The sequence below is a fragment of the Mustelus asterias genome, chromosome 20 (genome assembly GCF_964213995.1).
Source record: "Mustelus asterias chromosome 20, sMusAst1.hap1.1, whole genome shotgun sequence".
Lineage (NCBI taxonomy): Eukaryota > Metazoa > Chordata > Chondrichthyes > Carcharhiniformes > Triakidae > Mustelus > Mustelus asterias.
In genome coordinates this window covers 19,787,663-20,076,020 of record NC_135820.1, presented here as the reverse complement: position 1 = coordinate 20,076,020, position 288,358 = coordinate 19,787,663, and the positions used below count along the sequence as shown (strand labels likewise).

General features: G+C 45.2%; 1 protein-coding gene across 1 annotated transcript; it reads right to left on the bottom strand.

Annotated features, from left to right (window-relative positions):
- Positions 1–57,246: 57,246 nt before the first annotated feature.
- On the bottom strand, positions 57,247–234,641 carry bmp7b (bone morphogenetic protein 7b). The gene is made up of 7 exons (XM_078236309.1): positions 233,937–234,641; positions 129,392–129,584; positions 96,448–96,596; positions 73,610–73,807; positions 63,904–63,980; positions 61,772–61,882; positions 57,247–59,642 (listed from the first exon to the last, which is right to left on the bottom strand). The coding sequence occupies exons 1-7, from the start codon at positions 234,328–234,330 to the stop codon at positions 59,493–59,495; spliced, it is 1,272 nt and encodes a 423-aa protein (XP_078092435.1). The 5' UTR covers positions 234,331–234,641; the 3' UTR covers positions 57,247–59,492.
- Positions 234,642–288,358: the final 53,717 nt, after the last annotated feature.

The window sequence follows — 288,358 nt, the reverse complement described above, 5'->3', positions numbered from 1 at the left end:
ACAGGAGAGACATGACAGGTTGGGACCCGTAACTTATGCCTCCCAGTTGAATAGGGTTTCTCCCTCTGAGTGACATTTACTAGCAGTTTTCTGGGCAGTACAGCATTTCTCCCACATAGTCGGCCTCAACTCTCTCACCATCCTAACTGAGCATACCCCAATTCAATTGGTATTACATTAAAGATGGCAAAACCAGATAGCCTGCTGGACCCTCTTACTTCAAGGCCAAGACATAACTCATTAAAATCCCCACCCTACTGGCCAATAACCTAACTTACTGTGGTGAGGCAGTAGCAGTAGGTAACCGAAAGAGCCTGTTCCTACCAAACTTAACACCCGGACTGTCTGATAAAAATGTTAAACACCCACTAAAAGTTTATCTTGATGGATCTTCCTAATTCCATTTTTCACCATGGAAAACTGGCTATGGCATATATGCTATAAGCCAGAGAGGCACTGTAATACTGGAGTTTGACATAAAACTGCCCTGCCACAAGTGTCCAAGCTGCCAAGTTGGCTGCAGTAGCATATATTGTCACCCATCACGATCAGCTCCCACCGCCACTTAATATCCATTCAGACCACATGCATGTCTGCGACAGCCTCAATGACTTACTACCACTCTGAAAAACAAGGGTTCGTCATCGCAGACGGCAAACACCTCCCGTAAGCGCCACTACTGAAATTCGTCTTTCAACAAGCTCAAAACCAAACATATGGTGTCGTTAAGGTAAAAGCCCATCACAAAACCTCCCCAGCTGGTAACATTAAAGCTGATGAGCTAGCCAAATTAGGGGCTCAACAAGGGCATCCCTGATCTTCCCAAGGAATATGAAAAGGAACATGAAAAAAATAGGGTTGTTGTAGTGGGAGACTTTAATTTCCCTCACATAGACTGGAAATCGCTTAGGGCTGGGGGCCTGGATGGGGAAGAATTTATAAAATGCGTACAGGAAGGTTCTTTCGAACAATATGTTGACAGTCCAACTAGAGAGGGGGCTATACTGGACCTAGTACTGGGGAATGAGCCCAGTCAGGTCATCAAAGTTTCAGTGGGGGAACATGTGGCAAATAGTGACCACAATTCTGTAAACTTTGGGATAGTAATGGTAAAAGATGAGTGTTGTCCTATGGGTAAGGTGCTGAATTGGGGGAAGGCTAACTACAGCCGGATTACGCAGGATTTGGTGGCTGTTGATTGGGAGAGGCTGTTCGAGGGTAAATCCACATCTGGCATGTGGGAGTCTTTTAAGGAGCAGTTGATAGGACTGCAGGACAGGCATGTGCCTGTAAAGACGAAGGATAGGAAAGGTAGGATTCGAGAGCCGTGGATAACCAGTGAAATTATGGGTCTAATCAAAAAGAAAAAAGAGGCATACATGAGGTCCAGGCAGCTAAAAACAGATGGAGCACTGGAGGAATAGAGAAAGTAGAAAAGAACTCAACCAGGGAGTTAGAAGGGCAAAAAGGGGTCACGAAATGTCCTTGGAAGACAGGATTAAGGAGAATCCCAAGACATTTTATACATACGTTAGGAACAAGAGGGTTGTTGGGAAAGAATCAGACCTCTCAGGACAAAGGAGAGAAATTATGCTTAGAACCAAAGGAAGTAAGTGAGATCCTAAACGAATACTTTGCATCAGTATTCACAAAGGAGAGGGACATGTTGACTGTAGTGTAGTGTCTCAGAGAGATGTGTTGACCCGTTAGAAAAAATCTCAATTACAAGGGAGGAAGTGTTAGGTTTTTTAGGAAACATTAAGACAGACAAATCCCCAGGGCCAGATGGCATCTATCCTAAACTCCTCAGGGAGGCGAGAGATGCAATTGCTGGGCCTCTAACAGAAATCTTTGTCTCTTTGCTGGACACAGGTGAGGTCCCAGAGGATTGGAGGATAGCAAATATGGTCCCGTTATTTAAGAAGGGTGGCAAGGATAACTCGGGTAATTATAGGTCGGTGAGCTTGACGTCTGTGGTAGGGAAATTGTTGGAGAAGATTCTTAGAGATAGGATATATGCGCATTTAGAACTGAATAATCTCATTAGCGATAGACAGCATGGTTTTGTACGAGGGAGGTCATGCCTCACAAATTTGGATGAGTTTTTTGAGGAGGTGACAAAAACGATTGATGAGGGAAGGGCCGTGGATGTCGTCTATATGGATTTTAGTAAAGCGTTTGACAAGGTCCCTCATGGCAGGCTGGTGCAAAAGGTTAAATCTTACGGGATAAAAGGTGAGCTAGCTAGATGGGTGGAGAACTGGCTTAGCCATAGAAGACAGAGGGTATAACAGTGGAGGGGTCTTTTTCCAGTTGGAGGTCTGTGACTAGTGGTGTTCACATTAAGAAGTTTAACAACACCAGGTTAAAGTCCAACAGGTTTATTTGGTAGCAAAAGCCCACACAAGCTTTCGGAGCCCCAAGCCCCTTCTCCAGGTGACTTCTTCACTCGGGCTTGGGGCTCCGAAAGCTTGTGTGGGCTTTTGCTACCAAATAAACCTGTTGGACTTTAACCTGGTGTTGTTAAACTTCTTAATGTGTTTACCCCAGTCCAACGCCGGCATCTTCACATTATGACTACTAGTGGTGTTCCGCAGGGCTCTGTATTGGGACCTCTGCTGTTTGTGATATATATAAATGATTTGGAGGAAGATGTAGCTGGTGCGATCAGTTAGTTTGCGGACGACACAAAGGTTGCTGGAGTTGCGGATAGTGATGAACATTGTCAGAGAATACAGCAGGATATAGATAGGCTGGAACATTGGGCGGAGAAATGGCAGATGGAACTCAATCCAGATAAATGCGAAGTGATGCATTTCGGTAGATCTAATGTAAGCGGGAGCTATACAATAAATGGCAGAACCATCAGGAGTATAGACACACAGAGGGACCTGGGTGTACAAGTCCACAGATCCTTAAAGGTGGCAGCACAGGTGGAGAGGGTGGTGAAGAAGGCATATGGCATGCTTGCCTTTATTGGACGGGGCATAGAATATAAAAGTTGGCATATGATGTTGCAGCTGTATAGAACGTTGGTTAGGCCACATTTGGAATACTGTGTCCAGTTCTGGTCGCCACACTACCAGAAGGACGTGGAGGCTTTGGAGAGAGTACAGAAAAGATTTACCAGGATGTTGTCTGGTATGGAGGGTCTCAGCTATGAGGAGAGATTGGGTAAACTGGGGATGTTCTCCCTGGAAAGATGGAGGATGAGGGGGCGGCCTAATAGAGGTGTATAAAATTATGAAGGGCATAGATAGGGTGAACAGTGGGAAGCTTTTTCCCAGGTTGGAGGTGACAAGCACAAGGGGTCACAGGTTCAAGGTGGGGGGGGGGGCAAGGTTCAACACAGATGTCAGGGGGACGTATTTTACACAGAGGGTGGTGGGGGCCTGGAATGCACTCCCAAGCAAGGTGATTAAGGCGGACACGCTGGGATCGTTTAAGACTTATCTAGATAGCCACATGAACAGACTGGGAATAGAGGGATACAAACGAATGGTCTAGTTGGGCACATAAGCAGCGCAGGCTTGGAGGGTCGAAGGGCCTGTTCCGGTGCTGTATTGTTCTTTGTACCCTGACGAATATAAGCTTCCCAAGGATCTCCCAAGGAACGTACTCCGATGAATATAAGCATTGCCAGGCCAAACTTTCAATTAACGATGGCCTCATCCTAAAATGAGGACTCTATCTAGTACCGCAACCAAATTAATCAATGCCATGGCCACCAAGGCATAGAGGCCATTGTAGGTAAAACCAAATGCTTGTGTTGGTGGTCTAACTTAGAAAAAGATGTTAAACATTATATTGACAACCGCCTTATTTGCACACAGAACAACCTTCACCACTACAGTCATAAAGCACAGTTATGATACACATGTCCAGTAGGGGGTCCCTGGACAAACCAGATCGACAAATTGGCCCTCTACCCACCTGTCGAGGTGGATTTAAGTATGTCCTGGTTACTATTGCATTTTCCATGTATACAAACACTGCAAAAGACACAGCCAAAATTTTGACCCAACAAGTATTCACAGGATGGGGCTTTCCTCGCAGCATCGAGTCAGATCAGGGCAACTATTTCACAGTTCAAGTCATGCAGGAAGTCATTTTTATTTGCCATTACTCAAAAATGTCATATTGCCCACCACCCACAGTTCAGCGCTATTGTAGAACAAATGAACCGCACTCTCAAGGAGTTGATCTGGAAAACTGTGTAGTAGAATAGTACCATCTGACTCAGAAGAGGTTGCAGTCGAATCTGTTTCCCAAAACATATTTTCTTGAAGAGAAGAACAGGGAGTGGTCTTATCTTGCTGCTGAACTGCTTTCAAAACATCCACACCCACTTTGTGCTGCCCTTTGTGCTTATACAAGTCAGAAATTCAGTGCCCAACTCCACCAGCTTCACCCCACACTTCCTAATGAAAGGGCATCAGATGAAAGGCATTGAACCCCTATTGGGACTGGATCTTTTAGAGCCCTGTATTGATGGCCTTTTGCATGAAGCCGCTGCCCACACTCTTCCGGAAAACATCAAGTCTGCATAAATGGCTGCAGCTGTTAAGATTAGAAACAAACAAAAACAGAGTCGAGCTTATTTCAAAAGTAAAGTTCACTCTTCAGAGTACAGAGTCAGACAACAAGTCATGCTCAAACTGTACTGTTACAAGTCAGATTGGATTCTTCAAGATGTTCTGTGAAGCTCGCCTGACCTGTAATGTTTTACATTGAATTTGGCTAGAATGAGCATGAGAGGTTTCACTCTAGATGTGAAAAAATTGACCCACAAAGAGCTTTTATCAAAAACAAAGTTTAATTAAGAATATTATTGACATGTAGCAAGAATTTTTAACAATTACAAATGAGAGACATCAACCACAATATGTATAACTCTGAAGGGAATATATCTAATGTGTTTCAACCAAAGCCAACATCCAATACACAAAACCCTCCAAATAAGCACAATACAGCAGAGGTTAATGCCCACTTGTTAGAGGAATCCCACCTCCTGGGTTGAATGCTGAAAATCTCTTGTGAAGAAACTCAAGAGGTTGTAATTGAATCTATTACCCAAAACACATTTTCTTGGAAAGAAATGGTCTGCATCTTAGCTTGCTGCTAAACTGCTTCCAAAACACCCACTCCCCAAAACAAAACTGAAAGCCCAAAGGAAAAAACCCCAATCACCTGACTGCCACAAACAAAACTGAAAATCCTATCACCTGACTGCCAGAGCTTAGCTCCACCCCCCACGACATCACTAAAGGCCTAAGTTGCATGATTTAAAAAAAAAATTCCTTAAAGATACACTCACATGACACCTCCCCCCTTAAGAAGAAAATGAACCATCAACAGTCACAGAAGGTTTCATTTTTCAAATCCTTTCATTTTGACATTACTAGTACTCAACAATATACATACATTTTACAAAAAATCAAAATATGCAACATTACAGTAACATAGTCCATTTTAGTCCTCGTCTTCCATCATTGAACCTTCCTTCACTTTATCACATTCATGACAAAGCATCGGCAACCACATTTTCTCTTCCTGCCACATGTATAATTTTCAAATTAAATGGCTGCAATAATAGACTCCATCGAAACAGTCTGGCATGTTTAGTCTTAAATTTCTCCAAAAACATCAATGGATTATGATCAGCATACACCAGCATCTCCGACGAATTACTGGCAACATGAATGTTAAAATGTTGCAAAGCCAGCACTAAACTCAAGGGGTTTAGGAGAGCGATAGTTGTGGGGGACGCAATGGTTAGAGGCACGGACAGGCGCTTCTGTGGGACTGAACGAGAATCCAGGATGGTAGTCTGCCTCCCTGGTGCCGGGGTACTGGATGTCTCCGAGAGGGTAGGAAGCATATTTAAAAAGGAAGGTAGTCAAACGGATGTGATTGTACACATTGGTGAAAATGATGTAGGTAGGAAGAGCAGGGGGGTCATACGAGAGAAATTCAGGGAGTTGGGTGCTAGGCCTCCAGGGTAGCAATCTCTGGACTGCTCCCGGTGTCTAGTGCAAGTGAGGCTCGGAACAGGGAGATTCTACAGTTGAACGCGTGGCTAAAGGACTGGTGCAAGAGGGAGGGTTTTAAATTCATAGATAACTGGGAAATCTTCAAGTCAGGATGGCAACTGTACAGAAAGGATGGGTTACACCTCAACTGGAAGGGAGCAAATATCCTGGCTGGGAGTTTTGCTAGAGTGTTTCGGCAGGATTTAAACTAGTGTGGCAGGGGGGTGGGGAACAAAACAGGAGGTCAGTAAATACTGAGGCTGGGGTTGAGCTGGGGGCCAGGGCAAGGCTAGCTAAGAAGAGGAGCACTCTGGAGGAGGAGGACCTGACTGGGCCTGGAGGTCTGGAGTGCATCTGCTTCAATGCGAGGAGTGTAACGGGTAAAACAGACGAACTTAGGGCCTTAATGCTTATGCGGAATTTGGATGTGGTTGCGGTGACGGAAACTTGGTTAAAAGGACAGGACTGGCAGCTGAATATTCCGGGGTATAAGTGTTTTAGGCGAGACAGAGGAGGGGCTAAAAAAGGTGGGGGAGTAGCGATATTAGTTAAGGAGCATATTACCGCGGTGCAGAGGGTAGACAACATAGAGGGGTCATGTACTGAGTCGCTGTGGGTGGAACTCAGAAACAGGAAGGGTGCAGTCACTATGCTGGGGGTGTACTACAGACCACCCAAGAGCCCACGGGAAGTGGAGGAAAGGATATGTCAGGAGATTCTGGATAGGTGCAGAAAACATAGGGTTGTTGTAGTGGGGGACTTTAATTTCCCTGGCACAGACTGGAAAGTGCTTAGAGCTGGGGGTCCGGACGGGGAGGAATTTGTAAAATGCGTACTGGAAGGTTCTTTGGAACAGTATGTAGATAGCCCGACTAGAGAGGGGGCTATACTGGACCTAGTTCTGGGAAATGAGTCCGGTCAGGTCGTCAAAGTTTCGGTAGGGGAACATGTGGCAAATAGTGACCACAACTCTGTTAACTTTAGGATAGTAATGGACAAGGATGAGTGCTGTCCTACGGGCAGGGTGCTAAATTGGGGGAAGGCTGACTATAGCCGGATTAGGCAGGAATTGGTGGATGTTGATTGGGAGAGGATGTTCGAGGGTAAGTCCGCGTCTGGCATGTGGGAGTCTTTTAAGGAACTATTGATAAGGCTGCAGGATAGGCATGTGCCTGTAAAAAGGAAAGATAGGAAAGGTAGGATTCGAGAGCCGTGGATAACCAGGGAAATTGAGGATCTGATTAAAATGAAAAGGGAGGCATACGTTAAGTCCAGGCAACTGAAAACAGATGGAGCTCTGGAGGAATACAGAGAGAGTAGGAAAGAACTCAAACGGGGAGTTTGAAGGGCAAAAAGAGGTCACGAGATGTTCTTGGCAGGCAGGATTAAGGAGAATCCGAAGGCATTCTATTCATACGTTAGGAACAAAAGAGTTGTCAGGGAGAAAATTGGACCTCTCAGGGACAAAGGAGGGGAATTATGCTTAGAACCCAAGGGAATAGGGGAGATCCTAAATGAATACATTGCATCGGTATTCACGAAGGAGAGGGGCGTGTTAACCGGGAGTGTCTCGGAGGGAGGTGTTGACCCGTTAGAGAAAATCTCCATTACAAGAGAGGAGGTGTTAGGTTTTTTAGGGAACATTAAAACTGACAAAGCCCCAGGGCCTGATGGCATCTATCCTCGACTGCTCAGGGAGACGAGAGGTGAAATTGCTGGGCCTCTGACGGAAATCTTTGTAGCTTCTTTGGACACGGGTGAGGTCCCTGAGGATTGGAGGATAGCGAATGTGGTCCTGTTGTTTAAGAAGGGTAGCAGGGATAACCCAGGAAATTATAGGCCGGTGAGCTTGACGTCCGTGGTAGGGAAGTTGTTGGAGAGGATTCTTAGAGACAGGATGTATGTGCATTTAGAACGGAACAATCTCATTAGTGACAGACAGCATGGTTTTGTAAGAGGGAGGTCGTGCCTTACAAATTTGGTGGAGTTTTTTGAGGAAGTGACAAAAACGGTTGATGAAGGAAGGGCCGTGGATGTCATCTATATGGATTTCAGTAAGGCATTTGACAAAGTCCCACATGGCAGGTTGGTTAAGAAGGTTAAGGCTCATGGGATACAAGGAGAAGTGGCTAGATGGGTGGAGAACTGGCTTGGCCATAGGAGACAGAGGGTAGTGGTCGAAGGGTCTTTTTCCGGCTGGAGGTCTGTGACCAGTGGTGTTCCGCAGGGCTCTGTACTGGGACCTCTGCTATTTGTGATATATATAAATGATTTGGAAGAAGGTGTAACTGGTGTAATCAGCAAGTTTGCGGATGACACGAAGATGGCTGGAATTGCGGATAGCGAAGAGCATTGTCGGGCAATACAGCAGGATATAGATAGGCTGGAAAATTGGGCGGAGAGGTGGCAGATGGAGTTTAATCCGGATAAATGCGAAGTGATGCATTTTGGAAGAAATAATGTGGGGAGGAGTTATACAATAAATGGCAGAGTCATCAGGAGTATAGAAACACAGAGGGACCGAGGTGTGCAAGTCCACAAATCCTTGAAGGTGGCAACACAGGTGGAGAAGGTGGTGAAGAAGGCATATGGTATGCTTGCCTTTATAGGATGGGGTATAGAGTATAAAAGCTGGAGTCTGATGATGCAGCTGTATAGAACGCTGGTTAGGCCACATTTGGAGTACTGCGTCCAGTTCTGGTCACCGCACTACCAGAAGGACGTGGAGGCATTGGAGAGAGTGCAGAGAAGGTTTACCAGGATGTTGCCTGGAATGGAGGGTCTTAGCTATGAGGAGAGATTGGGTAGACTGGGGTTGTTCTCCTTGGAAAGACGGAGAATGGGGCGAGATCTAATAGAGGTGTACAAGATTATGAAGGGTATAGATAGGGTGAACAGTGGGAAGCTTTTTCCCAGGTCGGAGGTGACGATCACGAGAGGTCACGGGCTCAAGGTGAGAGGGGCGAAGTATAACTCAGACATCAGAGGGACGTTTTTTACACAGAGGGTGGTGGGGGCCTGGAATGCGCTGCCAAGTAGGGTGGTGGAGGCAGGCACGCTGACATCGTTTAAGACTTACCTGGATAGTCACATGAGCAGCCTGGGAATGGAGGGATACAAACGATTGGTCTAGTTGGACCAAGGAGCGGCACAGGCTTGGAGGGCCGAAGAGCCTGTTTCCTGTGCTGTACTGTTCTTTGTCTCTTTTTCAAATCATTGAATAGTTCTTCTGGAGATCATTCAATTTTTTGGAACAATAGGCCACTCTATTCCTTTGTTGTCTTCTTGCAAGAGCACGGCACCTATGTCCACATCACTCACATCAATAGCCATCTTGAATGGTTTTGTGTAATCTGGTGTAGCCAACACAGAAGCAGTCGTTAACACGGCCTTCAAATGCCTGTTTAATTCCACCGTCCACTAAAATTTGGTACGCTTCTTCAGCAAGTCAGTCAGTGGAGCAACCACGCGACTAAAATTTGGCACAAATCTACGCTAAAAACCACTCAGGCCCAAAAATCTCATTATTTCCCTTAGTGTCAAGTATATTGGGAACTCCCCAATAACTTTCGTTTTTACATCCCGTGGGGCCGTCTGTCCATGTCCAATCGTACAGCCGAGGAACATCTCTTGGGCTTTTCCAAACTCACTCTTAGCCAGATTTACCACCAAACCCGCCTCCTGAAGTCAATTGAGTAGTTCTGCCAGATGCTTGAAATGATCTTTCCATGTCTGACTAAAAATCTCTTAAGATAAACATGGGACATGGCGGACAGAGTACCCTTCATCGTCCAGTACTTCCCCGGAGCGGAGAAGCTACGACATCTTCTCCGGAGCCTTCAACATGTCATTGATGAAGACGAACATCTCGCCAAGGCCATCCGCGCACCCCCACTTCTTGCCTTCAAACAACCGCACAACCTCAAACAGACCATTGTCCGCAGCAAACTACCCAGCCTTCAGGAGAACAGTGACCATGACACCACACAACCCTGCCACACCAACCTCTGCAAGACGTGCCGGATCATCGACACGGATGCCATCATCTCACGTGAGAACACCATCCACCAGGTACACGGTACATACTCTTGCAACTCGGCCAACGTTGTCTACCTGATACGCTGCAGGAAAGGATGTCCTGAGGCATGGTACATTGGGGAGACCATGCAGATGCTACGACAACAGATGAATGTACACCGCTCGACAATCACTAGGCAGGAGTATTCTCTTCCTGTTGGGAAACACTCCAGCAGTCACGGGCATTCAGCCTCTGATCTTCGGGTAAGCGTTCTCCAAGGCGGCCTTCACGACACATGACAACGCAGAATCGCTGAGCAGAAACTGATAGCCAAGTTCCACACACATGAGGACGGCCTCAACCAGGATCTTGGGTTCATGTCACACTATCTGTAACCCCCACAAACTGCCTGGGCTTGCAAAATCTCACTAACTGTCCTGGCTGGAGACAATACACATCTCTTTAACCTGTGCTTAACCCTCTCTCCACTCACATTGTCTGTACCTTCAAGACTTGATTACCTTGATAATGGTTGGAATGTAAGACTCACATTTCAACCATTATCTTGTAAACTGAGTCTGTGTCTATGTGTTCCCTGTTTGTGAACACAACTCCCACTCATCTGATGAAGGGGCAGTGCTCCGAAAGCTTGTGCTGCCAAATAAACCTGTTGGACTTTAACCTGGTGTTTGAGACTTCTTACTGTGACTAAAAACCACCAGATCGTCTGTATACACCGCGCAATTGGGTAATCCTGAAATGACTTTGTTAGTTAACCGTTAAAATATGGCTGGGCATTTTTCATGCCAAATGACATAACTTTGAATTGGTATAAACCATTTGGTGTCATGAAAGCTGAAATCTCCTTCGCCCTTTTGGATAAAGGTACCTGCCAGTAACCTTTAAGTAAATCCAGTTTGGAGATAAAGGTTGATTATCCAACCATCTCAATGCAGTCCTCCAGCCGTGGAATGGGATAAGAGTCTGTTTTTGTAACTGCATTAACTTTCCTATGGTCCACACACAATCATTGGGTACCATCCGGTTTCGATACCATCACTATGCGCGAGCTTCACTCGCTGCAACTTACTTCAATCATGTCATTCTAAAGCATATCTTCGATCTCCCTTTGAACTTGTGCCAATTTTAGAGCGTTAAATCTATAAGGATGTTGTTTAATTGGAACAGCATTTCCCACATCGACATCATGCATAGCCATTCTACTACTTCCCAACTTATTGCCACATACTTGTCCATGTGATATTAATAACTCTTTCAGGTCAGTTCAATGTTTCTCTGGAAGGCAACTCAATATTTTATCCCAATTTTTAATAACATCCTCATTATCCAATTTAATTTGAGAAATATCAAATTCAGAGTCAAAGAACAAAGAAAATTACAACACAGGAACAGGCCCTTTGGCCCTCCAAGCCTGCACCGACCATGCTGCTTGACTTAACTAAAACCCCCTACGCTTCCGGAGACCATATCCCTCTATTCCCATCTCATTCATGTACTTATCAAGACGCCCCTTAAAAGTCACTACCGTATCCGCTTCCACTACCTCCCCCGGCAACGAGTTCCAGGCACCCACCACTCTGTGTAAAAGATCTGCCTCGTACATCTCTTTTAAAACTGGCCCCACACACTTTAAACCTGTGCCCCCTAGTAATTGACTTTCCACCCTGGGAAAAAGCTTCTGACTATCCACTCTGTCCATGCCTCTCATAATCTGGTAGACTTCTATCAGATCGTCCCTCAACCTCCGTCGCTCCAGTGAGAACGAACCAAGTTTCTCCAACCTCTCCTCATAGCTAATGTCCTCCATACCAGGCAACATCCTGGTAAATCTTTTCTGTACCCTCTCCAAAGCCTCCACATCCTTCTGGCAGTGTGGCGACCAGAATTGAACACTATATTCCAAGTGTGGCCTCACTAAGGTGCCCAGTCATCTGGATTCAGTTCTTCCCTCTGAGTTGTAACCAACAAAGCTTCCTTCTTCTGCTCTCCTTCTCTATTAAAATACCTTTTAAGCATATTCACATGACACACTCTGAGTTTTCCTTATCTGGCGTTCTTATCAAATAATTCACCTCACTCAATTTCCTTTCAACTTGATAAGGCCCACTAAACCTGGCCTTGATAAGGCTCACTAAAGGTTCACCTGCCACTGGTAACATACTAAACATTTATCTCCACTAGCAAAACTACGAATTTTTGATTTCTTATCCGCTTCCTGTTTCGTCACACGCTGTGCAACTTTTAAATGTTGTCTAGTCAATTCACCTGCTCGATTTAACCTTTCCCTAAAATTTGACACATAGTCCAATAATGTGGCCTCAGAACGCTCACTCACCAATTTCTCTTTCATCAATTTAAGTGGTCCCTTTACCTCATGACCAAAAGTCCATTCAAATGGACTGAATTTAGTTGACTCATTAGGTGCATCCCTAATTGCAAAGAGTACAAATGGAATTCCTTTATCCCAATCCTCTGGATAATCTTGACAGTAAGCCCTCAACACTGTCTTCAAAAGTTTGATGCCACCGTTCTAATGCTCGCTGCGATTCTGGATGGTGCGCAGTTGATTGAAATCGTTTTACTCCCAAGCTATCTATAACCTCCTTGAATAACTTCAATGTAAAATTTGATCCTTGATCTGATTGTATTTCTGTGGGTAGTCCATATCTAGTAAACAATTTAAGTAACTCCTCTACAATCCTTCTTATTGTAATATTACATAATGGAATGGTCTTTGGAAACCTAGTAGACACATCCATTATGGTCAATAAATATTGATTCTCACTTTTTGTTCCGGGAGGGGTCCTACACAATCAATTAAGACCCTTGTAAATGGTTCCTCAAATGCTGGAATGGGTATTAAGGGTGCTGGTTTTATCACCATTTGAGGTTTCCCTATCACTTGACATGTGTGACATGACGAACAAAATTTAACTACATCTTTATGCAGTCCAAGCCAATAAAAATGTTTTTGTATTTTAGCTTGAGTTTTCCTTACTCCCAAGTGACCTCGTACTGGTACCTCATGTGCTACTCGCAACACCTCCTTTCTCTACCCTACCACTTGATGAACTTCTGCCCACTTTTCATCCACTTGAACATGTAAAGGTCTCCATTTCCTCATTAAGAACTCATTTTTAAGGTAATAACATTCTGGTATACACTCAGATTCCTCTTCCGTGTACATTTTCTGATACAACTGTTTTATTTCTATATCCTTCTGTTGCAACTCTGTAAACTTTCCTGAATTAAAAATATCCACCTCATCCTCCACCTGTTCTTGTTCTTTTCCAACCTTCTGATCAAAAATCATTTCTGACAATTGAACTTCAACCTTTTTATCTTCACTCTTTGATTTCTTCACCTGTCTTAACCTGTGACTTTGCGACTGTGTTACTACACAATCAGGAAAAACCCTAGACTATGCGTCCTTCAACAACTCAGTTGTTTGATTTTCCACTGGCTTGTCAACCACAGCAGGCATCACTCCCACTGTGATTCAGCTATATCGTTACCCAAAATAAACTGTATTCCTGGACAAGATAATTTCTCTATCACTCCTACGACCACTTCACCACTCGTCATTGGACTCTCCAACCTCACCTTGTATAATTGAACACTACTCTTTTCACCCTGAATTCCACATATTACCACCTTTTCTGGCAATACTGCTCCCAAACTACACAACTCCTCATCTCTTACCATCAAATATTGACTTGCTCCCGTATCTCTAAAAATTTTAACATCTTTACCTATTCCTCCTGGTACACATAAGTAAACTTTACCCACGCAAGTAAATTCTTTAAAGAGATCTGGCACCATCTTACCAATCAACTCCTGATCAGGCTGTACCTTCTTTTGCACCTCCTTCGCTTCGATTCAACTTTCCTTTACCACTTTAACAAACCCTACTGGCTTATCCTGTTTTACCACATCAGTCTTCCCAGTGCTTTTCTTAAACCCCCAACACTGTGACTTTACATGGCCTAATTTATTACAGTAAAAACATCTGAAGCTTTTCATTTCTTTTCCACCCTCCTGGATTTCTTTTTTAACTTGAGGTACACTCTCTTTATTATCTCCTACAAAATCTCCTTTACGTTTACCACCTGAGTATTTCTCTTTTGCCCAGTTTCTATCCCTCACCGGCTGAAACTGTTGTCAGAAACCAAACTTCGATTTATGAACTAATTCATAATCATCTTCCATTTCTGCTGCTAATCTCGCAATTTTAACCCTCTGCTCTTCCACATGAATTCTCACATCAGGAAGTGAATTTTTAAGCTCTTTCAAAATAATCATTTCTCTAAGAGCTTCATAAGTCTGCTCTATTTTCAAAGCTTATGTCCACCTATCAAAATTACACTTTTCAAGGCCAGTTTCCGAAGTTCAAAGTCTCTCTCTTTTCTCTTTCCCTTGCCTCCCTTTCTTTTTCTTTTGCCTGCAATTCAAATAGTTTTAATTATTTTGCTTGCTGTTCCTCCCTTTTTTCCCTTTTGCCTGCAATTCAAATAGCTTTAATTCTTTTTCATATTCAAACTGTTTCATTTGAATTCTTGCCATTTCCAATGATTCTGACTGTGCTTTTGGCAATTTCAAATGCTGTACTATCGCCACAATTATCTCTCCTTTCCGTACTCTGTCAGGTAATGTCAACTGCAATGTGTTTGCCAATTCCAAAAGCTTTGCTTTAGTCACCTTTTGTAAGATATCTTGCATAACTTTCTCCACCCCCAGAAACTTCTGAGCCTCTGAAAGAGCCATTAGTCCACTCCACACCCTATTTAAACTTGAATACAACACCTGAAAAGAAAACACAAATTTGCTCACCACTCACTGTCTTTGAGTTTACTAATCCCAAATCTGGGATTTCAATCCCAGACAAGCCCCCAATTGTTACAAGTCAGGTTGGATACTTCAAGATGTTCTGTGAAGTTCGCCTGACCTGTAACATTTTACATTGAATTTGGCTAGAATGAGCATGAGAGGTTTCACTCCAGGTGTGATTCAACTGACCCACAAAGAGTTTCAATCAAAAACAAAGTTTAATTAAGAATATTGTTGACATGTAGAGTAATACAATTAGCAAGAACTTTTAACAATTACAAATGAGACAACAATCACAATAATGTGTAACTCTTAAGGAAATATATCTAATGTGTTCCAACCAAAGCCAACACACAAAACCTTCCAAATCAGCGCAATACAGCATAGGTTAATGCCCACTTGTTAGAGGAATCCCACCTCCTGGGTTGAACGCTGAAAATCCCTTGTGAAGAAACTCAGAAGAGTTTGTAATTGAATCTGTTTCCCAAATCACATTTGAGAGAAGGGAGAGAAAGAGACTGTTTCTTAGCTTGCTGCTAAACTGCTTCCAAAACATCCACTCCCCAAAATGAAATTGAAAGCCCAAACGAAAACCCCTATTATCTGACTGCCACAAACGAAACTGAAAACTCATGGTAGGCTAGTGAAAAAGGTTGGATCTCATGGGATAATGGGGGAGGTGGCTAGATGGGTGGAGAACTGGCTTGGTCATAGAAGACAGAGGGTGGTAGTGGAAGGGTCTTTTTCCGGCTGGAGGCCTGTGACTAGTGGTGTACCGCAGGGCTCTGTATTGGGACCTCTGCTGTTTGTGATTTATATAAATGATCTGGAAGAAGGAGTAACTGGGGTGATCAGTAAGTTTGCGGACGACACAAAACTGGCAGGACTTGCAGATAGTGAGGAACATTGTCAGAGGCTACAGAAGGATATAGATAGGCTGGAAATTTGGGCAAGGAAATGGCAGATGGAGTTCAATCCTGATAAATGCGAAGTGATGCATTTTGGTGGGAATAATGTAGGGAGGAGCTACACGATAAATGGAAGAACCATAAAGGGTGTAGAGACGCAGAGGGACCTGGGTGTGCAAGTCCACAGATCTTTGAAGGTGACGTCACAGGTGGAGAAGGTGGTGAAGAAGGCATATGGCATGCTTGCCTTTATAGGACGGGGCATAGAGTATAAAAGTTGGGGTCTGATGTTGCAGATGTATAGAACGTTGGTTCGGCCGCATTTGGAATACTGCGTCCAGTTCTGGTCGCCACACTACCAGAAGGACGTGGAGGCTTTGGAGAGAGTACAGAGGAGGTTTACCAGGATGTTGCCTGGTATGGAGGGGCTTGGTTATGAGGAGAGATTGGGGAAACTGGGGTTGTTCTCCTTGGAAAGACGGAGGATGAGGGGAGACTTAATAGAGGTGTATAAAATTATGAAAGGCATAGATAGGGTGAACGGTGGGAAGCTTTTCCCCGGGTCGGTGGTGACGTTCACGAGGGGTCATAGGTTCAAGGTGAAGGGGGGGAGGTTTAACACAGATATCAGAAGGACATATTTTACACAGAGGGTCGTGGGGGCCTGGAATGGGTTGCCGGGCAAGGTGGTGGAGGCGGACACACTGGGAACGTTTAAGACTTATCTAGACAGCTATATGAACGGAGTGGGAATGGAGGGATACAAAAGAGTGGTCTAGTTTGGACCAGGGAGCGGCGCGGGCTAATTGTTCTTTGTTTCTCGTTTCAAGGCTTCATTCTATGATCATCTTGCTGGTGCCAGTACAGAGCGAGACTGCGGATAGTTGGGAACCTGTCTCGGGGGCAGGGAATTCATATGGTGTTCGTGGAAGTGGAAATGAATAGGGTTGGGAAGCATTTTCCGATCAGGGCCAGTGTGATCTCCTGGACTCGTTTCGATCGCCTCAGGGGGTCGGAGAGGAATTTCCCAGATTTTTTTTCCCCATATTGGCCCTGGGGTTTTCACTCTGGGTTTTCGCCTCTCCCTGGAGATCACATGGTCTGGAATGGGGGGGTGGGGGTGAGTTACTAGGTTGTGATGAACAAAGCATCGTAGCTGTGAGGGACAGCTCGGTGGATAGGATATTAGGATGTAGATAGGCTGGAAAATTGGGCGGGGATCCTGGATTCAGGATTCAATCCTGGACCGGGGAGCGGCGCGGGCTTGGAGGGCCGAAGGGCCTGTTCCTGTGCTGTATTGTTCTTTGTTCTTTGTTGTTCTTTGAAAACCCTATCACCTGACTGCTACAGCTTAGCTCCACCCACTATGACATCATTAAAGGTGTAAACTGCATGATTTAAAAAAAAAAATCTTTCTTAAAGGTACACTCACATGACAGTACCAACTCAAATCTTTCCTCGCTCCCATATTTTCAGGCTCCCACTCCATTCTAGATAAAGTCAGCCCCTCTGTATATAAACCCCTGCTGGATACAAACAGAATGGGCTGGTACCACATCAATCAGATGAAACCCGATGCCCCACAGAACAGCTTCCATCACCTCCATGTTCTTTTGGATGTGCAAAGGACTCCACTCTGAGCCCCACTGGAAATCCCTTTGGGAACGCCTCAATCTCAGCTGAGGACACCAACTCCCTCCCCGAGGCTCCAGAACTGAGTGGGGCTACATGCCCCCTTCCTGACGACATCCCGGCCTCTGAATCAAACATGGATACGTCCTTCACCAGGACATGCCGCAGCGCCAGAGGCGCAGGGTACTAGATCTACTTCCAGCCTACCAATGGTAGGACAGATTACTGTTCAGGCGACCCAAATGCATCCAAAAAAAGGGGGGGGGACAGGAATGGGTGACAATTCTATCTAACAATTTAATATCATGCACAATATGGTGTCAGATATTTGATTAGGATACTTACAGAAATTACTCTTGTACTCTTTTTAGGAAGCAAGATATTTTTAGGCTATAAGATATTGATGCGACCCTTCCACAGCATTTATCATGAAATTATGTATAAGTATTATAATGATTGTATGTAGAAATATAGTGTGGGCACAAGGGAAACCGATGTATCCAGGGTACCTGTGGTATGACACACCAGACGTCACAACGTGTGTAGATGGGACCCCCTGGTCCACCCTGCGAAATCAATTATGTTCGGGAGTAACAATCAGCTAATGGTGTACAAGAAACCCATTGGGAGTTCCACATTGTGTTATATGAGCCTGGGGATTACAGAACATTGGTGAGGTTTCTCTGTGAATGGGTGCATAGTAGTGGGATGCCTGGTACATAGCCCGGACAACTTTGGGCATCGATGCCCCGGGAGGCCCCACCAGGGAGAATTACTAGACTATGAAATTAAAAACGGGCTAAGACCGATAGTGAAGGCTCCTCCCCCAGACATCCCAGACCCTCGCAATGGACTAGTAATTAAATCCATACACTAACATTCACCACGAACTAATGCCAATCATAATAGATATATCAGTTATGTTAGCAGTGCCCTTCCCCATTAAAACAATTATATTCCTGCCTGACCCGTAGAATAATGGGACGAGGGACATGGAAATATGAAATAAACCCAGACCAGCTGTTAATAGATGACAAGGAAGAGAACTCCTTAATGATCCAGCCACAGCATTCGGGGCAGGAGTGTTATCGGTTAATATTCTTGATTTGGCTAATTTGGACAATACACTCAGGATCTTGACCCAACAAGTCAAACAAGCTCTAGAATGACTAAATGAAGACAATCAATAAGAGACTATGGGACAACTAGTGGAAAATTGGGCTTGCCACCACTTAGTGACCAAAGTAGTGGGTCACGCCAAGATCATCCAGGGCAAAATCAGGGATGATGGTGAGCAAAACTGCAGCCTGTGCAGCATCTACGGTAACTAGATGATTGAATAGCTGAAAGAGGAACTTTGACAAGCTAGCCAAGGGAAACTGCCATCCTGGATCAGCGACAAACAGCTTGAACATTTTGTTATGAGTCAGAGCAGAAGCTCCAAAGTATTTTATGGAGCCGCCCCAACCATGAGTTTTTTACATTGAATTTTGCTAGGGTGAGCTTGATATGTTTCACTTCAGGTATGATTCAATAACCCTCTAGGAAGCTTTTATCAAACAAAGTTTATTTAAGAATATAGTTTAGATGTATGATAAGAAAATTAGCTTGAACTTTTTACAATTGTAAACAAAAGACAAAAAGAAAACAACCACAGTAATGTATTGACCCTTAATTGAATATTAAAGCTGTTCCAACAAACCAAAACCTTTCCGACAAAACCCTTTTCACAGGCTTAACACGGCATAGATTAAATTTCACTTGACCGGAATTGAGTTTTTTCGGAGGCTGCACTTTCCTTCCGGAAGGCAAAATGCTGCCTTGAGATAACCAGCAGAATTTCCAAATAGAACAGGGCGACAGAGAGAGAGAGAGAGAGAGACTTCAGCCTCTTTCTTTCTTGATGCCCCTGTTAAAACTAAAAACTAAACTGCAGCCTCAGAACTCTCAAAACTGAAACCTTAAACTCACTGGAAAGAAAACAAAATTGTCCTGTGGAGAGACAGGGGACACTGATAGGCACCACCCCAAACAAATGTGAACAGACTGACCATACTATTGTTTGTCCCTTTCCTGTATGTCCTAATGATCATGCTCTCCGTGGTTTTAAAATGAATAGTGATTTAAACTGTACTCTTGAGGCTAGGAGCCTGAGGACTGACATCACACAGGTCTCATACAAAGAAGGATAGTTATCAATATGGGGATTCCACTTGCAACATCACGAGCACAACCTTTTGTTTCAACCCGCATATTCCTGCACGCATAGGCTTAATAGAGTTAATTGATTTACATCAGAGACCAGTGACATTCATCAATTCCAATGATAAATTGAGGGATTCTCTCTGGAAGTTCTTGAGAAATATGGAATGGGGATAAAACTCCTACCAGAGAAGCTAGATGAGGTCTGAACAGCTAACAAGTGCCCACCAAACTTTCACTCGCTTGGTACAGCACATCAAAGAACTAGAGGATGAAATAGATGGGATTAAACTTACTACTTGGTGGGATGACTTCTGGAACTGGGCACAAATATTCAGATCTATCCATGGATCCATCTCCTCTCCCATCTGGCGGTTGTTATAATTGCATTTACTCTAGTGTATATCATAGTGGGGGCCTGTATATCACAGTGGGGGCCTGGAATGCACTGCCAAGTAGGATGGTGGAGGCAGACACGCTGGCATCGTTTAAGACTTACCTGGATAGTCACATGAGCAGTCTGGGAATGGAGGGATACAAACGAATGGTCTAGTTGGACCAATGAGCGGCACAGGCTTGGAGGGCCGAAGGGCCTGTTTCCTGTGCTGTACTGTTCTTTGTTCCTCGTTCTTTATTAAGATTGGTGGTTGGAAAAAACAGATAACCCGACAGCTTGACACAATCACCATGGGCAATGTATATGCCCAAGTTAGAGGACCATAGGATACAAGGAACTCCCGGGTTATCATCCTACTTTTATGTAAATATTTCTCATTTACGTATTCCTTCCTGCATTGCTAACTTACTTTTGTTGTTATTTTACTGGATTAAATACACCATAGAGTGACTTTCCTTATGAATACGGCATTACGATAATGTGCATTTTTATTATCACAACGATTTACTGTTGTATCTAACCATGTAAACATGGTCTGTATATTTGCGACGCGCTGTATTTTACTATGTTAACATGCACACTTATTTAAGTGCCTGCTCTATATCATGATAGCTTGTGACATAACTCACCTTTACAAGTCTACTTCGTAAACACATAGAATCATAGAATCCTACATGGCAGAAGGAGGCAATTCAGCCCATCGAGTCTGAACCGAGCACAATCCCACCCAGGCCCTATCCCCATAACCCCAAACATTTACGCTAGCTAGTTTACCTGACACTAAGGAGCAATTTAGCATGGCCAATCCACCTAACCCGCACATCTTTGGACTGTGGGAGGAAATTAGAGCATCCGGAGGAATCCCATGCAAACACGGGGAGAATGTGCAAACTCCACACAGACAGTGACCCAAGCTGGGAATTGAGCCCGGGTCCCTGGCACTATGAGGGAGCAGTGCTAACTGCTATGCAACCCTACACCTACCTCATGAAGACCCACCTCAGCTTTGTACCTTTAGATAGCGAATGATATTCGCTAATGCTCTTTTCAAGAGGAGAGATGTGGCAGCCTGTGAATGTTCGAGTAAAATAGAATAATTGGAAGGAAACCAACTGCAGACAGCCATGAGGCCAGATATGCAAGGACAGCAAGGTAACATAAAAACTGTATTAAGGGCACAGAAATTGGCCTAAAAGCAAGGTCTGCTGGGATTATCTTAGTCCAAACACACAGAGATGAGTTTGCCTGGAAACAGGCTTTTTGCAAGATTCAAGCTCAGACAATTGAAAACCAGAGATGTACCAGAACACGTTAGCATATGTAAAAGGGCAATTGTAGATTTCCTGACAAACAACTCATCACTAGATACATGAGACAAAGATGTGTCAGTGAAACAAAAGACTTGACACATATTAGAATCTGAAACTAGACATTTAGGTATGCAGGACATGCAGGTCTGTTCTGGGACCCTTGCTATTTGTCATTTTCATAAATGACCTGGATGAGGAAGTGGAGGGATGGGTTGGTAAGTTTGCCGACGACGCGAAGGTTGGTGGTGTTGTGGATAGGTTGGAGGGATGTCAGAAGCTGCAGTGTGACATAGATAGGATGCAAGACTGGGCGGAGAACTGGCAGATGGACTTCAACCTGGATAAATGTGTAGTGGTCCATTTTGGCAGGTCAAATGGGATGAAGGAGTATAATATCAAGGGTAAGACTCTTAACAGTGCAGAGGATCAGAAGGACCTTGGGGTCCGGGTCCATAGGACTCTTAAATCGGCCTCGCAGGTAGAGGAGGTGGTTAAGAAGGCATATGGTGTGCTGGCCTTCATCAATCGAGGGATTGAGTTTAGAAGTCGGGAGATAATGATGCAGCTTTATAAGACTCTCGTCAGACCCCACTTGGAGTACTGTGCTCAGTTCTGGTCGCCTCATTACAGGAGGGATGTGGAAATGATTGAAACGGTGCAGAGGAGATTTACAAGGATGTTGCCTGGATTGATTGGCATGCCTTATGAGGATAGGCTGAGGGAGCTCGGTCTTTTCTCCTTGGCGAGACGAAGGATGAGAGGTGACCTGATAGAGGTGTACAAGCTGTTGAGAGGATGTCGCTGGGCGAGTCCCAGAAATCCTGAGGGGGGAGGGAGAGGAGCCGGAGGTAGCGGTACATATTGGTACCGCTGATGTGGGTAGGAAGGGGGAAGGGGTCATGAAAAGAGAGTATAGGGAATTAGGGAGACAGCTGAGAAGGAGGAAAGCAAAGGTAGTAATCTCAGGATTGCTGCCTGTGCCACGGGAAGGTGAGGACAGGAATGGAGTGAGGTGGAGGATGAATGTGTGGCTGAGGGACTGGTGCAGGGGGCAGGGATTCAGGTTCCTGGACCATTGGGACCTCTTTAGGGGCAGGTGTGACCTGTACACAAAAAACGGGTGGCACTTGAATCCCAGGGGGACCAATATCCTGGCAGGAAGGTTGGCTAAGGCTACTGGGGAGAGTTTAAACTAGATAGGTTGGGGGGAGGGGATCAAAATGAGGTGACTGAGAGTGAGGAAGGTAGCTCGCAAACAGAGAAGGGTTATAGGCAGTGCAAGAGGGCAGATGGACAGGGAATAGAGAAGGGGAGAGCTCAGACCAAAGGATTGAGATGTGTTTACTTTAATGCCAGGAGTATAGTGAATAAAGGGGATGAGCTCAGAGCATGGATCGATGCCTGGAAGTATGATGTGGGGGCCATTATGGAGACTTGGATGTCTCATGGACAGGACTGGATACTCCAGGTGCCGGGATTCAGATGTTTCAGGAAGGAGAGGAAGGGAGGCAAGAGAGTGGGTGGAGTGGCACTGCTGATCAGGGATAGTGTCACAGCTGTAGAGAAGGTGTATGCTGTGGAGGGATTGTCCACCGAGTCTCTGTGGGTGGAAGTTCAGAGTGGGAAGGGGCCGGTCACTTTGCTGGGAGTTTTCTATAGGCCGCCCAATAGTAACAGGGAGGTGGAGGAGCAGATAGGGAAACAGATCCTGGAGAGATGCAGTAATAGCAGAGTTGTGACGGGAGACTTTAATTTCCCAAACATAGATTGGAATATACCTAGGGCAAGGGGATTGGATGGGGAAGAGTTCGTTAGGTGTGTTCAGGAGGGTTTCCTGACACAGCATGTGGACAAGCCTACAAGAGGAGAGGCTGTACTTGATCTGATACTGACCAATGAACCTGGACAGTTGTCAGATCTCTCAGTGGGATAGCATCTTGGGGATAGCGATCATAAGTCTATCTCCTTTAGGCTTGCATTGGAAAAAGAGAGGATCAGGCAAGCTAGGAAAGTGTTTATATGGAGTAAGGGGAAGTATGAAGACATTAGACAGCAAATTAGAGGAGTAAATTGGAAGGAGGTATTCTCGGGGAAATGTACTGAAGAGAGGTGGCAGTTTTTCAAGGAATGTCTGTCTAGAGTTCTACAGGACAAAGTTCCGAGCAGACAGGGAGGTGTTGGTCGGTTAAAGGAACTGTGGTGCACGAAAGCTGTGCGGGACCTAGTCGAGAAGAAAAGGAAAGCGTACAAAAGGCACAGAGAGCTTGGCGAAGATAGGGATTTAGAAGAGTATACGGCTTGTAAGAAGGGACTAAAGAAGGAAATTAGGAGAGCCAGAAGGAGTCACGAGAAGGCCCTGGCAGGTAGGATTAAGGAGAACCCTAAGGCGTTCTATAAATATGTGAAGAGTAAAAGGATGAGACGTGACGGAATAGGGCCTATAAAAGGTGAAGGCGGGAAAGTCTGTACGGAACCAGTAGAAATGGCAGAGGTGCTCAATGAGTATTTTGCCTCGGTTTTCATAGAGGAGAAGGACCTGGGTGGATGTACTGCAGGCATGCGGTGGACTGAAAGGATTGAGTATGTGGACTTTAAGAAAGAGGTTGTGCTGGAATCTTTGAATGGCATCAAGATAGATAAGTCGCCAGGTCCGGATGGGATGTACCCCAGGTTACTGTGGGAGGCGAGGGAAGAGATTGCAGAGCCTCTGGCGATTATCTTTGCGTCGCCGATGGAGACGGGAGAGGTGCCGGAGGATTGGAGGATTGCGGATGTGGTTCCTATTGTCAAGAAGGGGAATAGGGATAGCCCAGGTAACTACCGACCGGTGAGTCTAACCTCAGTGGTTGGTAAACTGATGGAGAAGATCCTGAGGGACAGGATATATGAGCATTTAGAGGGGTTTAGTATGCTCAAGAATACTCAGCATGGCTTTGCCAAGGGCAGATCGTGCCTTCCAAGCCTGGTGGAGTTCTTCGAAAATGTGACTAAACACATTGACGAAGGGAAGGCGGTAGATGTGGTTTATATGGATTTTAGCAAGGTGTTCGATAAGGTTTCACGGCTTCTAGAAAAAGTGAGAGGGCATGGGATACAAGGGGCTGCTGCCCGGTGGATCCAGAACTGGCTTGCCCAAAGGAGGCAGAGAGTGGGTATAGATGGGTCTTTTTCTAAATGGAGGTCGGTCACCAGTGGTGTGCCCCAGGGATCTGTTCTGGGACCCTTGCTGTTTGTCATTTTCATAAATGACAACCTGGATGAGGAAGCGGAGGGATGGGTTGGTAAGTTTGCCGACGACACGAAGGTTGGTGGGGTTGTGGATAGTCTGGAGGGATGTCAGAAGTTACAGAGGGACATAGATAGGATGCAAGACTGGGCGGACAAGTGGCAGATGGACTTCAACCCAGACAAATGCGTTGTGGTCCATTTTGGTAGGTCAAATGGGATGAAGGAGTACAATATAAAGGGAAAGACTCTTAGTACTGTAGAGGATCAGAAGGACCTTGGGGTCCGGGTCCATAGGACTCTGAAATCGGCCCCGCAGGTGGAGGAGGTGGTTAAGAAGGCGTATGGTGTGCTGGCCTTCATCAATCGAGGGATTGAGTTAAGGAGTCTGGGGATAATGATGCAGCTATATAAGACCCTCGTCAGACCCCACTTGGAGTACTGTGCTCAGTTCTGGTCGCCTCACTATAGGAAGGATGTGGAAAAGATTGAAAGGGTGCAGAGGAGATTTACAAGGATGTTGCCTGGATTGAGTGGCATGCCTTATGAGGATAGGCTGAGGGAGCTCGGTCTTTTCTCCTTGGAGAGACGAAGGATGAGAAGAGACCTAATAGAGGTGTATAAGATGTTGAGAGGCACAGATCGGGTGGACTCTCAGAGGCTTTTTCCCAGGGTGGAAATGGCTGCTATGAGAGGACACAGGTTTAGGGTGCTGGGGGGTAGGTACAGGGGAGATGTTAGGGGTAAGTTTTTCACACGGAGGCTGGTGGGCGAGTGGAATCGACTGCCGTCAGTGGTGGTGGAGGCGAACTCAATCGGGTCTTTTAAGAGACTCCTGGATGAGTACATGGAGCGTAATAGGATGTAGGGTTATAGGTAGGTCTAGAAGGTAGGGATGTGTTCGGCACAACTTGTGGGCCGAAGGGCCTGTTTGTGCTGTAGTTTTTCTATGTTTCTATGTATAGATCGGGTGGATTCTCGGAGGCTTTTTCCCAGGGCTGAAATGGCTGCTCCGAGAGGACACAGGTTTAAGGTGCTGGGGAGTAGGTACAGAGGAGATGTCAGGGGTAAGTTTTTCACTCAGAGGGTGGTGGGTGAGTGGAATCGGCTGCCGTCAATGGTGGTGGAGGCAAACTCGATAGGGTCTTTTAAGAGACTTCTGGATGAGTACATGGGACTTAATAGGATTGAGAGTTATAGGTAAGCCTAGGTAGGTAGGGACATGACTGGCGCAACTTGTGGGCCGAAGGGCCTGTTTGCGCTGTATTTTTTTTCTATGTTCTAAAATACATAAAACTCATTAACACCGATAGAAACCCATCAACAATGAAGTAAAACAAATCAGACCAAAGCACTTAATAAGCTGAATTCTTGGAAGAATCTAGAATGTAGCCAGAAAGGTACATGAAGCCTATGCTAGTAGGAATTGGCCTGACCATCTCTCCAGCCTTCCCTGAAGCATGTCAGGACACAGCAGCGATTATAGCAGCTTGCTTCCAGACCAGACAGAGAGATGCAAAGATGGCCTCGGGCGTTCAACACACTGACGGGTATACGAATTTCTAAATGATTGATTAGCTGGAGAGAGAATTGTTAAAGTTGTAAAATTGAAGTGTTTTACTGTTTGGAATAAAGTTGTGAATTGGCTACCTACTATTGGTTCACGTGTGTAGTCCTTTTGCCTTATATATGCAAAGATGTTTGGGGTAAAACCCGTTATACACAGTGCTGGTTGAGTGAGTCTGAAGGGTACTAGCAATACCCTGTACAACAGTTCCCTGCTTTCTGCCTTTCTCCCTTTTTGAACAAGGGAGTCACATTGGCTGTTTTTAAAATCTACTGGTACCCTCCTAGAATCTAGCATGTTATGAAATATTTCAACCAATGGATCGACTATCTCTGCAACCACTTCCATTAAAACCTGAGTTCATTGGGTCCTGGCGACTTGTCTGCCTTTAGCCCCTTGAGTTTCTCTAATACTCTATACCTTGTGATTGGGATTTTTTGTAAGTTCTACCATGTTATTTGAAATCAACCCATCTGATATCTTCGGGATATTTGCAATGTCTTCCACGGTGAAGTCTGGTGCAAAAAACTTATTTAGCATATCTGCCATTTTTTTGCTGTTACCAATTCACCAGCCTCGTTCAGTAGAGCTCCCACATTTACTTTAGCTGCCTGCTTCCTATTTATATATCCTGAGAAACTCTTATTGTTTGTTTTTATGTTGCGTGCAGGTTTTCTCTCAAAATTCAATTTCTCCCTTATGAGCTTTTCAGTCTTTTGCTGCTGGATCCTAAAAACTTCCCAGTCCTCTTGTCTATCACTATTGTTGTGAGGTTGAGTTTGTGAAGTGGAATTTGATGTTGGTAAAGATGCTAAAAATTATAAAAGTGTTAGAGGGAAAATAAACATTGCAGTGTCCCTTTAAAAGCTGGTGTTTTGTTTCAGTATTTGGAGGTTTAAAATGCGAAGTACGTACAGAGTCCAAGGTGAAACATTTGCATCAAAAAGTCATGCAGTGGTCTTGACAAGGCAACTTGTTTTTTTTTAAATTTAGCCCAATCAATTTAAAACAGGCACTCAGCTACCAGGAACCTATGAAATTTGAATTTGATGGTGTTGACAATAGAACATTGGGTGGCAGGGAAGGCAGAGGATCTCCTCGTGAACCTGCTCCTGGGCCTGGCTAAACTTGCCATAAACAAGTCCAAGCAGAGGGTGACCAAGGGGGTTATCCGATCCACAACCGGGTGAACCTGGAGAGGGAGCATGCAGTGTCCGAGGGCACTGTTGATGCCTTCCGTGCCGCTGGGCACCGGAGGGGCTGGGGTGCATTATCAATCCTTTTAATCACATTTTAGTTTTATGTTTTAAGTTTCCTTTCTGCTTCATCTTTTCTTTCGGGCAGTTCCACTTCTTTTGGTAGCTTTCTCTTTTTGATTTATCCCTCAGTTAATTTGAATTAGTTTAATTGGTTGTAGCCAGAAAGATTGACAACATCAGACCAATCCTATTGTCAGAAAATTGATAGGTCATCACAGGTATTAAAAGAGAGTGCAGGGAGTGAAAACAGGAGGAGCAACAGAAGAACTGCCACCTCTCAAGCCTTGAAAGGGAGAGAGCAGCTCTTAACTCTGCCAGCTTCAGATACCTCTTAAAAGAATGCACCATCTAACTCGCGAAGGGTACCAAATCAGGAAGAACTTACAGACAGAGGAATCAACAGAGGAACTCCAAAAGATTCTGAAAGCCACAAAGCTAAAAGTAAAATTTATTTATTAGTCACAAGTAATGTTTACATCAACACTGCAATGAAGTTATTGCGAAATTCCCCTTGTCACCACCCTCTGGCACCAGTTCGGGTCAATGCTGGTTGTACTTTTGAGAGTGACAATTCTATTTTCTTTTGGTTAATGAATGAGTATTGTATTTATTTGAACAGCATTGCATTAGAATCTTATTTTATTCGGTATGTGTTTGTTTAGTTAAATAAATAAATTGTTAATTGTTCATTTAAAGGTGTGTCAGGTTAGTTAACCACTAAATGTTACTGAAGGACAATTCACACCTTCCCACACACTTTCTACAGAGTACAAGGCGAGGTATTCCTTTTTGTGGGATTCAGTGCTACTTCTCAAAAGGGGGTCAACCTCCGCATCGTAACACTATCCCTTGCCACTTTGTATCTCCCACTTTTCAATTCAACATTATGCTTGACCTCATTTTGTAAACTATGGATTTTGCCTCTTTCACGTGGAATTCCTCTTTTTGATTGGGATAAACTCCTGCTGAACATGGTGAACCAGCTTTGGATCATCTGACCTTCAAAGGTCCCACTTTTCCCAGAACCAGTCCCAATATCCCATGATTGTACGCAGCATGACCACCCCTTTCTGGCTTGCTGAGGGCAAAGTCTGAGGCAAATGGTGTTGGACGGTAACAGAAAACTGCAGAAGACTCTGCTGGAATTAAATAATTAAGAGTGAACCAGGTAGAGACATTGATGTTACAGATGGACAAGTTTGATTTGGTGGACTGGTTGCAGGAAATGGGCAAGGAGGAATAATGCAATATGATAAAAGCAAAATAATGAGGATGCCGGAAACCTGAAATAAAAACAAATAAATACTCAGCAAGGCTGTTAGCATCTGTTAAGGTTTGGAGTCCACCATGACTCTTGTTTGGGAGAGATAATGCATCAAAGTCGCATTAGGTGCTTAATAAAAAAAAATTCCCGTTATGATTCGTACTTCCTCAAGTTTGTGGATGGCACAATTCCTGTTACAGGATAAATTTACTTGAACCCACACTCTTTCAACCAAACATCCACCAAAACAACTTTGCAACTTGTAAAAGAATACTTGCCGTGTGCAAAAACCGGCGACTACATTGGTCAAGGTAGTTGAAGCTTTGAATGTCAAATATTAGTTCTCAGAGTTGCCCTTATTAAAGTCCTCCCCCTCCTTTCCCCAATCTTACCTGGTGTCCACTCCCTCCCTCCACTGGTCGCTCTTTATTCCTTCACGCCATTTCTTTTCAAATCCTAACGGTTTTCCTGCGCTCGCGGCTCTCCCTCCTCCCCTCTCGAGCCGCTGCTCTCGAGCAGTCTCCACTCAGAGATATCTGCCCTCCAATTGACATATCTTGGACCCGAAGGAAGACTTTAGGTTGGCATGTTTATTGATCTTTCTTAAAGGAGCTAAACATTAATCATTGAGATCTGATCTCCAAGACATGCGCTATTTATTTACCTGAGGAGGAAGGATCTTTGCCGTCTCCTATTGTATTTTATTGGTTATAGCCAACTCTCAGTCTGATTCCACATCAGAAAAACTATAAACTTGAATTGAACCCGGGTTCCTGGCGCTGAGGCAGCAGTGATAACCATTGTGCCATCCTCCTGCCATCTTATATTGTATTTTATTGACCGTACCCAACTCTCACTCTGACCCCAGCGTTAAAGGTTATGGCACCATTAATGCAAGTCAACCATGCCGCCTCTTGGTTAGAATCTTTATTTTTGTTTACAGTTTTTCAAAAAGTTTTATTTATTAGTGTCACAAATAGGCTTACATTAACACTGCAATGAAGTTACTGTTAAAATCCCCTAATCTCCACACTCCAGCGCCTGTTCGGGTAGACTGAGGGAGAATTTAGCATGGCCAATGCACCTAACCAGCATGCCTTTCGGACTGTGGGAGGAAACCCACGCAGACACAGGGAGAACGTGCAGCCTCCGCACAGACAGTGACCCAAGCCAGGAATCGAACCCTGGAGCTGTGAGGAAGCAGTGCTAACAAATGTGCCACCATGCTGCCCACCCGCCGCCTTATATTGTACTTTGTTGGTCATAGCCAACTCTCAGTCTGACCCCAGCTTTAAAGATTAGGGCACCATTAATGCAAGTCGACCATGTCATCCCTTGGTTAGAACCTTCGGTTTTGTTTACAGACCTAGTGCTGAGGGGCCTCCCCATGACGTGGTTGCCTTTAAATACTCATTAAGAGCACTGCTGGGGCACTCATTATAAAAAGGCCAGCTGGGATGCTCCAATTGGTTTCTACTTACCCAAAGGGGCGAGCGGGAGGTCAGTTGCCTGGAGATGGGCACTCAGTGGCAGGCTGAGGTGCCATTGTTCAGGTAGGCCTACAAGGTCCTCCCTCCAGGCCCGGGTGCAGCCAACAGTCACTGTGTACCCACTCCCATCTCCCTAAATATACATTGTAGTGGCCTGGCTGCTTTTTTAATTTTATTTTTTTTAAAAACTGGTGTGTAAGTGCCTCCATGTTTAAACACACTCTCAGTTACTCCCCTCAAGCGAGAAAGCCTTAAATTGACTCTCCAGCTTCAAGAACTTACCTGCCATTCTTAATTGGACAGAAAATCTGTCTCCATTCAATTAAGAGGAGTCTCTGTGAAAATCTCAAGTCAATGACAGTTGCCTTACCCGTTTCAGCTTTTTGTGTGGTCTGGACAGCATCCTTTTGGTCCTGACAGGTTGATTTAAAATTTTATTTGGGATTTAATAAACACAGAATCTTTCTGTGAATGTGCTTTTAGATATATTCTAGACCTTCACAGGAGCTTCCTATTGCTCATATCCTAACTTACACTCAGCTATCAATCCTGTGCTTGTTGACCTACATTTGCTCCCAATCTGCCAATGCCTCAATTTTAAAGTTTGCATCCTTGCCTCAAATATCTCCATTAACCTTGTCCATTTCAATATCTGTAATTTCTTCCAAACTTAAAACTGGTTGAGGTCTCTTTGCTCCTCTCGTTCTAGCCTCTTGAGCAACCTAAATTTTAGTTGCTCCACTATTGGCGGTCATACCTTCAGTTTCTTCAGCACTAAGGATAGTACTTTGAGGATAGTTCACTATTTTCCCAGCAAAGACATGAATAACTGACAATAGATAATATTTAGAGCAGCATACATTATGGCTGGGAAGGGAAGAAGTTGGAACTGGCCTTGGGTAGGTTGCAAGTTCATAGTTTTTCTGATGTGGAGGAGCCAAATGGTTCATCAGCTAAAAAACAAATTATGGGATGTGGACATTACTGCCTAGGCCAGCATTTATTTCCTGTTTCTTGTTGCCCTTCAGAAGTGGTGGTGAGCTGCCCTCTTGAACCGCTGCAATCCCTAAGGTGTAGGTGCACCCACACCACTGTTCGGGAGGGAATTCCAGGATTTTGACCAGCATCAGTAGAGGAACGGTGATATATTTTCAAGTCAAGATGGTGAGTGACTTGGAGGGGAACCTCAAGGTGGTGGCGTTCCCACATATCTGCTGCTCTTGTCCTTCTAGATGATAGTACTTGTGGGTTTGGGAGGTGCTGTCAAAGGAATCTTGATGAGTATCTGTGCATCTTGTAGATGCTACACGCGCTGCCCTGTTCGTCAGTGGTGGATGGAATGGATGTTTGTGGAAAGGGTAGCAATCAAGTGACCTGCTTTGCCCTGGATGGTGTCAAGCTTCTTGAGTGTTGTTGGAGCTGCACTCATCCAGGCAAGTGGAGAATGCTTCATTACACTTCTGACTTGTGCCTTCTAGATGGTGGACAGGTTTTGGGAAGTCAGGAGGTGAGTTACTTGCTGTAGGATTCCAAACCTTTAACGTATTTAGGGTGGAAGCTGGAGAAGTGGAGCATTGTGAGGTTATCCGTGGGCTTGCGGTAAAGTGAAGTGCTGAGGTGACCGTCCTTGATGGAGATGCGTGTGTCCAAGAATGCAACCGAGTCCGGAGAGCAGTCCATGGTGAGTTTGATGGTGGGATGGAACTTGTTGATGTCACCATATAGTTGTTTCAATGATTGTTCGCCATGAGTCCAAAGGAAGAAAATGTCATCGATGTATCTAGTGTAGAGCATCGGTTGAAAGTCCTGTGCGGTGAAGAGGTCTTGTTCAAACCTGTGCATAAAGATGTTCATGATGTGGAGATGCCGGCGTTGGACTGGGGTAAACACAGTAAGAAATTTAACAACACCAGGTTAAAGTCCAACAGGTTTATTTGGTAGCAAAAGCCACACAAGCTTTCGGAGCTGCAAGCCCCTTCTTCAGGTGAGTGCACTCACCTGAAGAAGGGGCTTGCAGCTCCGAAAGCTTGTGTGGCTTTTGCTACCAAATAAACCTGTTGGACTTTAACCTGGTGTTGTTAAACTTCATAAAGATGTTGGCATATTGAGGTGCGAATTTGGTCCCCATGGCTGTTCCGTGTGTCTGGATGAAGAACTGGTTGTTGAAGGTGAAGACATTGTGGTCCAGGATGAAGCGGATGAGTTGTAGAATTGCATCTGGAGATTGGCAGTTGTTGGCGTTGAGTGTTCCGCAGGGCTCTGTACTGGGACCTCTGCTGTTTGTGATATATATAAATGATTTGGAAGAAGATGTAGCTGGTCTGATTAGTAAGTTTGCGGACGACACAAAGATTGCTGGAGTTGTGGATAGTGATGAACATTGTCAGAGAATACAGCAGGATATAGATAGGCTGGAAAACTGGGCGGAGAAATGGCAGATGGAATTTAATCCAGACAAATGCGAATTGGTGCATTTTGGTAGATCTATGCAGGGGAGAGCTATACAATAAATGGCAGAACCATCAGGAGTATAGACACACAGAGGGATCTGGGTGTACAAGTCCACAGATCCTTAAAGGTGGCAGCACAGGTGGAAAAGGTGGTGAAGAAGGCATATGGCATGCTTACCTTTATTGGACGGGGCATAGAGTATAAAAGTTGGCATATGATGTTGCAGTTATATAGAACGTTGGTTAGGCTACATTTGGAATACTGCGTCCAGTTCTGGTTGCCACACTACCAGAAGGACGTGGAGGCTTTGGAGAGAGTGCAGAAAAGGTTTACCAGGATGTTGCCTCGTATTAGCTATGAGGAGAGATTGAGTAAACTAGGGTTGTTCTCCCTGGAAAGACGGAGGTTGAGGGGCGACCTAATAGAAGTTTATAAAATTATAAAGGGCATAGATAGGGTGAACAGTTGGAAGCTTTTTCCCAGGTCAGAAATGACAAACACAAGGGATCACAAGTTCAAGGTAAGGGGGGCAAGGTTCAATACAGATATGCGGAGGACGTATTTTACACAGAGGGTGGTGGGGGCCTGGAATGCACTACCAAGCAAGGTGGTTGAGGCAGACACGCTAGGATCATTTAAGACTTATCTAGATAGCCACATGAGCAGACTGGGAATAGAGGGATACAAACGGATGGTCTAGTCAGGGACACACGATCAGTGCAGGCTTGGAGGGCTGAAGGACCTGTTCCTGTGCTGTATTGTTCTTTGTTCTTATGTTGGAAAGGAGGACTTTGCAGGGTTGACAGCCCTGGCTTTGCCATTGTCATTTCCAGTGCTTGGATCGATGCCCGGTGGTCCGTCTGATTTCATCCCATTTTGTTCCAATTGTAGCGGTTGAATACAATTGAGTGGCTCGCTCGTCCATTTCAGAGGGCATTTAGGAATCAACCACATTGCTGTGGGTCTGGAGACACATTTACACCAGGCCAGGTAAGGATGGCAGGTTTCCTTCCCTAAAGGTCATTAGTGAACCAGATGGGTTTTTATGACAATCGACAAAGGTTTCATAGTTCGGTAGACTTTTTAATTCTAGATATTTTATTGAGTTTTTAAATTCCACTATCTGCCGTGGTGGAATTCAAAAGCAGGACCCCAGAACAATACCCTGAATCTCTGGATTACTAGTCAAGTGACAAGTGCCTCCCCATAAATCAATAAAAATATATTTACCTTGTGTTGTGGGAAAAATCCACTAGTAGTCAGACTTCGAGATTCAGAAAATACGATTTATTAAACGGAGCTCCGTGGAGACAAGGCACATGTCTGTAGCAAACCTTCTCTCACTAGTATGTCGGGAGCGGTTCATTTTTATACCCTTTACACAATGGGTAAGCCGGTGATTCGAACATTATCACATCGTTTAAGTGAGTACAAGCAGGTATAGACATTTAACATTTTATGAATGGGTACATTTCCTCATGTCTGTATCTATCAATGGTTAGTTTCGGCTCATTCAGGTGTTAATTGGTTTCCTCGCATTCATATTTTCCCGCTTCCTAAGGTTAAGCTAAGCTCTTTGTTTCGGGTTTTCCTTACCTTAAAAGATGTCTTGACCCTTGGCTTGGCTTCCAGAGGTGTTTGTTTGCTATGAGTCACTGTCTGTGATTTGGAAATGGTTTGTCTGTTAGGTTTTGATTTAAAGTGATTTCTGAACAGCAGGAGCCTGTGTCTGCTTTTTTGGCTTCTTTCCCAGTTAACCCTTTATGTGCCAGGCAGCCATTTTAAAGTGTGGTCCCTTGTATTTTTCCCCTTACACCTTGTACATTGAGATATCTTTTAAAATTTAATTTAAAAGGGATGGAAGAAAAGTACACTTCAGCAATGGTTGAAGGTCTGAAACAGTAGAGGGAAGATTCAAAGCATTTTCAGCTTTTTGTGTCTCCTTTTAGACAATACTTCATCCTCCAAGTTAGTTATCAAATAAGTTCATAACCATGGAATTAATTTTGAAATATAGGCACTGTTGCGCAAAGCAACCAATTACAAAAGGCAAGTATCCACAGATAACAAATTAAAATTCAATCTGTTTTGGTAGTTTTGGTTGTGAAGATGCATTGCTTCTCTTTAGTAATGCTATGGGATATTTTACCTAAACAGGCTGAGAACACTTGCATTAATGTCTAATCCAATAATTCACCACTACTGCTGATGCAAGAACTAGATTATATGCTTGAAACCTGGAGTAGGGATCTTATGGAGGTGAGTAAGCTCTCTTTTTGAATTAAAGAAGATTTGAAAGTTTTGATAAATAGTGTGTTCCTCATCAAATTTTCCAAATTTTGTAGCAATGTCTTTTTCTGTGTTTTCTCTACTTTCTTGAGGGGTATGGTTCTATCAGATCCTCTGGTATCTCCCAAAAGTGTCAAGTTTACCAGCAGATACAAGTCCTGATTGCAATTACTAGTAAGTTATTTCATTGCGGATAGATTTATAGTCAAACCCAATCCTATCCATGTACATTGTTGACACTAATGCATGCAAGGGCACATACATATACAGAATCATAGAATAGAATCATAGACTCCCTACAGTGCAGAAAGAGGCCATTCGGCCAATCGAGCTTGCACCAACAATAATCCCACCCAGGCCCTATCCCCGTAAACCCACATATTTACCCTGAGCATGGCCAGTCAACCAAACCTGCACATCTTTGGACTATCGGATGAAACCGGATCACCTGGAGGAAATCCACGCCAACATGCAGAGAACGTGCAAACTGCACACAGTTACCCAAGGTCGGAATTGAACCTGGGTCCTTGGCACAGTGCCAACCACTGTGGCACCGTTCCGTCATGTTACCTGCTAACTCTTTTCAGATTGAGCAGATGGGTAGCCATGAAGAATGGGATCTTGATTGATTTGTCCTGTTCATGGCCTCTGAAGTCAAGTCGCCTAATTGCTGTTCTGGCTGTTGTCCGAGTCTTTTGGGACCGGTCAGACACTTCGACCAAATGAATTCACCCAAGTATCTCATTTTGGTTGAAAATATGCATCCCTCGTTTGTTTGGTTGATACATTGTTGGGGATATGTCTGTCCAGGATAGCAGTTGACGTAATATGTCTTTTTACACCATGCTAATGTCATTAGCACTTAGCTGCTGCATTTGCATTGTGTCTAGTTTCTGGAGTTTGCAAGTTGCAGAGCTTTACTTGGCCAATATGTCCCATACATGGCATCCCTTACTGTTTGGCCAAGTTGGCAATCTACTTGTGTTGTAGCAGCCATGAGGCTGCTACATGGCTGAGATCAGCTAATGTGCTACAATGATTAAACCTGAGAACATCTGGTTTATGGAACTCAGGGCCGCACTCATCAGGAAACTACATTTTAATATATCCAAACATTAAAGTATTAAAGTAAATATATACCTAGTTGTGTGCAATCGTTGGGAGTTTTCAAAGTCAAAGACAGGTTTGTCCAACCTTTTTGTGTGGGGGAGCCATATTTCAATTTCTTTCTCTCTCTAGGGGCCGATAAGCAAATTTCATAAAGATAAAGTTTGGCACAACATTAAACATGAATTAAAAATAAACTCCCGTCATACTGGGAGTGAACCAGGCTTATGGACACATTCTGCCTCCATACATTCACCCCCCCCCCCCCCCCACCACTTGGCACCCTCTCAACCTCAACCCATACTCTCTCACCCTCACTAGCAATGCCCCACACTCTTTACCCTTGGAAATAAATCACCATTTCGCCAATGTCGCTGGACTAAAATCCTGAACTCTCTCCCTAATAGCACTGAAAATATACCTATGCCAAATGATGGCAGCTATCCAAGAAGGCTTTTCACCGTCACCTTCTCATGGGCAATTAGAAAAGGTCAATAAATGCTGGCCTAGACAGTGATGCCCACATCCCGTAAATTAATTTTTTACAAATCACAACTGCAGTGGCAGCACTGCAGAGTTCAGATCTAATCTAATCTTGGATTGCTTAGATCTGTCTATCATATGATGCTTCTGTTTTCTGGCAAGGAAATAGCTTCACCAGGTTGACGCCTCATTTTTAAGAATGCCTAGAATCTTTACTGAATCAGCATTGATTCCCCAGCTTGATGCTAATGGTAGAGTGGGGGATATGCGGGGCCGTGAGGTTACAGATGGTGGCGGTATACAATTCTGCTGCTGCTAATAACCCACAGTGCTAGATCTTTTCCAAATGTACCCCATTTAGCATAGCGATAGTATCCTCAATGTGAAGGTGAGACTTTGTCTCCACAAGCACTGTGGGGTGGTCACTCCTACCAAGGACAGATGCATTTGTGACAGATAGTTTGGTAAGGATGAGGTCAAGTAGGTTTTGTCTCTTGTTGGTTCCTTATAAGGCAGCATGGTGGCACAGTGGTTGGCACTGCTGTCTCACAGCTCCAGGGACCCACATTCGATTCCTGGCTTGGGACACTGCCTGTGTCCCCGTGTCTGCGTGGGTTTCCTCTGGGTGCTCCGGTTTCCTCCCACAGTCCAAAAGATGTGCTGGTTGGCCATGATAAATTCTCCCTCAGTGTACCCGAACAGGCATCGGAGTGTAGCATCTCGGGGTTTTCACATTAACTTCATTGCAGTGTTAATGTAAGCCTACTTGTGACATTAATAAATAAACTTTAAAACTTCACCACCTGCTGAAGAGTGTTGTTAAAGCTGCATTTATCCAGGTAAGTGAACATTATTCCATCACAATCCTGTTTTGTGCCTTTTATGAGATGGACAGGCTTTGAGGAGTTAGGAGGTGAGTTATTTGCCACAGAATCCCTAGCCTTTGAATTATCTTGTAACCACAGTATTTATATAGCATTTTGTCGTTAGCTTTCAGGTCAATGGTGACCACCGGGATATTGGTGGCAGGTCATTCAGATTTGGTTGTGCTGTTGAACAACAAGAGCAGATGGTTAGATTATCTTTTGTTGGAGATGATAACTGCCTGCACTTGTGTGGAGTGCATTGCTTGCCACTTCTTAGCCCAAGTCTGAATGTTGTCCAGGTTTGCTGCATGAAGACAGAGGCTGCTAAAGTATCAAAGGAGTTGTAAGTGGTACTGAACACTGTGTAATCATCAGCGATCATCCTCACACCAGATCATATGATGGAGGGAGGGTCATTGATGAAGCAGCTGAAGATGATTGGGACCATGACACTATCCTGAGGATACCCTGCAGCAGTATCCTGAGGCTGAGATGATTGGCCCCAAACAAGCACACCCATCCTCCTTTGTTTTGAGTATGATTCCAACCTTTGCTCAGGTTCCTTGATTTCACACTAGGTCAATTTTTGCCTTACTGTCAAAGACAGACATTCTCACCTCCTCTCTGCAGTTCAGTTCTTCTGCCCATATGTACACCAAAGCTCCACTTGGGTCTGGAGCTGAGTTCAGTTGAAACTCAAATTGAGCATCGCAGAGCAGTTTATTGCTAAGCACTTGATAGAACTGTCAACAACACCTTGCATTATATTTCTGATGGTTGGGAATTCACTGATGGGTTGGTAATTGATTGGATTTGATTTGTCCTGCTTTCTGTGAACAGGACATAGCTGGGAAATCTTCCACATTGTGAGGTGGATGCCTATCTTGTTGTTACAGTTAGTTCTACAGCACAAATCTTCAGTGTTAGAGCTGGGATGTTGCCAGAGACAATTGATCATAATCCATTTAAGTTTTGGAGAAGTTGAAGGATATAAATGCAAGACTGTTTAGATGGAGCTTATTGTTATAGCCATTTAATTTGAAAATTATGCATATGGCAGGAAGAGAGAATATGATTGCAGTTGCTTTATCACCACTATGATATATAAAATGATGGAATGTTCAATGTTGGAAAATAAATACTGAACTGGACTAGACTTTTGTTAAATTTGCATGCATAGATGCAATAAGATAGAGTACTAATAGTGTGAAAAAATAGAGGCTGTAGGAAAATGAAACCATCTTTTCATATTGTTCTTTTTTAAGGGGAGGTGTGAAGTGACACATGGAATTATATATATATATATATATATATTTGTTTAAGGGAATATTTAAAATTCAGTGCTTTTCTGCAGACAGCCGGTGTGTCTGGAAAACATTTAGCTCAAATGCTGGGAGAGGAGGAAAATTATTCATTTTAGCCATGTTGTGTTCACTTAGGGTAGAGCTAATGAATTTTTGTTCATAGGTCGAGATTTCTCCTGGGGTTTTGATTAAAGGAATGGAAACCGGGTTTAGATATGCAGGGTAATGTGATGATGTGGTTAATGGGAGGAGCTAGGTCTGTAGCCGTTTAGGCAAGTGAGCCCGGCCGATTGCTTCCTGGGCTCACTAATAATATTAAAATAAGGTACTGAATATTTAAATCAGCCTTGCACCCTTCCCAGGCATGAGGTTGATTATGCTAGCAGAACGAGGCTGGTAATATCACAAGAGGCGAGAAACTGAGCGCAAACCTGGTTTTTCACTTCTTGCGCGATCTTATCAGCTTGCCACACCGGTAGATCGCCCTCTAAGTGTCTCATTGTAATGGAGTCTTGGGTTAATATCTGCCTGTAATGGCCTGTGTGAGTCGCTGCCTATGATCGATTTCATTTTCTTATAATGAGTCAGGAGTACAAAGTTTGTCAGGGTTAACTAAAGTCCCAAGAAGCCTAAAGACAGTAGCCTCAGATTCAGTCTGTGAAACTTAGGGGGCGATTCTCCCAAAAGTCCTGAATTGGCGAGAAAACTGATGTAAATCACAACTGTTATTTCAGTGCAACTTCAGACCCGAATCACCCCACTCTGTGCATTGTAGAGGTCACAATCATGAATATCATTAAGCGCTCGGGGCGGGGTCTATTCACGCCAAAGAGCCTGAAATCGGCAGGATAAGTAAGAACCTGTGCGTGCGCACTTCTCTGGGAGATCGCTGAAAAGACCTCCCAGCATCAAGATCACTGCCCTTCAACCCTCACAGACATTGCTGGCCTCATCGCTGGCCCCCACAATGCCCACAGACATCGCTGGCCCCCACAAACAGCCCCCCCTCCCCACAGACATTGCTGGCCCCCAAAACCCTCCCACAGACATTGCTGGCCTCATCGCTGGCCCCTGCAAACCACCCCCCCCCCCCCCCCCCACAGACATCGCTGGCCTCATTGCTTGTCCCCACAAACCCCCCCCCCCACAGACATTGCTGGCCTCATTGCTGCCCACTGCCCCCCCCCCCATCCTGCAGACATCGCTGGCCTCATCGATACCCCCTCCTCCCCCCCCCCACACACACACACACACACACACACATAGACATGGCTGCCCGCTCACCCCATAATCCGGATAATGCGGGTATCTCATCCCTCCATCCCTTCAACATACTGACCTCACTGCTCTCCTGCAGAGAATTTGCATTGTGCTGCCATGCACAACCCCAGTTTGCAAGCATTCCCTCTCTTGACTGGGAGCCCTGAGTATTGCACAAATCCCACCCTGCACCCCCTCTCTCCGGACACAGCAGCTTATTGAATGGCAGCCAATCAGCAACAGGGATGCATGACACTCAATTGAAATCAGACTTCAAAATTTCTCACAAGGATTTGTTGCCAACTGGTCCTTGACCGGCCAAAGTCACCACACCTGCACTCCCCTGATAACCCAGAGCTGTATATAAGCTGCAGGAATGGACACACAGCCAGTCATGCCGTGAAGATGCATTCAAGGAAAGCAGCCCCAAGAATCGCTGAGGCCAACCAGGAGCGCCTGCTTGATGCCATGAGGAGAGGCGTCAGCGGCTCTTCTCCGACCAGGGCCCTCGCCCCACAGGTGCAGCCGCCACGGCATTGTGGGAGGTGGTGGCAGAAGAGGTGAATGCCAGGAGCCTGACACCACATTCTGGCCAGCATGTTGGAAAAAACTGTACAACCTTCTTCGAGCAGCAAGGTGAGTGAGCATCCCACTTGGAACCCCGCACATGCTTGGCACAGATCTCAAACTATGCTTAGACACCTGAAGGGCATGCAACAAGGCACCCTTCCCTCAGGAACATAATCTAACCCCTTTCCCTCACCCCTCAACGAGCACACTTCAGTGGTGAGCCTTTTCCCCGAAACTGCAAGCTCAACTCCCGAGATACAGGCACGCATTGCACAACATGCACTTCAATATATTAATGCTTGCTATCCCATAGGAGAAAGGCATACATAACCAGCAGGTGACTACACAGACTGGTGGTGGTGTGCCTGACTTGCGGCAGCTGACCAGCCTTGAAGAGCATGCCATATAGCTGGCAGGGGGTGATGAGTCATCCAGAATGGTGACGGACAGCCAGGTCAGCGTCCAGCATGGCAAGTGAGCATAAACATAGCCCTTAACCTAGGTCCTCCTCGAAATAAGTACGATGCTGCGTAGAATGTTTTACCTTCTTTCCCCTAATGTGTGTTCTTTATTGCAGCTCTGGAGGAACCCGGCCCTTCAGCTGTTGCACCCCCTCCCCGCCCCCCACTGCTCTCGAGCAAACTGCCCATGACCCCCTGGACGACACCTCAGAGGGAGGCTTTGAAGAATCCTCCGAGGACAGCACCACTGGAGCGGCACTAGCGTCTACCAAACAACCCGCCAACACAGAGACTATCAACACCTTTAGTGGGTACCTTTAGTGTTGAGGCTTCTAGGTTACTAACTGGTGAGCACATCACAGACACTGATGCACATCGGGTGGAGGTGGGCACATCCAAGGGCTCAGGCACAGGGAGGTCTGCCAGAGGCGTGGATTCAGCTGTCCCCAAGCTAGATGCCGGGCCTTGGGTTCGTTCATCCCAAGGCTGGTGGAGATGCATCAGGAAACCCTGGGAGTTGCGGAAGGACTGTCAGCAACCATGCTGCGACTGCAAGACTGTTTAGGGGAGTCCAACAGAGTGCTGTTGCAGGAGGTGGTGCCGACACAGCGTATAAATCAGGCCAGCACTACAAGGGTGGTGACCGCAGTGGAAAGTCTGGCTGAGGGATCTGTCCTCATGGGTGACAGGGTCCAGGCCATCCTGGAGACACGGGCGAGGGTGTTGCCGGCATCTAGGAGGCACATCGTTCCATGGCCATGGGTGCCTGGGGCATGTGGGAGACACTGCTGGCCATGACTGGGACTCTCGTGGCATTCTGGAAACACAGCAGGCCATGGCTGTGAGCCTTGCCAAGTTAGCCCAGTCTCAGAGAGCTACTGCTGAGGGGCTCCAGAGCCTGGCTCGCTCACAGAATGCAGTAGCGGAGGGGCTCCAGAGCTTGCCCCAGTCTCAGGGGGCCAGGGCTGAGGGATCACAGACCATGGGGCAGACGCATCTGAGCCTCCAGGACTGGCAGAGCCAGGTGACGCCAGAGCTTCTGGAGCTCAGTCCAGCTACCCTGGTGATCCAATGGCGTGTTCCCGGGACCTCTAGGCACTCCAAGAGAGGAGGAAGGGCTCAAGCTCATGCCGAGGCCTTCCACCAGGAAATCCTGGATGTCCCAAGACCTTCTGATTTCCCCCCTTCCTCACACCATGGCATCTCAGAGCCAGCTAGATGAACAGAGTGCACCGAAACAGTGCCATCCGCAAGTTAGCCGGGACCCTCCAGTTGTTCACGAAGAGGGCACGGATGAAGATCACCAGTAATCAGGATTTATTCATCACTAACGTTAAGAGCACAATAAACTTTTATTTGCACCTCATAGCTCTGAATCTTCTCCCCCCACTCCCCCCATCACCCCCCCCCCCTCCCCTCCCGCCACGCCACAGAGCTGAGTGGTCCCCATTCCCATGCATAGAGGTGCTGTCTGTTCTGCCTTGGAAACCCAGCTACATGTTACAGGGTGCCTGCCCTATCTTCCCCAACATCCATCAGACCCTTGGTGCAAGTGCACCCCCCTCCTCCCCCCAATTGGCCAACAAACACGTGTCCCCCAACGTGGGCCAGAGTGGCAGCGTGCATTCGGAGTACAGGTAGGAGTCTTGAGTGGCACCAGGGGCAGGATTCCAGTGTGCATAATCGAGAGTCATCATCATCCTCCAGCCTTCAACCAAGACTCACAACCACTGCCAGCCCAGGCCTATTAACAGGTTTGGATGTTTCTGGTGGTGGGATGAGAGAGGCTGGGGAAGGTTGATGTGATGGTTTGAGGACCCAGGTCGATTTGGAGGGGAATACTGGCTGCACTTGCTCCTGGGGTGTGGTGAATGTGTGGTGGTTGCAACCACTGCACAGCTAGGTGAAGTGGGCTGCAATCAAGGTGTCCCTTACGGCCATTCCCTGCCATCACTACCTGCCCTCTTTCCTCTGGCTCCTCTTATGGTGGGATGTCCACCTCGCCCCCTCGCCACTCCTCCTCCTCCTACTCCTCCAGCTGGTCTCCCTGGGCTGGGTGATGTTGTGCAGCATGCAGCAGACAATTATAATGCATGCACAGGGTCATACTGGAGGGCCCCCCAGAGTGGTCCAAGCAGCGGAACCGCATTTTTAGCAAGCCGATGCACCGTTCTACAGTGGACCAAGTGGCTGCATGGGCCTCGTTGTAGCGCTTCTCCGCCTTGGTCTTGGGCTTCCGTACAGGTGTCATCAGCCATGACCTTAGCAGGTAACCTTTGCCGCCCAGTAGCCATCCCGGGAGCCTGGGCTGGTCTTTAAAGAGGCCAGGGATGTCTGACTGCCTGAGGACAAAACTGTCATGGACACTCCCTGGGTGGCGTGCATCGACCTACTGATCCTCATTCGATGGTCACAGACAATTTGAATGTTCAAGGAGTGACAAATTGCTGTGGTCCTGCATGTGGGGTCCACAAGGCGATATGTGTCCTGTGATTGCTCCCTGGACATTGGGAATCCCAGCAATACAGCCCGGGCCTCCTGCTATGCATGGCCCACATCGAAGTTTATGTACTGCCCTGCCTGGGCATATAGGACATCTGTGACCTGCCGCACACATCTGTGCACAGAGGCCTGGGAGATACCAACGAGGTTGCCAATGGGTGCCTGAAATGAGCCAGAAGTGTAAAAGTTCAGGGCAGCCGTCACCTTCATGGGTGGCCACCCTTCGCCTGAGGTGCTAGGTGTGCAAGCACCTCAGAATGGTGCTGAACTGTGCTCTTAGAGTGTGCAACTGTGCAGTTGCAGCCGGCAACAGCACATCTCCTCTGAAAGGGCCTCGAATGAATTGCGAAGGCAGTACCTCCTTGCCCTCGGCACCCTCCACCTTCTGTGCACCCTTTCGGGAGACTGCTCACCCATCTCCTGACCCTCAGCGGCAGCCCCCTGCCCTCCTTCCTGAGGGACTAGTAGTGGCTGCTCCTGCAGTGGTCTCTCCACGCCCGCCACCTCCTGAGCCACCTCCTCTTCCTCCGCCATCACCATAATGACCAGCTCCAAATCTATCAGTCGAAGATCCATCTGCACAGTGGGGTTTGAAAAGAGCATAGAATGACGGATTAATGTCATTGGCTGCATAGACCCAGCACCACCCCAATCCCTCACTTGGGCCAGAATCCCTATTTGTGGGTGCTGGCAACACCACAGAATCCATGGTACCATGCATGACACGATTAGGTTGTGTGACATTCCTATCATGACAAATGCTGGCAAAGATTATGCAGCCTTGGACACTGCGCACCCTTGAGCCATTGCTATGTGTTCAACTGCAGCATCCGTTATAGGCATGTGTTGATGGTCCGTGTCACAGGGTAGGGACAGACTACAAATCATCACCAGATGGGTGCCCAGTGACAGCAAATTCCATGCAGTCTATGTCTAAACCTCAGCACCCAGCCTGGAGCAGCAGCTGCTTCATCTGGTTAGCCTCAGTCAGCACATGGTGAGCTCCTTCCCCACCTCAGATCACCAGCACTCAGTGCAGTCCCTGACCACACTCCAAGGCAAGACAATGCCACTGCACTGTGCCCTGGAGGGGAAGGCTGAGCAGTACTCCTTCAGGGAGCCTCCCACACTGAGCTACAGCACTGCTCTCAAGGGATAGGCTGAGCAGGGACTCCTTCAGAGACCCTCACCCACTTAGCTACAGCGCTGCCCTCGAGGGGAAGGCTGAGCAGGACTCCTTCAGGGACCCTCACCCAGAAAGTTCTGAGAAAATAGAAGCTCTCCCCACCCCAAATATCACTGGTTCATGGGCCAGCACCTGAAGACAGCAGGAGGAAGCCCACCAAGCATCTCCAGGGTCTGCCTGCAACATCCCCCACACTCCGCTAGCAGCACTTACCTCCTCATGCCTGTTCAAGGCTATCACGCCACGTTGAGACTTTTATATTCCTACTCTGATTCGCGCCAAAGTGACATCATGCCAAAGAGGTGGGAGACGCTAACGTGGGCGATGATTGCTGTATCGATCCCGATAATGGCATGCTAAAGTATGGTAAGTAATACAAATCAGCGGCCCGCTGATTTTCAGTGCGATCCTGTCGGTGCCATATTTTTCCGGTGGGAGATGCATGCGAGTTGTAAACGCTTGCAGAGAACCCGTGAAATGGCCAACACGTATCTCCCGACCCGCCAAAAAAATGTGCGCGCGCGATGGGAGAATCGGCCCCTTAATTTCTTCATGATCTACATATACACAACATATTAAGGGGGAGGGGGAACAGTCACAAGTCGTGGTACACATCGGTACCAATGGCATAGGTAAGAGAAGGGATGGGGATTTAAAACAGGAATTTAGGGAGCTAGGGTGGAAGCTGAGAGCCAAGACAAACCATGTTGTCATCTCTGGTTTGTTGCCGGTGCCACGTGCTAGCGAGTTAAGGAACAGGGAGAGAGTGCAGATAAACACGTGGCTGCAGGGATGGTGTAGGAGGGAGGGTTTCAGTTATGTGGATAATTGGAGCACATTCTGGGGAAGGTGGGACCTGTACAAACAGGACGGGTTGCTCCTGAACCAGAGGGGCACCAACATCCTGGGAGGGAAATTTGCTACGGCTCTTCGGGGGGGTTTAAACTAATTTGTCTGGGGGATGGGAAAACGAACTGTAGTCCAGAAGCCAGTGTTGAGTGTAGTGAGGTACTGAGGAGGGAATCAAGGTCACAGGAGTGTACCGGCAGACAGGAAGGTGGGTTGAAGTGTGTCTACTTCAATGCAAGGAGCATCCGGAATAAGGTAGGTGAACTTGGAGCGTAGATTACGATGTTGTGGCCATTACGGAGACATGGTTAGAACAGGGACAGGAATGGTTGTTGGAAGTTCCAGGGTATAGATGTTTCAGTAAGAGTAGGGAAGGTGGTAAAAGAGGTGGAGGAGTAGCATTATTAATCAAGGATAGTTTAACGGCTGCAGAAAGGCAGTTCGAAGGGGATCTGCCTACTGAGGTAATATGGGCTGAAGTTAGAAATAGGAAAGGAGCGGTCATGTTGTTAGGAGTTTTCTATAGGCCCCCAAATAGTAATAGAGATGTGGAGGAAGAAATTGCAAAGCAGATTATGGATAGGTGTGGAGGTCACAGGGTAGTTGTCATGGGTGATTGGAACCTTTATAGGTCGAATAGTTCGGATGGGGCAGTTTTTGTACAGTGTGTGCTGGAGGGTTTCCTGACTCAATATGTGGATAGACCGACAAGAGGTTGGGCTACTTTGGATTTGGCACTGGGTAATGAACCGGGCCAAGTGTTAGATTTGTTTGTGGGAGAGCACTTTGGAGATAGTGACCACAATTTGGTGTCTTTTGTTATTGCAATGGAGAGGGATAGGGCCGTACGGCAGGGCAAGGTTTATAATTGGGGGAGGGGTAATTATGATGCGATTAGGCAAGAATTAGGGAGCATAAGATGGGAACAGAAACTGTCAGGGAGAGGCACAAATGAAAAGTGAAGCTTGTTCAAGGAACAAATACTGCGTGTCCTTGATAGGTATGTCCCTGTCAGGCAGGGAGGGAATGGACGAGTGAGGGAACCATGGTTCACAAAAGAGGTTGAATGTCTTGTCAAGAGGAAAAAGGAAGTGTATGTAAGGATGAGAAAACAAGGTTCAATTGGGTCGCTTGAGGGTTACAAGGTAGCAAGGAATTAGCTAAAAAAAGGGCTTAGGAGGGGGCATGAGAAGTCCTTGGGGGGTCGGATCAAAGAAAACCCCAAGGCTTTTTACTCTTATGTGGGAAGTAAAAGAATGATCAGGGTGAGGTTAGGGCCCGTCAAGGACAGCAGTGGGAACTTGTGCATGGAGTCAGAGGAGATAGGAGAGGTGATGAATGAATACTTTTCTTCAGTGTTCACCAAGGAGAGGGGCCATGTTTTTGAGGATGAGAATGTGATACAAGCTGATAGGCTGGAGGAGGTAGATGTTCTAAGGGAAGATGTATTAGCAATTTTGAAAAATCTGAGGGTCGATAAGTCCCCTGTGCCAGATGGGATATATCCTAGGATTCTTTGGGAGGCAAGGGATGAGATTGCAGAGCCTTTGGCTTTGATCTTTGGGTCCTCACTGTCCACGGGGATAGTCATGATGTGGAGATGCCGGCGTTGGACTGGGGTAAACACAGTAAGAAGTTTAACAACACCAGGTTAAAGTCCAACAGGTTTATTTGGTAGCAAAAGCCACACAAGCTTCCGGAGCTCCAAGCCCCTTCTTCAGGTGAGTGGGAATTCTATTCACAAACAGGGCATATAAAGACACAGACTCAATTTACATGAATAATGGTTGGAATGCGAATACTTACAGCTAATCAAGTCTTTAAGATATAAACAATGTGAGTGGCGAGAGCATCAAGACAGGCTAAAAAGATGTGTATTGTCTCCAGACAAGACAGCCAGTGAAATTCTGCAGGTCCAGGCAAGCTGTGGGGGTTACAAATAGTGTGACATGAACCCAATATCCCGGTTGAGGCCGTCCTCATGTGTGCGGAACTTGGCTATCAGTTTCTGCTCAGCGACTCTGCGCCGTCGTGTGTCGTGAAGGCCGCCTTGGAGAATGCTTACCCGAATATATTGTCTGGAGACAATACACATCTTTTTAGCCTGTCTTGATGCTCTCTCCACTCACATTGTTTATATCTTAAAGACTTAATTAGCTGTAAGTATTCGCATTCCAACCATTATTCATGTAAATTGAGTCTGTGTCTTTATATGCCTTGTTTGTGAACAGAATTCCCACTCACCTGAAGAAGGGGCTTGGAGCTCCGAAAGCTTGTGTGGCTTTTGCTACCAAATAAACCTGTTGGACTTTAACCTGGTGTTAAACTTCTCACGGGGATAGTGCCAGAGGACTGGAGAGTGGTGAATGTTGTTCCTCGGTACAAGAAAGGAAATAGGAATGACCCTGGTAATTATAGGCCAGTTAGTCTTACTTCGGTGGTTGGTAAGTTAATGGAAAAGGTCCTGAGGGATAGGATTTATGACCATTTGGAAAGAAGCAGCTTAATCCAGGATAGTCAACATGGATTCGTGAAGGGAAGTCTTTCCTCACAAATTTGATTGAATTCTTTGAGGAGGTAACTAGGTGTGTAGATGAAGATAGAGCAGTTGATGTCGTATACATGGATTTTAGTAAGGCGTTTGATAAGGTTCCCCATGGTCAGCTCATGAATAAAGTAAGGAGGTGTGGGATAGAGGGAGATTTGGCTGATTGGATAAGTAACTGGCTATCTCATAGAAAGAAGTCTAACAACACCAGGTTAAAGTCCAACAGGTTTATTTGGTAGCAAAAGCCATGATGTGGCTTTTGCTATCAAATAAACCTGTTGGACTTTAATCTGGTGTTGTGAGACTTCTGACTGTGTTTACCCCAGTCCAACGCTGGCATCTCCACATCATATCTCATAGAGGACAGAGCGTGGTGGTGGATGGAAAATTTTCAGACTGGAGACCAGTTACCAGCGGTGTACCACAGGGATCAGTGTTGGGTCCTCTGCTATTTGTGATCTTTATCAATGACTTGGAGGAGGGGGCTGAAGGGTGGGTCAGTAAATTTGCTAATGACACCAAGATTGGTGGAGTAGTGGATGAGGTGGAGAGCTGTTGTAGGCTGCAAAGAGACATTGATAGGATGCAGAACTGGGCCGAAAAATGGCAGATGGAGTTTAACCCTGATAAGTGCGAGGTGATTCATTTTGGTAGGACAAATTTGAATGCGGATTACAGGGTCAACGGCAGGGTTCTGAGGAATGTGGAGGAACAGAGAGATCTTAGGGTTCATATCCACAGATCTCTGAAGATTGCCACTCAAGTGGATAGAGCCGTGAAGAAGGCCTATAATGTGTTAGCGTTTATTAACAGGGGGTTTGAGTTTAAGAGCCGTGGGGTTATGCTGCAACTGTACAGGACCTTGGTGAAACCACATTTGAAATATTGTGTGCAGTTCTGGTCACCTCACTATAAGAAGGATGTGGATGCATTGGAAAGAGTGCAAAGGAGATTTATCAGGATGCTGCCTGGTTTGGAGGGTAGGTCTTATGAGGAAAGGTTGAGGGAGCTAGGGCTTTTCTCTTTAGAGTTGAGGAGGATGAGACGCGACATAATAGAGGTTTATAAGATGATGTGGGGGATAGATAGAGTGGACGTTCAAAAACTATTTCCTCGGGTGGATGTAGCTATTACTAGGGGGCATAACTATAAGGTGGGAGATACAGGAAGGATGTCCGAGGAAGGTTCTTTACTCACAGAGAGTGGTTGGGGTGTGGAATAGACTGCCTGCTTTGATCGTGGAGTCGGACACTTGAGGAACTTTCAAGCGGTTATTGGATAGGCACATGGAGCACACTAGAATGATAGGGAGTTGATCTTGGTTTCGGACAAAGCTCGGCACAACATCGAGGGCCAAAGGGCCTGTACTGTTCTATGTTCTATATTGTATATAAAACAAAGGCAGACATACATACTTTTGGAGTAGGACTTATTTAATTTTTTACAAAACACTGCATTGAGAAACAAGAAAACCTTGTCAAATTTGATTTATTGAGGGATGGAACAGTGTTGTGTATATACATTCTGCCAGTCCATTTTATAATAAATATGGTTTTAAATAAGAAAGGATTTTTTTTTGTCCAGAATGCAAAGGTCCCCATCTTAGTACGGATCACAGGGAAGAATCTGAAATCACTAAAGAAATAAATAATTTCTTTTGTTCTGTGAAAAACTATTTACATAAAATATTACACACATACATGCAAATGCACACACACACACACACACACACACACACGTAAACACATGCATATACTAGCCATTACTCAGCAACCAAAACTATTTGGTCTCAAGATAAACCAGCTGCTTTCTTAGATTCACTGTGAACAGAGGTACTACAAGTCAGAAAATTCAGGCACATTTAATGACTTGGTGGCTTTAGTCAAGAAAGAATTTTAAAATGAACTCATATTGGACATAACCAAAATATAGGCTACATTATCCCTTTTAATTTGAGCTCACAAGCTACATTTTAACTAAAAACAGATGAAGATGGTGGGCTAGATTGTACAACACACTGAATTAAATTGAAATCAGCTTCATGTGTACATACTTAAATAAAGAATCAAGAGGAACACCATGCACTCGCTCCTCACTATCTCTTAGCTGACAGTAGAGGCTTTTATATTTCATAGTGTTAAATCTGCCACAGGACACTGCTGTCTGGTATTCCTGCCACTAATGCCACACATTAAAATAAAGAAGGTGAACTCTGCCTCTCCAACTGGGACCAGATGATGCATTAAGGCATTGTTGGAGGCAGCACAAAAGATCAGGCAGCATGCGTGTACAGGCCAAAGGAGATGACAGGACTCAAAAGCAAGGGAGCTCAACTGATAGCCCAGCCTGACCTTTGTACTTGCTTGACATCTGGAATAACATGAGTAATTAGTCTGGATTGACGCTAGGATATCTTAATAATTGATATACGCATTTCTAATATAATTATTGACTGTTAAATGATCAACTGTTTTCTTATTTGGAATTGTAATTTGTTTTATAATAGCTGGGCTTCGACATCTTAACGTCTGTAAAATAATGATATGTGGCTTTTTTAGGTGGCTTATTTAGGCTACAGTGCAAGGTCATCCTGCATGAGCTATAATAGCAAAATGTGTTTATGATGTATGTAGCATATCTGTCACCCCAGAAATCCACTCCAGTCAATAGACTGATGGGTGTGTGTGGGAAAAATGAGTTAAGTACACAATTATGACATCCTGTACTGAGTTGCATCCAGTGTTATTATCTTTTCACTGTCATAAGCCTAGCAATTTTCTCCTTTCTTATTCTAGTGCTATTCAGTTGTGATGGGAGGACTATTCTCACCTTTGTCTTCTTCTTGGAAATCAGGACTATTTTTGGGTTGTAAATCCTATTGCTGGATTCGCGTGGTGGTAGCATGAACATCCATTGACAGGCACTTTGTCAACTACTGGCAATACAAGCTCACCTTGAAGGTGATCTGGGTGAGGATGCAGATGTCAGCAGTGACCTGCCACGATTGCCTGAGGCACTGGTGCACAAATATATAAGGATGGTTGATATTCTGTCTTTAGATTGTGTATTAGGAGTATCATCTACTTTCAGCTGGATCTTGGTATCCATTCCATACACCCTATAGAGAGGCATGTGGCTATGGAGAAGGCAGTTGGCATTGCTGTTGATATTGCTTCCACTGCTGGACTATATAGCTCTCCAAAATCCCCTGCCCTTGACTTTCACCAGACGGAGTGGTGTAGCTAAATGAGCTACTTCCATGCTGCTCTGATGGCTGGTTGTAGGGAAACGCAGCAATGGGTAGGTGAGGTGCTGGACCAATGCTGTCTTCTAAGCAGTTGGCATTCACTGTCTGGTAGTGATAGCACTCTATCACAGAAGAGCTTTGCAAGGCAGCCTCACAATCTGGCCATGTCTGTAGCTCTTCAGTGTAAGTATCAGTTTGTTAGTATCACTGAGGCAGTCCCTCCTGCTGTGCTCTTGCTTCCTCCAAACTTTCATTTTGGGAACACAGCATGAAACTGTCACTCCTCCAAATCTTAATCAAAAAATTGCCCATGATTCAGAGCTTGGCAAATTTGTTATTCCCCCTCAGGAGAGGTTCCAAACAGAATGTACTTTTACAAGTCCCAGGCTGTTTCTACCCATAAGGCCTTTTATATGGAGGGACATGATATTTCATTATATCTGAGTTCTAAAATTGCTTGCTTGCTCACATAGAAATGCCTAAATACACAATTAACATCGATCTGCTAGCATACGTTCAGACACACACCTGCATTTAAGCCTGTGTAGGCACCCTGACCAGCATTCTATGGGATGTTGGGAGCATGCTTTGAGGCAGGGAGGGCACAAAACATCAGGTTGGATGGTGGGGGTTATGGGTCATCACCTTCCTTTCATCACCTGCTTTTTACCCCGTGCAGAGGGGGTGGTGCTGGGTTCTCCTGCCCTGAGGCCAAGTCAGGTGATTAAATTGCCAATTAAGGATCATTTAAGGACTGTTCCCTAGTGCCACCAGCATTTTACCAATGGTGAGTTGGGCTTCGTATGGTGGCCCATATGTAGCAAGGACCACTCCTCAGTATCAACCACCCTGCCCTCAAGAATGACTCACTCTACCCCTTAATTAAAGCAAATTACTGTGGATGCTGGAATCTGAGACCAAAAGAGAAAATGGTAGAAAATCTCAGCACGTCTGGCAGCATCTTAAGGAGAGAGCTGACGTTTCGAGTCCAGGTAACACTTTGTCAAAGTTAAAAGGCATAGAAAATGGGAGATATTTATACTGTCGGGTAAGGGAATGAAAGATGAGTCATGGCCACAAAATCAAGGGGAAAGGCTGCTAATGGCAGTCCAGATATAATAGAAGCTGTGAATGACCAAACAGCAGAGAAGCTGAAATCAGAAGGTAAACTGTGACAGATGAAGATGTGGGGAGAGGGGGAAGAGATGGGTGGTTGAGAAAAAGGTAAAATTGAGAAAAAGGGGGAGAAAAGATAAGGAAAGGGGGAGGAAGAAAAACAAAGACATTAAAGAAATAAACGGTAGAGAACAGTTAAAAATTAAATAAAAGGAAAACAAAGGGGTTGAGGTGGGGTAGAGCTAATCACCTGAAGTTGTTGAATTCGATGTTGAGACCGGAAGGCTGTATTTAACATGCCTATCCAGAAGATGAGATGCTGTTCCTCAGCGCTTGCTGAGCACATTTGGTCTGTGTGCAATTAGGACCCTGACCTTCCTGTGCTTGCTATTTTAACACACAGTCCTGCTCCGATGCCCACATTTATAGAGCAATACAGCACGGAAACAGGCCCTTCGGCCCAACTGGTCCATGCCAACTATGGTGCCCTCCTAGCTAATCCCAATTGCCCATGCTTGGCCCATATCTCTCTAATCCTTTCCCATCCATTTACTTTTCTTTTGTCCTTGGCCTGCTGCAATGTTCCAGTGAAGCTAAACGCAAACCACAGGAACAGTATGTCATCTTCCGGCTAGGCTCGTTACAACCTTCCGGTCTCAACATCGAATTCAACAACTTCAGATGATTATCTCTACCCCATCTCGACCCCTTTGTTTTTCTTTTATTTAATTTTTTTAACTGTTCTCTACCTTTTAGTTCTTTATTGTCTTTATTTTTCTTTTCTCCCCACTCTTTTCCCCTATTTTATCCCCCTTTTCCTTACCTTTTCTCCCCCTTTGCTTCCCCTTTCTACCTTTTTCTCAATTTTACCTCTCTCCCATCCATCTCCGCCCTCTTCCCACATCTTCAGCTGTCACAGCTTACCCTCTGATTTCAGCTTCTCTGCTATTTGGCCATTCACACCTTCTATTCTCTCTATGGACTGCCATTAGTAGCCTTTCCCCTGTTTTTGTGGTTATGACTCATCTTTCATTCCCTCATCCTACTATATAAATATCTCCCACTTTCTATGCCTTTTAGCTTTGACAAGGGGCTATCTGGACTCAAAACGTCAGTTATTTTCTCTCCTTACAGATGTTGGCAGACCTGCTGAGATTTTTCAGCATTTTCTGTTCTGGTTTCACTCTTTCCCTTATTGGGGCCTGCCTGAATGGCTCCTTTGAGCCCTACAACACTTACCTGGATTCCAAGGCCATTCCCATTGATGCTACTGCTGCCTGGTTGCAGTCCCAGCAGTCACCACTACTCCAATTCAGTTAGCCAGACGCTCTTGGGTGGTGGGAGTGGGGGGGGGGTGGGGGTTGCAGTCCACATCTTATAAAGGGAGGAGCTCCCCAACTGAAGGCAGTTATTTTCCTGTTGCATGTTAAACTGGGTCAGGCTTCCATAACCAGCCTTGGAGGGTTGCACCTGACTTTCTAACCAGGAGACAGGGCCACACCCGTAAAATCCTGGTCTATGTGTATGTTGTATGTGTTAAGGCAGATGCATCCTTAAAACATGATCCTTCTGTGGAAGAAAAGCATCGGTTGACTATGCTAAGTAAGTTTACTAAATTCCCACTGGGAACTGCAGCCTGTGTACATCAAACAAGCTACAGCATACACATGGACACACTTTGCACTATTATTTGAGAATCGCTCATGGGTTTCTGTAAAATTCTCTATTACATTTGAGATATAATCTACTAATGTGATTTTAAATCAAGCAGTCCTCAGTCAACAAGTGCATGTCCAAAGGTGTATTTGTGGTGTGTGGCCATAGATAGCATTGCCAGGTGATAGCAGGGTTCCCTGATCTGTGAGAGATTACTGAACAAGATGAGCCCGAAGTGGAAAACAGTGCCAGAAAAATGTTTTATCAAGATGTTGATCTTGAATTAAAGTTTTAAAAAATCATGACGATTGGATGATTGCTTTATTTAGAACAGGCTTATGTCACAGGAACTTAGTGGAGATCTTTCCTGATTCACTTCAAAAATGAAAATCTGGAAGTTATCAAACTTTAGAAGGTAAATTATTTCCGAAGAACAGTGTGAACTGGAGTTTGCACACAATATGAAAACTTAATCCAAGGCTCAATCTCATTTTAATCTCATTTTAGGGGTATCTTTGGTCTGTGCTTTTCCTACTGGTACCTTTAGTGTAAATCCCTCATCAATAATAGAAGTATTTTAGATTGTTCCTGGATAATCAGGAAAAAGAGTAGGTTCAGGTTACCTCAGTAAGCAGTGGTTTCTGCAAGCTAATCAGGGTCAATAAAAAAGTTAGGGTAAAATCAAAATACTTTGATCTAGCAACACTACTAGCAGCACTAAAATTCTTATCTTAGTTTCCAAATCCCTCCATGACTTTGCCCCTCCCAACATCTATAATCTCCTCCATCTTGAGATCTTGTGCTCCTTCGACTCTGGCCTCTTGCTCATCCCTATTTTAATTAATAGCCATTGATGACTATTTAGATTCTTAGCTGTGGAATCCCCCTGCTGTACATTTACAGATCTCTACCCTTTTCTCCTCCTTCAAGGCCCTAATATATCCTTGGTGTTATTTGATTTGATTTTACTCCTGTGAAGTACCTTGGAAGTAAAGATGCTATATAAGTGCAAGATGTTTTGTTGCTGATAATCAGGGAGAATGAACAGCCTCAGATATTGTAGGCAATCAGAAATACAGATTTCTTTTTGAATATTGATTGAACAGGTAAGCTTACTTTGGATCGGTGGATTGTTGTGTGTGAACTTTCTGGAAGGGGAAAATATAAATATAATGCTAAGCTGCTGGGCTGCAACTCATTGGCCGGAATTTTCCAGTTCTCTTTGGTAGAGTTTTCCGGTCCCACCGACAGTCAACCCTTGCCGCAGGTTTCCCAGCTGTGGGGAGGGGAGGGGTTGCATAGAACAGGAAATCTGTTGACTGTGGTGGGATCAGAAATCCCGACACAGGCCAATGGTGAACTGTCTCTGCCACGACGAAACACACTAGTACAGAAAATTCTGCCCAATGGAAGGGATGGGGGAAGGAAGATCCTTGTGTAATAGACTAGAACTAGGGGACATAGTTTAAGAATAAGTGGCCTCCCTTTTAAGATAGAAATGAGAATTTTTTTCTCTGAGGCTTGTTTGTATTTGGAATTTTCTTACTCAGAAAGCAGTGAAGTTGAGTCATTGAATTTATTCAGGGCAGAGTTAGATAGATTTTTGATAGACAATGGAGTCAAGTGTGATATGGCAGATGCGAAAGTGAAGTTGAAACCACAAGCAGATCAGCTATAATCTTATTGAATGGTGGAGCAGGCTTCAAAGGCTGACTGGCCTACTCCTAAGTTCCTATGTTTCTGATGACATAGAATTACATAAGAGTATCCAGCACAGTAATAGGTGATTCAGCCCAAAAAGTGGGCAAATGCATGGCAGATAGAGTATAAAATGGATAAATGTGCAATTATCCACCTCTGATGGAGAAACAGAATGGCAGAGTACTATCTAAATGGTGATAGATTGGGAAATGTTGATGTACAAAGCGACCTGGGTGCCCTTGTACACCAGTCACTGAAAGCAAGCATGCGGGTACAGCAAGCAGCTAGGAAGGCAAATGATATGTTGACCTTCATTGCAAGAGGAGAGTACAGGAGCAAGATGTCATACAGCAGCTGCACAGGGCCTTGGTGAGGCCACACCTGCAGCTTTGGTCTTATTGTCTAAGAAAGGACATATTTGCCATAGAGGAAGTGCAGCGAAGGTTCACCAGACTCCCACAACTCCTTTATCGGTACATTGATGACTATGTCGGTGCCACTTCATGCTCTCGCCTGGACCTGGAAAGATTTATCAATTTTGCTTCCATTTTCCATCCCTCTATCACCTTCACATGGTTCTTCTCTGACACTTCACTTCCCTTCCTTGACCTCTCTGTCTCCATTTCTGGTAACCTATCCACTCTTATCCATTACAAGCCCACAGACTCCCACAATGACCTTGACTACAGCTCTTCACACCCTATAGCCTGTAAGGACTAGACCTGTGTTCACTGGAATTTAGAAGAATAAGAAGAGATCACATTGAAATGTATAAACTTCTGACAGGGATGGACAGCCTGGATGCTGGGATGTTGTTTCCTCTGAATGGGGGGGGTCTAGAACAAGGGGTCACAGTTTCAGGATATGGGGTAGGCCACTTAGGACTCAGATGAGGAGAAACTACTTCACTGAAAGGATGGTGAACCCTTGGAATTCTCTACCACAGAGGCAAAGTCACGGTGGCACAGTGGTTAGCACTGCTGTCTCACAGCGGCAGGGTCCTGGGTTCGATTACCATCTTGGATCACTGTCCGTGTGGAGTTTGCACGTTCTCCCCATGTCTGCATGGGTTTCCGCTGGGTGCTCTGGTTTCCTCCCACAGTTGGAAAGATGTGCTAGTTGGGTGCATTGACCTGAACAGGTGCTGGATTGTGGCGACTAGGGGAATTTCACAGTAACTTCATTGCAGTGTTAAGCCTTACTTGTGACTAATAAGTACACTTTAACTTTATATGTTTAAGAAAGAAATAGATAGATTTCTAGGCTCTAAAGGCGTTGGGGAGTATGGGGAGAGATTGGGAGTGTGGCATTGAAATAGAAGATCAGTCATGATCATATTGAATGGTGGAGCAGGCTTGAAGGACCATATGTTCTAATCCTGCTCCTATTTTCTATGCTTCTACAGTCTGTGCCAGTATTTATATTCTACATGAGCATCCTGCTGCCTTACTTCATCTACCCCTATCAACATAACTGTTTCTTTCTTCTTCATTTGTTTATCTAGCTTTCCTCTGAAATGTATTTATTTAATTTACCTCAGCGAGTTCCATACAAAGATGTATATGCTGTTTTTGATTTATTGGTGATTACCTTATATTTATGGCCTCTGGTTTTGGTCTCCCCCACATTTTGAAACATTTCCTCTACATCTACCCTATCAAACTGCTTTATAATTTTTAAAAGACCTCTTTTCAGTCACCCCTAAGCCTTCTCTTTCCTAGAAGACAAGAACCCAACTCTGTTCAGACCTTCTTAACAAGTATATTCCCTCAGTTCTAGTATCATCTTGTGTATCATTTTCACAACTCTTGAGTGCCTCCAAATTCTTTTTATAATATGAAGACCAGAACTGCACCATGCTGCAAGGTTACACTAGAAGGAACAGAAGAATCCTTCTTAGGTGACTTCATATGAATGTCTCAGGCTTCACACTTCAGTCAAAGCTTCTCAGTTGCAGGGATGCTATTTAATTTTCACTAAGCAGCCAAAATCAACTTTCATTTGTATTTTCCAGTTTTCACTAACAAACTTCTGAAGCTGCTGGGTGTCATTTTTAACCTTGCCTCCTGAGTGTTAAGTTAGCTAAGGCATCACATTACAGAGGCAGAGACCATCGGCTGTGCAAGCTTACCACCCAAACTGTTGAAGTTGAAAATTACCTCTACCTGCTTGCTGACCCCTGCTGCACATCTTGATCTAATAGTTCAGACCATTCCTATCAAGTGAATCAAAATACTAAATGTCGGCCATTCGGTCATGGTGATATCATAACTGAGCTCCTCTCTTACATACTTTCCAGTAGGTTTCATTGGACAGAAATCATTAATGAGAGTCCTGGTTGTATTATGCCTGCTTAAGCCCCTCCTTCCACCTCCAGGAAGTGCTAATGCCAAATATAATGTCCCACACTTCTCTGTTAACATCAGTTAACTCAGCATAGCCTAGGTTTCAAACTAGCCCTAAATTCCACCTCTAAATTCAATACACCACTGAGTTTTGTTTTAAATCTACAAATCTATTATTCATGGCAATTGTGTTTTTTCGTATCCCAGCATGAAAAAAAAACATTCCTGCACAGCCACTGTGCACATGGTGATATTTCACTGTATTTCTATAATTTTTCATGGAATAAATCATGGAACTGCTGAGTTTCCAGTGAGATTATCACCTGAATTTTACATTTGGGGCTTATCCAAAGTCGGCATGGGCGGGAGTGGTTGTGAAACCCGCTGCCGCCTGAGATTGCATTATTAACACAATGTTTTGCTGGCTGACCAATTAACTGCTATCCAGCATGTAGCATGCTCTGGGAAAGGCTGAGCGTTGCCAGGGAGGGCGGGAAGAAGGTGGGTGCCGAGAAAAGGACCGTGCAGGCTGGCACTCCCAGTGTGTTCCCTCACGGGGACAACCACTGTGGAGCTGTCTGAGGGAACTTCTGATCTGTTAAAAAAAACTATGCCATGAGTGCCCAGGCAGCATGATCACAGACCTTAGTTCCAAGACACATTAATGTTATTTGAACCCTGTCTTTCATCCCACCCTAGCTGGAGGTTAAAATTTAGGTGTAGAGGCTGCCTTGCCAATTGGCACACCCACCAACCATAAAGGCAGACGGGCAATGTAAAGTTTCAGTCAATTGCGGTTTAATTAAATTAAATTGGCTTCTTGATTGTCAGTGTGTGCACCTCTTACTCTTGCGTGTGTCTGCTGACCAAAATATCACCTGAGGGCGTGATGATGTCAGGACACGTAACCACCATTTTTTCACATGATTTTATGCACTTCAGGCCGGGCTCATTCCCAAAATTTATACGTAAAAATCCAGCCTGGGGTAACAGTTGAGCATTAACCCAGAAGTATCGAGTTATATTGCACCTCAGACCTTGGATATGGATTTTCTTTCCTGCTGACATTGAGTAGTTAATGTGAAAGTAATAAGTCAATTGTCAGAAAATGTCCTCTCCTCACTAAAAATTGCAAATCTACCACCAAACAAGTTTTAAAATTTGAGTTGACCAAGGAGGCCTTTCTTCTCAGAAACTTTGCTGATATTGCTCTAAGTATAGAAAGACTTAATGTACAGTCAACATTAAAAAATAAAGATCATAAAAAAATTCTCAATATACAGTTAGATTTTCCTTTAAACAATGTCAGACCATTCGGCAAGTTGACTTATCACGAAAGATCCGTGAATCGCAGTCTTTCCAACACCCATCAGATAAGGTTCCTCTTCTCTCTCTGATGCTAATGACACCCGCATGCTCTGACCACCATATTCCTGTATTTTTTTAAGATGACATTTGAGCTGTCATCAAAGTATAGCACGGATATGGCATTGAGCTGTGTGGGAGCGCAGCATGGCTTCGGAACATTCTCTGGGTTTATTAAATGAACCTAAATGCAAAATTAAGAGAGAAAACAGTATTTCAAAGAAAATTATAAAACAGTTAACCACGCGCACTGTCCATACAACACAATCCATGCACATTTCACTTTAATCAAGAAGTGGTCTCAACTGAGAATTCTCCTTCACCTTGATTGACAATACCTTGATACCAATAGTCATGAACTATAATAGAGTTTCCCTTGTTCTCACTTTCAACTCCACTAGCCTCTGTATTCAATGGACCATCCTGTGCCATTTCTGCACCCTCCAGTGTGACACCACCATCAATCACATTTTCTCCTCGACTTTCAGCATTCCAAAGAGATCATTCCCTTAATAGTACCTTGCACCACTCCTCTAATACCCCAACACTCCTTACTCTACTCACATCAAACTTCACACCTGTCCTTCCATTGAAACAACAGTTTGATTCCTTGATGGGTGGGACAGGAAAATTCTGCCCTCTGTCTCTGCCTCATAACCTGCTCCAGTGAATCTCAACATAAGTTTGAGGAATAACTCTTCACCTTTCAAAAGGCACTTTCCCAAAAGAAAAAAACAGTTCGGACCAGTACTTTTATTCCCCTGTTTCACTGTTTTTCTCCTGGGAGCCTTTCAGACTCAATGTCAAGTTCAAAAATTTAAGATCATATCCTCTGCTCCCATTTTTCCGCATGTTAGCTGTAGGTGACAATTGTACTTCCTCCATTTACACTTCTTCTAGATTCTGTTTCTTTACTTTTCCCATTACCATTCCATTTAGCTTCTCACCATCAAATCTTTTGTCATCTTCTCTCATTTTTCACTCTAACACAGACCTTTGCTTTTGTTTTACCATTTTCCTATTCCCTGTAAAACCTGTTATATCTCTAACTTTTTTCTAGTTCTGGTGAAAGAGTATCGATCTGAAACCATGGCCCAGATTTTCTGGTCAGCTGCGATTCAGGGGTGATCACCACTGACCACTAACGTCTCTGCAGTCTTATCACTGTGTGTTCTTCCAGCTGGAATTTCTGATCCTGACTGCAGCAGCAATGCTTCAGTTAGGTGAATCGACAACGCTGGAGTGAAATTAGTATTTAATCATGGTATAAAATGGACAGCATTGAGATGAAGGCCTCCTTCCTAGTCAGTAGAAACTAAATTTGGGCTGACTGTCAAACCAACTGCTGATTTCCTACCGTCTGGTTTGCACCATTGCCGAAGACTTATTTCATCACCTGTGTCTATTTCCATATCAAAGAAACAGGTAAGAACTCACATGAGGTTAAACTGCATTTACAACATGGAAACTATCTTTAGGCGCAACCAATCCATGTTGGTGTTTATTCTCCACACAAACAGTACCCTCATCAGTTTTCCTTGTAAATCTGTACAAGGATGGGCGGCACGGTAGCACAGTGGTTAGCACTGCTGCTTCACAGCTCCAGGGACCTGGGTTCGATTCCCGGCTTGGGTCACTGTCTGTGTGGAGTTTGCACATTCTCCTCGTGTCTGCGTGGGTTTCCTCCGGGTGCTCTGGTTTCCTCCCACAGTCCAAAGATGTGCGGGTTAGGTTGATTGGCTATGCTAAAAATTGCCCTTAGTGTCCTGAGATGTGTAGGTTAGAGGAATTAGTGGGAAATATGTAGGGATATGGGGGTAGGGCCTGGGTGGGATTGTGGTCGGTGCAGACTCAATGGGCCGAATGGTCTCTTTCTGTACTGTAGGGTTTCTATGATTTCTATGATCTGTGGCTGCACAACGCTTCAGCAATGCAGAAGTTCCTGGCCAGGACATGCAGAAGTCGGCAGTTTTAAGTTACCATGCATGTGGGGTCATGGAGAAAAATTAAAGATAATGTGCAAAGAAGAGGGTCGATCATAATCCCATTTTGTCATCTATTCTCACTTTATGCTCCTTTTCCTCACATGTCCATTTAACCTATTTTTAAATGTTCACATGGTCTCTCCTTTGACGACTGTCTTTGGTAACGTATTTCCATAGCCTTGCACTTTAGGGCCTGAAGTTAAACAGACCATACTTAATGTCAGCATCTTTTTGAAAATATGAAAATATGATTGGGAATCACTGTTTCAAATTTTGCATACATTGTAAGAACTGTTTCTGTGTCATATACTTGTTATACAGTACTTACCAGAGTTTGAACAATTGCATGATTTGTTGCATTCATGTAAGAATTCAGTGGGAATGAGCATTCTCCCTCACAATAATATGCAGCATATCCCTCGGGAGCTATGATCCAGTCCTTCAAGGAGAGGAACAGGTACATGTTCAGAACAGACTATCTGAATATTGCTGTCCTTGAATAACTGGTTCTATATCTTTCTAAAAACTACATGCAACCATATTTACAAAGAAAATACACTTCACTTTAAATAGCAGTTTAATAGTGAACATCAAAAGAAAAAGAATAAACTACTTATAGCATTCATTCAAAAGAAAGTAAATAATACCATTCCAGAATCCAGTTTTAACATTTGTACTGTAATTATGACAAACTCCACAGCAATTATTGGTGGCGTAGATCTCCTTCAGCTGCCATGAATAGTCGATTTTACTGTGAGACTTCATGCTTATTGAAGTGAAGGAGATTATTATTGGGGAATGGAACACTTCATTTCAATCAGCCTCAAAGACTCTCGGTCAGATGCAAAGTAAAACTCCCTCTATAGGGGGCACAAGTTCAAGGTGAGAGGGAGAAAGTTTGAGGGAAAAAGTTTAAGGGAGATGTGCAGGGGAAGTTTTACACGCAGAAATTGGTGGGTGCCTGGAACGCGCTGCTAGAGGAAGTGGTGGAAGCAGGCACATTAGCAACATTTAAGAGGCATCTAGATGAGTGTATGAATAGGGAGGGAATAGAGGGACACAGTCCGAGTAAGGGCAGAGGTTTTTTTAGTTTAATTAAGGCATCATGATCAGGCACAGGCTTAGAGGGCCAGAGGGCCTGTTCCTGTGCTGTACTTTTCTTTGTTCTTTGGTTGTTCTATATAGCCCTAAAATCATACCATAACCTAATTTTTAATGATCATCTTTATTGCATCAATGTGACAATTGTCATTATTCGCTGCAGGCAGTCATGCTAATCAGGGTTCATTTTGGGTCATGAATCTATGCTGGCTAGGAACTGGACACAGACACAATTCAAATTGAGTCACATGAAATGCTCACCTGCGGCAGGTTGAAGAGCCTTTTGTCCTATCAGTCTGAACTAGATTTTCAATCAGATCTCAGAGGTGCAAAGCTAAACTTTGGTTTTCCTACCTATGCCAACAGTAACTCATTTATTCAAATAGATCAGTTAGCCACAAAATTACATGCCAATCAGAAAATCTAGGCTCTGTTTCTAATCTGATCCCACAAAAGTTTACTCGGCAGTTTAATGAGATAGTTATAAAATATTTCTATATTAAAGTTGTGACAATCCCACTAATTTCTCTCACTGGTCTAATGTAATGGTAAAGGACATTGCATTTATGTTGTTGGAACCTAAGATGTGTTAAAGGGCGTTCCACTAACCCAGGTTGAATTGCAGTTTACTATTGATTTACTGGGATCACTTGTAATTATCTAAAATACTTAGACATTGATTCTACAGGACATTTACTTTGCACATTTTAAATAGGTTTTACATTTTTTCTTTCAAACTTATTACTTGGAGACAATGGCTAGAAAAATACAAAATACATTCCCCCCAACTTCAGAGTATAAAGTGTCATCAAATCTGTTACTCAATGTTTTTGAGATCTTTCTCAGAACTGCACTGGAGTGCCATTATGCACTGAAGTGGCACTTGAACATTGAATCAATTAACGCAGTGTTAAAAGTGTTACCAATGGAACTAAGCTTATACTGAGGTTGGATATTACAGTGAAGGTACAAAAGTCTGAGTGGGATCCCAGAGATTCAAAACCATAACTCAGATAATGACGCATGCTAAAATTAATCTGCATGATTACACAATACAACCCCTCACAACCAGGAATGAGAGGGGCTAATCTCAATGAGAATCCAGAGTTGTTATGGGTATCCGAAAGTGGAACAACTTTAAATTTGTGTTCTATAAGAAGGAAATTAACTAGATCTAATAGAGGTTGCATTTGTTCTCTGAAATACAGGTTGTGGAAGTATTATTTGCAAGAGCTGTTTTGGCTAAAAGGCAACTGTGAAATAATATTTTTTTTAAAATCCTACACCAGTTGAAATCTTCTGAATGATTTTGGGTAATGAACAAAAATGCTTTTAGAGTTCTTAATGTTCTGAAGTTACCTGCCATCCCAAGTCACGAAAACTGACATACAGCTCATGCTTCATGCAGGCCTGGCGTTGGTCACTGCTACTGTTTTCTAGTAATTATAAAAGATAGAGACTGTTAACAACTGGATATCAGCATGAGGTTTGCTTCAGTTATCTCCTCTAAGTTGATTTGTTAACTAATTGGCAAGGAAAGCAGGATATTTATAGGCATGTCTCAAATAGAAAGAGCTATTCAATTCTTGCTGTGGGAGCTATGCAGAGAGAAAAGAACAAGACTTGCATTTAACATTCCACAATCTCATGACATTCCAAAGTGCTTTACTGCAATTAAGTATTTTTTAAAGTATGGTTATAATTGTAATATGAGAAATGCAGCAGCCAAATTGCACACAGCAAAACTCCCACAAACAGTAATGTCATAATGAACAGATAATCTGTTTTTGTGATATCAATTGAGGGATAGACATTGGCCAGGATACTGAGGAGAATCCTTCTGTTCTTCTTTGAAATAGTGCCATGGGATTTTTGCCCTTCCCCTTACAGAGCAGACAGGGCTTCAGTTTATATATCACCTGAAAGGTAGTAGCTTTGACAGGCAGTATTCTCTCAGTACTGCGCTGGAGTACTAGATTTTAGTACTCAATTTGAACCCACAATCTTCTGACTCAGAAGTGAGAGTGCTACCCACTAAGCTATGGCTGACAAGATGCCTGGAATAATTAAAATTGAATTGTAGCCATCTGAAGTTCCACATAATACTTAACCTCACAAATACCTGTAAATTGATTCTTCCATTTGGAAAATATTTGCCCATTGGTGTTTTTCATGATTTCCATCAGTGAGAGATCTGAGATCTCATCTTCACATTTACTGTGGTCTCTCTCACTTTCCATAGAATCATAGAATCCCACAGTGCAGAAAGAGGCCATTCGGCCCATCGAGTCTGCACCAACCACAATCCCACCCAGCCCTATCCACATATCCCTACATATTTACCCATTAACCCCTCTAACCTATGCACCCCGGGACACTAAGGGGTAATTTAGAATGGCCAATCAACCTAGCCCGCACATCTTTGGACTGTGGGAGGAAACCGGAGCACCCGGAGGAAACCCACGCAGACACAGGGAGAATGTGCAAACTCCGAGCGACCCGAGCCGGGATTCGAACCCAGGTCCCTGGAGCTGTGAAGCAGCAGTGCTAACCACTGTGCTACAGTGCCACCCCATCTGTACACTCCATCAGATCAGTCCATTTAAATGACACAGAGTATAACAGACGACCAGTTAACTTAAAGTTTATTTATTAGTCACAAGTAAAGCTTACATTAATACTGCAATGAAGTTACTGTGAAATTCCCTTAGTCACTACACTCCGGCACCTGTTCGGGTCAATGCAGCTAACCGGCACGTCTTTCCAACTGTGGGAGGAAACCCTCGCAGCCACCAGGAGAACGTGCAAACTCCACACAGACAGTGACTCAAGTTGGGAATTGAACCGTGGTCTCTGGCATTGTGAGGTAGCAGTGCTAACTACTGTGCCACTGTGCGCCCCTTTGGGCAAAGCCTCAAATAGCAAACCAGTTCCCTATTGGAACTAAATGTGGAGGAAACAGTAACAAGAAATCAGATCATTGTACCTTACAATTGGTTTTTAAATGATTGAAAACCATCCAATCTTAGTTATTGTACTGAGCTATACAATATACGCAGTGGCAGAGGATTACAGGTCAACAAAAGTTCACTCACGTTAATCCTGGGATAAAGAGGTTGTCCTATGATGAGAGGCTGAGGAAATTGGACCTATATTCTCTGGAGTTCAAAAAAATAAGAGGGGCACATTGAAAGATTTAAAAAAAACACTGAAGGGGCATGACAGGGTAGATGGTGAGAATGTTTACCCCCATTGGAAAGCCCAGCACAAGGGGGTAAACTAGTCTCAGGACAAAGGCAACGCAATGGTTAGCACTGCTGCCTCACAGCTCCATGGACCCAGGTTCAATTCTGGCTTTCGATGACTGTCTGTGTGGAGTTTGCACAGTCTCCCCATGTCTGCGTGGGTTTCCTCCAGGTACTTCTATTTCCTCCCAAAGTGCAAAGATGTGCAGATTAGGTTGATTGGCCATGCTAAATTGCATTGCCCCTGAGTGTCCAAAGATGTGTAGGTTAGGTAGATTAGCCATTGGAAATGTGTGGGATTTGGGGGAATAGGGCAGAGGGGAGAATATTTTCCAAATGGAACAGTTAAGAAACATCAGTCACTTTACAGGTATATGTGAGATATGTATTATGTGGAACTTCAGATAGGCATCTTGTCGTCCCTGGGTGGAATGCTCTGGGTTGGTGCAGACTTGAAGGGCCAAATGGCCTCTTTCCGCACTGTAAGGATTCTTATGGTACTAAGGGCTTGATCAATTAAGACAAGGGTGAGGAGGAATTTGTTCACTGAGAGGATTGTAAATCTTTGGAATTCTCCACCTCAGAGAGCTGTATTTGCTCATTTGTTGAGTAAATTCAAGCTGAGATAGATGTTTGGACTCTAGGGGAATCAGGAGATGGGGGGAGAAAGTGGAAGTAAGCTCAAAGGCCAACCATGATCTTACTGCATTCAGTAGGGGCCATACGGCCTATTCCTGCTTCTATTTCTGTTGTTCTTATGATCATGATGTGGAGATGCCGGTGTTGGACTGGTGTAAACTCAGTCAGAAGTCTCATAACACCAGCTTAAAGTCCAACAGTGTGCGGAACTTGGCTATCAGTCTCTGCTCAGCGACTCTGCGACTCGTGGGAACACCATCCATCAGGCACACTTTACATACACTTGCAACTCGGCCAACGTTGTCTACCTGATACGCTGCAGGAAAGGATGTCCTGAGGCATGGTACATTGGGGAAACCATGCAGACGCTACGACAACGGATGAATGAACACCGCTCGACAATCACCAGGCAAGAATGTTCTCTTCCTTTGGGGAACACTTCAGCGGTCACGGGCATTCGGCCTCTGATCTTCGGGTAAGCGTTCTCCAAGACGGCCTTCACGACACATGACAGCACAGAGACGCTGAGCAGAGACTGATAGCCAAGTTCCACACACATGAGAACGGCCTCAACTGGGATCTTGGGTTCATGTCACATTATCTGTAACCTCCACGACTTGCCTGGGCTTGCAAAATCTCACTAACTGTCCTGGCTGGAGACAATACACATCTCTTTAACCTGTGCTTAACCCTCTCTCCACTCACATTGTCTGTACCTTTAAGACTTGATTACCTGTAAAGACTCGCATTCCAACCATTATTCTGTAAATTGAGTTTGTGTCTTTATATGCCCTGTTTGTGAACTGAAATCCCACTCACCTGATGAAGGAGCAGTGCTTCGAAAGCTAGTGGCTTTTGCTACCAAATAAACCTGTTGGACTTTAACCTGGTGTTGTGAGACTTCTTACTGTTCTTATGATCAACAGATAAGTATGTTTATTTAATATTAAAGGTGTTAATCTATTTTTAATTTTTAGTCTGAGTGTGATACTTCAAATAGCTGTTTGTTTTAGACAAAATGTTCTTGCAGCAACAAGTTTTATCTAAAACAGGGATTCCCACTGCACAGTGGTTAGCACTGCTGCCTCACAGCGCCAAGGACCCAGGTTCGATTCCCAGCTTGGGTCACTGTCTGCGTGCTCCGGTTTCCTCCCACAGTCTGAAAGTGAGGTGCATTGACCATGCTAAATTCTCCCTCGTGCATCCGATCAGGCACTGGAGTGTGGCAGATTTTCACAGTAACTTGTGACACCAATAAACAAACTGGGGTCTGCAGAACCCCAGGAGTGCGTGAAGGGTCTCCAGGTGGTCGGCATAACTGGCTGCTGCATGTGACCAGCAAACACCAATTCAAAAGCACCAACTAACCCATTTAAAATGAATTACTGCAGTAAAATAGGCAAATCAGAGCAAGGAGCACTGAATGCTGATATGATGACCAGTCAGTTCCATATCATATTAACATCCTTTGATCCAAGAGGCTTTTCTCTGATTGGCCCATTTGATTTATATCATCTTGCTGTTGCTGGGCAGAAAAGCTCATAGCCAACAGTGAGGATTAATGCTGAGAATGGAGCCGGTGGCAAAAAGAGGTGACAAGAAGAGGTGAGAGGCCTTGAACATGAGTGTGCAAGAGAAAATCTTAGAAACCCTACAGCACAGAGAGAGGCCATTCGGCCCATCGAGTCTGCACCGACCACAATCCCACCCAGGCCCTATCCCCATATCCCTACATATTTCCCCATTAATCCCTCTAACCTACGCATCCCAGGACACTAAGGGCAATTTTAGCATAGCCAATCAACATAACCCGCACATCTTTGGACTGTGGGAGGAAACCGGAGCACCCGGAGGAAATCCCAGGTGCAATGGGCTAGCCTTGTCCCCCTGATCATGGTTTCACCTCTGCCAGTCTGTAAAAATCAGGTTCTTGTCTAAAGCTGGTGAAAAGCTGTTTGAATCTGATTAACATGTATTTAAATATAATTAGCGGGCTGGAAGCCCAATTCTATGGCTTCCTGGTGTCGCCCACCACTCCCCCCGATGGAAGTTCCATGGATCACCAAACAGCACACCTCCTGAGAAGCAGGGAGGGACCAGGCATTGTGGACTCTAAGGGGGTGGGGGGGGGGACAAGGAGGTAAGTCCAGCCTCCGATATTGCCCACAGACCCTCTGCTGCTTCCAAGCTGCAGAGGAATGGTTTCTCGAAGGGCCTTAGGTTGGAGGGTTTGGTGGAGGGTGGGGCCTTAGGTTGGGAGGAAAGGGCTTGACTCCAGGGGATTCCCCCAGGTTGGGGTTCTTGTGGCTGGACTTCTCCTTTGTTGCCCTGGAAATCACTCTGAGGATGGTGATTTCAGACACCATTCTGGTAAAGATCTTCATTATTGTCTCTGTTCTTCAAAACCTTTGAAGTGGCCTGATCTCGTTAAAATCTATGCCTTCACCCCATGCTAAATTGCCCCTTAGTCAGAGTAAATACATGGGGTTATGGGCATAGGGCTTGGGTGGGATTGTTTTTGGTGCAGGCTCGATGGGCCGAATGGTCTCCTTCTGCACTGTAAGAATTCTATGATTCTAGACACCTGGAATCCATCCAAATTACAGCAGAACTTCATTGGACAGTAGGGATTGCCCTTGATAAATTTCATAAGCCCTGTTTGGCATCTGACCTCTTTAAAGTGCTCTGATTGAAATGACCTGACAGTTGCAATAGGGAGATCCCCCTGTTTTCTCTCAGAAGTCCCAGCTGCTCTGAAACATCTTTGAACTGCTTTGATTGACAGAAGGTTGTCAGTTTCACTTGGGATATTCCCTTTTGACTTTGAAAGAGTTTTCAAACCTCTTTGAACTACAGTGGTTGACAAGAGGCTGTCTGTTTCACTTGCTCCATTGAGTTTTCATTGACATCCCAAATCACATCAAAGTAGGGATTGGTAGGCCCAGGGGAGATCAAAGCCTGCATTATTGAAACAATCATTTCAGGTCTTAGTAACCCTGAAATACTTCCTCTCTCCACCACAGCTGTTGTGTCTGGCCCCATTTTTTTAACACCACTTTTTTTCTCAAGCCTCTGAGCCTTCCTAGAAAGCAGAAAGGATTTCCAGTACAGCTTTTTTTTATCATTGGCTCTTTTGTCTTTCCTGCAAAGCTTCTCACTGAACTTTTTTTTCAGCTTCATTTTTCCACTTTTGTCACATTGTAATTTTTTTACTCTCCCAGCTTCAAGATTGGATAGGCTGGGGTTTTTATCTTTGAGATGGAGGAAGCTGAGGGAAGGTTCAGTTCAACTGCATAAAATAATGAGGGGGCCTTGACAGTTTGGAGATGTAAGAACATCTTACATAAGCGGGGAGGGGTGCAGGTGCGGTGATTGGTAGTCAGAGCCTGAGGGCTAGATCGGCACAGGGGTTGGGAGGAGAGGCAGTCGGAGGATGTTATCAGGGGCTGAATGAAGCAGTTTCTGGGCATATTAGTAAGTCAATTAAACATCTAGGGCGGAATTGTCCCGTCCCGCTGCCACGGGAATCATAGCAGGTGGGACAGAAAATTCGGCAGATCATGCAAACATCCATTAATTTCGGGTGGGAATTGACGAGCGTGGCTGGAAAATCCCAACAATAATCTGCATCTTCTCAAGCAACTAGGCAGGAAAGAAAACGATTTTGAAGTGAACTCCTGTCACTGGCAAAATTTAATGCTTGATCTGCTGTTAGCAGTTAAAAATCCAGTTTGGAAGTGTATGCTCTTCAAAACATCGTTAGATTTTGTGAAGAATTGATTTATTTCTAATGCTTCAGCCAGGTTATTCAGATTTTCCGATTTTAGACCTTTTAGATCAAGTTTTGCTAGAGTGTTTCGGCAGGGTTCAAATTAGTGTGGTAGGGGGGTGGGGATCAAAACAGTAGGTCAGTAAGTACTGAGGCTGGGGTCGAGCTGGGGGCCAGGGCAAGGCTAGCTAAGAAGAAGAGCATTCTGGAGCAGGATGACCTGAGTGGGCCTGGAGGTCTGGAGTGCGTCTGCTTTAATGCGAGGAGCGTAATGGGTAAGACAGACGAACTTAGGGCCTTAATGCTTACGCGGAATTTGGATGTGGTTGCGGTGACAGAGACATGGTTAAAAGAAGGACAGGACTGGCAGCTGAATATTCCGGGGTATAAGTGTTTTAGGCGAGACAGAGGAGGGGCTAAAAAAGGTGGGGGAGTAGCGGTATTAGTTAGGGAGCATATTACAGCGGTGCAGAGGGTGGACAATTTAGAGGGGTCATGTAATGAGTCGCTGTGGGTGGAGCTCAGAAACAGGAAAGATGCAATCACTATGCTGGGGGTATACTACAGGCCACCCAACAGCCCACGGGAAGTGGAGGAACGGATATGTCAGGAGATTCTGGATATGTGCAGAAAAAATAGGGTTGTTGTAGTGGGAAACTTCAATTTCCCTGGTATAGACTGGAAAGTGCTTAGGGCTGGGGGTCTGGATGGGGAGGAATTTGTAAAATGCGTACTGGAAGGTTCTTTGGAACAGTATGTAGATAGCTCTACTAGAGAGGGGGCTATACTGGATCTAGTTCTGGGAAATGAGCCTGGTCAGGTCGTCAAAGTTTCGGTAGGGGAACATGTGGCAAATAGTGACCACAACTCTGTTAACTTTAGGATAGAAATGGACAAGGACGAGTGTTGTCCTAAGGATAGGGTGCTAAATTGGGGAAGGCTAACTATAGCCGGATTAGGCAGGAATTGGTGGCCGTTGATTGGGAGAGGCTGTTCGGGGGTAAGCCCACGTCTGGCATGTGGGAGTCTTTTAAGGAACAGTTGATAAGGCTGCAGGACAGGCATGTGCCTGTAAAAAGGAAGGATAGGAAAGGAAGGATTCGAGAGCTGCGGATAACCAGGGAATTTGAGGATCTGATCAAAAAGAAAAGAGAGGCGTACGTTAGGTCCAGGCAACTGAAAACAGCTGGAGCTCTGGAGGAATACAGAGAGAGTAGGAAAGAACTCAAACGGGAGTTAGAAGGGCAAAAAGAGGTCACGAAATGTTCTTGGCAGATAGGATTAAGGAGAATCCTAAGGCATTTTATTCATATGTTAGGAACAAAAGAGTTGTCAGGGAAAAAGTCGGACCTCTCAGGGACAAAGGAGGGGAATTATGCTTAGAACCCAAGGGAATAGGGGAGATCCTAAATGAATACTTTGCATCGGCATTCACAAAGGAGAGGGACTTGTTGACTGGGAGCGTCTCAGAGGGAAGTGTTGACCCGTTAGACAGAATCTCCATTACAAGGGAGGAAGTGTTAGGTTTTTTAGGTAACATTAAAACTGACAAATCCCCAGGGCCTAATGGCATCTATCCCAGACTGCTCAGGGAGACAAGAGATGTAATTGCTGGGCCTCTGACGGAAATCTTTGTCTCTTCATTGGACACAGGTGAGGTCCCTGAGGATTGGAGGATAGCGAATGTGGTACCGTTATTTAAGAAGGGTAGCAGGGATAACCCAGGTAATTATAGGCCAGTGAGCTTGACGTCCGTGGTAGGGACGTTGTTGGAGAGGATTCTTAGAGACAGGATGTATGCGCATTTAGAACGGAACAATCTCATTAATGACAGACAGCATGGTTTTGTAAGAGGGAGGTCGTGCCTTACAAATTTGGTGGAGTTTTTTGAGGAAGTGACAAAATCGGTTGATGAAGGAAGGGCCGTGGATGTCGTCTATATGGATTTCTGTAAGGCATTTGACAAAGTCCCTCATGGCAGGTTGGTTAAGAAGGTTAAGGCTCATGGGATACAAGGAGAGGTGGCTAGATGGGTGGAGAACTGGCTTGGCCACAGGAGACAGAGGGTAGCAGTCGAAGGGTCTTTTTCCGGCTGGAGGTCTGTGACCAGTGGTGTTCCTCAGGGCTCTGTACTGGGACCTCTGCTATTTGTGATATATATAAATGATTTGGAAGAAGGTGTAACTGGTGTTATCAGTATGTTTGCGGATGACACAAAGATGGCTGGACTTTCGGATAGCGATGAACATTGTCGGACAATACAGCAGGATATAGATAGGCTGGAAAATTGGGCGGAGAAATGGCAGATGGAATTTAATCCAGATACATGCGAAGTGATGCATTTTGGAAGAACTAATGTAAGGGGGAGTTATACAATAAATGTCAGAGCTATCAAGAGTATAGAAACACAGAGGGACCTAGGTGTGCAAGTCCACAAATCCTTGAAGGTGGCAGCACAGGTGGAGAAGGTGGTGAAGAAGGCATATGGTATGTTTGCCTTTATAGGATGGGGTATAGAGTATAAAAGCTGGAGTCTGATGTTGCAGCTGTATAGAATGCTGGTTAGGCCACATTTGGAGTACTGCGTCCAGTTCTGGTTGCCGCACTACCAGAAGGACGTGGAGGCTTTAGAGAGAGTGCAGAGAAGGTTTATCAGGATGTTGCCTGGTATGGAGGGTCTTAGCTATGAGGAGAGATTGGGTAAACTGGGCTTGTTCTCTCTGGAAAGACGGAGAATGAGGGGAGACCTAATAGAGGTGTACAAAATTATGAGGGGATAGATAGGATGAACAGTGGGAAGCTTTTTCCCAGGTCGGAGGTGACGATCACGAGGGGTCACGTGCTCAAGGTGAGAGGGGCGAGGTATAACTCAGATATCAGAGGGACATTTTTTACACAGAGAGTGGTGGGGGCCTGGAATGCGCTTCCAAGTAGGGTGGTGGAGGCAGACACGCTGGCATCGTTTAAGACTTACCTGGATAGTCACATGAGCAGTCTGGGAATGGAGGGATACAAACGAATGGTCTAGTTGGACCAATGAGCAACACAGGCTTGGAGGGCCGAAGGGCCTGTTTCCTGTGCTGTACTGTTCTTTGTTAAAACCCTAATTGTTATATATCCAGACTCACTTGACTGGATTCTCACATCTTTTGCCTATTAACTGAAGATTTTGAATTTGGCTCACCCCGCCTCATGAAATGTTGCACATAAACCTCTTAGAAACAGAAATTATGCTAGCTAATATCAAGGTCTTTACTACACTAAGATGTCTGGTTTTCAGAGACCGTAGTTCACAGATTGTTTTTGAATTCAGATGTTTAACAGGCAAAAAAGCTCCACCATGATTTGTTTTAGGCCAGGCAAGTAAAAACTGATTTGTAATATTACAGCAATGCTTCAGGTGCATGTCTACCTGCTAAACTTGTTGTTCTTAAAGATTCCTGACTCTTGGAAGACCTAGATCGACCCTGGTTTTTCTGTTTACCACCTGCTGATCGTGCACTCCGGATGTGGACCTCAGTGGCTTTGAAGAAAGCCACCATGAATGGTTGTTTATTCTGAGGCCCGAGTCTTCCTATCAGACCTGCCGTCTTGGGATTGACACTTTGTCCTTTAAAAACAAATGTATTAAAAATTAGTTGATTCACCATTATATATGTCTTTATCTATGCATATTTCCACTGCTTCTGCACTGTTCTTCCATCTATAAAATTGAAGCATTCAGTTTCCTAAGGCCACCAAAAATGCATAATAACTTGTAGAAGATCTGATGACTAATTTCCCTCACCTCAATAGCCAACTGAGAACCAGTGAAAATTGTCAAGAAAGACCTATGTCTTGGACGGAATGCAAATGAGATTTACTGGGGATTAAAGACTTCAGTTACAGAGAGAGACCAACAAAAATAGCTTGTTCTCTTTAGAATAGAGAAGGTTAAGGGGAAATTAGATAGAGGTGTTCATAATCATGGATGTTTAGATATAATTAAAAGAAGTGTTTTCAGTGGCTGAATGGTTGATAACCAGAGGCACAGATTAAGGTGATTTGGCAAAAAAAAGTTGACTTAATAAAAAACCTTGTGGCTAATCCATCTAATCTACACTAAGGGGCAATTTAACTGATCTGCACATCGTTGGACTGTGGGAGGAAACCCACGCAGACACGGGGAGAAAATACGAGTTCCACACAGACAGTCACCCAAAGCTGGAATTGTCCCTGGCACTGTGAAGCAGCAGTGCTAACCACTGTGCAGCCCCCTTTTAAAGTATATCATAGAATTCCTACAGTGCATGAGTGATTGGGGTTTGGAATGCACTTCCTGATAGGATAGTGGAAACAGATCCAATAACAGCCTTTGCAATTTTTTCTCGTTCAAATGTTTTTAGAGGTAAATCAAAAGATCAGGGACAGGACTATCACTACAGCACTATGAGAATTAGGGGACAAGATTGTCGTTGCAACACCATGAGAGTCAGAGACAGAACTGCCATTACAGCATCATGAGAATCAGGAACAGGACTGTTACTATAGCATTGTGAGGATCAGGGACAGGACTGTCATTACAGCACCACGAGAATCAGGAACAGGACTGCTATTACAGCACCGTCAATCAAAGCAGTTCAAAGACCTTGTTGATCCTTAAGAGACCCTACTCTCTCTGTAGTTACGCTTTTGCCCTTTATGTATTTATAGAAGCTCTTTGGATTCTCCTTTGTATTAGTCAAACTAATGGGGCTAAAGGCAGATAAGTTCCCTAGCCCTGATGGCTTGCATCCTCAAAGAAGTAGCTACAGAGATAGTAGATGCATTGATTGTAATTCTCCAAATTCTGGAAAATTGGAAAACTGCCATTGTGACATCCCTATACAAGAAGGGAAGGAGGCTATAAGTCGGGTAACTATAGATTGTTTTGCCTAACATCTATTGTTAGAATCAGTTATTAAAGAAATAATAGCAGCACATTTGGGAATCATAATCTAATCAAGTAGAGTCAGCATGACTTCATGAAAGGAAAATCATTTTGTAAATAATTTATTAGAATGTTTCAAGGAAGTCTTGACCAGATGGATAGAAGGGAACCAGTAGATATGTTCGAATAGAATCCCTACAGTGCAGAAAGAGGCTATTTGGCCCATTAAGTGTGCACCGACTCTCCGAAAGAACATCCCACCCAGGCCCCTCCCCTTCGCCCGAACCCTGCAACCTCATGCATTTACTATGGCTAATCCACTGAACGTTTGATACTAAGGGGCAATTTAGCAATGCCAATCCACCTCACCTGCACATCTTTGGATTGTATTTGGACTTCCAGAAGCTGTTTGAGAGTCCATGGTGTTGGAGGTAGTATATTGGCATGGATAGAGAATTGATTAATGGGCAGGAAACAGTGAGTGGGGATAAGGGACTATTTCTCAGGTTGGCAACCTGTAACCAGTGGGGTTCCACACGGATCTGTGGCCAAATGGGCCATCTAAAATGGTGATTTACAGAGCATGCTGAGATAATTGGACAAGCACTGAAACAGCAGACTGCAGCTTAAATGACAGAGATAAACAGGCTGCGCTCAAGACGACATGGTAGCGCAGTGGTTAGTACTGCTGCTTCACAGCTCCAGGGACCTGGGTTCAATTCCTGGCTCGGGTCACCATCTGTGCGGAGTTTGCACATTCTCCCCGTGTCTGCGTGGGTTTCCTCCGGGTGCTCCGGTTTCTTCCCACAGTCCAAAGATGTGCGGGTTAGGTTGATTGGCCAAACTCAATTGTCCCTTAGTGTCCCGGGATGCGTAGATTAGAGGGATTAGCGAGTAAATATGAGGGTTAGAGGGATTAGCGGGTAAATATGTAGAGATACGGGGATCGGGCCTGGGTGGGATTGTTGTCGGTGCAGACCCGATGGGCCGAATGGCCTCTTTCTGCACTGTAGGGTTTCTATGGTTTCTATGGACTGAATACACAAGAAATAGGCCATCCCAAAGACAATGGACACTCACTGGTCAAATAGACATGTTTACCAGACAAAGGGGAGCCTTAACCCCTTATTTGGGAGAGAGGTATTTGACCTATGCGCCTTCAGCGCCTACAGGCATGGACGTTGGGCACACATGATGTGGAGATGCCGGCGTTGGACTGGGGTAAACACAGTAAGAAGTCTAACAACACCAGGACTTTAACCTGGTGTTGTTGGGCACACACCCAGAGATCGGTGTGGCAGCACCTGATTGGACTCTTATCGATCAGAGTGATCATGCCCTGACAAGAATCAGGAGACCGTCCAAAAAGGACACGAAACCAAGGAGGGATAAAAGCTGCTGCACAACAGAAGCTCTCTCTCTCTGACCCCACAAACGAGCGACAACAACGGTGACCATCGCCAGCAACGATCAGCACGAGGAGAGCCACCACACCGAGAAGGAAGGAAGACCAGAGCCAGAGTGCCAGACCAGACCAAAGGACCAGACTATGCAGAGGACTACAGAGACCAGTGCACAGATAAACGCCAAAATCTGCTTTGGTACTAGCCAGTCACGCAAAGTTAAATCAAGGTCTAGTATTGGACTTGAACTTGTGGAGTTAGAAGGGCAAAAAGAGGTCACGAAATGTTCTTGGCAGACAGGATTAAGGAGAATCCTAAGGCATTTTATTCATATGTTCGGAACAAAAGAGTTGTCAGGGAAAAAGGCGAACCTCTCAGGGACAAAGGAGGGGAATTATGCTTAGAACCCAAGGGAATAGGGGAGATCCTAAATGAATACTTTGCATCGGTATTCACAAAGGAGAGGGGCTTGTTGACTGGGAGTGTCTCAGAGGGAGGTGTTGACCCGTTAGAGAGAATCTCCATTACAAGGGAGGAAGTGGTAGGTTTTTTAGGTAACATTAAAACTGACAAATCCCCAGGGCCTGATGGCATCTATCCCAGACTGCTCATGGGAGACAAGAGATGTCATTGCTGGGCCTCTGACGGAAATCTTCGTCTCTTCATTGGACACAGGTGAGGTCCCTGAGGATTGGAGGATAGCGAATGTGGTACCGTTATTTAAGAAGGGTAGCAGGGATAACCCAGGTAATTATAGGCCAGTGAGCTTGACGTCCGTGTTAGGGAAGTTGTTGGAGAGGATTCTTAGAGACAGGATGTATGCGCATTTAGAACGGAACAATCTCATTAGTGACAGACAGCATGGTTTTGTAAGAGGGAGGTTGTGCCTTACAAATTTGGTGGAGTTTTTTGAGGAAGTGACAAAAACGGTTGATGAAGGAAGGGCCGTGGATGTCGTCTATATGGATTTCTGTAAGGCATTTGACAAAGTCCCTCATGGCAGGTTGGTTAAGAAGGTTAAAGCTCATGGGATACAAGGAGAGGTGGCTAGATGGGTGGAGAACTGGCTTGGCCACAGGAGACAGAGGGTAGCAGTCGAAGGGTCTTTTTCCGGCTGGAGGTCTGTGACCAGTGGTGTTCCGCAGGGCTCTGTACTGGGACCTCTGCTATTTGTGATATATATAAATGATTTGGAAGAAGGTGTAACTGGTGTTATCAGCAAGTTTGCGGATGACACGAAGATGGCTGGACTTGCGGATAGCGATGAACATTGTCGGACAATACAGCAGGATATAGATAGGCTGGAAAATTGGGCGGAGAAATGGCAGATGGAATTTAATCCAGATACATGCGAAGTGATGCATTTTGGAAGAACTAATGTAAGGGGGAGTTATACAATAAATGTCAGAGCTATCAAGAGTATAGAAACACAGAGGGACCTAGGTGTGCAAGTCCACAAATCCTTGAAGGTGGCAGCACAGGTGGAGAAGGTGGTGAAGAAGGCATATGGTATGCTTGCCTTTATAGGATGGGGTATAGAGTATAAAAGCTGGAGTCTGATGTTGCAGCTGTATAGAATGCTGGTTAGGCCACATTTGGAGTACTGCGTCCAGTTCTGGTTGCCGCACTACCAGAAGGACGTGGAGGCTTTAGAGAGAGTGCAGAGAAGGTTTACCAGGATGTTGCCTGATATGGAGGGTCTTAGCTATGAGGAGAGATTGGGTAAACTGGGCTCTGGAAAGATGGAGAATGAGGGGAGACCTAATAGAGGTATACAAGATTATGAAGGGTATAGATAGGGTGAACAGTGGGAAACTTTTTCCCAGGTCGGAGGTGATGATCACGAAGGGTCACGTGCTCAAGGTGAGAGGGGTAAGGTATAACTCAGATATCAGAGGGACATTTTTTACACAGAGAGGTGGGGGCCTGGAATGCGCTTCTAAGTCGGGTGGTGGAGGCAGACACGCTGGCATCGTTTAAGACTTACTTGGAAAGTCACATGAGCAGTTTGGGAATGGAGGGATACAAACGAATGGTCTAGTTGGACCAATGAGCGGCACAGGCTTGGAGGGCCGAAGGGCCTGTTTCCTGTGCTGTACTGTTCCTTGTTCTTTGTTCGTTGTTCAGTATTTTCTGTAAGATAACTTATTGTTGGTTGGGTGGGTGATTATTGATTGTGTGTTTTAAATAAATATTGGTTGTACTAACAAGAAGTCTACTCGCACTTCTTTGTCTATCGTATAAGGGTTAAAATAGACTGTGCGGCAGGCACAACAATTGGCGACTCTGCCGGGACATCGACAAGAAGTAACTTTGTTGCTCTGATATCGAATCCCGCAGAATCTATATTGAATGATTATTTAAAACTCAGAGCCAACAGGTATAAACTCCTTATTGGACAAATAACTGCCTTCGGGAAATTGTTTATTGTTCATGCATTGTTACTGATAAGGAGGATCGGGTAAACTCCGTAGGTTTACATTAGAATCTGGAGAGATTAGGACCGGAGCATAGCCCAAAGCCATACCCGCAGTCCGGTTAACTCCCTACCCCTTGTCTTTGAATATAGAATGGCAGGAAACAGCACAGGGGCAAAGTGTCCCATATGGGAAACAAAAATCAGAGAGTATATTGAGAAGAAAGGGTGGCCCCTATGGGCAGAATCTTGTGCCAATACTGAGATGGGACCGGGATCCCTAGCACAAAAGTATTGGGACAATTTAAGAAAAGTTCAGGGAAAACGGGCAGACAATTGTGAGAAAGAAACTGCCATTGTGAGCTGCTTAGGACAGCTGCTAGGAACAGAAAAGGAATTAAACACAGTTCGTAAGGAACTGGAGGAATCAAAGCAGGCACAGGAGGAAAAGGAGATTAAGAAACTAAAGGAACAACAGCAGGAGAGGATAGAGCAAATAAGGGCCGAAAAGGACAGAGAGGTAGATGAATTAAAGAGAACCAACCAGGCAAATTTATTACATCTTTATTAGTAACAATGCGTAAACAATAAACAATTTCCCGAAAGCAGTTATTTGTCCAATAAGGAGTTTATACCTGTTGGCTCTGAGTTTTAAATAATCGTTCATTATAGATTCTGTGGGATTCAATATCGGAGCAACAAAGTTACTTCTTGTCGATGTCCCGGCAGAGTCGCCAATTGTTGTGCCTGCCGCACAGTCTATTTTAACCCTTATACGATAGACAAAGAATTGCGAGTAGACTTCTTGTTAGTACAACCAATATTTATTTAAAACACACAATCAATAATCACCCACCCAACCAACAATAAGTTATCTTACAGAAAATACTGAAGTTCAAGTCCAATACTAGACCTTCGGGACAGCAGAGGAAGAGGAGATAGAGAATGCAGATTGGGGAGAGTTAAAAGAGAATGCTAAGCTATACGTTATGCGAACCGAGGGTTGGGGTCCACCACCATCTTTCCCAGGGGAAGTCATATCCCCAGATTCACCTCCAGTACCGATGCACCGAGTGACGACTGAACGTCGGGTAGGAGAGTCTCAGAGCACAGCTGTTACATACACAACCCCAATTACGGTGGCATAATTGGCTGAGATCGCAAATAAAATCACAACCTTTGAACCATCGGCTGATCCACACAGTTTCTTTGAGGATGTTAGGCAGCAGAAGATAATGCATGGGCTAGATGAAAGGGAAGAAGTGAAGCTGATAGTCATGTGCTTAAGCAAGTCTGTACGGTCTGCCCTGCCAGCCCCTCAAAATGTCAGGGAAGGAACCTTAAACGAAATTAAGAAAGCGATATTGACTGCGGTAGGGTTTAATAAAGGGAATCCTGTAGATGGGTTAAATAAATGTAGACAGAGGAAAGGGGAACATCCGACTGCCTTTTCCAGTCGTTTATAGATCCCACTTCACGGGAGTATATGGTGAATTAGATTGGGCGAGATTAAATGAAGCTGATTCATCCAAATGGGCTCGGACATTAGTCTCGCACACCACAGAGGAAGGCAAAAAAGCCTGCGCTAATGTTGACCCTGCAGAGACCACACACAATGAAGCATGGGGTCTCCGATGGTTAGCTCGAGTCTGGGAACAGGAAGTTCAGGGAGCCCCAATGTCACGGTCAGAAAGGGAGGCGAGAATGCTTCCGATGAGGGCTAGCCAGGGTCCAGTATGGAGGAACGAGGGTAGAGGGGATCCCCAACACCAGAGAGGTACAGGTCCACCTTACACAGCAGCCCCGGGGAGAGATAGAGGGACATGTTTTAGTTGTGGGCAGCCAGGACACTTCGCCCAAGATTGTAGGAGACCCCGGCCACCATATACACGGTCCTCAAGACTACAAGACCCACCGGCTCCACCAGTTAGGCCAGCTCCTCGAGTTTCACACACCCAAGTGTGCAGCAAATCCCGCCACCATGACTGAAGCAGGAAAGTTGTTTGTCGGTGGCCTGAACTTCGGCACAAACGAGCAGTCCCTGGAAGAAGTTTTCTCCAAGTACGGACAGATCTCTGAGGTGAAAGTGATTAAAGACAAAGACACCAAGGTGTCCCGCAGTTTCAGCTTCATCACTTTCAAAGAGGAGGCCAGGGACGCGCTGCAGGCAATGAACAGAAAATTCCTCGATAGACGCCAGATCCGGGTGGGTCATGCCAAGAAAAGGTCTGGAGGCGGCCGTGGGTATGGTCGATTTGGCCGTGGGTATGGTTGAGGCGGTTATAGCGGCAGCTACAGTAACAGTGGCTGCAGGAGAGGAGCAGGAGGTGGCTATTGGGACAGTGACAGGAAAGGCAGCTATAGCGGCGGAAGCCGGTACAATACGGGAGACCGGGATAGCCATTCGGGTGGGTACAAGGGCCAAAGTGGATACTACTATGGTGGTGGTGTTGGTGGTTACGGAGGTTGCTCATACAGGGACTATGACTGATCAAAGCAACAAAAGCATTTCTGCCAGATTCAGGATCAACCTCCCACCTTGTTCCTAAAATGGCTCTTGGAACTGCAGAAAGCAGTATCTGATGAAATTTGATTTGCCTTTATGTTAAAATGCTAGAAAACCATTTTCACCATGATTAATCTTGTTATCCAGTTGTTGACTTCGTTAACTCTTTATGAGGATTGAACATTTTTTAAAATAAAAGCTGTGTGACTTTTAATGAATTTTAATGTCTTCACTTGGAAAATTGGCATGGAACGTCTGTCGAGGGATTGAGACCGCAAGTTGAATATTGCCAGCAATGTACCCAGTTACTTTTGAGGCATTTTCCTTGCCACCGAAAAGTAATGAAAGATCTCTCGAAACAGCAGCCTCTTCCTGTAACTTATTACAAGAGTCATTGAAAGCAAACTGATGGTCTTTTGTTTTAAAACACATTTCTTGAAAACTGTGTACTGATTTAAAAAAATCAGATGTCATTTGTTTTACTTTCATCAGCTGCACGGTCCTTTGAACTGAACGTTGCCACTTGGGAGTCAAATCTTTTGCCAGTGGATTATCTGAATATAATGCAGCTTCAGAAAAAAAAAGGGGGGAGGGTATGGACAGTTTAAATACATGTATATACATCAAATGTTAGACGTAATAACAGCAGAAATTACATTGATCTCCTCAGAACAACGATGGACGACGACAAAGATGCAACCTAGGATCTACCTCATCGGACTCATCATCAGGATAAGCACGCAGGACACTCCAAGCAAGATGAACTTTTCATATCCTGGCTATTTGTGGTTTGACACAATGACAAGACGTGGGGTCCGCCCTCGAATCATGGTCCCCTCTAATTCATTAGCAGAATGTTGACAGAGAACCTGCCGGATTGCTATTTGCATGAATGGACAATAATGGACAGTTGGAAAATCTTAATATCGGAATGTACCCTGGACTCGCGAATACTTATTGTAATGCTTTGTTGTTTGAATGTTGGTTTGTAATTAGCTTATTGTAATAATGGTGTTTAGAATATGTGGTTGTTTGTAGAGTGTTGCTGTCCGTAGCTTCTAGAATGTAAATATGTTGTAAGGATGTATCATTACTGTGCATGCCAATACCTGGGCCTTGCTTGACTGTTGAGTGACTGGGGAATTCTTGACAGATACTGGTCCTGAGTTTGTGATCCATCACACTTCGCATTCAGGATCAAAGGGGGGACTGTGGCCAAACGGGCCACCTAAAATGGTGATTTACAGAGCACGCTGAGAGAATTGGACAAGCACTGAAACAGCAGACAGCAGCTTAAAAGACAGAGATAAACAGGCTGAGCTCAAGACGACTGAATACATAGAACATAGAACATAGAACAGTACAGCACAGAACAGGCCCTTCGGCCCACGATGTTGTGCCGACCTTCATCTGAAACCAAGATCAAGCTATCCCACTCCCTACCATCCTGGTGTGCTCCATGTGCCTATCCAATAACCGCTTAAATGTTCCTAAAGTGTCTGACTCCACTATCACTGCAGGCAGTCCATTCCACACCCCAACCACTCTCTGCATGAAGAACCTACCTCTGATATCCTTCCTATATCTCCCACCATGAACCCTATAGTTATGCCCCCTCGTAATAGCTCCATCCACCCGAGGAAATAGTCTTTGAACGTTCACTCGATCTATCCCCTTCATCATTTTATAAACCTCTATTAAGTCTCCCCTCAATCTCCTCCGCTCCAGAGAGAACAGCCCCAGCTCCCTCAACCTTTCCTCATAAGACCGACACTCCAAACCAGGCAGCATCCTGGTAAATCTCCTCTGCACTCTTTCCAGCGCTTCCACAACCTTCCTATAGTGAGGTGACCAGAACTGCACGCAATATTCCAAATGCGGTCTCACCAAGGTCCTGTACAGTTGCAGCATAACCCCACGGCTCTTAAACTCCAACCCCCTGTTAATAAAAGCTAACACACTATATGCCTTCTTCACAGCTCTATCCACTTGAGTGGCAACCTTTAGAGATCTGTGGATATGGACCCCAAGATCTCTCTGTTCCTCCACAGTCTTCAGAACCCTACCTTTGACCCTGTAATCCACATTTAAATTAGTCCTACCAAAATGAATCACCTCACATTTATCAGGGTTAAACTCCATTTGCCATTTTTCAGCCCAGCTTTGCATCCTATCTATGTCTCTTTGCAGCCTACAACAGCCCTCCACCTCATCCACTACTCCACCAATCTTGGTGTCATCAGCAAATTTACTGATCCACCCTTCAGCCCCCTCCTCTAAGTCATTAATAAAAATCACAAAGAGCAGAGGACCAAGCACCGATCCCTGCGGCACTCCGCTAGCAACCTGCCTCCAGTCCGAAAATTTTCCATCCACCACCACCCTCTGTCTTCGATCAGACAGCCAGTTACCTATCCAATCTGCCAACTTTCCCTCTATCCCACACCTCCTTACTTTCATCATAAGCCGACCATGGGGGACCTTATCAAACGCCTTACTAAAATCCATGTATATGACATCAACCGCCCTACCTTCATCAACACACCTAGTTACCTCCTCAAAAAATTCTATCAAATTTGTGAGGCACGATTTGCCCTTCACAAATCCGTGCTGACTATCCCAGATTAATCCGCATCTTTCTAAATGGTCGTAAATCCCATCCCTAAGGACCTTTTCCATCAATTTACCAACCACCGAAGTCAGACTAACCGGTCTATAATTACCAGGGTCATTTCTATTCCCTTTCTTAAACAGAGGAACAACATTTGCCACTCTCCAGTCCTCTGGCACCATCCCCGTGGACAGCGAGGACCCAAAGATCAAAGCCAAAGGCTCTGCAATCTCATCCCTCGCCTCCCAAAGAATCCTAGGATACATTTCATCAGGCCCAGGGGACTTATCGACCTTCAGTTTATTCAAAACTGCCAATACATCCTCCCTCCGAACATCTATTTCCTCCAGCCTATTAGCCTGTAACACCTTCTCTTCCTGAAAAACATGGCCCCTCTCCTTGGTGAACACTGAAGAAAAGTATTCATTCATCACCTCGCCTATCTCTACTGATTCCATACACAAGTTCCCACCACTGTCCTTGACCGGCCCTAACCTCACCCTGGTCATTCTTTTATTCCTCACATAAGAGTAAAAAGCCTTGGGGTTTTCCTTGATCCGACCCGCCAAGGACTTCTCATGTCCCCTCCTAGCTCTCCTCAGCCCCTTTTTCAGCTCGTTCCTTGCTAACTTGTAACCCTCAGTCGAGCCATCTGAACCTTGTTTCCTCATCCCTACATAAGCTTCCCTCTTCCTTTTCACAAGACATTCCACCTCTTTTGTGAACCATGGTTCCCTCACTCGGCCATTTCCTCCCTGCCTGAATACACAAGAAATAGGCCATCCCAAAGACAATGGACACTCTCTGGTCAAACCAGACAAAGGGGAGCCTTAACCCCTTATTTGGGAGGGAGGTATGTGACCTATGTGCCTCCAGCACCTACAGGCATGGCCGTTGGGTACACACCCAGAGATCGGTGTGGCAGCACCTGATTGGACTCTTATCTATCAAGATGATCAAGCCCTGATCGATTGATTGACAAGAATCAGGAGACCGCTCAAAAAGGACACGAAACCAAGGAGGGATAAAAGCTGCTGCACAACAGAAGCTCTCTCTCTCTGACCCCATGAACGAGCTACAACAATGGTGACCGTCGCCAGCAACGACTAGCACGAGGAGAGCCACCACACCGAGAAGGAAGGAAGGTCAGAGCCAGAGTGCCAGGCCAGACCAAAGGACCAGACTATGCAGAGGACTACAGAGACCAGCGCACAGATAAAGGCCAATATCTGCTTGGGTACTTGCCAGTCATGCAAAGTTAAGTCAAGGTCTAGTATTGGACTTGAACTTCAGTATTTCCTGCAAGATAACTTATTGTTGGTTGGGTGGGTGATTTAAATAAATATTGGTTCTACTAACAAGAAGTCTACTTGCAATTCTTTGTCCATCGTATAAGGGTTACAATAGACTGCGCGGCAGGCACAACAGATCAATGCTGGGACCAAACTGTTTACAATATATATTAATGAGTTGGAGGAAGTAAGCGAATATACTGCAGTCAAATTTGCTGACAACACAAAAGTAGTGTGAAAGGCAAGTTGCGAGAAGGACACAAACAGTTTACAAAGAGATACTGATAGGTTAAGTAAGTGGGCAAAAAGTTGACAAATAGAGTATAATGCAGGAGTATAATGTGAGGTTCTTCATTTTGGAAGGGAGAACAAAAGAATAGAGTTTTATTTAAATGGAGAAAACTGCAGAAAGCTGCAACACAAAGAGACTTGGGGGTACTTGTACATATAACACAGAAAGCTAGCACACAGGTGTAGCAGGTAATCAGGAAGGCTAATGAAATGTTGCTCTTATCTCAAGCAGGTTGGAGTATAAGAGTAGGGAAGTCTTGCTACAACTATACAAGGTACTGGAGAGACCACATCTTAGAGTACTCAGAGCGGTTTTGTCCCCTTATTTAAGGGAATATATTATTTCATTGGAGGCAGTTCAGAGAAGGTTCATGACGATGATCCCCAGATGGAGGGACTGTCTTATGTGGAAAGGTTAAACAGGTTGGGATTCTACTCGTTGGAATTTGGAATAATAAGAGGTGATCCATTTAAAATATTTAGGATTCTTAAAGGGCTTAACAGGGTAAATGCTTAGAGGATGTTTCCCCTCACAGGAGAGTCTAGGACCAGACTAAAGAGGCCTCAATTTAAGACTGAGATGAGGAGGAATTTCTTCTCTGAGTGGTTTGAGTCTTTGGATCTCCTTGCTGTGGGGGCAAAGTCCTTGTTTATATTTAAGGCTGAGATAGATTTTTGATTAGTAAGGGAATCAAGGGTTATGGGGAAAGGGCAGGAAAGTGGACATGAAGAACATCGTCGGATCAGCCATGATCCTGCTGGATGTGGAGCAGGCTCGAGGGGCCGAATGGGCTGCTCCTGTTCCTATTTCTTATGGTGTTATGGTCTTATGGTGAAGAGTGAGATTAACTCAACAGCTCATCGAAAGAGCCAGTATAGAATTGATGAGCTAAATGGTATCCTTCTATCTGCAGTGTACCTTGGGATTTGTCACATTAATGCTCCAGTTAAAGTTGACACTAAATAAAGCCTGCTACAGTTAAATTGTGGAGGCATTATACTTGGATAATTGAAAAGTAATGTTGCTCGGTTAACTGGGGATTAGAAAGAGTTTTTAAAAAAGACTTAAAATATAGTTTAATGAAGAAGCGTGGAATCAAGAACAAAGTAAAGCATCAAATCACAAAAGGTCTTTCCATGCATCAAATTTCAATCATACCGAATGTATGCTCTGTATAGTAAACCTTACCTCTTCATTAATCTCCTGAGGCAAGCTCTACATAAAACCTTTCTGATTGACAAACATTTAAAGAATTCTGTCAAGGAATAAAATCCCACAGGAAAAGTGGTTTGACCGTGGCTAACAAGAAAAGTTATAAATACTATTAGATGATATTAAAGTATTACAAAAAAAGAGTAATAAACATAAAGATTGAAAGGATTTTAGACTTCAGAAAAGGAGGACCAAGAAATTGATAAATGGAAGAGAAAATAAGTAAATTAGAGACATAGGCCTGGATTTTCGCCAAGTCAGGATGACTTGGGAGCGCTTTAAAAATGGCAAGTGGATTCCAATTCTCGGATTGCTGACCCCATTTCTGGGCTGTCAGAATTTCAGGAATGCCTTTAAAGGGTTTGGACTAATTCCTGTCAAAAGCCCACATCTGGCACTCCAAACCTGGCCGTAAATAGGCATGTCCTTCTCCTCAGCAATTTTCATGGATTTGGGCCACGTTTTTAAAGAATCATGGTTCATGGGCCCTCAGGGGAGTTGTGAAGGCTACAGTACTTTCAAACATGTATTTCATTCATAACTTTCTAATGTTAAAATAAAGTAATTTCACTTTAGAAGGCAATAGAAGTATCCATCATCCCGACTCTATCAAATATAAAAAAAAGTCAATTTCACAATGCTTGTTTGCAGGAGGTTAAATTGTTTCAAGGGTTTGCAGTTTTTGTTGTTGATACTTTAAAGGGTCTGGGTGATTTAATACTCATGGCTTCTAAGTGAATGACTTTTTTAACATAGAAAGTTATGAATGAATTACTTTTTAAAACTTTTTAAAACACTTTTTATTGTCACTAGAGGGTTCATTTATCCTATGTGGGACAGTGGGCATGGAATTGCCATAGCTTGGCATTGGGGGCATGAGTGGCCATGATGAAGGGAGTGGGTGGAAGAGCATAGATTGTCATAAGGAGCATGACAGGCCAGAAAGGGTGGGTGGGGGCATGAGGTATCATGGATGGGGCGAGGGGAGTGTAAGAGATGAGGGCCGGAGGGCCTTGCTGTTTTTATTATGTCTGGGACAAAGTCTTATTGCCGTCAGGTAGCCTTTTAAACAGCCAGTCACCAGCCCCTCTGGCTACCTCCAAGCATTTTCCTGGATCCTGCACCCACCAGGGTAATGAAGATACCGCCTTTTCAGGCACTTTCAGAATTTTCCCGACTTTCACTATCTGCCGCGTGAATGAAAATGCGGGCCATAAAAACAGATTGTATAAGGTTCTATAGGCATGTAGAAAGGAAGAGATTAGCAAAAGTAAGCAAGGGTAGTTCTGAGACAGAGTAAGGAGAAATTATAATAGGAAATAAGGAGATGGAAGTGACATTGAATTGAAATTTTGTTTCTGTCTTCACAGTAGAAGAGACAAAAAATCCAGAAATAATGACGGACAAAGAATGCAAGGGAAATGGGGGATAAAAAGAGGTAAGTGTTGCTCCTTTTGTACAAAGCCTTAGTTTCAGGGAGGTGTTGGCCTAGTGGTATTATTGCTAGATTATTAATCCAGAAACTCAGGTAATGTTCTGGGGAACCGGGTTCAAATCCCGCCACGGCAGATGGTGGAATTTGAATTCAACAAAAAAAAAATCTGGAATTAGAATCTACTGATGAACATGAAACAATTGTCAATTGTCGGAAAAACCCATCTGGTTCAGTCATGTCCTTTAGGGAAGTGAATCTGACGTCCTTACCGGACTGATCTAGATGTGACTCCAGAGCCACAGCAATGTGGTTGACTCTCAACTGCCCTCGGACAATGAGGGATAGGCAATAAATGCTAGCCAGTCAGCGATGCCCATGTCCCACAAATGAATAAAATACAGTTAGACCACATCTGGATTACAATGCACATGCAGTTTTCGTCTCCTTTGTGAAGGAAGGATATAAATACATTGGAAGCAGTTCAAAGAAAGTTCACTACAGCTGATTACTGGGACGAAATGGTTGACTAATGAGGAAGAGTTGAACAGGTTATTGAGGTTTAGAAGAATGAGAGGTGATCTTGTTGAAACCTATAGTGTGGAATTTTGGGGGTTTTTTCCTAAGTGCTGGCTCAGTCATGAAAAGTGGTGTGCAGCTGTGCTGCCAGCTTGTCTCTCCATATTGTCCAGCTCAGAGAAAAAGTGCTGGAGGTGTGACTCAAACTATCACACTGACGGAGCTCACCCAGCTGGCAACATTGGCCTTCCAGAGATCGGGGTACCTTCATTTACAGTACAAAAAATGAAAACATAGAACTGCACCCCCCCCCCCCTCCCCCACCTTCCCTCCCCAAACATGCCACACCATTAAGCTCCCTGGAGGAAGACCCCACTGGCAGTGCCGGGCCAGTGCCAGGGTACTGCGAGGGCATATCCTCCCCCTGGTCCTCCCCCGAGGGCTGCACCCACCTGTACGTCCCCACTGGAGTCTCTTTGCCTAGCTCACATTGCTCCAGACCTGTTGTAAACCTCACCAATGGGGGAAATCCCAATATGCGGGGAAGCCTGCCGATGAGATTTGACATTGAGACACAAAAAGTCACCAGTGAAAAGCTCATTTTTGGCCTTTCATGGGATTTTGCTCCTATGTTGCCATTTACACCTGCTGCAAATGCAGGCACAGTAAGATTCTGAGCAGACTTGAAAGGGTGGATACTAGGTGGATATTTTTCCTTGTAGTTGAGAACTGGGAATACAATTTAAAAGTAAGGGGGGTAGTTTTCCCATCCCACCCTCCACAGGAATTGTAGCGGGCAGGGGGCAGACCTTGCAAAGATCCGTTGACTTCAGGTGGGATTTTCCAGTTTCGGGGTGAGCTAGAAAATCCCGCTCCAGGAATATCTCAATTAAGATCAAATGTTGTGAGACTTTGGAATAATGTTCCCCAGAGAGCATTTGAGGCTGGATCAATGAATATATATTTTTTATTCATTCGTGGGACATGGGCATCACTGGCTGACTAGCACTTATTGCCCATCCCTAGTTGCCTGAGGGCAGTTGAGAGTCAACCACATTGCTGTGGCTCCGGAGTCACATTTAGGCCAGACCAGGTAAAGACAGCAGATTCCGTTCCCTAAAGGACATGAGTGATGGGTTTTTCTGACAATCGACAATGGTACCATGGTCATCAGTAGATTCTTAATTTTTATAGATTTTTAAAAATTGAATTCAAGTTCCACCATTTGCAGTGGCGGGATATGAACCCAGGTCCCCAGAACATTAGCTGAGTTTCTGGATTAATGTTCCAGTGATAATACCATGAGGCCATTGCTCATATAGACATTTTGTTGATCAACAAGGGAGTCAAGGGTTATCGGGGTCAGGAAGGGAAGTGAAGTTAATGCCATAATCAGATCAATCATGATCTTCTTGAATAGCGGAGCAGGTTCGAGTGGATAAATGGCCTACTCCTATTTTTTATGAAGGATATATCAGCCAGATTTTGCCTGCAGCAGGTGCAAGTGACCAACAGTGAGGAAAAACAAAGAACAAAGAACAGTACAGTACAGCACAGGAAACAGCCCCTTCGGCCCTCCAAGCCTGTGCCGCTCCTTGGTCCAACTAGACCAATCGTTTGTATCCCTCCATTCCCAGGCTGCTCATGTGACTATCCAGGTAAGTCTTAAACGATGTCAGCGTGCCTGCCTCCACCACCCTACTTGGCAGCGCATTCCAGGCCCCCACCACCCTCTGTGTAAAAAACATCCCTCTAATATCTGAGTTATACTTCGCCCCTCTCACCTTGAGCCCGTGACCCCTCGTGAACATCACTTCTGATCTGGGAAAAAGCTTCCCACCGTTCACCCTATCTATTCCCTTCATAATCTTGTACACCTCTATTAGATCTCCCCTCATTCTCTGTCTTTCCAGGGAGAACAACCCCAGTTTACCCAATCTCTCCTCATAGCTAAGACCCTCCATACCAGGCAACGTCCTGGTAAACCTTCTCTGAACTCTCTCTAACGCCTCCACGTCCTTCTGGTAGTGCGGCGACCAGAACTGGACACAGTACTCCAAATGTGGCCTAACCAGCGTTCTATACAGCTGCATCATCAGACTCCAGCTTTTATACTCTATACCCCGTCCTATAAAGGCAAGCATACCATATGCCTTCTTCACCACCTTCTCCACCTGTGTTGCCACCTTCAAGGATTTGTGGACTTGCACACCTCGGTCCCTCTGTGTTTCTATACTCCTGATGACTCTGCCATTTATTGTATAACTCCTCCCTACATTATTTCTTCTAAAATGCATCACTTCGCATTTATCCGGATTAAACTCCATCTGCCACCTCTCCGCCCAATTTTCCAACCTACCAGACCAGGTCCTCACCAAGCTACCTGACGTAGCCGCATCTGTCCCAGATAGTATAGGTAAGAATGACACAGTCTTTGTAAAGCTGAATCATTTCTTCACACTTAGCGTGCCCTCCATTGAGTTGTTTGGCACTACCACCATGCTAAATGGGATAGATTCAGGACAGATCTAGTAACTCAAAACTGGGAATCCATGAGGCACTGTGGATGGTATTCAGCAGCTGAATGGTATTCTGTTATGATGGCCACAAGGGATCATCAATAAATCTCTCCATGAGCTTCGTAGAATACAAACTTTCCTATTAGACAAGTGGAGGCTGTAGGAAGGAGTAGCAGGGGGTTTAAAATCATTTGACTCCACTCAGGCCGACAGTCAAAAGATTTCAGGGCTGACCTGTACTCTGAAGCCACCAAGCGGCACTTTGAATCATAGAATCCCTACAATGCAGAAGGAGACCATTCGGCTCATCAAGTCTCCACCGACTCTCCAACAGAGGATCCCACACAGGCCCTTGCACACAACCCCACTAAGTCCCCTGATATGTACATTATGGGACACTAAGGGACAATTTAGCATGGCCAATCCAGCTAACCTGCACATCTTTGGACTGTGGGAGGAAACCGGAGCACCCGGAGGAAACCCACAGACACAAGGAGAACGTGCAAACTTCACACAGTCACCCAAGGCTGGAATTGAACCCAGGTCCCTGGCGCTGTGAGGCAGTAGTGCTAACCACTGTGCCACCCCTTTAGATATGTTATAAATAAAGGGTGATGGTGGCAGAAGACTAGCCTCAGTAAGATTATTACATATTCAAACACAATCTGCAATCGCATTTTCCAGCATATCCTTCACTCCATAAAGCCAAGGGATTAACCTGATTCAGTGAAGAATGCAGGAGGCCATGTTAGGTGCAGAACCTGGCACACTAAAAGTGAGGTGCCAAACTGGTGAAGCTACAATAAAGGACGACTTGCATGCTAAACAACATTAACAGCATTCAGTAGACAGATCTAAGTGCTCCCACAACCAGTGGGTCAGATCTACATTCTGTAGTCCTGCCACATCCAGTTGTGAATGGTGGCAGAAAACTAAACAAGTAACTGGAGGAGGAGGCTCCACTAATATCCCCATCTAGAACGACTGCTGTCCATATGGTGTAGGTATACACACAGTGCCGTTAGGGAGGGAGTTCCAGGATTTTGACTTAGCAACAGTGAAGGAATCACAATATATTTCCAAGTCATGATGTGGAGTTGCCGGCGTTGGACTGGGGTAGGCACATTAAGTAGTCTCACAACACCAGGTTAGAGTTCAACAAGTTTATTTGGTAGCACGAGCTTTCAGAGCACTGCCCCTTCATCAGGCAGTGCTCTGAAAGCTCGTGCTACCAAATAAACCAGTTGGACTTTAACCTTGTGTTGTGAGATCATTTCGAAGTCAGGGTGGTGAGTGACTTGGAGGGGAACATCCAGGTGATGGTGTTCCTACGTTTCTGCTGCCTTTGTCCTTCTATGATGTGAAGATGCCGGTGTTGGACTGGAGTGGGCATCGTAAGAAGTCTCACAACACCAGGTTAAAGTCCAACAGGTTTATTTGGAATCATGAGCTTTCGGAGTGTTGCTCACCTGATGAAGGAACATTGCTCCGAAAGCTTGTGATTGCAAATAAACCTGTTGGACTTTAAGCTGGTGTTGTGAGACTTCTTATCTTGTCCTTCTATATAGGGGTCAGCTTGGTTGACTGGACAGGGGGTTAGTGATTCAGAGCAATGCCAACAACGCAGGTTCAATTCCTGTACCGGCCTTATTAAGAAGGCCCACCTTTTCAACTTTGCCCCCTGTGGTCACCCTCAGGTTAAATCACCACCAGTCAGTTCTCCCTCTCAAAGGGGAGAACAGTCTACAGTCATCTGTGACTGTGGCCAATCCCTATCTAGAAGGACAAGGTAAGAAGTCTCACAACACCAGGTTAAAGTCCAACGGGTTTATTTGGAATCACGAGCTTTCAGAGCAGGCTGGACTTGCGGATAGCGAAGAGCATTGTCGGGCAATACAGCAGGATATAGATAGGCTGGAAAATTGGGCGGAAAGGTGGCAGATGGAGTTTAATCCGGATAAATGCGAAGTGATGCATTTTGGAAGAAATAATGTAGGGAGGAGTTATACAATAAATGGCAGAGTCATCAGGAGTATAGAAACACAGAGGGACCTAGGTGTGCAAGTCCACAAATCCTTGAAGGTGGCAACACTGGTGGAGAAGGTGGTGAAGAAGGCATATGGTATGCTTGCCTTTATAGGACGGGGTATAGAGTATAAAAGCTGGAGTCTGATGATGCAGCTGTATAGAACGCTGGTTAGGCCACATTTGGAGTACTGCGTCCAGTTCTGGTCGCCGCACTACCAGAAGGACGTGGAGGTGTTAGAGAGAGTGCAGAGAAGGTTTACCAGGATGTTGCCTGGTATGGAGGGTCTTAGCTATGAGGAGAGATTGGGTAAACTGGGGTTGTTCTCCCTGGAAAGACGGAGAATGAGGGGAGATCTAATAGAGGTGTACAAGATTATGAAGGGGATAGATAGGGTGAACGGTGGGAAGCTTTTTCCCAGATCAGAAGTGACGTTCACGAGGGGTCACGGGCTCAAGGTGAGAGGGGCGAAGTATAACTCAGATATTAGAGGGATGTTTTTTACACAGAGGGTGGTGGGGGCCTGGAATGCGCTGCCAAGTAGGGTGGTGGAGGCAAGCACGCTGACATTGTTTAAGACTTACCTGGATAGTCACATGAGCAGCCTGGGAATGGAGGGATACAAACGATTGGTCTAGTTGGACCAAGGAGCGGCACAGGCTTGGAGGGCCGAAGGGCCTGTTTCCTGTGCTGTACTGTTCTTTGTTCTTTGTAATGTTCCTTCATGGTAGCGGTCATGGGTTTGGAAGGTGCTGCCTAGGGAACCATGGTGAGTTCCTTCACTGTTGCCATTGTTCATCAGTGTTGGAGGGATTAAATGTTTGTGGAAGTGGTGCCAATCAAGTGGGCTGCTTTGACCTGGATGGTGTTGAACACCTTGAATGTTGGAGCTGCGCTCATCCAGGCAAGTGGAGGGTTTCCATCACACTCTGGACTTGTGCCTTGTAGATGGTGGATGGACTCTGGGGAGTCAGGACATGAGTTACTCGCTGCAGAATTCCTAGCCTCCGATCTGCTCTTGTAGCCACAGTATTTATTTGCCTAGTCCAGTTCGGTTTCTGGTCAATGGTAACTCTCAGGATGTTGATAGTGGATAGTGGATTCAATGGTAATGCCATTGAATGTCAAGGGATGGTGGTTAGATTCGCTCTCGTTGGAGATGGAGATTGCATGGCACTTGTGTGGTGTGAATGTTACTTACCACTTATCAGCGCAAGCCTGGAAATTGTCCAGCTCTTGCTGCATTTGGGCATGGACTACTTCCGTATGTAAGGAGTCGCAAATGGTGCTGAACAATGTGCAGTCATCAACGAACATCCCCACTTCTGACCTTATGATGGAAGGAAGGTCATTGATGAAGTGTCTGAAAATGGTTGGCCCGAAGACACTATCCTTAGGAACTTCTGCAGAGATGTAATGGAACTGAGATGATTAATTTCCAACCACCACAGCCATCTTCCTTTGTGCTAGGTGTGACACCAACCAGCAGACGGTTTCCCCCTGATTCCCATTGACTCCAGGTTTTGTGGGCTGCTTGATGTCACACTCGGTCAAATACAACCTTGATGTAAACGATAGTCATTCTCACCACACCTCTGGTGTTCAGCTCTTCTGTCCATGTTTGAACCAAGGTTGAGTGTCCCTGATGGAACCCAAACTGAGCATCAATGAAAAGGTTATTGCTCAGCAAGGGCCACCTGATAGCACTGTTAATGACTCTTTCCATGACTTTACTGATGATCGAGTGTAGACTAATGCAACAGTAATTAACTGGGTTAGATTGTCCTGTTTCTTGTGTTCAAGAATTTCCACATTGCTGGTTGATGCTGGTGCCGTAACTGTACTGGAACAGCTTGGCTCGGGGTGCGGCAGGTTCTGGACCACAAGCCTTCAATACTATTGCCAGAATATTGTCAGGGCCCATAGCCTTTGCAGTATCCAGTGCCGACAGCTGTTTCTTGATATCATGTGGAATGAATCAAATTAGCTGAAGCCTGACATCTGTGGTACTGGAGACCTCCGGAGGAGGCAGGACTGCAGAGTTTAGAAATGGTCCATTGGCTGTGGAATTACTTAGTTTTGTCTTTTACTTGCTGTTTATGTTTTTTGGCACGTACGTAGTCCTGTGTTGTAGCTTCACCAAGTTGGCACCTCATATTTAGCTATGCCTGGTGTTGCCACTGGCATGCCCTCATTCACTCCTCATTGAACCAGTTATTCCCTTGCTCGGTGATAATGGTAGAGTGGGGGATATGCCAGGCGATTAGGTTATAAACTGTGGTTGAGCACAGTTCTGCTGCTGCTGATGGCCCGTAGCACCTTATGGATGCCCATCTTGACTTGCTAGATCGTTTAAAATCTATCCCATTTGGTGCACTGGCAGGGCAGCACAACATAATGGAGTATCCTGAATGTGAAGACTCAAAATTATATCAAGAAATGGCTAAAGGAACTGAATACTGCAAAGGCTATTGGCCCAGACCTATACCATGTAGGCAACAGCAGTTCTAGAAGGCAGCTCACTAACAACTTCTCAGGAGCAATTAGGATGGGCAACAAATGCTGACCTTGCTACCAATGTCCACATCCCATGAATGAATAATAAGTGTCAATATTTATTACTCTATTTGTATGTGTCTTGTAGCTCTTCATAAGCCTGTATTTCTATTTATAGTTTTACTTTATTGTCCTCATTTTTGTACAGTCACACATACATATGGATGTACATTTCCAGATATTGATACAGTTTTTGATGCACGTATGGGCAGAGATACAAAAGGTAAGTTTAAACTAACCCCCCCAATGGGAAGTTGGGGATTGAATTGAATTGGCCATTTTATCCCGTCTGATTTAACCCTCCACCAAGCCCAGCGAAAGCAGAAGGATCTAATGGCCCAATCCCATCCACCTTTCGCTGAGCACATTGGATTAAAAATACCCTCACTGGCTCATATGTCCGTATGGATACAGGTGAAGATACCAGTACAAAATACAAAGGCATATACAGATACTGGCATACAAATGCAGACAAAGGTTCAGCCACAAATGGAACTTGCTATTTAATTTTTTTTCCATAGTGCAAACATAGCATAGTGCCAAAGTCTGAATCTTACCGGTTGTTGTCTGCACAAATAGCTGGAGGCCCAGGTTATTGTTTGGATTCACCACCCAATGATTACTTGTGGCTGTAATATCGAATACCAGCCACCCTTCTTCTGCAGCCCAGATAGTCCTCGAGTCCAAGGGAAACAAGTCGGACTCACTGAAAGAAATAAAGGGATATTAAGAAAATTCCTGGTAGCTCGTATGAAAGAAAATTGTTTCATAGAACCCGACAGTACAGAAGGAGGCCATTCGGCCCATCGAGTCTGCACCGACCACAATCCTACCCAGACCCCATCCCCACAACCCCATGCATTTACTCTAGCTAGTCCCCCTGACACTAAGGGGCAATTTAGCATAGCCAGTACACCTAACCCGCACATCTTTGTTTCAACTGATTCTGAATTCATTTGTGCATTGTTCCAAACATACATATTTAATATACACATTCAGTGCGAATTGGGAGAAAAATCTACTAGTTGGAGTCATACCGGGTAATAAGGAAGATAGTTGTGATTGTTGGAGGCCAGTCATCTCAGTCCCAGGATATCACTATGGGATTTCCTCAGGGTAGCGTCCTAGGCCCAACCATCCTCGATGGGCCAAATGGCCTCCTGCTGCACTGTGGGAATTCTATGATTTATTCCAACATAAGGTCAGAAGTGGGGATGTTTACTGATGACTGCACAGTGTTCAGTACCATTTGTAACTCTTCAGATACTGAAGCAGTCTGTACCCACATGCAGCAAGACCTGGCCAACATTCAGGCTTGCCAACATTCAAGTTTGAATTGATATGTACCAAATGACAGTTGTGCCAGATATGTGTCAGGCAATGACTATCTCCAACAAAAGAGAATCCAACTATCTCCATTTGATGAAAAACAGGATACTGTGGATACTGGAAATCTGAAATAAAAACAGAAAATGCTGGAAATGGTCAGGTAGAATCTGTGGAGAGAGAACTAAATTAATCAGCAGAGGGATCTGTCTATGCTTGTACGTGAATCACAAAATGTGAGCATGCACCTACAAGAAGTACTTGGAAGGCACATGGAATATTGGCCTTTATTGTCAGGGTAATAGCGTATAAAAGTAGGGAAGTCTTGCTATAATTGTTCAGGACCGCACCTAGAGTACTGTGGAAAGTTTTAGGCTCCTTACTTAAGGAAGGATAGACTTTCATTGGAAGCAACTCAGAGAAGGTTCACTATACTAATTTCTGGGATGAAAAGGTTATCCTGTGAGCAGAGGTTGAGTAGGTTGGTCCTATACTCATTGGATAAGAAGAATAAGATCTTATTGAAACATGAAAGTTCCTGAGGGAAACAGAAAGAGCTGGAAAAACTCAATAGATCTGACAGCATCTGTGGAGAGAGATGTCCACCCTCTACATCAGAACTCAGCCTATGACAGAGTGCATTTCCACAATGGATGGCCGTTAATTGGCCAGCTGACATAATCTTCGGATTATGGGAACGGTTTTCACATTCATTCCCGGCTACGTCAACTTCAGGCATGCCTTGAACATAAAATCCCAGTCAATTGCAGTTTATTTAATTTATCTGGTTTCTTAATTGTCGGCGGGCGCACTTCTGACTTGTGCTGCCGACTGAAATTTTGTGACTGAGACTCTGCTTTGACAGACTAGATCGTGCCTTCCAGCTCCATGCCAAGCTGGTCTCTATGGATAGATGCTGGGTATAGATTGCTCCTGCAAGGCCTGTGACCCTATGGCTTTTAAATGGCCTAGATGTTTTCGCAGGATGATATTTCCCATGCAAATTTTGTATGCTGTCCTTGTACCCATGTGGGGCCTTTGCCATGGTTTTTTAATAACACCCTATCACCCACTTTCAGGTGTCTCTCCTGTTGGGTGTTGTTGTGGGCTCAGCATTGGACTTCTTGATGCCTTTCCACTCGGCCTCCTGGATGGTGTTCCACTTGATAATTGTAGGTGGCCAGTAATAACGCCCATTGTTGAATTCAGGCTACACTATGGGCAGCACTGCCTTACCTTCCTTAAGCAGTCCTAGTAGTGGCTTATGGTCCGTGATAATGACGAATTTTCACTCATACAGGTACTAGTGGAATTTCTTAACCCCAAATATCACTGCCAACCCTTTTTTTTAATGTGGGTGTATTTGTGTTCTGTGATAGCCAAGGTCCTGGAAGCTTACACAATTGGACGTTCATCTCCATTTTCCCACCTATGTGCCAATACCGCCCAGATTCCATATGGGGATGCATCACAGGTCAGTAATAGTTCTCTCCTGGGATTGTCATGTGCCAGAACTTTTAACAAGGAAAGCTTTACTAAAAGCCAAGAATTGATTGGAAGCCCATTCCCAAGGCTGATCCTTTTTTAGGAGTTGGTGTAATAGGGCCTAGATGGAGGCAAAGTTGGGTATAAATTTCCCAAAATAGGTTATCAACTCCAGAAATGATCTTAGCTCCTGGATGGATGTGGGAGCCAGGGTGCCTTTGATCACTTGCACCTTGTCTTCCAAAGGGTGTGGACCAGGCTTGTCCACTCTGTAGCCCAGATAGGTCACTTGGGATCTGGAGTACACATTTCTCCTTTCTTAGGCACGTGTCTGCCTTGGAAAATCGACTTAGAACTTCCTAAAAGTTCTCTAGGTGTTTCTTATTCATTTTTCCATTTATGAGGACATCAGCCAGGTAATTAGCCATCTGAGGTAAGATGTTCTCCATCATTCATTGGAAATTTGTGCAGGCTGATGATACCCGTAATGGCAATCTAGAGTATTGGGAGAGGCCTTTATGAGTATGAATGGTTGAATATCTCTGGGAATTCTCGTCTAGTTATAATTGTAAGTACGCATGACTCTTGAAAACAAGAATCCTCTTGCCAACTTTGCATATAAGTACTCCATCCGAGGGTTCGGGTATTTATCCAGCTGCGAGAAACGGTTTACTGTTTGTTTAAAATCCCCGCAAAGGAAGACTGATCCATCTGGCTTCAAAATTGGTATGATTGGTGCTGCCCATTCTGCAAATTGGACTGGTTTGATGATCCCTTCACGCTCCAGTCTTCGGATTTCAATTTCCACTTTTTCCTGCAAGGCAAATGGTATTAGGCAGGCCTTGCAAAAGCCTTGCAAAATTTCCTAGCCAAATGTAAGGTCGCCTCGGCTCCTTTGATAGTCCCTAGACCTTCTTGGAAAACCTCAGGGTATTTAAGCAGAACTTCACTAAGACAGCCATTCTCTAGCCGAAAAAGGTTGTGCCAACCTAGGTGATCTCTCACAACCAATTTTGCCCCATTAACCCTCCACTATGATCATTGGTAACTAATTGGCTTTTAATAGGAGACAGGGACAGAGGTTGTACCCACAATTCACAAAAGTTCTCCTGTATAGGTTCTCAGCCTTGCTGTACTTTATCAGTACTTCTTTCATTATCACCCCTCTTTTCTTCATTATTTACGACATTCTCAGTGACATTCAGTCTGAGGTCTTGGTTAAAGTTAAGGGTTGGAGTCCAGAGCAAATTTTATGGAACACTGATACTCAATACGCACCCATATTGACTTCCATTAGTACCAAATGTCCATTTAACCATATATTTATCTTGATTGAGTCTGATTTGGACATCGCAATGCAATTTAATTGTTCCAAATCAGATATAAGTGGGCCTTCCAAGTTGTGAAGTCTCCTGGATACCGGTCTACAGGTTGTTTTTCTAAATTTAAGTCTTGTAGGTCTCCTTTCCGTTTAAACTCCCCATACCTGCAATAATTATAGTGCACTATTGGGCAGGATTTTGAAGGGACTTGTAAATGTTTGTTCGAAGTTTGGCATTGCTTTGGGGTTCTGCTATGAGCAGACCTAGAGTTACACGTATCTGAATACTTCCTGAGTAGGCTATGTAATCGCCTGTGCTCAAGTGGTGGTCCCCAAACTTAGTTGAACTAGCATGGCTATCCACTTCCCTTGGGATACCTTGCAAGTCTCATGCTCCACTTGCAGCATTCTCCAATGATAAGGCCAACTGTAGTGCCTGTTTGAAGTCTAGTTGGGCTTCCGCTAATAGGCGTTTTTGAATAGTTACGTTATTAGTCCTGCATACCAGATGGTCTCTAAGCATCTCGTTCAGGGTTAAAGCAAATTCACATGCTTCTGCCAGGCCTCTTAATCAAGATAGGAAACCACTAACAGATTCCTTTGGCTCACAGATTGCAAAGTAAAAACAATTACATCTCAGAATCAGAGGTGGCTTGGGGGTCATTGTATTCACTAACTATTTTCAGTCAATTCTTGAAAGGTTTTAGTATCCGGTTTTAGTATCATAGAGTCATAGAGCAATACAGCACGGAAACAGGCCCTTCGGCTCAACCGGTCCATGCCAACTATGGTGCCCTCCTAGCTAGTCCCAATTGCCCATGCTTGGCCCATATCCCTCTAATCCTTTCCCATCCATTTACTTTTCCAAATAATTTTTGAATGTTGCTATTGAACCTGCCTCAACCACCTTCTCTGGCAGCTCATTCCATATACACACCACCATGAAGAAGTTGCCCCTCAGGTCCCTTTTAAATCTTTCCCCTTTCACCTTAAACTACGCCCTCTAGTTTTCAATTCCCCTACCCTGGGAAAAAGACTATGTGTGTTCATCCTATCTATGCCCCTCATGATTTTATAAAAGTCAATAAGGTCACCCCTCATTCTCCTACATTCGAAGGAATAAAGCTCTAGCCTGGCCAATCGCTCCCTATAATTCAGGCCCACTAGTCCTGGCAACTTCCTCATAAATCTTCTTTGCACTCTTCACAGTTTATCAATGTCTTTCCAAAATTGACCAAAACTGTACACAAGACTTGGCCTCATCAATGACTTATATAACTGTAACATAATGCCCCAACTCCTCTCCTCAGTGCCCTGACTGATGAAGGTCAGTGTGCTAAAAGCCTTCTTCACCACTCTCTCTACCTGTGACGCTGCTTTCAACGAACTATGTATTTGTACTCCTAGGTCCCTCTGTTCCTCAACACTCCCCAGGGCCCTACCATTCATTGTATAAGTCCTATCCAGGTTTGACTTTCCAGAATGCAACACCTCACACTTATCTGAAATGAAATCGAGAGCTTGTGGCTTTTGCTACCAAATAAACCTGTTGGACTTTAATCTGGTGTTGTTAAACTTCTTACATTGAAATCCATTTGCCAATCCTTGGTCCACTTCCCTAATTGATCAAGATTCCTCTGTGATTTTTGATAACCTTCTTCACTATCAATGATACCTCCTAATTTAGTATCATCCACAAACTCATTAACCATGCTTTGTACATTCACATCCAAATCATTTATATAAGTAATGTATAACAAGGGTCCCAACACTGAACCCCTGAGGCACACCACTAGTCACACGGCTCCAGTCCGAGAAACAACCTTCAACTGTCACCCTTTGCTTCCGACCATCGAGCCAATTTTGAATCCAATTTGCTGGCTCTCCCTGGATCCCATGTGACCCAACCTTCCAGACTAGCTTGCCGTGCGGGGCCTTGCTAAAGTCCATATAAACAACATCTACTGCCCTATCCTCATCCATCCTCTTGGTTACCTCTTTAAAAAACTCTAGAAGATTTATCAGACATGACTTCCCATGCACAAAGCTGTTCTGACTATCCCTAATTGGACCTTGACTATCCAAATGTTGGTAAATCCTCAGAATCCTCTCCACCCACCACTGATGTCAGGCTCATCGGCCTGTAATTCACTGGCTTGTTTTGCTACCCTTCTTATACAACAGAACAACATTAGCCAACCTCCAGTCTTCTGGAACTTTGCCAGTGGAAAGTGATGAAGCAAATATCTCTGCAAGGGCCCAGCAAGGGCCTCTGCAATTTCTTCCCTAGACTTCCACAACATGTGAGAATGCACTTGATCAGGCCCAGAGGAATTATTCACCTTAATGTGCTTTAAGGCTGCAGATATCTGCTTCCCAGCAATATGCATCTGACCCAAGACATCACCACTTGTTTCCCTTATTTCCTTAGCACCCATGATGTTCTCTGCAGTAAACACTGAGGAGAAATATTTGTTAAAAATCTCACCCATCTCCTGTGGCTCCACACACACACAGACAGCCATGCTGATCTTTAAGGGGATCTATTCTCTTTCTAGCCACCCTTTTACTCCTTTTATGTAGAACATCTTGGGATTTTCTTTAACCTTACCTGCCCGATCCATCTCATACCCTCTTTTTGCCCTCCCGATTTACCTCTTAAGTGCACTCTTACACTTTTTATAGTCATTGAGGGATTCACTTGTACCCGATTGCCTAAACCCGTAGTGTGCTTACTTCTTCTTCCTGACCAGAGCCTCAATGTCCCTCGTCAGCCAGGGATCCCTAAACTTTCCAGCCTTTTCCTTCATCCTAACAGGAATATACTGCCCCTGGACTCTTGATATAATACTTTTAAAAACCTCCCATTTTCCAGTCTTGCTTTCCCTTCAAACAGACTCACCCAATCGACCTCTGCTAGATCCTGCCTAATGTCCCCAAAATTGGCCCTGCTCCAGTTTACGATCTTAACCTGTGGACCTCTCCTATCTTTTTCCATAACTATTTTAAAACTAATAGTGTTATGGTCACTGGACCCAAAGTTCTCCCGACTGAAACTTCAATCACTTGCCATACCTTGTTTCCTAAGAAGAGGTCCAGTGTTGCACCCTCCCGAGTAGGGCCCTCTATATATTGATTCAGGAAACTTTCTTGGACACATTTAACAAATTCTACCCCATCCAGGTCCTTTGCATACTGCTGGCCCAGTGAACATTGAGGTAGGTAGAATTAAGGATGTTCTTGTGAAGGACCCTCTTGGGTCAAGTGATCACAATATGGTCAAATTTCTGATACAAATGGAAGAGGAGAAAGTAGGGTCCCACATCACTGTCCTCAGTTTGAACAGAGGGAAGTACGATAGGATGAGGGCTGAATTGGCTAAGGTGGATTGGGAGAGCAGACTGGTAGGTAGGACAGCTGAGGAACAGTGGAGGATTTTTAAGGAGATCCTTTTCAGTACTCAGCAACAATGTATTCCGATGATAAAGAAGGGATGTAAGAAAAGAGATAACCAGCCGTGGATAACGAAGGAAATTAAGGAGAGTATTAAATTAAAGACCGATGCGTATGGAGTGGCCAAAAATAGTGGAGAATCGGAAGATTGGGAAAACTTTAAGAAACAACAAAGAACGACTAAGAAAGAGATAAAGAAAGGAAAGATAGGTTATGAAGCTAGGCTAGCTCTAAATATAAAAAGTGATAGTAAAAGCTTTTACAAATATATAAAAAGGAATAGAGTGGCAAGAGTGAATGTTGGACCCTTGGAGGACGAGCGGGGGGATTTAATAGTGGGAAATGAGGAAATGGCTGAAACTTTAAATAAGTTTTTTGTGTCGGTCTTCACGGTGGAAGACACAAATAGTTTACCGAATATTAACGATAGAGGGTTGGTAGGAGGAGAGGTACTCAATACAATTAATGTTACCAGGGAGGCAGTGCTTGGTAGACTAACGGGACTGAAGGTGGACAAGTCCCCGGGCCCGGATGGAATGCATCCCAGGGTACTGAAAGAAATGTCAGAGGTAATAGCGGATGCGTTAGTGGTTATTTATCAAAATTCGTTGGATTCTGGGGTAGTGCTGGCAGATTGGAAAACAGCTAATGTTACGCCGCTGTTTAAAAAAGGAAATAGACAAAAGGCGGGTAACTACAGGCCGGTTAGCTTAACGTCTGTAGTTGGGAAAATGCTGGAATCCATCATTAAAGAAGAAATAGCAGTCCATCTGGATAAGAATGGTTCGATTAAGCAGACGCAGCATGGATTCATGAGGAGGAAAGTCGTGCTTGACGAACTTGTTGGATTTTTATGAAGATGTGACTAGTGCGGTTGACGGAGAGGAACCGGTGGATGCCGGTTTTTGGATTTCCAAAAGGCGTTTGATAAGTGCCTCACAAAAGGTTGCTGAAGAAGATTGGGTCACACAGAGTTGGGGGTAGGGTGTTAGCGTGGATTGGGGATTGGCTATCCAACAGGAAGCAGAGAGTCGGAATAAATGGGTGCTTTTCTGGTTGGCAGATGGTAAGTAGTGGTGTGCCGCAGGGATCGGTACTGGGGCCTCAACTATTTACCATTTATATAGATGATCTGGAGGAGGGGACTGAGTGTAGGGTAACAAAGTTTGCAGACGACACAAAGATAAGTGGAAAAGTGAATCGTGTGGATGGCGTAGAAGGTCTGCAGAGAGATTTGGACAGGCTGAGTGAGTGGGCGAGGATCTGGCAGATGGAGTACAACGTTGACAAATGCGAGGTTATTCACTTTGGAAGAAATAATAGCAAATTGGATTATTATCTAAATGGAAAGAAATTACAACATGCTGCTGTGCAGAGGGACCTGGGGGTCCTTGTGCATGAGACGCAAAAACCCAGTCTGCAGGTGCAACAGGTGATCAAGAAGGCAAATGGGATATTGGCCTTTATCGCAAGGGGGATAGAATATAAAAGCAGAGATGTCTTGTTGCATCTGTACAGGGCATTGGTGAGGCCGCAGCTGGAATACTGTGTGCAGTATTGGTCCCCTTATTTGTGGAAGGATATATTGGCCTTGGAGGGAGTGCAGAGAAGGTTCACCAGGTTGATACCAGAGATGAGGGGTGTTGATTATGAGGAGAGACTGAGCTGATTGGGTTTGTACTCATTGGAATTTAGAAGGCTGAGGGGGGATCTTATAGAGACCTATAAGATAATGAAGGGGTTGGATAGGGTAGAGGTGGAGAGATTCTTTCCACTTAGAAAGGAAGCTAGAACTAGAGGGCACAGCCCCAAAATAAAGGGGGGTCAGTTTAGGACAGAGTTGAGGGGGAACTTCTTCTCTCAGAGGGTGGTGAATCTCTGGAATTCTCTGCCCACTGAAGTGGTGGAGGCTACCTCGTTGAATATGTTTAAATCACGGATAGATGGATTCCTGATCGGTAAGGGAATTAGGGGTTATAGGGATCAGGCGGGTAAGTGGAACTGATCCACTTCAGATCAGCCATGATCTTATTGAATGGTGGGGCAGGCTCGAGGGGCTAGATGGCCTACTCCTGCTCCTATTTCTTATGTTCTTATGTTCTTATAAATTAAAATTTCCCACTAACGCTACCCTATTATTCTTACAACTATCTGCAATCTCCCTACAATCTGCTCCTCTAGTTCCCGCTGGCTATTGGAGAGTCTATAATACAGTCCCATCAGAGTGACCATCCTTTTCTTGCTTCTAAGTTCTACCTATATGGCCTCATTTGATGAACCCCCAAGAATATCATCTCTAAGGATTGTTGTTATGCCCTCCCTTATCAAAATGTCAACTCCCACTCCTTACTTATCTGTACCTCAGTCATGTCTGTAGCATCTGTATCCTGGAACATTGAGCTGCCAGGCCTGTCCTTCTCTCAGCCATGTTTCAGTTTTGGCGATAATATCCCAGTCCTCAGACCCAATCCACGCTCTGAGCTCGTCCACCTTACCTTTTAAGCCTTATGCATTAAAGTAAATGCAGTTTAAACCAGAAATCTTTCTTCTCCCTTTACTGTGCCCCTGGCTATCCTGACTACTAATCTTGCTGTCATTGGCTATTGTATTTTCTCCTGACTTCTCATTGGTCCCTCTCATGCTCAGAGTGCCAACCTCTGCCAAACTAGTTTAAACTAGTAGCACTAGCAAATCTCCCCACAAGGATATTGGACCCCCTCTCCGCAAGGATATTGTAATCCATCCTCTTGTACAGGTCACCTCTCCCCTAGTTGAGATTCCAATGATCCAAGAATCCCTGCCTCCTGCACCAGCTCCTCAGCCATGCATTAATCTGGCTTATCTTTCTATTTATGTCCTGGCACGTGGCACTGGGAGTAATCCAGAGTTCACTACCCTTGAGGTCCTGCTTTTTAACTTCTTACCTAACTCCCTATACTCATTCCTCAGGACCTATGTCGTTTGTACCAATGATCTCTGGCTGTTCACCCTCTCCCTTCAGAATGTTCTGCAACTGCTCAGAGACATCCTTGACCCAAACATCAGGGAAAGTTAAACTCTGAGTGACAGCAAATGCTGAAGCGCCACAGGCAGTCAGGAAAGTTACCTATTGGTTTTCATCTGCCATAATGTCATTTGCCCAAAAAAAGTAACACATGCATTCCATATACTGGGCCCAATCCTCAATGACAGGGTTGAGTGAGTTAGTCTTCCAAATAAAGGCATAATGCCTAAGAATGGCTTACCCCAATTTAGACCAACATTTGTGAGTGAGTTCCCTCAAAATCGTGCTTTACCGGGGCGGCACGGTAGCACAGTGGTTAGCACTGCTGCTTCACAGCTCCAGGGACCTGGGTTTGATTCCCGGCTTGGGTCACTGTCTGTGTGGAGTTTGCACATTCTCCTCGTGTCTGCGTGGGTTTCCTCCGGGTGCTCCGGTTTCCTCCCACAGTCCAAAGATGTGTGGGTTAGGTTGATTGGCCATTCTAAATTGCCCTTAGTGTCCTGAGATGTGTAGGTTAGAGGGATTAGTGGGTAAATATGTAGGGATATGAGGCTAGGGCCTGGGTGGGATTGTGGTCGGTGCAGTCTCGATGGGCCGAATGGCCTCTTTCTGTACTGAAGGGTTTCTATGATTTCTATGATTCTATGATTTACCTTGTTACCACTGAAATAACTCCCACAAGGCCAGTGTCCCTTCACCAAATCCAGATTTATTTACAAATGTTAGTAATACTCAGGCAGCTACTTCACAATACAGAGTATACACCCTGAATGTCGGTAACCCCGACACTCCATCTGATATACCTGTGTAGGGCCCTCGGCTATAACTGCCTCAATCAGGGAGCTCATACTTCAACAGATCCACCTTGTGGACCTCATTAAAGTTATCACAGACCCAAATGCTGACAGGGGAAGGTTGAAGCTGGTCTCAAAATAAAAATGCAGCACCACCATCTTGAAATCTCAAAGTTGTTGCAGGATTTGAAATCTAGGCCGCGATTCTCCCAAAAATGCTGAATTGGCGGGAAAACTGTTCTAGATCCCGACTACTTTCTCAGTTCAGCTTCTCAGCCGAATCTCCCCACTCTGTGCACTTATGCCCCATTAGTAAAATTCTTTATGCCCATGAGAATCACATCACACCTGCGGTGTGTTCCCGTTGATTCACCTGCCCCACACTTAAACCATGCAATTGCTGGGGAACTCCATATAACCGGCTCCCGAGCATTTGTTCCAGAACGACTGCAGGAGATGGCAAGAATTCTGCACCTTACTTTTCAGAGGGTTCCCTCACCAGGATGCTGGATGGAGCGGAGCAGAGAGGGGATACACTTACCCCTGCTCCAGGAGAAGGCCTTCCAGCAGGGTCACCACCTCCACCTGGGATGCAGTGCCAGCCCTAGTGAGAGCAAGCTCACTGCCGAAGAGGACAGGACAGCAGTGTCAGAAGATGATGAACAATCTTATTGCTCAGGTTGGGTAAGTGAACCACACCCAAACTACCTCTGGACCCCTTGGGCATCCTTCAGACCTCCAATTCCATCTCTCATCCAGCCACCTCAGGGTTGCCAACACCAGCACGAGGCTCTCCTCCCCCTCCCACAATCACCATGATTTCCCCCAATAGCTGCTATGCTCCTTAAACTCCAGCTCCCAGTCAAGCCCCACGCCTGTCACACCTCATCACGATCTTCAATCTCACGATTCCTGCCTACACTCTCTCTATCTGTCATTGTAGGGCAAACTCAACCAGAACAAGCATGAGCGTGCACAGCCATTTAGAGTCATCCAAGCCCAGAACCCTCACGTGTTTTGAGGAGCGAGCCCTCGAGCTGGCCAGGGAGCAGGAAGAGCATGCTTCACTGCTGGTGAAGTAGGCATAGCAAACAAACGTGAGAACCCTGAGACACGCTGTCATTCCCCAGATCTCAAGTGAGTAATCAATGTTCCCTCCTTTATTCTCTGTAATGCACTGATGCTATGTCCCTTCTCTTGGAGGCCAATCAGCTGAATAGGCCAGACCATCCTCACACCCCCTGGACCCAGTGGACACAAGCAGCTCCAATGGAGACTTTGCCAACCACACCATGGAAGAGGCATCACAGCTGCCACCCACCCAGCACCACCACTCCTTGGCGGGATCATTAAGTAGGCAGGCTTCTGGGTCACTCATTGGTGAGCACCTCACAGCTGAAGATCCACAGCAGGTGGAGGCAGGGACTTCCTGGGGACTCAGAGGGATGCTGGCGGCCAGGACTCTGTTGAATGAGGGAAAAGGATTTGCAGGACTACAACCTGGGGCTCTCTAGCCAGGGTAGCTTAAGTATCTTCAGCCCATCTGATACTTGTGAGTGACACACCTCCAGCCCCAGACATTGAGGAGGGCAGCAGTCAAACATCCGTGCTGCCCAAAAGCAGGTCCCAGCCCCCCGGGGGACGCCTGCCAAGGTCATCTCAGGCAATAATGTGTAGAAGTCCTCAGGCAACCATCTCTTTGTAACTCTTTAGTGGTTTTAAAAAATATATTTATGGAAAGTTCATAATATACTGGAACATTACATTATGTAAAAAAAAACTAAGTATCTAATCAACATGCATCACCTTCCTTTGTGTTGTCATTCCTTTTAGTTTTTTTCTACTTTGTTCGCTGATGCTCATGCACACTCTCATTCTGCTGCCCTGCTCTCTATCTCCCTCACATAGGATCTCCTTACTTCAGGGATCTCTTCACAACCAATCATCTACCTACTGATGTCTTTCCCTGATTTTTTTGTTGATTTGATCTTGCAGTGCTGCCTCTCTGTTGCTTATTTTATCGTGCAGTGCTCACAACCCTTCCACTGTTTTAGCAGTTCTCCTCTCTCCCTCTCTCTCTCTGTCTCTCTCTCCATTTTATTTTACTTTGGTCTCCAGATGCGCATCCAGTATCTGGGACTTACTCAGTACCTGTTGTATATTAGTCACTACACTGCAATACTGATCTGATATTTAGCCAATACCTCCACCCTGTATCTGATATGAACTCAGTCCCTGTTATACTCAAAGTACTGGGGGAACTTTGTGATTTTTACTGGGCCATTTATCCAGAGGTCTGAACTAATACTTCAGAAAAATGTGTTTACATCCCATTGTGGAGGCTGGTGAATTTGAATTCAGTTTAGAACAAAGAACAATACAGCACAGGAACAGGCCCTTCGGCCCTCCAAGCCTGCGCTGCTCATGTGCCCAACTAGACCATTCGTTTGTATCCCTCTATTCCCAGTCTGTTCATGTGGCTATCTAAATAAGTCTTAACCGATCCCAGCGTGTCCGCCTCAATCACCTTGCTTGGCAGTGCATTCCAGGCCCCCACCACCCTCTGTGTAAAATACGTCCCCCTGACATCTGTGTTGAACCTTGCCCCCCTCACCTTGAACCTGTGACCCCTTGTGTTCGTCACCTCCGACCTGGGAAAAAGGTCCACTAGGGGGAACCACTGTTCACCCTATCTATGCCCTTCATAATTTTATACACCTCTACTAGGTCGCCCCTCATCCTCCGTCTTTCCAGGGAGAACATCCCCAGTTTAGCCAATCTCTCCTCATAGCTGAGACCCTCCATACCAGGCAACATCCTGGTAAACCTTTTCTGTACTCTCTCCAAAGCCTCCACGTCCTTCTGGTAGTGTGGCGACCAGAACTGGACGCAGTATTCCAAATGTGGCCTAACCAACGTTCTATACAGCTGCAACATCATATGCCAACTTTTATATTCTATGCCCCGTCCAATACAGGCAAGCATGCCATATGCCTTCTTCACCACCCTCTCCACCTGTGCTGCCACCTTTAAGGATCTGTGGACTTGTACACCCAGGTCCCTCTGTGTGTCTATACTCCTGATGGTTCTGCCATTTATTGTATAGCTCCCCCTTACATTAGATCTACCGAAATGCATCACTTCACATTTATCTGGATTAAATTCCATCTGCCATTTCTCCGCCCAATGTTCCAGCCTATCTATATCCTGCTGTATTCTCTGACAATGTTCATCACTATCCGCAACTCCAGCAATCTTTGTGTCGTCCGCAAACTTACTGATCGCACCAGCTACATCTTCCTCCAAATCATTTATATATATCAAACAGCAGAGGTCCCAGTACAGAGCCCTGCGGAACACCACTAGTCACAGACCTCCAACCGGAAAAAGACCCCTCCACTGTTACCCTCTGTCTTCTATGGCTAATCACGATATGGCTAATCTATGGCTAACCATCCCCTACGGACAAGCCCTCCACACACAGGATCTGTTCGGATGAGGAGGATCGCAACAGACACCTCCAGACACTGAAAGATGCCCTCATAAGAACAGGATATGGCGCTCAACTCATCGGTCGACAGTTCCGATGCGCCACAGCGAAAAACCGCACTGACCTCCTCAGAAGACAAACAGGGGACACGGTGGACAGAGTACTCTTCGTGGTCCAGTACTTCCCCGGAGCGGAGAAGCTATGGCATCTCCTCCGGAGCCTTCAACATGTCATTGATGAAGACGAACATCTCGCCAAGGCCATTCCCACACCCCCACTTCTTGCCTTCAAACAACCGCACAACCTCAAACAGACCATTGTCCGCAGCAAACTACCCAGCCTTCAGGAGAACAGTGTCCACGACACCACACAACCCTGCCACAGCAACCTCTGCAAGACATGTCGGATCTTTGACACAGATGCCATCATCTCACATGAGAACACCATCCACCAGGTACAAGGTACCTACTCTTGCAACTCGGCCAACGTTGTCTACCTGATGCGCTGCAGGAAAGGATGTCCCGAGGCATGGTACATTGGGGAAACCATGCAGACGCTACAACAACGGATGAATGAACACCGCTCAACAATCACCAGGCAAGACTGTTCTCTTCCTGTTGGGGAGCATTTCAGCGGTCACGCGCATTCAGCCTCTGATCTTCGGGTAAGTGTTCTCCAAGGCGGCCTTCACGACACACGACAGCGCAGAGTCGCTGAGCGAAACTGATAGCCAAGTTCCGCACACATGAGGATGGCCTAAACCGGGATGTTGGGTTTATGTCACACTATCAGTAATCCCCACAGCTTGCCTGCTGGACTTGCAGAATCTCACTGGCTGTCCTGTCTGGAAACAATACACATCTCCTTAACTTGTGCTTAATACTCCCTCTACTCACATTGTCTGTATCTTTAATACCTGGTTGGCTGTAGAGATTCGCATTCTAATCAGTATTCTGTAACTTGATTTTGTGTCTCTGTGCCCTGTTTGAGAGCAGATTTCCACTCCATCTGACGAAGGAGCAGCGCTCCGAAAGCTAGTGGCGTTTGCTACCAAATAAACCTGTTGGACTTTGACCTGGTGTTGTTAGACTGCTTACTGTGTTCTATGGCTAAGCCAGTTCTCCACCCATCTAGCTAGCTCACCTTTTATCTCGTGAAATTTAACCTTTTGCACCAGCCTGCCATGAGAGATAAATCTGGAATAAAAAGCGAGCATCATTATTAGTGACCACAAAGCTATTGGGATTGTGCAAAGCCCCATCTGCTTCACTGGTTTTCTAAAAAGGAAACTTGCCACATTACACTGTGATTCAAGATGTATCAATATGCTTGCCTGTTAACTGCCCTCAGAAGCCACTGTATTGTACTGGAATGGCTACAAAACGCACTACCGGGATCAACCTTAGCACTGAACAAAGAACAAAGAACAATACAGCACAGGAACAGGCCCTTTGGACCTCCAAGCCCGTGCCGCTCCCTGGTCCAAACTAGACCATTCTTTTGTATCCCTCCATTCCCACTCCGTTCATATGGCTATCTAGATAAGTCTTAAACGTTCCCAGTGTGTCCACCTCCACCACCTTGTCTGGCAGCGCATTCCGGGCCCCCACCACCCTCTGTGTAAAATTTGTCCTTCTGATATCTGTGTTAAACCTTCCCCCCCCCCCTTCACCTTGAACCTATGACCCCTCGTGAACGTCACCACCGACCTGGGGAAAAGCTTCCCACCGTTCACCCTATCTATGCCTTTCATAATTTCATACACCTCTATTAAATTTCCCCTCATCCTCCGTCTTTCCAGGGAGAACAACCCCAGTTTACACAATCTCTCCTCAGAACTAAGCCCCTCCATACCAGGCAACATCCTGGTAAACCTCCTCTGTACTCTCTCCAAAGCCTCCACGTCCTTCTGGTAGTGTGGCGACCAGAACTGGACGCAGTATTCCAAATGCGGCCGAACCAACGTTCTATACATCTGCAACATCAGACCCCAACTTTTATACACTATGCCCCGTCCTATAAAGGCAAGCATGCCATATGCCTTCTTCACCACCTTCTCCACCTGTGACGTCACCTTCAAGGATCTGTGGACTTGCACACCCAGGTCCCTCTGCGTATCTACACCCTTTATGGTTCTGCCATTTATCGTATAGCTCCTCCCTACATTATTTCTACCAAAATGCATCACTTCGCATTTATCAGGATTGAACTCCATCTGCCATTTCTTTGCCCAAATTTCCAGCCTATCTATATCCTTCTGTAGCTTCTGACAAAGCTCCTCACTATCTGCAAGTCCTGCCAATTTTGTGTCGTCCGCAAACTTACTGATCACCCCAGTTACACCTTCTTCCAGATCGTTTATATAAATCACAAACAGCAGAGGTCCCAATACAGAGCCCTGCGGAACACCACTAGTCACAGGCCTCCAGCCGGAAAAAGACCCTTCCACTACCACCCTCTGTCTTCTGTGACCAAGCCAGTTCTCCACCCATCTAACCACCTCCCCCTTTATCCCATGAGATCCAACCTTTTTCACCAACCTACCATGAGGGACTTTGTCAAACGCTTTACATATAGACGTCCATATAGATGACATCCATGGCCCTTCCCTCGTCAACCATTCTGGTCACTTCTTCAAAAAACTCCACCAGGTTAGCGAGGCATGACCTCCCTCTCACAAAACCACGCTGACTATCGTTAATGAGTTTATTCCTTTCTAAATGCGCATACATCCTATCTCTAAGAATCTTCTCCAACAACTTCCCCACCACGGACGTCAAGCTCACCGGCCTATAATTGCCCGGGTTATCCTTCCTACCCTTCTTAAATAACGGGACCACATTAGCTATCCTCCAATCCTCTGGGACCTCACCTGTGTCCAGTGACGCGACAAATATTTGCGTCAGAGGCCCAGTGATTTCATCTCTCGTCTCCCTGAGCAGCCTTGGATAGATTCCATCAGGCCCTGGGGATTTGTCAGTCTTTATATTCTCTAACAAACCTAACACTTCCTCCCTTGTAATGGAGATTTTCTCCAACGGTTCAACACTCCCCTCTGAGACACTCCCAGTCAACACACCCTCTCCTTTGTCAATACCGACGCAAAGTATTCATTTAGGATCTCCCCTACTTCTTTGGGCTCCAAGCATAATTCCCCACTTTTGTCCCTGAGAGGTCCGATTTTTTCCCTGACAACCCTTTTGTTCCTAACGTATGAATAAAATGCCTTGGGATTCTCCTTAATCCTGTCTGCCAAGGACATTTCATGACCCCTTTTTGCCCTTCTAATTCCCCGTTTCAGTTCTTTCCTACTTTCTTTGTACTCCTCCAGAGCTCCCTCCGTTTTTAGCTGCCTGGACCTAACATACGCCTCTCTTTTCTTTTTGACCAGTCCCTCAATTTCCCTGGTTATCCACGGTTCTCGAATCCTACCCTTCCTATCCTTCTTTTTTTACAGGCACATGCCTGTCCTCTAGCCCTAACAACTGTTCCTTAAAAGACTCCCACATGCCAGATGTGGATTTACCCTCAAACAGCCTCTCCCAATCAAGAGCTGCCAATTTCTGCCTAATCCCACTAAAGTTAGCCTTCCCCCAATCCAACACCTTACCCTTGGGACACCACTCATCCTTTTCCATCACTATCCTAAAGATAACAGAATTGTGGTCACTATTTGCCACATGTTCCCCTACCGAAACTTTGAAGACCTGACCGGGCTCATTCCCCATTACTAGCCCCCTCTCTAGTCGGGCTATCTACATAGTGTTCCAAAGAACCCTCCTGTACGCATTTTACAAATTCCTCCCCATTCAGAGTCCCAGCTCTCAGCGATTTCCAGTCTATACCAGGGAAATTGAAGTCTCCCACTACAACAACCCTATTTTTCCTGCACCTATCCAGTATCTCCTGACATATCCGTTCTTCCACTTCCCTTGGGCTGTTGGGGGGCCTGTAGTATACCCCCAACATAGTGACTGCGCCCTTCCTGATGTGCAGATGTGCCTGTAAAAAGGAAAGATAGGAAAGGTAGGATTCGAGAGCCGTGGATAACCAGGGAAATTGAGGATCTGATTAAAATGAAAAGGGAGGCGTACGTTAAGTCCAGGCAACTGAAAACAGATGGAGCTCTGGAGGAATACAGAGAGAGTAGGAAAGATCTCAAATGGGGAGTTAGAAGGGCAAAAAGAGGTCACGAGATGTTCTTGGCAGGCAGGATTAAGGAGAATCCTAAGGCATTCTATTCATACGTTAGGAACAAAAGAGTTGTCAGGGAGAAAATCGGACCTCTCAGGGACAAAGGAGGGGAATTATGCTTAGAACCCAAGGGAATAGGGGAGATCCTAAATGAATACTTTGCATCGGTATTCACGAAGGAGAGGGGCGTGTTAACCGGGAGTGTCTCGGAGGGAGGTGTTGACCCGTTAGAGAAAATCTTCATTACAAGAGAGGAAGTGTTAGGTTTTTTAGGGAACATTAAAACTGACAAAGCCCCAGGGCCTGATGGCATCTATCCTCGACTGCTCAGGGAGACGAGAGGTGAAATTGCTGGGCCTCTGACAGAAATCTTTGTCGCTTCTTTGGACACGGGTGAGGTCCCTGAGGATTGGAGGATAGCGAATGTGGTCCCGTTGTTTAAGAAGGATAGCAGGGATAACCCAGGAAATTATAGGCCGGTGAGCTTGACGTCCGTGGTAGGGAAGTTGTTGGAGAGGATTCTTAGAGACAGGATGTATGTGCATTTAGAACGGAACAATCTCATTAGTGACAGACAGCATGGTTTTGTAAGAGGGAGGTCGTGCCTTACAAATTTGGTGGAGTTTTTTGAGGAAGTGACAAAAACGGTTGACGAAGGAAGGGCCGTGGATGTCGTCTATATGGATTTCAGTAAGGCATTTGACAAAGTCCCACATGGCAGGTTGGTTAAGAAGGTTAAGGCTCATGGGATACAAGGAGAAGTGGCGAGATGGGTGGAGAACTGGCTTGGCCATAGGAGACAGAGGGTAGTGGTCGAAGGGTCTTTTTCCGGCTGGAGGTCTGTGACCAGTAGTGTTCCGCAGGGCTCTGTACTGGGACCTCTGCTATTTGTGATATATATAAATGATTTGGAAGAAGGTGTAACTGGTGTAATCAGCAAGTTTGCGGATGACACGAAGATGGCTGGAATTGCGGATAGCGAAGAGCATTGTCGGGCAATACAGCAGGATATAGATAGGCTGGAAAATTGGGCGGAGAGGTGGCAGATGGAATTTAATCCGGATAAATGGGAAGTGATGCATTTTGGAAGAAATAATGTAGGGAGGAGTTATACAATAAATGGCAGAGTCATCAGGAGTATAGAAACACAGAGGGACCGAGGTGTGCAAGTCCACAAATCCTTGAAGGTGGCAACACAGGTGGAGAAGGTGGTGAAGAAGGCATATGGTATGCTTGCCTTTATAGGACGGGGTATAGAGTATAAAAGCTGGAGTCTGATGATGCAGCTGTATAGAACGCTGGTTAGGCCACATTTGGAGTACTGCGTCCAGTTCTGGTCGCCGCACTACCAGAAGGACGTGGAGGCATTGGAGAGAGTGCAGAGAAGGTTTACCAGGATGTTGCCTGGTATGGAGGGTCTTAGCTATGAGGAGAGATTGGGTAGACTGGGGTTGTTCTCCTTGGAAAGACGGAGAATGAGGGGAGATCTAATAGAGGTGAACAAGATTATGAAGGGTATAGATAGGGTGAACGGTGGGAAGCTTTTTCCCAGGTTGGAGGTGACGATCACAAGGGGTCACGGGCTCAAGCTGAGAGGGGCGAAGTATAACTCAGACATCAGAGGGACGTTTTTTACACAGAGGGTGGTGGGGGCCTGGAATGCGCTGCCAAGTAGGGTGGTGGAGGCAGGCACGCTGACATCGTTTAAGACTTACCTGGATAGTCACATGAGCAGCCTGGGAATGGAGGGATACAAACGATTGGTCTAGTTGGACCAAGGAGCGGCACAGGCTTGGAGGGCCGAAGGGCCTGTTTCCTGTGCTGTACTGTTCTTTGTTCTTTGTTCCTGTTTCTAAGCTCCACCCAGAGTGACTCGTTACACAACCCCTCTGAATTGTCCTCCCTCTGCACCGCTGTAATATGCTCTCCCACTAATACTGCTACTCCCCCACCTCTTTTGGCCCCTCTGGATTCACTGGATTCAGACACGACAAAGGTACGCCCTATTCAAATGATCCAGTTGAGCCCTCCTCTTTGGTGAGTCACCAACATCTGGTGACTCGTCCCAAAATTGGGAGAGCTGTCCCACAGACTCGTCATACTCACCAAATCATACTCTGCAGCCAATGTCCCTGGGTATGCCCTGTCCTACCAGAAAGACAGGCCCACTAGAGGTAGTCAGTCTACAGCCAGGGCTGAGTGGGCCTGGGAGTTTGGAATACTGACTTCAGACCCCAAGAAATCTTATGACATCCGATCAAATATGGGTGAAGTAACCTTCTGCTGATTGCCACTTATCTCCCACCTTCAAGTCACGACTTGAAAGAAGCTCTAAGTTCAGCAAGAAGACCTGGAAGAGGGAGTTTAATGTCCATGACCAAGTGTGGCTCTGTAGCAACACCACTGACTGAACTGGCTGAGACCTAAAGGGCATCTCTGTCAGATTGGCCTGCGGCAGGTGGTGCGGGAAGAAGTAAGAGAAAAACCCCAATTTGATCTCATTCTCACTCATCAACCTGCTGCAGATACTTCTGCCTATGACAGGAGTAACCACCACACAGTCCTTGTGGAGTCCTAGCTTCATACTGAGGATAACATGCATTGTGTTGTATGACAGTGGCACGATGTTAAATGGGATAGGTTCAGAACATGATCTAGCAGCTATAATACAGATATCATTGAGAAGGTGTGGGTCATCAGCAGTAGCAGAATTGTATTCCACCACAAACTGTAACTTCTGGCCTTGCATATTCCTCACTCTACCATTCCCATCAAAGACAAGTATAAGAGAAAATGCCATGGGCAATACCAGGGCATGCTTGAAAATAGTTGCCAATTTGATGAAGCTACAACACAGGATTACATGCAGGCTAAACAGCATCAGCAGCATGTATAAAGTCAAGCAAAACCAGATCAACAGATCAGATCAAAACTCTGCAGTTCTGCAACAGTTAGTCATAATTGATGGTGGACAATTAACAACTAACTAGAGGAAGAGACTCCATAAATATTGACATCCCCAATGATGGCAGAGTTCAGCATGTCATTAAAGATAAGGCTGAAGCTGTTATTACTTTCTTCAGGCAGAAGTGGAGTGAATGATCCATCTTTGCCTCATCCTGAGGTTCTAACCATTTTCAGTTAATTCCTCTGAATTATTTGAAATAGCTAAGCATACTGGACGCAGCACAGGCTATGAATCAAAATTACCAGATTATCATAAAAACTCACCTGCTTCACTATAGTCTTTCGGGGAAGGAAATCTATTGTCCTGAACCAGTCTGGCCTACATATGACCACAAGTCCACAGCAATGTGGTTGACTCTCAATTATCCTCTGAAATGGTCCAGCAGTTAAATCAAACAGCTACGGGAAAATGGGATAAAAATAAAACTGAATAGACCATCTTCCGGCATTGACTTAGGCACTAGAGCTTTCACAGTTGCTGGAACATCCTCCCTAAGAGCACTATGGATGTATCTGTACTGCATGGACAGCAGGAGTTAAATAAGGTGGCTCAACAGCACCTTCTCAAGGGCAATTAGGGATAAGACTATAAGACGTAGGTGCAGAATTCGGCCACTCGGCCCATTGAGTCTGCTCCGCCATTCAATCATGGCTGATATTTTTCTCATCCCCATTCTCCTGCCTTTTCCCCATCACCCCTGATCCCCTTATTAATCAAGAACCTATCTATCTCTGTCTTAAAGACATTCAATGACCTGGCCTCCACAGCGTTCTGCGGCAAAGAGTCCCACAGATTCACCACTCTCTGGCTGAAGAAATTCTTCGTCATCTCTGTTTCAAAGGATCGTCCCTTTACCTGAAGTTGTGCCCTCTGGTTCTAGTTTTTCCGACTAGTGGAAACATCCTCTCCATGTCCACTCTAACCAGGCCTCGCAGTATCCTGTAAGTTTCAATAAGATCCCCCCCTCATCCTTCTAAACTCCAACGAGCACAGACCCAGAGTCCTCAACCATTCCTCATATGACAAGCTTCCAGGGATCATTCATGTGAACCTCCTCTGGACCCTTTCCAAGACCAGCACATCTTTCCTTAGATATGAGGCTCAAAACTGCTCACAATACTCCAAATGGGGTCTGACCAGAGTCTTATACAGTCTCAGAATTACGTCCTGCTCTTGTATTCTAGCCCTCATGAATGCTAATGGGATGGGCAACAAATGCTAGCCTTATATATAACTATATGGACGGCACAGTGGCACAGTATTAGCACTGTTGCCTCACTGCCAAATAATTATATGGGCAGCACGGCGGCACAGTGGTTAGCACTGCTGCCAGGGACCCGGGTTCAATTCCAGCCTCGGTGACTGTTAGTGTGGAGTTTGTGCATTCTCCCTGTGTCTGCATGGGTTTCCTTTGGGTGCTCTGGTTTCTTCCCACAGTCCAAAGGTGTACGGGTTAGGTTGATTGGCCATGCTAAATTGCCCCTTAGTGTTAGGCGATTAGCAGGGTAAATACGTTGGGTTAAGGGGATAGGGCCTGGGTGGGATTGTTGTCGGTGCAGGCTCGATGGGCCGAACAGCCACCTACTGCACCGTAGAGATTCTATGATTCTACTATTCTTATCAGCAATGCTCGCATCTCATGAGTAATTTTTAAAAAAAATGTCAAGTACTTTAGAACAGATTCTTGCATACACGCAACAAAATGGAAAATTGTCCCACTATCTCCCATCAACGCAAAGCAGGACAAATTAAACCTAATGAACCACTGCCCATCAGCCTACTCTCAATCATCAGCAAAGTGATGGAAGATGCCTTCAACAGTGCTGTCAAGTGGCATTTATTCAGCTATTCAGCTACTCATTACAGTCTTGGTCCAAACATGAACAAAAGAGCTCATTCTCAAGGTGAGGTGAGAGTGACTGCCCTTGACATCAAGGCAACATTTGGTTAAGTATGGCATCAAGGTGCCCTACTAGAATTAAAGTCGATGGGAATCGAGGAAAACTCTATTGGTTGGAGTCACATCTGGCACAAAGGAAGATAATTGTGGTTGTTGGAGGTTAATCATTTTAGTCGCAGGGCATCAATGCAGTGTTCCAGGCTCAACCAGCTTCAGCTTATTCATCACTGACCTTTCAACCATCATAAGTTCAAAAGTAAGGATGTTCGCAGATGATTGCACAACATTTAGTTATATTTGGAATTCCTTCGATTATGGATCAGCCCCCACCTACTTGTAGCAAAACTTGGATATCATGCAGGCTTAGTTTGATAAATGGCGGCCACTTCCAGTAAGAGAGTCTAACAATCCAGTATATAACCAGTGTGTGATATACATGATGTGGAGATGCCGGCGTTGGACTGGTGTAGGCACAGTAAGAAGTTTCACAACACCAGGTTAAAGTCCAACAGGTTTATTTGGTAGCACAAGCTTTCGGAGTGCTGCTCCAAAAGTTCATGCTACCTGATGAAGGAGCGCTGCTCACCTGATGAAGGAGCAGCGCTCCGAAGGCTTGAGCTACCAAATAAACCTATTGGACTTTAACCTGGTGTTGTGAGACTTCTTACTGTGACATACATGGTCAGTGATATACACCCAGTAGGCGTCGGACAACCAGTATGTGACATTTACCCAGTGTCTGAGATACACCTCGCATTGCACCCAGTACCTGATAGTCAGCTTGAATAAAAAATAATCAGGAACTGAATTGTTTTAGCCTCACATGGCATAAACTTTGAAATTATACTTTATCCCTGCGGATTGATATCAAAACAAAAGCAGTCTAGGATCACCTTTCAAAATGTAATGCAGATGTGACCATGAGTGGATGTTTAATAGAATCCATTCACTTAAAATTAAAAACTACACTGAATGGAAAATATTCACAACCTGCCAGCATAGTGCATCACCCCCACAGTGGTAATAAAAATATACTTTTAAAACCGTAAACTGATTAATGTGCCTTTCAAGAAAAACAAAGCGATGTTGGCTTTAGTGGCCTATATGAAGGCTCGGTGCCAAAGCTTCAGTATTTGATGTCAGATAGAAATCCGTGTATTGGTGCAGTAATAAAATGACATGACCCACAGTGCACCAAGCAGGGCTTGCCATCATCTGGGTCCCTTAATCACTGTCATCTGTATTCAATTTTATCCATAAAACTAAACAACTCAACTATGATAATCCAGACTTCAACTTTGCAACTGAAGACCACCTGATTTATATTATAAACAAAGAATCAATGAGAAAAAAAGGTCACTTGTCCCATTGAAGTCCATTCCATCGCTTGTCCAAATTTTTGCATCTCAGCATCGAGATAGTCAGCCATGGCTCAATAATGTTCCCTCGCCTTAGTAAGAAGGATGTGGTTCAAGTCCTGCTCCAAACACTTGTGCACATAATAACTTAATCAATTATTTACTCTTAATATGAAGTCAGAAGTGAGGATATTTGTTGGTGATTACACAATTTTCAATCCTGGAATTCCCTCCCTAATGGCATTCTGGGTCAACCCACAGCACATGGACTGCAGCGATTCAAGAAGGCAGCTCACCATCATCCTCTCAAGGGCAGCTAGGGATGGGCAATAAATGCTGGCCAGCCAGCGGCACCCATGTCTCATGCATGAATAAAAAAAAATACCATTCACAAATCCTCAAGTAATGAAGTAATTTGTGCCTTGATAATAGTCAGGCTTCAGCTGATGAGTGGCAAATAATATTTGTGCCACATGAGTTCCAAACAATGGCCATCCCCACCAAGAGAGAATGACCCCTTGACATCCAATGACATTACCATCGCTGAATCCTCCATTATCAACATCCTGGGGGTTACCATTGACTAGAAACAGCTGGACCAACCGTATAGATATGTGGCTACAAGAGCAGGTCAGAGGCTGGGAATTCTGCAGCAAGTATCTCGCCCCTTGACCATCCAAAGCCTTTCCAGCATCGACAAACAAAAGTCATGTATGATGAAATACTCTCCAGTTTTCCTGGATGGGTTCAGCCCCAACAACACTCAAGAACCTTGACACTATTCAAGACAAAGCAGCCCAACTACCATCTGAAATATCCATTCCCTCCACCACCAATGCCATCTTAAAGATGCACTGCAGCAACTCAAGGCTTCTCAACAGTTTCTTCCAAACATATGACCTCTACCAACTAGAAGAACAAAGTCAGCAGACAAATGGGAACACCATCAGATGCAAGTTCGTCTCCAAATCACTTACCATCCCTATATTGTCATTCCTTCATCGTTATTGGGTCAAAATCCTGGAACAACCTCCCCAACAGCACTGTGGGTGTGCCTGCATCACTTAGTAGTTTAAGAAGGGCGCTCATTCCCTCTTCTCAAGGGCAAATAGAGATAGGGAACAGATACTGGGCTTGTCAGCAGTGCTTAAATTCCAAGAATAAGTTAATAAAATATCTAAGCTGACACCTCTGTGCAGTACTGAGTGCTGCACTGTTGGAAGAGATGCCTTTCTGATGAGACATTAAGAGACATTAAACTGAGACCCCATTTGACCTCAGTTGGATGTAAAAAAGAAACCATATGGGATTATTTGAAGAAGCAGAGTATTCCCCTTGATGTTCTGACCAATATTTATCGATCAACCAATTTCACAAAAAAATTGGTCATTATCTTATTGCTTTTTGTGGGATCTAACTGTGTGCTTTAAAGTACTAGGGACATTCTGAGGTCATAAGTTACTATAAAAAGTAAAGTATTTTCTTTCAATTGTATTTTGAATTATCAAGATCATAGGATCTCTACAAAAGGAGGCCATTCAGCCCATTGAGTCTGCATCAACTCTCCAAAATAGCATTTTATTCAGGCTCCCCCCCTCCCCACCCTATCCCTGTAACCCCACCCATTTACCATGGCTAATTCACTTAACCTCCACTTCTTTGGACACTAAGGGACAATGTAGTATGGTTAATCCATCTAACCTGCACATCTGGCCATCGGGGAGATGCCAGAGGACCGGAGAATAGCTAGTGTGGTCCCACTATTTAAGAAAGAGACAAGCCAAGGAACTACTGACCAGTGAGTCACATGTCTGTGGTTGGGAAAATACTGGAGAAAATTCTGAAGGAGAGAATCTATCTCCATTTGGAAAGGCAATGTTTGATCAGGGATAGTCAGCATGGTTTCTCAGAGGGGGTCATGCCTAACAAACGTGATTGAATTTTTCGAGCATGTAACCAAGTGTGTAGATGAGGGCAGTGGGGTTGATGTAGTTTACATGGATTTCAGCAAAGCCTTTGACAAAGTCCCACATGGGAGACTTATTAAGAAGGCAAACACACATGGGATACAGGGTGATCTGATAAGGAGGATTCATAATTGTCTTAGCGGAGGAGACAGCGGGTGATGACAGATGGTTGCTTTAGTGACTGGAGGCCAGTAACCAGTGGCATACCACAGGGATCCGTGCTAGGCCCCCCTATTGTTCATCATTTATATAAATGGCATAGATGACTATGTGGGGTGTAAGATCAGTAAGTTCGCCGATGACATTAAGATTGGCCAGGTGGTTAACAGTGAGGTAGTGTGTCTTGGGTTACAGGGAGATATAGATGAGATGGTCAAATGGGCAGATAAGTGGCAGATGGAATTTAACCCTGAAAAGTGTGAGGTGGTACACTTTGGAAGGAGTAATTTGACAAAGAAGTATACTATGAAAGGTCTGACACAGTGAATTATAGAATAGAATCATAACATCCCTACGGTGCAGATGGAAGCCATTCAGCTCATTGTGTCTGCACTGACTATGATCCCACCCAGACTCTATCCCCATAACCCCACCTATTTACCCTAGCTGGTTCCCCCTGAGACTAAGGCAATTTAGAATGGCCAATCAACCTAACCCACATCTATGGCACACTTGCCTTTACAAAAGCAGAGAGGCCATGATGGGAGTTGTATAGAACTTTGGTGAGGCCACAGCTGGAGTACTGTATAGAGTTCTGGTTGCCACATTATAGGAAGGATGTGATCACGCAGGAAGGGGTGCAGAGGAGATTCACCAGGATGTTGCCTGGGATGGAACACTTAAGTTATAAAGAGAGGTTGAATAGGCTTGGGTTGTTTTCTCTGGAGCAGAGAAGACTGAGGAGCGGCTTGATTGAGGTGTTCAAGATTATGAGGGACAGGGTGGATAGGGAGCAGCTGTTCCCCTTAGTTAAAGGGTCAGTTACAAGGGGATGCAAGTTAAAAGTTAGAGGTGGGAGGTTTAGGTGGGATTTGAGGAAAACCTTTTTTACCCAAGGTGGTTCTGGAATGCACTGCCTGGGAGGGTGGTGGAGGCGGGATGCCTCACATCCTTTATAAAGTACCTGGATAAGTACTTGGCCTGCCATAACATTCAAGACTATGGTCCAAGTGCTGGCAAGTGGGATTAGGTGGGCAGGTCAGGCCCTTTCAGGCATTGGTGTGGATTCTCTGGGCCAAAGGACCTCTTCTGCACTGTAATATTCTATGATTCTGTGATCTTTTTAATGTGGGAGGAAACAGGAGCGCCTGAGGAAACACACGTAGACACAGGGAGATTGTGCAAACTACTCACAGACAGTCACCCAATTGTCGAATAAATGATTCCAATATTTATCTTTAAGCTCTTCCTTGTTTGAGATTTAAAAGTTAATGCAGGACAGGAAAGCGGAGGTCTATAAATCTGGAATTAGCGATTAGATTGTGCCAATCTTTCTTTAAAAGCATAGATTGCAGGAATGAAGGAAGGATTGAGGAAATAAAGTGATCTAGTTTTGAGGGCTTGGAAATTTTTGACTGGGAGTCTCTGGGATGATTCAGTGGACTGATAATGTAGCATTTAATAGTATATTTGCTTAGAAGGAACAAGAAAGCAAAGTACAAAGAAGCCCTGACCATGATAAAATTAATAAAATAGAGAAAGTTAAGGAAGATTTCAATAGAGGGAGAGAGGCTAGAAGTTAGGGGAGTCAGTGCTGTGTGGATTCTTCTCCTCTCCCACCTTAACTTCTGAAGATGCACTGTTTACAATACTTTTTAGGGGTTAGTGGTGGCACAGTGGTTAGCACTGCTGCGTCTCAGCGCCAGGGACCTGGGTTCGATTCCCAGCTTGGGTGACTGTGTGGGGTTTGCACATTCTGCCCGTGTCTGTGTGGGTTTCCTCCGGGTGCTCTGGTTCCTTCCCATAGTCCAAAAATGTGTGGGTTAGGTTGATTGACCATGCTAAATTGCTCCTCAGTGTCAGGGGGATTAGCAGGATAAATATGTGGGGTTACGGGGATAGGGCCAGGGTGGGATTGTTGTCGGTGCACGCTCAAAGTCTGAATGTTGAAAACTCTAGTTTACCCAGTTCCTTTTTTAATTCTACTTGTGCCAGTTCATTCTATACACATTAACACACATTTTTTGTTCTTTATGGAATAATTCATATTTATGTTCAATTTAATTTGCCTCCTGTTCATTTAACAGATGTAAATTAATCCCGAAATTGCTATAATTCCCCCTTTGTTGATTAATCTGATAAATTAATATTTGATTTCTCAAACCAGGTTAACTACGGCAACTGCACTGTTCCATAGGCCAACAGATAAGAAGAAAGTAAGAACGTGCATTTAAGCAGCATCTTTCAGAATCTCAGAATGGCCCAAAGCTTAGTCAATGAAGTAATTTTGAAGTGTAGGTAATGTCGGGAAATGCAGCAGCCAAATTGAGCACAGCTAGATCCCAAAAATACGATAAATGTTCAACCAGTCTGTTTTAGTGAGGGATGAATATCAGTTGGGACACCAGAATAACATTCCTTATTCAACATTGTCACAGGATCTTATTTCATCCATCTGAAAAGACAGATAAGGCAACAAATCTCTAGAGTGAGCATTAAACCTACAACCTTTTGACTCAGAGGTGAGACTGAGCCAAGGCTGACTCACTTTGACATTTAAAAGCTCTCATAATCAATGTTTTACGTTGTACCTCTAAACCCATCTGTTCACCCCAATTCTATATTTGTTCTCTGCTCCCCTCCCTCAAGTTGTGTACATTTTGCATTTTAGCATATGCTGGAATAATCACCAGGCAGGAGTGTTCGCTTCCTGTTGGGGAGCACTTCAGCAGTCACGGGCATTCGGCCTCTGATCTTCGAGTAAGCATTCTCCAAGGCGGCCTTCACGACACACGACAGCGCAGAATCGCTGAGCAGAAACTGAAACCCAAGTTCCGCACACTTGAGGATGGCCTCAACCGCTATCTTGGGTTCATGTCACACTATCTGTAACCCCCATGACTTGCCTGGGCTTGCAAAATCTCACTAACTGTCCTGGCTGGAGACAATATACATCTCTTTAACCTGTGCTTAACCCTCTCTCCACTCACATTGTCTGTACCTTTAAGACTTGATTACCTGTAAAGGCTCGCATTCCAACATTATCTTGTAAATTGAGTTTGTGTCTATATATGCCCTGTTTGTGAACACAACTTCCATTCACCTGATGAAGGGGCAGTGCTCCAAAAGCTTGAGCTACCAAATAAACCTGTTGGACTTTAACCTGGTGTTGTGAGACTTCTTACTGTGCTAACCCCACATGAACAGGTGCTTTATGATGCAGCTTCCAATTCAGTGATCAATATTGACCATTTTCCTACTAAATGAGAAGCAGAAGCATGGCACAATGGTTAACACTGCTGCCTCACAGTGCCAGGGACCCGAGTTAAATTCCAGCTTTGGGTGGCTGTGTAGAGTTTGCACGTTTCCTCTGAATGCTGCAGTTTCCTCCCACAGTCCAAAGATGTGTAGGTTAGGTGGATTGGCCATCCTCAATTGCTAATAATTGAGACAAGGAGAACCATCTTGAGTCTATGCTCGCCATCCGCAGGAATGGTGGCCAACTCGGTAGTGCCCATTCGGCAGTGTCAACCTGGCATTGCAACCTGTGCCAAAGAGCAGTGCCAGTGGGCAGACCCCAGTGGGAGCCTCATGACGGAGGGGTGGATTAATTTATTTGTGGTGGGGATGGGAGCTGGGGATGCTGACGATGGCTGTTTGGGGCATGCGGTGGGTGGGTACAGTCATTGACTGTGTGGGTGAGGGGTTTGGGGGGAAGGGGCCTGATGCTCAGGGGAAGAGAGTTGGGGGGGAGAAATGCTGGCTCCTGATCTGGGGGGTTGGGGGGAGAGGGTGCCGGCTCTGATTAAGGGTGAGGGGGAGCCCCTGAGACCTCCGTGGTGGGCTGGGAGGGAGATCTTTGTTTGGTCTTTAAACATGGCGCTCCAATCTCATTGGAGCCTGGCTTTACTGGCGTGTTGAGTCCCTGCCCTCCTACTTGACGGTGTGAAACATGCCTACTTTTTTTTGTGGTAGAATGTGGTAAGATCTGGATAGGAGACATGCCTGTTTGTCTGGTGAAGCACACTATTTTTCTCACTGGAACCAACACTGCCATTTTTTAGTAAGAATTTGGTCAAAGATTACAAATTTATTTCTTGTGCTTCGTTTACCTCATGATCTAAAACAGGCTGGCAAAATTCAAATTCACAAAAAGAATCCAACCCATACTCCCCCCAACTTCCAGCATAAGAGTTTTATGTCAAAGTTCATTATGACAGTGGGCTCCCTGACCTTGTTATGAACTTTATAAATAATAATTTGATGATGTCTATGGTGTGTCTGATTCAGACTGCTGCAGGTACTGCTATTTAAAATATCAGTCCTGTTTCTTAAGGGGAAAATAGGAGCAGTAGGCCATTTGGCCCTTCAAGGTTGCTCTGCCATTCATTATGATCATGGATGATCATGGATGATCATCAACTCAATAGCCTGATCCGACCTTCTCTTTGCTCCAAGTGGTATATCTATTGAAAGCATACAATGTTTTGGCCTCAACTTCTTTCTGTGGTATCAAATTCCACAGGCTTACCACTCTCTGGATGAAGAGAACATCTTAGGTTCACATGGTCATGTCTTCTATTTTATATTGCACTTGCATTATGTTTGATTTCAGTTATATTGAAAAAAAGTCTGGGAATAAAACCTGGCATCAGTAAAAGTGACCTTGAAACTATCGGATTACAGTAAAATAACACAAGATTCACTAATGTCCATGTGTAAGTTCCTCACTCTAACCACTTTTTGAGTGCAGAATTTTTATTCAGTTTATGAGTGACTAGTCTTGTATTTATGGTCTTGTATTTGGATTTCTCCTAAAGTGGAAACACTTTCTCTACATCTACCTGATCACAGTCTTTCATAATTTTGGAGATCTGTAACTGGTCACCCCCTCAGTCTTCTCTCTTCTACAACAAAGCCCCAAACCTGTTAAATATTTCCTGATAGTTATAACTTCTCAGTCTGATATCAGCCTTTTTTGCACCTTCTCCAGTGCCTCTATATCTTATAGTATCAAGAATAGGTGCGGAATTTTCTCGTCCCACCTGCCACGGGAATCGTAGTGGGTGGGACATGGATCATGCAAAGGTCTGTTGCCCTTCTGGCATTGGGGCGAGCGCAGCTGGAAAATCCCGCCCTAGAAGTGAGCACAGTGCTCCAAGCAACTTTCTGTTGTAGATGCTTTGCTTCCAGAAACGGCAATGAAACTACACCTTATGACATTCCATGGTGTTTCCCATTAGCGATATTAAACAAGAGATGGAACCTATTGCAACTCACCAACACAGATTTTGTGGAGGGAAAGGCTATAGAATCGTTGGGGCAGTTGAGTCGGAATCCTGACAGCAGAAACTGACAGCTGACTTGAATAATCAGCTGGAAGACATTGAAGCAATAAATCCATATCAACATGGAGAGAAGCATGTTGCTGAATGGTATTTCACATACATTTTGGACTTAAAGGAATGGTGTGCATGAAAGTGAAAGCTGGTGGGGAAACTGGTAAGCCAGCCACTTCACCATTGCCTTCCACAGGAGGATGGAAGGGGTTTGCAAAACTGCGACCTGGGGGGCACAGATCAGAAGAGAAGAAAGGGCCTGATGGAACAGTTTGAGGAGCATGGAATGGAACATCAAATCCAGAGGCAGCAGCCAGAGACACTGAACCTCAGTATAGCACAACTTCTCTGACATTGCAACTTGGGTTGTGAGAAATATTTGCTGCTACAAAAATGATCAAACAGCAGCCCTACTTTGCATATAGAACACATCACCATTTATTGTATTAAGAGTAATCTTACAGAACCCTGGAATGGAACAAGATCACTGATGTTCTTTCTATGAGCAGTATAACTCAGCCTTCATTTTTTTAGTGGAGATCATAATATTGGATGCATGAGGCACCACCCTCTTGAGAATCACACTGACTTCGGGTCCACTGGTGGGACTCAAGTTTCCTGGATGAAATTCCACCCATGATGACTGAATGACTAGATCAGTACCATGCTCTAAAGTCAAATGTTCTGAGAGACTCTCCAAGTTACTTCTACACCAGCTGCCGTATCTCTTCTCCTTCACTCACCTTTCTGTGTTCTCCTCCAGTACCTGGTAAATTGTAATCTGGAAGGTCTCGTTTACAAAGCGTTCCCTGGTATAATCTTTATAGATTCGGAATTCTGCTGCTGTCACGGCCTCCCCCTCTGGGATCTTCGAGAGGTCAAACCTGAACTCTCTGTGATGTCGCCGCTGGTGGAAAATCTCCTTGTCATATTCCACTAGAAACAGGAAGCACAGGAGGATATTCAACAGACAGAATGTAATGTAGTACTGCACCCTATAACCAGCTGTAAATCTTCACTTTAGAGAAACAGACTGTATTGAAAACAGACTCGCATCTGTTACATTTTTTGCATTTATAAGGAAGCAGAGTAAGGGTTTTTCTGTTTATGTATTTTAACTGGTGCAAGTGTAAATTTAGTATTTCAACTGACCAAGGTTTTTGACATTCTCATGTCATGAGTCTGAAGCTAGAAATTCTGGGCCATATATTCCACTTGCTTGCTGAGTTCCATATTGGAAAATAAAATGTTTAGAAGGAAAACCATTATTTTTTTGTCTGATTACTCCTCTATGAAGAGCCTTAGGATGTTTTTTATATATTACGCTTGCTGCATAAAAGTAAATAATTGTGAATTGTCGGTATTTAACATCCCAATATTGACAGCAAGTGTGATGAAATGTCATCGGTTTGAAACATTAACTTTGTTTCTCTTCCCACAGATGTTGTTAGACCAGCAGAGTATTTCCAGCATTTTCTGTTCTTATTTTATTTTAAGTCTGTCCTTTAGTTATTGACCCTTCAGCCATTGAAAAAAGTTTATTTTTATTTATTCTATCAAAGCAGCACATGATTTTGAACACCTCTATCAAATCTTCTCTTAACTTTATCTGCTCTAGGGTGACCAATTCAGCTTCTCCACATAACTGGAATCCCTCATCTAATAAATCTCTTCGTAAACCTCTCCAAGGCTTCAACATCCTTCCTAAAATTTGGTATCCAGAATTGAATACAGTGCAACTGGGGCCTAACTAGTATTTTACGAATGTTTAGCATAATGTATTTGCTTTTGTGCTTTATTCCTCTACTAATAAAGCCAAGGGTTCCATTTTTTTAACAGCCTTCTTATCACCCTGTCACCGTCAAAGATTTGTGTATTTACACCCTCCTATCTGTCTGTCCCTGCATCCCCTTTAAAATTAAACCAGTTCATATTGCCTTTCCTCATAGTTACCAAAATGTATCATTTCAAACTTTCCTTCATTAAACTTCATCTGTCATGCGTCTGCCCATTTCAATCTGTCTGTCCTCTTGAAGTCTTCCAACTCCCTGTTGACTATATTTTCATGTTTCATATCTCCGCAAGAAGATCTATTTCGTATTTCCTATTTGGCCCTCCTTTCCTTAACTACCATTTTATTATTTATCTGTTAATAAAAGGCATTTAATTTCCCTTTTCTGCTAGCTTTGAATCTATTCTCATTCTCTCTCATTCCCTTTTTGGACTTCCTCTGACTTTCTATATTCAACTTAGTTCTCTATTGTACAATGAACCTTATACATGTCAAAAATCTCTTCTTCAATCACATTTTAGCCTTTAAAGCTTTATCATCCAGGGAGCTCTAGCTTTGGATGTCCTTCCTTCCCCCTCAGAAATGTGTCTTTTCTGTACCACGCTATCTCATTTTTGAAGGTCTCCTCCCATTGTACAATTGCTGCCAATTTCTGATTCCAGTTCACCTGGGTCAGATCTATTTTTAACTCACTGGAATTAGCCCTTCTCCAGGTTAAATATTTTTACACTAAATTATATCTTGTCCTTTTCCATGACTGTTCTATACCTGATGATATTGTGATCATTGCTCCCCAAATTCTCTCTCATTGAAACATGCTCCACTTGCTCCAGTCCATTCCCAGAACTAGATCCAGCATTTCTTCTTCTCATTGGGCTGGAAGTACATCGATCAAGGAAGTTCTCTTGTACACTTCAGGAATTCATCCTGCTCTTTGCCCTTTACATTGTTACTTCCCCTGTTTATATCAGGATAATTGAAGACATCATTATCAATACTCTGTATTTCTTGCATCTGACTCTAATTTCTGTAATCCTGTATCTCCTTGCCATTATTAGGTGGTCACTGAAAATGTCCCTCTTCTCATTAAAAGTTTGAAACATTTAAGGAATCCTAAGTAGTGTAATAATTATGTTACAGAACTAATAATCCAGAGAACATGAGCTCAAATCCTACTTGGCAGTTGGAAACTTTTAGCACAGTTTTTAAAAATAAATTTGGAAGTAAAACAGTAATATTGTTAAAAGTGACCATGAAGCTGTCAGATTGTTGGAAAAACCCAACTAGTTTTTTAATGCTGTTTAGGGATGGAAAACTGGTGCCATTACCCAGTCGAGCCTATATGTGACTCTGTCCACATCAATGTGATTGATTCTTAACTACCCTTTGAAAAATTGAGCAAGCCATTTGGTTGTACGAAGTTACTCAAAAAGGTGACCTGTCACCACCTTCTCAGAGCAAGTGAGGATTGTAATAAATAAGTCTTGTTGAGATATAGAAGATAGATTCATGCAACGATAAGTTGAGTTAGTAGGGTGCAGAGAGAGGTGAAGGTGAGATCTTGACTGAGAGGTACAGATTGTCTCCAATTCTGAGTACTGCACCTTAGGAAGGATGTGAAGGCTTTAGGAAGGGTGCAGAAAAGATTTATGCAAATGGTTTAAGGGTTGAGGGACTTCAGTTATGTGAATAGTTTGAAGAAGCTGGTTTGTTCTCATTTTTAGAAGGGAAAGTTAAGAGCACATTTGACAGAGGGATTGAGACAGGTTGGGTAGTGAGAACTTTGACAGATTCATACAGGGTCTGAGTCAGGAAGGTCAGGTGAGACAGGTGCTTAAGATGCAGGTAAGTCGGTATGGAGTGGTAATCCACAGCAGATTACCACTTCTAGGAATGTATGACCTATTATATTATGTTTATTTTGAACCACCGATATCTTGAAAACGCAGACAATTTCTCTCTAAAACTGATTCAGGCTGCAATTCCTTCCCCTGTGGGCAGAAGACAGTAAGAATTTGTCCTTCTGTGTTATGCTTTAACTAGGTACCTGGCAGCATCTGAAGCAACCCTCAAAATGCCTCTGTTAACAGTGGGTTTGTTGCATGACTTCTATCAGCAGCACTTCTTCAATTCAGTGCCAGGAACTGAGCATGTAACATGGAATGAGATTGAACTGGATTGATTGAAGATAACAGAAGCAGTTGAGAATAAGACCAATTGCTTTGAAGTGTCTGCATTTGGAGACATCTGGCTTGTTATGTTCAAACCTGTTTAATATTAAGCTGCATTGATTTGATGGCCTGGGGGGATAGCCACAGGATTGTGAATGAGATACAGATTTCAATCAAGTACAATTTCAGACAAATGTTCGTTCATAAAATGATCCAGAGACATTGTTTTCATGTTCTTCTTATTAGAGATTAAGCTGATCAAATGTTTCATGGAATTCAGTGGTATCTGTGTTACTGAGGCCTGAGAGGTGGGAGAGGGGAAAATAAGATCTTCTGGAGGGCAGTAAACTAATGTTAAACATGCTAAATGTGAAAGGATACTTAACTACGTAATTAACTACGTACTTAACTCAGAGAATGTTTATACCAAGTTATAGGCTAGGATGTCCTTGATCAAAGGACAGACCATCTGTGGTCTGTGGAAGGTTCAGGATTGACAGACCAACCATAACACCACAAGACATAGGAGCATAAGTAAGCCATTCGGCCCACTGATTGGCCAGATGGTTAACAGTGAGGCTGAATGTCTTGGATTACAGGAAGATATAGATGAGATGGCCAAATAGACGGATAAGTGGCAGATGGAATTTAACCCTGAAAAGTGTGAGGTGATACATTTTGGAAGGAGTAATTTGACAAGAAAGTATACTATGAAACGTCTGACACCGGGAAGTTCCGAAGAACAAAGGGTCCTTAGCGTGTTTGTCCATAGATCTCTGAAGGTGGAAAGGCAGGTTAACAGGGTGGTGAAAAAGGTATATGGCACACTTTATCAATTGGGGTTTCGATTACAAAAGCAGAGCGATCATGATGGAGTTGTATAGAACTTTGGTGAGGCCACAGCTGTGTGCAGTTCTAGTCATCACATTATAGGAACGATGTGATTCACCAGGGTGTTGCCTGGGATGGAAGTTATAAAGAGAGGTTGAATAGGTTTGGGTTGTTTTCTTTGCAGCAGAGAAGACTGAGAGGTGACTTGATTGAGGTGTTCAAGATTATGAGGGGCATGGACAGGATGGATAGGGGAGCAGCTGTTCTTAGTTGAAGGGTCAGTTACGTGGGGACCCAAGTTAAAAATGAGGGGTGGAAGGTTTAGGGGAATTTGAGGAAAATCTTTTTTACCCAGGGGATGGTGATGGTCTGGAATGCACTGCCTGGGAGGATGGTGGAGGCGGGATGCGTCACATCCTTTAAAAAGTACCTGGATGAGTATTTGGCATGCCATAATATTCAAGGCTCTGGGCCAAGTGCTGGCAGGTGGGATTAGGTGGGCAGGTCAGGACCTTTCATGCAGACTCGATGGGCTGAAGAGCCTCTTCTGCACTGTAGTATTCTGTGACTCTGAGTCTGCACCACCATTCAGTGAGATCAAGACTGATTGGATATGATAACCCTCAACTCCATTTTTCTGCATTATCCCCAAAACCCTTGATTCCCATACTGATTAAAAATCTGTCTATCTCAGCCTTTAACATATTTAACGACCCAGTTTCTACAACTCTCTGTGGTAAAGAATTCCACAGATTCACTATCCTCTGAGAGAAGAAATTTTTCCACATATCTGTATTAAATGGCTCCTTATTCTGAGATTATGCCCTCTAGTTCTAGACTGTCCCACGAGAGGAAACATCCTGTCAGCATCAAGCCTGTCAAGTCCTCTGAGAATCCTATGAGTGGAATTTTCCTGTCCCGCCCATCACGGAAATCATAGTGGGCAGGACCCAGACCACGCAAAGGTCCACCGACGTCAGGCAGGATTTTCCAGCCTTGGAAGCACGGTCAGAAAATCCTGCCCTATCTGTTTCAATAAAGTCACTTCTCATTCTTTTAAATTTCAATAAATACAGGGTCAACTTACTCGACATTTCTTACTCTTTCCTTGTAAGAAAATCTATCTATACCCAGGATAAATGTAGTGAAACTAGGACTCCCTCCATTCTGTTCCTTCTTGTAATCATTGAACAGACTCATCAAGCCTTTTTACATCTGTCACTCATGACATAACAATTGTTGAATCCCCCACTATCGACATTCTGGGTATAACCATTGACCAGAAATTAACTGCGCCAGCCATATAAATACTTTAGCTATAATAGTAGGTCAGAGACTGGGAATTCTGTGGTGAGTAATTCACCTCCTGACTCTCCAAAGCCACCATCTACCTGGGACAAGTCAGGAGCAATGGAATACTTTCCACTTGTCTGGATGTGTGCAGTTCCAACAGCACTCAAGAAGTTCAACACCATAAAGGACAAAGTTGCCCGTCTGATTGGCATCCTGCCTACCACCTGAAGCATTGATTCCCTCCACCACCACTGCACAGTGACAGCAGTGTGTACCAGCTACAAAATTCACTACTAGCAACTCACCAATGCTCCTTCGACAGCACCTTCCAAACCCACAGCCTCTACCACCTGGAAGGACAAGGGCAGAAGATGCATGGAAAGACCATCACCTAAAACTTTGCCTCCAAATCATGCACCATCATGACTTGGAATTATATTGCTGTTCCTTCACTGTTGATGGGTCAATATTCCTGAGTCAAAACGGCACTGTGAATGTATCTATACCATATGGACTGTGGTTCATGGAGGTGGCTCACCACCATCTTATCAAGGGTAAGAGAGAGGCAATAAATGCTGGCCTAACCCATGACACTCACACCCCTTCAACGAATGGATAAAAAAAACTAACAATGATTCTCCGATCTTATTCGTTCCCAACCCGCCGCCAGCAGGAATGGAGAATTTGGCACACACTCGCTTAAACATACAAAGACAAAGCTCTCCTGATAGTTAAGTGTATAAACATAGCTGGTCTAGGCTAACGAACCAGGAAAATTCTAGAATTGACTCCTGGCTTTACTACATCAGGTTGGGAGTGTTAATCATCCAGATTTCCACTTGTGTTCACTAACATATTGCATATATGTGGACCTGGAATGACAGCAAGATTGGCATCAGCTCTGATCCTTCATGGATAAATAGCCTGCCAACTCTCTAAATTCAAAAATGCAGAATGTCCTTTGGATAAGGTACGAAAGGGCAACCAATCATACATTCAGGAATGGCGACAGGTAAAGGAAATAAAAAAGAAGCCAAAGAAAAACAAAATAATTGAAAGCAGAGCGACATCCTCATCCTCTCTAAACTTTCTGAAATAAATTCTTTTTGGGATTTTTTTTCAAAGTGGATGACTGAGTAACAATTAATCTGCCTGAGCTTCTCTAAGTAAATATTGTTTGGGTAGCACAACAAGGGTGGATTTTTCTTACAAATTCAAGGAGGCTAATTTTCCAATACTGACTGAATCCTAAATGATGCCAGTCTTTTCACTTTTAGCTTGCAGCTTACATGCAATGTTGCCACTTACAGGCAAAATAAAATACTTTGAATACATACATCAGCTAAAAAGTGATATTAGGAGCAGAAATAATGATAGTCAAGAACAAGCCAATTAGCATATCAGGATTATATTGATTTGTTTTGAACCCATACAGTTGGATAATGAACCAGAGCATCCTGCTTTTGTATGTGTATTTGTGTATGCGCATGTTAGTCGTACAAGCATATATACATGTAAATATATATATAAACATATAAATTATATTTCAAATTGAAGGTGGGCTCTGTTCTGCAGATATTTTAAAATAGAGCCGATGTGCAATTACGATGCAGACGTTGACCCCCTGTTGAGAAGTAACGCTGAATCCCCCAAAAAGGAATACCTTGCCTCGTAATCTGTTAAACATGTGTGGGAAGGTGTGAACTGTTCTTCAGTAATGTTTGGTGATTAACTAACAGAAATACCTGGCACTCACTTTAAAATGAACACTTAACAATTTATTTATTTAATTAAACAAGCAACATACCGAATAAAATAAGATTCTAACGGAATACAGTTCAAATAAGTTCAATACTCATTCATTGACCAAAAAAAAATAGAATTCAGTCACTCTCAAAAATATAACCAGGGAGTTCCTCTATTGATTCCTGTCTGTAAGTTCTTTCTGATTTGATAACTTCCGCTAGCTAGATGGTGCATTCTCTTAAGAGATATCTGAAGCTGGCAGGGTTGAGGGCTGCCCTCTCCCTTTCAAGGCAACCTCAACTTCGCAACAGTACTTAACCAAGCTCTACATTGGAGCTCATTGCATCTCTGAAATACACTGATCTTAACAGTCAAAATGTGTGTAAGTAGTGTGTGCGTATGTGTGTGTGTATGTGTATGTGAGAGACTAGATGTGTGTATGTTTGTATGGACACAGTTTTACGCACTCCCACTGGTGGATGTTTAGGCGGGAGGGCGGGGTCTAAACTCGTCAGTGAAGCTGGCTGAGACTGCTTGGGGCGCCATTATGCAGGCACCCCATTCTCCCAGTGAACTGGGAGACCTCCTGCCACCTACCAACTGTCATCAGATCCGCCACTGCCCCAATCATCAGTGGCAGTGTAACCACCTGCACCCCCTCCCCCCCCCCCTCCGCAACCATAGCAACACAGGTTACTGGCATCGGGATCCTCCCGATGAGATCCCTCATCACAAACCCCTCCGCAGACCCTTGCATACCCCTAGCATTTGCTGATCATTGTCCATATGCCAATCAGCCCCCATTTGCCAGTCTTCCCCCTTGCATTCCCTACCTTGCATAACCCCCTGCAGAGCTCCTCCCTTCCATACTCCCCCTTGCATAACCCTTCCTTTGCATACTCTCCCCTGCAGCCCTCCTTCCTTGTATATACCCCTCTCCACAGAGTTCCCCCCCTGCATACCCCACCCCTGCAGAGCTCCATCCCTTTGCAAACCCCCATCATAGCCCCACCCCCACTCAGGCCCCAACCCCTTGGCACTGCCCCAGCACAGTTATGGTGTCCAGTGGGCACAGCCAGGGTGGGCATTTTCCAGGCACTGCCTGACCATGCCCCGAACCACCCGGGGGCTTCATTGTCCTCCAATTCCCAGGTGTGGCCATGGCGCCTGGTCCCCGCCGATGGGGACCATGAGTGCGTCTCGTCGATGAGACCTATTGCCAACGAGGGGGGAGGCCTGAAACGGCTGTGCCAGCCCCACTAATGTAATGTTAATCATGACATTAATATTCAAATCAGCTATGCGCTCTTTCTGGACATGAAGCCCATCCTGCCAGCAAAACAGGGCCGGGAAGATAGCATGCGGTGCCAAACCTCTCACGCTATCTTCCCGACTTGCCACACCAATCAACAAGCGTGTGTGTGTGTGTGTCTGTGAGAGATCACTACCTCAGAGCAAGGCCACAAAAGAAGGTAGTATTTCCATTGTCAGCATTTCCAGCCTCTTGCTATAGTCAGACTGTGAGGAAAATGTGTGCCTCTGGGATTGTATAGATGAAATATCTGAGATTGGTGATACCAATTACTGTATCACCACACTGCTCACTGCATCATCGTCAACCAGACAATGAAATGGTAGGGACTACATTGCCCACCAATCATCATCCCAGCTCTGCAACACTCATTGTCCTATCTCCCTACCAGCAGACCCATCCATTTCTCCCTGTCAATTACAACAGACCAAACTCCACGCGGTGGGATTTAATGGCCTCGCTTGACCCGAGATCAGAAAATCCTGCCCGAGGTCAACGGACCTTCCCATTTTCTGCCCCTCGCCTGCTCCAATTCCCATGGTGGGCAAGGTGATAGAATTCCAGTGCATGAGTGCTTTAAAAAATACTCAGCCCAGATGCAGAATGGACAGACTGCATATTGCAAGTCAGGGCAGCTCTAAAATGAGCTCAAGATCAGGTTACAAGAAATAGCAAAATTTGCCTTAGTCTCAGACCCCACCTAAGTAACAGCAATAAACTTCTGAACATCTGAAAAAATTACATGGCAGTGAGTAAACAGCAGAAGCATTCAGAGTAATTGGTTAACTCTTTCAAGGAGCCAGCACATGTATGATGGGACAAATGGCTTCCTCCTGTGCCTTAGGATTCTATGATACTTCTTTCTTCTGGATATGAAGGCAAATTAAGTCTGGATTGTTAGAGCCTGAGGTTGCTGGAGAGCATCTCAGTGCTACAGATTTATTGAGGATTACCAGTTATCCTGGCAAGCTGCTGGCTTTCTTTCAACATTGTGAATTCCACACATTTCCACTCCCCTCCCACTTAAGGAATTGATTTGTAGACAGGGCTGTGTAGTGAAGCCACGCTGAGCATGGTGTCTAAATCCATTGCAGGCTGACTATTTGAGTGTGAATTGAGCTTGTGGTCTCCTCTGGAATTTCAAAGTCTGCATGTTTTCAGGCATACACTCAATGTCACCATAATCACTACTGAGTTAAGCTACTTTCAAAATTTTGCGCCAGTCACTTTGGCTCCATCCCCTAGCCCTTACAGATATATAAACATAGACATACATATATATAGAGAGAGAGAGTTGTGGAATTCACATCAAAGTGACAAAGCGCGATCTGATCTTAAAGGTTGTAAAATGTTCACAAACCTTTTTTTTTATTTCAGTAGGGATGAAGAAGAACATAAACTCATGAAATATAGGTTTGACCAATACATCCTCAGAACTGAAAAAGCAAAATACTGCAGATGCTGGAAATCTGAAATTAAAACACAAAATACTGGAAACACTCAACAGGCCCAATATCATCTGTTGAGGGAAAAACAGAGTTAAATGTTTCAGCTTGATGACTTTTTATTAGTGAGGTCTGTTCGAATGAAAGATCATTGAGCTGAAATATTGGGCTGAATTTTCACCACAGAGGTAGGGAACAGGAGCCAGGTTTGTTTTGGGGTCAGCAGCTCTGATGGAAAACTGATGAAAGTTTTCAAATGCAGTGGGTGGGTCCTTGAAGATGAGGGGGAGCAATCGGGGGCCTTCCAGCTTCAGCAGAGCACAGCTTAACTAAGTTAAGTGACTGAGACAGCACCACAAAAGGCCCCAAGTCCGCTTCCCCCAAAATGACTGGTGCTGGGAACACCATTCCAAAACAGATTCCGCAGCCAATGCTGGTATGATTGGGTACACACCATCTACATTTCCAATCACAAGAGGGTCCAAAAGTTTAGTCCATTAACTCTGCTGCCTGATCTGTAGGGTGGGATTTTTCCACCTCGCTGGTCAAGTAGCATAGTACAAAAAACAAAGAACAAACAAAGAACAAAGAAAATTACAGCACAGGAACAGGCCCTTCGGCCCTCCAAGCCTGCACCGACCATGCTGCCCGACTTAACTAAAACCCCCTCCGGGGACTATATCCCTCTATTCCTATCCTATTCATGTACTTGTCAAGACACCCCTTAAAAGTCACTACCGTATCCGCTTCCACTACCTCCCCTGGCAATGAGTTCCAGGCACCCACTACTCTCTATGTAAAAAATCTACCTCGTACATCTCCTTTAAACCTTGCCCCTCGCATCTTAAACCTATGCCCCCTAGTAATTGACTCTTCCACCTTGGGAAAAAGCTTCTGACTATCCATTCTGTCCATGCCTCTCATAATCTTGTAGACTTCTATCAGGTCTCCCCTCAACCTCCGTCGCTCCAGTGAGAACAAACCAAGTTTCTCCAATCTCTCCTCATAGCTAATGCCCTCCATACCAGGCAACATCCTGGTAAATCTTTTCTGTACCCTCTCCAAAGCCTCCACATCCTTCTGGTAGTGTGGCGACCAGAATTGAACACTATATTCCAAGTGTGGCCTAACTAAGGTTCTATAAAGCTGCAACATGACTTGCCAATTTTTAAACTCAATGCCCCGGCCGATTAAGGCAAGCATGCCGTATGCCTTCTTGACTACCTTCTCCACCTGCATTGCCACTTTGAGTGACCTGTGTACCTGTACACCCAGATCCCTTTGCCTATCAATACTCTGAAGGCCATTTACTGTATATTTCCTATCTGTATTAGAGGGCGGCACGGTGGCACAGTGGTTAGCACTGCTGCTTCACAGCTCCAGGGTCCCGGGTTCGATTCCCGGCTCGGGTCACTGTCTGTGTGGAGTTTGCACATTCTCCTCGTGTCTGCGTGGGTTTCCTCCGGGTGCTCCGGTTTCCTCCCACAGTCCAAAGATGTGCGGGTTAGGTTGATTGGCCAGGTTAAAAATTGCCCCTGAAATGCGGAGGTTAGAGGGATTAGCAGGTAAAATATGTGGGGGTAGGGCCTGGGTGGGATTGTGGTCGGTGCAGACTCGATGGGCCGAATGGCCTCCTTCTGCACTGTAGGGTTTCTATGATTTCTATGATTTCCAAAATGCATTACCTCACATTTGTCCGGAATAAACACCATCTGCCATCTCTCTGCCCAAGTCTCCAACTGATCTATATCCTGCTGTATCCTCTGACGGTCCTCATCGCTATCCGCAAATCCACCAACCTTTGTGTCGTCCGCAAACTTACTAATCAATCCAGTTGCATTTTCCTCCAAATCATTTATATATATTACAAACAGCAAAGGTCCCAGCACTGATCCCTGGGGAACACCACTTGTCACAGCCCTCCATTCAGAAACGCACCCTTCCACTGCTACCCTCTGTCTTCTTTGACCGAGTAAGAAGTTTAACAACACCAGGTTAAAGTCCAACAGGTTTATTTGGTAGCAAAAGCCACACAAGCTTTCGGAGCTCCAAGCCCCTTCTTCAGGTGAGTGGGAATTCTGTTCACAAACAGGGCATATAAAGACACAGACTCAATTTACATGAATAATGGTTGGAATACTTACAGCTAATCAAGTCTTTAAGATACAAACAACGTTGTGTCGTTGATGACTTGATGAGGAAGCCACACTTCTTTGACCGAGTCAGTTTTGTATCCACCTTGCCAGATCACCTCTGATCCCATGCGACTTCACCTTCTGCACCAGTCTGCCATGAGGGACCTTGTCAAAGGCCTTACTGAAGTCCATGTAGACAATATCCACTACCCTACCCTCATCAATCATCTTCGTCACTTCCTCGAAAAACTCGATCAAGTTTGTGAGACACGACCTCCCCTTCACAAAATCATGTTGCCTCTCACTAATACGTCCACTTATTTCCAAGTGGGAATAAATCCTGTCTCGAAGAATCCTCTCCAATAATTTCCCTACCACTGATGTAAGGCTCACCGGCCTGTAATTACCTGGATTATTCTTGCTACCCTTCTTAAACAAAGGAACAACATTGGCTATTTTCCAATCCTCTGGGGCCTCCCTCGGCAGAGACTGATAGCCAGGTTCCGTACACATGAGGACGGCCTCAACCGGGATATTGGGTTCATGTCATACTATCCGTAACCCCTACAACTTGCCTGGATGTGCAAAATCTCACTAGCTGTCCTGAGACAATACACATCTCTTTAACCTGTGCTTAATGCTCCCTCCACTCACATTGTCTGTGCCTTTAAGACTTGATTAGCTGTAAAGACTCACATTCCAATCATTATTCATGTAAATTGAGTTTGTGGCTTTGTGCCCTGTTTGTGATCAGAACTCCCACCCTCCTGACGAAGGAACAGCCTGTTCCGAAAGCTAGTGGCTTTTGCTACCAAATAAACCTGTTGGACTTTAACCTGGTGTTGTTAGACTTCTTACTGTGTTTACCCCAGTCCAACGCCGGCATCTCCACATCATGCCTCCCTTGTAGCCAGTGAGGGTACAAAGATTTCTCTCAAGGCCCCAGCAATTTCCTCCCTTGCCTCTCTCAGTATTCTGGGGTATATCCCATCAGGCTCTGGGGACTTGTCTACCTTAATGTTTCTCAAGAACCCCAATACCTCCTCCTTTTTGATCTCAACATGACTCAAACTATCTACACATCCTTTCCCGGACTCATCATCCACCAAGTCCTTCTCTTTGGTGAATACTGACGCAAAGTACTCACTTAATACCTCACCCATTACCTCTGGCTCCATGCATAGATTCCTTCCCTTGTCCTTGAGTAGGCCAACCCTCTCACTGGCTACCCTCTTGCTCTTTATATATGTGTAAAAAGCCTTGGGATTTTCCTTAATCCTGCTGGCCAATGCTTTTTCATGACCCCTTTTAGCCCTTCTTACTCCTTGCTTAAGTTTCTTTCTACTTTCCTTGTATTCCACACTTGCTTCATGTGTTCCCAGCCTCCTAGCTTTGACAAATGCTTCCTTTTTCTCTTTGACTAGGCTCACAATATCTCTCGTTATCCAACGTTCCCAAAACTTGCCATACTTATCCTTCATCCTGACAGGAATGTGTCGGTCCTGAATCCCTATCAACTTACACTTGAAAGCCTCACATATGCCAGATGTTGATTTGCCCTCAAACATCTGCCCCCAATCTACATTCTTCAGTTCCGGCCGAATATTGTTGTAATTAGCCTTCCCCCAATTTAGCACCTTAACTTGAGGACTACACTTATCTTTATCCATCAGTACCTTAAAGCTTACTGAATTGTGGTCACTGTTCCCGAACTGCTCCCCTACTGAAACGTCGACCACCTGGCTGGGCTCATTCCCCAATACCAGGTCCAGTATGGCCCCTTCCCTAGTTGGACTATCTACATACTGTTTCAGGAAGCCCTCCTGGATGCTCCTTACAAACTCTGCCCCATCCACGCCCCTAGCACTAAGTGAGTCCCAGTCAATATAGGGAAAGTTAAAATCTCCCACCACAACAACCCTGTTACTTTTACACCTTGCCAAAATCTGCCTACGTATCTTTTCCTCAATCTCCCGCTGGCAGTTGGGTGGCCTATAGTAAACCCCAACATTGTGACTACACCTTTCCTGTTCCTGAGCTCTACCCATATTGCCTCACTGTATGAGCCCTCCGAGGTGTCCTCCCGGAGTACAGCTGTGATATCCACCTTAACCAGTAGTGCAACTCCCTCACCCCTTTTACATCCCCCTCTATTCCGCCTGAAACATCTGTATCCTGGAATGTTAAGCTGCCAATCCTGTCTTTTCCTTAACCAAGTCTTTGTAGGCGGCACGGTAGCACAGTGGTTAGCACTGCTGCTTCACAGCTCCAGGGTCCCGGGTTCGATTCCTGGCTCGGGTCACTGTCTGTGTGGAGTTTGCACATTCTCCTCGTGTCTGCGTGGGTTTCCTCCGGGTGCTCCGGTTTCCTCCCACAGTCCAAAGATGTGCGGGTTAGGTTGATTGGCCAGGTTAAAAATTGCCCCTTAGAGTCCTGGGATGCGTAGATTAGAGGGATTAGCGGGTAAATATGTGGGGGTAGGGCCTGGGTGGGATTGTGGTCGGTGGAGACGCGATGGGCCGAATGGCCTCCTTCTGCACTGTAGGGTTTCTATGATTTCTATGATAATGGAAACAACATCGTAGTTCCTAGTGCTAATCCAAGCTCTAAGTTCCTTACCTTACTTGTTACACTTCTCCCACTGAAACAAATGCACTTCAGTCCACCACACCCTCTCTGATTAGCAATCCCACCTGTTTGTTTCTGCTGTTTCTCTGAGTCTTACTGGCCCGACTCTCTGGTTCCCCTTCAGCTAATTCACCTTTGCTTTGGTTCCCAACCACCTGCCAAACTAGTTTAAATACTCCTGTGTGACACTAGCAAACCTTCCGGCCAGAATATTTGTGCCCTTCCAGTTTAGATGCAACCCATCCTTCTTTAGGACGGTAAATAGGAGTGAGAGGTGAAAAATCGGGTTCACGCCCAATTTCTTGCCGCTCGCGATATTGCCGGCCCCATTCAGCTGGAGAAATCAGCCTCACGAGCCCGGGACGTAATAGTCCGGGCTCATTTATCTTAGTCTGCTCACCAGTGGAGGTCCTCACTGACAAGGATCACCGATGATCCCCACCCATCGCCGCGCCCCCTAAAAGCCCCCACCCCCAATCACCACCCCACCCCTCGATTGCCACCCCCCCACCGATCAACCTCTATCCCTCCAGATGCAGAAGTCTCTCTTCACCTCCCCTCCTATGGACCTCTCCCCGCCTCCCCCAGTTACACTCTGCTCCTCTGGCCCCAACCCAATGGCACCACTAGGTGCCAGGCTGTAACTGCGCAGGGGCATGTTGGGGGGGGGGAGGGGGGGGGGTAGGCGATGTCTGTGGGAGGGGGTGGGAGACGATGTCCATGGAGTGGGGGAGGGGGGTGACTGATCTCCCAGTGTACAGTGTACACAGAATAATGAGAGATTGGGGCGCCTGCGCACTGGAGTCCCAGTGCTCAGCAGCCGGATTCCCAGTGAGCTGAGACTCTACCCCCCCCCCCCCCCCCCCCACCTACTGGCAAGATTCACAGTACAGCCTCTGTGTTGCACAGACTGCCGTAAATTACCACTACTTACCGCGCTGGAAAAACGGGCGAGAAAACCTTCCATTTTCTTGCCTGTTTTACATTAAGACTTTTTCAGAGAAAATTTTGCTTGTCATTTTACGATGCTATACAGCAATTACTCAAAAGGCATTGTGTAAACACCTTTTGGGTTCATTTATTTAGACTAGGCACATGAGAACATATATACAAAGGTAGAGGGCATGGATCTTACGGCATGCTACGCAGGTCGATTGGTTTCTCGCCTTTTGTAATCTTGCCGGTTCCATTTTGCATGTTTTACATGTCATTAACAGGCCCCCAATGCTATCCTCCAGGCTCACTTACCTTAAACCCTCGTCGGTCGAGGTCCTTGCCGGCAAGGATCAGAGATGGTCCCCACCAACGGTGACCAGACATGATGGCCTTGCCATTGAAACCAGACATGATGGCCATTGAAGCCCTTGGGGGCAGGGCTAGGCAGTGCCCACGGGGCATGCCAGACTAGCTCACTGACACTGCCGCCTGGCACACTGGCATTGTCAAGGGGCGGGCATGAAGGGGCAGGGTCTGAGGGTTTGGGGCCTCACAGGGCGGAATCTGGCAGGGGTGAAGAAGCCTGACCAGGTGAGCTGGAGAGAGGTACATAAGGGGGGGAGGGAATAGGGGATGGGCAATCAGCCAGGACGGTGATCGGAGGGGTGGAGGTGGTGAGCGAGGGTGGGGGGCAGTGACTGGGGGGTGGTGCAACGATCATGGGGTGGGGCGGTGATTTGGGGTGGGGTGATATCAGTGGGTGGGATGGTGGGGTGGTGACAGATCTCCCAGTATACTGTGCACACTGTGTATACTGGGAGATCAGGGCACCTGTGCAATGGCACCATTGAGGCTCAGCAGCTGGCTTCAAAGGCGAACTGAAACTCCACACCCCCCCTCCCCCCCACTGGGGAGATCCACATCATGGTTTCTGTAGTGCAGAGTGCCGTAAATTCACATAACTTAGCTCACTAAAAAAAGGCAAGAAAACCCTATCATTTTCTCATTCCTATTCTACACTTAGAATTTTTTTGAGAAAATAATGTCCAGAAAGCTTGAAGACATCAGCGGCAGAACTATGTATGCTGTTTTCCGCTCACAGGCCAAAGTTAAACCGAGACTGGATCATATGACATACATTATTTCTAGTGATGGCATGCTGCTATCCCTTAAAGGCATGTTACAACATCTCATTTTCTTTTGAAAGATACATTCCCTCCCCCGCACCCTTCCAAAGAGGTATAACTATATCTTCCTGTTTAATTGCTGTTACATAAGCATGTAGAACAGAGGAACTTAAGAGTCTCTAAAGTGTAGAGGTGATCTGGTGGTATTGTACAAAAATTACAAATTTTGTAATTGCAATCTTTTCTGGAGGTTTCTTTAATTGGTCACCATTATCTATTGGGTTGTCATTCTTAGTTATCATTCCTGGTCATTGAAAACTGTATCATCTGAATAGGGTACACTATGGGACTTCTCCGTGAAATTTACTGACCAGTAGCCGCACTTGGCATCAAGTTTCGAGAAGAATTTTGCACTTGCAGATCTCGGATTTAACTCTTCTAATGTCGGTATTTTGTAAGGACAATGTTTCAAAGCTGAGTTTAAACATCATGGATCGCGGCATACTCTCAATTATCTGTATTTCTTTTTGACACATGTAATTGAGCTGTACCAATCTGTGTGCTCCTGTACTCTTCTGATGACTCTATCATTCTCTGTTTTCTCTAGTTTGACTTTCAGTTCATCTTGTAAATGGATGATGCACATACGTGGTGGGTCAATTGACAGACTTGCATTCTTCTTCAAGTGTACTGCTGCAGCTCCCTTGAAACTGCCAATTTTGTTGAATCATTCTGGATATTTCAATGTCAGGTTGTGAACTGAGGTGATAGGAGTAGTCTTTGCGATTGATCGACTGTGTGAGGTCTGATTGATTCCACGGATTGCCAGTATGTAAAGTCACATCATGCTCGTGGACCTGCAATCACCGGACCTTTAGTCTCCATGATGTGGAACATCTGTGACACCTAGGAGGATTGATTGTGCTTGCACTGCAGGAACATGAAACCTGCACATGGAATTAGTGAACAGTTGTGCACTGAAAGTTGTGCAGTTGTAGGTTTCACCATGGCCTTCCATGTCTGTGGATATATGCCTCTTAAAATTCATATGTGTATGTTGATACTTGTCCTAGTGTCAATCTTGGCCAATAAAAACTAGTTGCCGACTTTCTTAGGACAGATAATTTGCAAACAGTTCAGATGATGCTACCACATGATTGATGGTGCAAAACCTGTGTTCACTACTCCTCATCTCATAATGCACATTATCGTAATTTCCTGGTTTGTCAAACACTTTATGTATATGTTTCTGACAGGATTCCGGTAGGTCATTCTTATTGCTTGAAGATACCTGTTGTGTACAATCTGTTTGGATCATTACACGGATCTTTGTAGCTGCATCAGCCTTTGCTGTCATACACTGTTGGTGCCATTGGCCCTTTCTACCAATGTCTCCACTTTAATTTGTGCTCCGCTATACTTTTCTCCTTCTAACACTGTTGTGATATCTACTTTAAAAGTAGAACAATTTCATCAACGTTTTAAACTTAACATTCCTTCTTTATTGTGCCTTATTTGTAATGCTAATGCTAATAACCACTTATTTTTGCCTTCCAAGCTTGACTTGGCATTTGTCGTGTGGAGGGAAAGGGGACTCAAATGTTTTACTGATTTGTTTGTAGATGGGACCTTTGCCTGTTTCAATTTGCAACCAAATTTAACCTGCCTCAATTGAGTCTTTACTGTTATTTTCAAGCCAGGAATTTTGTTCATTTTCATTGCTCATTCTTTCCTCAACTACCCCCAAACACATTATTGGAAGGGATTTTGTTGCTGAGGAAGTTTTATTTCAAGGTTATATAATCTCTGGACCCTCTCCGCCCCACAAGATACGAAATGACTGGGAAGTGGAACTTTGGCTTGACCTTGAAAATGACTGGTGGGAAGATCCCATTCTTAGGTCAACTCCACAACCTCTTGTTAAGCTCAATTCAATTAAAGTTTTTGCACAGGATTTACTTCACCAAGGCCAGAATCAGCATGTTTCTTTCAAATACAAACAACAAATGCAACAGGAGCTCACTCACCACTGCAAACCATATCCACATGTTCCGGTTGTGTTCAAAGCTGGCTGATTTTTGGTCATCTGACTGATTTTTGGTCTGTCTGAACCAGACAAGCAAGCCATAAAAATTCACTTAGCAATTGGGAACAAAGGTCTACACAGGCTGAACATGTCAGGATTAGAAGAAAAGCTAAAGAATATTCAAAAGATATGGATTGCATTGGGAAACCGGTTCAGAATCAGGTTTAACTTCCGTACTTATCAACTACACTTCAAGTTATTTCACCAGCCTACAGAATCCATGGACCATTTCATGAGCAGATGCAGAGAAAAAGGATGGAAGTATGATTTTAGGTCAATGAAGCTTACAGGTCCTAAGAACAATTCCAATTGTGATGCAAAAATTAGACCATCCAAAGCTAACAGGAATTGTGGAAGGTGTAATCTCCTATATGCACCAAAAAACGCCTGGCTTTTAATCGATCCTTGAATATTGGCTGCCCAATAATAGTACAGTGGATTAGATAGTACTAGCCCACCAACCCATCTTCCTCACTGAAGTATTGCTCCAGGGGATCTAGGAGTTCTGCCTGCCCAGAAAAATGTTGATAAAAGCTTGTTAACCATAACAAAAAATGATTTTGGTAAAAAGATAGGAAGACATTGAAAAATAAATAAGAACCTGGGCAGAGAGTTCATTTTTATAGACTGAATTTTCTTAGCTAAGGAAAGAGGCAAACTAACCAGAAAATGATGCAGAGAATATTCATTATGTCATCAACATAGGCAACATGGTTAGTAATATACAATAGGAAGTCATCAACATAAAAAGGCCAGCTCGATAGATACTCTTTAACAATATTGACAACTTTACGGCTATGCACAGGGTTTTTATCACCAAAGTAAAGAGGAGTGGAGACAAAGAGCATCCCTGATGGGTTCCTCTGGGTAGGAGGAAGGACTTTGAGTATACAGAGTTAGTGTGCACATTTGTGACAGGGGAATATAGACAAGGCGAATCCATGAAATAAATTTTGAACCAAAACCAAATTTACCTAAAATTGTAAACAAATACTCGTACTCCACCCAGTCAAACACACTCTCTGTATCTTGACCTGAGGGTCAGTTGAGGCAGTTGGGGAAAGTAGACTTGGAAGTAATTGGTGCCCCTGAACAAAGTCAGTTTGATCATCAGAAATTATACCAAGAAGACAAGGATTCAAAAGGCATGCTATTGAGAATACAGGGTTAGTTAAGATAATATTTAGTGTTTACTTTGTTTGAAACTTGTATCATACAAATTATTTTATTTAATATTTGTTCATGTGATGTGGGCAACGTTGGCTAGACCAGCATTTTTTGCCCAACCCTAACTGCCCTTGACAAGATGGTGGCTAGCTGCCTTGAACCGCTGCAGTCCATGTGGTCAGGCACCTTCCAAGCTTGACTTGGCATTTGTCGTGTGGAGGGAAAGGGGACTCAAATGTTTTACTGATTTGTTTGTAGATGGGCCCTTTGCCTGTTCAGGCACCTTCCTGTGATGTGATGTTGGCTAGACCAGCATTTTTTGCTCCCTGTTAGGGAGAGAGTTCCAGTATTTTGACCCAATGACAGTGAAGAAACAGCAATATATTTCCAAGCCAAGAAGGTGAGTGGCTTGGAGAGGAACTTCCAGGTGGCAGTGATCCCATGAATCTGCTGCTCTTGTCCTTTTAGTGTTGAGGGTTTGGAAGCTGCTGTCTAAGGAGGTTTGGTAAGTTCCTGCAGTATATCTTGTATATGGTACACAATACTGCCACTAATGCATCAGTGGTAGAAGGAGTGAATGTTTGCAGATGGGGTGCCAATCAAGTGGGTTGCTTTGCACTGGATGGTGTAAAACTTCTTGAGTGTTGATGGAGCTGCACTCAACCTGGAAAATGGAAAGTATGCCATCACATTTCTGATTTGTGCCTTTTAGATGGTGGACAGGCTTTGGGGAGCCAGGAAGTGAGTTATTCACTGCAGGATTCCTAGCCCCTGACTTGTTTTTGTAGTAAGACGTCTCACACCACCAGGTTAAAGTCCAACAAGTTTATTTGGTAGCAAACGCCACTAGCTTTTGGAGCGCTGCTCCTTCGTCAGGTGAATGGGAGATCTGTTCACAAACAGCAAACAGGGCATATAAAGACACAAACTCAATTTACAGAATAATGATTGGAATGCGAGTCTTTACAGCTAATCAAGTCTTAAAGGTACAGACAATGTGAGTGGAGAGAGCATTAAGCACAGGTTAATGAGGAACAAGATTTATGAGCATTTAGAGAGGTTTAGTATGCTCAAGAATACTCAGCATGGCTTTGTCAAAGGCAGATTGTGCCTTACAAGCCTGGTGGAATTCTTCGAAAATGTGACTAAACACATTGACGAAGGGAAAACGGTAGATGTGGTTTATGTGGATTTTAGCAAGGCGTTCGATAAGGTCCCCCATGCAAGTCTTCTAGAAACGATGAGAGGGCATGGGATCAAAGGGGCTGCTGCCCTGTGGATCCAGAACTGGCTTGCCGAAAGGAGGCAGAGAGTGTGTATAGATGGGTCTTTTTCTAAATGGAGGTCGGTCACCAGTGGTGTGCCCCAGGGATCTGTTCTGGGACCCTTGCTGTTTGTCATTTTCATAAATGACCTGGATGAGGAAGTGGAGGGATGGGTTGGTAAGTATGCTGACAACACGAAGGTTGGTGGGGTTGTGGATAGTCTGGAGGGATGTCAGAAGTTACAGAGGGACATAGATAGGATGCAAGACTGGGCGGAGAAGTGGCAGATGGACTTCAACCCAGATAAATGTGTAGTGGTCCATTTTGGCAGGTCAAATGGGATGAAGGAGTACAATATAAAGGGAAAGACTCTTAGTACTGTAGAGGATCAGAAGGACCTTGGGGTCCGGGTCCATAGGACTCTAAAATTGGCCCCGCAGGTGGAGGAGGTGGTTAAGAAGGCGTATGATGTGCTGGCCTTTATCAATCGAGGGATTGAGTTTAGGAGTCCGGGGATAATGATGCAGCTATATAAGACACTCGTCAGACCCCACTTGGAGTACTGTGCTCAGTTCTGCTCGCTTCATTACAGGATGGATGTGGAAAAGATTGAAAGGGTGCAGAGGAGATTTACAAGGATGTTGCCTGGATTGAGCGGCATGCCTTATGAGGATAGGCTGAGGGAGCTCGGTCTTTTCTCCTTGGAGAGACGTAGGATGAGAGGAGACCTAATAGAGGTATATAAGATGTTGAGAGGCATAGGTCGGGTGGACTCTCAGAGGCTTTTTCCCAGGGTAGAAATGGCTGCTACGAGAGGACACAGGTTTAAGGTGCTGGGGGGTAGGTACAGGGGAAATGTTAGGGATACGTTTTTCACACAGAGGGTGGTGGGCGAGTGGAATCGGCTGCCGTCAGTGGTGGTGGAGGCAAACTCATAGGGTCTTTTAAGAGACTCCTGGATGAGTACATGGGACTTAATAGGATGGAGGGTTATAAGTAGGGATGGTAGGGATATGGTAGGGATATGTTCGGCACAACTTGTGGGGCCGAAGGGCCTGTTTTGTGCTGTAGTTTTCTATGTTTCTATGTTTCTAAAGAGAATGTGTATTGTCTCCAGACAGGACAGTTAGTGAGATTTTGCAAGTCCAGGCAAGTCGTGGGGGTTACAGATAGTGTGACATGAACCCAACATCCCGGTTGAGGCCATCCTCATGTGTGCGGAACTTGGCTATCAGTCTCTGCTCAGCGACTCTGCGCTGTCGTGTGTCGTGAAGGCCGCCTTGGAGAATGCTTACCCGAAGATCAGAGGCCGAATGCCCGTGACCGCTGAAGTGTTCCCGAACAGGAAGAGAACAGTCTTGCTTGGTGATTGTCGAGCGGTGTTCATTCATCCGTTGTCGTGGCGTCTGCATGGTCTCACCAATGTACCATGCCTCGGGACATCCTTTCCTGCAGTGTATCAGGTAGACAACGTTGGCCGAGTTGCAAGAGTATGTACCGTGTACCTGGTGGATGGTGTTCTCACGTGAGATGATGGCATCCGTGTCGATGATCCGGCACGTCTTGCAGAGGATGCTGTGGCAGGGTTGTGTGGTGTCGTGGTCACTGTTCTCCTGAAGGCTGGGTAGTTTGCTGCGGACAGTGGTCTGTTTGAGGTTGTGTGGTTGTTTGAAGGCAAGAAGTGGGGGTGTGGGGATGGCCTTGGCGAGATGTCCGCAGCTTTTGTTGCGACACTACGGACTTCCTAAAGAAACTCGGCATACATGGAGCAGTTGAACCAGGAGCACTCCTCGTCACAATGGATGTCTCGGCACTCTACACCAGCATCCCCCACGATGATGGCATTGCTGCAACTGCCTCAGTACTCAACACCGACAACTGCCAGTTTCCAGATGCAATTTTACAACTCATCCGCTTCATCCTGGACCACAATGTCTTCACCTTCAACAACCAGTTCTTCATCCAGACACACGGAACAGCCATGGGGACCAAATTCGCACCTCAATATGCCAACATCTTCATGCACAGGTTCGAACAAGATTTCTTCATGGCACAGGACCTTCAACCGATGCTATACACTAGATACATCGATGACATTTTCTTCCTTTGGACTCATGGTGAACAATCACTGAAACAATTATATGATGACATCAACAAGTTCCATCCCATCATCAGACTCACCATGGACTACTCTCCGGATTTGGTTGCATTCTTGGACACACGCATCTCCATTAAGGACGGTCACCTCAGCACCTCATTGTACCGCAAGCCCACGTATAACCTCACGATGCTAGACTTCTCCAGCTTCCACCCAAAACACGTTAAAGAAGCCATCCCCTACGGACAAGCCCTCCGTATACACAGGATCTGCTCAGATGAGGAGGATCGCAACAGACACCTCCAGACGCTGAAAGATGCCCTCATAAGAACAGGATATGGCGCTCGACTCATTGATCGACAGTTCCGACGCACCACAGCGAAAAACCGCACCGACCTCCTCAGAAGACAAACACGGGACACGGTGGACAGAGTACCCTTCGTTGTCCAGTACTTCCCCGGAGCGGAGAAGCTACGACATCTCCTCCGGAGCCTTCAACATGTCATTGATGAAGACGAACATCTCGCCAAGGCCATCCCCACACCCCCACTTCTTGCCTTCAAACAACCGCACAACCTCAAACAGACCATTGTCCACAGCAATCAACCCAGCCTTCAGGAGAACAGTGATCACGACACCACACAACCCTGCCACAGCAATCTCTGCAAGACGTACCGGATCATCGACATGGATGCCATCATCTCACGTGAGAATACCATCCACCAGGTACACGGTACATACTCTTGCAACTCGGCCAACGTTGTCTACCTGATACGCTGCAGGAAAGGATGTCCCGAGGCATGGTACATTGGTGAGACCATGCAGACGCTACGACAACGGATGAATGAACTCCGCTCGACAATCACCTGGCAAGACTGTTCTCTTCCTGTTGGGGAACACTTCAGCGGTCACGAGCATTTGGCCTCTGATCTTCGGGTAAGCGTTCTCCAAGACGGCCTTCACGACACACGACAGCGCAGAGTCGCTGAGCAGAGACTGATAGCCAAGTTCCGCACAAAGAACAAAGAACAAAGAACAGTACAGCATAGGAAACAGGCCCTTCGGCCCTCCAAGCCTGTGCCGCTCCTTGGTCCAACTAGACCAATCGTTTGTATCCCTCCATTCCCAGGCTGCTCATGTGACTATCCAGGTAAGTCTTAAACGATGTCAGCGTGCCTGCCTCCACCACCCTACTTGGCAGCGCATTCCAGGCCCCCACCACCCTCTGTGTAAAAAACGTCCCTCTGATGTCTGAGTTATACTTCGCCCCTCTCAGCTTGAGCCCGTGACCCCTCGTGATCGTCACCTCCGACCTGGGAAAAAGCTTCCCACTGTTCACCCTATCTATACCCTTCATAATCTTGTACACCTCTATTAGATCTCCCCTCATTCTCCGTCTTTCCAAGGAGAACAACCCCAGTCTACCCAATCTCTCCTCATAGCTAAGACCCTCCATACCAGGCAACATCCTGGTAAACCTTCTCTGCACTCTCTCCAATGCCTCCACGTCCTTCTGGTAGTGCGGCGACCAGAACTGGACGCAGTACTCCAAATGTGGCCTAACCAGCGTTCTATACAGCTGCATCATCAGACTCCAGCTTTTATACTCTATACCCCGTCCTATAAAGGCAAGCATACCATATGCCTTCTTCACCACCTTCTCCACCTGTGTTGCCACCTTCAAGGATTTGTGGACTTGCACACCTAGGTCCCTCTGTGTTTCTATACTCCTGATGACTCTGCCATTTATTGTATAACTCCTCCCTACATTATTTCTTCCAAAATGCATCACTTCGCATTTATCCGGATTAAATTCCATCTGCCACCTCTCCGCCCAATTTTCCAGCCTATCTATATCCTGCTGTATTGCCTGACAATGCTCTTCGCTATCCGCAATTCCAGCACACATGAGGACAGCCTCAACTGGGATGTTGGGTTCATGTCACACTATCTGTAACCCCCACGACTTGCCTGGACTTGCAAAATCTCACTGACTGTCCTGTCTGGAGACAATACACATCTCTTTAACCTGTGCTTCATGCTCTCTCCACTCACATTGTCTGTACCTTTAAGACTTGATTAGCTGTAAAGACTCGCATTCCAATCATTATTCTGTAAATTGAGTTTGTGTCTTTATATGCCCTGTTTGTGAACAGATCTTCCACTCACCTGACGAAGGAGCAGCGCTCTGAAAGCTGGTGGCGTTTGCTTCCAAATAAACCTGTTGGACTTTAACCTGGTGTTGTGAGACTTCTTACTGTGTTTACCCCAGTCCAACGCCGGCATCTCCGCATCATGTTCTTGTAACCACAGTATTTATATGGCTAATCCAGTTCATTTTCTGGTCAATGGTAACGTCCAGGATGTTGATAATGGGCGATTATGCCTTTGAATGTCAAGGGGCAAAGGTTAGATTTTCTCTTGTTGGAGATAGTCATTGTTTGGCACTTCTGTGGTGCAAATGTTACTTGCCACTTGTCAACCCAAGCCTGGATATTGTCCATGTCTTGCTGCATTTGCACATGGACTATTTCAGTATCTGCAGAGGGTGTCACGCGTAGTTGCCTGCTGTGCCCTGCAAATCTTGGTACTGCAATGGGAGAGAGGAAGTGCCTGAGGAGAGAAGGAGAAGCAGCACATTGTGTCTGATGAGGAGGACATCAAAGGGGATGAGGCTGAAGAGTTTCTTGAGGGAGAGAATGTCAGTCATGAAGCAACGGCAATGTCCAGACGAGCTCAGGATGTGCTCATTGCCGCTAAATTAATGGGGGGGGGTGTTGATATCCAGTGAGGACATCCCATTATTTTCACAGTAACTTCATTGCAGTGTTCATGTAAGCCTACTTGTGACACTAATAAATAAACTTTAAAACTTTATCTTCGCATGGCTCTGTGAGCATTGGCACTCACATCTGACTGATGGCAGCACGTTACCCCCCCCCCCTGTGATAAGGCTCCTGTCATGGCGACATAACATTTGCTGATAGTCCCTAAGTTCCAGGAGGAAGATGATGACGTGCAGTGGGTCCAGTGCCTATGGTCCTCACAATGTTTCTGTGAATGTCTTATTCCTGTCTGGCTGAATCCACCATTCGGGATTATATTCCTTGACCAGCAGGAATATGGCATCTTCTGACATATTTATTTAAGTAATGCCCATTTGTATTTATTACTATATCTAATGCTTTTACATCGAATGGTTTATTTTGTCGTAGAGAGAGGCATCTACTTTTCCATTCTTATGCAGGCAGTTACTCATGGACAGCCTTCAGGGTCTTAGCTTTTTCTCTCTTCTGCCTGTCCTCTCTATATCTCTGTGTCTTATTCTGATTCCTGACCTTCCTCTCCCTATTTCTGATACTATTCATAAGAACATAAGAACGAGGAGCAGGAGTAGGCCATTTGGCCCCTCGAGCCTGCTCCGCCATTCAATAAGATCATGGCTGATTTTTTTGTGCACTCAGCTCCACTTACCCGCCCGCTCACCATAACCCTTAATTCCTTTACTGTTCAAAAATTTATCTATCCTTGCCTTAAAAACATTCAATGAGGTCGTTTCAACTGCTTCACTGGGCAGGGAATTCCACAGATTCACAACCCTTTGTGTGAAGAAGTTCCTCCTCAACTCAGTCCTAAATTTGCTTCCCCTTATTTTGAGGCTATGCCCTCTAGTTCTCGTTTCACCCGCCAGTGGAAACAACTTCCCTGCTTCTATCTTATCTATTCCCTTCATAATCTTATATGTTTCTATAAGATCTCCCCTCATTCTTCTGAATTCCAATGAGTATAGCCCCAGTCTACTCAGTCTCTCCTCATAAGCCAACCCTCTCAACTCCAGAATCAACCTAATGAATCTCCTCTGCACCCCCTCCAGTGCCAGTATATCCTTTCTCAAGTAATCTCTATATCCTTTCTCAATTCCTGCCTTTTTGTTTCTGATACCTTTCTCTCTCTATCTAATATTAATCCCTACCCTTTCTCCTGCTCTCTTTCCCTCTTTCTGACCCTGATCCTGACCCTTCATTTAATCTCCGTGCTGTTCTTGGGAAGTGCAGCTTGATACGTTTGGGACACTCCTTGACAGTCTTTTCAAGGGTATAAAGACCTTAAACCAATAGTTGGCAACCTGCAGCCCAGAGCTACGTGTGGCCTGTCAAGGTTTTGAGTACGGCCCACGAGCCATTTTTTTGACTGTTGCCCATGTACAGAGTTGCCACATTCCATTGGTTTCCAGCCATTTTTCTCCTACCAGTTTGACCAAAGTGATAGGCACATAAAGCAAGGGCAAATGAAGTGAGGTGTGATTGCACACAACATTGACTGTGAGAGCTGTGCATTCCCTCTGCGTCCAATCAAGCATAAATATATCTTTTGTTTTTACCATTTGAAGTTGATGACAGTTCTATTAATGTATGAATGATTTCTATAACTTATGAAGTATTCAGCGTGAATTAAATGTATTGAATCTTATTTAAGGGTCATATTTCATGAACATGCCCAATTTCAATTTTGTAGCCCACTGAGATGAAGGAGGGCCATTTTCAGCCCACTCACTAGCGTAGGTTGCCCAGCACTATATAGCTATATAAAATCTTGGTTAGGCTACATTTGGAGTATTGCGTGCAGTTCTGGTCACCACACAACCGAAGGACATGGAAACTTTGGTGAGAGTGCGAAGAAGGTTCACCAGGATGTTGCCTGGTCTCGAGGGTGTTGGCTATGAGGAGAGATTAAATAAACTAGGATTGTTTTCACTGGAAAGACGGAGGCGGAGGGCAGACCTGATAGAGCCGTACAGGATTATGAGAGGCATAGACAGGGTGGATCGTCAGAGGCTTTTTCCTAGGGTGGAAGTGTCAATTACAAGGGGGCACAGGTTCAAAGTGGGAGGGGGAAAGTTTAAGGGAGATGTGCAGAGGCAGTTTTTCACACAGAGTGGTGGGTGTCTGGATCGTGCTGCCGGAGGAGGTGGTGGAAACAGGCACATTAGCAACATTTAAGAGGAATCTGAATGGGTGCGTGAATAGGGAGGGAATAGAGGGATACGGACCGAGTAAGGTCAGAGGTTTTTTTCTAGTTTAGTTAGAGCATTATGATCAGCACAGGCTTGGAGGGCCAAAGGACCTGTTCCTGTACTGTACTTTTCGTTATTCACTGCCTTAAATGGAAAGAAAGTCATTCTTAGTCACATTTTAAACAAATATCCAGTTGTAGATATAATTTTCTTTTGTAAATGTAATGATGATATGTGCTATCTTTTCTCTGGTATTGAGCATTCAAGATTTTCAGCAAAATGATTTCCTAAATTATTGTTGGAGTGATTTCATTGTTTTATCTTTTGCTGCATTTGCCACTGGTTTGCCCTTTGTTGATTGTCAGTAGGAAGTTCTTTAAATTGTTGATTGGTTTTATGTTTTCACTTGTGATTGATGGTAAACACAAAGGTCTGAATTTTCAAGATGGTGAGCACTCGGCACCCATCATCTGGGAGTCGGTGGGGAATACATCCCCACCAGGTCCAGAAGGCCAGTTTCCAGGTCAAATGAGAGTTGATTGGCAGCAGATGGGACTTCTGTCCTCACTTGGACAAAAGCCCCCCTTAAAGAGCTGCTGGCCAATCAATTTGACTGACAGCTCTCCAGCCCACCAGGCACAGCGCTGCAGTGGCAGGAAGAGGTACCTGAGACTAAATCCTAGGAATCACGGTGCTGGTAAGTACCAGGAGCCCCAGGGAGGTAGGAGATGACGTGTGGCAGGCCATCAGAGGATTATCTTGCCGTTGGGATGGGGGGATTGGAAACACTGGTCAGAGAGAGAGGGAGTGGAGGTGTTCCCAGCTCTGAAGAGTCCTTCAAATGGAGTATCCTCGCTCGACGTTTCCCCCTCGAGACCGATAGTGAGAACTATTTCTGTTTCCCAACCTCAGTCATTGGGCTCCTAAAAATTGAGGCTGGACAGAAAAAGGCCTTTAAGTATCAAATAAGTGTCCATTTAAAGGCCTTAATTTGTGCACGTTTCCTGTCCGTTATGCCGTGAAATGGTTTCTGGCCAGGGTGGGATCCCAGCGAGAATCTCACCCATGCTATTTTACGCTCTCCCCACCGCTGCCTCAGAACCCACTGAGGGGAGTGTAAAATTCTGGTTAAAGGGAAGACACTGAAGCATGAAGATCTAAGTGATAGATGCTTCCCCCACCCACTGCTGTGATGTTCCAGGGTCCAATCTCATTGGTGCCCTCTATCCTGAGCTGTGGCAGTCCCAGGCCTTCAACAGATGAATCCTAACTTTTGCGCATGTTCTGGACAAGCGTCAAGGAGAATTGAATATGAGGGTGATATTTCAATCAGGCCTTCATCTGCTTCCTATTAGCGGGATGCAAATTAGTTTTCACCGGCCTCCAAAAGGATACCCGATCCGAATGTAGGCAACATCCTGCTGACGTTTCACACCTGCCCACCATTTAGCTTATTGGCGGGAGCATGGGAGAATTCTGCCCAGGAAGTGGGACAGAGTAAATGCACACTGAACTCCAAATATTTGTTTTATATGGAAGACAGATGAGCACCATTTTAATTTACTTCTGAATCTCTCATGTCTGATGATGGTTTGAGTGTTTGTCTGCACCTGTACAGGTTAACACTCGCCTACTTTGGAATTCTTGGTGATATATAATCTTGCTCAGGTTTCATTTTTGTTCTTTTTAAAGTCCTTTAAACTTATCAAGTATCTTTGCCACACTAATTTCAAAATCTTTGAGGACAAGCAACAAAAAGTAGCCAGTCAGTCTTACTGCTTTTCAAACATATTTCTGAAAGTATTTATTAGATATACTATATTGTCTAATGTATAATTAATAACTCCAGTCCTACAAATACAATGGTCTGTGAGGTTTTACTTCATCTGGAAGAGTTGATTCTCATGGAGACATCATTTATATTATAATCTAACCTACACTTAATGTTTAACTAAAATCCAAAACAGATGGCCTTTGAATATTACAATCCTTTCAGATTGATTCCTCTGATCAAGACACACTGCATTAGTGTAGTTCCATGATAATTTATTTTCTCTTTCTTCCTTGGGGGATGGTCCCACAGCATAAGCAACCACAGGACTTGTAAACACAACTTAGGTTAACATTTCAGTGAGGTAGTGAGGAAATGCTGCATTGTCAAAGCTGTGTTTTTATCAGATGAGACATTAAACAGAGGCTATATCTGCTGTTCAGATGGAAGTCTCTTGGATGGACAAACAAGCAACTGACCTGTAACTGGATAAGCCATTTAATTAGTGTTGCTCATTAATGCCATACATTGCTCGAGTTTATTATGTGGAAATTCAGGTATGGGGCAAAGCAAAATCATACAAGGGCCCTACAATGAGTGTTGAACTCTAATTTAAATATTTTAATAGTTTTAAATACTTCTTGCAGTGCCCTGGACACCGATGGAGGCTCCTTATCCAACAGGGTGTGTGGTGGACACAATCCAGCATATTGAATGCCTTGGCATCAGTTTTATGTCAAGTGCCAAAAAAATCTTTAGGACTATATCCATTACATACAACTACCTAGCAACTGATTGCACATGATAAACAAAAAATAGGTATGTGATTGGTTGGTGAGTATTTCTCTCCCTCTCTCTCTAAACGAGGACATTGGCTAAACTAGGAGCCCAGAAATTTAACATTTCAATCGGGTTAAGTTTAGCAGTTTTCTCATGATGGAGAAAAAAAAAACAAATTATGTACAGACATATGTGACTTTTAAATAAGACATGTGTTTTTAAAAATGGACATATAAGCCAAAAATAGCTGAGGATGTAGATTCTGGGCATGTAAATTCAGTCACTGTTCAAATTGCTCCGCTGTGGATAATACTAAGGGAGACACAATGGAATATCACACCTTCTTTCCAGACAGGGACATATCAAAGGCACAAAAGCCGTATGAAAACAAATTGACATTTCCTGTGGAGATAATGGAAACTGATTATAATTTCAGCAGGAATGATACCCTGGATTTTCACTTTACAGGAATATATAAGAGACTAGAATAAAAACCAGCTATAAAACGTGATTCAAAGTAGACTAGCACTGGGTGTGTCATTATGTGACACAGAAGGAAAGACAACAGCAGTCACTTCTACAAAGGTTTGCAGGTAGCACTCTCTCCCTGATTGCTGTAGCAAGCCAAGTCAGCAAAGTCAAAGTTGTAAAAGAAACAGGACAACTTCTCAGCTAAACTGCAGGACCCTGGAATCTTGAAACCAATTATTAAACTGCTAAAATCAGCTGGAATCTCAAATGGCTGCAATGTTTCACCATCTACTCCTCATGGACAAGTTAAAGATTGATTTGTATATCGTTTTTAATCTTATTTTTGGATTAAATTCTCATTTCTAATGTAGACATGGGGAGAACGTGCAAACTCCACACAGTCACCCAAGGCTAGAATTGAACCTAAGTCCCTGGCATTGTGAGGCAGTAGTGCCAACCAGGCAGTCCATCACAAAGGGAATGGGCATAAGCATATTGAAGTAGAAAAGAGAAACAAGGCGCATGAAGGAATGATAGTGTTGGACAATGCTAGGGAAAGAAGTAGTACCATAATAGACAGGAGCAGACTAAGAAAGGCAATGAGGAATAAAAAGACTGGTTAATAATGCACGCATGTAAATCAGATTGCTGTGGATCTGGAGTCACGTGTAGGTTAGACTCTAAGGATGAAGGATTTCCTTCATAAAGGACATTAGTGAACCAGATATGACAATCCAGTCATTTCATTGTCACCATTGCTCACACAAGCTTTTTATTGCAGATTTGCTAACTGAATTGAAAGACTTTGATTCTGTGACTAAAGTGGCAAAGCTGGGGTCATTCTCTGAAAAGAGAGGGCAGAGAGGAGATTTGATTTGAAAGCAAATTTGATTCAATTTCAGAGTGGGCGGCATAGTGGTTAGCACTGCTGCCTCACAGCGCCAGGGACCAGGTTTCGATTCCTGGCTTGGATCACTGTCTGGGCGGAGTCTGCACGTTCTTCCTGTGTCTGCGTGGGTTTCCTTCGGGTGCTCTGGTTTCCTCCCACTGTCTGAAAGACATGCTGATTAGGTGCATTGGCCATGCTAAATTCTCCCTCAGTGTACCCGAACAGGCGCCGGAATGTGGGGACTAGGGGATTTTTCACAGTAACTTAATTGCAGTGTTAATGTAAGCCTACTTACAAAGGGCAAAAGAGTAACAAGGGAGAGAGTAGGGCCTCTTAAGGATCAACAAGGTAATCTATGTGCGGATCCACAAGAGATGGGTGAGATCCTAAATGAATATTTCTCATCAGTATTTACTGTTGAGAAAAGCATGGATGTTAGGGAACTTGGGAAGATAAATATTGATGTCTTGAGGAGTGTACATATTACAGAGAAGGAGGTGCTGGAAGTCTTAAAGCGCATCAAGGTAGATAAATTTGCGGGACCTGATGAGGTATATCCCAGGACGTTGTGGGAGGCTAGGGAGGAAATTGCGGGTCCCCTAGCCGAGATATTTGAATCACCGATAGTCACGGGTGAGGTGCCTAAAGATTGTAGAGTGGCAAATGTTGTGCCTTTGTTTAAAAAGGGCTGCAGGGAAAAGCCTGGGAACTACAGGCCAGTGAGCCTCACATCTGTGGTGGGTAAATTGTTGGAAAGTATTTTGAGAGACAGGATCTACAGGCATTTAGAGATGCAAGGACTGATTAGGGACAGTCAGCATGGCTTTGTGAGTGGAAAATCATGTCTCACAAATTTAATAGAGTTTTTTGAAGGGGTAACCAAGAAGGTAGATGAGGGCAGTGCAGTTGATGTTGGCTACATGGACTTTAGCAAGGCCTTTGACAAGGTACCGCATGGTAGGTTGTTGCATAAAGTTAAATCTCACGGGATCCAGGGTGAGGTATCTAAATGGATACAAAATTGGCTTCTTGACAGAAGCCAGAGGGTGGTTGTAGAGAGTTGTTTTTCAAACTGGAGGCCTGTGACCAGCGGTGTGCCTCAGGGATCAGTGCTGGGCCCACTGTTATTTGTCATTTATATTAATGATTTGGATGAGAATATAGGGGGCATGGTTAGTAAGTTTGCAGATGACACCAAGATTCGTGGCATGGTGGACAGTGAGGAAGGTTATCTCCAATTGCAGCGGGATCTTGATCAATTGGGCGAGTGGGCTGACGAATGGCAGATGGAGTTTAATTTAGACAAATGCGAGATAATGCATTTTGGTAGATTGAACCAGGGCAGGACTTACTCAGTTAATGGTAGAGTGTTGGGGAGAGTTACAGAACAAAGAGATCTATGTTCATAGCTCCTCGAAAGTGGAGTCACAGGTGGACAGACTGGTGAAGAAGGCATTTGGCATGCTTGGTTTCATCGGTCAGAACATTGAATACAGGAGTTGGGACATCTTGTTGAAGTTGTACAAGACATTGTAAGGTCACACTTGGAATACTGTGTGCAATTCTGGTCACCCTATTATAGAAAGGATATTATTAAACTAGAAAGAGTGCAGAAAAGATTTACTAGGTGTGGTGGACTACAGTTGCGGGGCCCAAATGCTACTTCTGCGGCCTAGCCAAGCACCCTCGGCGTCACTGCCCGGCGAAGGATGCGATCTGCTCCGGATGCGGTAAGCAAGGCCATTTCGTCAAAGTCTGCCGGGCGAAGTCTCGTGGTGCCGCGTGTGTTCCACAGGCGCCGCCATCTTTGATGCAGTCAGTGACTGCGCGGAAATCACCATCTTGGGTGCCGTCATCAAGGCGCGCCGAACGGGAAACTTCATCCGCGACGTCATCAGACGCGGACGAATATGAATACTCACCTGGTTCGACGGTTGCATCGATTCGTCTGGACCAATCTCAGCCTCACCAACTCTCCAAGTCAATGATGGAGATTAAAGTAAATGACCATGTAGAAAACTGTTTATTCGGCTGCGGGAGCAGAGAGTTTTATACACCCTCGCACGATATGCCCTTCCCATGTGGCCCTGAAGACGGACAATCTCCATGGCTTCGGATTCTCACTCAGTGGATGTCCTCGGGTGCTGTTTGGTGACTCTGACGGTACAAGGCACAGTCTACGAGCGTTTTCGGCTCCTCGTGCTGCCGCAACTCTGCGCAGCTGTACTGCTGGGGTTAGATTTCCTCACCCATCATAGGAGCGTCACTTTGCAGTATGATGGCCCTTATTCCCCACTCTCTGTCTGCAATGCGCCGTTACTTAAGCGCCCCCCGCGCACCACCTGCTGTCTCTCGACCCTCAAGATTGCCCCCCCCCCTTTATTCGATAATCTCACCCCGGATTGCAGGCCTATCGCCACCAAAAGTAGGCGCGATAGTGCGGAAGACCGGGCCTTCATTCGGTCCGAAGTACAACGTTTGCTCCAGGAAGGGATTATCCAGGCCAGCATCAGCCCCTGGAGGGTGCAGGTGGTCGTAGTTAAATCAGGGGAGAAACACCGCATGGTGATCGACTATAGCCAGACCATAAACAGGTATACGCAACTAGATGCGTACCCTCTTCCCCGCATCTCTGATATGGTCAATCGAATTGCGCACTATAGGGTTTTCTCCACGATTGATTTAAAATCGGCCTACCACCAGCTCCCTATCCGCTCGGAGGATCACCCATATACTGCCTTTGAGGCGGATGGTCGCCTCTACCAGTTCCTCTGAGTCCCTTTTGGTGTTACCAATGGGGTCTCAGTTTTCCAGCGGGCCAAGGATCAAATGGTAGACCAGCACGGGCTACAGGTCACTTTCCCGTATCTGGATAATGTCACCATCTGCAGCCATGACCTGCAGGACCATGATGCCAACTTACAAAAATTCCTCCGTACTGCCACTCTCCTGAATTTGACATATAATGAGGCGAAGTGTGTCTTTTGGACCCGCTGCCTCGCTATCCTCGGGTACGTGGTGGAAAATGGTGTCCTTGGTCCCGACCCAGCACGTATGCGTCCCCTTATGCAGCTTCCCCTCCCTACTACTCTCAAAGCACTGAGGAGATGCCTGGGCTTCTTCTCCTACTTTGCCCAGTGGGTTCCCCATTACGCGGATAAAGCCCGTCCGCTTCTCAAATCGACCTCTTTTCCCCTGGTGGAGGAGGCCCGTTTGGCCTTCGACAACATCAAAGCGGACATTGCGAAGGCCGCGATGCATACTGTGGATGAATCCATCCCATTCCAAGTGGAAAGTGATGCGTCTGACTTTGCCCTAGCCGCCACCCTTAACCAAAGGGGCCATCCGGTGGCATTTTTTTCCCGGACCCTACAAGGCCCTGAGATTCGACACTCCTCGGTTGAGAAGGAGGCCCAGGCCATCGTGGAAGCCGTCCGGCACTGGCGCCATTACCTTGTGGGCCAACGGTTCACTTTACTTACGGACCAGCGGTCCGTTGCCTTTCTGTTCAACGCCAGGCAGAGGGGCAAGATCAAAAATGATAAGATCTTGCGGTGGAGGATTGAGCTCTCCACCTATAGATATGATATCATGTACCGGCCTGGGAAGCTCAATGAGCCCTCAGACGCCCTGCCCCGTGGAACATGTGCCAGCGCCCAACTGGTTCAGCTACAGTCTCTCCATAATGATCTCTGTCACCCGGGTGTCACCAGACTTTTCCACTTTGTCAAAGCCCGTAACCTGCCCTACTCCCTCGAGGAAGTCCGGTCGGTTACCAGGCAATGCAGGGTCTGCGCAGAGTGCAAACCGCAGTTCTATCGGCCAGGTAGGGTGCACCTTATAAAGGCCACTCGCGCGTTTGAGCGCCTCAGCATTGATTTTAAAGGCCCCCTCCCTTCCTCTAACCGCAATATTTATTTTCTGAATGTCATCGATGAATATTCGCGTTTCCCTTTTGCCTTCCCCTGCCCGGACATGACCTCGGCCACGGTGATTCGGACCCTGAACATGCTCTTCACCCTGTTCGGTTTTCCATCCGATGTTCATAGCGACCGTGGGTCCTCATTCATGAGCGACGAGCTGAGGCAGTACCTGCTCGCCAAAGGCATTGCCTCCAACCGCACCACTAGCTATAACCCAGGGGTAATGGTCAAGTAGAGCGGGAGAACGCAACTGTCTGGAAGGCTGTTCTATTAGCGCTACAGTCTAGGGGCCTTCTAGTCAGCTGTTGGCAAGACGTCCTCCCGGATGCACTACATTCAATTAGGTCACTCTTGTGTACAATGACCAATACGACCCCTCACGAGCGGATGTTCACTTTCCCCAGAAAGTCCTCCTCGGGTACCTCGCTCCCAGCTTGGCTGATGTACCCTGGGCCTGTTCTGCTTCGGAAGCATGTCCGGACCCATAAGGCAGACCCCTTGGTCAAGAGGGTCCAATTGCTACATGCTAATCCTCAATACGCTTATGTGGCGTACCCTGATGGGCGGGAGGATACAGTCTCTATCCGTGACTTGGCACCCACAGGTGCCCCTGAGGCCACCACGTCCCTCCGCCCCACTGTCCCAGTCCCTTGTGTTGTGCGCCCAGAGACCGCTACACCTCTCCCCCCTTCAGTCCCAGTCTCCTATATTGTGCGGCCAGAGCCCACTACATCCCTCCACCCCCCAGCTCCAGTTCCCTCTGTTCTCCATACACCACCAGGGCCACAGCTCACTTCTCTCACCCCTATGTACAGCTCGCTTGAGTCGCCGGTGCCGTCGCCACGCAGTACCCGACTACTGGACAGGACGATGGATGGTTCCGCCTCACACCACCTGGCGCCTCCTCTCGACGCTCAGTGCCTGGAGCCTGGGCTGACACTGCTCCCTGCTCGGACGACTCTGCAACCTGCACTACGACGATCGCGATGGCGGATCAAGCCACCAGATCGTCTGAACTTGTGACATTGTTTCCGCTTCACCCCGTTTTTTTTTGAAGGAGGGGTGAATGTGGTGGACTACAGTTGCGCCTTTGTCCTGTCTGGACCACCGTTGTTGTGTTTGTCATGCCTGGACACATCCCCTGCCGGCTCCTCCCCTTGTCACCTAGTATAAAGGTGGCTGTTTCCTCCCCCTTGTTCAGTTCGGGTCGGTTATCTGTTAGGATATGCTCCTAGTTCTGTAATGAATAAAAGCCGACAGTTGTATTGGCACACAAGTAGTCTTTTGCCTAATTGATAGCGCTTCACTAGGATGCTACCGGGGCTTGATGGATTGAGTTATAAGGAGAGACTGAATAGACTCGGACTTTTTTATTTGGAGCGTAGGAGGCTGAGGGGTGACCTTATAGAAGCCTATAAAATAATGAGGGGCATAGACAAGGTAGCTAGTCAATATCTTTTCCCAAAGGTAGAGGAGTCTAAAACGAGAGGGCATAGGTTTAAGGTGAGAGGGGAGAGATACAAAAGTGTCCAGAGGGGCAATTTTTTCACTCAGATGGTGGTGAATGTCTGGAACAGGCTGCCAGAGGTAGTAGTAGAGGCGGGTACAATTTTATCTTTTAAAAAGCATTTAGATAGTTACATAGATACGATGGGTATAGAGGGATATGGGCCAAATGCGGGCAATTGGGATTAGTTTAGGGGTTTTAAAAAAAAGGACAGCATGGACAAGTTGGGCCGAAGGGCCTGTTTCCATGCTGTGAACTTCTATGACTACTTGTGACCAATAAACTTTACTTTGATAGAGGTGTTTAAAATCATTGGGGGCGGGGTCTGAACTGTTCCACTTGTGGAAGGATCAAGAACCAGAGGGCACAAATTTAACATGAATGACAAACAAACCTGTGGCAACATGAGGAAAAACATTTTTCATGCAGTGAGTGGTTAGGGTCTGGAATGCACAGCCTGAGAACATGGTGGAGGCAGATTCAATCAAGGCATTTAAAAGGGAATTGGATAATTATCTGGAGGAAAGAAATTGCAAGGTTATGGGATTAATTGAGTGGGTCTGACAGAGAACCAGTGTAGACCTGATGGGTCAAATGGCCTCCTGCTGTGCTGTAACCTGTGCTGGTTTCAATTAAATTTTCAGTTCACCAGCTGCTCTTGTGGGAGTTGAACTCATCTCCAGAGCATTAGTTTGTGGGATTGCTTGTTTAGTAAATTTCCATTCTAAACTCCTGGAGTAAATTCCCCTCTGCACTGTTGTTTATTGCAAACATTAAATAATAATCAACTGTGGACTGTACAAGTTGAGGGTTATTTTCATATTTTTATTGGTTTTGCACCTTAGTTATAAAATATGCTTTCAAATGTGCTTTCAGTATGCACCAGCTGGGATTTTCTGGCAATCAACATTCATGATACCCTTAACTTGCAGTGATTAAGTAACAATCAAGTCTATACAAAATGGCAACAGCTCTGCTTGGATCTCATCCAAGAGGTTTCATCTCATGACTTGCTGCCCCCAATGGCCCTGCCTCCCACACTTCTGCTCTTGGTCACCCAGCCTTGTGAAGCATTGCCTTTCCCAGGCACTTGGAAAGCAAACAAATTTTGGATTGATTTTTGACTCTCAAACAGCCAATTTTTCTATCACCAATGTTTTGTTAACTCATAAACAAAAGTGTTCAAAGAAATTGAAAAAAATACAAATTTTAAATGTCCTATAATCAGCAATGTCCCTAGTTTGCTCACAGCAGTGGAGTTTCTTGTAATTAATCCTTAATCCCAGGAAAATCCTGGATGGTTGGCGATCCTAACAACAGACAGCTAACCAGAGCTTAGTCCTATATATTTATTGTATGATAGGTGAGCCTGGATAGTGATTGGTGGGCTAATTGACTGTGACCAGTTAGATTCAAATGTCATCCTTTGTCCATATATGTCACCCATACCATTTGGAGTTAGATAGCAACCAGTTTCCAGTTCTTTCCACTGAAGGAAGCTAATGTCATCCTGCTGCCCTAGCGGAGATCAAAAAAGGGTTTGACTGTATAACATCAGTTTTTAGATGTACACTGATGACACCCAGCACTACTTCACCATCACTTCTCTTGACTCATCCACTGTTGCTAAATTATCAGACTGCTTATGCGACATCCACCATTGGTGGAAAATAAATTTCTTCCAATTAAATATTGGGAAGACTGAAGTCATTGTAAGAAACATGATACAAGCTTTGTACCCTATACAAACATAATCCCTCTCCCTGGCAGCAGTGAGACTAAACCAGACTAACCCCAAGATGCGCTTCCAAACGCCATATCCATGCCATCATGAAGACTGCCTTGGTAACATTGACTGCCTCGGCTCATCTGCTGCTGAAATCCTCATTAATGCCTTTGTTACATCTAGACACAATTATTCCTGGCTGTTTTTCCACATTCTACCCACTATAAACTTAAATTTATTGAAAACTTTGGCTGTGTCTTTATTCACACCAAGTCTTGTTCCCTTATCACAACTGCACTTAATGATCTATATTATCACCCAGTTAAGCAGTACCTCAATTTTAAAATTCTCATTCCTGTTTTCAAATTCCTCCATGCCCTTGGCTCTCCCTATCCCTCCCACAACTCTGAGATATCTCCACTCTTCTAATTCTGCACTAGACGCTCCCCCCCCCCCCACCCCCCCAACCCATTTTAATTGCTGCACCATTGGTAGCTGTGCGTTCAGTTGCCTGGGCAAAGCTCCAAACTTATTTCCCTACACCTCTCCACTTCTACCTCACATTCCTCCTTTAAGACCTCCATAAAACCTACCTCTTCGAAGCTTTTAACTATCTAGCCTCATGTGGCTCAATGTAAAATTTAGTTTGTAAAGTTCCTGTGAAGTACATTGGGACGGTTTATTACACTAATATCACTAAAGTTGTCGGTGTTATCAATTCTATCCCCTCATCGTGTTCACTATCCCCTCTCTGCAAATTCCATTGCCTATGCAGTCGCTATCGTAGATTGTTTGCCATTTTAGTGGCCAATTAAACCCAGAGCTAAACTGCTAATCCCAATCTCTTTAATATTACCAATTTGAACAGCCACCTCTGACCATTTGGTGTTGAAATCCTTAATCTCTGACTGCACCAACTCCAAATTTGAATGGAAGCCTGACCAATGTCCAATATTTTCATCCTCTCTATACTTAATTATCCAAGACTCAGCTGTCTGTAGGCTATCCAAGTCACACTCTCCACTGGGTGATCGTCCCTTTTACACTGGAGGTGAAAATTTCCAGGAAAATCAGCAGGATTCCCACTAGGCAGTTTGATGATATTCCACTTTTCAGCTCATTAATTATGCATGTGCAAGGATCTTGGCAAATCTCACGGTGGGTGGATAGGAAGTCACTTGCTCCGTCACTATCACATGAGGCTGAAGGTGCTGTCACCATTTTTGAAAGGCACCTAAAACACTTCCACTCATTACAGGCCCAAAGTTCCGCAGTACTCTTCCGGAGCACTTGCGGCCGCAGCTCATACTGGAGAAACCTGCAGATGGAAGCGACATTTTTTGGGACATACAAAGATGACAACGGCATTGCCTTTTGCTCATCTCTAGACAGAGCATAGCTGGCTGGCTATACATCCATGGTCAGGTCAGTACTTGCCAATGTAGTGATCCATGTGTACCAGCCTGTTGACCTTATAGAGAGTCCACTGCCTCTTGCTGCTCAGGCCCTTGCTCCACATGGCTCTGTGCCAACTGGCAATGGGCCCTCCATCTCCTTAACTGGATGTGAGCCATTCCCAGTGGATGTGTAAACATATTGATGTGTTGCATTTTTGTCTTTTCTAAGTTGCCCTTATCTTAAAGCCAGCAGGCAAGTGCTAAGCCTTTCACCTGGCCTCCATCTAGACATGACATCCCCACCCCAAGTAAAGGGCTTCCTGGAGGACCAGAAATAGTTGTTCCTCCCATTCACACAATGCATATTGAGGCTCTTTGACCAGGATGATGAGAGCCATGTGCAAAATGACTACATGGAAACTTTTCTGCTTGTCTCCATCACCCTCGGAACTCTTTAGAGAAACCACTGCCTTGGCAGCATAGAAAACCAACCACATGATCTCTTGTTAGCCATGGCCATTCACCCAGAAGGATAGAGGTTTGGAGTTGGCCACCTTCCACCAGCTGTGTCCCTTGGAAGCATTCATTTCCCTTCATCTCTGCCTCTGACTGCAACTTATGGAAAATGACACAGAGTGAATGTCAGCTCCGCAACTTGCTGGGATCTCAACATTATGAGACCCTTGATCAGGAACAAACCTGCTGTCATGTTGGCTTCACAATAGTGTGAGGATCACAAGTGAGCATTGTTTTCATACAGTTTCCTCTTGATTATTAGGGTGTCATTTGTGCTGACCTTGAACACCACCTACTCATAAAGTATTTTCTCCCACTGAATGCCTTGCATTGCTGTAACTGGAAAGATGGTGCACGTTACTTTCCAGACTCCCTCCACCACCTTCTACCTGCCCGTCACCCATCAACTTCCACCCATTACCCTAAACCCACCCAATATCACTTTTTTTCTCCTTTCTGCCTCCCCTCATTATCCTGGACCCTATAACCATCCAGCTCTACATGATTTTCCACCCCTCAATGTCAACACCTGTTACTGTTTCTATGCATACCCAGATTCTACCCCTCCCATTATCCACGTCACCTTTGTTATCCCCTTTTGTGACCCACCCAATGAGATCTACACCTACTAGATTTACACCCTGTACCTGTCACCTTACTGCATCCCACTTTCCCCTGTGACTATAACTGTTCCCTTCTACCACCAGTATGCTGTGTTCGCTCCCACAGGACCTCGCCATCGACTCCAGTGAGGCCAAGTTGTTTCTGGTTACTCAGCCCTACTGCATTGCAATACCGCCAACCTGTTCTCTGCCGATTGAAAGATGTGAAAAGTATGTGATTACAAACTACATCAATGTGATTCCTTCCATTTGTCAATATTATAATTGCCACCAACGTAACTTGAATCCTGACTCCAATTCCTTCTGCCCATCTCGCCTCAGTTGAATTAAAACTCTGCCCCTTCCCCAGACACTGCCACCACTCCCATCCTGACCTTCCCTGGACACTCCTCCATATTCCCTCATAAACCTGCTACCCCTGTCCAACCTTGCAGCTGCCTGTGATAGACGTACCTGAATTGCAACTCTCTTAAAGGTGGATAAAAGTAACGTCTACATACCTCAAGGTCATAGAAACATAGAAAACATAGAAAATAGGTGCAGCCATTCAGCTCTTTGAGCCTGCGCTAACATTCAATATGATCATGGCTGATAATGCACTTTCAGTGGCGGGGCACTAAATTTGGAGAGGGAATGTGATTCCAGTGACTGGGGCTTTTAGTGAACATTCATGAATGCAATTGAATGCAATTATGATTCCTAACTTATGTCAGTAGGCAATGTCTTTAACTTGCCATCAAAGTAGGGAGAACAAAGTTCCACACTGATTTCCTGACGTCCCGTTACTCTAAATTTTGTGCCCCCCAACTTCTGTGATTCCTGCAGCTTGCGGGAGTAGAAAATCTTGCCCTGAGTGACAACCAGGTAACAGTCTCTCTCCAACCAGGTAACAGTCCTTCTCCCTCTCTGAATGACAGTCTCTCTCCCTTTCACTGAGTGACAGTCTTCTCCTCTCTCGCTCTGAGTGACAGTCTCTCTCTCTTTCTCACTCTCCCTCTATCTCTCACTGAGTCTCTCACTCCACTGACATTCCTATTCAATGAGTGACAGTTGTGAATGATCTGTGTAAAAGTGAATCAAAGTTGCTCTATCTCCCCATCTGGTTGAATCAGCAGCTTAATTCCTAATTGAAGATTTGTGGTGTAGTCTGAGAGCATATTGAATTATTTTCATTCACCACTGTAGTATATATTATGGGATATCATTTATCAGGAGGACACAGTATCAGTCAACCAACATCATCCGTCTCCATTTCAACTGTGATAAACACAAAGCTACTTTGCCAAGAAATGTGTTAGGCTGAGATGAAATGCTATGTAAGTGAATGAATGGGAAGTGATTTGGTGTATCTGAATCTGATACTTAGATTTTCTAAGTTTTTATTTATCCCAAAGAAAAGTATTCACTGTCTTTGTTTAGAATCTCATAAAACTGAATATTGTGATATTCCAGCATCTTTTTTGAAACCTGGTGCATTTTTTTTCCTATGAAGAGTTTATAACAGCAAAAGTTATTTTTGTTTTTCCTTGAACATTAGAAATTTGCCCATAATCAGGAGTTACTGTCCTGGCCTTCCCAGTCTGGGCTCATCACCTTACAGTGGGTTTTAGACTGACCGTCAGGCCATGTTTACAGACTTCTCCCTCTCTGCGGCCCCCTACAGCACCTCCCTCCCCCCCAACATAGTCTTGCACAACATTAAACATTCACATCTGTTTGGCTCTCCATTACCACATCCAGTACAAACAGATGCTGGTGTAGGAAGACTAAATATTTTGTGTTAGGAAAATAAAAAGATTCCTTTTTTAAAAAAACCAAAATAATGAGTAAGGTTAATCATTATAAATACAGAGCAAGTTCAGAGAGAAAACTGAGTGGACTGCAATGGGTGGAATGAGCTCACCCAGCCTTCTCCGGGGAACATTATGTACTTGGAAAGTCTATATTCTGATGAATCCTGACATTTCAGATCCTTTTTTTGGAGTCTCCTTCAGCAGTGCTGGCCATGTCAGTATGACCAGCAAAAGTCCAGGGGTCTTATTCAGTTAGACATGAAATATGAGGGAAAATCTCCTTCTTGGGACTTTATAGCTATGCAGGGTAGCCAAAAATTTCTCTTCACTCTGTGTATTTTCACTGAGCCCTGATGTTGACATCGGAAACATAAAATGAATCAAAAGTAGGAACAGCTTTCAGTCCAGATGGTATAAGCAGCCTCTCCCTGTGCCTTGAACAGGGTGATTGGGAAAATTGCAATCTTTTCTTCATGATACAGTTAGATGCCCAGGGAATTAGTTGCATGCAGTTTCATTCAGTGGAAGCTTGTACACTTAGGAAAATTTCTGAGTCCTGACCCTGCTCTGGTTGTCACAGTGCCCACCTGTGAGGTCTTTCCAGAGCAGCTAAAAAGAGGCAGGTGGATTCCTGCAGGTGGCAGGTGGGCAGTCTCGCCACAAGAGGTGGAGCTGCCACTGTCAGAGAGAGTACCTCCACTTTCAGACTCCCTCTGATGTAGGATATTCAGCTGAATAAATTACAAAATGACTGCAACTGTTAGAAAGCCCCTACACACAATGTCAGGCGGAAGGCTGTGATAAAGGGATGACTGTCGGTGAACTTGTGGATCCCCTAGATCAGGCACATGTCAGACGGCCCTCAGTGGTGAGCCTGTCCGCTGCTGGAAAGATCCCAGTGGTGATTCAATCAGCACATAGGTGGGCAGTCAGTAATATGGATTGGCTAGCCATCACTCTGCCTGTAACGAACAGCCTCTGAGGTGATTGGCCCATTGACCTGATCCTTATGTTTCTGATATTCCTCCTGATCCCGTCTCCAAGCATGCCACATGGGGGTGGGAACATTCTGCACTTTATGCATGGTCTCTCCTTATGACAGTGGTTTCTTCTCACATTGACTAGTCTCTCCTTGTGTCTACCAGTCTCTGCTCATGTACAGTGGTCTCCTTATATCGAGCAGTTTCTCCCTCTGTCCAAGGGTTCCTCCTCGTGTCCAGCAGTCTCTACTCACAGCTAAACTCAAACATCATGTTCCGCAATTTCTCCTTGTGTCCTGTTGTAAAATGGGTAGGAGGCTGCGTCCTGAAGCAACTCAGATTTTGGACAGAGAACCCTTTGAGTCCCTTATAATTCATATCTATTTCATGGCTGTATTTCAGCTGCATTGATCCACCATTGTTCCATTACGTTTGATATCCTAGTTAACAGTCTCTGTTTTGAAAATATCAGTTGAACCCACCTCCTCACCCAGCATCAGCAATTTTTTTAGGGAGACCAGATTGTGTGAAAAATGCTTCCTGATTTCACTTCTAAATAGCTTGTCACCTAGATTGGATTCTTCCATCTAAGGAAACAGTTTTTCTGTATTTCTATCTCAGGCTTCACCATGTGAGATAGTCTCACACTCCAGTTTCCTTTGCATAGCCTGACAATAAAATCAGGGCCCAATCTCTCCATGTCCCTTTGTAATTTACTGTTCCTCCTAAAATAATGTCATCTGGAAACTTGGATACATAACTCTTTAGTCCTATGTCCTCGTCATTGAATTATGTACCTAGTACTCCAAATGTGGTGTCAAAAGACTCAATGCAAGTTTATTATAACATCTCTACATTTCAATTCTATCCTAGAAATAAGCCCCATGTTTGTTTTCTTATTGATCTATACTGCAACATTTTACTAATTTGGGTATTTCTGTGCTCAGATCTTTACCCTATTTAGATTCTATTATCTAATATGCAAATTCCCTATTTTTTTCTCACGATATAACACTTGGAAATGGAACTCACTCTATTCCCCTACAGTGAACTGGCATGTATTCAATGGGCAGAATGATTTCCTTCTGTGCTGTAATGACACAATGACCTCACACATCTATTTTTAAGGTCATTTGCTAATTAAAGTTTATTAATGTCTCAATGTAATTTGTTGTCATCCTCAGTGTTAACTTTCCTTCTTAATTTGGTGTTGTCTGAAAATTGATAAATTATGTTCCTGATTCCAAAGTCTATGGCCAGAATTCTCTGGCCGTTCGCGTCCTGCCCCGCTGCCAGCGAGAATAGAGAATTTGGCGCTCAGCGAAATCTCCATTCACTGTAGTGGGACCAGAGAATCCCAGCTACGGGCAAGTTGGATAATTCAGTCCTATATCATTAAACTAAATTGCGAGCAATAGTTGTGCCAGCACTGATCCTTGTGGGAGCGCACTTCTCATCTTCTGCCACTCTGAATAGCTGTTTTCTTGTCTTCACTCTGCTTTCGATCTTGCAGCCAGCCTGCTATTTATTTTGCTACTTGTCCTCTGAATCCAAATGCTCTGATCTTGTGTGGTACCTTAATAAAGGACTTTTGAAAATTGATATATGACACCTGCTACATTATTATTGTCTACTCTGTTCAAAGAATTCACTGAGATTGGTTTAGAAAGACTTCCTTTTTTTAAAATTGATGCTGACTATTCATTATTCTATTTTTGATTTCTAGATGTTTTTCTATTTTCTCCTTTACGAGGGATTCCATTATTTTTCCTACTACTTATGCTAAACTGACTGGCTTATAATTATCCAGTCAATTTCATTCCTCTTCCTTAAATATAGGTGTCACATTAGCTGCCGCCAGTCTTTTGGCATCACTCGTTTTTCTAATGTATTGTAAATTTTGTATAACAATGTCCTTATCTACGAAAGGAATTCAAGCAGCTCATTACATGTGTTTGGAACTTGTTAATGACATGCAAAAGAAAATAAAAACCTTTCTCAATGAAATGGATAGAAAGTTTTTAAAGTTTTTATTCCAATATTTCATCTTGGTGAAAAAGAGAATTTGGTCCCAGATGACTTTAATGTTCTGGAACATTGTAGGTTGGGCCTGAGAGTTGCCATGGCAGTGGGTGTAATGAGTGACTCAGGACCCAGCTGTTGCTGATGTTAAATAAGTGTGCCCAGTTGCCTAGGAGTCCACCACTGGTTTCTATTTACACAGGGACAGTACATTGGATAGCAGGGATTGTGATTGATACTTTACTGCGAGACTGTTAGAAACAGATCCATTTGGCAACTCAAATTATTCTCTTGTCATTTACACTCGCAAAGCAGCTTGAACTGGTTCTGCTAAATCAAATAGGCCTAGGACTTTCCAACCACTGTATTTGCAGGAGGTTCTGATTAATATAATACACGCGAATGAAAAAATGTGAAATCAATTCCTAATTAATGTTACCTTTCCGGCTGCCATTGTGCACAAAAATAGACCCAAACAAACCTACATACAGTAACATATGTGCATATGAATGTACAAGCACACAGACATGCATACATGGAGGCAAGAACATACCAGTTTGCACACACTTGTGCATGAACAAATTAACATGTAAATGCCATTACACAAATAGACAACTGTCCCTGACATGAATGGATGTGATGGAGGCTGATAGCAGATGCAGGGTGGGAATGCTCTGTCCATCTTAACAACAAGGCCTTATTTGAATAATTGTGCCTCGAAATGCTGCCTGAAAGCAGGCTACATTAAGTTGTTGGCCGACAGGTTGGAAGAGTAAGTATGGGCAGGAAGTCATAGCTGGAAATCTGTGGGCACAACCCTTGGCAGAAAAGGCTCTGGACTGTGATTGGGGCTTGAATAGTAGGGGGAGATAATTGAAAAATTGGCTATCATTGGAGAGGTGAGACATCCTTGTGAGGTTTTGACAGAGCACTACCCCTAGCCCAGAAGGAGAGGTAAAAAGAGCGGATCTTGTGCAATTTACTCTTCCCGCTTCAAGCCTGCTGTCAGTAATCCCAAAGCACAGGTTTTCCCTGACCTATACAGCATTGTTGAACATCAGCAGGCCTCGACTTTTAAATGTTAATTAGGCCCTCGCCTGCCTTGGGGAACTTTGGGCAAACCCTGAGATGATCCTGGGATGAGTGATTCTTTTTTAAACCCCCCCCGTAGAGACCATGGATGGGAATTGCCAAAGTTACAGTGCTTGAGCAAGAGATGTTCTATTCCAGGGCTTGAGTGCAAAAATCAAGACTGAGACTGCAGGGCTATACTGAGGAAGAGCTGCACTGCTAGAGGTGTTGGCTGTCATTCTCCAGCTGTTCACATGCTGGGATTCTCTGGTCCTGCCGGCAGTGCATCCCTACCCGCGGGCTTCCTGCTGGCATGGGGTGACCTCAATGGGAATTCCCATTGACAGCGGTGGAACAAGAAAATCCTGCAGCTAACAAACAACGTGCTACCTCCCACTGCCGGGAAACACGTGGCTGGGAGGTCGGAGAATCTCACCTCATGTCTTTTTTTGAGGCATGAAACCAAGCCTCCATTTGGCAGTGTAAGATTTTGCACTATTTTGAAGGAGAACAGAGTAGTTAACCTCGGTTTCCTAGCCAATACTTATTCTTCAATTACCATCTCAAAACATCAGATTATTTTATCATTATCCTGTTGCTGTTTGTGGGAGCTTGCTGTGCGCATACTGGCTACCACATTTCCTACATTACAATACTGATTACATTTCATAAGTACTTCATTGGCTGTAAAGCACTTTGAGAAGTCTAGTGATGTCTGTTTCTTGAATAGTTCAAAATGGTACAGTGTTTATCTCGGTAATTACCGAATTTTCCATGGTGAGCTCATTATGGTAATTATGCAGATCCCCAGCTGAAGATTTGAACTTGCGAAGGCAGCTTGTGAAAGATGAAAATTCTAGTATAGGTTAAATGTAAATTGGTATGACAAATTAAAGCCAAGTGTCAGAATAGGTTAACAAATATCTTAACATAGAATTGCGAATAGAACTTGGCTGTATATGTGCATAAGTCATTGAAGATGACAGGAAAGGCCGAAAGCGTATTAATGAAGTGCACAGAATCCTAAGCTTTATTAATAAGAGCCGAAAGTACAAGGGCTAGGAGGTTATGTTGTATTTGTATAAGATACTAGTTCAATCTCAGCTGCAGTATGGTGTCCAGTTCTTCGTGGTGCACTTGGACACCCCAAGTGTAAGCAGCAGTTTACAAGCCACTTTCAAAACAACTCAACATATGACAGTCTTTTTGAGATGTGGGTGAAAGATGGGATTGGGTGGGGTGATATTGGGTGAGGTGGAAGTAATAGTTGGAGTTAGATGGGCATGATTCTTGTGGTTGGATGAGGGTAATAGTTGGAGCTGATGGATGAAGTTGGGTGGGGTGAGAATTGGGTGAGGTAGGGTGATAGTTGGGGATGGGTGGGAGGGTAATAGTTGGAGTGAATGGGGTGGTAATATTTGGGGTTGGGTGGCGGATGATATTTTGGGTTGTGTGGGGGTGATTGTTGGGGTTGGCGAGAGGGTGATATTTGGAGTGAAGTGGAGGGGTGATAAACTGGGGGTTGAGTACAGGGAGTGATAAGCTGGGGTTGAGTGGGGGGGTGATAAGCTGGAGTTGAGTGGGGGGATGATAAAGTGGGGTTGAGTGGGAGGTTTATTGTGGTGAGGACGGAGTGGCTGTTAGAGTTGGGTGAAGTGAGATTTAGGTTGAAGGGGTGATATTTGGAGGAAGGGGTGATCATTAAGTGAGGAGGGGGTATGGTTGGGGGGATTGATAGTTGGGGTGAAGTGCGGGTTATTTTTGGGGTTGGATGGGGTTAAAGTTGGTATTGGTTGGTGATTCCATCTTCCACTTCCTGACCCAGTTTCCAAAGTTCAGAAATCCAGATGCCTTGAAGGAGTTGGGATGCAGAGCATTAACTGTTTCTGTCTGCTGAATTTATCTTTTCATCTGCTGCATTCCATCATGCAGCTGTCTTTTGTCTCTCTAGGCTCTACCCCTCCACCGCCCCAACCTCCCACCCCCTCTCCTATGCTGTGTGGATGGAATATAGTGTCGAGTCAAAACTATCAGAAAAGTGAAAGAATTGTTACTCAGTATGACTCTTTTCCTGATCTTACTTAGACAGTGAATTAGGAGCCAGTCTCAAGCTAGAATCAATGTGAATGCTGAATGTGCTCATTCACGTATCATTTGGACAGTGTTATAGCCAATCCCATTCTCCACAAATCCTGTCCACTGGAACTAATAAACTGGGCTATTCACAAAGGGAGTGCATTCTGAAGTCTTTGTAGGTAACACGAAAATGACAAAGTTTCTCTCTCTTTCACTTCATCTGCAGCTCCTTCTTTCCTTTGACTTGGTCCCAATGAGCTTTTTAAAGTCCCTGATCCAAAGCCCCACTCTGTTTGATGGAGAGGAGGCTGGCAGTTCTGGCACTGCTATTTCTTACTGCACCTGTTCCAGAATGGATCCCAGGAGAGCTCAACCCATCGGCACCACTCCACAATTACTCATCAACATTGCTGCATTCATATGGCAATCATCAAGCTTGGAACCAGCAGTGAAACAGGGATGAGAAATTTCAAAGCAAGAGCCAAGACGAAGCAAAAATTCTCCCAAACTCCTGTGTAAAATGAAGGAGAGAGGCAAATTGCTAATGACAAGCTGACATTCTGTTCCACTGTGACCCCTTTCCAGAGGCAAGCTCTTTTTTTCAGGAGTAATGCTACCTGACAGGGGATTTATTTGGAGCCCAGAACAGTGTATTCCAAAAGAAAATCTAAACTTTTACAATGTGTGTTTTATATTTTGACTCCAATTTGAAATTAACCCAGATAATATGCACATTTTTTTTGTACGAGGTTAGTGTTATCACAGGTAGCATCCCTACCCATCCTGGTCACATCTCTTCATGCAACATGGAACTTTGCAGACAAGAGACCCACTTACAGTCATCCTCCTCAATACCTTTCACACTGCCAGGATTGTTAACCAGCACTCTATGATTAGAGGATCCGGCAGGGCATAACGCAAAACTGTCCATGAAACTATAGCCCAGATCCAAAACTCAACATGTAACAATTATGCAAACATATATCCTATCTCCTACACAATACATCATTGGTCTGAATATCATAGGATCATACAGCACCAAAGGAGGCTATTTAGCTCATAATGCCGAGAAGAAAAGGAAAGCGTACAAAAGGTTCAGAGAGCTTGGCAAAGATAGGGATCTAGATGAGTATACGGCTTGTAGGAAGGGACTAAAGAAGGAAATTAGGAGAGCCAGAAGGGGTCACGAGAAGGCCTTGGCAAGTAGAATTAAGGAAAACCCTAAGGCGTTCTATAAATATGTGGAGAGTAAAAGGATGAGACGTGAAGGAATAGGGCCTATAAAAGGTGAAGGCAGGAAAATCAGTATGGAACCAGTAGAAATGGCAGAGGTGCTAAATGAGTAATTTGCCTTGGTTTTCACAGAGGATAAGGTCATGGGTGGATGTACTGTGGGCTTGCGGTGGACGAAAAGATTGAGTATGTGGACTTTAACAAAGAGGTTGTGCTGGAATCTTTGAATGGCATCAAGATAGATAAGTCACCGGGTCCGGATGGGATGTACCCCAGGTTACTGTGGGAGACGAGGGAAGAGATTGCAGAGCCTCTGGTGATGATCTTTGCGTCGTTGATGGAGACGGGAGAGGTGCCGGAGGATTGGAGGATTGTGGATGCGGTTCCTATTTTCAAGAAGGGGAATAGGGATAGCCCAGGAAATTACCGACCGGTGAGTCTAGCCACAGTGGTTGGTAAGCTGATGGAGAAGATCCTGAGGGACAAGATTTATGAGCATTTAGAGAGGTTTAGTATGCTCAAGAATACTCAGCATGGCTTTGTCAAAGGCAGATCGTGCCTTACGAGCCTGGTGGAGTTCTTCGAAAATGTGATTAAACACATTGACGAAGGGAAAGCGGTAGATGTGGTTTATATAGATTTTAGCAAGGCGTTCGATAAGGTCCCCCATGCAAGGCTTCTAGAAAAAGTGAGAGGGCATGGGATCCAAGGGGCTGCTGCCCTGTGGATCCAGAACTGGCTTGCCCAAAGGAGGCAGAGAGTGTGTATAGATGGGTCTTTTTCTAAATGGAGGTCGGTCACCAGTGGTGTGCCCCAGGGATCTGTTCTGGGACCCTTGTTGTTTGTCATTTTCATAAATGACCTGGATGAGGAAGTGGAGGGATGGGTTGGTAAGTTTGCCGACGACATGAAGGTTGGTGGGGTTGTGGATAGTCTGGAGGGATGTCAGAAGTTACAGAGGGACATAGATAGGATGCAAGACTGGGCGGAAAAGTGGCAGATGGACTTCAACCCAGATAAATGTGTAGTGGTCCATTTTGGCAGGTCAAATGGGATGAAGGGGTACAATATAAAGGGGAAGACTCTTAGTACTGTAGAGGATCAGAAGGACCTTGGGGTCCGGGTCCATAGGACTCTAAAATCGGCCCCGCAGGTGGAGGAGGTGGTTAAGAAGGCGTATGATGTGCTGGCCTTTATCAATCGAGGGATTGAGTTTAGGAGTCCGGGGATAATGATGCAGCTATATAAGACCCTCGTCAGACCCCACTAGGAGTACAGTGCTTAGTTCTGGTCGCCTCATTACAGGAAGGATGTGGAAAAGATTGAAAGGATGCAGAGGCGATTTACAAGGATGTTGCCTGGATTGAGTAGCATGCCTTATGAGGATAGGCTGAGGGAGCTCGGTCTTTTCCCCTTGGAGAGACGTAGGATGAGAGGAAACCTAATAGAGGTATATAAGATGTTGAGAGGCATAGATCGGGTGGACTCCCAGAGGCTTTTTCCCAGGGTGGAAATGGCTGCGACGAGAGGGCACAGGTTTAAGGTGCTGGGGTGTAGGTACAGGGGAAATGTTAGGGGGAAGTTTTTCACACAGAGGGTGGTGGGCGAGTGGAATCGGCTGCCGTCAGTGGTGGTGGAGGCAAACTCAATAGGGTCTTTTAAGAGACTCCTGGATGAGTACATGGGACTTAATAGGATGGAGGGTTATAGGTAGGCCTAAAAGGTAGGGATATGTTCGGCACAACTTGTGGGGCCGAAGGGCCTGTTTTGTGCTGTAGTTTTCTATGTTTCTATGCCTCTGCTGACTTTTAAAAAAATTGCTAATTAGACCCATTTCCCTGCTCTTATCCCAAAGCTCGACAGTTTTTCTTTTTCAAACTTGTACCTAATTCCCTTTTGGAAGTTGCTATTGAATCTGATCTATCACCCTTTCAGATATTGCATTCCAGGTATAACAACTCATCATAGAAAAATAATTCTCCACATCTCCCTTTTGTTTTTTTTTGCCAGTTATCTGAAGGATACAACTAATATGTGTAAAAGAAAGAGTTTTCATCCCTCAATTCTGGATCTAAATTAAAATACAAAACTCACAACATTTTTGATTCTACTTCAGAAGGGTTGCTGCGACCCTCAGAGGGTTTCAACAATCTGTGACATCAAAACCCTTGACATTCACATTGGAATGTACAAAGAATGAGCGCTAGCCTCGCTATGTGTTCCCTCCACATTGAATAAAAGCCAGAGGAATGATAATACACTCTAAACCACAGCCATCTACTAACCTCCGACCAGCCAAGTGATCAGCTTGAGAGTTGGCTGAGACTGTTGATTATGCGTGTTATGCCGAAATCCCAGTGCATGTGCAAAGAATGAACCGGTCTTCTCCTTGACTTGAATTCTAAAGTATTATTTTTGATACTGTTTTCAGCATTGACACCATAATGCTCATCATAGCAATAGCTCAAATTATTTATTTTATGTCTTTTGACCTAATATAAGGTGATTGACAAAGAATTGGAAAAATATGGGGAGAATTGTTTTTACACAGCAAGTTATTGTAATCTAGAATGCACTGCCTGAATGAATGGTAGAAGCAGTTCAATGTTAACTTTCAAGAGGGAATTTGATAAATACTTGAAAAATGTTTCAAGGCTCTAGTGAAAGAGCAAAAGAGTTGAACTAAATGACTACCTCTCTGAAAGAGCTGGTAAGCCATAACTGGTTGATTGGTCTCTTGTTTCATTCTATGATTTTATGAGAAGACCTTCCTAAACATATGAATTGTTTGATGAATTGAAGATGTGATCATGTGACTTGGGATGGCAGGATGCCGGTTGCTCCTGTCATTTTCCATTGTGCAATCTCAAGCAAGAGATGCTGGAAGAGGGAATTTCAACATAAACCAATGGGTGGATTCAGGTCAGCACTCCCACCCCCTCTTTACAACCCCATTCAATTTTACTTTGCATTGAAATTAGCAGAGAGAGTGGTGCAGAATGTAAAACTAGCATTTAACCCAATCCCTCCTCCCAGCTGGGGCCATGAGGTTCAAATAGCCAAGATACTGAGTCACATTGGCCTGTGTCCTGGTCCTCCAAGTGTTTAGCAGTTGCTTTTCCTCACTTAATGTAGGGTGGGATAGGAGTCAAAGATGTGTAATATTGGAATTCAAGAAAGGAAAATTGAAATAAATTAAAACTGAGTTGTCTATCTTGTTCCCCGAGACATCAGGTGGAAAGAACTTGTATTTATATCGTGCCTTTTATGATGTTAGGAGGTCCTAAGCCACTTTATAGTAATGTAAATACTTTTTGAAGTTTATTCACTGTTTTAATGCAGGATATGCAGCAGCCAATTTGTGAACTGCAAGATTCCATACACAGCAGTGCTAAAGGCCTTTATCAATTGAGGGATTGAGTTTAGGAGTCCGGGGATAGTGATGCAGCTGTACAAGACCCTCGTCAGACCCCACTTGGAGTACTGTGCTCAGTTCTGGTCGCCTCACTACAGGAAGGATGTGGAAAAGATTGAAAGGGTGCAGAGGAGATTTACAAGGATGTTGCCTGGATTGAGTGGCATGCCTTATGAGGATAGGCTGAGGGAGCTCGGTCTTTTCTCCTTGGAGAGGCGTAGGATGAGAGGAGACCTAATAGAGGTATATAAGATGTTGAGAGGCATAGATCGGGTGGACTCTCAGAGGCTTTTTCCCAGGGTAGAAATGGCTGCGACGAGAGGACACAGGTTTAAGGTGCTGGGGGGTAGGTACAGGGGAGATGTTAGGGGGAAGTTTTTCACACAGAGGGTGGTGGGCGAGTGGAATCGGCTGCCGTCAGTGGTGGTGGAGGCAAACTCAATAGGGTCTTTTAAGAGACTCCTGGATGAGTACATGGGACTTAATAGGATGGAGGGTTATAGGTAGGCCTAAAAGGTAGGGATATGTTCGGCACAACTTGTGGGGCCAAAGGGCCTGTTTTGTGCTGTAGTTTTTCTATGTTCTATAATCTGTTTTAGTGATGTTGGCTGAGGGATAAATATTGTCCAGCATACTAGGGGAACTCCTTACTCTTTTTTAGTTAGTATTATGGGATTTTTTTACATTATCTGAGAGGGCTGATGAGGCTTCAGAAAGTCAGATATTATTACATTTTGAGTTTTAACTACGAGGTGGTTATGAAATGATGATTATCAAATTATAGTGTGGGATTAAGGATAGGCTGGTTATTTTAAGGAGAAATCTCAGCCCAGTAGCACTCCAGGGATAGCATGGTACAATCCACCATCACCAACTGATTGCCATTTGGGATATAATTAGGGTGGATTTTGAAGGTTGTTTGAATTGTTGGATCCCTGTGCACTGCAGATAACTCAGCTGCTGCTGCTTATATACTGTGGTTGAAATGATTAGTTCAAATCTCTTTACGTGAGGACCATCGTGTCACTCCAGCAGAGCATAAAAGTCCTCAACATCACATTAAAGAAAGATCTGTATCCTGCCTTTCATAACCTCAGGATGTCGCAAGGTCCTTTACAGCCAATAAAGAACTGTTATAGTGTAGGAAACATGGCAGCCAATTTGCAAAAAACAAGCTTCCACAAAGAGCAATGAGATTATTGACCAGAAAATCTGTTTCAGTGATATTGGTTAAAAGATAAATATTGACGAGAACTCTAAGGAGAACTCTCTTTATCAAATAGCACCATGGAATCTTTAACATCTGCAGGTGGATCCTTGGTCTCATCTGAAAGATGGCACTTCTGACAGTACTGCACATCGGTGCCAGCCTTGATTATGGTCTGCAGTCCCTGGAGAGGAAATTATCCTTTGACTGAGAGCCAAGGAGGTTATCAATGAGCCATCTGATACCATAAAGGATGTTAGTTCCAACTTCCTCCCAACAGGGAGAAAGAGCAAAAATAATACATTCTCAACTGAAAACATTTTGAAGTAACCATTCACTGTGTTGGATAGTTGTTGCTGTGCAACCAGCATCAAACATATTAAATATAATGATATGCTAGCAATGAGCAATCTGTAAATATGTCATCACTTTAATTTATGTTCGGAATCCAGCCTGAGGGCTGCGACATCTGAAAGATTTTTGGTATCTAAAAGAATGTGTGGAATGGGATGAGACCATTCTTTTGACTTGTCAAGCTCATTCAGTTTCTCTGGTCGATGCTGCAGGCAGACAGCAATTTGACTGTACCCCACACCGCTATCAGAGTTGATGCAAGCTTGTGCTTGTTTATTGAATATTCTGGCTTTGTAATTTCAATCTGTCCACTCCCAAGCAATGGTGGAAAACTCTCTCTACTCTATCCTAACAAAATGTTTCATCTTTGACCTCAGGAGATCTTTTGTGTTCCACAAATGTGTCAGTTCCACCACCTACACTAGCCCTACTAAGACTTTGCTTGTGTGATGTTGCCATTAATTTAGTCCTATATTATAAGTCCTTCATGAGATATTCAAAGATAAAGGCAAGAGATGGTTAGAACACAAATCTTAGTGAAGGCCTTAACTCCAACAAAATGGTTTAGATACGACCTCTAATACCTGGGATCTGCCTTTGAATTTGTCTCACACACATTCAGCAGAAAGGCTTTTCTGGCAAAAGGCCTATAATGTTGGTGGAGCCCAGCCCATTTCCCAGTGCATACAGGCTCATAGCCCAAATTCACTTCAAATTTGGCAAAATGAACAATCTCACTGCGAGAGGTCACCAGGGTGACTGATGTGGGGAATGAAAAAGATGTCACATTGGAGTTTAGTGGGTGAAGGGTGGCATGGTGGCACAGTGGTTAGCACTGCTGCCTCACAACTCCAGGGACCTGAGTTCGATTCCCGGCTTGGGTGACTGTTTATGTGGAGTTTGCATGTTCTCCCCATGTCTGCATGGGTTTCCTCCGGGTGCTCAGGTTTCCTCCCACACTCCAAAGATGTGCAGGTTAGGTGGATTGGCCATGGGAAATTGCCCGTTAGTGTCCTGGGATGCTTGGTTAGAGAAATTAGCAGAGTAAATATGTGGGGTGACGGGGATAGGGTCTGGGTGGGATTGTTGTTGATGCAGACCTGATAGGCCGAATGGCACCCTTCTGCACTATAGGGATTCTACAATTCTTTCTATGAAGGTAGGCTCAGACAGGGCAGAGGGAGCATTTATTTTGCTGTTGCACATGGAATATTGAAGAGGAGCTGCTCATGCTATTGTTCTCTGGACTTTATGCTGTCTGTATTTCCAAGACAATGCTGACTTTTATTTACAAAAGGTTTTTCACGAACTGAATTTTTTAAAATACTTTTCCAATTCAATCAAATCAAATCCAATTCAGAGTCTCAACAAGTTGAGACATTTCAGATCCAGGCTGACAAGACAGGGCGGGAGACCAAAACCACCCTGTCCTGGGCCTGATCTACATGAGTCAAGCTGATTGGAGAAGGGGGAGGATCCTCCTCCAAGACTTGAGCTCATTTGCATCTTAGCCAAAAGGCCGAGATGCCGCTTTGAAAAACTGCTTCATATGAAACATATGAAGCCTCAGCGTAACCCAATGACCCCAACCAAGTGCAGGCGATCCATACTACACTTGATCTTAGCCAAAAGGCCGAGAAGCGGAATGCTATTTCTAATTCCCATGTTGCCAAGATGGAACTGCTTTATTGTCTTTGTAGGCATTTCCATGAATAGATTACATGCCACATTCTGGTCAATAGTGGTGTAATGCAGAGCAGCAATCAGTGATATTTGCTGATAGGTAGACTCCACCAGGGTGATATTCTCAGAAATCCCATCCTCACTTGATATATTAACCAAAATCTACAAGACCTGCCCAATGTTTTCTCACCTGGAACTGGAAGAATGTGCAGAACAACCGGTGCCTATGCTGGTGATATATTCAATACAATTACCCAACCAATCCCTCACCTGCCTGTCCAGTGTTCTCTCAACTAAGAGGGATTCCAAACGACATAGTGTTAATAGGAGAAAATAGCAACATTGCATCCTGAAGTTCATAATATGAGGGTGATCCAGCCCAGGACCCCTGATTTCTACCCACAGAGACAGGACTGATGATTCATTCTGACCGGCTCTCACGAGATGCCAGCTAAGAGCATAGAGCCGAAGTAACTCCTTTACTTCACATCTGTAAGGTATCAATGGCTGACATACTATCCAAGCACAGTGAAAACGTTTGACATTATTCCTCCTCCTAACCATTATGTTATGACCCAAATTGAATATTTGTGTGTGTGTATACATGCATATGTGTGTTTGTATGTATCCAGTAAACTATGCAGCAACAACAGTCATTGTCCATAGGAATAGACCTCAACAACCATGGAACTATGCCTTAACAAAAGTCAGCTGTATGGATCTGAATCCAACAGAAACAAGTGCCAATAGAACTGTACCGGGCAAAATTTAAAGCCTATCGGACTGCAGGCAGCCCCATTGAATTAAGCCACAGTACAAGACAGACTTGTATTTATACAACATCTTTCCTGACTTCAGGACGCCCCAAAGTTCTTCATAGTACGATTAAGTACTTTTGAAGTGCAGTTACTACTGTAGGTGTGGGAAAATTGCACCCAATTTTCATGCACAAATTTCACCGCCAATAAATACATAAATAATCAATGAATTTGGTTTTAGTGTAATCATAGAAATCATAGAAACCCAACAGTACAGAAAGAGGCCATTCGGCCCATCGAGTCTGCACCGACCACAATCCCACCCATGCCCTACCCCTATATCCCTACATATTTCCCACTAATTCCTCTAACCTACACATCTCAGGACACTAAGGGCAATTTTTAGCATAGCCAATCAACCTAACCCGCACATCTTTGGACTGTGGGCGGAAACCAGAGCACCCGGAGGAAACCCACGCAGACACGAGGAGAATGTGCAAACTCCACACAGACAGTGACCCAAGCCGGGAATCGAACCCAGGTCCCTGGAGCTGTGAAGCAGCAGTGCTAACCACTGTGCTACCGTGCCGCCCCCTTTGCAGGTTAACAGTTTCAGGTTAACAGTTTACCAGGACAATTACTAGAATGTAATACCACCGGCATTAGTTATTGTTAGGTTCACAAAAACTGCTTTTCTTTGTTTCCAACATTTGTTGTTAGCCAACCAGTCTCTCTGCTACCATGTTCTATAGTAAGAAGTCTCACAACACTAGGTTAAAGTCCAACAGGTTTATTTGGTAGCACAAGCCACTAGCTTTTGGAGCGCTGCCCCTTCATCAGGTGAGTGGGAGTTTTGAGAACTCCTACTGGAGTGGAGTGGAGATTTCCACTCCATCTGACGAAGGAGCAGCGCTCCGAAAGCTAATGGCATTTGCTACCAAATAAACCTGTTGGATTTTAACCTGGTGTTGTTAAAACTCTTACTGTATTCCAGAAAGCCAGTTGGTGAAGGATAGAGCTGGAGCCAATCTTTATACACGTTATTCATAGAGTTACACATTGCAAATATACAATCAGTACCTGGTGAACTCTATCCATGAGAATCTCTATGAGATTTAATGCCGGGGAATCATACCCATGAGAATCAATACCCAGGGAACTGTACCTGAATGAGAATCATCACCCAGTGAACTATGCCATAATAAGAGTCAGTGCATGGTGAACTTCATAGAATCCCTACAGTGCAGAAAGAGGCCATTTGGCCCATCGAGCCTGCACTGATAACAATCCCACCCAGGCCCTATCCCCATAACCCCTTGTATTTACCCTACTAATCTCCCTGACACTAAGGGACAATTGAACATGGCCAATCAACCTAATCTGCACATCTCTGGACTGTGGGAGGAAAGCGGAGCACCCAGAGGAAACCCATGAAGACACGAGGAGAATGTTCAAACTCCACACAGACAGAGACCCGACGCTGAATTGAACTCGCGTTTCTGGTGCTGTGAGGCAGCAGTGCTAACCACTGTGCCTAGGCAATGAGAGTCAGTATCCATGAAACTATTTCTCACTGAGTGTCGCTATCAGTACCCCAGTGATAATCAAAGCCTTATAAACTTCACCCCTGTGTGAGTCAAAGCCCAGCAAACTGCATCCCATTGAGTCAATACTCAGGAAACCATACTCCACTGAGTGTTAGTACCCAGGGATCTCTATCACAGTGAATGTCAGTACCCAGGAAACTGTACTTTAGTGAGTAAGTGCCTCAGTAATTGTAACTTGGGAGTCAGTATTCAGGGAGCTGTATCGCTCCGAAAGTCAGTAACTAGAGATCTTTACCCTCGGAAAGTGGGTGTAGGATAAGAAAATTAAAGAGCACACGTGCTTTACATTGAAAAAAACTTATGGGTATTATCAATAGGAACACTGTACTGCTTGAATTAGCTTGAATGAGGAATAGAATTCTTGACTGCATCTCTGCTTCCAACCACCCTTTAAGTGGTTGATCAATTGGGCCAGTGGGCTGACGAATGGCAGATGAAGTTTAATTTAGACAAATGCGAGGTGATGCATTTTGGTAGAATGAACCAGGGCAGGACTTACTCAGTTAATGGTAGGGCGTTGGGGAGAGTTACAGAACAAAGAGATTTAGGGGTACATGTTCATAGCTCCTTGAAAGTGGAGTCATAGGTGGACAGAATGGTGAAGAAGGCATTCGGCATGCTTGGTTTCATCGGTCAGAACATTGAATGTTGGGACGAGTTGTTGAAGTTGTACAAGACATTTGTAAGGCCACACTTGGAATACTGTGTGCAATTTTGGTCACCCTATTATAGAAAGGATATGATTAAACTAGAAAGAGTGCATAAAAGATTTACTAGGATGCTACCAGGACTTGATGGATTGAGTTATAAAGAGAGACTGAATAGACTGGGACTTTTTTCTCTGGAGCGTAGGAGGCTGAGGGGTGATCTTACAGAGGTCTATAAAATAATGAGGGGCATGGACAAGGTAGATAGTCAATATCTTTTCCCAAAGGTAGGGGAGTCTAAAACTAGAGGGCATAGGTTTAAGGTGAGAGGGGAGAGATACAAAAATGTCCAGAGGGGCAATTTTTTCACACAGAGGGTGGTGAGTGTCTGGAACAAGCTGCCAGAGGTAGTAGTAGAGGCGGGTACAATTTTATCTTTTAAAAAGCATTTAGATAGTTACATGGGTACGATGGGTATGGTGGGATATGGGCCAAATGCGGGCAATTGGGATTACCTTAGGGGTTTTTAAATAAAGGGCGGCATGGACAAGTTGGGCTGAAGAGCCTGTTTCCATGCTGTAAACCTCTATGACTCTATAACTCTATAAGTAAGAAACATGTGTAAACCTGTCAACTGAATTCCAGAAGTGAGGTGAGAGTGTCTGCTCTTGACATTAAGGCACCATTTGTTTGAGTGTTACATCAAGGAGTTCTAGTAAGTCAATGGGAATGAGGAGAAACATTCTCCACTGGTTGGAGTCATATCCAGCAAGAATGAAAATAGTTATGGTTGTTGGAAATCTATCATCTCAGCCCCAGGACATCACTGCAGGATTTCCCCAGATTGGTGTACTAGGCCATCTTCAGCTGCTTAATTAATGACTCTCCCTCCCACATGAAATCAGAAGTGGGGATGTTCGCAGATGGTTGCACAATGTTCACTACCATTTGCAACTCCTCAAATAGTGAAGAAGTCTGTGTCCGTATGCACCAAGACAAACATTCAGACATGGGCTGATAAGTGGCAAGTAACATTTGCACCACACAAGTGCCAGGCAATAACCACCCCTCGGAAGAGAAAATCTAACCATCTCCCCTGGACATTCAATAGCATTACCATCACTGAATTCTACAATATCAACATCCATGGGGTTACCATTGATAGAAACTGAACTGGACCAACCATGTTAATACTATGGCTACAAGAACGTGTCAGAGGCTAGGAATCCTGCAGCAAGTAACTCACAAAGCCTACCCATCATCTAGAAGGCATAAGTCAAAAGTGTGATAGAATGCTATCTGCTTGCATGGATAAGTGCAGCTCCAACAATACTCAAGGACCTCAACTCGATAAAAGACAAATCAACTTGATTGGCACCCCTTGCACCACCAAAAACATTCATTCTCTTCGCCACCAACTCAGAGTGGCAACAGAGTGTACTATCTATAAGATGCATTGCAGCAACTCACCAAGGATTCTTAGGCAGCACCTTCTACATATACCCACAGCCTCTAATACTTACATAGAAACATAGAAAATAGGAACAGAAGTAGGCCATTTGGTCCTTTGAGCCTGCTCCACCATTTATTATGATCATGACTGTTCATCCAACTCAATAGTCCAATCCTGCTTTACCCCCATATCTTTTGATTCCCTTCAGCCCAAGAGCTATATCTAACTACTTCTTGAAAACATACAGGGGGCCGCGATCTTACCAAAAATATTTTAAGTGCCGAACGAACACGAAGACAGGACAAAATTGCACCCATTTTTTCAGTGAGCTCTCAGGCAGAATCTTATGCAAAAAAAGAGGCAAAGTGTGATTCATGCCAGTAGAGGCAGTGGACTGAGTCTGTTCTCACCTGAAAGCCGGCTGATGACAATTAGAGGGCGCCATTGCGCATGCGTTGATCTCAGTGTACTGTACAAGTGCAGACAGTACACTGAGAGATCTTTCAGTCCTGAGCCCCCACTCCCCCCACCCCCCCTCAGAATTTGCCCCTCACCCTCCCCCCCAGATCACTGGATTCCACCTCCCTCCAATTGCTGGCCTCCACCTCCCCCCTTGATCACTGGCCTCCACCCCCCCCCTTTCCCCAATCCCAAGTTGATCCCCAATTGCTGAATGCACAGCTACCCCTCTCCTTCAGGCCCTGCACCTTGGCACTGCCCAGTGCCTGGTGGGCACTGTCAGGATGCCCAGGTTCCCAGACTGGCAGTGCCTTCCCACGACCTCTTAGGGGCTTCAATGGCCTCTGATCCCACTAGCGAGGCCATCACGTCTGGTCCCCATTAATGGGGACTATACGTGATCTTTGCCAGTGACGACCACCACTGGCTAGGCCGGTAAGGCAAGTGAGCCCAGGCGATTGCGTTCCGGGCTCACCTGTAATATTTAGATAGGAATTTAAATATTATAATCAGAAGGAGATCGTCACCAGCAAGGATCATGTATGGTGCTCATCAACGGGGACGTGATGCCTCGCTGGTGGGACCGGAGGCCATTGAAGCCCCCGGGAGGTCAGGGTCAGGCACTGCCAGGCTGGGACCCTGGCACTGCCCACCAGGCAGCGCCAAGGGGCAGGGCCTGAAGGGGAAGGTGTGAGGCTGATTATGCCAGCAATCCAGTGCCAGTGAGATCATGAGATGCGAGAAATTGCATGAGCTCGATTTGTTTGCCTCTCACGCAATCTTACTGGCTCGCTCCGTCCATCGACTGGTGTGATGAGCCGGTAAGATCTCCCCCAAAATGTTTTGGCCTCAACTGCCTTCTGTGGTAATGAATTACTCAGGCCTACCAGTCTCTTGGTGAAGATATTTCTCCTCATCTCAGCCCTAAAAAGGTTTACCCTGTATCCTTAAGCTATGACCTTTGGACACTCCACCATCGGGAACATTCTTTCCGTATCTACCCTGTCTATTCCTGTTAGAATTTTATAGGTTCTAGGAGCTTCCCCCTTTTTCTTCTGAACTCCAGTGAATATAATCCGAACTGACTCAATCTGTTCTCATACATCAGTCCCACCATCCCAGGAATCAGTCTGACAAACCTTCTCTGCACTCCCTCTATAGCAAGAATATCCTTCCTCAGATAAGGAGACAAAAACTGCACATAATATTCCAGGTGTGGCCTCATCAAGACTCTATATAATTGCAGCAAGACATCTCTGCTTCTGTACTCGAATCTCTCGCCATGAACGCCAATATACCATTTGTCTTCTTTACCTCCGCTGCACCTGTATGCTTACCTTCAGCGACTAGTGTATGGGGACAGCCAGGTCTCATTCAACATTCCCCTATCTTAATTTATTGCCATTCAGATAATAATGTCTTCCTGTTTTTGATACCAAAGTGGATAACCTCACATTTATCCACATTATACTGCAAGTGCCATGCATTTGCCCATTCCCTCAGCTTGTCCAAATCACACTGAAGCACCTCACACATTCTTGCATATCCTCCCCACAGCTCACCCTCCCACCCAGCTTTGTGTCATCTTCAAATTTGGAGATATTACATTTAGTTCTCTCATCTAAATCATTAATATATGCTGTGAATAGCTGGGGTCCTTGCACTAATCCCTGTGGTACACCACTAGTCACTGCCTGCCATTTGGAAAAAGACCCATTTATTCTTACTCTTTGTTTCTTGTCTGCCAGTCAGTTTTCTATCCATCTCAATACACTACCCCCAATTCCATGTGCTTTAATTTTGCATGCTAATATCTTATGTGGGACTTTATCGAAAGCCTTCTGAAATTCCAAATAAACCATATCATCTGGCTCCCCCTCATCAATACTGCTTGTTACATCCTTAAAGAATTCCAGCAGATTTGTCAAGCATGATTTCCCTTTCATAAATCCATGCTGACTCTGTCTAATTCTATCACTCTTTACCAAGTGCTCCATTATAAGATCTTTGATAATGGACACTAGAATTTTCCCCACGACTGACATCAGGCTGACTGTTCTATAATTCTCTGTTTTCTCCCTAGTGGGACAAGGGCAATAGTATATGGGAACACCACACGATTTCCTCTCCAAGCCACACACCATCCTGACTTGGAACTAAATCACCATTCCTTCACTGTCGTTGGGTCAAATTCCTGGAACTTCCTCTCTAACAGCACTGTGGGTGTACCTACATCACATGGACTGCAGCGGTTCAAGAAGGCAGCTGGTCACCACCTTCTCAGAGGCAATTGGGATGAGCAATAAATGCAGGCCTTGCCAGAAATGTTAACTTCTCAAGAACCAAGGAGAAAATGCCTTTAACTTCTTTAGGATCTGAATAGAAATAGGTGCAACAAATGACTCTTCCCTTTTAATTAGGCATAAAGAACACTTTCTAGTTTACGTTCCTGCTCTTTACTTCTGGCACCAGTATGCACCTTCCCTATTCTTGGTAAATATTGCACCCACATATCAAACAGGCAAATGGGAAAAACATCAAAGTGCATTGAAAGAAGTTAACAGAACCTTGATTTAGAGGTAGTCATATATTCTGATAATGATAGGGGTTGAGATTATCACCAATCAGGCCATTTCCAATATTATCTCTGAGATTGCAGAAAAGTCTTTAGTAGTCTAGAATGTTTTCAGGGATACTTATAACTCTACTTTGAATACTGTACTTGTGTCACAGGTTTCATGTATTACCAGAACAAAAACAAAAAATGCTGGAAAATCTCAGTAGGTCTGACAGCATCTGTGGAGACAGAAAAGAGCCAACATTTCACGTCAGGATGACCTTTCATCAGAAATTGGCTTTGGAGCAATGATTTTTAAATAACATTGCAAATGTTATGATAATTGTGCTTATTTCTGGTGTAAACCGATGTGGTTGCTTCACTTAGAGTGCTGGTTGGTGTCCTAGCAACAGCAGTAATTAAACTGTTTGCCTTGCCCCATGGTGCATTTACCAGCCAATGACGAATTCTGATTAAGGAGTAAAATCTTTCTTCCAAAGAAAATAATTTCACACTGACTGTTTTTTTCTGTAACAACCCTCTAATAAGATTGTTGGAACTTGTCACTTTGAAAACTGTGGTTTCTGTGTCTCTGATCTGGGTGTGGGTTTTTAATTATGGAGAGAGTAGCATTCTCCTGTTAAAAGACACATGACGCCTCCCAAATGTTCTTCAGGTTGACGTATGTACCACAACATCCTCCATCCTGCAGCTCTCACGAGCTACCCATTTCCATATAATAGAAGACACAAACAGTTCTTCAGTTTTATCCAGTTCCTCTGTGCAAGATTTAATTCATTTGTGGCTGTTTCTACCTAGAAGGACAGGTAGGACTCGGTTTAATGTCTCACCTGAAATGATAAAGGTAAAACTAAAGTCACCATAGTCCAAGATGACCATTGGCTGCTCTTCCCTTTGAAGGAGAGAGCTGACTGGTGGTAATTTTAACCTGAGGATCACCAGGCAAGGGGCAAGGTTAAGAAGGCGGACCTAAAGATGGCACATCAAACACTACAACATTCCTCTAGTACAGCACTGAAGTGTTGGCCTAGATTTTTCTTTGGCAGCCTTCGTAAGGTGATAGCATTCCCCTCTGCATTTAGCATCACTTGGTGTGACTCAGGAACCTAGATGTTGCACTTAAATCATGAGAGTGAGACTTAATCCTGGTCTTCTGACTCAAAGGCAAGTGTGCTCCCACACTATCAGAGCAACACACAACACTGTCTCAATCTGGTGTGAAGTTTCCCTAGTGTTGCAAGGTTAGATCTATGCAAGCTAGCACTATAACAATTCCTTGATCAAGATGTTGACCAAATAGGTTCAACATGCCCTTAGTAACCCCATTCCCAACTTTTCTTCTTGTGATGATTTTTCTTCCTGCTCATAAAACATAGCATTTATATACTGAGAAATGTGGTAAAACCTTTCACATGCAGTGTGTCTAGTGATGTAGGTTTATGTGGAGGTCTTTTTAAGTATAACAATATATCATGAAGAGCAGTAAAAAAAAAATCCCCTTTTGATGACATTGATTTAGGGATAATAGTTGTTGAAACAGTGGGAAAATCCACTTCTTTTTGTGTCATGTCTTGGGATCTTTTTTATATCCATCTGAACCATTGTTCCAGTATCTTGATTTAGCCTGTTTGCGAACCCTATCTATGTATTCATCCTTACATTCAGCACCATTGCTTTTATGATATTCTATTTGTTACTTTTAAATAGTCCCTCAAATAATTTTGTCTTCCCTCATTCCTTAGATGACTTCTTTTTGTTGCCAGATATTTCTTGTTTCATTTATTGCCCAACTCTCCCTGCCCTAAGAAGATACTGATGGGCCTGCTCCTTACACCACAACATTTCTTGTGATCCTATGATGGACCAAGGTAGGGAATTCCAAGATGTTATTCCATCAATGACTGGCAGTATATGGGGGTCAGTATAATCCGCAATTTGGACAGGAACTTGAAGATAATGGTGTACGGACATTGATGCTGCTCTTGTCTATCTTGGTGACCGTTGTTGTGGGTTCCTGCACACTGGGTAATGAAGCAATTGTGCATCATATTTACAACCTGAACCTTAACCCAACTATCTCCATTTATAGTCATTTGATTGATGTTTTTCATTGAAATAAGCTTTTTTATGCTTTCATAGAGTAAAATGCAGACTGTAACCAATCTGGTCGAGGCCAAGTATTATTATACTTAAATTAATCCCTAGCAACAATGTTGTCATATCATTGAGAAATGTGGTCAAGCCCTGAACATGCAATGTTTCTTGTGATGTAGATTGGGGCGGCACGGTAGCACAGTGGTTAGCACTGCTGCTTCACAGCTCCAGGGTCCTGGGTTCGATTCCCAGCTCGGGTCACTGTCTGTGTGGAGTTTGCACATTCTCCTTGTGTCTGCGTGGGTTTCCTCCGGGTGCTCCGGTTTCCTCCCACAGTCCAAAGATGTGCGGGTTAGGTTGATTGGCCAGGTTAAAAATTGCCCCTTAGAGTCCTGAGATGCGTAGGTTAGAGGGATTAGTGGGTAAATATGTGGGGTTGGGCCTGGGTGGGATTGTGGTCGGTGCAGACTCGATGGGCCGAATGGCCTCCTTCTGCACTGTAGGGTTTCTATGATTTCTATGAAAGAGGGGGTCATTTTGACATACATCGCAGAAGGAGTTGGATCAATCTCAATAGCTTTGTGCAACAACAGTCTGTATTGATGTAGTAAACTCAACCAGTCGGATCTGAAAGTTCCAAGGTGGCTCAGTAATCTTCCACAGGCGATTGATAGCCAGTCTATTAAAACAGAATAAAGAGCCACTTATGCTTTTTGTGCAGGATTTCCAACCAAGTTATGGTAGGAAATTAATAAAACCACATTGAAATTCCACCCTAATGTTTGGCACTGGCATTAATCTGGCTCCCTTGAAATGTTACAATCAGAAATATCCCCCAGTCAGTGCACCATTTTACTGACTGTATCTTGACTGATGTCCAGATCCCTCACAATGTCACTCAGTAACATCTCCCCTATTTTACTGTCTCTCTCTACTGATGATAATCCAGCTCCCAGGATCATTGTCATACTCAGTAGCGCCTACCACTGGTATTTGAATCCTTCACGAAGTAAAAATTTGCCTGGATTGGCATTCCCTGAGGAACTTTTCAATGAAATCACCTCAGGGTCTCTTCTTTCTCAACCCACATTCTTTACCCTCTCCTCACAGGCAACCAAAATTCCTGATATTTGAAATCTTGCTTGCTGTCTTTTCTTGAGAATAGTTACATGGGCTAGGATTTTGAGGCCCCATCATGATGTGTCTCCCCTGGCGGATGTGGCGAGCCATTGAAATTGCTATTAATCTCGATGAGACTGTAATATTCTGCCAGATGGGAAGGGCCATAAAATCCTGGCCATGCTTCCTGTCATAAGATGCTATTGAAATGCATCTGTGTGGTATCAGTAAACAATTCAACAGTCTGTGTGAAACACCTTTGACCACTATTTTACCAATGGGATTAAGTAGTTTACTTTAAATGAGCTAATGCTGCTGCTACAATAGTAGTCATGATGTGGAGATGCCGGTGTTGGACTGGGGTGACATTTCCACTCCATCTGACGAAGGAGCAGCGTTCCGAAAGCTAATGGCATTTGCTACCAAATAAACCTGTTGGACTTTAACCTGGTGTTGTTAAAACTCTTGCTACAATAGTAGACAGTGGAATTTCATCAAAAGATGGCACTTACCAAAGAATCATAGAATGGTTGCAGCATAGCAGTAGGCCATTTGACCTGTCATGTTTGTGCTGGCTCCCTGTAAGTACAGCTACAATATAGCTAGTCCCATTCCTTCACCCTTTCCCCATAGTCCTGCAGATTTATTCCCTTCAGGTATTTATTAAATTTTCTTTTGAAAGTCACAATTGAATCTGCTTCCATTATGCTCTCAGATAGAGTATTCCAGGTCTTAATCGCTCACTGTGGACAAAGGTTTTTCTTCATGTTGCCATTGGTTAATTTGTCATTGACCTTTATATCAGAAGACAGAAGGCAGAGAGTTGGGATAAAAGGTTCTTTCTCAGAATGGCAACCGGTGACAAGTGGTGTCCCGCAGGGTTCAGTGTTGGGGCCACAGCTGTTCTCTTTATATATTAACGATCTAGATGACGGGACTGGGAGCATTCTGGCCAAGTTTGCCGATGATACAAAGATAGGTGGAGGGGCAGGTAGTATTGAGGAGGTGGGGAGGCTGCAGAAAGATTTAGACAGTTTAGGAGAGTGGTCCAAGAAGTGGCTGATGAAATTCAACGTGGGCAAGTGCGAGGTCGTACACTTTGGAAAAAAGAATAGAGGCATGGACTATTTTCTAAACGGTGACAAAATTCATAATGCTAAAGTGCAAAGGGACTTGGGAGTCCTAGTCCAGGATTCTCTAAAGGTAAACTTGCAGGTTGAGTCCGTAATTAAGAAAGCAAATGTAATGTTGTCATTTATCTCAAGAGGCTTGGAATACAAAAGCAGGGATGTACTTCTGAGGCTTTATAAAGCACTGGTTAGGCCCCATTTGGAGTACTGTGAGCAATTTTGGGCCCCACACCTCAGGAAGGACATACTGGCACTGGAGCGGGTCCAGCGGAGATTCACACGGATGATCCCAGGAATGGTAGGCCTGACATACGATGAACGTCTGAGGATCGTGGGATTATATTCATTGGAGTTTAGGAGGTTGAGGGGAGATCTGATAGAAACTTACAAGATAATGAACGGCTTAGATAGGATGGACGTAGGGAAGTTGTTTCCATTAACAGGGGAGACTAGGACGCGGGGGCACAGCCTTAGAATAAAAGGGAGTCACTTTAGAACAGAGATGAGGAGAAATTTCTTCAGCCAGAGAGTGGTGGGTCTGTGGAATTCATTGCCACAGAGGGCTGTGGAGGCCGAGACGTTGAGCGTCTTCAAGACAGAAATTGATAAATTCTTGATTTCTCGAGGAATTAAGGGCTATGGGGAGAGAGCGGGTAAATGGAGTTGAAATCAACCATGATTGAATGGTGGAGTGGACTCGATGGGCCGAATGGCCTTACGTCCGCTCCTATGTCTTATGGTCTTATGGTCTTATCAATGTCCTCTGGTTCTTGGTCTTTTCACTAACAGGAACAGCTTCTTCCTATCTACTCTGTTTATACCCCTCATGATTTTGAATATCTCTATTAAATCTCTTCTCAGCCTTCTCTTCTCCAAGAAAACAGTCTCAACTTCTCCAATCTATCGATGGAACTGAAGTCCTTTCTCCCTGGAACCATTCCCCTAAATCATTTCTTCACCCTTCTTAAAGCCTTCACATCTTTCCTTGAAGAGTGATGTGTAGATTTGGACGCAATATTCCAGTTGAGATTGACCCAATGTTTGAGAATTTCCTTGATTTTGTACTCCAACCGACACATTTTATAAAGCCCAGGATCCCATATGTCTTTTAACCACTTTCTTAACCTTCCCTGCTACCTTCAATGATTTGTACATGTTTACCCCCAGAACTGTCTGTCCTTGCAACCATTTAGAATTGTATCCTTTAATTTAGAATCATAGAATCCCTACAGTGCAGGAGACCATTTGGCCCATTGAGTCTACACTGACTCTCCAACAGATCATCTCACCCAGTCCCACCACTCTGCTGCAGCCCAGTAACTCCGCATATTTACCCTGCTAATCCTCTTAACCTACGCATTTTCGGACACCAGGGGGCAATTTAGCATGGCCAATCCAAGTAACCTGTACATCTTTGGACTGCCAACCCACACAGGCACAGGGAGAACGTGCAAACTCACAGACATTCAAGGCTGGAATTGAACCTGGGTCCCTGGCACTGTAAGACAGCAATGCTAACCACTGTGCTACCATGCCAGCCCTGCCAACCAATATTTCATATTGCTTCTCGTTGTTCTTCCGAATGCAAATTGTATCACTTCACACTTTTCTACATTAAATTGCATCTGCCATTTTTCTGGCAATTTCACAGCCCCGTCCATGTCCTCTGAAAGTCTATCGCTGGCTTCCTCACAGTTCACAATACTTTCGAGTTTTGTGTCATCCACAAATTTTGAAACTGTGTCCTATGGTCCAAGTTCAAGGCCAGGGTTTTCTAGTCCCACCTGCGGGATTTTCCTGCTCAAGTCATTTAATATAGATCAAGAAAAGCAGTGACCCCGGTACCGATCCCTGAGGAATTCCACTGTATACGATCCTACAGCCTGATGAACTACCCCCCGTTTCTCATTACCCAGCCAGTTTTGTACCCATACTGCCGCTGTCCCTTTACTTCATGAGCTTTAACTTTGTTGACAAGTCTAATATGTGGCATTTTATCAAATGCTTTAGTTCAGCTTCACAACATCAGTTACATTACCCGCATCAATCTCTGTTACCTCATCAAAAATCTCAATCAAGTTACTGTGTTTGTCAACATAGAAATTGACCTTTGAAGCCTCGAAAGATCCTTCCAAAAACAGGGATTGATTTATCCATCATGTATAAAAGTGAATGACCAGCATGGATGTGACTGGAGGCTATTTTGAATTATCATCTGCATCCAATGCAAAGAGTAGGTGTGTCTTAAACTCCCACACACAGCCCATATTGCCTGCATGATCTCTTGTGTCCAATTCTAAGGTTCTGGTAAGTAAAACGTGCAATTTATTGGGTGAAAAAAGAGGCTGACTAATGCAAGAATAGGACGTCATGGCTGAAAAGGGGACTGGTTGACTTATATGCAATGTATATGAAAAATCATGATTTTTGGGGCTGAAAAATTGGGATTATTTTATTTGCTGGACTGACTTATATATCACAGTTTACAACTGTTAAATAAGATTGTCCTTTAACAATCCATGCTAGCTTCCCTTAATAAATCCACACTTGTCTGAGTGACTATTAATTTTGTTCCAGATTAGCCCATAGCAGACCAAGGATCTTCCAGGTCTGTCTGGTTCAACTTGCTTCATCATGTGACAGATATTATCTCCACTGGTCTAACATAAAGCTAATTGAAAACAGAATCTTTCTCTGCCAGTCTATCAGGGCAGAACTGAGGGAACTCTGTCTGCATGTCTCAGCTTATCTCCCTTCTGACAGTGTTCTCTTGACAACGCATTCCCACATCACACTTTTCACATCTTTTTGTGCACCTGGTCTGAAGACATCACACAGAAAGGTGAGATCAGAAGGAAGCTTTTCCCAGATGATCAGTCTAAGGCTATATATCAAAACACCCTCATGAGGATATATATTTTTGAAGTAAAAATATGTTGCTCCTTTAAGTGAAGCCTTCCATTAATGTATTCAAAGTAGCACAGGCCTCACAGAGAGCACATGATCTCATTGAATGGTAGAATAGGCTTGAGGGGCTGAATGGCCTCATCCTGTTCCTATGTTTAATCAGAAAGTCATCAGACTCTTATAATTCGATCGGATGATTCTTCACAGTTCGCTCTCCCAATATTTTTTACAAGTATTTTGTAAAAGAAGTGCTCAAAGGAAACTAAAAAAACACACTTGAACACCCATATGATTTTCCTTGGGTTCATAGAAAGAGGCCATTCGGCCCGTCGACCTTGCACCGACAACAATTCCACCCAGGCCCTATCCCTGTAACCCCACATATTTATCCTGCTCAGCTCTCTGACACTAGGGTCAATTTAGCATGGCCAATCAACTTAACCAGCATATCATGGACTGTGGGAGGAAACTGGAGCACTCGAAGGAAATGCGCACAGACACGGGCAGAACGTGCAAACCCCACACAGACAGTGACCCAAGGCCAGAATTGAAGCACCGGATCCCTGACATTGTAAGGCAGCAGTGCTAACCACTGTGCCACCGTGCTGCCTTCAAGTTCAATTCAGGGAGACCTCAGGTCAATCCTGAATATTTGGCATTCCTGCTCCCAAGGTGTTTTATCACCATTTCTGGGGAGAAGCTATTGTTCAGTATCCATTAAAAATCCCATTTCCTTGAGGACTTTATTCCATTCTCCATCTTCACTGCCTCTGTTCTGACAATGACACTTCCCATACCAGTACTTATGATATGACCTCTATTTTGTTCAACTAAAAAAATTCCCACCCTTAACAGGGCCTTCAATTGCTTCTGTTCCATTTCCCACACTTCTATGATTTATTTTCCTCCCTCCCATAACCATGATAAGGTTCCCCATGTCCTCACTTTTCAAGCCACCACATTCAATGGATCATCCTCCACCATGTCTGCCACCTCCAGCCTACTAAATATAGCTGTACGTTTTACGCAAAGTTGGTAACCTTGCAATCTCCGCTGAAAAGTTGGGGGGGAGCCCACCTCCACTTGGTCATGTTGCCCCACGGTGATTTAAAGGTCGTCAGGCCATTAAGTAGCTCAGAGTAAGAGTACTGCTCTGTCTGGGAGGCTGTCCCACCTCCAGTACCTGATGGCCAATTAGATTGCCAGCAGAACCTTATTCCCAGCAGAGCGACCAGGAGCAGTAGTCACTGCTGGGACTAGAGAAAGTCCCCAACACCAAGGAACGATGGATCCGGTGATCCATCTAAGTCCAGAGCAACATTCAGGGCTGTGTGGGTTAGTCACAAAGTAACTGAACAGGATGGATCTTCACATTAGCCCCAGGTTTCTTTCACCTAATTACCTCGCCATGTAGTGCCAACACTTCCTGACGTGGGTAATTGGTCACCTAAGGGCCTCAATTGAACAGCCATTCAACAGCTCCCTTGCCATCAGGTCCTAGAGAAAGGCATGGTGCCACTGATATGGCACCTGAATTGATAGCACACCTTTGCCTGCCAACCTGCTCCTGGTGGGGCTGGAAAATTGCACTCCACATCTTCTCCTCTCTTCTCCTTTCAGCATTCTGAGGGGATCATTGCCTCTGCAAACCCTGGTCTACTCCTCAATCATCCCCAACCCTCCCATCCTCCATGAGGTACCTTTCCATGCAAGTACTTCCTCCCTTCCTATTGTTCAAGGCTGCAAACACTCCATCTTGGTGAAACAATTATTTAGTTGTACTTTCTGTCAATTTAGCACACTATATTTGCTGTTTATTAAATGGTTTTCTCTCTATTAGTGAGATCAAATGCAGAATGGATTTTTGGTGCAGGTGTTTGATAATCAAATCAGTCAGTTGTTTGACAATCAAAGTTATTCACTCAGTTTTAATCCTGGCTTTTTAAAAATGTGATACAGAAATCAGTGTGACACTTGTAGTGTGACAGAGATGGAAAGAAAGAAATGTGATGGATAGGAACAGTGAACATACAAAAACTGACATGACAAGACTGTGAGAGCCATTAAGCCAATCCCATTCTGTTAAGGTATGACCATATACACCATTTACACACCATTTGTGGACTATGAATATTACATTGACCTCGACATTGTTCATGATGTGTCAGAGGACAGAGATAATGGAGCTTTATCAATCAAGTACTGTTGGAAATTAATGTGACATTAAGTAAAAATCATTCCCAGGATATTTTGTGTATTTCCCATTCTGGGTTTTCCTGAAAAGCCAGCAATACAACTGATGGAGACTGAGGGACAACCATATTGGTCTGGGATGGAGTCACATACAGGCCAAGCCAGGTAGGGATGGTGGGTTTTCTTCTCTAAAGAACATTAATGAAGCAGTTGGGTTTTTACAATAATTCAAAGCATATTTGTCATGTCTACTTCTTATCATTGCGACTGGCCTCACCATGGGAAGAACAAAATGTCTCCTCAGGAACTGCTTGGCCGGGACCTCAGAGTGATTTAAATGAAGGGGAAGCCCCTTCATTTAAGCAAAAGGATAAGCAAATGATAACAAGGATACTTATGTCAGACTCCTATTTATTGACTACAGCTCAGCCTTCAACACCATTATTCCTACAAAACTCATCTCCAAACTCCATGGCCTGGGCCTCGGCTCCTCCCACTGCGACTGGATCCTGAACTTCCTAACCCACAGACCACAATCAATAAGGATAGGCAACAACACCACCTTCACGATCATCCTCAACACTGGTGCCCACAAGACTGTGTTCCCAGCCCCCTACTATACTCCTTATGCACTTATGACTGTGTGGCCACATTCCCCTCCAACTCGATTTTCAAGTTTGCTGACGACACCACTGTAGTGGGTCAGATCTCGAACAATGACAAGACAGAGTTCAGGAATGAGATAGAGAATCTGGCGAACTGGTGCGACAACAATAACCTCTCCCTCAATGTCAACAAACCGAAGGAGATTGTCACCGACTTCAGAAAGCGTAGTGGAGAACATGCCCTTGTCTACATCAACGGGGATGAAGTAGAAATGGTCGAAAGCTTCAAGTCTTTAGGTGTCCAGATCACCATCAACCTGTCCTGGTTCCCCCATGCCGACACTATAGTTAAGAAAACCCACCAATGCCTCTATTTTCTCAGAAGACTAAGGAAATTTGGCATGACAGTTACACATCTCACCAAATTTTACAGATGCATCATAGAAAGCATTCTTTGTGGTTGTATCACAGCTTGGTATGGCTCCTGCTCTGCCCAAGACCGCAAGAAACTACAAAAGGTCGTGAATGTAGCCCAATCCATCATTCTAACTAGCCTCCCATCCATTGACTCTGTCTACACTTCCCGCTGCCTCGGCAAAGCAGCTAGAATCATAGAAATCATAGAAACCCTACAGTACAGAAAGAGGCCATTCGGCCCATCGAGTCTGCACCGACCACAATCCCACCCAGACCCTACTCCCATATCCCTACATATTTTACCCACTAATCTCTCTAACCTACGCATCTCAGGCCACTAAGGGGCAATTTTAACATGGCCAATCAACCTAACCCGCACATCTTTGGACTGTGGGAGGAAACCAGAGCACCCGGAGGAAACCCATGCAGACACGAGGAGGATGTGCAAACTCCACACAGACAGTGACCCAAGCCGGGAATCAAACCCAGGTCCTTGGAGCTGTGAGGCAGCAGTGCTAACCACTGTGCTACCGTGCCACCCGTCCTAGCATAATTAAGGACCCCAAGCACCCCGGACCTTCTCTCTTTCACCTTCTTCCGTCGGGAAAAAGATACAAAAGTTTGAGATCACGTACCAACCGACCCAAGAACAGCTTCTTCCCTGCTGCCGTCAGACTTTTGAATGGACTTACCTTGCATGAAGTTGATCTTTCTCTACACCCTAGCTATGACTGTAACACTACATTCTGCACTCTCTCGTTTCTTTTCTATGAACAGTATGCTTTGTCTAGCACACAAGAAACAATACTTTTCACTATGTATATACATGTAATACATGTGACAATAATAAATCAAATCAAATCAAATGAGGGTGAGATTGGCAATTACAGAGTGTATGTAAAGTGGTGTAGGAAACATGAATTAATAATTGTTGAAGCAAAGGATTTGAGGTAATGTAAGACAGTTAACTGCTGGGAAAGCTGTGAAGCTTCATTGCAGAATGGGGAGTTGGAGAGGCTTTTAACCTCAAAAGGATGATGCCACGGTGTCCAAAAGCAATTCACAATTAATGAAGTACTTTTAAAGTTTAGTCCCTGCAGGAAATAGCATTATGACATTCAAACAGATGATCTGTTCAGTCACAAGAACAGAGGACACTGTTTCTCTCCTAATAGATGCTGGCAGACTTGCTGAGTTTTTCCAGAGTTAACATTTCGAGGCATAGGCCCTTCATTAGAACTGAAAGGAGGGAACAAAAGAAATTGCCACATAAAGTAGCAACTTAAGAGCATGCCCATATATTCATCCTTGGCCTGTTGCAATACTACATTGGCGCAAGCTGAAGGAGCAGCATCTCATCTTCCAGTTGGGCACATTGCAGCTCTTGGGATTCAACATTGAGTTTGGCAACTTTAAACTTTGAATTTTCTCCTCCATCTTAAACACCCCCCTTTTCTTCTCTTTTTTGTGAATATTCCATACATGTGTTGCCTCAGTGCAAAACACCCCCTCTCCCTCTCACACCAGGCCATCTGTCATTTATTCTTAAAGTTGCTACTTTTGCTCTAACATTCGCCTTCCTTTCAGTTCTGATGAGGGGTCGATGACTCTAAGTGTTAACTCTGTTCTTCTTCTGATAGATGCTGGCAGACTTGTTGATTTTTTTTCCAGCGCCTCTGGTTCTTGTTTAAGATTCCAGCATCCACAGTATTTTGCTTATTTTAATCTGTTTGAGCAATGTTGGTAAGGGGATAAATATTGGCCAGCCTTCTTCAAATAGTAGCATGGGATCTTTTAAATCTACCCACTGCTGCCTCACAGTGCTAGGGACCCAGGTTCAATTCCGTCCTCGGATGGCTGGCTGTCTGTGAAGAATTTGCACCTTCTCCCCATGTCTGTGTGGGTTTCCTCCGGGTGCTCCGGTTTCCCCCCACAGTCCAAAGATGTCCGGGTAAGGTTGATTGGCTATGCTAAGTTGCCCCTTAGTGTCAGGGGGATTAGCAGGATAAATACACAGGGTTACAAGTATAGGCCTGGATGGGATTGTTGTCGGTGCAAGCTTGATGGGCTGAATTGCCTCCTTCTACATTGTAGGAATTCTGTGATTCTACCCAAGAGGGCAGAGAAGGCCTCAATTTAAAGTTTCTTCAGATAGATGAACAAAGATTAAAAAGGTTGATGCCCATTGTGGCAAGGAAGGAAAGGGAATGGCGCCAGTGTGTTATCCTGCCTGTTTGCTAAGGCTGTGGAATTACCAGTACCATTCTGCAATTGTGGTTGTTAGCAAAGATTAGAACTCAGTGTTAATGCCATCTCCCTCTAGGTGCCATGGATAATTCAGGGTAACTTGGTGACACTCATACCCAGGATGGAGAGCTGAATGAATCAAGTTGCTCATGGTCTTGGCCTTGCTGTCTTCTGCGCACAGCTGCTACTCTAATATTGATAATTCTATCTAAGCTAAAATATCGGTTAGACGTCAAAGTAATTAAGAGGCCCATTAAACACTGGAGTTTCTTGTTGTTTAGTGTTCTGCTGATTTGAGAGTGCAATTTAATGGTGTTTCCTACTGGTTCTGTTGCTCACATCGGTCTTACACCACTTTTACAGCAATGAGTCCAAAGATGTGCGGGTTAGGTTGATTGGCCATGCTAAAAATTGCCCTTAGTGTCCTGAGATGCGTAGGTTAGAGGGATTAGTGGGTAAATATGTAGGGATATAGGGGTGGGGCCTGGGTGGGATTGTGGCCGGTGCAGACTCGATGGGCCGAATAGCCTCTTTCTGTACTGTAGGGTTTCTATGAAACTAGCCTGCACAGGAAACTCCCATGCATTGTCCTTTAGAGCAGTGGTTTCAACCTTTCATGGCACACCTCTATACTGGAATGAAATTTTGAGGCATGCTTCTTATTTTCTCTGTCTTTTTCCCCTTACTGAGAACTTGGTATTTAACTTCTCCCTGTCTACTTATTTTTGTTTTTTAAAATCTCTCTCTGTCTCTTGCTTCTCCCGTCGTTTTTGTGCCCTTTTAGAGGTTTTGCTTTTTGTGCAGGCACATAGGATCTTTGTTTTCAGCTCCAAGTCCCATTGGTCATGCACATGGGTCTGACCAACATAAAAAATCTAAACTGCGCATATGTGGCTCTTCCCCAGACAGTGCATGTGCGGGAGGCCCGAGATTCATTGGCTCTTGGAGATCCCAACCACAGAGCTGCAGAAAACGTTTAATTGCATGAATTTTGAATACTTTTGAATCTGTTTTTGTGGCACACTTCGGGGGATGAGGGTGGGGGGATGGTTTTGTGGTACACTGGTTGGGAACCACTGCTGTAGTGACCACAGCAGATGTAAAAAATATTCTAAAGGTGTCAATGACTTTGAGAAAAATCCCAGGCGAGTGTCTTTTTATATGAAGTATGCAAAAGCCCAGTAACAGGTGCTGATTGTATATTGTGCACAGCTGAACAGTTCTGTTTTTTTTTAAACACAGGGGTATGTGTTGTTTCTCAGTAAACGTTTCTCTATACTGAGCGTATAATCCGGGTAAATCACACCACCTCCCCTCCACCCCCCACCCCCCCCCCACCCCCTCCGCTCCCTTTTTTGTAACATTGAAAACCTTTGTTTTCATTTCCATTTTCCATAATGTTGAAAACCTCAAACACTAACCTGTCCACAGTTCAGTGTGGTTGCATGGGCATTAGGTCAAATGCAAGATGGCTGTGATGATGTGATACATCTTCCAAAGCACAGCATGGAGGGATCCCAACCTGAATCAGCCGCAACCCGAACTTCAGAACGAGAAACTGTAGTGAGCAGCTAAGAGTATTTGAACTTTTAAGTTAAGCCAGCCCAGCTGGCTGTGTGCTAGGCTCAGTGTGGCTCCGACGAGAAGCTGTGGGATGTCCACACTGACCTTTGGCCAGGCTCCAGTCAAAGTCTGCAGCGAGTTGGAATGCAGAGTTGCATGTTCCAAACTCTTAATACAACACAGGTTGCAGCTGCGCGTGCCTCCAGCCTGTGTATCACTCCATCAATTGCTCCCCAGAACTGCTTTTACAGCTTCAGATGTCATATTCACCAAGCCCTGTGGGGAACCATAAAGAGGAACATCTCCTTAAAGGCAAATGACACAACTGTGGCTGGGACTCAGTATCCCTGACTGGGTGGAGTTGTGCTTAATACCAAATTAATAAATCTGACCATCTTTTGAAAACTGAGTTTTTCCAGTGGAAAATCTTCGAAAGTGGTGTATTAGATCTTTGGTGCTGGTCCTGCCCTGTTCATATTTTAACATCCTTCAGGAAGAGAAAAAGATAAAGAAAGAAAGACCTACATTGTCTTTCAAAATCTCAGGGTGTCCCAAAGTACTGTCCACCAGATTAAGTACTTTTGGAACTGTTCTCACTTTTGTAAGGCAAGAAATGTGGCAGGAATTTGAACACAGCAAGATCCCATATGTGATGATGGTCAGATATTCTATTTTTCTGATGTGAATTGAAGATAAAGGTTGGCCAGGACACCAGGGAGAATACCCCTTTTATGTGAAATGTTGCCAAGGGATCCTTTAAGTCCACCTGAGTGAGCAGGCTGGCCTCAATTTAACATTGTATCCAAAAGGTAGTACCTCTGACAGTCCTGCATTCCCTCTGTACTTCAATGGAGTGTGAGCCTTTGAGAAATCATTGGTGTGTTGTCTTTTTGAACTACTGCAATCCATGTGTTGTAAGTACATTCACCAAGTTGTTAGGGAGGGAGTTCCAAGATTTTGACCCAGAGACACTGAAGGAACAGCAATGTATTTTCAAGTCAGGCTGGTGTGTGGCTTGAAGGGGAACATGCATCTGCTGCCTTTGTCCTTCTAGGTGGTAGAGATTGTGGGATTGGAAGGTGAAACGTCAAACGAGCCTTTGTTAGCTCCAAGTAGATGGTATGCACTGCTGCCACGATGTATCGGTGGTGGGGTGACTGGGGTGAATGTTGAAGATGGCAGCAGTATTTGTATGGCTAATCCAGTTCATTTATGATTAATGGCAATCCCCAGGATGTTGATATTGGGGATTTAGCGACGATAGTGCCATTGAATGTCAACAGGAGTTGATTAGGTTCTCTCTCATTGGAGATGGTCATTGCCTGGCACTTGTGTGACGTGAATGTTACTTGCCACTTAACCCAAGCCTGAATATTGTCCAGGACTTACTGCATATGAACATGGGTTGCTTTAGTGCTTGAGGAGTTGCGAATAGTGCTAAACATTGTGCAGTCAACTGCAAAAATTCTCACTTCTACCTCATGATGGAGGGAAACTCACTGATGAGCAGCTGAAGGTGGTTGGAACTAGGACACCACCCTGAGGGACCCCTGCAGCGATGTCTCAGGACTCAATAATTGACTTCCAACAACCACCTGCTATTATTGTAATGTCACTCCAATCACTGGTATGTTTTCCCCCAGATTCCCATTGATTTTAGTTTTGCCAGGGGTTCTTGATGACATATTTGGTCAAATGCTGCTTTGAAGTCAGGAGCAGTGCATTTCTCACCTCATGTCTTCAGTTAAGCTATTTTGTACATGTTTGGACCAAGGCTTTAATGAGGTTAGGAACTGAGTGGTACTGGCGAAACTCAAATTGAGCATCAGTGAGCAGGTTATTGCTGAGTGAGTGCTGCTTGAGAGCACTGTTGCTGACCCCTTCCATTACTTTGCTGATGATAAGAACATAAGAACTAGGAGCAGGAGTTAACCATCTGGCTCCTTGAGCCTGCTCCGCCGTTCAATAAGATCATGGCTGATCTTTTCGTGGACTCAGCTCCACTTAACTGCCCGCTCACCAAAACCCTTAATTCCTTTACTGTTGAAAAACTTATCTATCCTTGCCTTAAAAACTTTCAATGAGGTAGCCGCAACTGCTTCACTGGGCAGGGAATTCCACAGATTCACAACCCTTTGGGTGAAGAAGTTCCTCCTCAACTCAGTCCTAAATCTGCTCCCCCTTATTTTGAGACCGTGCCCCTTAGTTTCATCTGCCAGTGGAAACAACTTCCCTGCTTCTATCTTATCTATTCCCTTCATAATCTTATATGTTTCTATAAGATCTCCCCTCATTCTTCTGAATTGCAATGAGTATAGCCTCAGTCTACTCAGTCTCTCCTCATAGGCTAACCATCTCAACTCCAGAATCAACCTAGTGAATCTCCTCTGTACCCCCTTCAGTGCCAGTATATCCTTTCTCAAGTAAGGAGACCAAGACTGTACGCAGTACTCCAGGTGTGGCCTCACCAGCACCTTATACAGCTGCAACATAACTTCCTGTTTTTAAACACCATCCCTCTAGCAATGAAGTATCCACACTCCTGTTGCCTTCCATTTGTCTTCTTAATTACCTCCTGTACCTGCAAACCGACTCCTTGTGATTCTTGTACAAGGACACCCAGGTCCCTCTGCACAGCAGCATGCTGCAATTTTTTACCATTTAAACAATAGTCCATTTTGCTGTTATTCCTACCATTGTACATTGTACTCCATCTGCCAGACCCTTGCCCACTCACTTAGACTGTCTATATCCCTTTGCAGACTTTCAGCGTCTGCTGCACTTTGCTCTGCCGCTCAATTGAGTGTCATCTGCGAATTTTGACACACTAGACTTGGTCCCCAAGTCCAAATCATCTATTAAATCGTAAACAATTGCGGTCCCAACACTGATCCCTGAGGCACACCACTAGTCACTGATCGCCAACCAGAAAACACCCATTTACCCCCACTCTTAGCTTTCTGTTAGTTAACCAATCCTCTATCCATGCTAATACATTACCTGTAACACTGCACCTTTATTTTATGCAGCAGCCTTTGGTGCGGCATCTTGTCAAATGCCTTCTGGAAATCCAGATACACCACATCCACAGGTTCCTCATTGTCCACTGCACATGTAATGTTCTCAAAGAATTCCACCAAATTAGTCAAACATGACCTGCCCTTCATGAACGCATGCTGCGTCTTCCCAATGGGACAATTTATATCCAGATGTCTTGCTATTTCTTCCTTGATGATAGATTCAAGCATTTTCCCTACTGCAGAAGTTAAGCTGACCAGCCTATAGTTGCCCGCCTTTTGTCTACTTCCTTTTTTAAACAGTGGTGTCACATTTGCTGTTTTCCAATCTGCGGGAACCACCCCAGAGTCCAGCCAAATTTGGTACATTACAACTAATGCATTTGCTATTTCCCCTGCCATCTCTTTTAGTACCCTGGGATGCATTCCATCAGGGGCTGGAGACTTGTCTACCTTTAGCCCCATTAACTTGCACAACACTACCTCCTTCGTGATAATGATAGTTTCTAGGTCCTCACCTGCCATAGCCTTCCTGTCATCAATTTTTGGCATGATGGAGAGTAGGCTGACCGGGCAGTAATTGGCCAGGCTGGATCTGTCCTGCTCTTTGTGTACAGGACGTACCTGGGCAATTTTCCACATTACCGGGGGATTGCCAATGTTGTAGCTGGACTGAAATAGCTTGACACAGATCTTCAATACTGTTGCTGAAATTTTGTTAGGGCCTGTAGCGTTTGCAGTGTCCAGTGTCTTCAGAATTTTTTTTGATAGCTCATGGAGTGAATTGATTTGGCTGAAGACAGACACCTGTGACGCTGGGTGCCTCAGGAATCGGCTGAGATGGATCATCCACTTGGCTGAAGTGACTTCAAATATTTCAGTCTTATCTTTTGCACGTATGTGCTGGGCTCCCCCATTGTTGAGGTTGGAGATATTTGTGGTGTCCTTCTTCAATGAGTTGTTTAATTGTATACCATCATTCATGAACAGATGTGGCAGGGCTTCAGAGATTAGATCTGATATATTAGTTGTGGGATTATTGTCAGGAATTTATGCTAAACCTGTATCGAACCTTGGTTGAGTACTGCATTCCATACTGGCCACCATATTAGAAAAAGGACAGAAGCACTGGAGTGGGTGGAGAAAATGTTTGCAAGGATGATACCAGAAAAGCATGGGTTTACATATCAGAAAAGGATGAACAGGCTGGGTCTTTTTTTATCTTGAATAAAGAAAGCTGAAGAATGAGCTAATTGACCATAAGACCATAAGACGCAGGAGCAGGTCATTCAGCCCATTAAGTCTGCTCTGCCATTCAATGAGATCATGACTGATCTGATATTGTAATCTTCAACTCTAATGTCCCATCTTATCCCAATAACCCTTACTAATTATGTCTATCTCAACCTTGAACATGTTTAACAACCCAGCTCTCCAGCTCTCTGCGGTAAGGAAATCCTCAGATTCGCTACCCTCAAAGAGAAGAAATTCCTCCTCACCTCTGTCTTAAATGGGTGACCTTTTCACTGTGGTTATACCATCTTGTCCTACTCTGTCCCACAAGGGTAAACAGCCTCTCAGCATCTATCCTTTCAAGCACCACACCCCCCCACCCCCACCCCCCCCCCCCCCCACCCCCCACCGAGACTCCTATATGTCTCAATAGGATCATCTCTTATTCTTCTGAACTCCAATGAATACACGCCCAACCTACTCAACCTTTCCTCACAAGAAAATCCCTCCATACCAAGAATCAGCCTAGTGAACCTTCACTGGACTGCATCTATTGCTAGTATATCTTTCCTGAGATAAGGAGACCAGAACTGTTCACAGTATTCCAGGTATGGCCCAACTAGTGCCTTGTAGTGCTTAGTAAGACTTCCCTATTTTCATACTCTATTCCCTATGAACTGAAGGACAATGTTCCATTTGCCTTTCCCATTACCTGCTGAACTGCATACTAGTTTTTTGTAATTTATGTATGAGGACTCCAAATCCCTCCTTGCTGCAGCTTTCTGCAATCTTCCTCCATTTAAATAACATTCAGATCCTTGATTCTTCCAACCAAAGTGCATACTTTCACATATTCCTATATTATGTTCATCTGCTAAAAAACTTTTAAAATTCTGAAAGGTTTTGATAGAATAAATACAGAGAGAATGGCTGTGATTTTCCCAAAAGAACACTAATTGTCATAATGGCGAGAAAACCAAGTGATCCGCACCGATCTGTCAGGTACAGCCATCCCACACTTATTTTGGGAGGGCAGTGCGCTGCATGCTGCTTCTGGGAGAGGCAGGGCCTAAACACGCCAGTGATCCCGGCTGCAAAGTGATGGAAGGTTGCCCTGATCTCACAGTGCATTGGGAGACCCATTCCCTCCCCCAATGGATATCGGGACCTCACCCTCACTCCCCCTCATCAGTGGTATGTTTTCCACCCCTTTCCAACACATGTCGTCGGTAATGGGGCCCTCCCAATATATCCCCCTTCATGAGCCCTGACATGCTCCACCTCTGCACAACACCTCCCCTCACCGCATGACTCTCCCTGCATAGACCCCCCTGCTTAGCCCTCCTGTCATAGCCCCCACTCTGACCCCACCCCCACTCAGGCCCCACCCATTGGCACTGCCCTGGCACACTGATTAAGAATCAGCCATTGCTGTGGGTCTGGAATTACATGTAGACCAGACTAGGCAAGGATGATAGATTGCCTTCCCTAAAGGACAATAATGAACCAGATAGTTATTTACAACAATCGATGATAACTGTCATGGTCACCATGACTGGGATTAGTTTTAAATTCCAGATTTATAAATTTAATTTAAATTCTACCAGCTGCTGTTGTGGGATATAAACCCATATGAGGAGATCATTAGCTTGGGCCTCCGAATTATTAGTCCAGTGACATTACAACTGCACCACCAACTTCCCTTGATTCGGCTGAATATCCGATGGAATAACCTAAATAGCAAATTCAGATGAAAGGTTGCATTCATATAGCATCTTTAGCATAAAATGCCAAAGGACTTCAGAAATAGAATTGGCAGAGAAAAGGATAGGAACAATGGAGGGAGAGAATAATAGGAGATCACTCAAACCTGGCCAAAAAGATGAGTTTTGATAAGACTTTTAAAGGAATGGTGCCGAATGAAAATGCAGAGGATGGCATGAAGAGGGTGGAATCAGATCACTAAAGATCTTTGCTGCCGAGGTAAAGGGAAGGAAGTATCAGAATCAAAATATTATTAGGGTGCTACAGCAGATAGTATAAGACTTGGAGGAATTTGTAGAGATAGGGTGAAGAAAGGGCATGAAGGAATTTAATAAGAATAAGTATTTCCAATTCAATATATTGTGGGATAAAGGCCAGGGTAGATCAATGGTGGACAAATGGGACTTAATACAGAACAGAATACAGGTTGCTGTATCTTGTAAAAAGTGGGAGTTTGAGGAATTTAAGGAGGCCTTGGAATAATCAAGCCAAGAAATGACTAAGAACGGGTAAGAGTTTCAGTGGCTGAAAGGCAGCATGAATACACAGATGAAAATAGGTGGTGGTAGTGATGGTTAGGATATGATGCTGATGGTTAAGAAATCCTAGGTGAAGACATTTCTTCTCATCTCAGTCCTAAAAGGTTTACCTTATCCTTAGACTATGATCCCTCGTTCTGGACACCCCTACCATTGGAAACATTCTTCCTTCATCTACCCTGTCTAGTCTTGTTAGAATTTTATAGTTTCTATGAGATCCCCTGTCATAGCCCCTACTCTGACCCCACCCATTGGTATCTCCTATTCTTCTGAACTCCAGTAAATATAATGCTAACTGACTCAATCTCTGATACGTCAGTCCGGTCATCCCAGGAATCAGTCTGGTGAACCTTTACTGCACTCCCTCTATAGCAAGAACATGCTTCCTTAGATAAGGAGACCAAAACTGCACACAATATTCCAAGTGTGGCCTCACCAAGATCCCGTTTAATTGAAGGAAGACATCCCTGCTCCTGCTCCTAGAATCCCTACAGTGCTGAAGGCCATCATACCATTTGCCTTCTTTACCGCCTGCTGCACCTGCATGCTTACCTTCAGTGACTGGTGAACAAGGACACCCAGGTCTCATTGCACATTCCCCTCTCTCAATTTATAGCCATTCAGATAATAATCTGCCTTTCTGTTTTTAGTACCAAATCCACATTATATTGCATCTGCCATAATTTGCCCACTCACTCAGCTTATCCAAATCACACTGAAGCATCTCTCTATCCTCCTCACAGCTCACCCTCCCACCCAGCTTTGTGTCATCTGCAAATCTTGAGAGATTATATTCAGTTCCCTTACCTAAATCATTGATATATGTTGTGAATAGCTGGGGTCCTGGCATCGAGCCCTGTGATACCCCACTAGTCACTGCCTGCCATTCAGAAAAAGACCCATTTATTCATAGAATCATAGAATCATAGAAACCCTACAGTAGCGCGGATGGATGGATTCCTGATCGGTAAGGGAATTAAGGGTTATGGGGATCAGGCAGGTAAGTGGTACTGATCCACGTCAGATCAGCCATGATCTTATTGAATGGCGGGGCAGGCTCAAGGGGCTAGATGGCCTACTCCTGCTCCTATTTCTTATGTTCTTATGTTCTTACAGAAAGAGGCCATTCGGCCCATCGCGTCTGCACCGACCACAATCCCACCCAGGCCCTACCCCCATATCCCTACATATTTTACCCACTAATCCCTCTGACCTACGCATCTCAGGACACTAAGGGGCAATTTTTAGCATGGCCAATCAACCTAACCCGCACATCTTTGGACTGTGGGAGGGAACCGGAGCACCCGGAGGAAACCCACGCAGACACGAGGAGAATGTGCAAACTCCACACAGACAGTGACCCAAGCCGGGAATCGAACCCAGGTCCCTGGAGCTGTGAAGCAGCAGTGCTAACCACTGTGCTACCGTGCCGCCCCTCATTATTCTTCCTCATTGTTGCCTGTCTGTCAATCAGTTTTCTATCCATCTCAATGTACGTACCCCAATCCATAAGCTTTAATTTTACATGGTAATCTCTTTCTGAAGTGATGGAGAAGGGAAGTGCTCAGGCTGAAGGTCTGAGATGTGTCTATTTTAATGCCAGGAGTGTAGTGAATAAAGTGGATGAGCTTAGAGCGTGGATTGCTGCTTCGAATTGTGATGTGGTGGCCATTACGGAGACTTGGATGTCTCAGGGACAGGACTGGGTGCTTCAGGTGCCGGGTTTTAGATGTTTCAGGAAGGACAGGGAGGGAGGCAAGAGAGGGGGGGGAGTGGCACTGTTGATCAGGGATAGTGTCACGGCTGTAGAGAAGGTGGACGCCGTGGAGGGATTGACTACGGAGTCTCTGTGGGTGGAGGTTAGGAACAGGAAGGGGTCGGTAACTTTGCTGGGTGTTTTCTATAGGCCGCCCAATAGTAACAGAGATGTTGAGGAGCAGATGGAGCAACAGATCCTGGAGAGATGTAGGAATAACAGAGTTGTCGTGATGGGAGATTTTAATTTCCCAAACATAGATTGGAATATCCCTAGGGCTAGGGGTTTGGATGGAGAGGAGTTTGTTAGGTGTGTCCAGGAGAGTTTCCTGACACAGTATGTGGATAAGCCTACTAGAGGAGAGGCTGTACTTGATCTGGTGCTGGCTAATGAACCTGGACAGGTGGAGGATCTCTCGGTGGGTGAGCATCTTGGGGATAGCGATCATAATTCTATCTCCTTCACGATAGCATTGGAAAGAGATAGGATCAGGCAGGCTAGGAAAGTGTTTCTCTGGAGTAAAGGGAAATACAGTGTCATCAGGGAGGAAATTAGACGGGTAAATTGGAAGGAGGCATTCTTGGGGAAAAGTACCGAAGGAAAGTGGAGGATTTTCAAGGAATGTTTGTCTGGAGCTCTGCATGACAACGTTCCGATGAGACAGGGGGGTGTTGGTAGGGTACGGGAACCGTGGTGCACGAAGGTTGTGATGAACCTGGTGAATAAGAAAAGAGAGGCGTACAGAAGGTTCAGAGAGCTAGGAGGTGTTAAGGATTTAGAGGAGTATACGGGATGTAGGAAGGAGCTTAAGAAAGAAATTAGGAGAGCGAGAAGGGGTCATGAGAAGACCTTGGCGGGTAAGATTAAGGAGAATCCCAAGGCTTTCTACAAATATGTCAAGAGTAAAAGGATGAGATGTGAAGGCATAGGACCCTTAAAAGGTGAAGAGGGAAAAGTTTGTGTGGAACCGTTAGAAATGGCGGAGGTGCTTAATGAATACTTTACCTCGGTATTCACGGTGGAAAGGGATCTGGGTGGTTGTACTGCTGGTTTGCGGTGGACAGAAAGGATCGAGCATGTGGACATAAAGAAAGAGGATGTGTTGGAACTATTGAATGGCATCAAGGTTGGTAAGTCGCCGGGACCGGATGGGATGTGCCCCAGGTTACTGTGGGAGGCGAGGGAGGAGATTGCGGAGCCTTTGGCGATGATCTTTGCATCGTCGATGGAGACGGGAGAGGTTCCGGAGGATTGGAGGATTGCAGATGTGGTCCCTATATTCAAGAAAGGGAACAGGGACAGCCCGGGAAATTACCGACCGGTGAGTCTAACCTCAGTGGTTGGTAAGTTGATGGAGAGGATCCTGAGAGACAGGATTTATGATCATCTAGAGAAGTTTAGTATGATCAAAAGTAGTCAGCACGGCTTTGTCAAGGGCAGGTCGTGCCTTACGAGCCTGGTTGAGTTCTTTGAAAATGTGACCAAACACATTGACGAAGGAAGAGCGGTGGATGTGGTCTATATGGACTTCAGCAAGGCGTTCGATAAGGTCCCCCATGCAAGACTTCTTGAGAAAGTGAGAGGGCATGGGATCCAAGGGGCTGTTGCCTTGTGGATCCAGAACTGGCTTGCCTGCAGAAGGCAGAGAGTGGCTGTGGAGGGGTCTTTCTCTGCATGGAGGTCAGTGACCAGTGGAGTGCCCCAGGGATCTGTTCTGGGACCCTTGCTGTTTGTCATTTTCATAAATGACCTGGATGAGGAAGTGGAGGGATGGGTTGGTAAGTTTGCTGACGACACCAAGGTAGGTGGTGTTGTGGATAGTTTGGAGGGATGTCAGAAGTTGCAGCGAGACATAGATAGAATGCAATACTGGGCGGAGAAGTGGCAGATGGACTTCAACCCGGATAAGTGTGTAGTGATCCATTTTGGCAGATCCAATGGGATGAAGCAGCAGTATAATATGAAGGGTACCATTCTTAGCAGTGTAGAGGATCAGAAGGACCTTGGGGTCCGGTCCATAGGACTCTTAAATCGACCTCGCAGGTGGAGGATGCCGTCAAGAAGGTGTACGGCGTACTAGCCTTCATTAATCGAGGGATTGAGTTTAGGAGTCGGGAGATAATGCTGCAGCTTTATAGGACCCTGGTTAGACCCCACTTGGAGTACTGCGCGCAGTTCTGGTCACCTCATTACAGGAAAGATGTTGAAGCCATTGAAAGGGTGCAGAGGAGATTTACAAGGATGTTGCCTGGATTGGGGGGCATGCCTTATGAGGATAGGTTGAGGGAGCTTGGTCTCTTCTCCCTGGAGAGACGAAGGATGAGAGGTGACCTGATAGAGGTTTACAAGATGTTGAGAGGTCTGGATAGGGTAGACTCTCAGAGGCTATTTCCAAGGGCTGAAATGGTTGCTACGAGAGGACACAGGTTTAAGGTGCTGGGGGGTAGGTACAGAGGAGATGTCAGGGGTAAGTTTTTCACTCAGAGGGTGGTGGGTGAGTGGAATCGGCTGACGTCGGTGGTGGTGGAGGCAAACTCGTTGGGGTCTTTTAAGAGACTTCTGGATGAGTACATGGGATTTAATGGGATTGAGGGCTATAGATAGGCCGAGAGGTAGGGATATGATCGGCGCAACTTGTGGGCCGAAGGGCCTGTTTGTGCTGTGGCTTTCTATGTTCTATGTTCTTAAGTGGGACTTTGTCGAAAGACTTCCGAAAGTCCAAATAAACCACATCCACTTGCTCCCCTTCATCAAGTCTACGAGTTACATCCTCGAAGAATTCAAATAGCTTTGTCAAGCGTGATTCCCTTTCGTAATTTCATGCTGACTCTGTCTGAAGATGCTACTGTTTTCCAAGTGCTCCTCTATTAAATCGTTGATATTCTAGAATTTTCCCCACTGCCAATGTCAGGCTGACTAGTCAATAATTCCCTGTTTTCTCTCAACCTCTCTATTTTAATAGTGGGATCACATTAGCTACCCTCCAATCTGTAGGAAGTGTTCCAGAGTCAATAGTATCTTGGACTACAAATGCAGCCATTCTAGGGCCACTTACTTCAGTACTCTATTTTCAAGAAGGAGTTAGATATAGCTCTTGGGGCAAAGGGGATCAAAGGATATGGGGGAAGGTGGGATCAGGGTATCGAGTTGGATGATCAGTCAACTGTATGGTGGAGCAGGCTCGAAGGGCAGGATGTCCTACTGCTCCTATTTTCTATGTTTTTATGATAGGATGGTTAGGACCTCAGGTCAGTATCAAACAGGATTCATACAGTTTGTTTCAGTCTGAATGAGTGGCTGAGAAGTGCACTCAAATTAGTGCTTGGAGATGCATAGATTAATAACTGACAACTGGCACAGTTTAGCCGAATGCAAAATGTGCCTGATGAACCTGATTGAATCTTTAACAGAGAGAACTGATGAAGGTAGTATACAACATGCTATATCTCTGGCAAATGGCACTTGATAAAGTTCCGCATAACAGACTGATGTGGAAAATAGAAGCACTTGGGATTAAAGGAACAGTTGCAACTTGAGTACATAATTGGCTGAGGAATAGGATTCAGAGAGTAATGTTGAATGCTTATTTTTCTGACTGCAAAAAAGGATTCCGTGAGGTTGAGGGCTTGATATTTCTTGTTTTATATATAAATAGCCTGGATTTTGTTATGGTCTCTTTCTGTGTTGTAAATTCTATGATTCTAAGGGAGTGGAGTTTATTCTATGCGAAGTTTTCTTTAATTTTCAGTGTCCAATTTACTGAGCATCTTGTGACTCAAACTATCACCTATCACTCCAAACAATGCCAATGCCCAAACAGACTCATCTGACACAATACTGACAAGTAGTACTGTTAAGGCATTGTTTAGGTTGTATATGTGTGTCATCTTTGTACATTTTAAACAATACTTGGGCAATAAAAGAGTTAAACTATTAAACTGGTATGCTGGTATGGGTAAACAAGCAGCTGGTAGATATGTGTGGGAACCTTTTAGGAACATTTTAGGAACCTTTTAGGAACATTTAAGCGGTTATTGGATAGGCACATGGAGCACACCAGGATGATAGGGAGTGGGATAGCTTTATCTTGGTTTCAGATAAAGTTCAGCACAACATTGTGGGCCGAAGGGCCTGTTCTGTGCTGTACTATTCTATGTTCTAACCTCTGGATTAGGGAATGTACAAGTAAAACAATTCTTGGAGAGACACTAATAATTCCGATGGAGGTGGATTATCAATAACAGAATTACAGAATTGTTACTGTACAAAAGGAGGCTATTTAATCCATCATATCTGTGCCCACTCTCTGAAGGAGCAATTTACCTCGATCCACTTCCCCGCTTTCTTTCTGTAACCCTGGTTTACTATCTATACAGATAGTAAGGACGAGAGGACCTTAGTTTTATAGGTGTGTAGTGAAAGGCCCATTTTCTCATATGCTTCAGAGCAGGAGTCAACAATGAAGTTCAGTTTCTGAGTGAGCACACACACAATTCCCTCTTGAATGCCTACATTGAACCTGACTCCAACACATTCTCAGGCATCGCATTCCAGATCCTAACTAATCACTGCATGAGAAAGTGTCTCTTCATATTTCCATTGCTTCTGTTGCCAATTATTTTAAATCTGTTCCTCTTATTTTGGATCTATCCACCAATGGGAACAGTTTTTTCTCTGTCCAGACACATCGTGAATTTGAAAATATCTATCAAATTTCACTGTTGGACCTGACACATTGGCCAAGTTTTCAGATGCACCTCTTCTGTCTTTAGGACATCAGTTAACTCTATTCATCACTGTAGGTACTATCAGTGACCTCTTATCTAAATTGGATACAGCAGCCTTGTGGTTATACTAGACTAGTAAATGAGAGGTACCACAGACACTTTAAATTTAATTTGGTAAATCTAGTAACAATAAAAGATGTTGTATTGTTGTAAAAACCCAACTGGCTCAGTAATGGCTTTCAAGTAAGAGAATTTGTTGCCTCGACCCAGTTTGATCTATATATAATTTACAATTGCTCTGGAGGTTTCAGGAATCAAAGGCTAATTGTCAGGGTCCTGAGTGAGGGGCGAGAAGAGGTCCTTTGCTTTGGGAACTGGTGAGAAGAGGACCTTAGTTTTATAGGTGTGTAGTGAAAGGCCCATTTTCTCATATGCTTCAGAGAAGGAGTCAACAATGAAACTCAGTTTCTGAGTGAGCACACACACAAACATTACCTGTGTCCTGAACTCTATGACTGAAGTTAGAATGGATTTGGATTTGGATTGAAGGTGGTGTAGTTTGAACAGTGTTCCCTATCTGTTCTGTGGACTATCCCCACAGCTCTGGGTAATTAGCTGGAGATGAGAGGTGCAGGATTGCAGCAAAGCTGTATTTGACATGTCTTCACTGAGCTAGGATCTGTGGTGATTCCATTGGTGAAATACACAGCTTGTGTGTCACTGTGGAACAGGCAGAGGATGGTGACAAATCTCTGAGGGCAGTCAAATTTGAGAATACTCCATTAGTGTTTTTGGTTATCAGAGACAAGGCTTCCATGAGACTGAAAAAGGTTATGTCCTGTGCTTGGTGCTTTTCAATTAAAATCAATGACAAGGCAGACATTGATGACAAAATGCATCATCACCTCCAGTGTGCCAGCTTTGCCTTCGGCCAGCTGAGGAAAAGAGTATTTGAGAACCAAGATCTCAAACCCGATACTAAGGTCATGATTTTCCAGGAACTGGTGTGAAGCCCACACTTCTTCACACTTCGAAGACTTGGATGACCTACAGCAGGTACCTCAAAGCACGAAAGAACAACCTCAGTTTCTCCAAGAGATATGCCAATTCCAATAGCAACTTGTCCAATATCGAGGCGCTAATCACACAAAACTATCTCCCTTTGCCCTTTAACAATTCTATGATTTGAAGAAAGCTAATGGAATGCTATCCTGCATTATGAGAGGAATTGAATGTAAAAGTAAGGATGTTATGCTTTGGTTATACAGAGCATTGGTGAGACCACATCTTGAATATTGTTTGCAGGTTTTGTCTCCTTATTTAAGGAAAGATATAAGTACGTTGGAGACTCCTTAACAACTAATACGTACATATGAAATAGGAGCAGAAGTAGGTCATTTAGCCTTTCGAGCCTGCTCCACCATTCAAAACGTTCATGGATGATCTGTTTGTGTCACAAATTCAACATTTCCATCCATCCGCTAACCTTTGATTCCCTTACCTAACAAAAATCTATGTACCTCTGCCTTAAAAATCCCTCCCGAGACCAATGGAGAATTCTGTTCTGCGAGCCTCACCCACCCTGATTCAGGGGTGGGCGTGCCAGTAAAATTTCGGCAATAGAGTTTTACAGCACAGAAAGAGGCCCTTCAGCTCATCAAGTCTGCGCTGCCTATCAAATACGTATCTATTCGAATCCCATTTTACAGCACTTGGTCTGTAGCCAAGTTCTCCCCTGTATTCTAATCTGACAGGCCCATGTCTAGACTCTGGCAGATGTTGCATGATTTCCAGTGATGCCAACAACCTTTGCCACTGCTGGCACTTTGTGAAACTACTTGCTGAGAAGGATTTTGATGTCACTTACATTTGCATTTGTCTTTACAAAGGAAGGGAATGAGTTTAATGTTGCAGTAGAGGAGTCAGATTAGACGAATTGGATAGCAGCTAGCCAGTTTCCACCAAATTACACAACCTCTAAACATATATCAATAGATGCAGAGAAAGTAAAACAAAACATTATTTACAGTTTTTGTAAATAAACACATTATTTACAGTGTTTCCCTCTTTATGATGGATTAAAATTGGAATTGGTTCTTTAAAAAGGCTCCAGATGCAGATTTTAATGGGTGATTTACTGCCGGTGAATTTGCCTGAACTAATGGTGAGACCCTCTTTATAAAATGGATGTAGAGACTCTTTCAAACAAGGTGTTAATGGGAGATTGACTCCTCTTTCAAAAATGAGATTCACTGTTGTTCTTTCATCTCACTGCTTTGTAGCTGAGAGCAGTTGGAGGCCATTTCTATATAGCTTTCAAATGTTGCTTTTGTTTCAATGCTAATCTCACTCTACTGGATTCTGATCTACAGTTCTTTAGCAACCATGATAATTTCGCCTCAAACTGAACAGATTTCACAGAGTCATAGAATTTCCACAGCACAGAAAGAGTCCATACAGCCTTTTTTTTGTCTAAACTGGCTCTCTGAAGCAACAATTCACCTAATATCACTCTGCCTTCTCACCATGATTTGTTAGGGTTGATGGTCTTGTTTTTTGAAAACAGAGAGACTGGGGTAGACCACTCAGCCCCTTGAATCTGTTCTGGCAATTGAATGAGAAAATATTGCACACTATTTTAACTCCATCTATAACATCTCAAGGTTGAGAGAGGCACTGTATAAATGCAGTCTTTCTTCTTCCAACTTCACTGAGTATACAGGGCTATATAGTAAATGAACTGATTCAGATGCAATACAAGACAGACACGACCCAATGAAAGGCAACTATATGTTGATATCACACTGCACCTTCATAGCATCGGCAGCTAGTCAAGTGAGTGTTGCACACCGGCGCCTGACCCAGAATTTCTGGCCTACCCACACCTATACACATCATTTAGTCATGATCTTACATCATTTAAGTGTATTTGCCAAATAGTTCGGCAAGCTGCAGGTTTGCTGAGGTAGTTTATTTGGTTATATCACAGTGGGACAGACTGGTGTCATGAGTTATCAATTGAATTCCTGGCAGGATAGAGAGGCACTAAGTTGAGAGAGCTTTTATTTAGAAGGAGCCTCATTGCACACAGCCTACAAAACAATTTCAGGATAGTGGATGTTGGCAGCAGATTCTCAGGGCATCCTCTGAGCTGCAGCTAGCTGAAGGATGTGGGAAGAGCAGATATTACCATGCTAATAGATACAGGGCCTGACTGCATGGCCATCCCTCAATTTCCTTTTGCCTTCCTTCTATGTGAATGCTTGGATTTCAAACTCCTGGACCATCTTTAAGGATTGCACACAAACTGCAGAAGAGGTGGTTCTCCCCCTCTATGTAAAATTAAACTCGCATCCAACATGACTGAATCTAAATCAACTGAAGACCACTGACAGTTATCCAGTAAAGCTGGGCCAAGCCAACCAGGTGGCAGTGAGGTTCATACATGATGTAGGGAAATTTAAGGAGGGAAGGAAGTGGGTGTACTAAGGAACGTTGAAACAATGAGCTGCACTCTCCTCTCTTTAAAAAAAAGGCCTGGGTTCCTTTCAGTAGAAAAGAAAGCTAAGGAGAAACATAGAGAGTTCTTTAAAATTATGAAGGGTGTTTAGGGTAAACAGAGAGAAAATGTTTCCACTTACAGTGGTGTGGGAAACTAGGGCCATGAAACCAATAATAAATTCAGGAAAAACTTCTTTATCCAGCAAGTAGTTAGAATGGGAAACTTGCTACCTCAAGGGCTAGTTAAGATAAATGCACAGATACTTATAAACTGCCACTCCAGTGCAGCAGTAAGGGAGTTGAGATGTTAAACTGAGGCGCGGTCTGCTCTCCGGTGGATGCAAAAGATCTCATGGTACTATTTCGAAGAAGAACAGAAAAGTTATCCCTGAAGTTCTGGCCATTTATCCTTCAATCTACTTCATTAAAAACAGATGATCTAGTTGTGGTGAACCATAGATGGTTACCACTATGGGTACTGAACCATAGATGGTTATCACTATGGGTACTTGTACTTATGTTACTCTTGTTACTGTTGGGGTTAGGGTTGGGGTGTTCCACCTGTTGGCATTGTTCTGTGGTACACTCCGGTTGGCTCCGCCTTCCTATAGGAGTATAAAGGTCACTGCACTTCCTAGTGACCCTTTAGTCTGGGATTGTATTGTTAAGCAGTATGCTCTATTCTTGTTGCTAATAAAAGCCTTTATTTCCCGGGTACGATCCAGCCTCCCGAGCGAATTAATCGCGCATCAATTTTATTAGCAACAATTTTTGTTTTGAAAAAAACCCAACATGGAGCAGATGTTAAAACCCGATCGGCTAACCTTAGATCCGCGTGCCGCTGGAGCATCGAACACTTTCGACCATTGGTTGAAGTGTTTCCAGGATTATATCGACGCCTCAACAGCAGTCCAAAACGAAGCCGACAGATTGCGGGTCCTCCACGCAAGGGTAAGCGACACTGTGTATGCAACAATCCGTGATTCCCAAGACTACAAAGAGGCCATCGAATTACTCAAGAAGCTGTACCATAAACCGCCAAACGAGATTCATGCTCGTCACCTACTAGCCACTCGACGGCGCCAGCCCGGCGAAACGACGGGACAGTACCTGCGCGAACTTCAGCAGCTAGCTAGAGCCTGCAATTGCAAACCAGTGCCAGCTACTCAATACACTAACGATCTGATCCGAGATGCGTTCGTGGCGGGAATCGGCTCATCCTATATTCGCCTGCGGCTGCTAGAGCAGGGTAACTTGGACCTAGCTAAGACGGTGGAATTGGCTGATGCGATGGAAACGGCCTCCAGAAGTCTTGAAACTTACCCCACCGACCACGTGGGAACATCATGGCAAGTACAGCCACCTACTCAACTCTACCCAGCGGCTCCTAGGAACTGTGCGATCGTGCTTTCAACCTCGGACCTGACGGCTGCGGCAGCTCCAGGAGGCCCACGGTGCTATTTCTGTGGATTCGCGAAGTACCCTCGCCAGAGATGTCCGGCCAGGACGGTATTTTGCTCCGCTTGTGGAAAGAAAGGGCACTATGCTAAAGTGTGCCGAGCGAAGCCCCCTTCGAAGCCAAGCAGTGCTGCGTGTGACTCCCCAGAATCCGTCTCCTCGTCTCCAGCTTCGTCGATGTCTTCAACCACATGCGATTCATGGGCGCCGCCATTCCTGATGACGACGACGTAAGACACGTGCGACCTGTGGGTGCTGCCACTATCAATGCCATCGACCACGTGCGATCCATGGGCGCAGCCATTTTGGTCGACACCGGCCGCAGACGACCAGCAGGGGTCCTCATCATCGACCATCTCAGCTGCCTGCAGTTGCACTCGGGATCCAACAGTGGCGTCAATCATCCTGGACCAGGCCAAGCCTCACAGACTCGACAAGTCCATGATGGACATAGAGGTAAACAGACGCCTGATACATTGTCTGTTTGACAGCGGGAGCACGGAGAGTTTCATTCATCCGGATACCGTGAAACGGTGCGCTCTCCGCGTACAAACTGTCAGGCAGACAATCTCTATGGCGTCGAGGTCCCGATCTGTTACTGTTCTTGGGAGCTGCATGGTAACTCTAACGGTGCGGGGCACAGTTTATGAGAACTTCAGGCTCCTCGTGTTACCGCACCTTTGCGCTCCGGTACTCCTGGGACTGGACTTTATGGTCCACCTGAGGAGTGTGACCCTACAGTACGATGGGCCATTCCCTCCACTTTCAGTGGGAGAACAGCAGCCTCCAAATTGCCCAGCGCACTCCACGTGCAGTCTCTCGACACTCAAAATTACCCCGCCTTCTTTATTTGAAAATCTTGTGCCAGGCTGCAAGCCCATCGCAACTAAGAGCAGGCGTTACAGCGCTGAGGATCGGATCTTTATTCGATCTGAGGTTCAGCGGCTCCTCAGGGAAGGGATCATTCAACCTAGCACTAGCTCATGGAGAGCGCAAGTCGTGGTGGTTAAGACTGGAGACAAGCCCCGGATGGTCATAGACTATAGTCAGACCATTAATAGGTACACGCAGCTGGACGCGTACCCTCTCCCGCGCATATCTGACATGGTCAACCAGATTGCGCAGTACCGGGTGTTCTCCACCATCGACTTGAAGTCAGCCTACCACCAGCTCCCCATTCGCCCAGAGGACCGAAAATACACGGCCTTTGAGGCGGATGGCCGTCTCTACCACTTCTTAAGGGTCCCTTTTGGCGTCACTAATGGGGTCTCGGTCTTCCAGCGTGAGATGGACCGAATGGTGGACCAAAACGGGCTACGGGCTACCTTCCCGTACCTGGACAACGTCACTATCTGCGGCCATGACCAGCAGGACCACGACGCCAACCTCCTGAAGTTTTTACGCACTGCGTCTCGCCTGAATCTGACCTATAACAGGGAGAAGTGTGTATTCAGCAAGCACCGCCTAGCAATCATCGGATACGTGGTGGAAAACAGGGTCATCGGCCCCGATCCAGACCGTATGCGTCCCCTCCTTGAACTTCCCCTTCCCACTAGCATCAAAGCACTGAGAAGATGCTTAGGCTTCTTCTCGTATTACGCACAGTGGGTTCCCAATTATGCGGACAAAGCCCGTCCGCTCATAAAATCTACCTCTTTTCCCCTGGCAGCAGAGGCTCGCTTAGCCTTTGAAGGGATAAAAGCTGACATCGCGAAAGCCACAATGCACGCTGTCGATGAGTCCATCCCCTTCCAGGGGGAGACTGATGCATCTGATTTCGCCCTGGCCGCCACACTTAACCAGGTGGGCAGGCCCGTCGCCTTTTTCTCTCGCACCCTCCAAGGCCCTGAAATTCGGCACTCCTCTGTGGAGAAAGAGGCTCAGGCCATTGTGGAGGGCATACGGCATTGGCTGGAAAACGGTTTACCCTGCTCACGGACCAGCGGTCCGTGGCATTCATGTTCAACAACACGTTAAGGGGAAAAATTAAGAATGATAAAATCTTGAGGTGGAGAATCGAACTCTCCACCTACAACTATGATATCATGTACCGTCCGGGGAAGCTCAATGAGCCCTCAGATGCCCTGTCGCGTGGAACATGTGCCAGTGTGCAGGAGGACCGGCCACAGGCCCTCCACAATGATCTCTGCCATCCGGGAATCACTCGGCTCTTCCATTTTGTAAAGGCCCGGAATCTGCCCTACTCCATAGAGGATGTCAGGTCGATAACTCGAAGCTGCCAGGTATGTGCTGAATGCAAGCCGCACTTCTACCGACCTGACAGGGCACACCTCATTAAGACCACTCGCCCTTCTGAACGACTGAGTGTTGATTTCAAGGGCCCCCTTCCTTCGACAGATCGGAATGTGTACTTCCTCAACGTGGTTGACAAGTACTCCCGATTCCCTTTTGCCATTCCCTGTTCTGACATGTCCGCTGCCACGGTCATCAAAGCCCTGCGGAGTCTTTTTACCCTGTTTGGCTACCCCAGTTATATCCACAGTGATAGGGGTTCGTCGTTTATGAGCGACGACTTGAGGCAATACCTGCTCTCTAACGGAATTGCCTCAAGTAGGACTACGAGTTACAACCCCAGGGGTAACTTTCTGATGTGCTCCATTCAATCCGGTCCCTCCTGTGTACGGCAACCAATGCTACCCCACATGAGCGGATGTTTACCTTCCCTAGGAAGTCTTCCTCTGGGACCTCACTGCCGTCTTGGTTGACGTACTCAGGACCGGTCCTCCTGCGGCGGCATGTTAGGACCCGCAAGTCCGACCCTTTGGTTGAACAGGTCCATCTCCTCCACGCCAACCCTCAATATGCCTATGTAGCATATCCTGACGGGTGAGAGGACACGGTCTCTATCCGAGATCTGGCGCCTGCAGGGGACCTGGAAACCCCCATCGCTCCCGCACCCCTGGACAGAGTACCCTTCGTCGTCCAGTAATTCCCCGGAGCGGAGAAGCTACGGCATCTCCTCCGGAGCCTTCAACATGTCATTGATGAAGACGAACATCTCGCCAAGGCCATCCCGACACCCCCACTTCTTGCCTTCAAACAACCGCACAACCTCAAACAGACCATTGTCCGCAGCAAACTACCCAGCCTTCAGGAGAACAGTGACCAAGACACCACACAACCCTGCCACAGCAACCTCTGCAAGACGTGCCGGATCATCGACACAGATGCCATCATCTCACGTGAGAACACCATCCACCAGGTACACGGTACATACTCTTGCAACTCGGCCAAAGTTGTCTACCTGATACGCTGCAAGAAAGGATGTCCCGAGGCATGGTACATTGGGGAAACTATGCAGACGCTGCGACAACGGATGAATGAACACCGCTCGACAATCACCAGGCAAGACTGTTCTCTTCCTGTTGGGGAGCACTTCAGCGGTCACGGGCATTCGGCCTCTGATATTCGGGTAAGCGTTCTCCAAGGCGGCCTTCGCGACACACGACAGCGCAGAGTCGCTGAGCAGAAACTGATAGCCAAGTTCCGCACACACAAGGACGGCCTCAACCGGGATATTGGGTTCATGTCACAATATTTGTAACTCCCACAGTTGCGTGGACCTGCAGAGTTTCACTGGCTGTCTTGTCTGGAGACAATACACATCTTTTTAGCCTGTCTTGATGCTCTCTCCACTCCCATTGTTTTGTTTCTTAAAGACTGGATTAGTTGTAAGTATTCGCATTCCAACCATTATTCATGTAAATTGAGTCTGTGTCTTTATAAATTCTGTTTGTGAACAGAATTCCCACTCACCTGAAGAAGGGGCTTAGAGCCTCGAAAGCTTGTGTGGCTTTTGCTACCAAATAAACCTGTTGGACTTTAACCTGGTGTTGTTAAACTTCTTACTGTGTTTACCCCAGTCCAACGCCGGCATCTCCACATCAAGGGTTCCTTTGCCCATTCTCTCCCCTCCTGACACGGTGCGGGCAGTATCGGGACCTCCACTTAATCCTCTTACTCCCGTGTACAGCTTGCCTGAGTCCAGGAGATTGTCGCCACCTCGAGGCTTGCCTGAGTCCAGGAGATTGTCGCCACCTCGAGTTCCACCCGTCCGCGAGGAACTGGAGGAGTCACTGGACACCACCTTGGAGAGAGGGACACCACGGTCACCAGAACCGGTGCTACCGCCAGTGCTGCGGAGGTCGCAGAGACGGTGCGGACCTCCGATACGACTGAACTTGTGAATATATGGACAGTTCGTACTGTTTTTTTGCTCCACTGGCCTTTGTTTTTAAAGGAGGGGTGAATGTGGTGAACCATAGATGGTTACCACTGTGGGTACTGAACCATAGATGGTTATCACTATGGGTACTTGTACATATGTTACTGTTGTCACTGTTGGGGTTAGGGTTGGGGTGTTCCACCTGTTGGCATTGTTTTGTGGTGCACTCCGGTTGGCTCCGCCTTCCTATAGGAGTATAAAGGTCACTGCACTTCCTAGTGACCCTTTAGTCTGGGATTGTATTGTTATGCAGTATGCTCCATTCTTGTTGCTAATAAAAGCCTTTATTTCCCGGGTACGATCCAGCCTCCCGAGTGAATTAATCGCGCATCAATAGTCATCATCAAATTGCTGATTGTGAGATTTTACTGTGTATCATCAATTGATTGATATGTTTCCTAAATTAGAACAGTGACTACAATTAAAAAGTATTTTATTAACTATAAAGCACTTTGGGATGTCTGGAGGTAATGAATGAAAGGCACTACAGAAATGCTTTTAGTAAATCCTCTCAAAAAAATAGAGCACAGTTTGACATAGGCCTTACTCTACACACTGTCCAGCACAACTACTGGATAAGGATTAAGAGTAACCTGAAACCTCAACAACCTACCAGAGGGCAGTATAGACAACAGAAATGACAATGGCACACCTGGTTAAATATTCCTCACCCAGGAACACTCAACCATTCTAATATCTCAATATCTGCCTTAACTGAAGTCAGCTAACTGGGTACAGGCCAGGAATTAACCTGGGACCTGATCCTGGGTAAGAAAGGTTGGGGACCTCTCTAGCTAGAGTTCCTGTGAACAGCACATGTGATCATGTTAAATTGAGTTTTTGTTGTTCTTATATCACTGGATCTCACACAGATGGTGTCAACCATAAGCTAAAACATTAGGAAGATCAGGTAGCCTTGCTAGCACTGTGAAAGTTAAACAAAGAGCAGAGATTAACCAGATTCATTTTTGTAATGGATCGTGTGGGAAACTTTGCTGGAAACCATGTTCAAACTGTGGATGAAGCTTCTGCTCAAGTTACACTGGCTGTGCTTGTCATTGACAGACGCTACAACATTTCTGTGACAGATTTTCAGGTGGTTGCCTGGGTGTAAAACTGGCATTGTGGATTAACTACCCATTATGGAAACAGCCCAATTCACATTTCCAATAACCTATAAGATGAGAATCTACCACAAGTGATTCAAAATACAGAGCAGGTGAAATATTGGAATCAAAGGTATAGAAAGTGTTCTTGATAGCAAGAGAAGTTTCAGTCAAATTATTGTCAGTTACTGTGGAGCAAAGGACAATCCAGGATCAGGTTCTGGTCTAATTAGTCAATCTCAGTCAGACAGCAGTTTAGTTTCTAACTGATGTTAGCTCACCTGGGTTAGAAAATGCGAAGAATTCTGCTCCTGATATTACCATACAACCCTGCTGGAAAATGTTCAGTGTGAAGTTTGAATTCAGGATAAAAGCTTAGCTCAGCAGTGAAGCCTTCACGCAACAGCCATTTAAACTCTATATGCGAAGAATGGACCACATGCAAGACAGTTTTTATTAGCTATGTAATTGTGTGTCAGGAAATAAGAGTGTAGGAGAGGGGTAAGGTGAAAGAGGAGGAATATTCCAGTATTCGAAGGGTTAATAGAAATATTACCAGCTGCTCAGTTTGATTGAGGTGACTGTATCAAGTGAGGTTTACATTCAACAGCTCCACACAACAGAATAGCTGGGAGACAGGCAACGGTGTGCATATTTAACCAGGAAATTTCACCAGGAAACATTCCCCTGCCTCCAAATTATTATCTGTGAGCTGAGCTTTTAACCCCTAAAGTGCAGCATGAACACAAATCCTACACCAGCATAAAAGATCAAGCCTACAGTTAGTATCAGACCAGTTCAACTCAATTCCTTAACTCTTTCCATTCAGGATTGAGGAAGAACCATAGAATAAGACCATTTGGCCCATTATGTTTTGTGAGTTCTTTGAAAGAACTCTCTAATTAGTCCTACTCTCCTGTTCTATCCCCATTCAGCTGCAAATTTCTGCTTTTCAACTATTTGAAAGTTGCAATTAAAGTTGTTTTAACTATTATTTCAAGCAGTGCATTTCAGATCATGCAGACATGCGTTAAATACTCTCATCAAATAGGTCCTTTTGCTGATTATCCTGAAGATACAATACATTTTTGTGTAATCTAAAGCTCCTTCTGTGGGCACCATGTCAAACTGACATGTTCCTGTGGTTCTGTTGTGCCAACACAAGACTGTCTTGTTTTCGTGAGAAAATTAAATGCTTTTCGTAAAAAGGAAGGTAGGGGTTGCGGAGTGGAAAAAAGTAAGTGAATGTGAGAGAGGGGAGAAGGGGAATTGACATCCTGGCCATAGCTTCCAGTGGCTGATTGGAGAACAGGTACCTGGGAAGGCCCACGAGTAGAGACCACTACCCACCTACTTGAGCAGTTGAAAGCGTGAGTTTCACGGAAGACCAGAAAACACTAATTAAACAGAGAGGTGGGTGTTGGGAGGAATACAACTCACTCCTAACTAAATTTTCAGCAGCCTTGTGCTGGCCTCCAAGTTAAAGGGACACTTACAATTTTAGCAGTTTAGTTCCTACCTGAAGTGGATTCTCATTCAAAATGTCAAGTATTATCAAGACCTTTACAACTGCCTACAACAAACTCTGCGGAACCGACAAAGCTAAAAAAAATCTTTGAAGATTTAGTTCATCCTCACAGCCCCAGTTGTAATTTGAATCAAAGGAATGTTCTAGACTCACCCAGGTTGACGAAGCTCATGACCATGTCGGCATCACTGAGAAAGGTGCTGTCGTGGAGCCTGGCTAGCGGAGGTCCCTGTGTGGTGAAGAGGGCCTTGTATGGATATGAGTAGCCCCCCGCTTCCTCCATCAACATGGAATTGTAGAGATCCAGCATGAACATAGGTGCCGAGTTGTGCTTGCCATGCAAGTGTGGTCTGGGGCGGTGAGGCAATCCCAGGATTGAGAGGATTTCTCTCTGCATTTCCCGCCTCTCCTGGCTCTTTAGGCGGCCGTGGATGAAACTGGAATGGATCCCATTGTCAGTGGTGAGACTTCCCAAAACCGACTGTATCAAGAAGCAGTTCCAGAGAAGTCCTGTTACAAGTTTTCTAATTAACAGCAGGAAGGTCATTCTTACTCTCAGGTTGGGCTGCTGTGTGACTCCTCTACACAAACATGGTCACTTTCCCTCTCTCTCTTTGTCTCTTTCTTTTCCTTTCCCCTCTTTACAGCTTAGTCGAGGCTTCCCAGGCAAAGCTACCCGAGTGAAGGTATAGTTTAGAACCCATGTTGTCTGAACTGACTCCCACAGTTAAGCAAGAGAGCTGGAGAGTTTCTTCATCTACAGGAGTTGCGATCCCTTTGCATGTAAATCTGTGCAGTTGTCTGGTTCAGACGGAGCCAGCAGGAGGCTGCTTGTGTGGGAGGAGCACCCTCTAGTCTAAACTCAAAAGTAACAACAGCAAATTATCTGAATGTCTTAAGGGCGTCTGTAATTAAATGAGAGGGATGGGCTTTTGAGTTTAGCTGCTTGCTGATGAAGAGATGAGGGGGTGAGGCTGACATAGGGCAGGATGTCTCCTTGCTTTTTTCTTTCTATCGAATTGAATTATTTTGAACCCCTAGTTGCTGTCAGTGTCCCTCTTGCTTTATCAATGTCCCTTTCTGTGAACCTGTTAATGTGTGAGGAGAGCAGCAAGGAAGAGAGAGAGGGAGAAAGCAAGTTCTTGGAAACATCCCAACCTGCTTCATATACAAGATTACTTTAAAGGACTGTCATTGTTGTTATCACAAGCCAACACAGCAGTCATTTCATGCATAGCAGGATTATACCAATGCTGGTATAGCAATCAGGCTTGTTTGAAGAAAGAAGTCTTCCCATGATCACAACTTTCAATATCTGCCAAAAGTAATTTTTCCTCTTTTAAAATTTAGCGAGGAAGTATCTTTAAGTTTTCCCCTATTAACCCCTGACATTGTTAACCCTTTGTGAAGATATGTTTCCCTCCAGTATCTTGTCAGGTAACTATTCATAATGTGTAAAACCAAACAGTGAATTTGTGCAGGTTATTGGACTCTGGGGGTCATCACAATCGGTTCTGCATTAGTCCACACGTCAGCTGTTTCTGGCACTCATCCTTGGGAAACAATCAGAAGTCAAATCCCCCATTGAGCTATCCTGGGATGAGGGGTGACCTGCCCAGGGAATCCACCCTACAGCAGTTGAGGGCTGGAGTGGGAGTATAACTGTTCTACAATAATCCCTACTGTTCCTGTGGCTGGACTGCAGTGTGAGTTCTTTGGAGCCAATCCCCCGGTGATCTCAGACTTAACACAGGGGCATCAAGGAATATGGGCACTGGGGCCAATTGTAACATTTCCAATTGTTCTGAGATCAACCAAGCCAGGGTACAAAGCCAGAACCTTCCTATTCAGTAGCGGTTGAGCAATAGTAGGTAGAAATGTTGAATATCATGGCTGAATGATGATAACATTATCAAGTAGCGTTGTCTCAATCCCGTGAGGAAGCTGTGTGTAAACAACTGAAATAACAAAAGATTCCTGTGTCAGTGATCATGTCTATGGGGGCAGTTTCAATGGGTGTAAATAGCTGAGATAAGAGGGCTACGGACAAGTTTCCTGTTTCTATGACCACATTTATCCAATTCAACTTCAGTCATTGACATCTGCCTTAGTAAAAGAATCACCTGGTGAGGAGTTGAGCTACATTAATCCACTGGCTCAGGACATTGCTGTTACCCAGGGCAGGAGATGGGTTAGGGTTAAGGTGAGTTTGGGGTTTGAGTTGTAGTTAGGGTTGGTTTCAGTGTCAAACATGAAGTTATAGATCAGGCATTAGTGTCAAGATTCTGGATGTCGATACATTCCAGGGTAATTGGAGTTGATCCACTGTCTGTGTGGATCTTGCACGTTCTCCCCGTGTTTGCGTGGGTTTCCTCCCACAGTGCAAAAATCTGCAGCTTAGGTGGATTGACCATGCTAAGTTACCCCTTAGTGTCCAAAGCAATGTAGGCTAGGGGGTTAGCGGGATAAATGTGTGGGGTTTCAGGGATAGGGCAGAGGGTGCAGTTGATACAGACTAGATGGGCCAAATGGCTTCTTTCTGTATTGTAGGGATTCTATGAAAAGGGCAATTTAGCATGGCCAATCCATGTTGATTGAGGAAGCTTGAGGGTGGGAGTGTGCAAGGTGCAATAAAGAATTGGATTGTGATATTTGACCAGGTGATTCTGTTGATATTGTGAAATCATAAAACATAGAACGATAAAGATTTGAAGTATGCTATTTGTTCCACTGTGCGCTAGCTCTTTAGTTGAGCTATCAATTAATCCCACTTTCCTGCTCTTTCCCCATAGTCCTGTAATTTTTTTCCCTTCAAATATTTATCTAGTTCTCATCTGAATGTTTTCCACCATCCTTTAGGGTTAGGTAATGCACTCCAGATTAAAACATCTCGCTGTGTAAAATAAATTGTTTCCTCCTTTCACCTGTGGTTGTTTTGTCAATCACTTTGTACCTGTATTCTCTGATTCATAACCTTCCTGCCGCTATAAACAGTTTCTCCTTATTTATTTTGCCAAAATCTTTCATGATTTTGAATGCCTCAAGCAAACCCCTTCTTAACCTTTCTGAGAACAACCCCAGCTTCTCTATTCTCTCCATGTAACTGAAGTCCCTCAACCATGATAGTATTTAAGTAAATCTCTTTCTCACCCTCTTTAAGGCCTTAGAACATAGAACATAGAACAGTACAGCACAGAACAGGCCCTTCGGCCCACCATGTTGTGCCGAGCTTTATCTGAAACCAAGATCAAGCTATCCCACTCCCTATCATCCTGGTGTGCTCCATGTGCCTATCCAATAACCGCTTAAATGTTCCTAAAGTGTCTGACTCCACTATCACTGCAGGCAGTCCATTCCACACCCCAACCACTCTCTGCGTAAAGAACCTACCTCTGATATCCGTCCTGTATCTCCCACCATGAACCCTATAGTTATGCCCCCTTGTAATAGCTCCATCCACCCGAGGAAATAGTCTTTGAACGTTCACTCTATCTATCCCCTTCATCATTTTATAAACCTCTATTAAGTCTCCCCTCAGCCTCCTCTGCTCCAGAGAGAACAGCCCTAGCTCCCTCAACCTTTCCTCATATGACCTACCCTCCAAACCAGGCAGCATCCTGGTAAATCTCCTCTGCACTCTTTCCAGCGCTTCCACATCCTTCTTATAGTGAGGTGACCAGAACTGCACACAATATTCCAAATGTGGTCTCACCAAGGTCCTGTACAGTTGCAGCATAACCCCACGGCTCTTAAACTCCAACCCCCTGTTAATAAAAGCTAACACACTATAGGCCTTCTTCACAGCTCTATCCACTTGACTGGCAACCTTTAGAGATCTGTGGATATGGACCCCAAGATCTCTCTGTTCCTCCACAGTCTTCAGAACCCTACCTTTGACCCTGTAATCCACATTTAAATTTGTCCTACCAAAATGAATCACCTCACATTTATCAGGGTTAAACTCCATTTGCCATTTTTCAGCCCAGCTTTGCATCCTATCTATGTCTCTTTGCAGCCTACAACAGCCCTCCACCTCATCCACTACTCCACCAATCTTGGTGTCATCAGCAAATTTACTGATCCACCCTTCAGCCCCCTCCTCTAAGTCATTAATAAAAATCACAAAGAGCAGAGGACCAAGCACTGATCCCTGCGGCACACCGCTAGCAACCTGCCTCCAATCCGAAAATTTTCCATCAACCACCACCCTCTGTCTTCGGTCAGACAGCCAGTTACCTATCCAATCGGCCAACTTTCCCTCTATCCCACACCTCCTCACTTTCATCATAAGCCGACCATGGGGGACCTTATCAAACGCCTTACTAAAATCCATGTATATGACATCAACTGCCCTACCTTCATCAACACACTTAGTTACCTCCTCAAAAAATTCTATCAAATTTGTGAGGCACGACTTGCCCTTCACGAATCCGTGCTGACTATCTCGGATTAATCCGCATCTTTCTAAATGGTCGTAAATCCCATCCCTAAGGACCCTTTCCATCAATTTACTAACCACCGAAGTAAGACTAACCGGTCTATAATTACCAGGGTCATTTCTATTCCCTTTCTTAAACAGAGGAACAACATTCGCCATTCTCCAGTCCTCTGGCACCATCCCCGTGGACAGCGAGGACCCAAAGATCAACGCCAAAGGCTCTGCAATCTCATCCCTTGCCTCCCACAGAATCCTAGGATACATTTCATCAGGCCCAGGGGACTTATCGACCTTCAGTTTATTCAAAACTGCCAAGACATCCTCCCTCCGAACATCTATTTCCTCCAGCCTATTAGCCTGTAACACCTTCTCTTCCTCAAAAACATGGCCCCTCTCCTTGGTGAACACTGAAGAAAAGTATTCATTCATCACCTCTCCTATCTCTACTGACTCCATACACAAGTTCCCACTACTGTCCTTGACCGGCCCTAACCTCACCCTGGTCATTCTTTTATTCCTCACATAAGAGTAAAAAGCCTTGGGGTTTTCCTTGATCCGACCCGCCTTGACATCCTTCTGAAGTGTGGTGCCCAAAAATGCATTAATAATGCTAAATTATATGCTTTTCACCGCTTGTGATGCCTTATTCTCTATAGATCTATGGCTATTTTTGACACAAATTTTGTCCTTGTTTTACTCTTCATCTCCTCTCCCTTAAGTCCACAGACTTTAACAGCATTGGTGAACATTGGTTTATTTATTCATTGCCACATCTGGCTGGACATTTAAAACAAATTGGACAATATTAGTGATTACAGATCACTAAAACTCCTCACTATTCAAAGATCATCCTGACTTCACCACTACCAGCTTCTCAAACCCTTCTCCCCCATTTCCTTCACCTTTCCTTCACCAATAAATGTGAGCAGGTCATGAAATTTTTGTTACTGAGAGAAAGAACACAAATTAACACAACATCTTTTGACTGTGACGAAGGTGGGACAGCATTATCCTTTTCATTCTTACTTCTACATGGTCATAGTCATCACCAAGGTCTTCTTTTCCTGTTCCCAAACCATCCCCTCTGGTGTAATCTGAGGATTTCTCCTTGCCTCACTTTTTTTTCTCATCGACATTCTGACCATCATCTGAAATGATGGTGTTAGTTTCCAGATGTACACTGACGTCACCAAGCTCTATCTGACCACTATCTCCCTTAAGCTCCATTGTCTCTGAATTAACGGACTGTTACTCTGACATTTGGATGAACAGAAATTTCCTCCAAGTAAATATCGGAAAGACATTCCGCCAAATTTTCCAGTCCTGACTGCCGCAGGAATCATCATGGCAGGGTGGACAATTTGATGGACCAGTTAAAGGTCCATTGATTTTGGGCATGAATTTCCACGCTTAGGATGGGCGTGACCGGAAAATGCCACTTGTTGTTTTGGTGCTCCATCTCAAACTCCGTTCCCTCACCACTGACTCCATCCCTCTCCCTGGCAGCTGTTTGAGACTGAACCAGATGGTTTGCAATTTCGTTTTCATATTTGATTCGCAGATAATCTTCTGACCGTAGATTCATGCCATCATTAAGATTGCCTACCTACCTACCTTTGCAATAACATCTGACTTCACCCCGCCACAGCTTAGCTGATGCTGAAACCCTCATCCCTTCATTGTAACCTCTAGACTTGAATATTCCAATTCAATCCTGATCTCCTATGTTTTATCTTCTATAAACTTGAGGTCAATCAAAACTTTGGTGCCTGTGTCCTAACAGGCTCAAGGAGCTAAATTAGCTACTCCTGCTCTCAGTTCTTGTGCTTTTAACATCACCCCTGTGCTAACTGCACTAATTTGCTCCTGCAAGCAACAACTTTATTTTAAATTTTGAATTCTTGTTTTCAAAGCCTTCATCTTTCCCTATTTAGCCCAACGACCTCCCAGATCTCTGAATCCGTCAATTCTTCACTCAGTTGCCAGTGCCCAAGATGCTGAAATGCAAAGGTTATCTGCGAATCCTAATGCACCCCTCCCACCACATTCCTGTCCACCCCTGATCTCTCCCTCCCTATAATAGGGGAGGAGGATGGGCACTGGAATTGGCAGTCCACTCAGCATATTTGAATGAATTATCAAGGTCAGTTAGGCTTGTTATCAAGTCAACTGGCCCTGATATTGCTGCTCACGGTGGAGTGCGCAGCTATGCATGCACAGATCTCTCACTGTTTTGTGCAACAGTTCAGGGAGCGATCTGTCAGGAAAACACCCTCTCCCCTGGATATCGCAAGCCCCCTTGATCGCTGGCCTCCCCGGCCAATTGCCCTTCCCCCCCCACCCCGGCTTGATCGATCGCTGTCCCGGGGCCCGGTCGATCGCCGCCTGAACAAACCCCCGCCACCCAGCCTGGTAGATCGCTGGCCGAACCTCTCCCCCCTCCCCACACTTGGCTCAGTTAATTGCCAGATCAGCCAATCGTTGACTGCAGAGTGCGCAGGTGCTCATTCCCATCTCTCCTTAGGCCCCTTAATGGCCCCACCCCCTTCCCTTAAGCTCTGCTCCCTCAGGCCCCACCCCTTGGCACTGCCAGGTGCCTAGGGGGCATTGCCCGGCCTTGCCTCCGACCACCTGGAGGGCTTCAATGACCTCCGGTCCTACTGGCAAAGCCAGCATGTCAAGTCCCTGTTGATGGGTACTATACATGATCCTCGCCATTGAGGATCTTCACCTGCAAGGCCGTTAAGGCAAGTGAGCCCAGCCGAAAGCGTCCCGGGCTCACTAATTCTATTAAAATTAGATTTAAAATTTATTTAAATATTTAAATCAGCCTCACACCCTTCCCAAGCCCAAGGCTGATCACACCGGATATCCAGGGCCGGTAACCTGGTGAGAGGCAAGAACTTGGTCACGAGCCCGATTTTTTGCCTCTTGCTCGATCTTACCAGTTCGCCTGCCCATTGACTGGTGGATGAGCCAGTAAGATTGCCCCCTATTGTCTTTACTAAACTTAGCAGGAATACTAAATCTTCATATAATTCACACACTCTAAACATCTGTTAGCAATAGTCCGTCACGGCAGTTTTAAAAAACTTTTAAAAATTACTTTTCCATTTATGTGATGTGCTGGCTAGGCCAGCATTTATCGCCCATCCCTAATTGCCCTTAAGAAGATGATGGTGAACTGCCTTCTTGAACTGCTGCAGTCCATGTGATGTAAGTACAATACAGTGCTATTAGGAAGGGAGTTTCAGAATTTTGACCCAGCGACAGTGAAGCAATGGTGATATATTTCCAAGTGTGGCTTGGAGGGAATCTTGCATGTGGGGGGATGTTCTCATATTAATGTTGACAGTGGTGGATGGAGTGCCAACCAAGCAGACTGCTTTGTCTTGGATGGTGGTGACCTTCTTGAATATTGTTGGAGTAGCACCCATCCAGGCAAGTGAAGGGTATGCCAACACACCACTGACTTGTGCCTTGTAGATGGCTCACTAGCTTTGGGGAGTCCAGGAAATGAGGTACTCACTGCTAAACTCCTAGCCCCTAACCAGCTCATGTAGCCACTGTGGGTTTACCTGCACCACATGGACTGCAGCAGTACAAGAGGGCAGCTCTCCACTACTTTCTCAAGGGCAATTAAGGATGGACAATAAATGTTAGCCTAGCCAGTAATGCCCACATCCCATGATAGAAAAGCAAGTGACTGATTTTATTCTGATATTTTCATTTTAGTTCAGTTGGTTGCAGGAGAACATTTATTCCAATGTCTTATTCTAACTATGAAATGTCGCTTTCATCTTGCTCCTTCAGTCAAATTGTTGAAATCTAGAACTCTCTATCTCAAGGCTCTTTAGTGATGATTGAGGAGAGTGAACTTCATCACCTCTTTATTAAGGCAGGATTGGGGGTTTCCTTAAAGAACATTAATCATCACCTCTGTATTATGGGGCAATCTGCCAGGAAGTGTTGAGTTTTGATGAATAAAGGTATTCCCTGTAGCTGTTCAGTTAAAAGTCTTCAGCTGTCTCTCGCTGAAAGTGATCTCTTTCCCTTTTGCTACGAAATATACAATCATACAGGACAAAAATTGTGGGGAACCAAAACCCCAGGAAGTGAATAGAGGAGCACTGCTATCTGACATGCTTCCCTTTGCTTTACAGCTCTGGCAGCCTGTACCAAAAGCTAAGTAGAGAACGATTGCACTGTTTTAAAAAAAAATTACATGCCTTTGAGAACACTTGGGCTGGGTAGTGCAGCCAACTGACACACTCTTTCTTTCAGCTTCTGTGTCTGCTGAGAAATAAGCTTGGATATTCTCAAATAACAACAGAAAATGCTGGATTAACTCAGCAGGTCTGGCAGCAGCTGTGGAGAGAGAAACAGAATTAATATTTTGAGTCCGTGTGACTCTTCTTCAGCAAGTCCCTCAGACAGTTCACAACCTGGATGGCGTGGGAAGTAGAGACGTACCTCACAAGATTTTTATATATTTACAGGACGAGTGTCATTGAAAAAGCTATGATGTGGAAACGCGGTGTTGGACTGGGGTAAGCACAGTAAGAAGTCTCACAACACCAGGTTAAAGTCCAACAAGATTATTTGGTAGCACGAGCTTTCAGAGCGCTGCTCCTTCATCAGGTGAGTGGCTCACCTCACCTGATGAAGGAGCAGCGCTCCGAAAGCTCGTGCTACCAAATAAACCTGTTGGACTTTAACCTGGTCTTATTGAAAAAGCTGGCACTGATTCCCGATCTCAAATTGTCCTTCAGAAGGTGGTGGCGAATCATCTTCTTGAACCACTGCAGTCTGTGTGGTGAGTGTTCATTCACAGTGCTGTTAGGTAGCAACTGACAAGGCTTTGACTCAGTAACAAGGAACAGTGATATATGTCCAACTTGGATTGTGTGTGACTTGGAGATCATCTTAGAAGTTGTGGTGCTCCCAAGTTGATCTGTTTATGGTGAGGGTGCTGTTGAAAAATCCTTAGCAAGTTGCTGTTGTGCATCCGATAGCTGGTCCGCGCTGCAGCCAGAGTAGAGTGGTGGAGGGAGTGAGTGCAGGAGGGAACACTCTCCTTAGGCTCAGGGTTAAGTCATGTTGCTGGAATGGAAAAGGAGCTGATATGATCATGTGCCTCCTCTAGGGCTCATAACACTGTCACTGGGTTAAAAACAAGTTATGAACAAAATATTCAAGTTAGACTCCTATAATTGTTGGAGAAGCTGAAATAAAAGTAAAAGACAATGGTTAGATATTATTGTAAAGCGAGAGCAGAGAGGGTAGTGATTGATGGAAGCAACTCCAGTTTGCAATTGAGTGTGGAAATGCTTCAGGGATGTACTCAAAGCAGATCTCAAGAGATCAAACATCCCTGCCCACTCATGGGAGTCCCTGACTTGTGACTGACTGAAATGGAGAAAGTTCATTCAGGAAGGTACCAAACACATCAAGGAACTTCTGGAACATGCAGAGGATCAAGCCAGGGAATCAGCCCTAGTGCAATGAAGAGTGCAGGAGGACATGCCAGAAGCAACACCAGGCATACCTAAAAATGAGGTATCAGCCTGGTGAAGCTACAACGCAATACTACTTGTGCGCCAAACAGCATAAGCAGCAAGTAATAGGTAGAACTAAAAGATTCTAGAACCAAGGAATCAGATCAAAGTTCTCCAGTCTTATCTCATCTAGTCATGGATAGTAGTGGACAATTAAACAACTCACTGGAGGAGGAGGCTCCACAAATATCTCCATACTCAATGATGGGGCCCAGCACATTAATGCAAAGGTAAGGCTGAAACATTTGCAACAATCTTCAGCCAGAAGTGCTGAGTGGATGATCAATCTCGGCCACCTCCAGAGGTCCCCAATGTCACAGATGTCAGCCTTCAGCCAATTCAATTTACTCCATGTGATATCAAGAAACGGCTGAAGACATGGGATATTGCATAGGCAATGGGCCTGACAATATTCTGGCAATTGTACTGAAGATTTGTGCTCCACATCTTCCCTAGCCCACCTGTTTCAGTACAGCTACAACACTGGCATCTATCCAGCAATGTGGAAAATACCCCAGGTATGACCGGCACAGAAAAGGACAAATGCAACCCAGCCAAAATACTGACCCATCAGTCTATTCTTGATCATCAGTAAAGTGATGGAAGGCGTTATAAACAGTGCTGCCAAGTGGTACTTACTCAGCAATAACCTGCTCACTGATGCTCAATTTGGGTTCTGCCAGAGTCACTCAGCTCCTGACCTCATTACATGGACAAAAGAGCTGAATTTCAGTGGTGAGGTAAGAGTGACTATTTTTGATCGAGTGTGGAATCAAGGAGCTCTAGCAAAACTGGAATCAATGGGAATCAGGGGGAAAACTCCCCTGGTTGGAGTCTTACCTGGCATAAAGGAAGATGGTTGTGGTGGTTAGAGGCCAATCATCTCAGTTCCAGGATATCATTGCAGGAGTTTCTCAGGGCAGTGTGTCCTGGACTAACCATCTTCAGCTGCTTCATCAGTGGCCTTCCTTCTGTCATAAAGTGAGAATGTTCACTGATAACTGCCCAATGTTCAGCATCATTCACGACTCCTCAGATACTGTTCATGTCCAAATGTAGCAAGACCTGCACAATATCCAGGCTTGGGTCGACAAGTGGTAAGTAACATTCATGCAACACAATTTCCACAACCATTTCCAAAAGAAAGAATCTAACCATTGCTCCATGACATTCAATAGCATTACCATCATTGAATCCTCCCCTATCAACATCTTGGGGAGTTACCATTGACCAGAACCTGAACTGAACTAGCCATATAAATACTGTGGCTACAAGAGCAGGTGAGAGGCTTGGAATTCTGTGGTGATTAACTCATCTTCTGACTCCACAAAGTCCGTCCACCATCTACAAAACACAAGTCAGAAGTGTGATAGAATACTCTCCATTTGTCCAGATGAATGCAGCTCCAACAACACTGGCTGAGTTCAATACCATCCAGATCAAAGCAGCCCACTTGATTGCTACTCCATCCACAAATATTCACTCCCTCCACTATTGATGTACAATAATAGCAGTGTGTGCCATCTACAACCTGCACCACAGGAACTCACCAACGTCCTTCGGCAGCATCTTCCAAACCCACGACCACTACCATCTAGAAAGACAAGGGCAGCAGTTACCTGGGAACACCACCACCTGGAGGTTCCCCTCACAAGTCACTCAGCATCCTGACTTGAAAATATATCGTCATTCCTTCATTGTCATTGGGTCAACATCTTGGAATTCCCTCCCTAACAGCACTGTGGCTGGACTTACACCACATGAACTGCAGCAGTTCAAGAAGGAAGCTCACCACCACTTCTCAAGGGCAATTAGGGATCAGCAATAAATGCAGTTCTAGCCAGTGACACCCACATCCCATAAATGAATTTTTAAAAAAGGTGAAATTGAGGCATTGGAGGAAGTGCACAAACTAACTCCAGAATAACTATTTTAAATACCCAGACCATGGTACCACTCCCCCATACTCCCAACCCTCAAGAGAACCCTCCACACCCTCCTGCCAACAAAGCACTGCACCCCACTCCCCCCCCACCAGTATTCTCCACCAGTATTGGACTTCCCACATCCCGCCCCCTCCTGAACTGGCTCCCTCGACCCAACCCCACACCTAACTATCTGAACCGCACGACTCCCCTGACCTGACACCACCCTGACCCGAACAATGGCCCCACTTGGCAGCACCCTGACCTGAACAATGCCCCCAACCCAACACCATCCCGACCCGAACGACACCCCCAACCCGATAGCACCCTGACATGAACGTCGCCCCCCCCAGCCGGCCAACACACTGACCTGAAGGACACATGAGTTTAGGATAGACGGGGAAGTTACTGTCTAAAGTTGTTGAAACCAGTGCTGAGTCCAGAAGCTGTAATGTGCCTAATTGGGAGATGACATCTTGTTCCTTCAGTTTGCTTTAGGCCTCAGTGGCGCATTGCAGCAGGCCTAGCACAGGTATGTGGGCATGAAAGCACAGTGCTGAGTTAAAATGGCAAGTGACAGGAAGGTTGGGGTCTTACTTGCAGACGGAGCGAGGATGTTCCGCAAAGTGGTCACCCAATCTGCGTTTCGTCTCCCCAGTCTAGAGGAGACCGCATCAGAAACAGCGAATACAGGAGATCAAATTGAACGAAGCGCGAATGAAGTGTTGCTTCACCTGAAAGGAGTGTTTGGATCCTTGGACAGTGAGAAGGGAGGAGGCAAAGGGGTAGGTGTTCAATCTTCAGGGGAAGGTGTCGTGGGAGGTGGATAAAGTCTTCGGGGTGATGAGGGAGTGGACTAGGTTGTCAAAGAGAGGGTGGTCCCTGCGGAATGCTGACAAGTGGGGGAGGAGGGGAAGATGTGTTTAATGGTGACATCTTGCTGGAGTTGGCAGAAATGGCACAAGATGATCTTTTGAATGCGGGCGCTAGTGGGGTGGAAAGTGAGGAGAAGAGGGACCCTGTCATAATTCTGAGTGGGAAGGGAAGGGGTGAGGGGAGAGGTGTAAGAGATGGGTCAAACCCAGTTGAGAGCCCTGTCAATTACAGTGGGGGGAATCCTCATTTGAGGAAAAAGGCAGAAATATCAGAAGTGCTGTTTTTGAAGGAGGATTATCGGAACAGATGTAGCAGAGGTGGAGAAACTGGGAGAATGGGATGGAGTCCTTACAGGGTGTGGAGTATGAGGAGCTGTGGAAATTGGTGGGTTTGTAATGAGTGTTGGTGGTCAGTCTACCATCAGAAATGGGGACAGAGGTCAAGGAAAGGAAGTGAAGTGTTGGAGACAGGCCACATGAATGTGAGAGAGGGGTAGAAGAACAATGGCTACATTTTTCAAGGTCTAGACAGAAGCATGAAGCAGCACTAATATAATCATTGATGCAACCGAGGAAGAGTTTTGGAAGAGGACCTGAGTAAGACAGGAACAAGAAATGTTCCACATATCCCACAAAAATACAGGCATAATTGGGGCTCATGCAGATACTCATAGCCACACCTTTTATAAGATAAGGTAATATTAGCTAAAGAGTGGAATTGTTGGAGAATCAGCATTATGCCTCCAGTTACAGTCACTCTGCCTACTATTCAGGTGTAATGAAACAAATTCAAAACCTGCATTTGTACAACGCTTTTCACAATCTCCAAAATTGATTTACGGTCAATTAAGTATTTTTGAGTTGTAGTCACTGGTATAGTGTAGACAATATTATTAAATGGCAGAGCAAGCTTGAGAGGCCAAATGGCTTACTCCCACTCCTAATATGTATGTTTGTATGTCATTCTGAATGGATGTTATGAGCCGGGCCCTATGTTTTTTGTCATCATAATTATCTTGTGAACAGAGGATGGAAACACGGTTGGAATTCTGTTTATTTTGTTGCTAATGGAAGTTTACTGTGAGCAGGCTTCATGGGATGAAATTTCCGGGACAGGAGACCGTAATGGGTTCATAGTAAATTAATAACTTGTTTTATACTGCAACATGATTCTCAAGAGGTTTTCCATTGACTTCAATCTTGTTCTTTTGTCTTCTTGCCTATTATCCCACTCTATTTTGTGCTTTTATGAGTTTTTTGATTGCTGAAATATATTGCATAATAGATATTAAAATATATTGTAACAATCATCAGAATTTTCAGACTTGCTGATCAAGAAAACAAAGATATTATTGTGGGCATTTAGTCTTTGTCCTCTCGCCGGTTAAAGGTGGCACCTTACAGTGACACCTGCGAGCTCCAACACTTCTCACTGACAGTGTAGACCTATTTTGTTCATTCATTCCACTTTGTTGCTCAGGAAGCGTTTGATCAGTCTACCTTGTGAGGTTACTGATCAAATAAAATCCAATTACACCCCTTGTATGAAATATATATATATTGAATAATATCATGCACCCAGGCAGGAGGAAGTCCACTAATTCTTCTACAGAATAGAAAAGATCTTGTGCAATTTACCTGGGATACAAGTCTTGAATATTTCTCCCAAGTATGAATTTATTGTCACCATGTTCTTATGGTACAAGAGCACAACAAGGCAGTCGCCAAAGTCAGTGTTATCATCTGAACAATTATAAATAACTAATGAAATATTTTCCTGTCAAATTAACAATATTGCACAATGCTGTTGAAGTGATTTTATGACTCCATAATCATGGAGAGATCGTCTATAGGATGCACGCAAACTAACACTGCATTTTATTATTGCTGCTCTTAATAATAATGACCCATTCTGCATATATACCAGGTGATATTTGTAACCAGATGCCAACAATGGGTATTTTCATTTTACTGAGTCCTTACTGTGACTGTTGGTGAATTGATCAGTTATGAATCTCGAAATGGAAAAAAACATCATGCCTCATCGAAGAGGAGGGTTGTGGCGGGGTGGGGGGGTTGTGCTGTGGAATAAGGGACCTGGGAACAGGAGAAGCTCTCTCTTTGGCCCTGCTCCTTATCTGGCTCCATGTTTGCGAGCAGTATTCCTCAAGCTATATAACCAATCGTCTCCCTCCAATGGAGAGTGATGCCTCTGGTCCTTTGTGGACTATGGCTAATTACCTGTTGCTTAGTTACTGGACCAGAGCTTCACAGACAGCTGGTCTCAGATTCAGGCTGGACAGGGCTATGCTCTGCTTGTCTTTTTCAATCTCCCCTCAATGTCAAGCCTTGTCAAGATTTGTTTCCTGGATCCGTTTGTATAAGGAGATCATTAGGAACAAAAGGAGTCTTGTTTGCTTTGCCCTCTTGCGGTAGGATGGGTTTGTTTGACAAGATTGCTTTTAACAGCCCCACCAACTCGAACTTGCACATTCGGATTGATGCAGGTTGGAAGAAAAATCAGGGTTATTTTACTAGTTCAGGTATGGAGAATGTCTTATAAATAGCCAAGCCACACACTCGTAATTGAAGTCTGTATGATGGAAACACATCAGTGAATACCAGGTAACAGAATGAGCAAAAATAGAGCTATGAGTTGTGTAAATGGGACATTATCAATTTCACATTTGTTGTCAGTCAGTGATTCTCTTTTTCTATGTCTCTACGTGGATAGAAAGCTGGCTGTCAGCAATGCATGTACAATTCAGCACAACTTCTTGCTCTATACTGGGGGGCTGATCTTTCACCCGCAGCTTCCCAACTCTGTAATGAGCTAGCTCCAGCATCTAGTTCAGAGGCCTATGGTTAAGAAAGGAAATGTTTGCTCTCTGAATCTTTTTGGTTGGGCAATGGGAAGGGGTATCACATTGGTTGCAGTTGATGTGACTTGGCAGGGGTTGGGGACCTGGGGATGAACTCAACGAGTCTGATGGACCCATACCCAGCTGGTTTTCAGCTGCTCCTTTGATAAAGTGCACATAAGGATATTGGGCAATGGCAACAACTAATATTTATATAGCTCCTGTAACATCATAATCCCAAAGTGTTTCACTGGAGATTTATAAAATAAAATATAACATGAATCCACATAAGGAGATATTAGCCCAGATGACCAAAACCTTATAAAAAAATTAATTTTTAAAGAATGTTTTAAAGGAGAAAATTGAGGTAATGAGGCAGAGAGTTATAGGGAGGGAGTTCCAGAGTTTAAGACCTGGAAACTGAAGGCACAACCCCAATGGAGCAATTAGGAATGCGCATGCAGAGGAAGCCAGAATTGGAAGAGCATAGGTATCTCAGAGGGTTGCAAGGTCATAAGAGACAAGGAGGGGCAAGGCCACGGAGGAATTTGGAAACAAAAATTAGAATTTTAAAATCAAGACGTTGCTGGAATGGGAGCCAAAGTAGGTGAGAAATGGGTGAGGTTCTGATTGGCCGATGTTGTTGACTAGCGGGCTGACATTCACTTTCTCTACTCATGTTTGAAGCAAGTCAATGGAGCAGAAGGGGTTGTATGTCAATAGTTGTGCAAAAGGAGGGAGCACTTAAATTGCAAACAGAAAATTCTACTGAAAAAATAGCCTCTCTGTTTCTCCACTCCTGAGATGATTCTGATAGTAAGAAGTCTCACAACATCCGGTTAAAGTCTAACAGGTTTATTTGGCAGCAGAAGCTTTCGGAGCGCTGCTCCTTCATCAGGTGAGTGGGGACTTGTGTCTTGTATAACACAAGTCCACTCACCTGATGAAGGAGCAGCGCTCCGAAAGCTTGTGCTGCCAAATAAACCTATTGGACTTTAACCTGTTGTTGTGAGACTTCTTACTGTTCTTACTGAGTCCACGGTAGCACAGTGGTTAGCACTGCCGCTTCACAGCTCCAGGGTCCCGGGTTCGATTCCCGGCTCGGGTCACTGTCTGTGTGGAGTTTGCACATTCTCCTCGTGTTTGCGTGGGTTTCCTCCGGGTGCTCCGGTTTCCTCCCACAGTCCAAAGATGTGCGGGTTAGGTTGATTGGCCAGGTTAAAATTGCCCCTGAGATGCGTAGGTTAGAGGGATTAGCGGGTAAATATGTGGGGGTAGGGCCTGGGTGGGATTGTGGTCGGTGCAGACTCGATGGGCTGAATGGCCTCCTTCTGCACTGTAGGGTTTCTATGATTTCTATGATTTCTTCTAAGTCATGGTAATTTACAGCACTCTGTGCACTACAGAGGCCTTAATGTGAACCTCGCCTGGGGGGGGGTCTTGCACTCCCGTGAGGCCGGCTGCTGAGCTCTAGGTCCACCAATGCGCAGGCGCCCTGATCTTCCAGCCCCGCCTCCAACCTCCCCCACCCCAATCGCTTCCCGAAATTCTTCCCTCCCCCTCTATGGAGCTCCCTCCCCGCCTACCCCTGTCATGGGCCTTGCCCCCCTCAGGCCCCGTTCCACCATTAGGCCCTACCCCCTCAGGCCCCACATCCATCAGACCCCCTTAGGCTCTTCCCCCTTGGCACTGCCTGGTGCCCTGTGGGCAGTGTGAGGGTGCCAGGCTGGCACTGCCCCATGGGCACTGCCTGGTTCTGCCCCTGACCACCCTGGGCCTGAGGCTGATTTCACTGGCAGAACAGAGCCAGCAAGATTGGGAAAGGCGAGAAATCGGGCGCAAACCCAATTTTTTTTTGCCTCTCGCCCTTTCTCACTGGCTCGCCTTGCCAATTGACTGGCATGGCGAGCCGATAATATCCCTCCCACTGCTTTTATTATCACTCACCCCTTCTTACCAAACATTTGGAACTTTTACCATCTGCTGTCCTTTTGCATCCTTCCCTCTCTGTGTCAGGATGTTCCATTATCGGCATATGGTTTGGGCAGTTGCCTTTGATCACTGAGGCTGAACCACGCAGTTCTGAGAATAAAAGTCAGTGCATGAGGTGGGATGAGGAACAAGTGCTGACTCCAGGTCACAAAAATTCTTCTGCGGCAAGGTGAGACAAAGACCCAGTGACCACAAACCCCCTGTGGCTGGTCTCTCGTGAGAACCTAATCCGACAGTTCAACTGCGAGTTCATCAGTCAAATTGATCCTGGCCTCACTGAACATCATTTACTGATTGATTGATTGATTGACAAGTCAGACTCTCAGAATTGACACAAGGTTAAGAGGTTTCAAAGGCTTGCAGTTTCTGTCATTGATGTTTTAAAGGGTCTGGATGATGAACACTTTTATTGGGCTGTGGTGAAAGCAATTATGATGAACGAATTACTTTATTTAAAGCTTTCTTTTACACATCTCATTGCCATCATGAGGTTCATTTGTTCTATCGTGTATGGTGTGTTAATGCGTATGAAATTGCCATAGCCTGGCATATTGGACACGAGGATCGATAGGGGGCTGGTTGAAGTGTATAAATTAGCATGGGGGTGGTTTCTTTATTAGTGTCACAAGTAGGCTTATATTAGCACTGCAAGGAATTTACTTTGAAAATCTCCTAGTCACTACACTCTGGCGCCTGTTCGGGTACACAGAGGGAGAATTTAGCATGGCCAATGCACCTAACTGGTACGTCTTTTGGACTATGGGAGGAAACCGGAGCACCTGGAGGAAACCCATGCAGACACGGGGAGAATGTGCAAACTCCACACAGACAATGATCCAAGCCGGGAATCAAACCCAGGAGCTGTGAGGCAGCAATGCTTGCCACTGTGCCGCCCGTGGAGGGGGTGGGGGTGGGGGGGGGGGGGGGGGGGGGGGGGGGGGGGTTGGGGGGCGGGTAGGGAGGGGGGAGGGGGGGTGGGGGGGAGGGGGTGGGTGGGAGGCATGAGGTGGCATGAATGAGGCATGAGGATTGCGGCATAGAAAGTGTGTATAGGATGAGGGGGTGAGGGCTGGAGGGCCTTTCTATTTTCATTTTAACTGGGATGAAGTCCCACAGCACTAAGGTATGCCTTTTAAACAGCCTGACATGGAAACCTCACCATGGCTGCTCCGACCTCTTTTCTGGATCAGCTGGCCTGACTGCAGCCTGCATTTTCTCCCCACCTCCTGTCAGCAATGCAGATGAACACTTTCTTCTGAGGCGGGCAGGTGAGCACTGACCTTTACTGACTTCTTGGTGAAGCAAAGGCAGTCTATTGTTCCCAGTCCCCACTCAAAATGTCATTCCTGAGTTTAGACTCCATCCAGTTCCCAATAACAATTGAGGTTAAGCTAGTCTGTTCGCAATTTGGTGTCACATTTGATCCTGAGATGAGTTCTGCCCATCCAACTTAAGCTGTCACTAAAAACTCCACACAGCTCTGAAACATTTTGCCCCATCTCAGTTCATCTGCTGCTGAAACATTCATTAATTCATACCTTTGTTAACTCTAAATATGACTATTCCAACACACTTCTGGCTGGTCTCCCATATTCGCCCCTCTGTAAAGTTGAGGGTCAGAATTTTCCAGCCCCTCCTGCTGGCAGGATCTTTAGGTCCCGCTAAAGTCAATGGATATTTGAATGATTCGCTGTATCCACCATGGGGGAACCCGCTATGGTATGGCCAGAAAGTTCCAACTGAGGTCATCCAAAACTGCTGCCTGAATACCCAGCAAGTACAGTTCACTTGTCATCCCTGTGCTCATTGACCTCCATTGGCTGTGCCGGTAAAGCAATGTGTTGATTTTAAACTTTTCATCATTGTTTTCAAATCCCTCCATGGCCTTGCCACTCCCTGCTTTTGTAATCTCCTTCAGCCCCACAAACATCCAAGATATTTGTTCTCTTCTAATCCTGGCCACCTGTGTATCCCCAATTATATTTAATCCCCCATGGTGGCCGTGCCTTCAGTTGCCTAAGCTCTAAACTCTAGAATACCCTCCTCACACTTCTCTGCCTCTATCTCACTTTCCTCCTTGAAGACACTTCATACCTCTTTGTCCAAGATTTTGATCATTTGTCCTTATGTGGCTCAATGTCATAGTTTGCTTTAACATGCTTGAATGATTTACCTTTGGAAGATTTATTAGGCACAATACAAACATGGGTTGTTGTTGTTAGAACAAAGAGCACTGGGTACAGAATGATGCTGGCTATATAGTGGCACTGGTCATAATGCCACTGGGTATCGAGTGTGTTAAGATGGCCACAAACGGGGGATCATTGATAGATCTCCCTGTGTGCTTCTTGGAGTACAACCTGCCTTATTGAGTGAGCAGAGGCTTGCCCAAGGGAAGCGTCAGCAGGGGTTTTTTAACCTGTTACTCTACGTGGACTGGGGTCATAAGTCCCGGGGTGAAGACTACCTGACTGTAAACTGCTGGGACGGCCTTTTCCTTTGGTGCGCAATAAATGGCATTGAAGACAGGAAACTAGTGTTTGGCTAAAAAACAGAATGGCACTGGATACAGTGTAGCACTAGATACAGAATGGCATTCGGCATTCAGCGTGGCACTGATTTGCAATGGGCATTGATGGTATTAGGCACAAAATGGCAGATCCCGCCACTTCCATCCTTGTGGGCAGTGGGGATGGAGGGAGTATTTCATTGAAGGAGGGGGGAATAAAATGTTTGAAAATGAGAAACCAAGTAAACTAACTCTCATCAAAGCTCAAAGACATTCCAATGACATGAGAGCGGGCATATGCATTGCTGACCTCCCTTTTAGCACAGCTCAAAATCCTGTTGAACATGCAGTGATTGTAACAGAGTCCCAAAAATTGCTTCATATCAGCAGAGGGAGCACAGGACAGGAGTATCAACAGCACATGGTCAGGACATACTGAGTTATGTTAAAATATCTTTTTGTGTGCTTTGATCAAATGCTTGAATTTTTATTTTCTGGAAAGTATTGGCTGCAGTAAGATTGTCCATTTTCTGCTTAACAGGCTCTGTCGTGTGGTCCACAGCCTGATAGCTCCCTAGAGGACGCTTGTTAATCCTATGACGTAAACTCCTTTGTGTGCTCAAGGGTGAGTTGCATCTCTGAGCTATATTAGATCTCAATCTTGGCAACATCTACAGTGCAGCAACTGGGCCTCAGTGGCCTTGGGGAAGGGGTAAGGTTAGATAAGTCAGCCAGCAGCACCGTCATTCTGGGATCAGTGGAGAGGTAAGCTACTGTGCCAATACTGATTACGTACTTTAAAAATTTATAATGCTTAATGATCCAGCCAAGTCCACAGTGCATCCAAACATGTGAGGATATAGAGTTGGAGCCAAACTAGCTGGAACCTGTTACCACCGTGGGAGTCCTATTAAACTACATCTTCAGCCAGTAAGTACTGCAGTTTGAGGTTGATATCACCTCTGCTGCCCTTGCTATGCACCTGTACTCAGTAGTATTTGGGCAAAGTTCCAGAACACACAGTCACCAACCTTCCCCCACAAGTTGGCTTTGGCCAAGTGGGAAAACAAGAACCTTTATACGATCAAGCAATAACACATTAAAATGTATTTACATGGTGTTCAGAGTGGTATTGTGAGGGCTATAGGAACTATTAAGAGTTTTGGAATTCTTGCTGTTGTTTTGTTTTTGTGTTCTATGGCCTAGGAAGGAGAGTGAGATCCTGGTAACTCTAGCCTTCTCTTTGCTGTCTCTCTGTGAAGCCATTAGCATTGTCTATTTGGATTGTGAACATACAGTTGTAACTCCAACCATTTTCATTTGTCTGCTTTGTTATCTACCTCTCCACAGAGGGTTTTTGAATTGACAGCCTAATAAACAACTAATGTTGTGTTGATTAACAATTTTACAAAAACACCTGGCCAAATCTCTGACTCTACCACCAGTGCACTGCAATAACCCCTCAAGGCTCATATTGACATTCATTTAAAACCTGTTAGTCTGAGCTAAGTATTCAATAACTGAGCAAAGGAGTTTGCAGGCCCATTGGGGAAGCAGCCATCCTGTGGCTGATGAGTACAGCCTGCCACCTTCAAATTGGTCACTATGACAGAGGTTGGTGCATGGGGGTGGAGTGGTGGAAAGCTCCATTTACAGTCATCTGACAGCATACATCACTGCACATTTAAAGTAACTGGGCATCTCTGTCAGCTGGAGTGGATGTTCAGAACCATAGAGGTTGTACTCTTTGATCTAACACTATGAAGATACTTGCTGTATTTAAAGCTTGTTCTTGCCAATCTCGTTCACCATCTGGAGGTTCTTCCTGGGTTCCTTCATGGTAGGATGTCCTGAGCTAAAATGTTGATTCTGATTAAACACATTACTGAACATAGGTTGATGTGACATGCTGTGTCATTTTATGCTGTCAAGCCAATGGTTTGGATAGGACGCAGGGTCAGATGGGTTGGTTGGCTTCGTGGTGCCTAGTATCATACACATTGGCTCCATTCAGCTGGAAATTCTGCTTAATGCATGTGAGAGGAATTGAATCAAATCAGGAACAGATACATTGCTACAGAATGACTCAAGATAAGTCCTGAGCTCTTGCAGATCATTTTAGCTCTTCCCTGATTTGGATGAGTGCCTAGTTAAAATGCATTTGGGTGCTTTCCAATGTGTTCCTGCCCTCCACCATTTTAACTGCTCTGATTTTGGTGTGCAGAAAGTGTCCACTACAGGCAGGCAGAGGTTTCATTAAAACATTGAACGCAAAAACTAGAAGCAGGAGTAGGCAATTAAGCCCCTTGAACCTGCTCTGCCATTTAATACGATCATGGATGATCTAATTTCAACCTCAACTCCACTATCCTGTCTGCTCACCAAACCTTCAAACCTTTACTAATTAAAAAGCTGTCCATCTCTTCCTTAAATTTACTCAATGTCCCGACATCCGCCACATTCTGGGGTAGTGAATTGCATAGTCATAACCCTTTGAGAGAAGAAATTTCTCCTCATCTCTGTTTTAAATCTGCCACCCTTTATCCTAAAACTATGACCTCTTGTACTAGATTGCCCTGCAAGAGGAAACATCCTCTCAATGTCTACTTTGTCAATTCCCCTTATCATCTTGCGCACCTGAATTAGATTTCTTATTTTTCTAAACTCCAAGGAGTACAGGCCTAATAGATTCTAATGTTTGCCCTACTACTGATAGCAAACTAACAGGTTTGTTCTCCATTTTCTCTTCTTCCCTTCTGGGTTACATTTGCTACTTTCCAGTCTGCAGGAATCTTTCTAGAGTCAATCAAATTTGAAAAAATAATCACCAATGCATCTACTATCTCTCTAGTCACCTCCTTCAGTACTCTGGAATGTAGCTCATTTGGTCCAGGAAATTAATTTTTGAATACTACCTCTTTATTGATACTGGTCAGGTACCACAAGTATCAGTGCTGGGACCACACCTATTTTTAATCTATATGAATGAATAAATAAAGGACGAACAGCGTAGCTTCACCAAAATGATAAAGGGTTAAATTGTGAAGATAGGTCATGTATATTCTCACTTTGATTTAATTGAAGGTTTACAGTGTTAAAATGATTTGATCGGATAAGTACAGTTGGTGGCTTTCTGTTTGTCAATTTCAGATTTGCTATTAATTAAATTGAAATTCCACCAGCTGCCATGGTGCAATTAAACCTTTGTCGCCAGAGCCTGGACCACTGGATTACCAGTTCAACGACATTATCACAATGCATCACTAAATGTGGGGCATGGGAGGTGGGTTCATGGGGAGAGGGTTGTAGCGGGACTCAAAAGCAAGAGCAGGGGGTAGCTCTCAGCAGGCCTTCACTTCCTGTTGTCCAGTCCCTGGATCAGGCACAGTGGGCCCGATTCTCCGACTTCTTCAGACGGGCAGCGGGAATCCCGATGCCCCAGTGAATGATGCATCGGCTGAATATTGGGATTCCCAACGGGCATGAGGGCCTTCAGGATTCACCCAACTCACTCTGCCCGTCCCGATTGGGTTCCTGCCCAGAGTAGGCAGCAACCCGAAAATTATGCCTCTCGCCATTAGCGGGTTAGACAACCAATTGACCAGCCTCCTGCCATTCACCCCCACCCCACCAGTGGGAACAGCACTGGGCAGGCTTTACAGTTGCTACCTATGAGCGGGGACATGGCATGCTGCAGGTCCAGGGGAGTACCACCAAACCCTTAGAAAAGAGGGGCATCCTCCCTCCCACCACTCAAATCACAGGTCACGCCCCCCCCCCCTCCACACCACGCAGGCAAGAGAGTGCAGCCAACCCCCCCCCCCCCCCCCACTCAGCCCCCTTCTCTCCTCAGAACCCCCCCTACTCAGCCTCCATCTGCCCTCAGACGCCCCCGCTCTCCGCCGATTTGGGGGTGTCACATGCCTTGGCACACTGACACCCTGGCCTGACGTCTTGGGCCCCGAGAGGGCTCAACAAAGTAGGTCCAGTGGCCATTTGCTGCTTCCAGTTTGCAGAGAAAGGGTCTCTCAAAGATCTTATGAATTGATTAGACTCGGGCTGATGGCCAGGGGTTGACCTCTTCTTGACCTTCCTTGTTTGCAAACCACAATTATTTTGAAGAAATCATAGGCTGTCAATCAGGCTTAGATTCTACTTTGCAGGATCAATGGAGTACTTGAGATCCATTCAAATGTGAAGGGAAATGAAAATAAACACAGGTGGCTGGAGCAGAGCTTCATTGAGCTGTCAACAGAAGTCTTTTTCAAGGCATAACACGTTGAATTATGTAACAAACCCTCTTGTTATGAAGAGGGTGTCAAAGAATTCAACTTTCCAGGAAACCTCAGAAACCTCAAATCAAAGCTGTGTGCATACATTGGGGCTGAGTGCACAGCTGTGCAGACTGGAATCTGCCCTCCCAAGGTGAAATTGACATCTCCTCTCGACCACTTCAGAATTTTCACAGCTGACAAAATACAGTTGCAGCTCTAAAATACACAACCCCCGACACTAATGGGCAATTTAACATGGCCAATCAACCTAACCTGCACATCTTTGGAGAATGAATATAATTTTAGGATTATATTCACTGGAGTTTAAAAGAGTGAGAGGGGATCTCATAGAAACTTATAAAATTCTAACAGGGTTAGACAGGGTAAATTCAGAAAGAATGTTCCCAATGGCGGGGGAGCCCAGAACTAGGGCTCAAGGTTTGAGGATAAGGGGCAAAACTATTAGAATTTAAAGAGCACCAGGTAGCAAGGATGGAAATGTTGTTGTGATTCCATTCTGTAATCCAGTTCCAAGTTTCCGTTATTTTATATATGAAAACCATCTAACCTCTGGGATTCGACACCAGCAGCACCACAAATTTAACGTTCAAATTCCTTTGTGGCCTCACCCCTTCCTATCTCTGTAATCTTCTCCAGCCTTACGAAACCCCAAGATACATGTGCAGCACTTTTTCAGGCACTTAATGTACCCCTGAACTCCTTCACTGCACCATTGACACTTGTGCTGGGATGTTTTAAAGGAGCTTTATAAATGGAAGTTGTTGTTGTAATGCCAATTCTGTTACTTTGCTTGTGTGTAGTTGGGTTATGTCCAGTCAGGGATACTGAGTCCCAGCCACAGTTGTGTCCTTTGCCTTTAAGGAGATGTTCCTCTTGATGGTTCTCCACAGGGCTTGGTGAATATGACATCTGAAGCTGCAAAAGCAGTTCTGGGGAGCAATTGATGGAGTGATACACAGGCTGGAGGCACGCGCAGCTGCAACCTGTGTTGTATTAAGAGTTTGGAACGTGCAACTCTGCATTCCAACTCGCTGCAGGCTTTGACTGGAGCCTGGCCAAAGGTCAGTGTGGACATCCCACAGCTCAGTGTGTAGGAGCCACACTGAGCCTAGCACACAGCCAGCTGGGCTGGTTTAAAGGGGAATGCGGACTAATCTACACGGAATAACGTTTCTGGTCTTTGCTGTGTACATTCTCCCTTCCAGAACTGACTTTTGCTGAGCTACACTTCCAGGAGAGAACCCAGTGCTCCAGTGCATAACCCACTTGTATATTCTGCATGTCTGACTGTCAGCAGGGTATCTAATCAGAATCCCAGAATTGTTATGGCGCAGTCGGAGGCTATTTGGCCCATTATGGCCTCAATTGGGACTATGTGCCCACTCCAGTGGGAAACCTGGCAGGTTTCCTGTTGGCGTTAGCAACATTTATAAAGTAGGATTCTCCCACCTGTTAGATGCTGATTTATACATCACGGTCAACCCGCCGGCCAGCCCCGCTGTTCTTAGACTGGGCAGCCATTTTTAAAGGTGTTAAAATCTCCACGTTCGGAGGCAGGCCCACCTCCCACAAAAAAATTATTGTTGGCCATCACATTGACCAGGGAAGCATCACCAACACCTCACCAAAGAGGGGCATCCTCCTTCCTCCACTCACAAATAATTGGTAACTCTCTCCACCCCCCACAGGCTTGAGGGCGATCTGATCCAACGCCCACCACCCCCCCCCCCCCCCCCCCCCCCATTCAGCCCCCTCACTCACTGCCCTCTTCACCCTCAGATTCCCCGCTCAGCCCCTCTTTCTCTTCAGATCACCCACTCAGCCTCCCTTCAGGCCACACACCTTGGCAGTGCCAACAGTGGACTGCTCCTGTCATTCTAGCATTGACACTGTGGCCTGGTGCCTTGGGCCCTGAGGCAGTTCAAGGAGATAGGCCCAGTAGCCATTTGCCCCTCTACTGATGACAGGCTGCAGAGGAAGGTCCCACAAGGGTCCCGGAAATTAGATGGGCTCGGACTGAGGGACAAGGTGTTGACCTCACCACTCTCTCTCGGGCTGGGGGGTGTCATGGCTGGACTGCCCCTTCTAGCCCTGGCGTACCTGAAGGTCATTCCTGGCATGGTGATTTCACAGTAAGAAGTCTCACAACACCAGGTTAAAGTCCAACAGGTTTATTTTGGTAGCAAAAGCCACTAGCTTTCGGAGCGCTGCTTCTTCTGACGCTCCGAAAGCTAGTGGCTTTTGCTACCAAATAAACTGTTGGACTTTAACCTGGTGTTGTGAGACTTCTTAATGTGTTTACCCCAGTCCAACGCTGGCATCTCCACATCATGATGATTTCAGGCAGACCTGTGATCAATATCTGCATTCCTGTCTGTCAGCTGTGCAAATTCTGAAGTGGCTAGGCCCCCCAACCCCCCCGCCCCCCGCCACCCCCGCCCCACCCCACTTCCCAGTCACCTGGCAGGATTTTAAATCATTGCAGCATTCCATTCTGCAGCAGAGATTTTCTTGCCTCCCTGTCAGAAGATGCAGGAGAGATCGGACTCCTTTAGAGAGGTGATGTCAATTTCAGCTGGGGGAGTTGGGGGAAGAGGGAATGGTTCCAGTCTGCGCAGCTGTTCACTTAGCCCTAATGCACACAGCTTTTGATTTGAAGTTGCTGAGTCTTCCCAGCGAGCTGAAATTGTTGAAACTTCTCCATTGCACTTTGAAGGTTTTGATCTGTAACAAATGCAAGGTGCAGTGCCTTGCAAAAGACTCAATTGCCAGCTCGATGGATTTCTATCACTCTCCAGCCATCTGTGTTTATTTTTATTCCCTTCATGGTTGAATGGATCTCAAGTACCCCATTGATCATGACAGCAATGTTGACAGAGTCTAAAGCCTGATTGACAGTCTGTGGTTTTACTTCCTCTGCAGTGGAGAGGGTTTCAACAATTTCAAGGGCCTGAGTGGGGAAACCGGTGATGCGCGATTAATTCACTCGGGAGGCTAGATCATACCGGGAATAAAGGCTTTTATTCGCAACAAGAATAGAGCATACTGCTTAACAATACAATCCCAGGCTAAAGGGTCACTAGGAAGTGCAGTGACCTTTATACTCCTATAGGAAGGCGGAGCCAACCGGAGTGTACCACAGAACAATGAACAAGAACAAAGAACAATACAGCACAGGAACAGGCCCTTCGGCCCTCCAAGCCCGTGCCGCTCCCTGGTCCAAACTAGACCATTCTTTTGTATCCCTCCATTCCCACTCCGTTCATATGGCTGTCTAGATAAGTCTTAAACGGTCCCAGTGTGTCCGCCTCCACCACCTTGCCTGGCAGCGCATTCCAGGCCCCCACCACACTCTGTGTAAAATATGTCCTTCTGATATCTGTGTTAAACCTCCCCCCCATTCACCTTGAACCTATGACCCCTCGTGAACGTCACCACCGACCTGGGGAAAAGCTTCCCACCGTTCACCCTATCTATGCCTTTCATAATTTTATACACCTCTATTAAGTCTCCCCTCATTCTCCGTCTTTCCAGGAAGAACAACCCCAGTTTACCCAATCTCTCATAACTAAGCCCCTCCATACCAGGCAACATTCTGGTAAACCTCCTCTGTACTCTCTCCAAAGCCTCCACGTCCTTCTGGTAGTGTGGCGACCAGAACTGGACGCAGTATTCCAAATGCGGCCGAACCAACGTTCTATACATCTGCAACATCAGACTCCAACTTTTATACTCTAATGCTAACAGGTGGAACACCCCAACCCTAACCCCAACAGTAACAAGAGTAACATATGTACAAGTACCCATAGTGATAACCATCTATGGTTCAGTACCCATAGTGGTAACCATCTATGGTTCACCACATTCACCCCTCCTTTAAAAACAAAGGCCGGTGGGGCAAAGAAACAGTACGAACTGTCCATATATTCACAAATTCAGCCGTATCGGAGGTCCGCACTGTCTCTGTGACCTCCGCAGCACTGGCGGTAGTGCTGGTTCTGGTGACCGTGGTGTCCTCCTCTCCAAGGTGGTGTCCAGTGACTCCTCCAGTTCCTCACGCACGGGTGCACCTCGAGGTGGCGACAATCTCCTGGACTCAGGAAAGCTGTACACGGGAGTAAGAGAATTAAGTGGAGGTCCCGATACTGCCCGCGCCATGTCAGGAGGGGAGAGAATGGACAAAGGAACCCTAACCAGGGGTGCGGGAGCGACGGGGGTTTCCAGGTCCCCTGCAGGCGCCAGATCTCGGATAGACACCGTGTCCTCTCGCCCGTCAGGATATGCTACATAGGCATATTGAGGGTTGGCGTGGAGGAGATGGACCTGTTCAACCAAAGGGTCGGACTTGCGGGTCCGAACATGCCGCCGCAGGAGGACAGGTCCTGAGTACGTCAACCAAGACGGCAGTGAGGTCCCAGAGGAAGACTTCCTAGGGAAGGTAAACATCCGCTCATGTGGGGTAGCATTGGTTGCCGTACACAGGAGGGACCGGCTTGAATGGAGCGCATCAGAAAGTACCTCTTGCCAACGGGAGACTGGAAGACCCCTAGACCTCAACGCCAGTAAGACAGCCTTCCAGACTGTAGCGTTTTCTCTTTTGGCCTGCCCATTACCCCTGGGGTTGTAACTCGTAGTCCTACTTGAGGCAATTCCTTTAGAGAGCAGGTATTGCCTCAAGTCGTCGCTCATAAATGACGAACCCCTATCACTGTAGATATAACTGGGGTAGCCGAACAGGGTAAAAAGACTCCGCAGGGCTTTGATGACCGTGGCAGCGGACATGTCAGAACAGGGAATGGCAAAAGGGAATCGGGAGTACTCGTCAACCACATTGAGGAAATACACATTCCGATCTGTTGAAGGAGGGGGGCCCTTGAAATCAACACTCAGTCGTTCAAAAGGGCGAGTGGCCTTAATGAGGTGTGCCCTGTCAAGTCGGTAGAAGTGCGGCTTGCATTCAACACATACCTGGCAGCTTCGCGTTATCGACCTGACATCCTCTATGGAGTAGGGCAGATTCCGGGCCTTTACAAAATGGAAGAGCCGAGTGATCCCCGGATGGCAGAGATCATTGTGGAGGGCCTGTAGCCGGTCGTCCTGCACACTGGCACATGTTCCACGCGACAGGGCATCTGAGGGCTCATTGAGCTTCCCCGGACGGTACATGATATCATAGTTGTAGGTGGAGAGTTCGATTTTCCACCTCAAGATTTTATCATTCATAATTTTTCCCCTTAACGAGTTGTTGAACATGAATGCCACGGACCGCTGGTCCGTGAGCAGGGTAAATCGTTTTCCAGCCAAATAATGGCGCCAATGCCGTTCGGCCTCCACAATGGCCGGAGCCTCTTTTTCCACAGAGGAGTGCCGAATTTCAGGGCCTTGGAGAGTGCGAGAGAAAAAGGCGACGGGCCTGCCCGCCTGGTTAAGTGTGGCGGCCAGGGCGAAATCAGATGCATCACTCTCCACCTGGAAGGAGATGGACTCATCAACAGCGTGCATCGTGGCTTTCGCGATGTCAGCTTTTATCCCTTCAAAGGCTAAGCGAGCCTCTGCTGCCAGGGGAAAAGAGGTAGATTTTATGAGCGGACGGGCTTTGTCCGCATAATTGGGAATCCACTGTGCGTAATACGAGAAGAAGCCTAAGCATCTTCTCAGTGCTTTGATGCTAGTGGGTAGGGGAAGTTCAAGGAGGGGACGCATACGGTCTGGATCGGGGCCGATGACCCCGTTTTCCACCACGTATCCGATGATTGCTAGGCGGTGCTTGCTGAATACACACTTCTCCCTGTTATAGGTCAGATTCAGGCGAGACGCAGTGCGTAAAAACTTCAGGAGGTTGGCGTCGTGGTCCTGCTGGTCATGGCCGCAGATAGTGACGTTGTCCAGGTACGGGAAGGTAGCCCGTAGCCCGTTTTGGTCCACCATTCAGTCCATCTCACGCTGGAAGACCGAGACCCCATTAGTGATGCCAAAAGGGACCCTTAAGAAGTGGTAGAGACGGCCATCCGCCTCAAAGGCCGTGTATTTTCGGTCCTCTGGGCGAATGGGGAGCTGGTGGTAGGCTGACTTCAAGTCGATGGTGGAGAACACCCGGTACTGCGCAATCTGGTTGACCATGTCAGATATGCGCGGGAGAGGGTACGCGTCCAGCTGCGTGTACCTATTAATGGTCTGACTATAGTCTATGACCATCCGGGGCTTGTCTCCAGTCTTAACCACCACGACTTGTGCTCTCCATGGGCTAGTGCTAGGTTGAATGATCCCTTCCCTGAGGAGCCGCTGAACCTCAGATCGAATAAAGATCCGATCCTCAGCGCTGTAACGCCTGCTCTTAGTTGCGATGGGCTTGCAGCCTGGCATGAGATTTTCAAATAAAGAAGGCGGGGTAATTTTGAGTGTTGAGAGACTGCACGTGGAGCGCACTGGGCAATTTGGAGGCTGCTGTTCTCCCACTGAAAGTGGAGGGAGTGGCCCATCATACTGCACGGTCACACTTCTCAGGTGGACCATAAAGTCTAGCCCCAGGAGTACCGGAGCGCAAAGGTGCGGTAACACAAGGAGCCTGAAGTTCTCATAAACTGTGCCCCGCACCGTTAGAGTTACCACGCAGCTCCCAAGAACGGTAATAGATTGGGACCTCGACGCCATAGAGATTGTCTGCCTGACAGTTTGTACGCGGAGAGCGCACCGTTTCACGGTATCCGGATGAATGAAACTCTCCGTGCTCCCGCTGTCAAACAGACAATGTATCAGGCGTCCGTTTACCTCTATGTCCATCATGGACTTGTCGAGTCTGTGAGGCTTGGCCTGGTCCAGGATGATTGACGCCACTGTTGGATCCCGAGTGCAACTGCAGGCAGCTGAGATGGTCGACGATGAGGACCTCTGCTGGTTGTCTGCGGCCGGTGTCGACCAAAATGGCTGTGCCCATGGATCGCACGTGGTCGATGGCGTTGAAAATGGCGGCACCCGCAGGTCGCACGTGTCTTGCGTCGTCATCAGGAATGGCGGCGCCCATGAATCGCACGTGGTTGAAGACATTGACGAAGCTGGAGACGAGGAGACGGATCCTGGGGAGTCACACGCAGCACTGCTTGGCTTCGAAGGGGGCTTCGCTCGGCGCAAGCAGAGCAAAATACCGTCCTGGCCGGACACCGCTGACAAGGGTGCTTCGCCAATCCACAGAAATAGCACCGTGGGCCTCCTGGAGCTGCCGCAGCCGTCAGGTCTGAGGTTGAAAGCACGATCGCGCAGTTCCTAGGAGCCGCTGGGTAGAGTTGAGTCGGTGGCTGTACTTGCCACGAAGTTCCCACGTGGTCGGTGGGGTAAGTTTCAAGACTTCTGGAGGCCGTTTCCATCGCATCAGCCAATTCTACCGTCTTAGCCAGGTCCAAGTTACCTTGCTCTAGCAGCGGCAGGCGAATATAGGATGAGCCGATTCCCGCCACGAACGCATCTCGGATCAGATCGTTAGTGTATTGAGTAGCCAACACTGGCTTGCAATTGCAGGCTCTGGCTAGCTGCTGAAGTTCGCGCAGGTACTGTCGTTTCGCCGGGCTGCTGCCGTCGAGTGGCTAGTAGGTGACGAGCATGAATCTCGTTTGGCAGTTTATGGTACAGCTTCTTGAGTAATTCGATGGCCTCTTTGTAGTCTTGGGAATCACGGATTGTTGCATACACAGTGTCGCTTACACTTGCATGGAGGAACCGCAATCTGTCGGCGTCGTTTTGGACTGCTGTTGAGGCGTCGATATAATCCTGGAAACACTTCAACCAATGGTCGAAAGTGTTCGATGCTCCAGCGGCACGCGGATCTAAGGTTAGCCGATCGGGTTTTAGCATCTGCTCCATTTTTTTTTCAGAACAAAATTTGTTGCGAATACAATTGATGCGCGATTAATTCACTCGGGAGGCTAGATCGTACCCGGGAATAAAGGCTTTTATTCGCAACAAGAATAGAGCATACTGCTTAACAATACAATCCCAGACTAAAGGGTCACTAGGAAGTGCAGTGACCTTTATACTCCTATAGGAAGGTGGAGCCAACCGGAGTGTACCACAGAACAATGCTAACAGGTGGAACACCCCAACCCTAACCCCAACAGTAACAAGAGTAACATATGTACAAGTACCCATAGTGATAACCATCTATGGTTCACCACAACCGGGTCGGATAAACTCGTGCCTGCATGGTGTGCTGAGGGGTTGGTCATGCTTCTTTGACCCTCGAGGTCCAACACGCCAGTACAAGTCCTGTATGAAAGCCTGCCCTCTGCAGCTCCTGCTGGGGAGGTGGGTGAAACGCGGAAGCTATTTGAATCAGGCTTAAAACCTGCTAATTATATTTAAAGTAGTGAATTTGAATATGTACAGGTGGGAACCTGATGGAGGTCGGCGGGATGGGCCAGATGCATCGCAGCGGGTTTGGCGTCTGGCAAAAACCCATCTTTGCGCCGATGTTCAATTCCCCGGCCATCACAATTAGCGATCAGAGCCTGCAGGCCCAGAGAATCTCTCCCTGTGTCTGCACTGGCTCTCCAAATGAACAACTCATCTAATACCATTACTCTGCCTTCTCTCCGTAACTCTGCACATTCTTCCTGTTCAGGTAACAGTCAAGTTCCTTTTTAATGCTTCCATTGAACCTTTCTCCAACACAGTCTCAGGCAGTGCATTCCAAACAGTAACCATTCACTGTGTAAAAACATTTCTCCTATCATTTTTGCCTCCTTTACTAATTACTTCAAATCTATAGCCTCTTGTTTTCAGTTTTCTCGTGAATGGGAGCAATTTCTCCCTACTTACTCTGTCCAGATCCCTCATGATTTTGAACTCTACAATTGCCTCCCTAACTTATTTTCTCCAAGGAAAACAGTCCTAATTTTGCCATTCTATGTAACTGAAGTTCCTCAGCTGAAACCATTCTCATGAATCTTTCTTTACCCTCTCTAATGCCTTTGCATTCTTCCTGAAGTGCAATGCCTAGAACTGGCAGCAATGCTGGAGCTGAGCGCAAACTAGTGCCTTATACAAATTCAACATAACCTCCTTGTTCTTGTACTCTATGCCCCCAATAATAAAGGCCAGGATATTGTATGCTTTATTAACTGCATTCTCTACCTCTCCTTTCATCCTCAATTAATATACATATACATCCAGGTCCCTCTGCTTCTGCCCATTCCCCTTGGAGTTGTACCGTTTATTTCATGCTGCCTCTCTGTGTTCTTACCAAAATAAATTACCTCACACATCTCTACATTGAACTTCATCTGCCAACTGTCTGCCATTTCCACCAACTTGTCCATGTCCTTTTGAAGTCTTACACTATCCTCCATAATCCTTCTAAGTTTTGTACATTCCACAACTTTGAAATTGTGCCCTGTGCAATTTTGTACATTCCTGATATATATTCATGAAATGTGCAATTTTGTACATTTCTGATATATATTAATAATCTTATGATCATTAATATATATCAGGAAAAGCAAGGACCACAGCACAGATGAAATTGAGCATATACACATGACACACAAGTACATATGATCATCGCACACATAGGGTTATACAGAGACACAGATGCATGCTCAGAGACACATACTTACACACCCAGAGACACACACTGACATACACAGAGGTGCACTCCCACAGAGGAACACACACACACACACACACACACGGAAACTTGGTGGTCCAAATCCCTGCCCCAGCAAAGATAAAAATACAAATTTGCCACCTGGCAGGGGCGAAACCATGATCAGGCAGTGATGAGTTGGCCCATTGCACTCGGGTGTGCTGACGCCTGCGATTGTGATTTCCTGAAGCAAGTTCGAGTAAAGGATCAGGGTAGCTAATGAGGTTAAACCAAGGCTTTACTTGATGTAATTTTTCAAGCCATCTCAGCCTTTTGGCTAAGCTGAAGCATTAGATCATGCCTGGGAGGGGGTGTAATACCTCGTCCTGTCAGCTTGGGTCTTGTTTGTCCCTTATGTGAGGATCATGAATTGGATTCAATTTGTATTGGATTTTTTGGTTGGAATAAAATTACCGAAAGATATCAAAAAATCCAACTTACATTTATATGGCACCTTTAACATAATAAAACATCCTTATGAAGCAAAATACGACAACAAGCCATATAAAGAGATATTAGGACAGGTGAACAAAAGCTTGGTCAGTGAGGTAGGTTTAAAGGAGTTTCTTAAAGGAAGATTAGAATTGTAGAATCTCTACAGTGCAGAAGGAGGCCATTCAGTCCATCGAGTCTGCACTGACTCTCCAACAGAGTACCTTACACAGGCTCTTTACCTACCCTATCCTCAGAACCCCATACATTTACCATGGCTAATCCATCTAACCTGCACATCTTTGGACTGTGGAAGGAAACAGGAACACCTGGACGAACCCCACGCAGACACTGGGAGAACATGCAAACGCCACACAGTCACACAAGACTAGAATTGAACCCGGGTCCCTGGCACTGAGGCCTAAGCACTATGCCGCCCATTAGATTCCAGAGTTGAAGGCCTTGGCAGTTGAATCCACGGTCACCAGTGGTGGAGTGATTAAAATTGGAGATGCTCAAGAGGTCAGAATTAGTGGGGTGCAGAGATCTCAGTGATTATGGGGCTGGAGAAGATACACAGAATGGGAGGGGCAATGTTAAGGAGGCAAATAGGCAGTTGTAATGCCAGTAGGCTATATAGTAGGATGCCCTGGTCCACCAAGCGTAAACAGTTCAGCGTCAGGCACTTGCTCAGGAAAGGGTTGGAATCATTGGTGAGAGAGGTTGTTTGCGGTGGGGACCATAGATAATGGCTGGAATTTTCCGACCGTTCACGCCAGCGGGATTTTCCCATCATGTTGCAGTGAACGGAGATTTGGCTTGTTGCCAAATTCTCTGTCTTCGCTACAGCGGGAGCGTGGCATGAACGGGCGGTAAGATCGCACCCAATGTCTTCAGTGTTTCCAATATTTAATTCGAGGACATTTCTCTTTATTCCAGGGCAGAAATGAGTCTGTCAATTTCGAGACAGAGAAGGAATCATGAGAAGTAATGGTGAAGTAGAGTTAGGTGTTGTCAGTGTACATTTTAAAATTGCAGATGAGAAATAGAAGAGGACCAAGGAGAAATCTTTGGGGGAAACACTGCAGGAGCAGGAAGAGAATCCATTGCAGGTGATATTCTGGTTACGATTCGATAGATGAAAATGGAATCAAGTAAGAACATCCCAGCCAGCTGGACACTGGGGAGGATGGTGTGGTCACCTTTGTTAAAGACTGAAGATGGCTCAAGAAGGACAGGGAATGAAAGTTTACTGTGTCACATAGGGTGTCCTCTGTGACTTTGATAAGAGACTGTTTGGTACTGTGGCAAGGGAGGAAGTCTGATTGGAGGGATTGCAACATGGGTCAGAATTTTACGTGGTTGGGTTGGAAGCATGTAAAATCATACAAGGAGACATTGGGCATGATATGTCATTGTGCCCTCAGGCAATATATCAGTCGGTGGACGTGTGAGTGAGTCTGAAGCATGCCCACTGACAATCAACAGCCAAGTTAAATTGACTAAACACAATTATTTGGGATTTTACATTGCCCGTCTGCTTTTATAGTTAGTACAGTAAGAGTTTTAACAACACCAGGTTAAAGTCCAACAGGTTTATTTGGTAGCAAATACCATAAGCTTTCGGAGTGCTGCTCCTTCATCAGATTGAGTGGAAATGTGCTCTCAAACAGTGCACAGAGACACAAAATCAAGTTACAGAATACTGATTAGAATGCGAATCCCTACAGCCAGCCAGGTCTTAAAGATACAGACAATGTGGGTGGAGGGAGCATTAAGCACAGATTAAAGAGATGTGTATTGTCTCCAGACCGGACAGCCTGCAAGTCCAGGAGGCAAGCTGTGGGGGTTACTGATAATGTGACATAAATCCAACATCCCGGTTTAGGCCGTCCTCATGTGTGCGGAACTTGGCTATCAGTTTCTGCTCAGCGACTCTGCGCTGTCGTGTGTCGTGAAGGCCGCCATGGAGAACGCTTACCTGAAGATCCGAGGCTGAATGCCCGTGACTGCTGACGTGCTCCCCCACAGGAAGAGAACAGTCTTGCCTGGTGATTGTCGAGCGGTGTTCATTCATCCGTTGTCGTAGTGTCTGCATGGTTTCCCCAATGTACCATGCCTCGGGACATCCTTTCCTGCAGCATCTCCACATCATTTATAGTTAGTAGGCAGACTGCACACACACACCCCTCGAACCCTGGAATAGTCACTGTAGTGGGGGTTATGGGTAAAGGAATGCCCCAGTGTCCAGCAGAATGTTGCAATGTTACCCCCCTAGCAATGCGGATACATACATTTGAGTGTCCTGTTTAAAGAAGGCCATGAACCATCATTTGTTCATGAGCTCCTTCAGTGACTGTCTGCCTGGGGTAGCGCTAGTCCGCACCCTCCCCTTCCTTGGTGCCTGCCCTCCTCCTACTCTCCCAGCACTCTCCCGGGTGCTCCGGTTTCCTCCCACAGTCCAAAGATGTGCGGGTTAGGTTGATTGGCCATGCTAAAAAAATTGCCCTTAGTGTCCTGGGATGCGTAGGTTAGAGGGATTTGTGGGTAAATATCTAGGGATATGGGGGTAGGGCCTGGGTGGGATTGTGGTCGGTGCAGACTCGATGGGCCGAATGGCCTCTTTCTGTGCTGTAGGGTTTCTAAGATTCTAAGCAGTGCTCAGCCTTTCACACAGTATGTTTCATGCTGGCTGGCCAATTAACAGCCATCCATTGTGAAATTGCACTCTGCTGACCATGGCTGGGGACGTGTTTCGTGCATACTTCTGGGCCTGCTGCATGCGCATACACAATGTGCAAAATATTGATGCCATGGAGTTCCGTAAAAAATGGACATAAATTTGACAGTTGACAAAACATTCAAGGACTTAGGAAAGGGAAAGGGGAGGTAGTTTGCAGGAACAAGGAGTTCAAGGGTTGGTTATTTTCGGGAGAGGAGTGGTGACGGCAGATTTGAAAGAGTGAGCACTTGAGGAGAGAGAACTCCCATTAATATCAGCTAACATTGGAGCCAAAAAGCGAAGTTGTGCTTTCAGCAGTTTAGTAGGAATAGGATCAAGGAAGCAGAGGTTCAATCCCATGGACAGTATGAGCTCAGAGAGGGTCTGAGGGGAAAATGGAGAATAAAACAAATGTGAATTCAGTGATGGGGCAAGGCAGAGCTTGAGGAAAAGTTTGGTCCAGTGGGGAAAGAGAGGGATGTAGTAGAGGAAGATGGTTTTGATCTTAGTAAGAAATAAATAAATTGCATTTATTGTTGAAGGTGAGGGTGGATAAGATGGGAAGCGGAGTTTAAGAAGTTAATTAGTGTTACAGAAAATAAACTCAGGGCTATCTTTGCATTCCAGTATCATCCTGGAATAGTGAGCAGTTTTAGCACATGAGAGCACGGCCTGATCGTGCTTTATGTGGTGCAGCCAGATCTGACAGTGAATGGCTAAAGCAGTTGTCCACCAAATTCTCCATCTTCACTGCAGCAGGAGTGTGGCGTGAACGGGCAGTAAGATCGCGCTCAATGGCTTCAGTGTTTCCAATATTTATTTTGAGGAAATTTTCCTTGGATTTCAGGCAGGGGGCATGAAGACTAGTGGAGGATTGCCCAAGGTGAAAAAGAGCAGTGGTTTTATTGGGCATCGAAAATGGAAGTGAGGGAGTGGCTGTAGCTGAAGAAATGTTGTGTTGAACAGAGGACCAAAGACTAGACAGTTGGGATTTTGAAAGTGTAGCTGTATGTAAGTTGGGGGAGAGTTTAACTGGGGGTGGATACAAAAGGAGATAGGATTAGTGGGGAGGGGGGACGGTGATGTGAATGGAGAACATGCAGTATATTGAAAAGTCTGGGGCCGGGATTCTCCCAAAAATGTTCTAAGTGTTGAATTCATGGGAAAACTGGAGTAAATCACGCTGGTTTTCTCAGTGGGAGTTCACACTAGAATCTCCCACACTCTGTGCAATGCAGAGGCCACCAGCGTGAATATCATTAGATTTCTGGGGTCGGGCCAATTCTGACCCGGGAGGCTGACAGTTCAGAGCCTCTGCACATGCGCAATGCCCTGGAACTGACAGCTTCCCTTTTTGCTGGCCAGCTTGCTCACTGGCCAGCTCGGGACCCTCACAGTGCCAACCCCCTCCAAACCCGCACGGTCCGATTGCGCCCCCCCCCCCCCCCCGACCATTCCCGGGCTAGCCCGAACCACACATTCTGGCGGCACAGTAGCACAATGGTTAGCACTGCTGCTTCACAGCTCCAGGGACCTGGGTTCGATTCCCGGCTTGGATCACTGTCTGTGTGGAGTTTGCACATTCTCCTCGTGTCTGCGTGGGTTTCCTCCGGGTGCTCCGGTTTCCTCCCACAGTCCAAAGATGAGCGGGTTACGTTGATTGGCCATGCTAAAAATTGCCCTTAGTGTCCTGGGATGCATAGGTTAGAGGGATTAGTGGGTAAATATGTAGGGATATGGGGGTAGGTCCTGTGTGGGACTATGGTCGGTGCAGACTCGATAGGCCGAATGGCCTCTTTCTGTACTGTAGGGTTTCTATGATTCTATGATTCCCCCCTCCATCCTGGACTACTTGTTCTCACGCCACCCACCCTCTGCACTCCCCCCGCCACCAGCAGTGACAATTCCCCCCCCCCCACCCCCCAACAGACCACCCCCCTGGGTGGCAGACACCCCCTGGCTGACCACACCCTCCCCCGCCCCCTCCCCCTCCACACCACCAGCCCATCCTGATCGATTGCCTCCCTCCTGCCCTGACCAGATCCCAATGCAGAGTGGCAGCAGGACCCCCCCAGCTCCACCCATTGCCCCCTAGGCCCTACCCCCAGCAGGCCCCGCCCCTTAGACCCTGTCCCTCAATAGACCCCGTCTCCTTGGCACTGCCCCATTCCTGATGGGCAGTGCCAAGGTGCCCCCTGGGCTTGGACCCTTTGTCCATTGGGCAGTGCCAGGGGGCATAGACTGGCAGTGCCAGGGTGCTCATGCCCAGAGGGTACCAAGCCCCCACCACCTGACCCCCTGGGGGGCATCGATTGCCCTCCTTTCACTCCAGCGGGGTTGTCCTGCTAGTTCCTCGAAATTGTAGAGCTAGTCTGAACCCTGCTGGAGTGAAATACTCTTGGCGGGGTGGGAGATGCTAGTGGGCATGGAGAATTCCGTCCCGGGCCCGTTAATACATTTAAATAGTATGTTAAATGCTAGTTAAATGCTCGCCCCGCTTCCCAGCCAAATAGCGCGGCGGGATGGGAAAATCACCTCCTGAGTGTTTTGTTATCTTGCGCTCTGTGGTAGCATGGCCCTTTAATAGGTGAGGGGCCAAGCAACTAAATGACCGGGCCGGAACCAATGCAGCGCGAGCATGTGAACCTCAGCCAATTGGGAGCAAGGATGCATATCCCCTGAGGCTGGAAGTGGGCAGAGCTAGTTGGGGAGTTGTTGGAAATAGACCTGTGTTATGTTGCAGATTCTTTGGTTGTAAATAGTTTCTTCTCATTGAATACATCTCCCTGTTTTATACGAGCCATCTCAAGTTACCACATCCTCTCTGTTGAGGGTTCAGTTTAGTTCAACAAGACTGGCTGCTGTTGAGCATATGTCATTATCCAGTATAATACACATCAGAAAGATGGTGGCGAGAATGGAGTGGAAATCTTTTTACATTTCATTTGCGAAATTATGGACTGAATAACATTATTTTTTTGGAAGTTTGGAAGTTAATTTTGAGAAAGTTTGAGATATTTGGAAGATTGCTCCATGTATGCACATCATATTCATACACAGTGAATCAGCATGATACATATTTGAAAAATGGCATTGTGGATATGATTTGGGACAATGGGGGAATTCAATCCTGACAAAAAGAACTGGTTCAATTACAAAGGCTGCACATACGGCTGAAAGCAAAAAAAGAGATGAATGAGGATAAAGTAAATGTTTTGCTCACCATGATGGAGCCAAATACTTTTGAGGTGGTGCCTAACTAGGCTTGACCAGTGTGATCCATGAAGCCCCCCTAATATAGCAGGGGGTGCAGTTGATGAGTTTGAAAGAAATTGCTCTTGCTTTCACAACTGTTCCTATCCACCTTTGCTGCTGATAGGCTCACTCACTCAAATTTGGAAGGAAAACAGTCTGTGATTGGAGAAAAAGCAACACGGGTGGCAGTGAGTGGTCTCTTGAGAAAGAGCTTTGGGGACGGTGGGAAATATAGGCTAGGATTCTCTGGTGCCGCTGAAAGTGAATGGAGTTTTGGCTGAGATGGCAAATTCTCCATTCTCCCTTGCAGCATGGCAGCCACAGACGAGATCGGAGAATCCCGTCCTATGGCCTCTCGTTCTACAATGTGTTATTTTGTTACATTGCCCTCTCTGCTGCTCTCTCTGTTGGGAAATGTAATGAAGTTAGTTCAATAATGGTTGTTTGCAATTGAGCATCTGTTAATCTCAGTGCATTATACACAAGATTATTAATAGTGTTACGACTGGTTCCCTAATGAAGTTCCCACATTTGTTATCCCAGATGATGAGGAATGAACTGGCTCCCTTTCTTTATGCAACTCCCTTGCTTGGTCACAACAAGATTACAAAGAACAAAGAACAGTACAGCACAGGAAACAGGCCCTTCGGCCCTCCAAGCCTGTGCCGCTCCTTGGTCCAACTAGACCAATCATTTGTATTAATTTATATTAATTTTAAAAGGATCCCTCCTTTGTGGATACCTTTTCCTAGCACAATAATTGTGCTTTAATAGGAGCCGATTTAACCAGGCTTTCTTGCGTTAATGAATTTATTATAGAATCATAGAATCTCAACTGTGCAGAAGGAGGCCATTCAGCCCATTGAGTCTGCACCGACTATCCGAAAGGGAGTCCAACCCAGAACCCCTGGGCCCCCTGCCCTGTGGGAGAAAACCGAAGCACTTGGAGGAAATCCATGCAGAGGGAGAACAGGCTGGAACCGAGCCCGGGTCCCTGGCACTGTGAGGCAGCAGTGCTAACCACTGTGCTTCTGCGCTACTAAGTGCTACTAAGCGCTACTAAAAATGATAAAGCACATGCATATACATTTGCATTGGTTAGCAATGAGAATTGAATCCAAAAGTTAAACAAAAAAACAAATCAGCCTTTGACCTGTCAGTGAATAGATGGTGGAATGTTACAGCTGTTGTGATTCGTGATTCCAGTAGTGCTGACTTTAGCATGTGAATAGTCGGTTTCAAGATTTTCTTTTCAGCTGTAGCCTTGCTGACCTGACATTGCTTCAGCAATCAGAGAGAGAGTGTTACCTGCAAAACTTGCAAGGGTCAGTTGGCTTTCCCCTGTGTCACATGCTAACACACCCAGCACTAGTTGACAGTGACCAGGTTTTGCAGCTGGCTCTATCTCAGGCTTTTTATGTCCCTGGAAGGTGAAGATTCACAAATCGATCTGGGACATTGCTAACAGGATATCATTTCTGCTGAGATTATGATCAGCTCCTATTATCTCCACAGGAGATGGCAGTTGGTTTCTGTACGGCTTTCGTTCTTTGGATGTGTCCTTGTCTGGAAACAGGGAGCAGAATATTCTGTGCCTCCTGTACTGTGTTTCTTGGTGGTGGAGGGAGCCCACCATTGGTTGGTGTAGGATCTTCTGGTCCCACTGTTTTCAATGGAGTTTCCTGTTCTTTGGACCAGAAAATCCTGCCGGCGAAAATGAAAATGATAATTATAAATTAGAGATGAGAAGGGTGGAACAAGGTGAGATGTTTGAACGAGGAGGAAGTGCTTGGGGAGTAGGGGAACAGACCAAGCTGTGGTTGGCGTTAAGAGCCATACCACCACCATGAAGATCTGGCTGGGTAAGTCGTGAAAGATATAGCCAGGCAAGGAGACTTCATTTAATGGGAAGATGACGCTTGGGGGAAAGGCGGGATCAGGCCATTGAGTTGGATGGTCAGCCATAATGATTAATGAATGGTGGATCTGGCTAAAAGGGCTGAATGGCCTACTTCTTCTCCTATTTTCTATGTTTCCTGTGTTTTTGTAACCCATCAGCCAGTTTTTCATTAAGGTCATGATGTTGATGCAATCATCCACAATGAGTTCATGGATGGCAAGGGTCTTGTTCACAAATGAAAGGACATTGTTGAACGAGTTACTGAGAGGGGCAAACAATCATTATTGAACTAACTTTATTTACACCTCCCCAACAGAGGGGGCAGCAGAGAGGGCATTAATAGCTGACCCACTGGCAGAGTCAAATAAGGTTTACATCATCCCCAAAACAGAAATTTTTGGCATGGGTTTATTCTTCTTAACCAGTGACAGACTTCAATTAAATCCTTCAGGACTTGGAAAGCTTGGCAGTGATGATGCACTGTTGCACTATTGTTATGTACCCGAACTACAATGTTTTTTTGTGCTCTTGTTAGTTCCCCGTTGGTGTTCAAAATGGAGGAATGCTGATTCATCAGCTTATGGAGGGTGATAGGTGGGAATCAACAGAAGGGTTCCTCATCCATGACTTCACGAGGTCCAGCGTCAATATTGAGGACTACCAAAGACATTCCCCCATGGCTGCATATCACTGTGATGTGGAGATGTCGGCATTGGACTGGGGTAAACACAGTAAGAAGTCTCACAACACCAGGTTAAAGTCCAACAGGTTTATTTGGTAGCAAAAGCCACCAGCTTTCAGAGCGCTCGCTGCTCCTTCGTCAGGTGAGTGGGATTTCAGTTCACGAACAGGGCATATAAAGACACAAACTCAATTTACAAAATAATGGTTAGAATGCGAGTCTTTACAGGTAATCAAGTCTTAACGATACAGACAATGTGATTGGAGAGAGGGTTTAGCACAAGTTAAAGAGATGTGTATTGTCTCCAGCCAGGACAGTTAGTGAGATTTTGCAAGCCCAGGCAAGTCGTGGGGGTTACAGATAGTGTGACATGAACCCAAGATCCCGGTCGAGGCCATCCTCATGTGGCTATCAGTCTCTGCTCAGCGACTCTGTGCTGTCGTGTGTCGTGAAGGCCGCCTTGGAGAACGCTTACCCGAAGATCAGAGGCCGAATGCCCGTGACCACTGAAGTGTTCCCCAACAGGAAGAGAACACTCTTGCCTGGTGATTGTCAAGCAGTGTTCATTCATCCGTTGTCGTAGCGTCTGCATGTTCTCCCCAATGTACCATGTAACCGCACCGACCTCAGAAGACAAACACGGGACACGGTGGACAGAGTACCCTTCGTCGTCCAGTACTTCCCCGGAGAGGAGAAGCTACGACATCTTCTCTGGAGCCTTCAACATGTCATTGATGAAGACGAACATCTCGCCAAGGCTATCCCCACACCCCCATTTCTTGCCTTCAAACAACTGCACAACCTCAAACAGACTATTGTCCGCAGCAAACTACCCAGCCTTCAGGAGAACAGTGACCACGACACCACACAACCCTGCCACAGCAACCTCTGCAAGACGTGCCGGATCATCGACACAGATGCCATCATCTCACGTGAGAACACCATCCACCAGGTACACGGTACATACACTTGCAACTCAGCCAACGTTGTCTACCTGATACGCTGCAGGAAAGGATGTCCCGAGGCATGGTACATTGGGGAGACCTGTTTTGATTTTCACGAGTACTGAGTCAGGTACAGGACCATAGGAATTAGGAGCAGAAGTAGGCAAATTCAGCCCTTCGAGCCTGCTCCACCATTCAGTCAGATCATGGCTGATCTCTCCCTGGTCTTAAATCTACCTTAAGAAGTCTCACAACACCAGGTTAAATCTACCACCTGTTCCCCATGTCCCACTTTCCCTTTTTATATTGGAAATATATCTATCTCCCTCTTGGAACCATTCAATGATTCAGACGCCACTGCGCTATGGGGCAATGAGTTCCACAAATTCACCACCCTCTGCGAAAAGTAGTTCCTCCTCATCTCAGTTTTAAATCTACCGCCTCTCAACCTATACCCTGTGACCACTTGTTTGAGATAGCCCCATAAGAGGAGACATTTGGTCCACATTTACTTTATCAATCTCTTTTAAAATTTTATGTAACTTGACCAGATCCGCTCTCATCCTTCTAAACTCCAGCGAGTATAAGCCCAAACTGTTTAATCTCTCCTCATACGTCAATCCTTTCACCCCCCCAGAATCAATCTCATGAACCACCTCTGAACTGCCTCCAATGCCACCACATTCTTCCTGAAATAAGGAGACCAAAACTGGACACAATACTCCGGATGTGGTCTCACCAACACTCTATACAATTGCAACAACACTTCTCTACTTTTATACTCCAGTCCTTTTGCAATAAATGCCAACATTTATTGAGATGCGGATTAATCCGGGATAGTCAGCACGGATTCGTGAAGGGCAAGTCGTGCCTCACAAATTTGATTGAATTTTTTGAGGAGGTAACTAAGTGTGTTGATGAAGATAGGGCAGTTGATGTCGTATACATGGATTTTGGTAGGGTGTTTGATAAGGTCCCCCATGGTCGGCTTATGATGAAAGTAAGGAGGTGTGGGATAGAGGGAAAGTTGGCCGATTGGATAGGTAACTGGCTGTCTGATCGAAGACAGAGGGTGGTGGTGGATGGAAAATTTTCGGACTGGAGGCAGGTTGCTAGCGGAGTGCCACAGGGATCAGTGCTTGGTCCTCTGTTCTTTGTGATTTTTATTAATGACTTAGAGGAGGGGGCTGAAGGGTGGATCAGTAAATTTGCTGATGACACCAAGATTGGTGGAGTAGTGGATGAGGTGGAGGGCTGTTGTAGGCTGCAAAGAGACATAGATAGGATGCAAAGCTGGGCTGAAAAATGGCAAATGGAGTTTAACCCTGATAAATGTGAGGTGATTCATTTTGGTAGGACTAATTTAAATGTGGATTACAGGGTCAAAGGTAGGGTTCTGAAGACTGTGGAGGAACAGAGAGATCTTGGGGTCCATATCCACAGATCTCTAAAGGTTGCCACTCAAGTGGATAGAGCTGTGAAGAAGGCCTATAGTGTGTTAGCTTTTATTAACAGGGGGTTGGAGTTTAAGAGCCGTGGGGTTATGCTGCAACTGTACGGGACCTTGGTGAGACCACATTTGGAATATTGTGTGCAGTTCTGGTCACCTCACTATAAGAAGGATGTGGAAGCGCTGGAAAGAGTGCAGAGGAGATTTACCAGGATGCTGCTGGTTTGGAGGGTAGGTCTTATGAGGAAAGGGTGAGGGAGCTAGGGCTGTTCTCTCTGGAGCGGAGGAGGCTGAGGGGAGACTTAATAGAGGTTTATAAAATGATGAAGGGGATAGATAGAGTGAACGTTCAAAGACTATTTCCTCGGGTGGATGGAGCTATTACAAGGGGGCATAACTATAGGGTTCATGGTGGGAGATACAGGAAGGATATCAGAGGTAGGTTCTTTACGCAGAGAGTGGTTGGGGTGTGGAATGGACTGCCTGCAGTGATAGTGGAGTCAGACACTTTAGGAACATTTAAGCGGTTATTGGATAGACACATGGAGCACACCAGGATGATAGGGAATGGGATAGCTTGATCTTGGTTTCAGATAAAGCTCGGCACAACATTGTGGGCCGAAGGGCCTGTTCTGTGCTGTACTGTTCTATGTTCTATGTTCTATCCCATTTGCCTTTTTTTATGATGTGCTGCACCTGCATACCGACTTTCTGTGATTCATGTAATACGTAATTGATGGTCAAGCAGTACAACCTGTCCGGTTTGCAGACTGGCCAAACTGGGAGGTGGCTTCACTCGCAGCCTTCTGCACTATGTCACCTGTTTGAAGATCTTTCACGATCACAGCGATGGCCTCTGGATGTATAGAATACTGGCGGGACAGTTTGTGTAGCGGTCCCAGAATGATTGAGGGTGGTATCTGGACTCTCCCACGGTCATGCTTCATGGCTGCCCAAACCCCCATAACTAGGGAACATAGACAGGGTTTTCCCCTCCTATGAAGCCAGTGAACATGCCTGAGTATAGCACCATGGCGCGTATCAGGTAGGACCACATCAGCTTATGTTCCTGGGGATCTATCAGCAGTCCCAACTGTTTCCTCCCCTCAGTTTGTGACCCAGGACTGCACGAGCACTTCTACCTGTGTAATTTCTAGGGAGACTACCTCGCTGAGGTGTGTTATCATAAACCGCACCCCCTCCTCCCCCCATACCCCTGAATAGTCACTGTGGAGGTTACGGGTAACGGAGTGTCCGTGAGGGACACAGATGCCTCAGTGTCTAGCGGAACGCTGCAATGTTACCCCCTAGCACTGTGGATGCGTACATTTGAGAGTCCTGTCTAAAGAGGGCCACGAACTGTCATATGTTTGCAAGGAACTTAATGGCCTTGAGCAATTCTTCCATGGCGAGCTTTTCTACTTCCCACTGGGAGTTCTCCTTGGGTCCTCTGTTTTCTCCCTCTGCCCTCCATTCCATGTCTCACAATCATCTTTATTATGGCCTAGTCAGTTGCAGTTCATGCATCTCAGCCGCCTCTGTGGGTATGACCAGGTGAAGTGGCGAATGCTCTGGCGATTGTAACACCTGGTTGTGTCATGTCTCAAAGCAGACACTGCCAGCTGTTCAGAATGCTTGAAGGGAACCGTGATGTCACTGTCGACCTAACAAGGCCAGTTTAGCAGGATCTCGTAGGTGTCCGCTACCATGACCCCCATTGCTAATATATCCTGGTGTCTTTTGGAGCGTCTATCTTTGATGATTTTCAAAAATGGGGCATCATCCTTAGAGGGGTTATCTTTTCCTGAATACTCCCAGTACCTGGCCCATTGTTGCTTGTAGTACTCATGGCTATTCTCCGCCTTCTGTTGCTTAACCAGCATCATATAATTCCAGTTGGGTGCTGGTTTTCCTAATCTTGCCTTAAGTGCCTGCTGAAGTTGTTATATGCTGCCTCCCTTGCATCTGGGGTAGCATTAATGTTTGGTGTTCATGTCCCTTAAAATTATCTGGTAACCCATCCCATGCGCACTTGGGACATTTGGCCCAGACAAAGAGGTATACAACCCTTTCATGGAGTCCTATCTTATTGTACAATTCTTTTAATTTAGTCCAGAAGTCTGAATTGACCATTTTTTCTTTTAGGACAGGGAGGTCTTTTAAGATAATTTGTTTTTCCAATGTTGAAAAGGCTTGGTATTTATGGGTAATGGCTCCATCAGGTCCCACTGCCATAGATGTTCTTAGCAGGGCCATTTTGAAGGCACCCTAAAATATCTATTGTACTGTTCTGACAACGTTGTTGGGGGAGGGAGGGGAAGGCAGATGCCTTGCTGTAGGTGAGAGGTAATTTGGGATTTATGGGTCCTACCGCACTTTCTAGGTGAGCTTGAGCCGCATCTAATTCTTTGCTCTGCTCTACACATTTGTGCGCTAAAATGACTAGTGCCTTTAAATCACTCTCCCTTCTTTGTTTCACCCACCACTCTCTTTGTGACGAACTGTGGGGTCCCAGCTGCCTTTTACCGTTTTCTCTGTTAATTTAGCGTATTTATCCCCAGTATGTTTGCCTTTCAGTTTTTTTTACTGAAGTGCTGCACAATTGGTGTAGGTAGGTGGAAATGCCACTTTCTTGCCTGAAATAAAACTTTGCTGGTCTCTGGGATGAATCCGCCCTCAGGGTCAGTTTCATTGCTGTGGGTCTAGAGTCATATGACTTAGTAATGAGTGCAGGTTTCCTTCCCTGAAGTACATGAATAAAACAGATGGATTTTTAGAACAATCCAATATGGACATCTTCACTAACACTTTATGTTATGGATTTATTTAATAGAATTAAAGATGTGTCCAAAGATGTGTGGGTTAGGTTGATTGGCCATGCTGAATTGACCCTAGTGTCAGGGGGATTAGCAGGGTAAATATGTGGGATTACGGGAATAGGGCCTGTGTGGGATTGTGGTTGGTGCAGACTCGATGGGCCGGAAAGCCTCCTTCTGCACTGTCGGGATTCTATTCTATAGAATTCTTTTATGAAAACTGTTATGTTAGAATTTGAACTATATCCACATTATTAGTTCATGTCTCAGTCACTCATCCAGTAACATAACCAGTAACTTTATAACTGCTGGTGAAGCAGATTCAATTCTAGCTTTTAAGAGGGAATTGGATAAATACTAGAAGTTGAAGGTTTGCAGGGCTGTGGGGAAAGGAGTGATACTAATTCCTGCGGCTCTTTCAAAGACGAACAATGGGGTTGAAGTCCTATTGTGTTCCGTCATCCTATGCAATGTACAGCTCCTTTTATGCTGCCGTGTCTGAGTTGATACAAAGCAGTGTGTGGGGTGGAGGGGTGGGTGGCGGGTGGCACGAGAGCGATGTGTCAATCTGTAAAACAAATTAATTCCAAACCACATGGGATGTCACACCAATTCAAATCAGAACTGAAAGTTAAGTGCTCTGCAATACTTCACTGAACATGACACAGATTAGAGAATTGTTATTTCTGTTGGGAATGGCACTGCTGTTGTTAAGATTGGTGATGTGGTTACTATTGATATTGGTGTTAATAATGGTGTTAGTGTCAGTGATGTTGGTGACTGAACTTTTCTCTTCTTACGTCCATTTGCTCTTTGACAACTCCTGTGCCCCACATAGATTCATTGATGTCAAAGCAGAAAATGTAATTGCCCCAACTTTCTCAGCAGCTGATTGATCTGACTGGTCGCAGTAGGGATACGTTTTTATCTTGGGTAATTTTAACTTTCAGCTGTTCAAGTGTAATTTCCAGTGCTGTAGGCAGCATGCCGACCACCCACAGCTCTGTCTTCTTTACCATAACTCAAAGCTCAGCTTTATCCAGCACACATGGCCCCAGCTAAACACAATCAAAAACAACACCCTTCCCTTAAGAAAAATTGATCTGTTTTCTGAAAAGCCTTCTGTTTTAAAATGATAAGATTCTTTCATTGAGGTTTAAAAGTAGAATTAAACCATTCAGGCGTGAAGTCAGGGGGCACTTCTTCACACAAACAGCAGCAGAATTATGGAATTCTTTCTGCTCGGAGACTCTGAATGCTGGGGACTAATTGGAGCTTTCAATATTGGGATTGATAGAATGATTATCAAAAGTTACAGAATAAAGATGTTTAAACGAACCAACACAGAAATACAGAGCAGTCATGACCTTAACTGAATGATACAACAGGTTTGAATGGCCTTTTCATGTTCCTATGTAAGAGGATTGAAGGGTGAAATGGCCTTCTTTATTCTCCTTTGTTTTACCAAGGTTACAGAAGGCCAAATGTGTTAGATTTTGTGATGTCCACCTCTGGAATTGTGCACAGCAAGATCTCAGCCCAGACTGTGCCTACCAATAGGAGTTTGCCAACCATGGTAGATGGGAGATACCATGTGCCCCTAACCCTTTAACCCTAACCTAACCCTGCAACTAAGGAAGAAGAAGGAATTTGCATTTATAAAGTACCTTTCACAAAGTTGGATGGTCCTAAAACACTTTAGAGTGAATTAAATACCTTTTGAAGCGTAATAGGAAATGCAGCAAGCTCCCATAAACAACAACATAATAATGACCAGATAATCTGTATTAATGATGCTTTTAGAGGAATGAATATTGGTTAAGCCACAGTTTTGTAGAAATATACATGAAAGACAGAGGAAAAAGTGGAAGAAGAGTGTAGTGAAGTGAGTGTAGGAGGGACTGAAAAGAAATAAAGGATAGGAAGGGAGATACAGAGGAATGAAAGAAGAATTTGGATTTGTCATATTGCATTATCCAACATCCAGTATTGGAATAGCAGAAATTGACTCTGGATATCCTAACAAATAAAGTTTAAAGTTTTTAATATATGGGAAGACTGAGGTCATTGGGCAAAATTCTCCTATTCTGAGATTGGGTGCTGTCCTGGTGGCTCCGGAATTGCCTGTCCGGCTGACCATAATTACGGCACCCTGCACCAGTCCAGCACAATCATAGGATCATAGAATCCCTATAGTGCAAAAGGAGGCCATTTGGCCCATCAAGCCTGCACCAACAACAATCCCAATCAGGCCCTATCCCCATAACCTCACTCGTGCCCCGACTCTAAGGGGCAAGTTAGCATGGCCAATCAACCTAACTGCATATCTTATCATTCACTTTAGCTCACCTGTCCTCCAACAGGAGACCCTCCGACACGTCAGGAACCCAGAAGCAAAAGGCAAGTAGCCTCAACAAGGTGGTAGCACAGGCTTTCACCATAAGGCTGTTATTCAGGCAGTGTGAGACAACAGGATGTCCTCTACCCACGGATTGCTCAAAGAAGCACACAAACTGCACCTCTCCTGTCTGGGAGGCCATTACCCAGATGGTCAGCACAGGTACCATCCGTCGTGAAGTACCACCCAGTGCAGGAAGCAGATGAATGATCTCATCCGCTACACCTGGGTAAATCCTCTCTCAGCTCCTTTCACTATCAAACTCTCAGTATGGCGTCATGTACTCAACTGACTGTTCTCTTCATGGATCTCACACATTCAGTCATGGGAGACTTGTATCAATACTCACTCTCTCAACAAAACTTTCACAACACCACCATCCCATCTGTCTTGTTGCTTGAACTCCCATCTCTGTTTCTTCTGGGTCGAGCACATTACACACAGGAGACATGTATTTCACCCAACCTCTGCTCCATCTCCTTTGATCACACCTCTTTCTTTTGTCTCCATACAGCCCATACAGCACACAACAAACGTGAGTGAGCCCAGATGGCAGAAATCATCAACATCACTGAGTTTGCTGCTGCAGAGCTAACCGGCGAGGGCAGTGATCGCTCCTATGTCCTATGTGAGACCACATTTGGAATATTGTGTGCAGTTCTGGTCACCTCACTATAAGAAGGATGTGGAAGCGCTGGAAAGAGTGCAGAGGAGATTTACCAGGATGCTGCCTGGTTTGGAGGGTAGGTCATATGAGGAAAGGTTGAGGGAGCTAGGGCTGTTCTCTCTGGAGCGGAGGAGGCTGAGGGGAGACTTAATAGAGGTGTATAAAATGATGAAGGGGATAGATAGAGTGAACGTTCAAAGACTATTTCCTCGGGTGGATGGAGCTATTACAAGGGGGCATAACTATAGGGTTCGTGGTGGGAGATACAGGACGGATATCAGAGGTAGGTTCTTTACGCAGAGAGTGGTTGGGGTGTGGAATGGACTGCCTGCAGTGATAGTGGAGTCAGACACTTTAGAAACATTTAAGCGGTTATTGGATAGGCACATGGAGCACACCAGGATGATAGGGAGTGGGATAGCTTGATCTTGGTTTCAGATAAAGCTCGGCACAACATCGTGGGCCGAAGGGCCTGTTCTATGCTGTACTGTTCTATGTTCTATGTTCTATATGTTCTATGTCGATGCAGAGCTTGGCCTCCTGCAACAATCTAATACGGGTCTCAGCTTCATTACTTCACTGCAATTGACTGTGAATGCAGTATTCTCTGAATTAGCTTCAGCTCATTCACTTAAACTGTCCTTTTGTCTTTTGCAGGTACCAGCAGACTGCAGGCAGCTAGTCAGCCCAGTAGATCACCCAGCCCCTGAGCCGCATCTGAAGAACTGTCACAGTGCTCACCCTCACCCTCCACCAGCGCAAAGACACACACCTCAGTGAGGCATAGCTCAAGGTTAGAATTAGGGTCACTTTCTGGAGAACACCTCACAGACATGTTCTTGCAGCTAATCGGATGCAGGGACAGCCTGGGTCTCTGGCACTCCTGAGGTCATCGTAGGAAGGCCGGCAACCACCATGAAGTCCTTGGCCCAGCAGATCCTGCTGGATTTGCACTTGGCCATGTACTCCATGGCTGCACACTCTTGTTGGCACCATCAGGATGTAAGTCTCATGGGATGAGGCACATTGATCTCATTGCTGCAGGAGTCATACCAGCATCCTCTGGCACCCACAGAGAGGATGAGTATCAACTAGTCACCCTGTGGGCTTCCACTCCAGACGCACCAAGTGTGTGCAGCCACTCAGAGTTCCCTCTGCCTGTTCCCATATCTACTGCAGCAGTGCTAGCTGCTGAGGGTGCATCTGCTCCCTGGGCGGAGAGATGGCAGATGGAGTTTAATCCGGACAAATGTGAGGTAATGCATTCTGGGAGGTCTAATACAGATAGGAAATATACAGTAAAGGGCAGAACCCTTAGGAATATTGATAGGCAAAGGGATCTGGGTGTACAGGTACACAGGTCACTGAAAGTGGCAATGCAGGTGGAGAAGGTAGTTAAGAAGGCATACGGCATGCTTGCCTTCATCGGCCGAGGTATTGAGTTTAAAAATTGGCAAGTCATGTTGCTGCTTTATAGAACCTTAGTTAGGCCGCACTTGGAATATAGTGTTCAATTCTGGTCGCCACACTACCAGAAGGATGTGGAGGCTTTGGAGAGGGTACAGAAAAGATTTACCAGGAGTTGCCTGGTATAGAGGGCATTAGCTATGAGGAGAGTTTGGAGAAACTTGGTTTGATCTCACTGGAGAGACAGAGGTTGAGGGGAGACCTGATAGAAGTCTACAAGATTATGAGAGGCATGGACAGAGTGGATAGTCAGAAGCTTTTTCCCAGGGTGGAAGAGTCAAGTACTAGGGGGCATAGGTTTAAGGTGCGAGGGGCAAGGTTTAAAAGAGATGTACGGGGCAGACGTTTTACACAGAGAGTGGTGATGCCTGGAACTCGTTGCCAGGGCAGGTTGTGATGCGCGATATAACTCACGAGGCTAGAGATGCTCGAGGAAATAAAGGCTTTTATTTACTATTACAATGGAGCTACCATATATAGTACACGATCCCAGACTGAGGGGTCCCAGACAGAGCAGTGACCTTTATACCTCTCCCAGGAGGCGGAGCCCGACTGGGATGTACCATAATAACTATAATACAGGTAGAACAGCCCAACCCTAACCCCAACAGTAACAAGTAGAACAACCCAACCCTAACCCCAACAGCAACATATATACAGACTCATAGTACTGGCCAGACCCTGGCTCAGTACTACCTGGTGGGAACCAACGATGGTTCACCACATTCACCCCTCCTTTGAAGACAAAGGCCGGTGGGGTACAAAAAAAACACAGAATAATTTGTCATCAGTCTATAAGTTCAGACGGTCAGGGGGACCGCACCGTCGTTGTGACCTCCTCAACACTGGCAATGACACCGGAGTAGGCACTCGCGGTGGCGTTCTCCCCAAGGCGGTGTCCAACGGCTCCTCCACTGTCTCATGGGCCGGTTGACCCCGAGGTGATGACGATCCGTTGAGTTCGGACACGCCTTGAAGTGGCGACCATCTCCTGGACTCAGGCAAGCTGTACACGGGAGTAAAAGGGTTAAGTGATGGTCCCGATGCTGCCCGCGCCGTGTCAGGAGGGGAAACAATAGTTGGGGGATCTCTAACAGGAGGTATGGGAGTGACAGGGGTTTCCAAGTCCCCTGCTGGTGCCAGGTCTCGAATCGAGACCGTGTCCTCTCGCCCGTCAGGGTATGCCACATAGGCATACTGAGGGTTGGCGTGGAGGAGATGGACCTGTTCAACCAAAGGGTCGGACTTGCGGGCCCTAACATGTCGCCGCAGGAGGACAGGTCCTGAGTACGTCAACCAAGACGGTAATGAGGTCCCAGAGGAAGACTTCCGAGGGAATGAAAACAGCCTCTCATGGGGAGTAGCGTTGGTTGCCGTACACAGGAATGAGCGTATGGAGTGGAGCGTATCAGGGAGCACCTCTTGCCAACGGGAGACTGGAAGGCTTTTTGACTTCAACGCCAGTAAGACAGCCTTCCAGGCTGTAGCATTCTCACGTTCCACCTGTCCGTTACCCCTAGGGTTGTAGCTCGTGGTTCTACTAGAGGCAATCCCGTATGAGAGCAGGTATTGCCTCAAGTCATCGCTCATGAACGACGAGCCCCTATTGCTGTGGATGTAGCAGGGGTACCAGAACAGGGTGAAAAGATCACAAAATGCCTTGATAACCGTGGCAGCGGTTGTATCAGAGCAGGGAATGACAAAAGGGAATCTCGAGTACTCATCATTGATGTTGAGGAAGTACACATTCCGATC

What these genes read in the sequence shown, in the direction of transcription:
- bmp7b (XM_078236309.1), bottom strand. Translation starts at nt 234,330, where the DNA reads ATGACCTTCCTGCTGTTAATTAGAAAACTTGTAACAGGACTTCTCTGG. An exon ending in ATTTGTGCAGACAACAACCG is followed by an intron (nt 73,808 to 96,447) that starts GTAAGATTCAGA and finishes TTGTTTTTAAAG; the next exon opens with GACAAAGTGTCAATCCCAAG. An exon ending in ATGCAATTGTTCAAACTCTG is followed by an intron (nt 59,643 to 61,771) that starts GTAAGTACTGTA and finishes TTTTGCATTTAG; the next exon opens with GTTCATTTAATAAACCCAGA.